General features: G+C 52.3%; 1 protein-coding gene across 4 annotated transcripts; it reads left to right on the top strand.

The window, feature by feature from the left end:
- The first annotated feature begins 48,240 nt into the window (after positions 1-48,240).
- Igsf21 (immunoglobin superfamily member 21) lies at positions 48,241-262,252 on the top strand. Of its 4 annotated transcripts, none has more exons than XM_074081196.1 (10): positions 48,241-48,406; positions 135,727-135,839; positions 190,896-191,017; positions 226,646-226,764; positions 248,430-248,545; positions 251,203-251,677; positions 260,305-260,390; positions 260,664-260,856; positions 261,216-261,254; positions 262,031-262,252. In XM_074081196.1, the coding sequence occupies exons 1-10, from the start codon at positions 48,337-48,339 to the stop codon at positions 262,102-262,104; spliced, it is 1,407 nt and encodes a 468-aa protein (XP_073937297.1). In that variant the 5' UTR covers positions 48,241-48,336; the 3' UTR covers positions 262,105-262,252. The 4 variants fall into 4 exon arrangements, with proteins under 4 accessions (XP_073937297.1, XP_073937298.1, XP_073937296.1 ...); XM_074081195.1 differs by lacking the exon at positions 48,241-48,406 and adding an exon at positions 133,555-133,705; XM_074081197.1 differs by lacking the exon at positions 190,896-191,017 and having other exon boundaries at positions 48,282-48,406.
- Positions 262,253-285,263: the final 23,011 nt, after the last annotated feature.

Raw genomic sequence — 285,263 nt, 5'->3', positions numbered from 1 at the left:
TCCCTTTTTGTCTCCTTCATCTGTCTTTCCCCAGGACACTACTAGGAACCACACCATTCTTCCTTATCTTTGGCAGAGCAGCTTTTGGCTGCACAGGCCTTCCCCACAGAGGGAGCTCCCTGACCCCAGGGCTTCCTGGGCAGAGGACATGCCAACCTGCTCCTAAGTTCATTTGCCCAACCTCCCACTCAGACACCAAACATAAACAACAGGCACAAATCCTTGTCCTCCCAAACCCTGCTCCCCAGAGCCTTTCCAGGATGCTGTGGGAAGGGAGAGGGCCCTGGTGGGGAGCTGGGGTAGAATAGGAGGGAAGCTTCCAGGCCTTGGTCTTACCACCTGTAAAATGGGCCCATAGTGTCTACACCTACAGCTGCCTGGGAGGAACAGATGGTTAGTGAGTACAAAGCATTGGTCCATGGCAAGCACTGGTCCCTGGTGAGCACTGCTGGCATTTGGGGTGACATTGCTCCAGAAAGCATAGAGTTGTCACAGAAGTGGAATAGGAATGACATCACAAGCAACAATATTCCCAGAAATGTTGCACTGAGTGCCTCATTTGTCTGTCACATGCCATCCTCACCACAATCCAACAAGGAGCCATCGCTGTCCCCTTGCTTTCCCAGAGAGATGGAGCAACTCTTCCAATTACATAGCGGAGTGTGCTTGAGTTCGAGCCACCATCTGTCTGTGTTCATGGCAGGATGGTCTCTGGCTAGTCGTGCTCCCTTCCTGAGCCACAGTTTCCTGCTCTGTAAAAAGGGGTATTGATACCTACAAGGCCTGATGTGTGACAAAGCCAATACTCCACTTACCGTTTGCTGGCCAGCCAGTGAGGCTGAGGGCTGCTGTGCTAGGCCCTGATGGAAAGGATTTGCCCAGGGCCCCAGGCAAATGGACACCTGACACTGGGGTGCAGAGATCACTGGTTCCAGGTCACTGCACTTTGGAGAGCTCAGGGATTTGGCAAGGCTGCAGGGAAAACACCTGAGGCCCAGGGAGCCAGCAACGGGACTCCCAGGCTCCGGCACTGGGGCCACTCAAGAGGGTGTGGGGAGAACAGAGACACAATAGGGCCAGGGACTCAAAGCCCAGCAAATGCAGCTCAGGTTTTGCCAGTAGAGCAACTGAAGCTGAGAGAGGGGCAGCGCCCCTGACTTGCAGCTCATTAAGCCGCCACCACACCCGTGACAACTGCAGTAATAGTGGGGATAAAGTCGTTGTGGCAATGGTGGTTGAGCTCTTCTCTGTGCTCATCCACTTGGCAGTTTGCAAACATCTCATTTTCCCCCATGACAGCCCTCTGGGGAGGGGGTCACTTCACCTACCTCACTTATACAAGGAAAATAGCAGGCTGAGCTGTGGGTGGCAGAGCTAGTTTTGAACTTGGGTCAGCTTCCAAAGTCTATGCTTTTTTTTTTTAAAAAAAGAAATCAGACCAGCTCATACAGGATCCTCTATTATTTATTTTTTAATGATTTGTGCCCTCTTGTGTTGGGCACAAACCTGGGCACGTTGCTCATCAGAGGAGCTGAGGTTGGACTGACCTGGGCTAGATTCCAGGCCTGGTGTGAATGGCAGACTTCTGTGCATATGTGAGGAGCTGTGTGACACATGGGGATCTCTTGTGTGTATGTGCATCTGTGGCTATTTGACTGATTAAGAAGCTGATGTGGTCCCTCCCCTCCCCAACATCCACAAGTCTCTCCAGGCCGTTAGCCATGACCGGTCTGTATACTGGGCCCTGCCTACCTGCCTGGAATCTCTGCTCTTTCCCCACCAGACCCTTTTCTGCTTATTCTTCCTTCCACATGGTTCCTCTAGGAAGTGTCGTCTGATTCCCCAGGCTGACTTAGACATGTCCTCTCCCCTTCTAGGTCCCACAGCACCTTTACTATCTCTCTCTTCCTGGTAATTGCCAATTACACATATGTCTGGAGTTCTGTGAGGTCCCTGAGGGCAGGGAGAATGTCATATTTGTGTCACGTTCCAGCACCATACAGCACTTAGAAGATTCTCCGAAATGTTGCAGAGAGAATGAACAAGTGAGCAGAAGAATGGATAAATAAATGCACAGGTGACGGGAAAATCAGCATGGCAGCCCTCCTTGCCTGCCTTCTTCTGGGTCAGAGACATGCATGACAGTGCTCTTCCTGGTTCCCACACCCTGCCCCAACCTCCCCAAGGCCCCTCTTCTCAGCATTTAAATTTGTTGTCCTTGCAGAAGGCGCTCCCTGCCATGAGTAAAGAAATTCAAGACCATAGTGACCTTTGGACTCTGCAGCCACTGGTTCAGGTCGAAGTCTTGATATCACGGGACCTATGTGATACAAGATGTCAAGGAATGAGGACCCACAAAATACCTCAGACTTACTCCAAATTTGCCTGGACATCATGCCACCTGTCTGTTTGCTGTGAGGAGGAAGAACAGGTGTGTATGCCACAGCCACCTGCTACACAAATCTGATTATCTTTATTCTGAGCACCCCAAAATACTCCTGCCAGGCTAAGTACTAAACTGATCCTGAATTGGCACACACTCCCTCCCTGGCTCAGTCCCACTCTCGTCTCCACCCAAGAAGCAACTTCTACTCCCTTTGCTCTGAATTGCCAGCAAGGAGACTTCTGGACTTCCAAGACCTTGGAGTTTGAACACGGTCCCTGGGGCGATCTGTCCAAAGAAGAAGTTTTTGCTGAAAGTCTTTGCATCATAAAATGCCAGGATGTCTGCAGTCTTTATTTAGAGACAGATTGCTTTTCAACTTTTCTCACTCCAACATTTCAGTGTGTTATTTCTGAAGATAAATGCACATTATGGTTTCATAATAGAAATTGCATTTCTCCCTCGTGTCACCTCTAAGCATGTATATACATAAATATGGCACATTGCCTCCGACAATAATTTAAAAGGCACTTTGGTGAACATATTGATCATGACCAGAGAACAGAGCTGGCGTGGTATAGATTTCATAGAATCTGCCTCTTCTCAACCCCAGCCCGCCCCCCTCTTCTTTGTTTAGATTTCAAAGCTTGAGAACTTATTATTTCCATTTATCTTTGTATATTGGGGTGCTTGGTTATAAGTACTCTGAGCTTTAGGAGGAGAGGGGTAAAGGAAAATTTTATAACTTCTAAGTGTAAACGAGAAATAAAAAATGTAGCCTTCCCACCAGTATAAATTCCCGGGAGGCAGGAATTCTTTATCTCACTCCTAGATCGACATGGGGGTCATGATGCCTGGGTCCCTGGCGGTAGCTCTCCTTCAGATCATCATTCCATCCCCAAGGATCGAATTCCTCATCCAGCTAGAGTATCCTCCTTGGCTGGACCTGTGTCCTCCTCTCTGCTCTTGCTTCTGCTTCCTGAATACCTCGGACTCACCTTGGAGCATGCCCCTCCTCCCTCTGTGTCACTCCTCATCACTGGTAAAGGCTGCTAGAAACCCATCTCTTCTAGGGCGTTTCCATGACTACTCAGAGCTGCCAGCATCCCATTCTCTGTGGCACCCTGTGCCCATCCTAAAGACGATTTCTCTCCAGGTGATATTTAAGATATGGCATTGTCTACACTGGGTCAGTTACCTCAGTTGTTGGAAGGAAGCACACTGAAGTTTACTGAGCATCTGCAACACACCAGGCAAGTTCCTTCTGCTCTCCATTCGACAGTCCTGAAGGCCACTGTTTGATTCCCCCATTTTACAGAAGAGAAACTGAGGCTTAGTAATTTAAGGCTGCCCCCTCCCAGTACCCAAGATCTTGACATAGTAAGTGGAAATCTCCATTCAGACATCTAAAGATTCGGCTTCCTGTCAGTGCACGGGCTGGATGGCGCTAGGGTTTCAGGTCAGTTTTTCAAGGATGATTACTTGTCCAATCAAGAATAGCCCACCATCCTGATGCAGTGGCTTATAACTGTAATCCTAGGTACTTGGGAGGCTGAGATAAGGAGGACTGTGGCAAAAGGTGGGGGTATCTCAAAGATAGCCAGAGCAAAAAGGTCTGGGGGCAAAGCTCTGAGTTCAAACCCCAGTACCATCAAAAAAGAAAACAAAAAAAAGCTCCACAACTGCACACTGACAGCAGCCCTGTCCTGGCTGAGTATCCTGCAGACAGCAGCTCTGGTCACAGAACTCAGGCCAGAGCCAACTCTGCCCTATGGCCACCACCTGCTCCTGTCTTTCCTACTTTCTCCAGCCTTCTCCTGAGCCCCTTCACTCTGTCCACACTTTCACCATCACTGTTGCCCACACTCAGCTCTTGGACCCCTTCTCTTGCCCTCTTTTCACTCAGACTCTTCGACCCGTCCTCTATCAGTTCCCATGACTGTTTCTTCTTGGCCCCTTTCTCCCCTCAAGCTCAGATTTCACTCTGACTAGCTGTTCACCACCCATCTCCATTGGCATGTCTCGAAGGCTTCTCAACCATGACATGATGGAGACAGCTAAGCATCCCGTGGTCTTGGTGAGGTGCTGCTATGCTTGGAGGTTTGTGGGTTGGAATCTTGGGTCTTGTGAAGACCAGGGGTGTGGGACCTAGTGGGAGATTGCTGGGTGTGTGCCCACAAAGGGATGGAGGTAGTTCTCGTGGGATCCCGGTCACTCCTTGAAAGAGGGTCATCATAAAAACCTGGGCCTGGCCCACCCAGTCTCTCTCTCATTTCTGTTTGGTGATATGATTTCTTCCTCCTGCACACTTTTACCCATGTGCCATGGAGCCCTCGCCAGAGCCCAGGCCATGCTGTTTGAATGTTCAACCTTCAAAACCATGAGCTAAACAAATCTCTTTTCTTATAAAGTTAGCCTCTCTTGGCATTTCATTATGGTAAAGAAAGCTGACTAATACAGGTATCTCACCCACAGCAGTTGTTAGCATAAGAAACCTTGGCCATTGTTACGAGGCTCTTTGGATGTTATCCCACTGCCCTCTTCCTCCTTGATACCTCTCTCCAATGCTTGCCTTTTCTTCACATTGTCTAGTTCTGCATTAATTCCAACCAATGTCATTCTCTTGCTTAAAATCCATCATGGCGCCCCACCAATGGTCAGTGGCTCATCTCCACTGGGTACCCTTCTTGGTTCAAGCTCACTGAGTAGCACTCAATAAACAGTTGCCAAATGAATTTTCTCCCCTTTCTCCTTTGGTGTGCTCCCATTGGTTTCGTGCATGCTACCTTTTTCTTCCAGGGTCTCCTGCAAACGGTTCTATTTTAGCCTCTTAGCTCTGCCTTGGAGCCAAGAAGACTGTGGGGATGAGCTGGCCTTTGCCTCTGCCATTAACTATCTTCCCCTCTCAATTACATGGTAATCCCTGTTCAAATTACAAATTTATTTATAGGTTTTTTTCCTTTCTTTTTTTCCCCTAACCTGGCAATTTTTATGGCTCATTGGCCGTAACGAATTCTACTTCTTAATGCAAAGGCGTGTGTTCTTATTACCTTATGGAAATAGACGGAAGTGGTGGACTCCTATTCCCAGCCCGTGCGTTGTCTCTGTGTATCCATAATGGTTTCAGTCAATACCCCCATGGGATTTGTTCCGCTCTGTGAGGATGACAGCATCTGGACCCAAGAAAGGTGTTTCTGCCTCCAGCCAGTTGGCAGTGGTTGGTCGCCCTGGATTTTTGGTGGTTGTCAGGTGAGGAAATTACATCAGGGAAGTCCCAGTGATTCTGGGTTGTCCAGAAATAAAGTAATCATACCTGTGCACAGTATTTATCAAAAGCACTCAGTGATTATAAGCAAAGCAACCATGAGGTAGACACTAATTAGTATCCTGTTTTCCAAGTGGAGACAGTATAACTCAGAAAGCCTGACGAACTCTGTCCCCCACCCCAGGACAGCAGAGAGAGATCAGGCAGCGAAGAGGCATGCTCCTCCAGTTCTGAGGAAGCAGCGCGAGGCTCTAGGGTGCCCGGGGTCCCCAGTAGACCTTTCCTGGGCTCTGCTGTAGGGACCATTAAGTCCTATTCTCATTCATTCATTCAAAACAAATAAACTAGCACTTTTATTGGGTGCTGTGTGCCATACTTGCTACTTGGGCCCTGTGACACTTCAGCTCTAAATGAGAAGTAGACATTATCACCCTCCCTGTCAAATAAGAGGGTGCCTTTGTAAATTACAATTATGCTAGTAGTGATGCAGAGGGGAAAAGAATTCACTTAAGGCAAAGGAAGACGAGGAAGTGTTAATACCAGGCACTGTGGCCACCCACTATCTCTGTGTGCAATCTGTGTTCTTCTCATTCAAGGGTCTAGGAGCAGTGACCTCAGGTGCCCAAACAGGACTCTGAGCCCCTCCATCCTTGCTTTGTAACCTTGACTGACACTCACTGCACCTTCTTCATGGGTAAAATGGGAATATAACTAATACCCACTTTCAACTTATCACGAGGAATTTAAAAATCAAGATGTGTGTGGTATTTATTAAAAGCACTCAATAAATGATAAGGGCTATCTATGATCCCATTTTACAGGTGACAAGAGTGTGGTTCAAGGCATTTGTCACTTGCTGAGGAGAACAGAAACAGCAAGGAGCAGAGGTGAGATTCTGGAGGTGGCTCCACTTTTTGTCTCCTCTCCCATCACCTCCCCAAGCCATGTCACCATCACCTTTCCACGCACTGGGTTAGTAGTCAGCTTTTGGGGGCTGGGGCTGGCCTCACCACCGAGAATTAACAGGTGGCATCTGTCCTCAAGAGTTTGCAGTCTTGTAGAGTAGAGGGGTGTCAAGTGCAGCTGATTTCCCTTCTGTGCAGCCACACAAGCCCTTGGGCATACAGTAGTGGAGAGGGGAGGGTCCATGGGAGAGTGAGAATCATGCCTTGGAGGTCTGGGGAGAGGACTCTGAGAAAGATCTAGTCCAACTCAAGCTGTCCATCATCAGTGTCCCCATGCTGCCAACACTGTGGCAGCACAGCTCCAATGCTCCAGAGAAGTTTCCGGACCGTGCTGCACCCCTGCCTCCCTCAGGAACCTGCTGTCCTTTCCCAACACCCCACAACAGTCAGTCAGATCTTCATTACAGTCAGATCTTCATTAAGAACATTGCACCCATGTCACCTTCCTCTTACCTGTCATCCGGTCCCTCAAAAGCCCTAAATCGTAGGACCATGCTTGGCCATAGTGCGGTATGAATAAAAGTGCCACTAAGGCAAAAGCAATTTGTGTGTTAATTATTGAGTTTTTTTTCATAACAAAAGATGTGATATTTTTGCAAGGGTTTCATCTTCTCCAAGTTGGCATAGGTAGGTCCTTCTCTCTGCCTTCCTGGATCATGCAGCAGAAGGTCACCACAAGGTCAGGGGCTCCTCTAAGAGGGAGCACAGGCCATCTTCTCTCTTTTGACTGGGTACAGAAGGTAATAGGGGCTAGGGAAAGGGTGACGAATGACCACTAGTAGGAACTCTGCTACTCTGTTGCCTCCTCCATCCCTTGGCTCCAGACAGACCTGATCATATTTGAGAAGATAATCCATTATCATCAGAGAACAGCAGGGTATCCTATTGGGTAGGTACAGACTTAGAAATGTCTAACAAGGCACAACTCTTCCAGCCTCGCTGGAACTCACACCCACTCCTGAGCAACCCTAACTTGGGCCCAGGTGGCATCTCTGTAGCTTCTGCACATCGCTCCCAGCATAGCTCTTGGAGAGCAAGCTAATCTCTCCTGCTCACCTCACCTGCCCTGCTGTAGCAGAAGGATGTGAGAACTGAAGCTTCCCTTTCCCTATTACATTCCCTGGGGCAATGTAGCTCGGGAGTGGCTGAGGGTTCCTGGCTTTCTTTGTGGCTGCAGCAGGCTCTGTCCCATCTGTGTCCCACAGTGACTCCATCCCAGGTCTAGAGCTTGATCCTAGGCCCCAGCCTCCTTACCAGCTGCCTTGATTTCCCCAGACTCCAGCCAAACCTGTTCCCCCTGATCTCATCTCATCCTGGCTCCTACAACACAGTCATCTTAGCCAATGTGAAAAGTTGGGAGCTTTGTTTCAACCACAGCTCTGTCCTCACCCTTCTAACCAACTTGGCTGATGGCTGGAAGCCTTGGGAGCCAGAGTTTTACCTTCGAGCCAACCCGGATCCACTCTAAAGTGTGGAAAGAGATTGCTGACCCTTGGGTCCCTTTACCTTTCCCCCTCAGCCAGCGAGCTCAAATATTCTGAGACTGTCACAGTAAATGCTCCTCAGGTCACAGACATAGCCTGACAGAGCAGGAAGAAAAGACAGAGACCATGGAGACCAAGAATCCAGTTCCAAAGCTGCCTCTTCTCTTCCAGCTGTGAGACCACTCCAAAGCTTTCCCCTTTGCTGGGTCTCAGTTTCTTCTTCTGCAACCGAGAGCTAAAAATACCAACCAAAGGGTTTTTAAGTAAGAGATGCAAAGGATGACTCACAGCACAGTGTCCAACTCGCAACAGACCCAGGAAAGACTGTCCTTCCCCATCCCAGTCCCCTGCACATGCCCCCTGGTCCTCACCAAATCTCCCCGGACCTGTCTCCTCTGGCTTGCGCTTGGAAGATCACAGTTACCATGACAACACGCTGGCAGCTCTGCTCCTGGTCCCTACTCACCCAGCCCATCTTTCTGTGTCCCTGTGCCCAGCCCAGCCCTACTCAGCCAGGGAAGCTGACAGGAAGCAGGCTATGTTAGGTACACCTGCCCCCCGCCCTGGAGCTGATCTCCAATGCCTGGAGGTTTGAAGGGTTTAGGCTCAGGGGTCTTATGGATGTTTCTTAGCTGGCACCCTACACATAATCAGGTAGATTCGTCTGCCAGGGGCGCCATAGCAAAGTACCACAAATGGGGTCTGAAAGAAGACATGGCCTGTCTCACTGTCTTGGAGGCAGAAGTCTGAGATGGAGGTATAGGCAGGGCTGATTCCTGTTAAGGCCAAGAACCTGCTCCCAGCCTCTCTCCTGGTGTCTGGAGGCTCACTGGTGCCCTCTGGCCCTCCTCGGCCACCCCAATCTCTCACTTCGCCTTTACCTGGCTCTCACCCTTTTTATCAGGACACCAGTCATGCTTGATTAGGACTCACCTTAATGACCTCATTTTAACCTGATTATCTCCATCATGACCCTGTTTCCAAGTCCCGAGGGTCAGGACTTCAACATGTGAACTTGGGAGGATGCAATCCGACCTCTAACACTGGCTGTGTGGACATGGACAAATTGCATCGCCTCTCGGGGCCTCAGAAAAGTTTCTCTTGCAAACTCTGGTAAAAATAGCAACAACTCTGGGGTTGTTGCAATGTCCCATTGGACACTGGGAACCAGTAGGTTAGCCCAAGGCTGGCACACAGAGTCAGTAACACAGGGGACAGTCCTTTCCCTCAGGGACAGTGCCCATCTATCTCTTTACTCTCCATGGAGGGACTGATGGAATGGGGAGAAAGAGTAAGCTCCCACCCAAAGCCACTGGGGATCACCACTGACACCGCCTCCGGGTAGCCCCAATAGCACTACGTTTTAGCAGTCACTCATTGACTCCCATCTATTCACTCAACAAGTGTTGAGTGCATTCTATTTCATTTAACCCTTACAAACATAGTAATATTGTCAATTTGCAGATGAGGAAACGGGGCTCCAAGAGTGGTGTGGCTTTCCTAAAGTCTCACAGGCAAGAAATAGTGGGGAGGGGGCTACCCTCAATATCCAGTAACATCATGGTGCCGCCTCATACGAACGCTTCACAAATCCTTCAGGCCAAATCCCTGAACCCAGAGGAGCCTTCATGGGCTCCCGGGATGCACCCCAGCATGAAGCCCCTGGTTATCGTTTTGATATTTATATCTTTCCTCTGCTGTCGATCAGCACAGGGCGAAGCAGCCCTCTTCCATGTTAAATATATATGCGTCTCTGTGCGTGTACGTGTGTCTTCCCAGTTATATTTATGCAGCTCCTCGGAGGATTAATTTAGCCAAATAACCGGAGCTATTTAGGTAGCTGACATTCACGCTGGGAAGCAAACGCAGGAGAGAAGTGAGTGAGGTGCTGGCTTTGCTCCCGGGCCTTGATTTCCTTCAAGTCAGGGCCTGTGGTATGGTGGGAAGTGCAGAAGCTTGGCTACTTCAAGGTTCTGATGCCTGCTCTATAATGGGGAACTTTGGAAAAAGTTCAAAATGAACCTCAATTTGTTCAGCTTTGGGGGTCTTTTTTTCCACACAGGGCTGATGCAAGTTCAAGTTCAAATTGGTTGAATGAATTTCAAGTTCTTTGTTCATTATAAGTATTTGTTGGGTGGTGGCCCTCTCGTCCCTTTATCCCTCTGTCTGGGTGACAAGTGACCTCTAAAACTGAAATTCCCTAGCTTGACTGTTGAGGTCCTCAACTATGGTCCTTGTTGATCTTTCCTGGAGAACATTCTAGTCTCTCTCATTGCTGTCCACTGCTGCTCCTCAGAACCTCAGACAGCGCCAAGCCCGCTCTACCCCAGAAACAATCTCCACATCTCACTCTGCTCTCTCAGGGCCCCGCAAGAGCACTTTGCTCCTTCCTGCCTCTGACTCTGCCGTCACCATGTCTGTCCTCTTGAATTCCTGCTCCATCCTGTACAGCCCAGGGATCTGTCCAGGTTGGGCCTGGCCCTTACTCCATCCTGCTGCTTCTGAAGAGTCTCAGGACCCAGACTGGGGACCTGGGCCTCATGCAAACCCCTGCTCAGCGCCTTGTGTCTCTCAGCTCTTGTCCTCCTTCCCAGGTCCAGTGGGAGGCAGTGACATCTTCAGCCTGTTTCTCTTCTTAGCCAACAGCTGGCAGACGGGCCAACCAAGGACCTCCAGGACCCTTCCTCTGCCACGTTTGCAAGACACCTGCTCCTTCCTTCCATCTTGAGTGGTTGATCAATGACACAGTCAGGCCCACTCACCCCCAGACTATGTGCAACCCAGCAGCTGTTGAAACCAAACTTAGTGATAGAATAGAATTAGTAACAAAATATTAGTTAGGTAGGTACAGAAGTCCTTGGCCTGCCAACTTGCTCTGTGGCCTCAGGGAAATCCTTTTCCTTTCTGTGCCTCAGTGTCCATATCTATACTCTGAGGCACGTGGGTGGGCGGTCTTAGGGGCAGCCTCAGCAGAGCAGAAGGGGCTGCTCTCTGAACATCTAGTACAGCCAGGTGTGCTCACAGGTAGGCAAGGCCCCATTCCACCTCCACCCTGAAAATTGGTTACCAATGTCCTCCTCTTGTTGCAGAGAGTTTCTGAGGCAGAGAGGGCAGAGGGGGCTAGAAGCCCAACACTGTTCTTTAACCTGGACCCTTGGAAGAGCTGTCCTCTTGAGAGCAGCAGGTACCTGGTCTTGAAGGAGCTCCCAGGAGCCTTGTGCAGGCGCCCTCCTCCCGAAGCAGAGTCCTCTCACCACCTATATGGTGGGGAGCCCACCCTGTGCCTAGCACATGGGGTTGCACTTGAATGGGGTGTGGAACTTGACCACACAGTCCCACACTTGGCTGTGGACCACTGCATCTGGGATGGAGGTCTGAACCAAAAGCACCTACCTACAAGCTGACAGGAATCCCACCAGGTAGCCCAGGTGGGGCTCAGCCTTAGCTAGTAGAGTGAACTGACCATGGGAGCACATCCTGTCGGCCATACCTTGGGCTGAGCACACACCACAGGACCTTGCTGACCTCACAGCTCTTTTGTGAGGCCATGCTGTTAATATGACCATGTCACAGACGGCAAGACACGGGGAGGCTGGGCACTTGCTCAATGTCAATGCCAGATATGGACCCATCTGTCTGACTTCAGAGCAAGCCTTACCATGCTACCCTGTCCTTCCCTGGGGATGGTGACTGACTATAGCTCTTCAGTCCTTCTCGAACCAGGAAGATCTGAGTGTCCTTGCCTACAGAGATGAGAGACAGATAGGCTTGAGACACACAGAGGAGCAGATATATGGCCAAAAGACTGTGGTGAGAGGGCTGGAGCTATAGCCAGGAGTCTATGGAAGCCCCGAGGGCTGGGATCAGGAGTTGAGGAAAGAGGAGAAACAAAAAGAAAGGCCTAGGCTGTGAGACCATGTCCTCCTGTGGCCTCCCTACTACCTGTGGGCACCCAGAGTGGGCCAGGCTCCAACTCCTGACCCTGTGCTACCTGGGATGCTTCCCATCCCTTGAGGCACCTCGAGCTTGCCTGTATCCTTGGGAGCCCTAATAGCCACCCACCACAGTTGCTCCACTACCTCCAATCCTACTGCAGATTCTGAGGACACCTCCCCATCACCGGGACACTTGTCACATCACCAAGTGACACTCACCATGCCTGCCTCACCACCCCCATGACACCAGCACTGCCATTCCCTCATTCTCTCATTCTGCAAGTGTTGATTGAGCCCCTGCTGTGGCTGGGTGCTCTCCCAGCCACTGGGAACACGGCAGTGAACAAAGCTAAGTGTCAGCTCTTCCATGTGTCATCCCCATCACTCCCTCTGTGACCTTGGCAGTCAGCAGCATCCTGTTCCCGGCACCAGCACCACTGTAATAACAGCACCAAGCATTGCTCACTGTGTAAGTTAGCTTTCCAAACTGTGGCAACTACCCGAGATAAGCAACTTAAAGAAGAACGGTTGACCAGTCATGGTGGCCCATGTCTGTAACTCCAGCTACTTGGGAGGCAGGGGTAGGAGAATCTCAGTCTCAGGCCAGCCCTGGTAAAAGTGTGAGACCCTATCCAAAAAATAACTAAAGCAAAAAGAGCTAAGGGCAGGGCTCAAGTGATAGAGAACCTCCCTAGCAAGGCCCTGGGTTCACACCTCAGTACTGAAAAAAAGAAGAAAAAAAAAAAGGAAAGGTTTGTTTTGGTGCAAGATTACAGAGCACATGGTGGAGTGGAGAAGGCCTATTCACCTTATGACATTTAGGAAGCAGAGAGAGAGAAAAGGGAAAGATCTGAGGTCCTAATACTCCCGTCAAGGGCATGTCTCCAATGACCCAACTCCCTTCCCCTAGCCCCCACCTCTCCACCAGCTCCCAAAGGTGGCACCACAGGCTAGCAACCAACTCCAACACATGGGCCATTAGGGGACATCTGAGATCCAAGCCATGACTTACTGAGCACCTGTTAGGTGTAAGACACTGGGAAGGGCATAGAGCTTGTGAAGAAGTGCCCCACACTGGCAGTCCGTATATCACTTTCTACCCTGTGATACTCACAGAGGGAAGTCTCCTCACAGGGACCCACCTCCAGCTTCCCCTAGAAGGTCCCCTCCCCAAAGCCTGCTGGGAGAGGGGGCCGTCTGACCTACTTGGAAATCTTTTAGTGCAAAGACAAGCACTGAAGCTCCATCCCAGAAGCAGCTGTATTTCCCCAGACGGAAAGGACATAAGACAAAGGCTGTGGTGTTCCTAAATCTGAAAATGCCAGGCGATGCCAGGGAGAGGCTGGGAGTATGCTGGGCTTGTGATGGGCTCTGGGAGTCTCTGCCTACAAACAGCGGCTCGGCAAGACCCAGTTAAAGAATAACCGATGAGGCAATAGGAAGTTGGGCGGGGGGGAGATGAGCCCTGATTCTCTGGCTGCAGATAAGCCCATCTATCCCTCCAAGTGGCTCTCATTTCCCGGCATCCCGGCTTTCTTCCAACCTGGCATTCCATATTACACAGGGCTCCATAAGTGCCCGGGCTGGGATTTATTTAAATGGTGAGTGAGCCATGTGTGCAATGTTTATTACAATCGATAAATCACGGCCTTGTATCTGATCCACAGAAGGAAATAGCTGCAAGCCCAGGCTACGGGGGACAGCAAGGTGACCACAGCTGAGATAAGACAGCCTAGGCAAGGTCAGCCTCTGCATATTGGCTGCAAGGGGATGCCCAGAGGGGAGGCTTGGCTCCCCTCTCTCCTGACGTTCCTCCTCTGCCTCCTCCCTGAAGGAACCTCTGGAGAGCAGATGGCTCTGTTTTGCCTCCATGCGAGGGAGTAGTTTGGCTTGGGAGCAGAGCTGCGGCTTGCAGGGCAAGGTGGGTGCCCGCGGGTCACAGGAATCGGATGGGAAGGCGTCCAGGTCTCCTTTTGTGGCTTCTTTCTTCTTGGTAGAGGAATGGCGCCATACCCTGTGTGTCTGGAAGGGAGGAAGGAGGAGGGCAGAGAGGAAGGAACTTGAAATGCCCTAATATGGCAGCCTGTGGTTTCAAATGAGTGCAGCATTATTGTACAGAGTTAAGAGTGTAGCTTTTGTTCTGCAAGGTGCTGGGTTCAAATCCCAGCTTTGCCACTTCCTTGAATTAGCTGCCCAGCCCCTTTGAGAATGCATTTCCTTGTGTGTAAATTGGTAAAAGCAGTATTGCTGCTCGTGGGGTTATGAAGGAGGAAGACAATGAGTTAACGTGTATAGAAGTACTCGTATGTGGTTATTGCTCAAAAGGTAAGGCTGGGTGGCCCCAAAGATGTCCTTGTCCCGATTCCCAGAACCTGAGTGAAAGACACCTCACAGATGGAATTAAGTCAAGGGTCGTGGGATGGACAGACTATCCTAGTAAGTTCTGGATACTCTCAGGGGTCCCTCTAACTGGGACATGAGTGCCCAGAGGACCCAGAATCAAAGAGACAAGATGCCACACTGATGGCTCTGAAGGTGAAGGAAGCCACCTTCCCGAGTCAAGGATGCAGGCTAGCCATGTGGATAGCTTGATTTTAGCTCCACCCGACTCACTTCAAACTTCTGGCCTCCAAAAGAGTGAGAGAATCAATGTGCGATGTTTGAAGCTACTAAACTTGCGGTAACTTGTGGTCGGAGCAACAGAAGGCTGACAAACTGTGACAATGCTGGTGCCCGTGCTGCTGCCCCCCACCTCTGAGAAGCCCCCCAAAGACACTTCAGTTGTGCATACAGGCTTCAACCTCCCCAGAAGGTGGAAGCCCAGGCAGAGGAACTTTCTATTTGTTCCCACCTGGCATTACCAGATCAGAGCAAGGTGGGAATTTGGAGTGTCACATGGGTTTCTGATGTCCACATAGGTGGTAGGGAAACTTGGTGATCCTGGTTTGTGGACCACATGTGTGTCACTGGAGCCTTTAAGCAGAGCTCATTCATGGAGCTTGGCCTGTCCCTCAGCACCTGTGCGCTGGCTGGAATGGGGCTGTTGGAGTATGGAGAGGGAGGGGATTGCAGGAGCAAGTTCTGAGGAATTGACACAGGTGACTAAGAGTGAGGACAGTGCCTTGATTATGCAGCAAGGCTGGAGACCCCTTTCTTGGGTAAAAGTTAAGAGCAGACACCTGACCTGGTCCAGAACTCCTTACAGTCCCCTTGGCAGGGATTAGGACAGGTCCTAGGACTCAGGGTCAAGCAACCTATCACGGCACCCATGAGCTCCAGTCAGCTACAGGGAAAGCCAAGGGACCATTATGACAGGGACTTTCTTTCTGTGGAATGCTGTTCTCCCTTGCACTGGTACCCAGGCTCAGATCTCTGCAGAAGGAGGGACTCCCGCCCCCACCAGACAGCGAGCCCAGCAGTGACTCAAGCTGGTGGGAAGGAAGCCGTGGGTGGCTGTTTCCCTCTCCTTTGTCTGTTCTGAGCCAAGCCACCAGGCAGACGGGTGGACAGACCCCAGGGACCTGGGCTTCCATCTGCAGGGCTTGGACCCCTGATGGGCTACGGGACAGGACGAAATCCCATTGCTTCTCACCTCATTTTTGCTTTGGGAAGGGAGCAGTTTCTAGGGTGGTGTCCCCAGAGTGAGGCTGGGAGGGACAGAGACCATTTTAGAGGTGCGATTAGAGCTTCAGTGAGAGAAGTGAGGGGAGAGGGGATGACGGTCTGCTTCTTTCTGCCACACCTGACAGGCCACCCTCACTGCTGCAGCCAGAAACATGGCCACGAGGCATAAATCTACAGCTCTTTCTGCTACAGGGCTTCTCCCTGACATTAGAGCAGTTGTTCTTCCATGGGCTGCTCTGTGCACTTCAGGGGGTTTAGCCGCATCTCTGGTCTCTACCCATTCTATTCCAGCAGCTCCCACTCCAGTATGGCACTCCAAAATATCTCTAAATATTGTCAAATGTCCCAGCCAGGACTACTGTGGACTTGGTCTCACCTCCAAGGGCTGCCCTGGATGATTGTATTACTACTCCTCTATACCGTTAGCCATGGTCCCTTCCACAGAAGGCAGTCTGTTTCCTCATTGTGATGTTGGGATCAGCCACAAACTTGCTTTGGCAAATAGGATGACAGTGGAAGTGACAATAGGTCAGCTCCAATGCTAGACCTCAAGAGACATTACTTGTTAGCATCTCATGTTTCTGCCACTCCCTCAGAAAAAGCCTGCTGGGAGCATCCACCAGCCCCAGGAAGAGGACATGTGTATATTGAGTAAATCCTGGCCACCTACAGTGAGACCCAAGCCCACCCAAGCCCACTAGATGAGGCTCCTCCAGACAGGCCACATTTGTGTAGAGAGATGATTGCCTTGAACCATTAGGTGGTTTGTTACACAGCATTTGCTGACTGATACAGCTTCCTGTTGAAACCAGGAGACACAGCCAGCTCCTTCTCTGACCTAGGAACCTAGCCACTGCCTCACTCTTCTGGCATGGGGACAGAGGAAGCACACTAGGCAGAGAGACGAGGCCCTAAGACAGGACCAAGCAGGGGTTTTCAAGGGACAGAAACATGTCTTGTGTTAGGCAAGGGAACAGGCTGTGGTTGCAGGGTTTACTTTCTGCAGAACTCAGGCTAAGACCGATGTCACCAGAATTAAAATCCAGGACCACCCAATTCTAGATTCCATGCCCTGGCCTCCCAGATCACAGACAGAAGTTATTACTGTGTTGTCACTCACAAGCTCTCTCGAAAGCCAGGCACTAGGCTAAGTAACACACCATATGGAATTCAGTCTTCCCATATTGATGAGGGAGAGCCTGTTACTGTACCCACTTTAGTAATGGGGAAATCAAGTCACAGCTTACCTGAGCTCACACAGCTAGTGCTCATATAGCAGGAAGTTGAACACAGATCTCTCAGACCCCAAAACTCCAGCCCTCAGGCCACCACCCTGTACCCAGCTCTCTCCTTTGGCCAGCTCTGCATACCGAGGCATTTGCAGAACGAGTTTCTCTTCAAGGAGCAGCAGAGACATGTTGCTTCCCAAGTGTGTGACACCTTTGAGTAATGAGTGTCAGCTTAGCACCATGAAAGCCTTCAGCTTCTTACAAAGGCCGCTGCTTGCTCCCTGGATCACACGACAACGTCCCTCCCTTTGCAGGATGGGATGGGACAATCTTGGCACACACAGCCTGCATTGTGGGACAGACTCCTGAAGGGGTTTAGACTCTGGAGTTGGATCTCACAGCTAAAGGGCAAGTAGGAAAGGGGCAGACAGTCTGGGGGAGACGAGAGGCTAGTTGACAGAAGACTGGCTGGGGAAGGGGAGTCAAGGAGGTGGAGAGCTTTGAATAATACACAAGGCTGGGCTTCTGCCCCAGCCTGGGACTCAGAGGCCAGGGCTGTGGTTTTGGGCCTTCTCTCCATCCCCTGGTGATTCTGATGCACATCTTGCATAAGAATCTCTGCTGCAGAGGCTGTGCTCAGTGGTTTGTGCTCTGCCTGTCCAGCACTCCTTTCTTACCAGTTTCATGAGTTTTGGTATTGCCTCTTCCTCCATGAAGCCTTCTGTGTTCATCAATCAAGTCAGGTGTCTTTCTTAGGCTCTTTTTCCATACCTGGCCATTTGATTCTTGTAAGGTACCTCAAAATCAACACATTCCAGAGGGAGCTACATTGTGACCCTAAACGTCCTCCTTAAGTTTTCTGCCTGGTCCAAAAGCCAGAGAGGGAAGGCATTGTTGATTAAGGGCTCAGACTCTGGGCTGTGTGTTCAATCAGCCGCTGGGTTTTGTAATCCACTGGCTGTGTGACCATGGGTGAGTCACTTAGCCTCTGGGAGCCTGAGTTTCCCAACCTGTAAAATGGGACAGCGATGCACCTGCATCCTTGAAGCGAATTCAAAGACCTGCATAAGATGCCCAGAGCAGCACTTGGCACAAGTATATGGTGTCCTTGGTGTCTGCTTCCCTGTACTAAGCCATCACCAGGCCTGGTGGTTGCTCTTCTTAACATCAAACCCACCTCCATCACCATGGTCACCCTGAGCGCAGGCCACTGTTATTCTCCACCCAGAGCGACTACCCCTGCCCCTCCTCAGAGGCTGCCTCCATGGCAGCGACTACCCCTGCCCCTCCTCAGAGGCTGCAGCAGCATGGAGCCGAAAACCCTCAGCTCCCCCATGCCCTCAGGACAGAGTCTCATTCCTTCACGAGCTTTTTAACATACCTACCTGGTCCTGGCCTTCTGAGCGCTCATCTTGCCTCGATTTCTCTTCCTGTCAGCTCTTTCTCCATCTCTGTCCTGTCTCATTCTCTCCCTTCCATTCTGTCACCTCGCAGACACTTCTACTGATCAGTCCTCCTCCACCCCTCCCATCTTCCTCAAACTTCCTCCCACTCGTGCTCATAACAGCAGCCAGGGGCTCCCTTATTTTCTGGTAGGTCCCTGGCTCTGGGCCCCACAACTCACCTTGTGTGTCCCCTACTTCAGCATCTGTAACAGACACACCATGTCATAAGCATTTCTGGTCCAGTCTGCAAACATGTAGTTTCTTGGCATGAAGAAAACAGTAGGCGATGCTGCAGTTCTTTGCGTCACCCACAGTCAGTTCACTGTCATCTCATCTTTCTCTGCCCAGCCTCTGCCATCGCCTCGTGTTCTCTGTCCTCCTAGAACCTGGGGATCCATCATATGGACTGTGGTTGTGCCCTCCTCGCATCACCTTCCTGATTTTGCAGTCACCCCTCTAAGGTGACTCTAAGGCTATTCCTACTCTTGAACCTGGATTGACTTTAACCAGTTGAAGGTGGTGACCAACAGAGGTGGGCACTGAGCTTGGCCTCGGTGGGCGTTAGCTGTCTCCTGCTGTCTCTGACTTTTTGCCTCTACACTGGGACTTGCCAGGGCTGGCTGCAGGAGGCTAAGTGTGTGCATGGAGTTGCCCAGTCACTCCTGTTAAGACCCACAGCCACCCCGCACAGGTGATGAGACTGGCCTAGATCAGCACAGCTACATGGTCGACCTACAGGTGACCACAGAAGCATGGGTGAGCCCTGCAATTATGAACTGAATAAATGTTGATTGTGTGTGTCCTTGAGGTATTGTGGACATTTGTTACGTGGCATTATTGTGACAACTGACAGCTCACTAACACAGCAGCTGCCAGGGGAAAGAGTCAGCTGAGTGCTAGAGAAAACACCCCAAGGCCTTAGGTCTTCTGAGTGCTGCCTATCCACTCGCAGTGAGCCGACCTTGACTTTCACCTTCTCTCCCGCCCACTCTGCTAAACCCCCAGAGAGTGGCACCCTCTGAGCCCAGCTGCACTCTGCCTTGCCTCTCTTCTTTCCAGCTGCTGAGCCTGAGCAAGGGAGCCTAGAGCCTGGGGCGAAACCCTGTGCAGAAGCGGGAGGAGGCTCCAAAGCGCCTTGGGCAATGGGTGATGGGGAGACAGGTGGAGGCTGAGTCATCTCTGGATCCCCAAATCCCAGCGCCCTCACCCAAAACCTTCCCGCCCTCTTTCAAGGCTCTCACACTCCCTGCAAAGACTCCCCCGGCTTCCTGGGCGCGGACCCATGGATTTGTGATCGACGTCAGTGTGGCCTCTCAAGACTGCAAAGTAAACACATCCTCCTTTCTGACAGGGTCAGCAGTGACCGGGAACATGTACTGGTGACCTGACTGTTTCATCTCGTAGCTGTCTCTCCACTCAGCCATTGCTTACATGGGACCATCTGCTCATGGTCCAGAAGGAAGGGGAAGACAGGGTTTCTAGAAACCAGCACTCACACTAGCACCCTTCTTCCTTTCCTTCTTTGGAAGAGAGATGGTAAGAAAGAAGCCAATTTTACAAAGGCTAAGTTTTTACACCTTTCTGAACAGGTCTGGAGAACTCTGTCCACCCCCAGCATCACAGCAGGAAGGAAAGAGCCACTGCTGTCACTTAAAGCCACCCACATTAATTCGTTGGCAGTGATTCGGCCAAAACTTGAGATATTCCACACTGGATCTCCTTCCAGTCCCATCCTAGTCAAAAGCCAGGGAAAGTGTCTTTCAAATGTTGCTGGATGTTTTAAACTTTCTTGGACACCTGTTCCGTTCTGGATGAGGTAAGAGTTACTTTTCCTTAGAGGCCCTGAGAAAACTATTTTCCTTGCCAGAGCTGGAGCTGATGGCTTCTTCCCTCCCGGAAGGGGCAGGCTCTGCCAGCCTCAGACAAGCTGTAAGCAAGCCTACAAAAACACGTACACACCATATGATCCAGCAACTTCACTTCTGGGTTTAAACCCTTGAGAATCAGAAGCAGGGACTCAGCAGATGTTTGAGCACCTATGTTCACAGCAGCTTTAGTCACAGTAACCAAGAGGTGGAAGCAGCCCAGGTGTACATGAGTGGGTGAATAGATAGGCAACATGTGGGCTGTACACACAATGGAATATTATTCAGCCTTGAAAAGGAAGAAAATTCTGACACACTACCATATGGATGAACCTGGATGACCTTATGCTAACAAAAATAAAACAGTCATAAAAAGTCAAACACTGTATGGTTCCACTGATATGAAGTATTGGAAAGTGGTCAAGTTCTCAAAGACTGGTAGTAGAATGGTAGCTGCCAGGGGCTAGGGAAAGGGGAAGGGAAATCAGGAGGTATTGTTTAATGGGGACATAGTTTCAGTTTTGCAAGATGAAAATGTCAGAGTGACTGGTTGCACACAGTACAAATATACTGAACACTGCTAAACTAAATGGTGACGATGGTAAATTTTATGTTTTTTTAACCACAAACATAATTTTTAAGAGTATATGTTATACCTGTGTTAGGTTTTTAATGCAGAAATATATAAGGAAATAAAAAGAGAAAGCTCTTAATTTTCATAACCTGGAAACATTTCTTTCTGCAGCACTGGGGATGGAGCCAGGGCCTCACACATGCTAGGCAAGCACTCCACCACTGAGCCACACCCCCGGCCCCCAGACACTCCTTTTTTTTGTTTTTGACATTTATAAAACTTAATGTACTGTGTCCAAATGGTTAGGATACTTACGCACTGTAGAAAAGCATAATTTAGATCTCCTTTAAAAAGTGGACATGAAAAGACTCTTCTCACATCCTTTGGGTCTCACTGTTTGCACTTAATGTGCCCTGGAGAGGCTTCTGAGTTGGCACGTCTGCTATGGCGTTCTCACAGCCTAGCAAGTCTCCATTTGAGCCTGTACTATTCCAGGTGATTAATTTGTGGTGACTCCTTTCATCTCTCCAGTGGCCTTCCGAGGCAGGTCTGCTTATCATCTCCTCTTAGACAGAAAGAAACAGCCCCACAGACGTGAAGGTGCTGGTCCAGGTTCACGGAACTGGCGACAGGGAGAGCAGGTCTTCAAAGCCTGCAATCAGGCCCAGAATGGAGCTCTTAGTCAGTTTACTACCCTGGGCCAGGGGATGTTTGATGTCACAGATAAACCACTTTTTATTTAGCCAGTTCCTTATGTGTGGTCATCAAGGTTGTTCTCATTCTTTTGTTGCTATAATGCTGTATCAATCTCTGTGTGTGTGTGCACGTGTGTGTCTGTCTCTAAATACAAGAACAAGTCTATGGGGGGAGTTCTAACTATGACTAGATGGCTAAAGGGTTTGTGAATTTCAAAATTTGATATTGTCACCAAATTGACGTCCACAGCAGCAGCAGCATCGATTTACGCTCTCACAGTTAATGGATGAGAAGGCTGGCAAGGGTCTCCTTTGGAGGACGCACTGAGAATACTCCAGGCGGCCTGGGGTGGCTCACAGTGTTCTTTCCGAAGCTAACTTCTCATTCCTCAGCAATGCCTTGGCCACCTCTGGTAAGCTCCTCAGGGAGTGGGGACCTGGTTCTGGTCCTTGTGTACGCTCCACCCTAATCCAGGGTGCAGAAACAGCGGAACCATGGTGATGTCATGACCTGAGCTTCCTGAGTGCAGAAGTGCCAGCTCTGTCCCCATCCCTCTCTGGTGACCTACTTTTCCCAGCTTTCTTCAGGAAGTCACTCTTGGAGGACCACAGCGAGACCTTCTATGTGGCAATCAGGTTGGCCTAGAGGGTACCTGGGTCCAAGTCCCAGCTGTGCCATCACCTGCTATGTGATAGTGGCCAGGTGCCCCTCCTCCTCTTGGCCTCAGCTTCCCCTCTACAGAATGAGAGGGGGTCCTGGGTGCTAGAAAGCCCCTTCCTAGCTTTTCAGCACAGCAGGGAATTTCCCATTCACCTAGCTTAGACACAGGTACCTCTATGGAACTCAGCAAGACACTGAAATATATGGACCCTGAAGCCAGAATGCTGGGGTTCAAATCACAGCCCCTGTGAACTAGCCAAGGCTCTCCATGACCCTCAGATCCTCCATCTGAGGATGGGAATAACACTAGCTGTAAGAGGGCTAGGTGTGGTGGCACACATCTGTAATCCCAGAACTTGGGGAGGCAGAGGCAGGAGGATCCCAAGTTCAAGACCAGCCTGGGCTACACAGAGAGACCCCATCTCAAAAAATGAAACAAAACAAAAGTCATTCATGAAGGCTACCTGGAGAATTAAAAGTGATAAAGCATGCATTGTGTGTCTGACCAGTAGTACTCACTCAGCAAACATTAGCTATGGCTGCCTCCTGCCGCCTCTGTGACTTGTCAGTATTTTCTTTCTTTTGTCACCTGGAGTGAGGAGGCTGCTGTGAAGTCCATCCATTTCTTGGACTCCAGATGCCTGGCTGGCCTTTAAACAGGGTACCACCTCAGGCACCTTGTGGCTTGAAATCCATCTGCAAACAAAGCTTCCGTATTGTGTGTCCTGGGCGTCTTGGAGAGGTGGTGAAGCACGTTTGTAGTTAAACTCAAGTTAGGAATGAGTTTTGGGATCCATGTAGAGACGACCTTCCAGAAACATCGGGGCAGTGCTGGGGAGTGGTGAAAAGAACTCGGGAATCTCGTTGCTCTGCTTTGGTGGGGACCGCAGGGTTTGGGGAACCCACAGACCTGGAGTCAAGGCCACCTCTGGCACCTAGAAACAGTGTCCTTGGGCAAACTGTGGTATTCTCTGAGCCTCAGTTTCTCATTTTTAGAATGGGGGTCACAGTTGCTGCAGTAGTGAAGACCGTGTGAAAGTCACCAAGTGCCTGCCTCACAGAAACTGTGAGTTTTCTTTCTTCCTTCTCAAAATCCAGGAGACCCTGTGTGCAGAGCCTTGACCTTGACACAGGGGGTCAGTGGGAAACAGCGAATGCAGCCCCTACTCAGCGCAGTTCAAGGGCAGGATGATCCCTGAGCTTAGAAGCTTTGGCTGTCGTCGGAGCCCTTATCTGCCCTTCCCTGAGGAGAACACAGGGCCTGCTGCCCACAGTGCCACCCTCATTCCAGCCGTAGCAGCCCCAGTTGGTAATGCTGCATCTCAGGCCACCTGGGCCCTTCTGAGCCAGCACCTGCTGGGTGACAGGATCCCCAGGTGATTCAAGCATGATGCTAGGTTTGAGAGGCCTGGTGGAGGCCCCAGTGGTTGTTCTCACTCTCCAGCTCAGGGTCACCATGGGGCCCCTCTTCTGGATCAGAGCAGCACCAAGGGAAGGGGTGGCTGCCCTGGACCACAAGGGAGGGAGCCACAGATGCTCCTGAGTGCCCACCCTAGCAAAAGACTCCTCAAAGATCCAGCAGGCAGGACTCCATCTCTGGCTCCTCTGGGACAGCCTCCTTTCAGCTTCTTCCCCTTGCACTGTCTCCTGGAGCAAGCTGGGGAGACCGAGGCAGCTGGGGCCAGCTGGCTGGTAATGAGGCACACGGCCCCACAGCACTGCAGAAGGTGTATTAAAGACATTTGCTTGATCCCATTTTAATAACCTGCCAGGCTGCATGGGCAAACGTGGCTCAGAAGTTGTGGAACAAGAGGGCCATTTCTTATTATTTTTAATAAAGAGGTTTATATAACTGACTTGCTGGTGCTATTAACATGCCTCATGTTTAATAAGACTACGTGGTAACAGGGGGCCTGTCTCGTTAGTCACGTGTGGAAGAAGCAGGAGCAGCTGTGGGCAAGCTGATTTCACACTTGGGTGGAACTGTACACATGTGAACCTGCAAGCCAGGCACGTGTGCCACCTTGCCCACAGAGGTACCTGTGCATGGGTGAGCATGGGCCTAGGCACATGCATGCCTTCACACAGAGTGCAGGGCACACATTCTCACGCAAGCCTGTGAGGCTGAGAAGGGCACGTGTGGACCTGGGTACACACTTGTAACCACACACACACGTGCATGAAGGACGGTGCTGCACATGTACACACACACACACACACACACATGCATGCATGCACACACGTATACACACATGCACACAGCTTTCCAATCCATGGCACGAGGGGGCACATAATTAATATCTCCCCTAGATCCACAGGCGTACTGTCCCAGGTGCTCTTCAGAGCAGTAGAATTGCAGACGGGGTGCCTGGAACACCCCACCCCATGTGTGTCGAGCAGGAGAAGGTGGGTGGAGCAGAGCCAGCACCAGTGTGGTCAGAGAGGAGACAGGGCCCCAAAGCCCTCCAGAAAAGGGATAGTCATGAAGATAAAGGACTCTGATCTCTGACTGGGGTTAGCAAAGGACTCTGAAGGAGGAGGTACGTCCGTCCTATAAGCCAGGGTCAGCCAGGAGGAATGGGGCTGGCCGTCCTGGTCCTCCTTCAGAGATACCCCTTCCATCTTTCAGGGTCTGTTTGTGATTCACCTTGAAACACACACACACAAACAAGCACACCACACACACACACACACACACACACACACACATATGTGCACATATACACACAGCAGCGTAGAAGGACAGCACCAGCATGCTCAATGGCAGCCCCATGGCATGGACTCTCCTCTAAGTCCATGCGGGCTTTATTTACCTTACTAGGGCTCATTTACCCCTTGGCAGTGGCTCAACGACCATCCTGTCCAGGAGGTGGCATATGGAGATGGTAAGGAACTTGCCTACGGTCACACTCCCTACAAGGGGTGGGAACTCAGGTCTGTCGAGTTCAGAGCGTCCGTCCACCCTGCTACGGGTACTGTGCCTCCCAAAACCAGTGGGGAAATACAGGGTGTGCAGGGCAAGCGTTGAGATTCGGAACAGAAAGAAAAGGAGGCAGGAAGAGGGAGGAGGTGTGAGCATGAGTGCTGGGTAAGGTGACACTGAGCCCAGAGGCGGTGTGATTACGATTGTCTTTGTGTCATCTGTGGAGGGAGGGATCAGTGGCCTCACTTCCATAACTGAAGCCTGGGACATTGTATCTTGGGCAGCGATGCAATGATGTCACAGAACAGGTGTCCTGGCCAGGTCTGCCAGTTCTGGTGGACACAAATTCACAGACTCACATCGTGACCACGTTCCTGTGGCCACCTGGCCACATGGACTGGATGGTCCTCTGACTCCTCTGTGGACAGAACTGCCTGGAGAACAACGACCAGCATCTCCCTCCTCAGCGTATCCCTGCACTGGCCACTGGTAACGAGACACCTGTCAGCCTCTCATTCTCTCATCCCCGGGCCTCAGTGCAGAATAGATGAGAGCAGCTCTTTTGCGGAGCCGCGCTGAGCGGGAATGAAAAGGAGGAGAGGGTGAGAGCCCAAGGGGTGGGGGCGAGAGGATGAGGAACAAAACCATGGACGTTTGCAAAGGAACAGATGAGCAGTTTTGCCTTCTGATCTATAAGGCGCTGGAAATTGGGGGTCTGCAGGGGTCCCTCTGTGCAGCCGTTTTTATTCTGGCCTCTCAGCTACACACAGCCATCATTGAACGGGCTCCCCAAAGGAAACATCGATATGCTCAGGAAAGACAAAACGGTGGATCCCCCTGCCTTCTCCGGGAGCTGGGGAGAGATCAACATTTTAATAGGTGCAGTCAGCATGGCACTGGACAGTCTGGTCCAGACAAAGGCTCTGGATCCCTGACCTCCCCTCCACCCCCAGCCTCGCCTCCTTTCACCTTGCTGTTTTCCTGGGCCCTGTTCAGTTTTGCCCTCTTGCACGCTGGGCCCTCTAAAAGGTCAGAGCCTCCCGCCCACCAGGCCCGACTTGGGCATTGAACTTCAAAGGGAACAGCAAGAGACTTCCAGGGTGCTGAACATGGGGCAGATTTAGATTCAAGGAAGAGACTTGGATGGTGGCTATGGTGCTGGGGGGAAGGGGCAGAAGGGGGAGCACCTCAGGCCAGATGAAGTGGAGGAGGGTGTCCTATAACAGCTTCCTAGCGCTGTGACTATCAGCTCTGAGTCAGGCGGAGCTGCAGCAGCCCCTCTGGCTCACACAGTGACCTACTTTCCTAGTTTTTCAGCTCCCCCTCCATTTCCCAGATCTAACCCGCATCCCCACCCCCCTCTGCAGTCTGAACCTGGCAGTGGTAATGGATGCACTTAGAGGCATCCTCAGAACCCTGTGTTACTGCCCATGTCCCAACACGCATCTCTAACCAAGCTTGGCAGCCCAGCAGGTCTCAGACAAAAGAAATGGAACAATGGTCAGGAACGAACAGGATAAATGACAGGGGAGCTACACTTGAATGTGGGCCACTTTAATTACCACTAACAGGGAAGTACTAGCATGTCACCACTGCAGAGATCACAGCCGCTTTGCTGGGCCAGGCATGGGCTCACCCATTTACATGAACAAATTTATTTAGTTGACTCAATGGCCTTAAAACGGAGACATGATTTACAAATGGGGAAACCAAGCCTCAGAGAGGTGAAGTGAGCAGTCCACAACCATGCACAGCCAAGGGCTGGTGGGGTTGAGCCCAGACTCAACCTCCTTTGCCTTCTCTAGTCACTGGGGGCCTGGGAAGCATGGTACCTCGCCTGTAGTCAGACTCCTCTCCACCCAGAGGTGGCTATCCTCTCCGCGAGTCATCTGTCCCCAGGCCTACCTCCAAGTGTCTTTAGACTTATATCACCTTCTCTGGCACCCCTTTTCCCCCAATACTCTGGAATTTCTCCCCAGTGGGTATTGAACAGTAATAATCAAACAAGGTCACTCCAGACCCTGCCAGGAAGTGAGTTCTGAGCTCAGCAGCTGCCCACTACAGCTACAGCACACCAAAATACCAGCCCCAGGGGCTCGTGGGGTTGAGGGTGGGGGTTGGGGGAGATGGGTCTTGTCCCAGGTGTTTAAGGCCAGCAGGAAGAAGGGTCTACTCTGTGGGCACATAAAGTAGGTACACCCGGCAGGGTCTGATTTCTCACTCTGCTACTAGCCAGACACATGGAATCAGGCTCCCTCCCCATATCAGGAGGTGGAGGGACAAGAGTGAGGAGCAACAGAGGCCACCAGATTCCACACCTGGGAATCAGGCAGACATGTTTTCCAGTCCTAGTCCTATCAGGTATACATGGTAAATAATTCTGGAAAACAATTCCACCATACTGGGCCCATTTGGAGCCATTATTTTCCCATCTGTAAAATGGGGGTACTAAAAGTCACTCCACAGACAACACAAAGATTAAATGTGCCTGGTACAGCACAAATCTGAATCCAGCGATGTCACTAAGATAAGATTCCCCATCCTGTCTTTGGAGAACAGGACTAAGAACAAGGAGGGAATCCTTGGAAGCTGTCCAGAGCAGGAAGGACCATCTTGGGGTCATGAGCAGCAGACAGTTAGTGGGCAGAGGCTAACTGGCCACTGGGGAGGATGCTTTGGAGGACGCAGTCCAAGGGTAGGGAGGTGAGTTGGTCACACCTGAGATCCCATTCTGTATTTACAGCTCCATGCTGACTGGATCCCCTCCGTACTTCCCCTGCTCTTGACTGCAAGGCACTTCCAAAAGCCAATGTGTTCTCCAATGGTTTGGATGAGATCAATAGGGACCACTCCAGTTTCAGCTCTAAAATGCAGTTAGATCCACAGCAAGACTTTGAAAGTGAAGAGGAGGAGAGATCGACTGGAAACCAAAATGAGCTGTGAGCAGCTGACAGTAACAGGACACAATTCCTCCAGGCTGGGGTGAGAGGGATTGTGGAAGTCCAGTGACACCCCCAGCACTAAGCCAGTCCAGGAAGCCTCAAACTGAGGACCACAGAGCCCTTGACATGTGGCAATGCAAGACAGGCACTTTCAATTGTTCTGGGGGGAGGCTAAGACCAAGGTGGATACAGGATACTATGGGAGCCGGACAAGGGCATCCATCCCAGCCTGGACCAGACAACCCCTGAGCTAGTCCCAAAGGATAACCCACTCCATATGTTCTGAGGCTCTGTTGCTAAGCAGAGTCCCCACCTGCTGAGCACAAGCCACAATCGGGGGCTTATAGTTTGCTAGGGCTGCTGTGACAAAATACTGCAGCCCAGGGGTCTTAAACTATGAAAATTAATTTTCTCCTCATCCTGAAGGATACAAGTCTAAGATCAAGATGGCAGCCTCTCTCCTTGGTTTGTAGCTGGCCCCCATCTTCTTGTGTCTTCATGTCATCTTCTCTGCTGTGTGTCTGCATCCGAATTTCCTCTTCTCATCAAAGGCCCGCTATAATGATTCCATTTTAACTTTATCACCTTTTCAAAGACCCTATCTCCAAACACAGTCACATTCTGGGATAATGGGGGTGCGAGTAACATATGCCCGGGGTGGTGGGAGGAGGGCGAGAAGAGACAATTCAGCCCATCACAAGAGGGTTCAGGGAGTAAGGTAGGAGATGAAGCTAGAGGTGGGTCTTTGCACAGAGGGAATGCTTCCGGGTGACATCGGGAGGCATAGGTGAAGTCCTGAGCAGGAGTGCTGTAACAGGCACTCTCAGATGCTGACAGACACAAAGGCTCCCATGCCCACTTCATAACTGAATAAAGGAAATGGGTGCTAACAACACAGCATCACCACCATGAACCTGCACACGGGGCCTTCAGCCAACAATACACGGAGGATTCCTCTCCTACTGGTAGGATTAGCTGAACACTGGGGAATCAACCAAACCAGCCCCAGCATGGTGAGATGATGAAGGTGAAGTTAAACTAGCAGGCCTTGCTCATGACAAAGCAAGGAGCAGCAATGAAAACCACGATCATTCTGTTAATCCAATGAGAGCAGGGTATCTCACACATACATGCACACACACATGCACACCGCATCGGGGGGCATTGACACCGCACGAGCACGTACCCAGCAGGAGCTGTGCGATGCTGTCAATGCATGAGGCGCTCTGGCCTCTTGAAAGACAAACCTCAGCTGGTGAGGATGAATAGCACATTTTGGTCACTGTTAATAACTCACCAAGCAGGTGATTAATAAATAGGTCTTCTCCTGATGTCAAAACAAAAGCTTTTGGAACCCTGAGCCATGTGGCCGGAAGAATGGACACATGATCTGCGTTGTAAATTAGCTCATGGTTCCAAAAGAGACCCTCAGCTTCCCCTGCCACACGCTACGGACACATTCTAAAAGTCTCTACAGTGGAGAAACAGCTCAGATCCACTGTGACCTGTCCTGCGGCCCAGGACCGTCCACCAGAATACAGGACCAGATGCATACAGAGCACACTTACATGCATCCTTAGTGAGAGATGGGAACATTTCCTAAACTGGCACTTAAAATCTCCAAGAAGGGACATGATAACTGTTGACAAATCAGGTTCCAACAAAAAGAGTCCAGGACGGGGAGCCAGAAGGCCAGAGTTGGCGGCCCAACGTAACTACAAATGAGTCAGCTATGCAGAGAGTTTCTCTTACCTCTGAATGTGTCTGTCTGCACAAGGTATGCCCAAGATCCTTCTGGGCTGTGAACTGGGCGTGTCTTCTTTACATGAATCGCTCCAGTCCTGTTTGCTTTCTGTATTAGTCTCATACTGCTGTGTAACAAGTTGTCTCAAACACTGGAAGCTTAAAGCCCTTATGTATTTCTACTGTCTGTGGTTTCCGGAATCCAGGTGCAGTTTAGCTGACCCTCTGGCTCTGGGCATCTCACCAGAGAGAGCCACAGTCACCTGAAGAACTTGGCTGGGGATGGGTCTGTCTTTCCGCTCCCTCCAATGGTCTCCAGGAGTATTCAGCCACTCATCACCCTTGAGACTGAAGGCATTCTCATAAGCTGTTGTCTGGGGGCTTCCCTCAGTTCCTCTCTGTGTGGGCATTGCCCCAAGGCTGCTGACACAGTGGTGTGTGCCACAGAGCCAGCAAGGGACAAGGCCAGAGAGTGCCAGCAAAACTGAAGCGGCAGTGCTTATAACCTATAATCTCAGAAGCAACCACATTTTTTTTCTATTCTGCCTGTTAGAATCACTAGGCCCTGTACATGCTGGCGGGAGGGGGTGCACAGACACAGGTGATGGGGAGACACACGTTTCTCTCCCCACATTGTTCTGTTGGCAGCCCTGAGTCATAGGAGATCATGGTCCTCCCTGCTGGATGCGCACACATGCTCCGCTGGAAAAGGGTGCAGAGCTGGGACGTGGTGATTGAGGTCTGGGAGGCAGCCAGCTGAGCAGTCCCCATGGGGGTGGCACCTGGGAGAATGGTAAGGGGGCCTGGGGACAACTGCGGTCCCATCACCATTAGTGGGTGTTGTTTTGGTCAGTTACCTTATGGATGCTGCATCCTAACGATGAAAAGCATTGGGGAGAAGTGACACTGATTTGTCACTCCTGAGCTCATGGGACCTCATGGCCTCCTGCTCCAAGGCACCAGAGCACTGGAGGGCAGCAAGACCTCTGAAGTGAATTGCTGTGTTTGGTCTGCTCTGTTGAGTTCTGTGGCTGTGCGCAGCTACAGGAGGAGAAAAACAGAAGGCCTGGCTTGTGTTGTAAGAAGGTTAATGACGCGTTTTCATTGAGGGGAGTTCAGGGTAAGCTAGATGCTTGGTGGGATTTGGTAGTTAAAACAGTACATGTCCCAAAGGTCTTGTGTTTGTTTTACCTTGATAAGTAGCAAGAAGGACCTGGGGACTTGGACAGAGGAAGCAAAAGGCCCTGCCTTGTCCCTGACAGCGACTTACAAATGCAAATATGCAGTCACAGGGTGCAATTCAGCCACACCCTCTGGCTCCGTGCATGGGTGTCTCACCACTCTACAGCCCCAGTGCCAGGGTCAGACTGGACTGGGCTGGGGCTCTGGTGAGGCACTGAGGAGGCACTGTTGCCAGGAGAGCTTGGGAAGTGTGGCCCAGCTCTGGGGCTGCCTTGGGGGTAGACAAATTGGTTGTATGATTACCTCTCTGTTCATGCTAGGCATCCAAGTCTGACTTCGTTCAGCAGTGTTTCCAAGATCTCCTCTGGGGTCTGGCACTTTCGTGGGGGATGAATGAACAAATGAATCAATCGGTAGGTCAATCAGTGAACTCTCCAGTGGGTAAAAGTCCATTATCTGGTGAGCCCCAGCTCACAGACTCTTTCTCTCTGAAACCTTGCCTCTTCTCCAGGCAGCACAGGGCCACTCTTGGGTTCCCGCACACTCTGTACACCTATCTACCTGTCACCATGTGCTCATCCAGGTGCAGTGGGATCCTGCCTAACAGCCAAGGACTCCAGAACCGTCCCTCAGGGTTCCCACCCTCGTTCCATCACTTACTAGCTCCATGACCTTGACCAATTTGCTTGACTTCTCCGAACCTAGTTTCCTATCCATAAATTGCAGCCAATAATAGTTGTGTTGGAAGGGATTACAGACATTAATACATATGAAGCACTTATGATGATGGCAAGCACATAGTAAGTGCTCACTAAATGGCTGCTGTTCCCTGCGTTGGCTCACTTATCACCCTCTGCTGTAATTATCTACCTAATTAGGCAAGGTCCCTGACTGGCTGATTGGGTACCATCTCCTGGCACACAGGAAGCTGTAAATCCTGGGTTTACTTGGGGACCCATTTTGCCTAAGGAGAGAACAGAAAAGCCTAGAACCCCGATCCTAGCTTTGTGGCCCTTCATCTCCCACAGGACACCTCCACTCCCCAGGACACACACACCCTGGGCCCCAGAGCCCCATGGACTCAGTCCCAGCTCCCCCTGCCCCACCCCCTCATTAATCTTGATTAGAGAGACCTTGCTCTGAAGTTAATTTTCTTGTAGATGCGTATCAGTCATGTAGCAGGGGAGCCCTCCCAAGCTAATGAGGAATCGTAGTCTTGCCGTGTTATTACTTAGCTAATTAGCACTCAGACTTCTTTGGGGGGAAGGGGGAAGGTCAGGGACAATATCGACAGAGAGAGAGAAACTGTGAGTTCCAAGTGGACTGGGTAGGGGGGTGAGGCTCAGAGGAGGGGAAACACTGGGCTTCTCCTTCCCCTGGACTGGGCCCAAGAGACCAGACAGGGCAGAGAAGGTTCCAGGCATCCCTGTCTCAAGCCCAGGTCTATACACAAACCCCACCACCCTGTCTAGGTCAGCAGAGGCTCTGGCTTTGGATCTCATCTGAAAACCTGGTGAGTAAGAGGCAGAGGCCTGGCTGGAGGGAAAGAGGGCTGTCTGGCTGCAGGCGGACAGGTTGTCAAAGACAGTTTGGTATCCAGGAAGCCAGCAGCAGTGGAAACCTTGCAGGAGTGGCCCAATCAGAAAAGTGGGTTCTTGCTGCATTCCCTAGGTTCTTTGTTTGGTCAAAGCAAACCAGAGCGGGACGGTAGTCACAGTGGTAAAAATGGGTTTGATTCAGGACATTGGGATAGGGGAAAGACCCCAGTGGAGAGCTGGGCTCAGCTCTGAACGCAGCATCAGTAAATGGAAATTCTCACCCAAGGAAGCAGGATGGGTCGGATGGAAAATTACCAAGAGGGAACATCGTGGGTGAGGAGGATTCTACCAAGGGCAGGCTAGGGTAGCCTGGGGCTGGGGAATCTGACCAGATATTGAGGGTAGTGCTAGATGGAGGATAGGGGGTGCTGGCTGAACCAATGTAGCAGGGGTTTCATTAAAACCGGATTCTACCGGAAGTACACAATGGGCCTAGGAGAAGGTTCAGGAGCCTGGCAGTCAAGCACAGAATCTTCTGCTGAAGATCAAATCCAGGAAGGGAGCTGGGCTGCCGCCTACCAGCCTCCTGGAGAGTGGAAGGTGGCCTGTGACAGTTGAAAGACTGATAGCTTACAAAGGGCTGATTCCTCTGAAGGGAATCAGGGTCCTGCTAGGAGCGGGGACAGACACAGGTGCACAAACAAAGGAAAGCATACCTCCACTTTCCTTGTGAGCAAGGTTCCTTATTTCATTCAACAAAAATGTACAAAGTGCCTACTGTGTGCTGAGGCCTTGGGCTGTGTTTAAGGAACTAACAGGAGATTCTTAAAGAGAAAATCAGAGTGACCCTGTGCAACTCCCAGAGCTGGCGGTCCCTGAGGGCACAGTCTGGAGGGTGTGCTGGTGATGAGGTCCCACCCTCAGTGCACAGGTCATGGAAATTCACCTGGGGTTTAGGGGTTGTGACATCCAGGACAATTGCAGCCCAGCCCGCTGGTTTCCAGGAGTGAATATGCGGGTCTATCAGGAGACAGTGTCAGTAATCAGGTTCCAAGGAGGGAACACAGAAGTCTCAAAGTCACCCTGAGACCATAGAAGGTGACGTGATTCTGCAATGTTCCTTGGGTTGAGTTCTACCAGAGGGCATGAAAGTACCTTGGCTAACGGACGCGAAGGCATTTGGAAAAGTCATCTTCCCAACTAAATAGCAGCACCCTCGACGGGAGATGCGCTTCCTCCATCAGACTGGGCACCCGCCAAGGACAGGACTGTGCCTCGCTTGTCACGCAGTGTCTAACAGCAGGACCCTGGAGCCCACTGCTTCTGTTTGAATCCTGTCTCTGTCACTTCTTGGCTGTGTGGCCTTGTGTAAATTACTGGGTCTCTTTGAGCCTCAGTTCCACATCTCTAAAAAGGGAATTGTGGTGACACCTGTGTTATAAAATGTTTTATAGTAAATAAAGTCCAGTAAGGTATTTAATAATTATTCACTTGTGTATTAGTCACCAGCTGCTGCATAACAAGTCACTCCCAAAACAATCTCTCAAAAGAATTGAAAGCCAGGGATCCAGGCATGGCTTAGCAGAGTCCTGGGCTGGGGATTGTTAAGGATTTCCAGTCCAGGTTGTGGCCATGACATCAGGGCTCCTGTGAGACTGGAGCTGCCTCAAGTGCCTCCCATCAGTGGGCAGCACCATTCACTTCCTCACAGTTGCTTGGCTTGGTCCTCAGCAGCTTCTGTCCACCTTTGGTTCCTTGCTTGTGGGCCTCTCCATGGTGCCATTAGTCACATGGCTTTATCAGAGCAAGAAAGGAAGGGGACTGAAAAGAGCGCCAGCAAGACCAGTTGGTCTGTTGTCACCTCCTAACAAAAGTGGCATCCATGCCTGCTCTGTTTATTAGAATTGAATCTCTAGGTTCAGCCCATGCTTAAGGAGAGGAGAACCCCGCCCCCAACCAGGGTGTGATGCAGTGAGGCAGTCACCATCGGGGGCCACATCAGAGCTTGCTGTCCACACCCAGACTGGGGCTGCTAGGGAAGAAGGACTAGGAGACAGAGGGGCTTCGTTGACACCCTCGCAGGTAGAAAGATGCTTGGCACGAGAGAAAAGATCAATAAATATTTGTCCAGTGCATCTGCCTGGGGCTCTCTGAAGGCAGGGGCTGGAGGGACAGAGAGAGAGGCCTCCTGTTTTCCTCCCCTCCTCTGAACTCAAAGCAGGCTTTGCAGCCCAGGGCCAGAACAGTCCCTGGGGAGAAGCCTCCCCTACCCCACAGCCCCCCGTTGCATGGCAGGCTGCCCCTGCCCTCCACAGCAAGGGAAGAAGATGTGTGAATAATTGGATTTGTTGCTGGGGTCAAGCCTCACTGTGCTCTATCCTGGCTGTCACCTGCCTGTGAGAGAGAGACCATTTCTCCAGAGGATACCTCTTAGCTCCAAAGCTTCTACTGGTTCCCTCTGGGTCAGCTCTGTGGCCATGTTGGTCCTGGCCACTGTCACCTCTGTCTATCCCTAGCTCTGGACTCCTGTCTGGTGGCTTCATCTCTACCCAGCTTCCTTCTCATTCTTCAGGCCATGAGGGCTGGAGATGTAGCTCAGGGGAAGAGCTCTTGTCTGGCATTTGGCATGGTCTGGGTTCCACCCCCAGCAGTGGGCAGGGGATGGAGGAAGAACATCAGAGCCTGTCATTCGTTCTCCAGCTTTAACCCTTCCTGTGGCTTCCTCTTACTCTGGAATAAATCCACAGCTCCTACCTTGCCCGTGGGCCCTGCTGCCTCTCCCGTGGGCCCTGCTGCCTCTCCCAGCTCCTGTGTGGATGGGTCACCACTTCCTGGAACAAAGTCCTTCCCCTCCCAGGCTTTACTTCTGATCCCTGACTGCCTGGGGCTCTTCCCAGGCTGTTTGCAATGTTGGCTCCTTAAACTTATCCATCTTAACTGTCACCTCCTTGAGCAGCCTTCCCAGCCTGCACCACGCCCTCATTATTTCTGTTTCTGTTGTTTTGTTTGTTTGTTTTTGTTTTGGGTGATACTGGGGTTTGAACTCAGGGCCTTACACTTGCTAGGCAGATGCTCTACCATTTAAGCCATAGCCTCAGCCCTTTCTTGCTTTACTTATTTTTCAGGTGGAGTCTTGCAGTTTTTGCCCAGTGCTGGCCTCAGACCAGGATCATCCTACCTCTGCCTCCCCAAAGCTGGGAATATTGGGGTTTCACTAACTTTTTTCCCCTGGTGGCCTGGAACCTTGATCCTCCTAAACTCAGCCTCCCTAGAACCTGGGATTGTAGGCGTGAGCCTCCATATCCAGCTTCATCATCTTGCTTATTTATTCCCTGGGACTCTTCATAGCCTGTAGTAATCTTGGTTCGGTTGTTGACTTGTTCACCATCTGTTTTCCCTGCAGGCAGACCTCAACCCAAGAGGGTCAGGTGGGTGCCTGATGGATCACAGCTGTGTCCCCTACACCTGCTCACTATGGGAGGATGGCAGCAGCCCACCTTGCACACAGTCACCGGGCAGACTGAGCGAAAGCACAGCTCTGAGTTTGTTCTTCCTCCCCAGAAGCCCTCAGGGGCTCCCAGTGCCATACAGTCTCACCTGAGAGGCACATGTACATATTCGCCTCCTTCAGTCACCTCTTTCCAGGAAGTGTACCCCGGTTTCCTCTGTTGGGGAAGAGAGTAGAGCTTGGGGTGTGAAGTCAGGCCCCAGTTTGTAGCTCTGCTCCACCATTTGCTCATGTGTGACTCTCAATCCTGAACTGGTTCAGCAGGAAGGATCCTGGAGAGCACTGAGTGAAACACAACCAAAGGAAGTGTCTGCCCAAAGGAGGTGGAGGACAGAGGAACCACTTTCCAGGTTCACTGGTAGCTATCGATTTTCGGTCACCCTTGACCTTCCCATAATGCAGTTGACAATGGACTCACCTTCCTCCATGATCTGCTGAGTTCAAGACCATCCTTCTCCCTGTTTCCCTGTCCTGCGCCTGGCACTTGCTTTGCACTGTGGGGTCTGGGGAGAGTCTGTCGGATGTTCTTGACCTTCGCCCTTCTCTGGGTAATCTTCCTTGGAGGGGAAAAGCAGCTCAGACCATCTTGTGCTCCTCCTCTTGCTTATCATCCACTGGGCTTCTATCAAGTGCACCAGAGCCCATCAATGTTTCCTTTCTAGAATCCTGAAACTGCAGACACTCCTCTGTCAATAAGTCCTTGCTTGTCCCCTGCTGTGACACAGGTTCCAGTTGCCTGCTGGCTGAAGTTTCCTCTCCTGGGTCCCTCTTTCCTGCAGTTCAGCCTGACCCTCAAGGCCACTCTCCACGTTTTCTGGCCACTGTTTCTCTCACCGCTCACTGGAGAAAGTGGCTCCATTCTGCTCACTGTAAGGCTGGGGGCTGTGGAATCCATGTGGTCTGCTGCAGCTAGTGAGGCTTTGGGGACCCCTGGCCCAGCCTCTGGGCACTGTGCAGCCTCTGGGCACTGTGCAGCCTCTCTGACCAGGCCCACCACCTTCAGAGGCAGCAGGGTGTTTGGCAGAAAATTCTGCAGGACCAGGTCTCCCTCCTTAAACAGGAGCAGGTGATTGGCCCAGCAAGTTCACTTGGGCTATATATCCAAAGGAATGGAGGCAGGGTCTGGAAGAGATATTTGCACACTATGCTTGCAATAGCATAAAGGCGAAGCAACTCACATGTCCACTAATGGTTGAATGGTTAAGCAAAATGTGACCTGTATATACAGTGGAATATTACTCAGCCTGGAAAAGGAAAGAAATTCTGACACATGCTACAAAGTGTGTGACCATGAAGACATGATACTTACAAGAGGAATGGGGAGTAGTCACACTCAGAAATGGAAAGGAGAATGGTGGCTGCCAAGGTGTGGCAGTGGGGAAGGGGAAACCAGGATCTGTTTAATGTGTTCAGAGTTCCAATCTTACAGGATGAAAAAGTCCTGGAATCAGCTCACTGCTGAGCTGCACACTTAAACCTGGTTAAGATGGTTAATTTTATGGTTTGAGTATCTTACTACAACTAAAAGAGAGACAGAGACAGGGAGGAGCAGGAGGCCCTCCTGGCACGACCACCTGAGCAGGTAGGAGTGGCCTGTGGGGTCTGACCTTGGCCTGTGAGCCCCACCCTTGGTCTAGGGGCCCTAGCTTCCACCTCTACTCCCCTCTTTCTCAGTGGCCTGCGTCTGGAAGTGCTTCCTTTCTCCTTGTTTTCCTTACTGCAGTGGACTTGGCGTTCCTCTTAGCTCTCTTGAAATCTGAAATAAATTAGATAGGAAACAGAGAGAAATCAAACTAGAAAGAACAGGTTTCTGATTCCATGACTGTCAACCTACGTCTCCAGCCCTGAGCCTCGCTCAATTCCACACAGGCTGCCTCTGACAGCCTTGCCAGCTCCTCACTGATGAATGAAGACGGGTCTTCCTCTCAGTCACCCGTGCATGGTCTGTTTGGAGGCCCCTGTATTCCTACTACCGGGACCCCAACCTCCTCTATTGTACCTGGGATTCTCCCTCTGGGTACTTCAATTTCCCCATCCAGCCCAGTCTGGTCACTGTGCCCTTGAACTTGGCACTAGCCATCACAGGTTTTACCTCTGTTGGAGATTCAAGATACAGGCAGACTGTCTCCTGGTCAGTCTGTCGAGTCACCCTACGAAGAGTCCTGTGGGGAGCAAAGGCAGCAGAGCAGAGGTCCTGGACCCTCGGCCCTGCATCTGAGGGCCTGCAAAGAGAGCAGCCTACTTTCCTTCCTGACCTGCCCCAGGGCGTGAGTTCAAGAGATGAGAGGCTGGAGCACAGCATCCTTTGACCTTCATCCTTGGCCATCAGAGAGCTGTAATTGCTCTAAAATCCATCTTCTACCGGACACCAAGCCCATGTGTCTCTCTCTCACTCTCTCTCTGACTCTGGGGACTGGTAGATGAAAGCCACCCTTTTTCTGCTTCGGCCTGAACATGATGAAAGCTGGCCCTGGACGGAGAACTGTAGCTTTCAGAGGTGCCAGTGAGCACAAACTTGCTTCCATCAGCAACCCAGTGGGACACAGGAAGACATGTCCGATTGTGGCTGGAGTACGAGGATTCCCTGATGGAAGGTAGCCCATCTGGAGAAAGCATGCCTGTGGCACCTAAAGGAAAGCTCCCGGTGACCTGCATTCAAGTCACTCATTTGCCTTGTGACCTGCCTCAAACCCCTTAATCTTTCTGACCTTCCCGTTTTCTTCCTCAATAAGCAGGATAATACTCCTCACACGCCATGACTGCCAAGTTCAAATGCTGTAATGTATGTAAAGCACCCGTCCCTGCAACAGGAGGTCAGGAGCTGCTGCTTCCTTCCCTCCTCTCCGCAAGGGGCAGGAGCAACCAGGGCATCCATTGGCTGCATTACTGGAGCTGGCTCTGCACGGGCACCGCCCCGCTCCCGTGCATGGCTGGGGAGGAATAACGATAAGCTTTTTAGGTTGAATGTTATGTTCTCAGAGCCCATCTCAAATTCATCATATTTCTTCTTACAAAAATAAAAAAGAAAGAAAGAAAGAAAGAAGGAAAGAAAGAAAGAAAGAAAGAAAAACCCAGGAGGCTCCTAGGGAGGCACAATTAACCCATTTTAGGGACTTAGGTGCCAGACCCCAGACAGGGAAGGACTGGATTCAAGGTCACATAGCCAGTAAGTGGTAGAGTTAAGGTGGGAACTCAGACCTTTTTCTTTCTTTTTTTTTTTTTTTAACTTCGGTTCTGGAAAGTTTGCAAAGATACCGCTGTGTTCTTTTGGAGCCTACTAGGCAGACATAGCTTTGAGGAGACGGGGCCAGGGATGCTGGCAGGCACGGCACCTTCGTCCCCAGTGGAGCCTGTGCCCCGTGCGAAGTAATTACCATGCTCCCTCACACTCACACCGAGCGCTCCTTCCAGAGCCCTAAAGTGCTTCTGAGCTCTCGTGCATATTTATACGCCTGTGTGCGCGATAAAAATAAAACCACTTCACCCACCACTGAAAGGCAGCCACTCGGGGTGTGAAATATGGGGCTTATTGAACAGCCTCGAGGAGCAGCTCTGGGGAGAGGTGGCGTCCCTCCTGACTTTCCAAGGGGGCAGTAGGAGGGAGGTGGAATTTCATTGTGTTGATAAGTAAACGCTGGCCTTGGAAGCAGGTACCAAGTGGACGCTTGGATCTGGGAACTAGGATACTATAGACTTGGGAGCAGAGAGCTAGCCCTGCAGAGAGATTGTGCCATTGAAAGGGGAGCTTGGGAACACACACACACACACACACACACACACACACACACACAACCCCAGTCCTTGGGAGAGGCCTGCAGGAGTTAGGGGCTCCAGCCCTCTGCTCTCTCAGCCCCCATGATCCTCAGGCCACTTCTTTTTTTGGTGAAAGGCCTGAGGGGCTGAGTGAGTGAGCAGGCTGGGGAATATGAAGACCAGCGCCTTGGCTGCTATTCATTCAGAGTGGCCCCAAGTAGGACAGGACCATCGTGGGAACGTGTGTGCATGTGGCTGGGAACGTGTGCATGTGGCTTCTGGCCATTGCAACTTTCTCTGGGGCCTGCATTGGTCTGAGAGCTGACACTGAGCCCTCCAGCTGCTCCAGGCTCAGACTTTGCCTCCCTCTCTCCTTCCCACTCTGCTTTTCCCCACCTGGGGCAAGCACAGAGCTGTGAGAGTCAGGAGACAGTACCACTGCAGACTTCCTGAGCAGTGACAGCTGAGCTTGAGCCCTGGAACCTGCTCAGGGATCAGCCAGCTTCAAAGGCAGGCAGGGAGCATGGGGGCAGGGCAAGAGAAAGAGGAAAGAGGACAGTGGGTGGATTTGGGAGGAAGGGTATTTCAGGCAGAGGGAACAGCATGAACAAGGGTCTGTGATCAAGGAGAAGAATGAATTCTAAGAACCGAGTGTGTAACCAAGCAGCAGAGTGGTCCAGCCTGGAGCTCAAGGCCTCTGTGAGCAGGACCAGGGATGCTGGCTGCACCTGTAGACCACAGAGGTGCAGGACTCCTGCTGAGCCCATCATTGTTGGCATGTCTGGTGCCCTGGGCAGGCTGTATGTGCAGGGTTAGGCTCTGGGAGGTGACAGAGGCCAGTTCTGAGCAGCCCCACCTGCCCCTTTCTACAAGGGAAGCTGGTGTGGGCAGAGGACCAGGGCATACAGGACCTCAGGGAGGCACCTGGGTAGCAGAACCAAGCAGACAGGCAGGTGGGTACAGGACTGTAACGGCACACGTGGGCAGGCTGCCCTGCTGTTGGTGCTCCGGAGGTCTTGACTGTGTGCCCAGCCCTGCCCATTATGAGCTCCTCCTGGACAAACCATGTCATTTTGCTTCTGTGTCCCGGCACCCAGCTCGGGGTTCAGCCTAGACTAAAAGCCTGATTAACTGGAGTGGCCTTTGGTGACCTCGGTGGCAGTAGGATCATTTATTTAGGGCATTGAGACGCTGTTAGGGCTTGGGGCTCATGAGCCTGGACCACTCTGGGCCAGGATGCTTAATACCTGGATGTCTTCCCTTGACTTCATAAAGGTCATTAGTAAGGCTCTGAGTTCCTATGCGATCCACTCGTGTGGTCCCTTTGAAGAGACTAAAGCTTTGAGGGGCAAGAGACTCCTTTGCGCCTCCCAGAGCCTCCAGTTCCAGGAAACATCCTGACCTGATTCACGCTGGCCCTCTACAGGGTCACCCTAGTGACAGGGGAGCTGGGTGGAAGGACAGGAGACTGAGCCAAGGAAGCCAGCCAGGGCAGGAGAGAAGGTGGCCAGGGCTTAGTGGGATTGTTCTGTCACCTTTTAGTAGCTAGGGAGAGGAGCAGGGAGGAAGAGGAACAAAAGGAAAGGTCAACTAGAAGTCACTGATCCCAAGATTGTCATGTGTATCCATGTCATTTTGCTCCACTCATGAGACTAGAGTAGCTTTCAAGGCTCCTTTGCCCTCCCTGGGCAGCCACTGCCTATGTGGTCTTCAGAGACCCTGACCAGCCTCACGGCCTCTCCCCCTCCACCTTCCCGGCTGCCTGCTGCTCCCCAGTTGGCAAAGTCTATTCCATGTTTGTAGGTTTTGAACATGTGCTCTGCCCTCAGAGCTTCTAGCTCCCTGGCTAACTCAGGCATCTTTCAGAGTGTGAGTCTCATCACCTGTGGAAAGCCAGTCCCCCAAGTCCTAACTCAGTGAAACAACCAGCATATCTACTTTGTTAGTGACACAGGAAAGGAGAGTTAAGGAGAAGGAAAGGGGAGATGGACTTGTGCTCAGACAAGACTGTCAGAGGCCTAGTAGAGCCAGCCCAGCCTTTGCCTCTTACCCACAGGAACTGTGAGGCCCAGGAAAATGAAATGATCTCCCTGCTTTATAAATCAAATTGGAACTTTCTCAAATGTCTCAGGACCCAGAGACTCCAGACAGAAAGCAGGCTGCTGGGAGAAGAGGACCCTCCCATGTCTCACCTGATGGCTTTTGGAAGTAACCAGGGGACGTAACAAATACTTTTACACTCCTAACTAAACCATTAACCTGGTTAGAAGGACTTTCCTCCTTTGCTTCCTGGCTCCTCCCAGGCCTGAGCAGGAACAAAGACAAATGGGCCAAAGCCTTCCACAACATGCAATGTGACCTGGAGAGATAAGACATGTGGGTAGATTGACTAAAGACAGCCCTGCTGCATGTGGATGTGGGGGTGGGGGTGAGGGGGTGGGGAAGATGCACCTCAAGTAGGGAGACAGCAGGGGGCCTGCTCTGGGTTTTGATTTTGAATCATCACACAATTGTGGCCAATTAGGGAACTTAAGCCTCCATGTTTGGTGACGTCATGCCTTCCTGTGAGTAGATGAAAGCCTATGTAACTTTTGAACTGGGGGTCTGATTCATTTTGTAGAATACAGGCCCTCAAATTTGAAAGGTTATAGAAACAGGACAAATCACATATTGGATGGCGCCACCTGTTGTCAATGTGTGACATTGCAGTGTGGTCAGGAAAGGAGAAAAGGGAGGGTTCACAGGTGACCTCAGAAGATCTCTATCTGATATTGACAACCTGAGATAAAAGTACAAAGCCAGGAATGGGCTGACTGTACAAGTCATGGAGGAAAAGCGAATCGGTGGTCTTCTTTGGTTTAGAGTCAGACCAACATCTGCAAAGTCCCTTTAGTCCTCCTCCCTCTCCACTTCAGAGTGCAGGAGGCTAAGGATGGAAAGTGGGTAAAATGGTCGCCACCACTGATTACTGACTGTTTGTGTCATTTGAAGCACTGTCATACTTAATCCCCGCAAGTCAGTGAGCTCAGTGCTCTTTTTCCTGTCCCCAATTTACTGATGAGCAAACGCAGGCACAGGAAGGTGAAATCACACACACAAATTCTTACAGCATGCCCTTCCTTCCCTCCTGCCTTCCTTACATCCAACAGTCAGTCATGCCACTGAGTGTTTAAGCTGGGATTTGAGCCTCGACAGGCCAACTAAACTCCAGGGCCCACGATGTTAGCCAGGGTGTTTAGGTACGTCTGCTGGCGCCTCCTAACTATGACTAACACCCACTGGCTCAGGTGTCCCACACTTGGCCAATGCCGTCATACAGGGGAGGGTAGAAATCTCACTGACGCTTTCTAATCTTGATTCATCTGTCCGTGCCTTCATCCACGTGCTCATCCACCCCACAGCCCTTTCTGCAATCTGTCTACCTACCCATTCACCGCCATTATCCATCCACCCATCCAGCTAGCTAGTCAGCGAACCAGCCATCAACCATTCGTCCTCTCCTTCCTTCCATCCAATAACATTTACCACTTGCCAGGCACAAATGACAGGGAGGTGAATCAGTCATAGCTCCTACCCTCATGTGGGAACAGTCTCAGAGATACATGAAAGGCACTGACTTGAGGGTAAGGAGGAGGGATATGCCAGATTCTGGGGAGTGCAGAGCCCTCCGAGACAGGAGGCAATAGGGAGCCATGTAAGGGTGAAGAGCAGAGTTACTGAGGTGCAGACCTGGTCAGATCCGCATAGACAAATCACTGTCCAGCTGTAACATGGAGGATGGACTGGGTCAGGTGGGCTGGGGAGCAGAGAGCCCAGTAGCAGAGAGCATCTGGTTCAAATTCAGATTCACCATGCACTGGCTCAGTGACTTTGGGCAAGTGGCCTCCTTCTCTCTGTGCCTCAGTCACTTATCTAGTCTATGGACCTCTAAACAAACCCTCCCTTGTGAGTTGTGAAGGGAACTCAGTACAAGTAAAGAACCCAGAGCAGCACTGGTACACAGCTGGCACTCTGTGGCAGTGGTTGTTGCTATTGTTGTCACTTACTATTTACAACAGTCACCGCCACAGCAGCCTGGGAGGCAATTGGAAGGCCTGCCCAGGGCAGGAACAGCGCTGCTCACTCTGGCTCCCAGGTGTTCACAGGAATGTATGGGACGAGGACTCCAAGGCCAAACCAACATGGACTTCCACCAAACAAAGCTAAGAAACAAAGCACGAACAAACCACAGAACTCCTCAAGTGAGTCCTGTGCTAAAGGCTCTGAGAGATGGCAATGGCTTCGTATGAAGTCTCTCTTAAATATATTTGGCCACAGAGCCCTCTCCCAAGGAATTTTTATTAAAAACTCGCAACGCAAATGACTCATAGGATCCAGTTCGAGTGTTGGTTCCTGACTCCCCATTCTGGGTCTGAATGCTGGGGATCTTCAGCACCCCACACCCTGAGACTTCCACAGAAGCCCGAAGGGTCCTCCTCTGGGGAAATGTGCAGAAGCCTTTGAGTGCAGGAGGACCCAGGTCCATTAAGGACCCAGCGAGGGACCTGGTTCTCAGTGGCCGATTGCGAATCGATGAGGATCACTGGTGTGAAGGCGTCACTTTTAGTTGCTTTAATTTAGACAAACAATAAAACCCTTGGTCCTGCCTGGGGTGCAGGCTGGGGGTTGGGGTGTTGAATTCCCAGCACAGACAGAAGCAGAGAGCTGGGGGGGGCAGGGAAGAAGACAGAGGACTGCATGCAAGTGTGTGTGTGTGTGTGTGTGTGTGTGTGAGAGAGAGAGAGAGAGAGAGAGAGATGCAGCTGGGGAAGACCGACTCACAACTGATTCCTGTCTCTTGAATCCAGCACCCTTCTTTTCACTTCTCTGAGACTCAGTTTCCTCATCTGCAAATTACATATCAAGAAAGTTGCCGGAGGGCTTTCACGAGGACTAAATGGGATAAGAAGGCTGAGCCTCCAGGACTCATGAGACTTTCCCCATCCAAATGCTGGTTTCCAGAGTGTGTGTGCCTGTGCATGTGTGGACCTGTGTCACTAGTGCACAGACTGGCCAGGAGGGCATTACATTTAACAGCTCTGGTTCTGGAGCTCTTCCTGCTTCCAAATCTGGCTCTAATTCCACCTGTGTTGTACAGGGCAAGTTGCTTAATCTCTCTGTGCCTCAGCTGTCTCGTCTGTAAAATAGGACTAGTCCTAGCATCCCTGCACACATGACTGTGCGGACTCAAGCATTTGCACACAGTGTCTGGTGTAGAGAAGCACCTGCATAAGTGCCTAACGCTCAACAATATTCTCGAACCCCACCAGGTGTCCTTCCTTGTACAATCAGATCCAGCCCCTTGGAAGCCAGGTTGGGACAGGCAATACCACGCTGCACCCCTCCCATCTCCTGCAAAAAGTACCCCTGTGACCTCTAAGGGCCCTCCTTGGAGTAGGCGAGAAGGTTGCTTTGTGCGCTAGTGCCCTCTGTTGGTAGAGCCTGGCTCAGCACTGTGGACACAGGGAGGCTAGTGGGCAGACAGCCACACCTCTCTCTGCCCCCAGGCCCAAGTCTCCTGCTGGTCCAGTGCCCAGGAAGAGGCATGTCCCCCTGTGAGTCATGGCTCTGAGTGCCAGGAGAGCAAAATGGAAGTCCTGCTTTAGACAACTGATCCATTAGGAGACAGAAACCAAGGGATGTTAGGAAAATTAAAAGCCAAGTGGCTGCCCTGGGTGACTTTTTCTTTGGCTAGGTCACCCTGTGTCCTTTGCTAACTGCCTCCCAGTGCCTGGGAGGTGCCTTTCTCTGGGGCAAGAGAGAAGGCTCCAAGGCTGTGCTTTGTGAACAGGAGTTGGTGGAGCCTCCCAGGGCTGGGGAGGCTGCAGTGTTGCTATTAGCGTTTTTCCACGTGGCAATAGACACACGCGGCAATAGACACACGCAGCAATAGACACACGCGGCAATAGACACACGCGGCAGCCCAGCCCTTTCGGGAAACCAACTGTGCACCTTGGCAGGATGTGGTCTCTCTGGTGGATCTAGCTGGAATGTACAATCCAGGTTCTCTGAGAAGGTCACTGCCACAGCACACGTGCTACTGCCTACCAGGTATCGCCTTGTGCAGATAAGACAGAGTGACCCGCCTTCATCCATCCATCCAACAGTCATTGAAGACCAATACTTCACCCATCCTTGGCCTTTTCTCCTCCTCACTAGTCTCTGGGAAATACCATTCACAAGAGGTGGCATGGCCCCTCTGCTTCTCCCAGCCGATATGGACCACAACTGGGAGAAAGCGCCACCAAGGGGGTGGGGGGGTGGCAGGCACCTTCCTGCTACCTGGTTCTCTCCAATGGCTAGACTGGTGAATAGAGCCAAGAGGTCTCATTGATTCAGGGTTCACCCCAGGCACTATCATCTCCCCACTAGCCTGGCTGCCTGATTGAAGCTAGGCTCAGAGAGCAGAAATGCAGAAATGGCCATAGTGACATGAGTATTTATCTATGAACTCAGACCAGCAAGGGGGGACCTCCCAGCTCCATGCAGCTCCCTAGTCAGGGAGCCCCTCCTTTAGAAGTAAGGATAGGTTTTTGGTTCTGTTTGTTGGCTTTTTCCTGGGTCAGAAGTGGAGAGGGAGAGGAGTAGGAGGAGGCAGGTGGGGCCTGTGCCCCATGGCATGGTTGGGTCAGTCCAAAAAGAGGGTAGGGGAGGGAGGACCTGGAGCTAACCCTTAGCAGCTTGGAGAAAGGGAAGAGTGGGGGTAGGGTAGGAGGGAGCAAAGAATAGTCAGTCAGAGGGAGGAGAAAGGCCTAAGACTCCAGTGTTCAAGCCATATCCAGCCCAATCAGGCTGCCAACCAATTAGACTGATTCAAAAAAAAACCATGTAGGGACAAACTGTAATCAAACACCTATTTATAAGGGTTTATTACGTTCATTATTATTATTTTACTGAGAGGATCACTCTAAAGCCTGTCAGGTGAACTTATGTTTTCAGATCTTCATAAATGCAAATTGCTCCTTCCCCAGGGTGGGGGAGCAAGCTGGAGCTGCAGCGGGCTGCCTTGTGAGGCCAAGACTGAGGTTGAGGAGGGTAAAGGGAGTAGCAGCTCACTGCCAAGGGGCATCTCTGCATGAGGCTCTCAGAGGGCCCACCCAGCAACCACTCACTGCCACCCCCCTCTCCAGTACTCCCCTGCCAAGGACTGCTGGAGGTGGAAATCGCTAGGTATCCATTGCCCATCTGAGTAAACAGAAGCAGCAAGGAAAGGAGGGACTTCCCCACAGAATGCCATAGAAAGAACACTGGGACAAGGGCCCAGAGACCTGGCTTCTGAGCCCAGATTTGCCCCAGGCTATGCTGGCCTTTTTGGGTCTTGCCAATCCAGCATCTCTTGTTCCTGCCAACGTTGAAATTCCATGCTCCAAACAACCTCACTTAACTTCACCCCCAGTGTGCCCCAAGGGCTGGCACCTCTCCGGGAGGCAGACCTCAGGTCCCAATGGGGCTGAGGCTTAGTGGTGTGTGCCTTGGAGTCTGTGGGTAGGTACTGGTGGGAGAGCAATAGATGCAAGACTCAAACACCACTCCCCCGCCCCCCAGAGGAGCAAAGGTGAGGCTTGGTTTCTGCCAGGAGGAAACAGCAGGCGCCTTACACATTCCTGGTTGGATCCAAGGTGTGACTATGTTTTTTGGCTGTAGGGGGAACATTCCCCCTTTCCGAGGGTTCCTGGGGAAAGGGGCGACCCTAATTTGGGAAGTTTCGGAACACTGAACTGAAGCCCCGTAATCCTTTCTAACCAGGGCATTTATAGGCGGCAAGGCTAGCCGTCTGCAGCCGCGCCCTGCCTATCCTGCTCTGAGGATGGCTTTAGCTCTCCTAGGAGGGAAACTGCCTCCTTCCTTCAGGCTGGGGGCGGGTCGCAGGGACCGGATCAGGTGGAGAGGTCCAGAAACGTGGTTTCGGGGGTCAGGTGCTGGTCACTTGGGGAAGGTTAAGAGGCTAAAGACAGCAAGAGAGTTGTGATGTGAGTAGGGAGAACTTGGGGTGGGGAGAGCGGTTAGGAGACAAGGGGGCAGGGGGAGAAGGAACGGGGGAAGGGAGGGGTGAGCTCTCCTTCTCTCTGCAATAAATCGGCTTAGCGAACGAGAGCCGAACAGCCCAGAAAGGATTAAAGAAAAGTCTGTATAATACAGCAGAGAGCGCGGCGAGGGGAGGGAGGAAGGCGGGGGGCGGGGAGAGGGGGAGGGACGGAGGGAGGGCGCGGGGAGGGGGCGCTCGCGCCGCCGGCAGAGGCAAGCGCGAGGCGGAGAGCGCGATTCCGCTCCAAACTCCAGCGCTGCGGCCGCCGCCGATCGGACTCCGGGCCGCGGTGGGCGCCGCGCGCAGCGGAGGAGCCGCGAGGCGCCGCGCTCCCCGAGGACGCCCAACCCGAGCGCCAGGGTCGCGGCGCCCCGCAGAGCCCGAGCCGAGTGGAGCCCGGCGCCCGGCTGCCCGGCCGCAGCGGCATGGGGGCGCCCCCGCGGCGCCCCGCGCTGCCCGCCACCGCCTCGGCCGGCGGCCGGAGGCTGGAACGCGCCTGAGCCCATGGCGAGGAGACCCGCCGCCGCCACCGCCACCGCCGCCAGCTCCTGGGTACCATGCGAGCCGCCCCAAGCCTCCGCGGCGGCGTCTGCCTGCTGCTCGCCGCGATCCTGGACCTGGCGCGCGGTGAGTGCGCGGGCGCCCGGCGGGAGCCCCGCGGGGGACGCGCACGGGGACGGGCGGCGGGGGAAGGGCGCGAGCCGGGGTCGCTCCGAGAAGCTCGGGGTCCGAGCACCGTTCTGGCATGGGTGGCTGGGTGAGGGATGAGGATGTCTCTTTTGGAGAGAGCGAGCGCTCCTGGGTCTGTGCCAGGGTGTGTGTGTGTGTGTGTGTGTGTGTCCACGCGCGTGTGTCTTTGTTGTGTCTATGTGTGAGTGTCGGAATCAGGGTAGGAGCTGTGTGTAGAAAGGGTGCCGGGAGTGTTTAGAGATGTGAGTGGGGTGTGTGTGTGTGTGTGTGTGTGTGTGTGTGTGTGTGATGGTGTGGCTCTCTGTGTGTCCGAGGGGTGTTGGAGTGTCTAGATCAATTACATGGAGGAGGTGTGGAGAGAAAGTGTGAGAGAGTGTTTCGGTGTGTGAGCAGGTGTAGCTCTTCACGAGGCTGTGAGTGTGGGACGTGGCATCATATGTGAGCGTGTTAAGGGGTGGATATGTGAAGTGTGGTGCTTCACGTGTCCCGAGTGTGCCGGCCTCCCTAGGGGTGTGTGACAGCAGAAGGCTTTATGCCTGTGTGCATGGGAGGTGGGACTGTGGCATTTGGGCAGGGGTGTGCCTCTCTGAGGTGCATGGAGATGCAGGCATGTGGGGTGGTGTAGCTCCCGAGGCTGGGAGTGTGTGCGAGCCCCGAAGCAGGTGGTTCTCCTGTGCAGGGAAGTAATGGACGCATCTGGGGCTGGGGGGGTGGGGGCGGGAGGGTGTGGAGCAGCTCCATGTGGGCTTGTGTGTGTCCCTGTGGACTTGGTCCTGAGCTAGGCTAAGCCACCGGAAGCTCAGCGGGTTGCCCAGATGGAGTGAGCCAGCAGTGGCTGCAAAGCTCCAGGGTGCAGGGTGCAGGGTGCAGGGTGCTGCCTGCCCGCCTCTCGCCCAGCGCTGCTGCCTTGTGAGTCTTAAATGGTGGCAGAGCTGAACCTGGCAACCCCAGTGCACAGAGAGCTGACCCTACCGCTGTGAGGGCCTTTGGGGGGCGGGACCAGTGAACAACCTTAGGCTAGGATTGTAGGGGATCCATGCCTTGAATTCCCTTCAAGCCCAGTGGCAATCCTGCGGGGCCCAGAACCAGCTCTTCTGAAGTCCGAACCCACTCCCCTGAGAAGGAGGGGTGTGAGGTGTCAAAAAGGAGCCATTGTCACCAGTAGAGACTTGGCCCCTGTCCCAATTGGATGGAGGGGGATGGTCACCTCTGTCCCCTGCCATGTTCCTTGTCCCACCGGGAAGTGTTTAGCTGGGCTGAGAGTGCCAGCCAGGAAGGGGTATACCCTTCTAAAATAACCCCGCTTCCATTTACCGATACATCTTTAGAGACTGCTGGGTCTGCAGAGGGGCGAAGCTTCGGAATTTGAGCCTGGAAGGTGGTCCTGTTGGCAGAGAGGGGGAGGGGCTAGTGTAACCCAGAAAGAATATAAGCCCTGTACTTTGGCCGTCCCCCGCCCCCCATCCTTGGAGCAAGGTACTTTCCAGAGTGGATCAAAAATCTTCTCCTAACTTTGGGGTGAGGGCTCCCCCCTTCGGATGCCTCAAGAGAGAACGATTAAAAGGGGGAGGGGAGGCTCCGGGTTCCAGCCCTACTAGGGCACTGGGCTTTGTTGAGACGCACTGGAGCCCTCACCTGGACATTGCAGGCAGCGGGGGGTGGGGACGGGAGGGGAGTACCCCTTCCCCCCCCCAGAATGCGTAGAACAGAAAGACGTGTCAGAGGTGGGGGTAGTGACTGATGAGAAGAGCTGGGTGGGAAACCCCGGCTCCATCAGGAAGGACCCCGCCCCGCCCGCTCTCCCCGAACCCCGGAGCAGCGTTCTCTGGCTGCGGGGCTGCGGAGAGCTGCCTGGCGCCTGGGCTCCCTCTCCCGCCTCTGCAGGCTCCCTGAGGCGGGGGCTCCGGGCGCTGGGGTGAGCGCGTCGGGCCGGGGGGACGGGAACCCGCCTGGCCGCCGGAGCTCCGTTGCTCTGGGTGAAGGAAGAGCGCAGCCCCAGATCGCGAACGGGAAACTTTCCGTGCTGGGCGCAGGGGAGATCCCGGGCTGCCGGGCGCCCTCTTTTCTCTGCAGAGGAGACGCGGGCGCACCAGGGTGGGGTCCCCTTTCCCCCTTCTAGTCTATGGCCCCAATGTGGGGGGCGGAGAAACGGGGGCTGGAATGCGAGAAGAGTCCGCACGAGGTGGGCTGTGCCGGAGGAGGGCGCCCTTCCTGGAAGTGGCCGAGAGCATGCACCTGGCCGTAGGTTTTGCAGGGCCACCAGCTCGGAGCTAAGGCTACGGTAGAAGCCACGTCTGCCATCCAGAAACATGCTGGCCCAATGGGGGGCGCTGGCGGTCACTGCTACTGCTGGGGGAGGGAAATGGCCCGGGCGTCCTCGCCTGTTGTGTCCCTCAGGTCGCAGAGCAAAGGGGCCCGACTTTGGAGAGATGGGTTTGTGTGTGCACTGGCAGGAGGGAGGAGCCCACTGCACACAGCATTGGCTGGGCCGGAAGTTCCTCCTCCTGGACCCCCACTCCCCAGCACCAGAGTCTCTTGGGGAAGCCCACCTTTCTCCTGGCTCCCGGATCGCCCATGAGCGCCCTGGAGCGTTTTTTCCCCCTTGACCCCAGTAACCCGTGCCTGGGCATTTCTAGGAAGCTCTGCACTTAAGCTTGTGCTGTGACCGGGAGAAATGGGGCTCCTGGGGTGGGGGTGGGGGGATTAGAGCATGGTTCTTGGACTAGTCGTTGTAGGTCCTGGGAGATTCTCCGCTGAGAGCAGTGGGTGCCAGGCCTGCCCCATTAGGGTTACAGGCCCCAGCCCGGGGTCTCTGGGACTGGGGGCGGGGCGGCCCTACTAATTCTTGCTCGGCATCTGGGTGTAAGCAGGTGGGTGGGATGAAGGCTGAGGAGCTGCAGCGCCAAGTCTGCGGGGGCTGTGCGCGGCAAGCAGGTGTGACGGCGACTTCATGTTTTCTCTTGTCCCGCACGTCCCTTCCCCACCCCGCCTGGAGCGTTAAGGATCATGGTCCAAGCCAGGCTACCCTGCCCCCACCCCACAGGGCCCCACCCGGACCCAAACCCCACCCTCTCCCCATCCCAGACTACCCTGCCAACAGTTTTTCCTGGGTATAGTTTTCGGTGCTGAGAATGTCAAGCTGGAGAGACTTCTGAGATCATTTACTTCCGTGGTCTGACACTTATTATTTTTTTTAAAGCAGGAGAACCCTTTTAAAAAGAACTGATTTTCTCCTAAAATCACAATGTCTTGAGCAAGGCAGAGACAGGTGGATGCTGAGACCCCACCTCCAAAGACCCTCCCTTACAAGTTTTCAACAGTCCAAGATTGCTCTCTTTCCTGTTATCAGAATTGGGCTTGGTTTTTGTGGTTTTTTTTTTTTTTCCCCCAATAGCGACCTTTATGTGGATTAGAAGCAAGACGTCACACAGGCTGCTTACTCGTTCATGCTGCAAAATGGATTTAGAAGCCTCTTCACAGATTGAAAAAACTGAGGCTTGGAGTTCTAACATTTGTTACAGAAGTATAAGCTCCTTCCAGCTCCCTCCTGGCCTTGTGCCAGGCAGCATCTTTCCTCCAGTGTTCTCTGTCTGACTGCAAAGAGTTCCTTGGGCAGGGCATGTGGGTGGAGGTGGACAGAGGCCATAGAAACTGCCTCAGATCAGCCTGGCTACCCTGATGGTTCAGATCGTGGACCACACACAAGCAGGAACCTTGCTCCACTCTGGCAAGATGAGGAGGGGAGGAGTTGAAGGGCCCTTGCTCAGGTCTCTGGTTTACAGCATTCCTGGTCTTCAAAGGCAGAAGCCACCAAAGAGGCTGCTAGGTTCTGTTAACTAGGTTTCCCAGCATCCCTGGGTATTTAACTTGTCCATTCGACAACCTGGCTTACCACTCCCCCCCATCATCCCCTCTGAGGGCCACTTGAAATTAATTCACTTATGCACCCAATCAATGCTTATTGTATACACCGTGCCAGGCACGGTGCTTTGTATCGGAATAAAGGGAACCCCTGCCTTTATGCTGTGTGCAGCTCAGTGGGAAATTCACTATTCACTTAGAGGGTGCTTTATCCTTCTTGTCTTACTTGACTCTTACAAGCTCTCTGAGAGGTCATGAGTCCTAATTTGCAAAAGAGAAAACTGAAGTTCAAAGAGGTTAAGGTACTTGCCCAAGGTCACCCAGTCAGTAAGTGAGGAGCAGGGAGCAAACTCAGGACTGTCTAGCTCCCAAATCTGTGTTCTTCCTGTGTGCTCTGCCATTTTCTGAGCAGAGCGGGCCTCGCTCACTTCTCAGTCCCACCTTGGACGCTGCAGTATACCTAGTTCCATCTGTATATTTTACTCTTAACCGAACCCAAGGTGAGGCAGAGTTACTCAGTGTTCGTCCACACAGATGGGAGAGGGAGTGCCCCTGACAGACACTGTTATCATGAAGGAATGAATGGGTGTCTGCTGTGGGCAGGGCACATCTGCAAAGAGGAGGACCAGTGAACATGACCCTCATACTAGCGGGAAGGGAGGCTGGGAATGTTCCCGAAAAGATGAACAGCTGTCCAGCCCACTCATCCTTGCTCCCTTCCCTCCCTCCCTCCCTCTTTTCTTTTTTCTGTTCCCTTTTAAAATAATGAACAAGACTCAGGATCTTTTGTAAGTGGGAACCTGGGAGTTTCAACCCAGGTCTGAAGCAGTCCACAGACAGCTGCTTTTTTCACCCCGGTGGGGGACAGAGTAACCTCCACTATTTGAGGATGCTGGACTTCCATTTTGGATCCTAAATGTAAATGGTGGTGAGACACATGTCACCTAAGAGGTGCCTGTCTTCAGGATGAAGTTCCCTGGAAGGAACAGGATGGCTGGGTCCCACCTCATGCTTTCAGTAGATCTGGGAGCATAGAGGACTCATGTTCACCAAGACCCAGTAGATGGAGCCAATAAGAGTAAGTGTGGGGATGGAGGCGAGGGAGGATGGGAGCTCAGGCACCTCTGTAGCCCAAGGGAGGCACCCAGGAGGGCAGGAGGGACAGCCAGGATGGGGGCTCTCTAAGACTTGATCACCAGCCTTTACCACCTCTCTTCCCCGCCACGGATTTGTTTTGGGGAGTGAGGCACCCCCCAAATTGAGTGCCAGTTGGTGAACAGAAAGCAAACACAGGACTGTCTGCTGCCCTGCCACCCTGGCCAGCCTGTGTCAATTCCCTGTGTGGTCAACAGTCTCCTGGGGAGACTGGACCTGGGTCACTGGTGGGTGGGGCTATTAGGTTGGCATCTCTGAGATGGGCCCATCAGACAACACTCTCCCTGGAATCTGAATACTGTGCAGTCATGAAGACTGAGAACCACTGCAAAGTCCCCCTTACCAATGAGGCCCCCAAGAAACTGTCCTTCGCTCATTTCCTGGAGCCAGTAATCATGAGACCTACTTCCCAGGGTGCTGAGAGGTGCAAGCAGCCGTCACATCGCACACTCTGGGGTGGGCCTCACTGGTGTTAACCATGGCAACACCAAAGCGCCCCAGCTCAGGCAGTAGGTCCTGGGTTTCCCGAACCTCCCTCCAGCGTTCTCATCAGCTCCTTGTTGGCTTGAGTTATCTAACATCTATTTCAGCTGCCAGTACAGAAAGGATCCCACTTGTCTCCCCCAAGTGTGATGACTGATGGGGGCCTCAGAGGAGCCAGTAAGCACATTTTTGACAAGAGACCTGTCTTTCTGCTCGCTACAGAATCTTCCCCCAGAACACATAGTGGGGGGCCATTGGCACGAGTGAATTACTGCTGATTCAGAAGATGGCCATGTGTGTGGCATTCTTTCACTGTCTCTAGAAATAAAGCATGAGGAATTTAGGCTGGACTCACAGGTGATGTTCCTGGTCCCACTGGAGACTGTCAGACCATCGAGTGGGGGAAAGGGTCTCTGACATTCTAGTTCTGTGCTCACCCATAGCACGGGACCAGCTGTTTACCCACCATCATTCTGTGTGGGCCTCATGTCAGACTTGAAGGCAGTTAGTCTTGTGCACTATGATTGGATGAGGGAAACTGAGACTTGGGTGAAAAGGCAGATGTAGGCAGCAGACTGCGGCTGGATGGAGCCTGGGTTTTGTGGCTACGGGCTCAGCCTTCCTCCCCTATTGTAGCACTGCTTCCTTCTGCTCCAGGGATCTGGGATGAGACAGGCCAGCTCTGCAGGACTTCAGTGGCCAGCAAACTTGGACTAAAAGCCTGCACTTGAGCTGTGTGTAGTGGTAGCCTCTGTCAGTGTGACCACCTTCATCCTCCTCTTCTGGCCAGGCAGGTGCTGTGTCCCTGGTTCAGTGTGCCATGATCACATGGGTTGGGTGTAGAGGCTGCTGTGTCTCCTGCCCCATGGACTTGGCCCGAGGTTTCTGGGCTTGGCTTCACTACCCTCCACCTCCTCCCCTGCTTCCGTCTCTCTTGGCTCTCAGAGCAGACATCTGCCTGGAGCCAGCTCAGCCTCCCACTCCCTGCCAGCACCTTTCCAGTCTCTGCTCCCCACTTCCTCCTTCCATAGCCTCACCCATGCCCCCCACCATGTGTCCCCTAAAAGCTCTGGCAGTGGCTCTTGGGGAAATACTCTATTAAGACATTTGTCCTCCAGGACTGAAGATGGTTGTGGACTGAGGTCTTGAGGGTATGCATCCCCACACCCCGGCCTGGCATGGGGCCTGACTCTGAGCACAGGGATCCGCAAGATGTGTTTGATGAATGAATGAATGATGTCTCCTCTGGGCTTGAAGTTCAGTCCAGCTTGTTTCCTGGCCCTGCTCTGTCACCTCTGAAAGTTCTTCCTGGTATGAGAATGTGTCTATTGTCCACTTCCACTCAAGCTGCTATCTGGAGGACCTGCTAAATGTGTAAGGGGCTTCCTGTTCCCTATGGATACCCTTGGTAAGGGCACTGTCCTCGACTGGTGCTGGGAGGGAAGAAAGAAGGAAGGGAGGGAGGCAGGGAGAGATGTGTTCTCTGGGTACGTACTGTGTACAAGACCTGTGTGAGACATGTTCACACCCAGTGTCACATTAAATACTCCTGGAGATCCCACTTGGGAGATAATTTGGGAGAAGGAATTCTGGGCCTCAGAGAGTGTGTGACTTGCCTCATGTCACGGAGTTAAGCCAGGGCCCCATGGAATTCACACTGTTCACTGATTTGCACATCCCTTCCCAACTCAGAATTTGCACTTGCTAACTTGAAATTGACCATGGTGAGAGTTTGGAAGTTGGCAAGGTCCCCACAGAACTGGTTGTCACATGTGTGGTCCACACCCAGTCATGCAGGTCCTGCTTCCATCCCAGTCTCGGCAGCATAGCTGCCTGGTGGAGCCGTGCTCCAGTTCCCATTAGAACTGGGTCCAAAGACTCAGCCACACCCTAGCACAGGACACCTGGGCAAGCCACTAATGGTCTGGGTCTTGAGTCTTGTTTCTTTCTTTCTTTGTTTTTTTTTGTTGGTAGTCCTGGGTTGTGAACTCAGGGCTTCACACTTGCTAGGCAGGCACTCTCCTGCTTGAGCCACACCTCCAGCCCTTTTTGTTCTGGTTATTTTGGAGATAGAGTCTTGCTTTTTATCCAGGCTTCTCACCATCACTGGGACAACAGGTGGGCATGACAGCTGTGTGCCACCATGCCTAGACTTTTCTGATGAGATGAGATCTTGCAACCATTTTTGCCCAGGATAGCCTGGGACTGTCATCCTCCCCATCTCAGCTTCTTGGATGACAGATGCGTGCCTCTGCACTGAACTGTTAGTTGAGATGGAGTCTTGAAATCCTCCTGGACTGGCCTGGAATCGTGATCCTCCAGATCTCAGCCTCCTAAGGAGCTAGGATTACAAACATGAGCCACCAGCACCTGGTTGTCTCCTCACCTTTTAAAATGGAGGAATGAGATTATATGTGAAGCATGAGGTGTGGAGTGGGTCCTCGAATGGGGTCAGCTGGCCGCGGAGACTCTGAGAGGCTGAGTGGACTCCACCCTCCCTTCTCCTTCTGCTGGAGACTTGACTTTGGAGCCAAGTCCGTGGATCCAATCACTTTCATTCACTGAGCAGCTGTCTGGGACGTAAAAGTGGCCTGGCAGAGACCTACCTCCAGGGTGCTGGCAGCACGCAACAGCACAAACTCATTTGACAACAGTGTGAGGTGATGCATAATTAAAGGGCCAACACAGCAGTGTTCTGGGGATTAAGGAACTGGCTAGGGAGGCTCTGAGGGATTGAAGCTCTCTGGAGAGTGAGGAGGGGGCCTAGATAGGGAACGGCAACTACGAAGGCCCAGATGAAGGACAGAGGGCCATCAAGACCCATGAGCGCGAGGTTCTCACCAGAAGTTGGGAATGTGGATGGAGGAGCAGGTGGAGGCCTGCTGCCTGCCAGGGCTGGGGGTCTGTACTGACCCCGGGGCCAGGGGAGGGCAGCGGAAGGAAGAAGAGGGCCATTCCCAGAACGGGGATCTTGGAAGGTTAATCTGGCTCTTCTGGGCCTGAAGCTGGAAACATCAGAACCTCCGTGGGGTGATCCAGAGCTACCGGGGCAGCCGAAAGACACAAGAAATATCATCCTTCAGAGTATGCTCACTGCTCACAGTGTCCAGATCTGGCCAGGAGAGCAAGCGAGGCCCCTGCCCAGGCCCCGCCAGGATCACCCAGTCTGAAACAGAGCATTGCTTGGGCTGGTGCCAAGAGTGACAGGAGAAGGGGGCTGTCCTGGGGCGTAGCTTCTAGACCTCCAGCAGGCATGGCCTCTGGAGTCTGACCAGGGTCAGACTCCTGTTACCACTGCTTGTCCCATGTGTGAGCTCAGGGGATCTCATCATTGGCTCAGCCTGGGTTTCTCCAGCTTGCATGTGGCCCTTCATGGTGGCCTTGAGGGCTGCTGGGTAGGGCAGGCTGGGTGATATGGGGAGCCCCCTGAACATAGAGCCCAGCCCAGGGCAGGTATTTGGGAAGTGGTGACTGGGTTGAAATGATGCCTAACTTCCCAAGTCTCTCAACTGGGAGAGGTGTTTACAGCCCTCAGTACCCAGAAGGAAGAGATACAGGACAGGTTTTCCCTGGGAACCCTAAAAGAACCTTTAGAATTCAAAACCCTTAGAATTACAGAGCTGCAGAGCCAAAAGGAGCTGAGAAATTACCTATATCACCTTCCTCCCCATTTTAAAGATGGAAACATTGAGGCCAGAAATGGGAATGGCTGCCTTTGGTGCACAGTCACTGAGCAGAATGTTGGGGATCTTCCCCCTCCAAGTCCCAATGTCCCAACCCTGGGCTTTGCCAGGCCCCAGAAGGGCCTCATATGGGGAGCATTGGGGTCTTCCCCACGCAGGTGGGGACTTGACTACACTCCACTGGGGAGCCACCCCCGCCTCATAAATCACAGGAGCAGCTCGGAGCCACCAAAGAGAGGCAGCTGAGCCACTGGGGTTTTTTGTTCCTTTGCCAAGCTGTTCCCTGTGCCCTTTTGTTTCTCTTTCTGCAGGGATGCTCCGCGCTCCTCTGACGGACTTGTTTGCCACCAATTGTGGGGGCTCCCATTATCTCCCCAGCACCAGCTCTTCCTCCCCTGTCTTTCATGCCCCACAAAGGAATGCATCCATCAGGGCTACCCTGGTGTCCTGCTTGGCTGGGCTGAGAGGCCAGTATAGGGGTCCTAGGGCACCGACAGGGTGAAGATGGCTGATGGATGAGTGGCTGTAGCATCTATAGCTGGTACTCATCCCCTGAGCCAGCACTGGTCTTTGTCAAGTGGGAATTCAGGCCACACAATAGCCAAAGGCCAGGTGTCTGGCTCCAAAGAGCAGGTGATGAGTTGCTAATTGTCACCGGGCACCTAATGTCCCAGGCAGGGGCGGAAGGAGTGAAATGGGGGTGGCAAAAGCAGGCATATCACAAAGACTTCTTTGTTCACTTCTGCAGCAGAAAAGTGGGTCGCGGCTCAGCTTGGAGGGGAAGTGGCACGGAAGGCGGATCGTACAGCCTGTCGCCTGGCTATGAGCTTGTGGTGGGTAGTGGGGAGAGAGGCAAGTGAGGGAGGAACCTGGTTACTGATGGCACAAGGGGCAGTGTCCCAGGACAGTGTGGATGGCAGAGAGCAGCTTGCTGTTTCAGGGGCAGCACTGTCCTCCCTCCCAACCTCTGTCCCTCCCTCTTCCCTTCCTCTCTCTGGTCCCTTATTCATTTGTGCAGCAAATATGGATTGCGTGCTTCCCGCAGGCCAGGCACCGTGTAGGGTTCTGGATGCAGAAAAATGAATGGGCTAGTTCTCACTCTTGTGGGCAGGAGTCAAGGTTCCACTGCTCAGTATGTGACTATTGACGTTTAAATTGAAACGAAGTACAGTTCCTTGGCTTTTAAGTAACTGAGTTCAACCAAACCCAGTTCCTCGGCCACATGAGCCACACTTCAAGTGCTTCACAGCTGCCTGTGGCCAGTGGCCACTGTATTAGATGAACAGATGGGACATTTCCATTTGTGCAAAGGTTTCCCAGACAGCCAGGTCCGGGGCCATGTTCCTCTTGAGGTGTGGCATGCCTGAAATGTCAGCGAGCCACAGAGAGGGGTGTCGCTCTTTTTCTGTCTCAGATTATCCTCCTGGTGCCAGGGAGGCAGCCTCAGGCTGGTGATCTTGTTGTCAATGTCCCTCCAGTCGCCCTGATCCACAGAAAGATAATAGGGAGGAGGGGTCCTGAGTCCTCCTGGAGCCAGGGGCAGCTTTCAGAGCAACTTCAGTTTTTTCCCAGTCACCCTCTGTTTAAGGCAAGTGATGCTGGTGTACCATTTGGGGCTGTGATTTAAATTCTCTCTCTTCTTTAAAATGGCTTTATGTAAGTAAATAGTGAGTTGAGTTAAAGAAAAATGTTAAATACAAAGAGGAGCAGGTGGTGCGCAGACACGGGCAATCTGTAGAGGTGGCGGGTGTGGGTGTCTGCCGTGAGCAGCTGGGTCGGATGGAGTCACAGGGACTCTGGCGGCAGGCAGAGTGGGGCATGAGGTTCAGAGCTGCTGCCTGTAAGTTCTGTGACTTTGGGACCTGTCACACAGTCCTTAGCCTTTGGCCTAAGGACATGCTGCACAATCCTGCCAAGTCTCAGTTTCCCCATTTGTGTGTGTGGGGGGGGACTGTGCTCTGTGGCCCACAGCAGTATTGAGGGAGGGACACAGACAATGCATGGCACTCAGGACTGGTGGCTTTACTGTCCAACATCGGCAGTACTGAGAGGCAGTGGCCTGGGCCAGGCCTATGCTCCATGAGCCAAGAAGTTGCATTTGAGCCTGGGGTTTTGTGAACGGTGCTGGGCTGGTTTTTCAGATGCCTATGAACTTGAAGGGGCAGACAGTTTGCAGGGAGCATTGCAGTTTGCAGGGGGCGTGCCAGCTCTCTGCACTGGCCAGTGACGACCTTTGCAACATGTGCTTCCTCTCTGGTGTTTTCAGCATCTCTGCTCCTCCCGGTTCCCTGATCCATCTCACTGATTGATGACTTCACCCCCCGGGCACACCGATTCGTCATTCCCCAGTCTATTTTCCGCCCTATTTCCCACAGAGATGTTCTTTCTCCTTAGATCCATTTGGGTTATCTTTTGTCCCATCCCCACTGGCTATCACCAAGTGCAGCTCCATCCGCATCGGTCATGAATGGGCTCCAAGCCCGCCGCCTTCTGTGCGGGGAAGCAGGTTCTCCCAGCCTCCAGCTGCTCCTCATAGCGGCTGCTTCTGCCCTTCCTGGTGTGTGCAAAGGCAGGCGACCCGTCAGGGCTGGCGCTTTGGACGACAGGCTCTTCCTCCAACACCGCTTTTAGAGGGGTCTTTTCAGCCAGAAGTGGAGTTTGAGGAGGAGCTGGCTTCCATATGGAGAGGAACGGTCTCCAAGAAAACGGCCCCCGACAACCCCCTCAGCTCCTAGCTTCTCAGCTGGCTGAGGCAGCTTTCTCTCAACCCTCTATTTTCTCTTGTCCGGCCCTTTTTCCCCATCTACCTGATGGTTCGGATTGCTTCTGATGAGGACTAATTTTGACAGTTGAAATTCATGAGAGCCTTATATATTTGGTGCTTTGCTGAAATTGCCGTGACAAATACCAGCATCAATTTCTTCCCTGCCTCGTTCTTCGAAGTGCTCAGGGCAAGACGCGGAGCTCCTGTCCCTCACTGACACAGCGCCGCCCAGGCCACCAGTGCTGCTATTAGCCCCATGTCCATGTGGGTGGAGAGTAGATCTCCCAATGCTTTGACCCTTCAGGAAGGATGGGAGCCTCCTGGGGGTGGGGAAAATTCCCCCAACAGCTCCCTCAGCTCAGCAACCCTACGGCCCAGGTGACCTGTCCTTCCTCGGCTCTCTTTCTGTCCACCTGACTATTCAAACTGACTTTAATGATGACTCATTTTCATGTTCTGCAGGCTGGTCCACCTTCACCCTGACTGCCAGTCCCTGTCTCAGCATTGTGCACCATCGCAGCCTCTTGGGCTGGGTGCTAGGTCACTTGAGGGTCCCAGGTGACCCTCAGTTGTACCTGGTGCCCTGACAAGGTTGCCAGCCTCAGTGACCCCTTCACAGCCTTTTCATCACAGACACATCCCATCCCAACTGTTACTCACACCCTCATTTTCTGAAAGTCAAATTTAAATTGATTCTCTCTTTTTTGATTTGTCTTCTGGGAAGACATAACGCCTGGGTTGCTGGCCTGGCTGTATTTTTCTTCTTTGTTCATATTAGAGTGAACATGCAACTGACTTTTTGAGAAGCTTTCTCTAATCCACGCCGAGTCATCTGACAAACACCTTGGAACATACCAGCTTGGCTGGGTAGGGCTGCAGCCTCAGAGCCGTGAGCCTTAGGATCTGATTTCAACCACCCCATTTGACTCACCCCCCTCTCCTGGGCTTTAGGGACGTCCTACAGAGGGATGAGTTGGAATGATCTAAGCATCTTCGATGGACAATATTATTTCCAAGGAGTCCCATTTATGTCCGAACTAGTTCCTTTAAGATTTATTTGAATGCTGGGCGTGGCAGAGCCTACCTGTAATCCTAGCACGTGGGAAGCTGAGGTAGGAAGACTGTGAGATGGAGGCCAACTTGGGCTCTACTGGGAGACCCCGGTCTAACTACAGCTTGATCCCCCACAACTCCCGCTTCTGGAAGACCCTGGCACAGAGCAGCTGTGCTGGTGACAATAGACAAGCCATTAGCCACTTGTGTCCTGGCCTCCTCCCAGTGTCACTGAGCACCTGCTCTGGTGAGGCCCTATGTTGGGGCTAGGGCTCAAGTGGCCAGTCTCTTAGGGCAGGTAGGCAGGACAGCAAATGAATGACAGTGAAATGTTGGACATTCCAAAGTTGAAATAGCTACCGAGTCCTTAAGGGATGCAGAATAAGGATTAATTAACCTGCCTGAGATCATTAGAAAGAGTAACACGTGACTGGGCCTTGAAGGATGCTTAGGAGTTTGCCAAGGGAAGAAAGGAGGGAAGGCAATAGCTAGAACCAGGACTCTTAAGCTGGAAAGGTACTGGGGCATCTGGAGGTCTGGGAGGCAGGGGTGAAGGATACATGTGTTCCAGGGACGAAGGGACTCAGGAGGTGACTCGGGACATAGGTCAAGCACCTTGCCTGGAGGTGGGCTAGTCTTGCAATTAGATGGTTTCCAGGTGTAGATCCCAGCTCACAGCCGCCTGAACTGGCCGACCCACCCTGGAGAGCATCAGACCCTGCTCTCCCACTGGCCAGCAGCTCCGTGAGACAGGGAGGGAGGGACTGCCGCGCAGGAAGCAGTTTCCATCCAGGCTGACCTCTCGGCAAGATGCGCAGTCTTCTTCACCCAGCCTCTGCCCTGGGCACTGCAGCTTCTCTCAGCTGTGTGCACCAGAGAAGATTCCTGGACTCAAGGTCCAAAGGCTGGCATGGCCAGGTCCAGCTGTCTGCCACCCTGGCTCCTGCTCCTCACCTGCAAAGTGGATGACAGCAACTATTTCCTGAACGCTGGCTGCGCACTAGGCACTGTGGCAGCTCCCGCCCGAGTCAACTTGCTCAGTACTTCTCAGCCCTGGGAGCCACGAGCTGCTAGTGTGTCCACTTTACAGAAGAAAGTGCAGCCCAGAGAGTTAAGCCGCTTGCTTACGGTGGCACAGCTCATGGTGACCATGCTGTGTTTGAAAGCTATTTGACTCGCTTTCTGTACTCTCTGCCAAAAACCTCTTCTTTGGTGGTCTCTTGTCTTAACCCTACCTAGATGTAAGGAGCTCTGGGGCTCCAGGACCCCATAGCTGGACCACTGTGGGAGGCCAAAGGCCTGGCTCTGTACCATGAAGTCACTGGAGGCGGCTTCTCTGCTCTGTTGTCTCTGGCCTTATTATTACCTCTTCCCAGCATGCTACAAAAACCTTCTTGCAGAGAGCAAGAGCTTTGCTTACATGGCGTCATTTCCCTGGGGGAGGGAGGGAGAGAGAGGGAGAAAGACATATGCCATGGTTATATTTAGTGCACTGTGTAGATCTGAGCAGACAAGTTGAGCTGGGTGCGGGTACAGATGACCAGAAACACTTGGTCCATGGTGATAGACCCAGCGTGAGTGCACTCAAGGGAGGGTCTGCAGCCAGCTCCCTCCCTTTGGAACCCCAGAAAGCAAGCCTTCAGCGGGGAAGGCTACTAGTCAGTGTTCTGAGAAGAAAAGGAGGATGGGTGCCTACTGAGGAGACCACTAGGAACACATTAAAACCAGACAAAAAGTTCTGCCCTTCCATGGGCTGCCCCAGGGCCTTTGTACAAGCTGGTTCCTCTGCTAAAACCCACCTTCTCCTTTGGACTAAGTGCTTTTTGTGATTCAGATCTTATCTGAGTACCATTTCATTCACTTGTTCACACCTGGCCTAGGTCCTGGGTGGAGCAGGCAGCTGCAAGAGTTTGGGGGATTGGTAAAAGCCTATTGGATGCTCTGGAGCAAGGATGAGGGTGCCCTCCAGGAGCTTATGGGCTCTGTGGAGAGTCACACCAGAGGGATCTGGACCTCTGAATGAGCCCATTAGACCTGTGGAGCCAAATCTGCAAAGAAGGAAGAATGCCTTCCTTCCATCTACCAGCTATCTACCCTCTATCACCCGTCCATCCACCCATCCACCATCCATCATTCACTCATCCACCTACCAACCATGCATCCATTCACTCATCCATCCATCCAACAAATGTGTATTGGACATTGCTGGGCTCCACGTGGTGTGCTAGCACTGGAGCTGAGGCAATGAATAGGCCCAAGATGAAGGCTGCTTCCTGAAAATCTTCCTAGAGGGTAGAACTAAAGAGCTTGTCCCCCATGGACAGGTAACAGCAGTGCAGGGGAGGGACCTGCTGGGAAAATGACTAGGGCCTCAGGAGCAGTGGCCAAAGTGTGGGGGTCCAGAGTTTGGGAGGGGCCTTAGTGCCAAACATCTACTGAGTCCCTGGCCCTGGGGCTGTAATCAGGTAAAGAAACAATGGCTGATGGCAGTGTGGAGAGCCAGGGTCGCGTTGGTAGTGACTAGGACAGGCCCACCATCAGAAAGGGCTCCACTGAGTTCCTAAGAGGTGGGCCAGCCTTGGAAGATGGGAGGCAAGATTTGGCTGATCCACAGTTTCCAAACTATATTATTTGGAACCCCTGTGTGCTAGTTACTTTTCTCATTGCTGTGACCAAATACCTGACAGAAACAACTTAAGGGAGAAAGGATTTATTTTGGCTCACAGTTTCAGAGAGTTTGGTCCACAGTCATGTGGTTCCATGTTTCCAGGCCCACGGACAGGTGGACCATCATGGCGGCAGGAGCGTGGGGACTTGGAGGCTGTTCACCTCACGGTGGACAGGAAGCAGAGAAAAAGAGCATATAGGAGGGAGCTGGGCAAAGCTAGAGTCCCCAAGAACACCCGTCTTGCAATGAGTCCATCAGGGGTACATTAGGCCGAGCCCTCAGGAGCCAGATGTCTCTGGAAGCCCCCACAAACACCCCCAGAGTGTGCCTTACTGATCTCCAGGGTGCTCCTCAATCCAGTTGAGTTGACAGTCAAGATGAATGGCATGCCCAGGTTTCATGGGAAATCTCACACCCTAGCCCACTTTGGGGAGCAGTGAGCATGTGGGTTAAGATGATAGTTGAGGGATCCTTGTCCTCAAGACAAGCAAGAGTGCTGCTGTCCCCTCTTATAGGCTGGGCTTCCTCAGCTTTACTTGAAGGAAAGGCACTGAGAGTGAGCATGTGGGTGAGGGGCAGAGGTCTCAGCTATTAGGGCTGCTGGGGGTTCCGGAGCTTTTCTGTTTAAGTTCTAAGCTCCTTGCTTTTATATGTGGGGAAACTGAGGCTGGGGGGGGTCTGATGAGTTGTCTCAGGTCACCTGGGCCAAACGCCTCTGACTTCTACCTCCTCCAGACTGGGAGGAGGCCCTGGGAAGCTCACCCAGCCCCCAGCTGCAGGCTATGCTGTTGTCAAGGATATGCTCTGCTGTGGTGACATCCCCATCTTCCACCTTCCCCCCAGGACAGTCCATGTAAGCCCCTCTCCACTGCTAGCCAACTGGTCTGCCCCACCTCATGGGAGCCTTGAATTAAAGGAAATATTTTATGATCCCACGCTTCGTTATGTTTTATTAAAAGTGCCTGTGCTAGCTCTGGCTCTCACAGCTGCTGGCCTCCCCACCCTCCCTCTCAGAGCCGTGTGTCAGGTGCTGATGAGATCAGGGAATCCCGCAGGTGACTGGGGGATCTGGAGGATAATCCTGCATGGGGTTCCCGGATCCCTGACCTCTCTGGTCTTGCGGCTGCCCCTGAGGGGACGGGTTCAGAGATGTAGAGGGAGGAGGCCAGAGTTGCACAGCACAGTCGATTCCCGCAGGCCCCATTCTTCTTCTGCCCAAGCTGTGTGCAAAGCCAGAATCAGCCTGACACCCTCTCCCGGACGGGCCATACTTTGTCCACCGGTGACCACTGGCATTGCTCCCAGCAGCTTGTCGGTTTTGGTCTGGGACCCTGAGGAAACGCTGGCATCCAGATGTCTCCAGTACAGAGGCTGGAAGACGCCATGTGAGGGGCCGAGAGGAACATAGGTGTGGCCCACCTGGATCTGCACAGAAGCTTCTGTGCTACCTGCTACCTGTGACCTCGTGGGCAAGGCCTCAGTTTCTCACCTGTGAAAGGGAAGTAATGACCTCTGTCTTACTGGAGGGCTTCTGAGGGAGTCTGCCTCCAAGCAGCTGTAGAACATGAGGTGGTAAAGGCGTTTAGCTGGATCCCTGTTGAAGGGGAGGAGATTCAAAAGGCGGTGGAGGGACGGGGAGGGGCCGCCCGTTGTATTGTCACCCCCACTGCTATGATTAGCTAGTGCTCGTGGAGTTTGTTGTTGTAACACCTGGTGATGAGACAGACATGAACAGACAGGTGATGGCCCACCTCCGGGTGGGGCCTGCTGCGAGCCAGTGGAGCAGGGGAGGGATGAGGAGGGCCTGGGTGGGCCAGCTTCTACAGAGGAAGGAAGATCTGGGAAGGCTTCCTGCAAGAGGTGTCTTAGAGCTAAACAGGGAGAAGGAAAAAAAGTGGGAAAAGTCACCTCAGCCTGGCATTGGTGTTCCTTGGCCAGGGTGTGTGTTTGTGGCTGACCCCTTCTCCTGATGGCCTTCTCTAAGCTCTGTCCCTATTACTGGGGTCTGTCACCTATAGTTCCCTGACACCAGTCATGCACATTCAGTTGGTTCATGTCAGTGCCCCTTCAGGCCTAGGGACGCCCAGGACGGAGCATTCTGGGTCAAGAGAGTGGCAAGGCAGAGGCCTCGTGAAGCAGGAGGCTGGGGACTGGATAAGCACATGTGACATGGTCTCCCATAGATGAGGCTACCGAGGCTTCGAGGGGACCCTCATGGCTGGCGTTGGGAAGCCAGGATGTGACAGGCTCTCTGTCACTCCATCACTGCTGACTTACCCGCCCTTTCTCACTCGCTCACTGCGCATCTGGTGGGAGTAGAATGAGGGGGAAGAACCGCTCCTCACCCCCACCATTCCACCTAACATCCAGGATGCCTCTGGGTCAGGCTATAGCCTCGAACAAGCGAACGCATGGTGGCCCGGGTGGCAGGGAGCCTGTGAGTATTGACGGCCCTCTGAGCTGGCAGGCAACGGGAGGCAGAAAGGTATTAATTAGCCGTTACTCCCTGGCAGCGAGGAGATGGATAGAGATTAAGGTGGCGGCCCACACATCCGTTTTGTAGCCGCGAGAAGCAACAGTAAATCAGCGCTATGAATCGATGCTGTGAGAGGGAGGTATGTTTTAATCTTATTAGTGGTACAGCAGTTCAGGAAAGGCGGGAGAATCCCTCACTCAGGGTCAGGGTCGGGAAAGGTGAGAGAAAGTGGGCTTGAGCCGTCTGGGAGGGCTCTGGGGTGGGGTGGGGTGGGGGGCGTCAGGTTCCAGTTGGGAAGAGCAGAGGGCAGGACAGGTAGGAGAGGGGTGAGAGGTGGAGCCTGGATCAGATTCTCCTGTCTTCCCAGGGGTCTCTGCCGCAGACTTGGTCCTATTCTGTGCCTCCTGTGGGGCTTCTCAGTGAACATATGGCTCAGAGATGGACATGGGGTCACTTCCTTGGCCTGGCTGGGGTCTGACTCTGGCCCTGGCCCACCTGGAGTCAAGGCCTTCTCCCTTCCCCCACTGTTGTGTAAGACAGAGGCTGAGAAGCAGGACAGTGAGTGGGGTGAGCAGGAGGAGAGGGTGGACTAGGGGACCATCTTTGAGAACCTCCCATGGCAGCTGCTGGGTGGCCCTTTAAAGCAGCCCAGTTTTCAGCCCTCCAATAGCCCAGGACAGTGGGTGCTTTGTCCCCACGCACAGAGATGCTATGGCTTGAGTGTTTGTCCCCTCCAAACATTAGCTGAAGTTTCATTTCAGTTTTCAGTATTGAAAAGTGGAATGAGACAGGCCCTGTCCCATTGGAAGGGTGGCTGTCCTCACAAAGGGGATGTTGCCCTGTGCCTTCTTCTATGGAATGACATAACAAGGAGGTCTTTGCCAAATGTCAGACCCTTGATCTTGGACTTCCCGACCCTCAGAACCCTGATCCAATCTGTTTCTGTTCATCATAAATGACCCAGTTTGGTGAGACCGAGTGGAACAGGCACAGGAGGAAAATGGACCCATTCAGATCTAGCCATGCCAGGCCTGGACCCCACCTTTGTCCTCTCTACTTCCAAAGGCGTCACTTCCAAAGGCATGGGAAAACCTTTGAGGTCCAGTTCTGAGTGGGCAAAGGACTTAGAGACTGGTGCTTCCTTCCTCCTCCTTTCCTTTCTCAGTTCAGCTCTCTGTCCCCAGACCAGAAAAAGTCTATGGGAAGAAGACTGGGGTTCAGAGGGAACAGTGGAACAAAGCCCAGAGCAGATGTGATAGTTCACAGCCTCTGTACCACCCAGGCAAGCAGCTGGCTCTCTCTGGCTTCATTTTCCCTGTCAGATCCCCAAGGGCTCCTTTGTCTGGCATATTCTGTGATCCCACATTTTTCCTTTTTTTTTTTTTTTTTTGGGTGGTGGTGGCACTGGGGTTTGAACTCAGGTCCTCACACTTACTAGGCAGGTGCTCTACCATTTCAACCAGTCTGTGATTGATGGGTTTTTCAAGATAGAGTCTTGAGAAGTATTTTCCCAGGGCTTGTTTCAAACTGCCATCCTCCTGAGTAGCTCTGAGCCTCCTGAGTAGCTAGAATTACAGCTGTGAGCCTCTGAACACCCAACTCCCTTCTTAAACTATCATTAATCTCTCAATAGTCCCCATTTCATGAGCACCATCAGCCCTATTTTGTGGTAGGTAAACTTAGGGCTCAGAAAAGGTGAGTGACTTGTCCAGGGTTCCCCAGTGTGTGATGTCAGAGCCTGAATTCAAACCCAGGCCCATCAGTTCTAGGGAGCTCAATGGGCTGGTGGAATGGCTTAAGCGCTAAGTGCACCTGTCTAGGATGCACCCCCTGGTGTGTGAATCCAGAATGTCACAGAATGAATTCCCAACCTCTGCTTCTGCACCCAGAGGTCGATGATGGCGACAGTCCTTCCTGCCCTACTCTGATTCCCTTATCTGTACCCCAACAATGAGTGAGTTGTCATATAAAGTGACCCATCACCTGCCAGCTGTGTGACTCTGGGCAAGTAACTTTACCTTTCTGAGCCTTAGTTGTCTCATCTTCAAACAGTGAAAAAATGGCTGCCATATATAGTAGTTATAAAAATCAAATGATTCACTTACCGAATGGAAATTTGTAAAATGCAACTACACTAACAATGGTGGCACTGGCTGCTGTGACAAACGAGCCCCCAATTCCACAGGTGTGGCTCACCAGGGGTCTCTTTCTCACTCCCATATGGGCCCGTTTCGGGTTCTTTGCAGGCATCTGGCTTTCTTCTACCTGGGGACACGACACGGGGATCCACGCTTCTGCTGTCTGTGTCTGTGTCTCTGCTATTTCCTCCTGTGGCCTCGGAGTCCTGCTCTCCGGCCAGCAAGTGAGGAAGGAGGAGAGAAGCAGTTCCCATGTGCAGGAGAGGCTGGGGATGGACTGGGCTGGGTGGTAGGGTGCGGCAGGTGTTTGGCTGCCAGTGACAGCATGGCTGTGCCAAGGGGCGGTGACAGGTTCTGGGAACCAGCTGATCTCTGCATCAGTACCAGTGCCTCCACTTTCCTGGCCCACTCTAGGTATTGAGGGCTGAGTCCCTGTTGCCCCATCAGCCCTGACTTCCCAATTCCTGTGCTGGGCACAGGACCCGTATGTGTTCGTACCGAGAGGGTGGATGGACCCACACTAAGTGTAACTTCAGGGTGCCTAACATCTGTCTGCTGGATTTATGGCCTGCCTCACCAAGCATGCACATGGCATTTGTGCACTGAGGACCTTGGGGGCCTCTGTATTTGAACCTGGGCAGCCCTAGCCTGCAGCAGGGATTGGCCAAGGTGACCAGAAATGACACAGTTCTCCCCGCTGCACAGATTCTGGGGCCACCTCTCTGACTGTCAGGGAGAAGAGAGAGGCCCGTCCTTCACCTGGCAGAGCCCTGGCGTTCAGGTCTGACTCCAGGGCTGCGTTTGCTGGTCCTGATGGGGTACTGAGCTCAGCCAGTGTCCTCACTGGGTGCCCACCGTCACTCTGTGGCTGGTGGTTCCTGGTGCTCCCTAGTTTCTTCCCCGGTAGCATCAGCCTGTGGGTACAGAGACACACAGGCTTCAAGCAGGCGGGAAGGGGAGTGTATTCCTCTTTGCCAGACTAGTGAGAATTTGGCTTTAAATTTTTAACTTAAATAGAGTTACATTCATTCTCTCACTCTACACACAGAGCACTTTTTTGGAGCAATTAAGGAAAAGCATAAATCAGCCCAGTTTTAAAAGCTCAGGCTGACTTTGTGGCTGGCTAAAATTGGTGGCTCTGTAACTGGGGGGAGGGAAAGCCTGATCTGGCATCAAGACAGCCTTTCACCGTGGCCGGGGGTGAAGCCAGGCCCCTGGCCCAAACCCCCACTGTCCTTAGGCACTACAGAGGGGAAGCCTGGGCCCTCAGCCCAGTCTTACTTCTGCCAGCTGACACACCCTGTCTCAGGTCTCCCCCTATCCCTGATGGGGTGGAGGACACTGGGTCTGCAAAGTGACAGTCTGCTGTGGTGCCCCGGGCCAGTCACTCTTCCTCTTGGAGCCCTCAGTCTCTGCATCTGACCAGTGGAGCTGTAATCTACCCCTCGTGGGACTGTCCAGTGACATCATGTGAGCAGGCGTGGCTTGCACATAAAGAGGTGCTCGGTGTGCTGCTCACAGTACAGGCTGAGCATCCCTGACCCTGTAACCAGATCCCCTGGGGATGGGACTCCAGTCAAAACAGGAAATCCTCCCCATACCCACAGTCTGAAGGCCATCCTGTACAGCATTTAAATAATTTTGTGCATGCAACAAATGTTGATGGTGTGGAATTTTCCACTTGTGGCATCCTGTCATTGTTCAAAATATTTTGGGAGCATTTGGATTTCAGATTTTTGGATTTAGGTTAATCCACAGCCTCTCTGCTAGGCAGCACTGCCTTGTCCCCTCTGGTCTGCAGACTTTCTCCTGCACCTGGCCACCATGGGCCAGAGTGAGACTAGGAATCAATGGCTTACCACTCAGTGACCTCCATGACTCCTCTGACCCTGCTTGGCTGAAAACCACGCATTCTTGCAGCTGATGCCCGAGGAGGCCCTCAGAGCCTCTTCCTTGGGCTCGTTCACTGTGGGCACACAGTGGGGCATGTAGGCAGGGATGGCTTTACTTGAGGACTGAATGTACCCTTGGTGGCCACATGGCTGTAGCTGAGGAGGAGGAACCCAAGAATCAAATGTGAGGGAGCCCATGCTGGGGGTGTCCTTACCAGTTCTCCCACGGGCTGGGCGCTAGCGGGCAGCTGCTGGCAGTCTGGGGGCCCACCCTCCAGGGAGTCAGGGGAAGAGGATGAGTGTGCCAGCACTGGAGCTGGAAGCGAATGAGTACATGGGTGAGCAAGTGAATGGGTGAGTGAGCGAATCTGTGAGCGAGCAAATGTGTGAGTGGGTGAGTGAGCGAATGGGTGGGTGAGTGAGTGAATGGGAGAGTGAGTGAGTGAATGGGTGAGTGAATGAGTGAGTGAATGGGTGAGTGAGTGAATGGATGAATGAGTGAATGGGTGAGTGAGTGAGTGAGTGAATGGGTGAGTGAGTGAGTGGGTGAGTGAGTGAATGGGTAAGTGAGTGAGTGAGTGAATGGGTGAGTGAGTGAATGGAAGAGTGAGCAAATGTGTGAGTGAGTGAGTGAGTGAGTGAAAGAGTGAAAGAGTAAGTGAGTGAGTGAGTGAATGGGTGAGTGAGTGAATGAGTGAATGAGCGAATGGGTGAGTGAGTGAGTGAGTGAATGGGTGAGTGAATGAGTGAGTGAATGGGTGAGTGAGTGAATGGGTGAATGAGCGAATGGGTGAGTGAGTGAGTGAGTGAGTGAATGGGTGAGTGAATGAGTGAGTGAATGGGTGAGTGAGTGAATGGGTGAATGAGCGAATGGGTGAGTGAGTGAGTGAGTGAATGGGTGAGTGAGTGAATGAGTGAATGAGCGAATGGGTGAGTGAGTGAGTGAGTGAATGGGTGAGTGAATGAGTGAGTGAATGGGTGAGTGAGTGAATGGGTGAATGAGTGAATGGGTAAGTGAGTGAGTGAGTGAATGGGTGAGTGAGTGAGTGGGTGAGTGAGTGAGTGGGTGAGTGAGTGAATGGAAGAGTGAGCAAATGTGTGAGTGAGTGAGTGAAAGAGTGAAAGAGTAAGTGAGTGAATGGGTGAGTGAGTGAATGGGTGAGTGAATGAGTGAGTGAATGGGTGAGTGAGTGGGTGAGTGAGTGAATGGGTGAGTGAGTGGGTGAGTGAGTGAATGGGTAAGTGAGTGAATGGAAGAGTGAGTAAATAGGTGAGTGATTGAGTGAATGAGTGAGTGAATGGGTGAGTGAGTGAGCGAGCGAATGAAAGGTGAATCTCCCCTTCTGTGGCTGCCTAAATGCCTGGAGGTCCCGTCCATGGGGAGTCCATGTTGGTGCCAATCAGTTAGGGGCTCTGCCCCTGCACTCTTCCAACCTTATTTGCCTGTCGCTAAGGCAAGGGTATGGAATGTCACTCACTTCCCCTGGGCTGCCAGAGTGCTCCTATCCTTGTGTTCCTGGCCTCAGAAGCTCCAGAACAGAAGTCCTGTGGCTGCCATCCCACTGGTCTCAGTCTCTCTCTCCTCTGATGGCACTGGGGTTTGAACTCAGGGCTTCATGCTTGCTAGGCAGGTGCTTTACCACTTGAGCCACTCTGCCAGCCCTTTTTAGTCTGGCGGTTTGAGATAGGGTCTCACTTTTTACCCAGGCCAGCCTGGACCGCCATCTCCTATTTAAGGTTTCCTGCCATCGCGGGATGATAGGCACAAGCTACCACAGCCAATTCTTCTCCATCGAGGTAGGAGCAAATGGGTCTGGAACTTCAGTCCTCCCAACCTCAGCCTCCCAAGTAGCCAGGATTACAGACATGAGCCACTGGTGCCCATCTCCCCTGGTCTCTCCTGTCAAGTCCAGCTCGGAGGTCTGCTTGCTCCCCTGGGTGGGGTAATTACTCCCAGCCATATCAGCTCATCTCTCAGGCCTCTTATCTGGGACATAAGCCTTTAGGCAAACACATTAGGCCAAAGCAGGCCAGAGCCTTTGCACAAACATCTCTGGACCTCTCCTCAGCTTCAAGGCTGTGCACGGATATTGGACACCTCCTGCCTCCCACTGCCAAGGCCTGTCAGCCCACCCTTGGGTCCTGAGGATCCCAGATGCCCACATCCCCATATCGGCCCCAGGACTGTGTACAGGAGACCCAGCCACGGCTCAGACACAGGATTCAGTCAGTCACAGCGAGGCGGGGAAATCCTGCCTGGTGTTCCGAGGCCATGTCTGGGAGATTAGAGGATTCCCTGAGTCTTAGATTGATCAACAGATTTTTCTGGAGGCAGAGGCTGTCATTGAGTGTCTGCTTCCCCCAGGCTTGGGCCCCAACCTGTCAGATGCACCAGCTTCCAGGCACAGGTAACCTCCCCCCCATACAACCACCAAAGTAAGGTAGCATCTTTTGGAGACCTGGGAAAAGGGCTTGTTATCTGGTGCTTTGTGGGGGCAGGCCCTGGCCCAGGTGCCCTCCTTACCTGTCTTCCCCTTAGACACAGGACCATCATTAATCACTGGCTGAACTCTCTCTCCTGCTCTGAACAGTCCATGGCTCCCGAGTGCTGTTCCTGGCTGTGCAAGGTCCCCTAGTTGGTGAGGTGAGGCCATAATTCACACCTGGAGACCTTGGGAGGCCTCAAGGTCTGTTTTTGGGGTCTGACACCAGAAAACCACTGTGGGAGAATGGAGATATAAAGAGAGCTCATAACTATAAAATATTTGCCTGAATTTCAAACACATATGGTGGATTCTCATGTATTTATCATCTGACAGTCCTATCACAATCCTTGGAGGTAAGCAAGACATGTTTATTTAACAAATGTTTATGTACTTACTGTACACCAGGCATGCTTCTAAGTGCTTTATAAATATTGATATGTTTAATCAGCATTAAAAACTGAGTTAGGTTCTATTATTTTCCTCATTGTTTTATGAATTAGGAAACCAAGGTACAGAGAGGTTAAGAAACTGAGTCAAGGTCACACAGCCGGTGAAGGACGGAGCTGGGATTCCATCTCCGGCAGTCCAGCCCCTGGCTCTTGTCTCTTGCTCTGCTATTGTCTCAGCCTCCAATTCTTAGAGGTGGAGACATTGGGCTTAGCACAGGGAGAGGGAGGCAGGGCTGAGCCTAAGTGGGGAGAGCATCTGACTGACCTGGGCCCCACTTTGAGAGACAAGGGGGACCTGGGTTCAGCAGGACTCCAGCTTGGAGGGCTCTTGTGCTCTCATGGCTAGGGGTGATGAGGCCGGATCACTTTCAGGGAAGCCTATGTCTGCCCAGGGTGGGGGCTGAAAATATTGGATCCTAAGTGACAAGAGAGCGCGAACTGGAATTATAGGTGCCAGAGACCTTTCTGTGCCTGAGCGGTGCACCGCTCCAGCACCATCTGGCTTGAAGATCCTTATCTGGCGGCGGGATGCAGTAATCCCTCACAGTACATGGGCTTCCTTTTCTTCTTCCCACAGCTTTGTCCCGCCATTAATCCCAGTCAATCCCTGGAGGCCTGAGAAGTAGAGGGCCAGGGCGCTGCTCCTTCCCTTCTTTCTCAGGTGTTTGGCTGGCACTGGAGCCCTGTTACCTCTAACACCATTTTTAGTCACTTGCTCAGGGTTCCCTTCACAACAGGGTTTGAATGAGGCTTGTTTATTTGAGAGTGACCCTAAGAAGCTCCCAGGTAGGGAGGAAGACAGCTGGGGACCCTCTGAGAACTGGGATGCTTTGGGGTGTGATGTTCTGCCTACCCCACGTGGGGTGGGGTTCATCCATGGCCGACTCCTCTTAGGATGCTGGATACAGTTGCTGTGCTGACTGCTGCCACCATCAACTGAGTGTTTACTGAGCCTGACTCCTTGCTAAGGGCCTTATTCGGGTCACCTCACTTAGATCTCCTATCTGTGGGTATGATTGTCCTCTGTCCAGAGGTGAGGAAACTGAGGCCCAGAGAGAGCCCCACACAGGGTCTACAGGGCAGTCAGAATTCAGATGATCACTTAGTCATTGAGCACTTATTGAGCACCTACTGTATGCTGGCCAAACTGCTCAGCCCTGGCTCTCACTCTAAAACACACATTCTCAGCCACCCGCTCCATGATGAGCTCTCATCCCTTCTGGTGCAGGGCCTCTGTCTGCTGGATTCTCTAGGATGGCCCCAGCTGTGAGGACTTTTTATCCTTTTCAATAAAGACAATTTGTAGCATATATAACCAGTGCACATGGTGTGTAAAGCTTTTGTGAGACTTCTCACATGAATAAATTAACTCTTCCACTCTGCCATGTGGAATGAGGCCCTCTGCTGTGGCCCTGGCTGACATCATGGGGCCGCTGCACAAAGGAGGGGACAGGCTCAGCTCAGATTCAGCCCCAGGTTGGGAGGCACTGCCTGGGCCACCCCTGTGATGAGATCAGGGCTCTGGTACCTCCCCAGTGCTGGAGCACTGGGGGACTCTCTGAGTGACACACCCCACCAGTGTGCCCGTGGCCTGCTAGAATTTCTAGGCTTGCTTCTGACACCCTGGTTTTCCTGTCTTTCTTCTTCTTCTTGTCTTTCACTGCTCCCCAAAGTGCTTCTCCCGCCCCCACTGGGACTGGACCACTGTTAAGGCTTATGGCACACCAGTTACTGTGTTAGTCCATTTTCAGGTGCTATAATAAATTTCCCGAGACTGGATCATTTATAAAGAACAGAGGTTTATTTGGCTCATGATTCTGGATGCTGGGAAGTCCCAGGACACAGCGCTAGCATCCACTCCACATCTGAGGAGGGCCTGGTGCCGCATCATAACACTGGGCGGGGACGGCATGGAAGGACAGGGTCTCCATTCCCCTTCTTATTAAGCAGCCAACATCATCATGACCTACTCCATGACCTGCTCTAACCCTAATCGCTTCCTGCAGGCCCTGCCTCCTAACACCATTAGCACAGGACTCAGGGACTAAGTTTCCAATAGATGAACTCGGGGACACACCGATTGAAGGCTAACCCCACCCACTGCAGGTTGGCTGTGTGACCTAGGCCTCAGTTTCCTCATCTGTGGGATGGGTCAATAATGTAGCAGCTGCTGGCAATGCTCAGACACCCCCTGGCCCCTCTCAACACCTGCTGAGGTCTGTATAGGATGAGCACAACTCCCAGTCTGCACATGAGGCAGGCAGAGGCCGAGAGCTATATCCTGCAGAGGCTCTCGGCTGGGGACGGCAGGACTTTGGAGCATCTGAGGGCAGAGGTTCAGAGAGTGCTGTCGACGCTGTCTCCTGGGGGCCCCAGGAGGACTGAGCCCAGGTACTCACAGCCTGAGGGAGAAGGAGGAGCATCTGTGGCAGAGGGGAGCAGGCCAGGATCCCATCTGCAATGATGACAGAGAGGCAGGGTGGCTCTAAAGCAAGAGTCTTTGTGGTCAGATATAAGAAGGAACTTCCTACTCTCTGGATGAGCCGGGCTGGCTGTCCTTAGGTTCTCAGCGGGCCTTGGGCAGAATGAAAACTCAAGGCCAGGGCGCAAGGCTTGGGGGAGAGGTGAACATGGGAGAAGCAAGAGAGGGGGTGGGGCAGGCTGCATCCCAGAGCACAGGCAGAGAGCTGAGGGCCACCAGGGCGTCTGGGGTCTGGAGGAGCACATGGCTGAGGGACCACCAGGAGGCTGAGTTCCTGGCTCTGCGCCCAGCCGGCTGGATGATTTGGGGCAAGTTTTTCACCTCTCTGGGCCTCACTTTTCTTATCTGTTAAAAAACGGGGTAATAATATTCTCTCCTGGCCAACTCCGCCAGCCGTTTGCTAAGTGATTGGATGGAGGTGTTTACACAATTTAAAGGTCAGTTTAGATGGAAAATGAACCAAACAAAAGCCAGCCAGGGAGGCAAGGGGAAGAAAAGAACCATGTGGCTGCCTCTTGCTCTCCCATGCTTGGTGTCTGGGGCCAGGGAACTCAGGTATTGAACAGCTGCTCTGCCCTGGCACCTTACCTATAAGGACCCTTTTAATCCTCTCAACAGTGTCATGGGGAGCATTGCCATTGTTTTACAATAAGAATACAGATGCCCAGAGAGGTGGACTGGCTTGTCCACTGTCACACAGCAGCAAGTGTACGGCCTGGACTAGGCCTCTTGGGTTCAACACCTTGGCCTGCTCTCCTTTAAGTTATTGTTGTTGGAAGGTCCCAACCTCCCCGATCACCTGATGTCCCTCTCCCTCTGCCCAGCATAAAGATAAGGAAAGTCTTCCCAGGCTTTGGGGCAGATGTCCCTCCTCCTGGCACTGGAGGTCTCTGCCCTCCTCCCTCACTCTCTGGAAGGGGCACAGGGCCCACTCCAGGGGACTTCAACATCCACCACCCCAGCTGAGAAGGAGCTGTGCTCTCACCCAGCAGCTGAGACCTCAGCCCCATGGCTGGTTCTCCGGCCTGGCCAGGCACTTGGCAATGCTCTTTGCTCTGTCCACAGAGGAGGCTTGTTGGCATATATGCAAATCAGGGTTTATCAGCTCTTCTCCTAGATGGGTCAGTCTGAGCCTGGGCAGCCTGGTTTGAAGGCTCCACTGGCCAGCGAGACCAATTCCTGTCCAGATGGGAGACACTACAGGAGGGTGGAGTGACCTTGACTGCACTTGTGGCTGAGCTCTGGCAGCTGAAGGGTCCATTTGTGAAGGGCCCATTTGTGAACTGAATGTGGCCTGGTGTCCCCTCCTCCAAGGTCTGACCACTCCCAGTCCAGGGATCTTAATGGCATACCTGACCTGGACCTGCCCAGGGCTTCCCTTCAGGGACAAGCCTCCAGAACTTGACCTTGACCTTGCACATGTCTGGTAACAGAGATGTCTGCAGACCTGCTCTAAGGACTCCCACAGGTCACGAACATCTGGAGGGGAAGGTCCTGGGCCTGAGTCCCTGAGCCCAGCCAGGCAGCTACTCCCAGTGCAGACTTCATTTAACCTCATCCGGCTCAGGTGTAGAGCTACAAGCCTTCTGTCCACAGCCCGCCACCACACCGGGCTGCATCCCCCCACCATTCCTCCCACAGCCAGGCACTCAGGCACCCCCCACATCTCCCAGCCTGTGGCCCACAGCCTTGTCCCTGTCTCCTGCCTGCAGGCTTACCCCCTTCCTTCCTCCAGGCAGCCCGGCTGAGCTGGCTGAGCTTTTCAGATTCTAAATCTGAATACTCTTTCTTCTGCTTAGAATGGCCCATGGCTCCTTAGTGGCTGGTCATAAAACCTGAACTCTCAGCCAGCCCGTGCCATGACGTGGGTTTCCAGTCTCTGCTGTCCTGGTCAGTGTCCAGCTGCCCCACCATGAATTTCTAGGGGATGTGGCCTGCGTCTTCTTGGCCCAGGTGTCCTCAGAGCAGAGAAACCCCTTCTTGGGCTTCCTGAGGGTGTAAGGGAGATTGTTTCCCTGCCTGCAATCTGAGGCCCTTGGGAACTCATCTGTCTGCACACGGATGACCCTGCAGGCCTATGCCTTTCTGGGTGAGCCTTGTCTTCCTGTTAGAAAGGGAGCTGTCATAGTACAGAGGGGAACATTTTCCCCACAACCGGGACCTCCCAGGCCAGTGGCTGGGTCTCCCCCATCTGATTGGAACCTCTCAGGGCAAGACCTATGTCTTCCCCATCAGACCTGTGCTTTTCAGTGTCCCCAGACTTGGTCACATGCAGTCTAAGTGAGCATCTGTCTCCTTCTCTGTTCCTGGTGTCCCCACATGATCATCGTGGGGAAGGAGGGTGTAGAGGAAGGAGCACAGGACTTGGGGCACCCTGCTCCCCACCCCCACCAGGACAGGGCAGCCTGCCAGGGAGTCTGACGTCTGACCAGGGGTGAAAGGAAGGACTGTGTCCACAGGTGCTCCTGCCCTGGGAGCTCTGCACCCTACACAGCCATGTGCCCCATCCAGCCAGGGGCTCCCTCCTTTACCCTCTGCCCTCTCCCCGACCTGCCACACGATGAAGCATCTGACCAGGTACTACTTCCGTCCCCAAGGAGAGCGTTCCACTCTCCTTTCCATACAGCTTCTGTCCCATCCAGTCCTGACCTCACCTGGCCTAGGTCTTGAACCTTCTAGAAACATCTAGGTCCAGTCCCCCAGACCCCTGAAGACCCTACCAGGTCATCCTGGTGACCGAATCTGATCAGAGCAACCTCCAGTAAGCACAGCTCTCAGACCACCGTGAAGGGACTCCAGGACCCTCCCCAGTGAGAGTGCTCGAGGACTATGGGCTGTGGGTGTCATCAGACAGAGGACAGAGACCAGGGCAGGGGCAGAGCACTGGCTGTCATGGAGGCCCTTTAACATCTGCATGCCTCAGTTTCCCTGCCTGTCACACTGACGGACTCTGACCAGAACGAGATGAGATGGTGGCTGAGGAGCCCGGTGGTGGCCATTATCCTGGGTGAGTCATGAGTGCCTCAGAAACCATTCCTTCCTGCTGTTTTGGATTATCTGACTTTAAAAAATAACTCTCTTTTTCGATTCCAAAAGTAATGCCCAAAAGCCAAAGATAATTTGCAGCATTTAGGAAGGCACAAAAAAGAAAATAGCATTGCTCAGAGCTGACCGCCATCAGTGCGGTGCGATTATCCCGCCAGCCTTCTCTGTGCAGGGGGACATAGGGGATTGAGGGGACACAGAAAGGAATGCATGCCATTTCCTTTTTCAAGTTGTCACTGGAGTCATCTTTGTGGAGGGAGGGCCGAGTCTAGCCTTTGTTCCCTGGCCCTTGAGTGAGTCTCTGAAAGGCACCCATTACCCTGTTTTTGTCACCAATTTCCTCAATCCACGCTCCCTATAAGCCACCATGGGGAACTTTATAGGCCCACAAAGGCATTCAAAGTTAATGGCAAAACCAACCATGTGCAAACTCTGCCATAAACCCACCTGCTCCCTGCTGGTGCCTGAGTGCCCAGCCCTGCCTGGCTCCCGCCAGCTCTGTGTCTGCCCCAGTTGGCGCTGGGCCCCAGACAGAGGGGACAGTGTCGGGGAGAGTCCTAGGGCTGACCTTCTCTCTGAGTGCACACACACGCCCTTGCCAGCACGACATGGAAGCGATAAACACTGGTGTAATTTATGTAGATGATTTGAAGTCCCCAGCGGAGGGTGGAGAGGCCTAAGAACACCACATTCTGCACAGCGGCCTCTCCTGCGCACTGTGCGGGTGCCTGTCAGCCGAGGACCCCCTATGGAGGGGGATGGAGCCCAGAACTAGGAAGGATGGAGTCACTCCTTTATTCATCTTTTCAAGGAGGATTTCCAGACTCCGCCCTTCCCCTACCTTCCCCTGCACCCCTGTCCCAGGCAGGAAGGGACAGACACCCAGCTTGGTCTTTTAGGGGAGGAATGCACAGCTTCCTCCAGGGCTGTGTACAGAGTGAAGGTGACACTGAAGCTGGCTGTGCTGTGTGACCTTGTGCAGATTGCCCACCCTCTCTGTCCTGTTCGACGAGTATTTTGAGGAATAAATGCCGTGTTGTGAACTTGACAGGGAGTGGGTGATAAGTGCCACCTGCATGTCCCTCTGCATCAGTTTCCTTGCAATTGGGCAGGTGGACAGGTGGACAGGTTCCCCTGGACTCAACCTGGCTTCAGTTAATTTGGGGGCTGCCCCTCCCTCTCCTTTGGTAGTGGATAGGGCAGCGTGGAGGGCAATGTGGGTCTGCTGGGCCGTCCCCTTGACTCCCCAGGGAGCCTTGGCTGAGTCCTGTCTCCTCTGGGGAGGGGCCGGCCTGGCCGTCGCCTTCCTCCTCTCCAGCCCCCACAGTGCATCATCGCTGAAGGCAGGAGGGCTGTGAGGGTACAGGGTCACCTACTGCCCCTTACACCTGCCCCCCCGCCTTGAGGGGCCTTGCCTGGCAGAAGTGGGAGTAGCCAAGGGGGGGTTCTCTGGTCAGTCAGCCTTGTGCAATGGACAAGGAAATTGGCCAAGTCTGCAGTGTCACTGAGAGTCAGAGGGTCCCAGGGGCACCAGCATCGGCCACTGGGCCCCCAGCCTTCTTTCTATGCACACGCAGCACTTGTCTTAATTCATCCTCACATTGAGGTGTGGGGGGCCCCATTGCATCTCTCTAGTCACATAAATGAGGAAAACCAGCTCAGAGAGGTTAGGTGATGTGCTCAAGGTCACACAGCTAGAAAATGGTGGATCAGAATAAAACACGCCTCCTAACAAATGCGTATCCCCTCCAGTTCCACATCCGGCCTAGGGACAGGTCCTGGCACTCCTTCCCCAATGCATCCCGAACCTGGCTGCTCCTCCTGGTTACCACTGCCACCCCAGGCCAGGCTACCATCTGCCCGAGCTGCTGCCCCGCCACCCCCAGCTGGTCCTGGCCATTGTCATGCTCACCCTGCACACTTCATTTCACCCTGCGGTGCCCAGAGACAAGTTATTAAAATGGAGTGGGATGGGAAGTTTCCCAGCTCCAAGGGCTGTCACTTGCTTGAAGTCTTAACCCTGCTCCTTACCTCCCTCGGCCGCCTCTCGCCCACACTCATGGCTCCAGCCTCAGGCATGTGCCATCTGTCATTTGTCTGCCTCTCCCATTCTTCCTAGCAGGCGATGTTACTATAAGGAAGAGATATTGTGTGCCTCCTAAATGCCAGGATGGCTGGAGACCTCTATACACCCAATTCACCTCAATTCACGTCAGTTCTACGACCATCCTCACGTATAGATGAGGACACTGAAGCTCAGAGAGGTGAAGTCACTTGCCCAAGGTCACACAGCTGGTTAATGGTGAAGCTGAGATTTGAATCAGAACCCAGATTCTCGACCCAAACCCTTACCTGTGAGCTGCACGAGGCAGGGCTCAGTCTCTCTTTTTCTCTGCTGTACCCCTAGCACCCACAAGGCACACAGTAGATGAATGTGGACCACAGTGAGCAAGACTCGAACGCAGCCCTCAGAGTTGGCACACCATAGTTTCCTGCGCTGCTCAGAAGACAGGAAGTAGATCTAGGAAGTGGGAAAGGCAAGCGGTGTGACGTGAGGATGAATTTAGTCCTGGAATGCATGACATAGCTTCTGAGTAGGTACTTTTGGCCCTGCCTGCCATACAGACTAGTTAATGTTTCATGCCGGTGAGAAGAGCCAAATAACAAACCTGATGGTGACGGGCTGTGGGGGTGAGGAAGGCCCAGGACTTGAGGGGGGTCGGAGGCCCAGCTGGGTGCTGCACCTGCAAATCAGCATCCTTTCCTATGACTCTTAGGCTCCAGCTCTTTCCAACCCCAGCCCACGGCCCCACATTCTTCTCACAGATGGAGACGGTGAGGCCAGGAGCAGGGTGGGCCGGCATAACCCAGGGGTTTAACCACAGGTTGCCACCAGCATCCCATGAGCCACACTGGGCCTGCCTTCTGTGGGTTTTTGTTAATTTTGTACCTTCAGCTGGGGCATGTGTTCCCCACCACACCCGAGTCCCTGCCACTCCCCAATGCCCTCCCCTGGGCTGAGTTCAAATCTTCTGTCCGTGTTCACATCTGCCTGACCCTCTATCCATGCAGCCTGATGTTGGCATTTTGCTCCCTCTCTGGAGCCTGCCTTGCCTCTCCCCAGGCCTGCCACCTTTTGCAAATCTTCCCTCATCAAAACCTCCCTGTGCAAAATCCCAGTCCTTCAGATGGGATGGAAGGGGAAAAGCAGACTGAGGTCGCTTTGGCATGGGGAGGCTGGTTCTGCTGTGTCTCCCTGACCCTGTGCGGGGCCCAAGAGGAGCCCCTGCTGTCTGGCTCCAGGCCTGGGGCTGAGCCTGAGTGAAGTGGTCAGAAGGCTGTGCCCTTAGAGGCCAGCTGTGGGGGGCAGGTGGTGGGTGGGAGGCAGGGGGCCTTGCTCATGCCTCCTATGGGTCTAGCCGATGTAGCCAAGAGGACAGGCTTCTAACCCACCCTTCCTGCAGGCAGCCCTCCAGGACTATGCTCTCCCAGGCAGGGGTCTCCATGGAGTCTCCCCTCTAGGGAAGGGGAGAGAAATGGAAAGGGAGGGAAGTGCATGAACTTCAGCTCCTTTTTCTCTGAGCCCAAATGTCCCAGCTGGGTCCCCCCTGGAATATACCTCCTTCCTGACACCTTCAAGTCTGTCCCGAAGCTCTTGCTCTTCTCCCTGCTGTCCCCCGGTGCTGGAGCATGTTGCACGCACTTGGATTTCCTCACATGTCCTGTCATCTGCACCCACCTTCCCCACTGTGGCCCCCAAGGGCAGGGTTGGCCGGTGTCCCAGCAGCTTGCGCAGGCCAGGCACAGGGGCCCTCACTCCTATGAGGGAGCTGCTGGGCCACTGATGGGCATCAGTTCCAGCTCTACCCCTGAAGGGCCATGTGGCCTTAGACACCCAGCACCCTCTCTGAGCCTCTGTGCCTCTGTGGGAGGAAAAATCCAACCTGTGTGTGCATGTGGCAAGCTGGTCGCTTCCTAGGGACTCTCACAACTCCAGATGCAGACAGAAAGGGGCCCATGTCAGCCTGCCTGCCCCTCCAAGGATGATCCTGCTGAGTCCCTGCAGGGGACATGAGGACCACCTTGGGAGCTGCCAGGGATGGCTGCCCAGGACCTGTGCTGACCGTGAGGGACAAAGCATCTGGAGAGGGACAAACCTTGCCCCTCTGGCAGTGCTGAAGGCCAGCAGGGACTGAGCCACCCCGAGGCCTGAGCTGTGACCTTGGTGTGCCTTGCTCCCAGCCCCCACAGCAGGACTAAGCTAATCTATTCAGAGCGGTTGGGATGCTGGGAGCCTAACTGATTAACACTGGTGCGTGTTTTGACGGGCGCAGACCCGGCGCTGGGGAAAGGTGAGGTATCAATGCACACCCCATGCAATCATGATGTGCCACCGACCCGGCAGCCTGTGTACACGGTTATCCAGGAGAAGTGGGCTGTGCAGACCCTGAGGGGAGGGGTTGGGCCCTTCCTGGTCTTGTCCACCATAAGGGGACCTTTCTGACCCGGTGGGCTGCAACTTTTGGGGGCTGAGGCCTCCATCTAAATTAATGGGGTGCTTGTCAGGGAAAGAAGGAAACCAGGCTGGACTGAGTACTCACCACTGTCTGGGCACTGGGCATACATCGTTCACTTCATGTTCATTTTGTGTCTTGTCCTCCTTTCTGCTTTGCAGATGAGGAGACAGATTCAGAGAGGGTAAGTAACCTGTTCAAGGATGCACAGCAAGTGGGTGGCAGAGCTGAGATTCCTATCCAGGCCCACCTGGCTCTAAGTCTGAGCTCTGTGTCTTCCAGAAAGCAAGGCCACTGTTTCCATACCCAACCCACCTTCCTTCTTTCCTTCCTTCCTCCCTCCCTTTCTTCCTCCCTTCCCTTTGTGCTGGGGATGGAGCCCAGGGCCTCCTGCATACTAGGCAAGTGCTCTACTGCCAAGCCCCACCCCCAGCCTACAGAGCAGCTTTGAACACCCCGGCTGCTCCTCCAGAGCCCTGGCCTCTCTTTCTTACAGATTTGGGAAGCTAACTCTGCTTCATTGCCTGTCCCCTAGCCTGGGTACCTGCAGAACTGTGTTTTAGGTTCTACCTGCACGAGGCTTGTCATGATCAGGGCTGCACCCGGGCCACGTGTAAGGGACAGGGACAGTGGACGGTGAGTCTGTGCTGCAGCCCCACGTGGGAGTCCCCAGGCGGGATCCATGGGTTTGCTTTGGTGTGCTGGTTAAGTGAGGCCCCGCCCCTTCCTCCTGGCCGTGCCTAGCGCTAATGGGATGCTAAGTGCCTACTTTGCCGATGAGGAAATTGCAATTAAGAGAGGGCTAGGAGCTTTTGGGGGTCACAGATCTTGTTTGCCCAACTCCATACACCATGGTTTTCCACTTCATCAGCTGCCACTTTAAGAGCTGGATCCCCCAGGGCGGAGGCGTGTCCCTCATCTGACTCAGGGTGCCCCAAGGTCTCCTGTTGGGGGGGGAGGGGCGGGGTGAGTAGCTCTGGGTCTCCCACCAGCCTGTGAGATCCTAAGGGAAGAGGCCAAGCCTCACCAGTCAGCCTCTAAAGGTGGAGCCTGCCCCTTCCCCATCAGACTGGGAAGACCCCATGCAGGGTCGTTTCTCGCCATCAGACTGGGACCTGTCCCCAAGGACAAGCTCAGTGCCTCCGCCATCAGACCACGAGCTGAGCCTGAAGCCCCTCAGGCCTCCGCCCATGTTCTTGCCCCTCCACCCCCAGCCCCAGGGTCCCCAACTCCGGTGCCCCCAAGTTCCCTGTGCCCTGCGTAGGACCTGCCCTCAGCTGGAGCAGAAACTGCCAGCAGGCCACTAAGCCACGGGCGCCCCAGGCATTAATTAGTGTTGCTGCTGTTAAGTGTTTCTTTCCATTTATGCAAATCAGCGAGGTAAGAGGCATATAATGAAGTGTTTGTGGTTTAATACTGTGCGGAAGGAAGGAAGATGAATTTTAATTACTGGCTCCTAATTGGATGGACGGCTTGTTAATATCCTCCTGACAGGATGTCTGAGCTGGTGCTGCCCCGTGGCTCCCACCCAGGTCCCAGGTGATCCAGGGAGATGGCGAGTCTTAGCACCTCCACCTGTCCCCTGCCTGCCCTTGCCCCTGAGTCAGGCCCTCCTCTCTTTTCTTGCTTGTGGGACTCCCATGCCTTGCTCCCACCCTCTAAGGCCTTTTGCAGGGCCTGGAGGCTTCTGTTTGAATCCCCAGTGTGCTACACTGGCTGTGTGACCCTGGGCAGGTCACTTCCCTCTCTGAGCCACATGTTCTTTAGGCTGAGTGCTGGATGATGGATGAGGGGTGGTGGGGATTTGGCAGGGTTGTACATTGGAGAAGGCTTTCCAGGCCTCTGGGAGTCCTGAAAGGTACATAGATAGCATCAGGAAGTCTCAGGAGGGAGTTCAGGGGCAGGCCCTAGAGGAGAAAGGGATGCAGGGTGTCTGGGAGAGTGGGGAGACAGGTAATCCCCGAGTTGGCAGGAGCTGAGGACAATGCCCCTCTCATCCTTCTGGGCTCTGCTTGGGTGGCACCTCCTCCCAGATCCTCCCATAACCTCTGACCACATCACCACCAGTCCATCAGACTGTGAGCTATAAAGGGCCATTCATTTTGCCAACCCTGCGTCCTGGACCCAGCACAGCCCTGGACCCCACTGCTCTCCTGAGACATTTAGTCAAGGGCAGAATAACCCATAAGTGGGGCCAGGGCCAGGCTGGATCTTCCTGCAGAGAAAGCTGTCAGCCGGGGTGAAGTTTGAGTTTTTGAGCAAGGAGGCAATAGGGAGCCATGGAGGGCTCTAAACAGAGAGCTGATGATGTGGCATCCTGAACAGCATCTTCATGGGTCCCCTCTGCCTCCTCTCTCTCCTTCCCTTGGAAGATTTAAGTCCTGACATGCTTCAGGTCTCCAGAGGGCAAATCGAGAAGCACTTACGGATCTACGATGAGCAGAGCCAGCAGCCTCTCAGAAGGTTGCTAGGGGGAGAGCAGGAAGAAAGAGTCACTGCTTGCCAGGGATGTCACCAAGTCAGCTTCCGGAGCATCCTAACCAGGTGGAAAGCCTCAGTGGCCTCATCTGTGAGCTATGCTAAGCCTGCCTTCAAGGGTGCATTGAGAGAATCAGGGACAAAGTATTCTGAACACCAGTGTGGTGCCCAGCACACAGTAGGGGTTCAGCACATGGGGTTGTGGGGCTGGGCTGGCCCCTTGAGCGTGACTTCCTGGAGAGGTGCAGGTAGCTGACCGAAGGGCTGCTCTGTCCTTCGTGGCTGGTACTTGTCCCTCTAAGTTTTCTAGAACATCGGGGATTCTGTGGTGCCTGCAGCAGGCTGGGGAGTTGCAGTGTTGAAATGTGGGCAGTGCCTGACCTCAGCACTTGCTCCTTCACGGTGACGCTGCATCTCTTGTCACAGCCACAAAACCCTGTTCTAAACTTCAAACCCCTGTCCCTGTCCCTGCAGGGGCACCATCACCATCCCCAGTCACTGCCAAGGCCAGCAGCCTTGAAGAGTGCTGGGCAGTCTTCCCCTGCCGTGGTGTGCTGGGTCCAGGTGGGCCCTGAGGGCCAGGATCCCAGATGGGTGGTGGTTGAGGTTTGCAGAGGTCACAGTTCCACAGTTTCTGGAACTGGCTGGGCTGGGTGGGGAGGGAGGTGGTGGTGACTCATGTGTCCTCATACCCTGGTCACCAGGAAGAGATTGTGGGTACAGGGACAGCCTCCAGGCCTCAGCCTCTGGCTCTGTAAGGGGCCGGCTTCCTCGGCCTGTGCCTGAGGTCAGTGAACTCCCTGTCTCAGGGTCTAGAAAGAAGAGTCTTTGCCCTGCCCCAACACAGTGCCACCACCGTCCTCTGGCCACCCAGAGTCCCCATGGGCCTCCAATATCCACCAGCAACAAAGGGAGGGAGAACCAGTATCCAGAGCAGTCTGTATACAGCAGGCACTCTTCTATGCACTACTGTCAGTCTCAGGCTGCAGATGAGGAAACTTAGGCAGACACTGGATGGCATGAGGATGAACCTGTGAGGCTGCCAGCCCAACCTGGCCTGACTGACACAGGGCTGTGCTCTCCCCTGGGCCTGTGGTCACCTGCCCAGCTCCCCAAACTGTCCCTGGGTCACCAAGAGACCTCTTTACAAAGGAGCCTGAGCCTCAGGACACCAGAGTCTTAAAGGAGAGCAAAGCTGGGAATCGGGGTTAAAAACAAACATTTGTTTGAGAGGAAAGCAGATGTTAGACAGATGTGATCCCAGCCACATTGAGCCATCCCCCTTGGCAGCAGAAAGAGGCCAAGTGTTTATTAAGCATCTATGCAAAGAGATAGACCAAAGGCATACTTTGGAATTAACTGGACAAAGCAGACCTGCATTTGCGTCCCGGCCTCCCCTCTGCTGCTATGTGACCTGAGCACACTCACTTAACCTCGCTGAGCCTCACATTCCTCTTTAGAAGGGTTCAGGGTAGTGTATTAGGGACATAGCTTAGGGCCTGACTTATAGCTACTCAATACCATTCATTTCCTTTCCTTAGGGGCTCGAGCAAGGCAAGGACATAAAACGTGCCCTATGGCTAAGACTGGAGGGAGGTACCCTTTCTCCCTCCCTTCCTCCCTCCCTTCCTTCCTTTCTTCTTCCTATCTTGCCTTTCCTTCATCCTTCTTTCTTTCCTTCCCCTTCCCTCTTCCCTTTAATCCGATATTGCCTTCCATGTGGGGCATACAATACACACTCCCACCAGCAGTGCTCGAGAGCCCCATCCTCTTCTCTCGTTCTGTCCACCTGCTCTGTCGTCAAGCCCGTAGACTTGCCAAACGTGGTGTGAGGAGTATCAGCCTTTGGAAGCTTTGTCCATGTGATCAGTGAAAGATGGTCCCCGGTGCCATTTTGACTTGGTGTGCATGAGGCTGATGACTGAGATGTCAGGAGCCCTTTGTGCTTTCGTGAGTTTATTCCATATGCTTTCTTTGCCCATGTTTAATGTTTTATTCTTGTTCCATTTTGTCATTGATTTCTGGGAACTTTTTATATATTAAGGCTATCATTTGCAATTGGAGTCCATATCAGTTTCCTGGGGCTGCCATAACAAAATCCCACATGCCAGGTTATTTAAACAAGATGGACTTAGGTTTTTTCACAGTTCTGGAGGCCAGAAGTCCAAGATCAGGGTATCAGCAGGTTTTGTCTCTTCTGCGGCCCCTCTCCTTGGCTGGCAGATGGCACCTTCTTGCTGTGCCCTCCTGTGTCTGTTCTCCATGCATGGGCATCCTGGTGCTCCTTTTGTTCATTCAGACGCTCTGCACTTGTAAGAACAAAGGTCATGCTGGATTCCGCTCAATCCAAGACCTCATTTTGACTCAGTCACCTCTTTAAAGGCCCTGTCTCCAAGTACAGCCTCACTCTGAGGTTCTGGGGGTAGGGCTTCAATGTATGAACTTGGGGAACCCAATCAGCCCACAACAGAGCCCCACACATTTTCCCTCAGTTTTCTCTTTTGGAAGCCTGTGCATTTCCCCCACTCTGTGTGGCATAGCGTTCTCACATCTGACACAAATCTGCTCCAGGAAACAAGCGTTTTTCTTCCCCTTTCCCCCAGCCATCCTCTGAGCCAGCTTTGTCCAGAGGGAGGATGTGGTGGACTTCAGGTCCCTCTGACCTGGCCTGAAGTTCTGGCACTTGACCCTGCCACACAGTGACCTTGGGAAAGTCACTCTGCCTAAGTCTCAGAGCCTTGCTCTGTAGACAACACTCAGAACACCTGGCCACAGCTTCCAGGGGGAGAGAATGGGCTGGTGCCTGGCCCATCGGAGCAGCTTGGCATGCTGTAGGCAGTGTGGTTGCCTTGAGAATCATGGCTGGTGTCTGTCCAGCACCCAGGAAGGTGTGGAGGGCATAGAGAGAGTTTGGCTGAGAGGATGTGTGCACTTGGTAGGGGAAGGGGGATGAGCAAACACAGCGAAGGTACGCATCAGTGCCGGTGGGGACTGGCGGCCAGGTACAGACTCCCTGGTGGAGGCTGGGCTTGCAGGAAGAGCACAGCCTGGCACAGGTGGACAAGAGCTGAGAAGGAGTAAAGGATGCATGAGCAAGGTAATGGGGACTGGCCAAGGGAGGGTAGAGGTGGCTCAAAGAGATGAGAGAGCTTGGTGGCTCCATGCCATCTCCATCTTGCTACAAATTGCACAGTGGATGTCATCGGCCTTATACAGAGGAGATGACCTGAAGACAAGGGGATGGTCACCTAAGTCACATCAGGGATCAGGTGGAGGAGATGGGTTTCCACCCGGGGAAAGTTTCCACCCGATGGAAAGTCTTGGGTAGAGACAGCCCTGGTGAGAGTGGCCCTGGCCCAAGGGTTCTGTGCTGGCAGGTGCGGTGGCTCCCGCCTGTAACCCCAGCTACATGGGAAGTGTTAGGAGGAGGATCAGAGTTCAGGCAGGCCAGTAAAGCCTCAAGACCCTACCTGAAAAATACCTAAAGCCTAAAGGACTGGGGCGGCGCTCAAGTGGTAGAGCTCCTGCCTAGCAAGTGAGAGGCCCTGAGTTCAAACCCCAGTTCCCCCAGCCCTCCTTCACCACGCACACTGTGGGAACCCAGCAGTCAGCATCATGGTCCAAACGCCTCAAGGGGGCTGCCTGAGACTCTGAGAGTCATCTGCCGCCTTGGGGTGGAGAGAGCGGGGATACAGCAAACCCCTGAACTCTAGGGAGTTCCAGCCACTGCTGCCAGAGCCCCCGGTGCGTCACTGCTGCCACCAGAGAGCACCAAGCCATTAACTTAGATATAATAACCCTTAAACACTGCCATTAAGCCACCTCTGGCTCTTTTAAACTGCCTGGGAAGGGAACGCAGGTGATCTATGGAGGCGTTTATGGCTGGGACCGGGCAGCTGAGGAGACCGTGCTACACACACAGGACTGCATAAGCAGGAGCCGCTGTGGTACCAAAGTGCCACACAACAAAGCTGGGTCACTGTCACTTGGAAGAGGGACACTGGAGGATGGTGAGGGTGGCTTAGAGCTGGATAGCTGGGCCCTAGCTGTTAGCACAGCTGGGAGAACCAGGACACCCGGTCAGTCACTTTATCCTGTCCCTTCTCCCATTTGGGCTTTCCCCATTACCTTTCTCAGTGTGGGCGGGATCAGGGACAGAAGGGAAAGAAGGGCCACCTGTCAGGATGAACTGCATGCACTGTCACGGCAAATCCTCCATTTCATATAGCAACATTCCATGGTCACCAGCCTTGTAGGTGACAGGCTGGGCTTTGCACGGAGGTCATCTGAAGGCTGGCAGGGTGGGACAGGTGCCAGGTGTGGCAATGGGGGTGGGGAGCTGGGGAGGGAGCTTGGGCATTTGTCTGGGTTTGCAGACAAGGGCATCCAGACGGCAATACACATCCATGGGTGCTTGCCGGTGGACAGTGTTAATAGTTGGTGAGCGAAGGGGGTGTGGAGAACTGCTGTTTCCTTACAGATTCTCTCCATCCTCCCTCAGCACAGGACTGAGGACCAGGGAGCCCCACGGGGCCCAGGTGCAGTCTCCACTGGCTTAGGTCACCGTGAAGCCCAGCTGCAGGGAGGCGTGGAGTAGCACCAGCCTCGCCCAGTGTCAGGCCCAGGGGTTGAGGAAAATCAGGACAGTGGCCAGGCTTGGGGACATCCAGCCTGCCCAAGCAGATGAAGACAAAGCCCAGACTACATTCCTTCCTTCTTCCTTTTCCTCTGTGCCCCTCTTCCACCTGACAGGGGAGCACCCTTGTATGGGGATGTCGTGCTCTGTCCCATTCACAAAGGCAGCCCAAGCCTTCAAGGGCTGATGCTACTGAGTCCTAAAACCTCAGGGAAATCTAACACCTCCTCTGCTACTTCCACCCACCATGAGGACAGTGGCACAAGTGATCAGTAGGCTCCCAGAAGTGGCAGCTGCTGGTGCTTAGGGAGGAGGGGGAGGGAACAGCTTAGGCGAGGTGTACTGAGCCTCCATGCTGCTTTGGGGGTCCTGTCCTGGGAGTCAAGGGTACACTGACAGGGGACAAGGAAAGAGGCCAGGGGGAGAAAGTGGTCCACTGAGAAACAGGGGTTTTATATTATCAGCAAAGGGAGAGAGTAAGCATTTCTCAGTAGAAATTTTAGAATCCAGTGTGGTGCAAGACAGATTCATGGCTCACACATGGCCAACCCTAAACCCTTGCTGGCTGGCCACAAATGACCCATTTGGGATGCTGCACTCCATTCTAAAAAGACTTACAGTGGGTAAAAATACAGGTGTTAAATATCTTCTGCTTGCTTGATTTTGTTCTATGTGCCTTACTTCAAAAACAATTCATATAATTCTCACAACAATCCTATGGGGCCAGGTACAGCTATTTTCCATTTTATAGATGGGGAAGATGAAGCACAGAGAGAGAGCAAGTGACTTGCCCAAGGTTGCACAGCTGCAAATGTCAGAATGAAGGCTTGAACCCAGACTGCTTGGCTTCAGAGCCCTGCTTGAAACCACCTGCTCCCCTGGCTCTTACGCTTTATGGCTGGGAGGGCTCTTTGGATTTTCCTGGGTGCAGGCCCTGACCTCGTTGTGACTCTTTGGGACTTGTTGCCACTGTTTACACAGAGGGGAGGAGGCAGGGCAGGCTGGGCTCCTTCAGGAAGGACTTTGTGGGGGCAGGTGACTGAGGAGTCCTTTCGGGGCAAATGCAAGGAGTTGGGAGGTGGGCATTGCAGGCATGGCATGAATGAAATCCAGGAAAGAGCAGAGTGGCTGCATGTGTGGTGGTCTTGGAAGGCTCTGTCCAGAGCTATTTCCAACCGTGGGTAGTCCTAGGCATCTCGAGACTCCGTCTTTTCTGAACCACCCAGTTCTGGAAACAGCCCATGGTCAATGAGCCAGCCTGGAAGGGAAGCACTGCAAGCTTCAGGGAGGCGGGGCCAACTCCAGCCCCAGGACTGAGCCATGATTGGTCTGAGGCTAAGCCAATCTCCCATTCTTCTGCCAGTGATTAGTTGAGACTTGGGCACCTGACACAGTTCAGACCAATGAGAGGAAGTCTGCAAGGGAACTTAGTTAAAGAGGTTCATAAAAAGAAATTGTTTTTTTTCCCTGGACAGGGTTGTGTCTGTGGTTGATGGCTGGAACCACAGTAGCCTTCTTACAGCCATGAGGCAAATTAGACTTACAGGTTGAGGGGGACAGGGAAGAATGATAGACAAGATCTGAGACCTGGATGAGGGCCTAGGCTACTGCATCAATCAATCCTAGAATTCCCCTAGCTCAGGATGACTGATGTGAGGTCATTTTGAACATTGCTCAAGCCAAGTTGAGTTTCTTGTTGGAATCTCCTCTCACCTGACCTAAAAGCATCTTGAATCTTTTATTAACCAAGCTTCAGTAAGCCTCTGCCATTGCTTGACCAAGGCTCTGTTTCCCCATCATGATTGGGAGGAATTAGATTGCTTGATGCAGACAGAGACTGCAGCTGTGACTCTGGGTAACATGGGTGAAAGGGGCGATTTGGGGACACTGAGCCACCTGTCTTACCCAGCAGGGAGTAAAGGATGGAGCCAGGCAGTACTAGAGGGGGAGGGGAGGGACAGAGGAAGAGCCTTGAAAGGATCCAGAGGAAACTGGCCCTGGAGTGTCAAGAGTGGTCCTCCAGGAAGGCTGCAGGAAAGGGGTGCAGGTACCCCATGGTTGGGGGGGGGTCAGCCTGGAACTTCCACACCCCTCCCTCTTGGCTGGAAGTTCTGGGAAAGAGTGCCCTGTTTAGGTTCTTATGAGGATCCCTGAGGCCAGGCTGCCCCACGTTCTCCTACCAAGAGGTCCCACTCTCCAGGAGGCCACCTGGAAGTGGCAGAGGGAGATAGGGAGCCACACAAGGTGGAGGGAAGGCAGGTGGGTCACTACACACCTGCCAACCATGTCCCGGCTTAAAACCACCGCGCTAGCATTCACCTTCTCAGCCCTCAGGAGGAGAGGCTGCCCCTGGCCCCTGCTCTTGGCCCCAGAAAATGCCCAGGCACCTGTGGACTTGGAGGATGCTGGCTTCTGCCAGTGCTATACAGGTGAGCTACTTTAGAGAAGACAGGCAGGTAACATGGGCAGGTAACTGCAGGAGGGGACAATGGAGACACCCTCAGTTTACAAATGCCTGACTTGTCTGCAACCAGACACCGAGGGCTTCATCTTTAGACACTGGGGGCATCTCGGTCAAGTCGAGGTAAACACACAGACTCTGGAGCCGTGACCTGGTCTCCAGCCTGGCTCCCCCAGGCTCCACAGGTGAAAGTGACAGACTTTTCCTCCCTGGGCCTCAGGGCCCCGTCTGGGCACTAGGGCCCCCCTCCTGGAGCTGGAACAGTGCTAAACGGGCAGGGCAGCTGCGGCACCAGGCAGGTGGTCCATAGGATGTTTTCCAAGAAGTCCTTCCCTTCTTTGCAGTAGGAAGTGGACATGGAGTTGACATTTAAGATTTTTTTGTGTCTACACCTGTCATTTCCAACCTTGGGGGTGACAGCTGGCTCACTTCCTCTTCCCTGGTGACGTGGAGGAGTCCCAGTCCCCACTGGGAATTTCTGATACAGCGCAATGCTCTAAGTCATCTGCCCACAAAGCAAGGGGAACTTTACCTGCTACTTCAGGGACTCAGTGGGGGGCTTTGGGGACCACCCTGGGGCTCCAGCCATTAGCAAGGACACCCACGCAGCTGTGGCAGAGGATGGTGTAGGCTTGCAGTTCTTCCTGAGTTCTGCACTTGTCTGAGGTTGGTGGGGGTTGCACCCCCTTTGTGGGCAAGGGCGTGGGGTGGAGGGATCACCCACTTCCGTTCACCTGCCACTGTCTGCGCTTGTCACCTTGAGTTTGTTACGTCCGCTGACGCTGTTGCTCAGGAAATACGTATTGCTTGATCTAGAAAGCTGACGTACAGAGGAACTTTGGGGACAAACCCTTCCATAAACTAAAGGTTGCATAGACTGGTGGCTCAGTGGACCCAGAGTCAGAAGTACGGAGCGGGAGGGTCAGGGCTCAGGTTTTTGTCTTTAGCTAGAAAAGTCCACAGGGACCCCTGAGCCCCGGTCCAGAGCTGGGTGGTGCGTGCCTGGATCTGTCTGTCTGTACTTACACATGCGAGACAGAAACAGGCCACTGCTCGATCTCAGGGACCGTTCCTGCCCTGCCCTGCCCCCTCAGCTCGGTTCAGCATTCGGTGCGCAGTCTGCACTCCGTTTGTTTGCGTGACTTTTCATGGTGCGGGAAGGATGGGGCTCTTCCCCTCTCACCTGACTCAAGCAAGGAATCCTCCCTGCAGAGCCGCGACCCCTCAAAGGGTGAGTGGGCAGTTTAGGGATCAGATCAGGGCAGGCCACCCAGCCACTTTAGAAAGTGACGTTCAGGAATGCATATGGTCTTCATAAGATGCCCCCCTGGCACCCCAAACTCTTGGTAACCAGAGAAGACGTGACTCTGAATCTCCTGGGGATGTGTGGGGAGCCCCTGAGGTTGGGGATTTACTAAAGAGGCAGAGGTAAAAAAGGTTGAGAAGCCTGGCGCTCCAGGCTGGTGGGGACGAAGACGCTGGCAGGAGGTTTTTGTTTCTCAGGAGCTCCTTGCCCAGTGCTGAAGTGATCTTGACGGCTTCGATTCCAGTCAGCTGTAGCAGCTGTAACCTTGAGGAGGGGAGAGAGAGAGAGAGAGAGAGAGAGAGAGAGAGAGAGAGAGAGAGAGAGAGACTGCTCTGGATGTTTAACTATGTGCTGTGCTCAGTATTATGGACACAGGGTCACCCTCACCCCCCACTGTCCCAGGACCCCCTTAAAGCTGTCCCAGAGATGCACACAGTGAGGTCCTGCCCAGGTCTCTGAGTTAGGTGTTACATTAAGTTGCATTTTCTCCATTTTACAACAGAGGAAACAGAACCTTGGGGAAGGTCTCTTGGCCCCAGGAGGAAAACTCAAATCTCAGCCAAATGCCTGTCTTGAGGAGTTCAAATCCCTTGTCTGCCTCTTCCTAACTGGTGCTATTGGAGTGGTTCCCTAACTTCAGGTTGCTTTGATTTTCTCATCTGGGACAATACTCTCTAGCGCCCTGGGCTTGGGAAGGGTTCACGGAGCTGATTAATATGTGTGACCTGCAGAGTGTTGGGCACATGTTGAATTCTGTAAAGCGTTAGCCGTCATCCTGGGATTATTCCACAAAAGTACATCATCCAGTGCCATTTCAAAAACACTGCCCTCAGCTGGGCGTGGTGGGTCATGCCTGTAATCCCAGCACTCAGGAGGTGGAGGCAGGAAAATCTCAAGTTTGAGGCCAGCCTGGGCTACAATCCTGCCCCTCTGTCTTTCTCCCTTTCACCCCTTCCTGCCACTGGGTTTCCTTTGAAGTCACCTGTGTCAGCATCTCTCCTTCCCCTCCTCCCACCACTGGGTGTGGACAGTGGACAGATGGCTTCCATCCAGGCCCTAGGATCATCACAGCAGCCCAGGTGATGAGCGCAGGGCTGCCCACCCCTCCCCTTCTCTCTGAGACTCTGAGGGCATAAGTTAGATAACCGTGACACCTGTTTTAAATTAGCCCTCAGACGCCTCCGACAGCTGAGAAATTATTTAACAGGGAAAGAATTGAGTACATGAATAAATATTAATATTAAATCACTGCTTCCCTAGATTTAAGGGGAAGGGTGGGAAACTGAGCAAGAAGTGTAGGCAGCACTGTCCAGCAATGCAGCCCAGCACACAGGATGGGAACCAGAGCTGCCAGCCATCGGTCACTGCTTCCTGTCTGAGTTGGGCAGGGACTCCGTCTATCAGGGAGGCCGGCAGGTAGCGGAGACAATGTCAGAACAGCTCATGGCAGCTCAACAGGTGTTTGATCTGAGCTCCTGCCTCCTGGCTGTGCTTCTAGAGGGACAGGAGCTGCCTGGGAACTATCCAGACTCGGTGTGGACTCTACCCCAGGCCTCCAGGAAGGTGCCACTGCCACCCTTTCGGCCTGAGATATCCATGGGGCCCAGCACTGTAGCCTCTGTAAGCTCCTTCTCTACATAAAAGCACTAATGTGAGTATTTTATGATGGCACTGATAGAAAGACAAACATAACCCAGGCTGGAGTTGTAATGAGATAGCCATTGCTGTGACATCGATGTCCCCTTGACTTTCAAAGGCTTCAAAATGGAATCATTCCCAGGGCCGGGGCGCTGGGCCTGCTGGAGAAGCTGGCCTCCCTGGCCCAGCTGGGGGGCTGACGCTCCATCTGGGGAGTCCTTGGGGTGAGGAACCCAAGGCAGGCAGGACCACCTCAGGGCTGTGAGCATCTGGAAGCTGGGTTTATCCTTCAGGCCTGGATCACAGAGTGGTATTAAGTAATGATGGACTATGAATAGCAAAAGGAATAATAACTCACACGGGGCTTCCTGGGGGCTCCTCAGAAGTCACCCGGGATGGCCCATGAACAAAGCCTTAGAGTCTGTGTTTCTTTCCCTGGTGTTCCAGGGATTTGCTCCCTCATTTCCTTGGGGTCTCCCTCCACTGTCCCCCTCCCAGTGGGGTTCTTCCTGACTTTTTCATCTTAATAGCCCCTCCCACTCCTTCATTCTACAGCTTGTGCAGGGGGGGTTAAATAACAGCCCCACCGTTCTGCCCAACCATGCCCTGGAAAGGGGCCCCTCTTATTTGACCAGGTGAAACGTCAGCTGTTCTCTCTTGGACTTGGCCTCCCTGGTCTTGCAGGAACTGGTGGGCTGGAGGAGACCTTCTGATGAGGCTGACCCTCCTCTTAGCCCTCTTGGGTTTGTCAGGCCCTGTAACACCTTTGGGTTTACCAAGTTCACTTTGCTGGGCCCAGGGAACACTTGGGTCTACGTGAGGGCCTTTACTAAGATCAAGTGCCCATCTCGAAGCCACTGTGGTCATTAGAGGAGACACTGAGCAGTGCAGGGGTTGTGCTCATTTTGTGCCTGTTGAGTCAGCTGTAATGGAGGAACGTGGATTCAGAGAAGCTAAAAAACTTGCCCAAAGTCACCCAACTGAAACCTTCCAGAGCTGGACTCAGATTCAGGTCTGTGGATGTTGGTCCTGTGCCAGACCACTTTCACCGCCCCCCCCACCCTGCATCTCATGATCCTATAAATGGGGTCTGGGCTTTTTATTTGTGTGGGCAAAGCCCCAAGTGTCTGGCAGACCACACTCCTTTCTACCAGAATGTAGAAAGCCTTTCTCTGATTTCCAGTAAGTGTCTTTTGGGGTAACTTGCTCCTGCTTTTCCCGTCTGCCTCTCTAGGCTGTTGGAGAGGTCCTCCCCCTCCTAGCAGCTACCAGAGTTCTAATTAAGTCACTCACCATGAGTCTTGTGACAACAGGGACTGGGTTCCACAGCAGTTATTATTGCTGACTGGCTGACTGGAAGGATAGATGGATGGATGGAAGGAAAGGGAAGGGAAGGAAGAAAAGGTGAGTGGGTAGATGGAAGGAAGGATGGAAGGGAGGGAGGAAGGGAGGAAAGGAAAGAAAAGGCAGGTGGGTGGATGGAAGGAAGGATGGATGGAAGGATAGATGGATGGCTGGAAGGAAAGGGAAGGGAAGGAAGGGAGGGAAGGAGGGAACGGAAGGAAAGGCAGGTAGGTAGATGGAAGGAAGGATGGATGGACGGATGGACAGATGATACATGGAACTTGCTTGTTCTTGTGTTCCATCCTCTCATGCCCCCACCAAGCTGCCCTAACAGCCCTGTCCCCTTGATTACCTCCTGGAGGGAAGTCATCAGGACAAAGTGGTGGGACCAGGGCGACAGTGCCCAGCAGGGTCAGAGTGCCATCCCACTGGCGAAAGCACCTGTGTTCCTCTTCTGCATCACCCACTTGGTCCAGGCTCCAGGCACCCTCATCTCCCACTCCCCTTATGAATCACTGTGGCCCAGTGACACGGCTGCTGTCACTCTCCTTATCCAGCAGACAGAACATCATCCTCCTCCACCTACTGCAAAGTGACAGCTGAGCATTACCAGGAGTCACTGGCCCCTCCCCAGGCAGGCTGGCCTTGCTCTGTGATATCCCTTTTCTAATATTGTGCCTTGAACCCTGACTGCGATGCTAGAAGCAGCTGAGAGAGTGGCCGGGTAGATCCCAGTGGTGGAGACCTGGTCCTGCCTGCGTGGTGTCTGGGAACTGCTAGCTGAAGGATGCTATGGGGCAATGGATGAGCGCTCAGCAAGGAGTCAGGCTCCCCAGCTCTGCTGCAGCCCTGCTCAGAAAATCAGTTCTATATAATCAGATCAGACAGCAAGCTTGTCTACCACCTCTGAAGTCTACCATCTACCTCCAAGACTTGGAGGCGGTCCCCTTCCCATAGTGTCATGAGCTGGCAAAACTTACTTTATGCAAATTACATCCCAAGGTTGCTGGCAAAAGTAAATGTGCATCTGAGACTTCCTGCAGCCAGAATAATATTCTAGGACCTACAAGGACATTGGCTATCTGGTGCTAACTGGAATGAGGTCAGAGGTGACTCCGAAAGCTCCCAGAAGCCCAGCCCAGCCTTGTAATGCCATGAGTCACAAAACAGCTGTCACCAGCCCTGAATTGAGTGGCTTAAAACTACATCATGTACTCATAGGAGTAGAGATTTGTGGCGGTTGGAGAGGGTCTGACCTGGGCTGGGCTCCTTTGGTCTGTGTAAGCTGTGGGTCCAGCTGACCTTGGATCAAGACTGAGGGTCGAGCCGTGTGCATTCGGGGTCCCAGCTGAGCAAGCAGCATCTCCCTGGGGATGAGATGCTCTTCTCAGGACAGAGCAGAAATGCAGGGGTTGGGGGAGCATTGCCTGCTTCAAGTTTTCCTTGCACCTGACATCCCACTGGCTAAAACAAGTCACATGACAAAGCCAAGCCCTGCTTTGATAGGACAGGAAGTATATTCCACCCATGCAGGAAGAGAGAGGGGTGGGGATTTGCTGACCAACAGCCCAGGTGGTCACACAATGGCTCAGAGTTAAGGTTAAAGTTCACACGTTCTCATACTCATCAGCCATATGACTTGGAGCAACTAACTTTCCCTCTGTGCCTCAGTTTCCCCATCTGAGAGGCAGACATCAACATCATCATAGCCCATTCAATTGCCCGATGTCCATCAGGCTTCCCAGCCTCAGGCTCACACAGAAGGAGCACCAACTTCAGCCAGGAATTCAAGACGATGAGAGACATGCCAGTGTCATCTTCGTCGTCAGTTCTGGTCTTTCCCCTCTCCTTCTGCTGGGCCAAGCCACCCTCCCTTGTATGTCCTCCCCAGGGTCTCCGTTCTCTTCAAATATTTGGAAACATCCCCGAGGTCCCCAGTCTCGGTCATGGTAAGCCAGGCTATAGAGATTTACTTCCTTCAATCCTTCCTTGTAAATTAATCCCTCTGAACCTTTAATCATTTTCCGAGAATGAGATTCAAATGAGACGCATGTCTGGGCTCCCAGCATCCATAGGCTGCAGCTGTGACCTGCTGCTGTGCTGAGGGGTTTCTCGTCCTGTGTGGAGGGCAGAAAATCCTGAGCCATCAAGAACCTCTACCAAAACCTCTGCCTGCCCACTGGTGGAAGGACCGGGCACCTGTGTGTTTCCTAACGTGGCCATAGGAACATGCACTGCCTCCCTCCCCCATCAGCTCCTCTTGTGACCGGTTGGCCACCATCTGTCCCTTGAGTGGACCTGTGTCTTGTCTTTGTACTGGACCCGTCGTGTCCTCTCAGCCCCTCACTGGGACGAGGCAGTAGAGCATCTGGTTAGACAGACATGGATTTGAATCTGGACTGTGACCTGGGGGGCATAAATGTAAACCTGGGCTCTCACTTGTAAAAATGGAGGTCTAGTGGTAACACCTCAGAGAGTTGTTGGAAGGATCCAGTAACAATATGAGGGCAACTTTGAATAGTATTAGGCACCATAGCGCTTGTAAATACTCGTGTGGTGTCATCATCCCTCTGTGGAGTTGAGGACAAGACCTTCAGTCAGGTGAGGGGAGCTGTCCAGGAAGTAAGGATGGGATTAGAACATGCCTCTTGGTACAGATCCAGACTTTGCCACCATGGTCCCAACACCCTGGTTCATCCTAGCAGAGAGGGTGCAAGGGATGCCAGCAGACTGGGACAGCGGGGGACAACATAGATCCAACCAGGGGCAGGGACTGGTGGGCTGCCAGGGAGCTGCTCCTCTGTCACCTGGCAGCCTGTGGGATGTGGGTTTGGAGCTGGCTGCTTCTTTCTATAACCTTCCGGGAACTCTTCCCCTGACCATGCTTCAAAGTGGCTTCCAAATATAACAGTCAATGATTGGGGAGGAAAAGGCCCCTGCCCTGCCCAAGCTCCTCCAGGAGGCAGGACCCATGTAGATTTGCACTCCTAATGGTGTCACTCAGGCATCGTTCTGGCATTTAAGTCACCATGGTGCAGCCCCAGTCAGCCTAAGTGTTGTCACACAGACACGGAGCAGATCCGAGCTGAAGTCTTCCTTCCTGACTGTGAGGACATTTTCACCTGCTGGTTAAAGTAGATCTTGAGCAGCACCTCCTGGCACAGAATCGCAGTTCTGCCACTTACTGGCCATCTGACCTTAGCTTCCTTGTGCCTCAGTTTCCCCCTCTGAAAATTATTAGGGTTATCTCACAGGGTTGCTGTGAGAATAAATAAATCATATGCGTAAAGTCCTTCTAAGAGAACCAGGAAAGAACAAGGGCTCAGAAGGCTGCTGTCTGTTCTCCATAGCTGGGGAGCCTCGGGGAGCCTCGGGGAGCCTCAGTGTCTCCATCTACTCATTTCCCAGGGGCTTTTGGGAGAATCAGGTGAAACAGAGTGGGCAAAAGTGCCTTGCAAAATGGCAAAGCAGTGTCATACGTTCCCAGGATTAGCAGGAAGGCGGTGGCAGAGCTGTGCTGGGGACAGGTGAGTGCTGGGCTGTGATGTGTGAACGAGGACTCCTAAGCCCCCAGCCTCTGTTCGCTGTCTCCCATGCTCTCTGGGTGGGAACATCTCACAGCCGCCTGATCTCCACCTGGGAGGTCGATTGGCTCAAAATTGGCTTGGAGAAGGCACAGCTATCAGGGGTCAGGCACAAAGGAGAGGAGCAGGTAAATGTCCCCACTGCAGGAGATGGGATGGACTGTGGCTTCTCTCCCTCTTCCTCTCTCCCCCTCCTCCTTCCCTCCTTCCTTCCTCCCTCCTTCCTTCTCGCCCTCCTTTTCTCTTTCCTTCCCTCTTCTCTCTCCCTCCCTCCGTCCCTCCTTCCTTTCTTCTCTCTCTCTCCTTCCCGCCCCTCTTTCTTTTTCCCTCTCTCTCCCTCTCCCTTCCTCCTCTGCTAGAGCTATGAAGAGAATATACATCTGTCTCAAAGCCAGATGCCTGGAAGCTGCTCTCCATTACTTTCCATCACCCTCCATGGCCAATAAAGGCCCCTCCAAACATGGCTGGGAGCTGCACAGCTCTGCAGCCTCCTTAGCTGCAGAGCCTGGCACCTCTACAGTGGCACCTGCTGGACCCTTGCCTCCTTTCTTGTCTTCCTGGAATCATGCTCCAAGTAGCATATTTAAATTGTCTGATCCTTCCTCAGTCCTTAGGTAGCTTCCCTTTGTTTATCGAAAAAGGTTCAAAAGACAGTGGAGTAGGCACCATCTACTTATCTAGTTAGGTAGCTGGCCCCAAGCTGCAGCCCAGCAACGTCAGGTGTGGGGTCAGCCTGTGGGTCCCATCTACCTCATCAGCCTTACCTCCAGACACTCTGGTCTTCTCCGTCTGTCAGAGTTCACAGGTTCCAGCCAACCTCAGGACCTTTGCCCATGCTTTCCTGCCCCTAGGACTCATCCCTCATCTCATGGTCTCCCTCACCCCCCAGCTTCCTGCTTGTCCTTGAGGCCATCCTTTCCACCTCTGCTGAGGGGTCTTCACTCTCAGTCACCCTGTCTTCCTTCCATGCATGTATCCCAGGAATCATCTCTTCTGTGACCAATGGCTTGATATCTGACACTTGTAGCAAGGCAAAATCACAATGGGTGTGTTGCTGCTCAAACGCCACAGAGCAGGGGCTCACGCAGAACACCTAGCTCTCAGCTCTCAGGACTGGAGGCTGGAGGTCAGACAGCTGGCTTTTCGTGTCCTCACCTGGGACAGGAGGAGAGGGGGAGAGAAGTAGAGTGCACTCTAGTCTCTCTTCCCTTCTTATGGGAACACTAAGCCCATGATGGGACCCCAACCTCACCTGATCACCTCGTCAGCTCCCAAAGGCCCCACCTCCACACACCTTCATGGTGGGAGTCAGGAACCCCACGTGTGAACTTTGGGAAAACACAAACGTTGAGTTTGTAATGGGAAGTCTCTATCTTGTGCCCTCTGGATTATTGATCCAAGCACAGATCTTGGCACTAGGCAGGCACTCTGTATGTTTGTTGAGTGAATGAATGAACAAATGAAAGAACAGATGTAAATACTACAGTCCTGCTTTAATGTTGAATGTGGAGGACCCTTGTAGATTTCAGAGGAGCCCTGAAAACCCATGTGTGTCCAAAGACCACTTGTAATCACAGAGGAGGTGGGGTAAGTCACCATTTAGCAAAGACTCTTATATTAGACAACACCCAGTCCCTTTGCTTTTACCGTGTTTTCTTGGATAGAGTCTTGTCCTATGTCCTGGGCCAGCCTCAGACCACGATCCTCCTACCTCTACCTCCCAAGTAGCTGGGATTACAGGTGTGAACCACCATGCTTGATCTGGGACATTCACCTTTTTCAGAAAATGAAAAACAAATTTAAAAAACAAATAAAAGAGATAGGAAAAGTCATGTTGAACTGCTTTGCTCACCTAGCTGTAAAATATACCCCTGGAATTCGATCCTTGCCGTGAAATATTACCAGGTGATTAGATCTCAGGCCATGAAATATAACCAGGAATCTAGATCTCCACCTTGGAAAAATACACTTTGCTGATTAGATCGCCCCCGTGAAATATGGCCTTTGGGTGAGCACACGCCAGTAAAATATGGCCTCTGATTAGATCACTGCAGAGAAGGCTCGGGTGCTAGCTGGGACCTGTGACTTTTGTCACTGCCTCACAAAGGAAAACATAAATATATGGAGAGGAGGAGAAAGTGGAGAAGGTAAATTAATGAGGGTGACATTTTGGAACTTCTTGGAGGTTGTCATTGTGAGGGGAGGGGATGTGAAAGATGCCTGTGCTGTCCTCTGCTGGGTGACATGGTGTGGCAATGACAGGCATGTGGGGCTCCTCATGTGGCCTGCACACCTCTGAGCTTTGTGTGTGTTAGGGCCCCAAGTGTCCCCTAGCAGGGGACATCAGGGGACACGATTGCAGCCCCCACTTACAGGTGGGAAGTGAGGCACAGGGAAGTGAGTCATGGGCTCCAGGACTCTTAGCCAGTCACGTAAGAGCTGTGATTTGAACCCGGGTCATCTGACCCCTAGCCTGTACCCTTAACAGCTGCCTTGTGACGGGCCAGGCTGCTGCCATCTGGTCTATGGCACTGGGGAGGTGCCATCCCAGCAGACCCTCTGCTGCTGTTATGAGGCCTCTGGGAGACAGAGATGCGGCACGTTCAGGGGGGCTCACCCCGAGGGGATTAGGGCAGAGAATCTCAGATTCAGAACCAAGGGAGGCTCAGCCTCCAGCTGGACGCATCCCCATCTTTAACAAGACACAGTCCCAAAGGCCACACAGCAGGGTACTGACAAAGTGAGACCTAGAAGTCGGGGTTGCTCAGTTTGGGACAGATATGTCCTCTTCGCTGTGTAAATCTCAGTCTCTCTCTCTCTGTGTGTCTCTCTTTTTCGCACACACACACACATAGAAAACTAAGTTGACCCTGACTTTATTGAGAGAGGTATCTTAGTGTAATCAGACCGATCCTGTGACCTGGGCAGTGTGGTGGGCACCGTGGCAGGCCACCCACAGCCCCCTCGGGTGGGGTACTTGCTCACAGCTGACCACTGACTGAGAACTGCTTTGCAGGTTGCCACCTGACCCGAGGCTCCCCCTGCCCAGACTTCAGGGGAGACCTCAGGTCAAGGCTGCAGCCTCCACTTCATGACACCCCATGGGACCAACCCAACTCCCTTTGCCCTGTCCCCATATCCCCACAGCTGCTACCCCAGGAGCCTCCATCAGCCCCCTGTACACAGGACCTGCTTTGGGATCCAAGCCCCAGAAAACAACCCACAGCAGACCCCTGCCCACCTCTCCCCACCTAGTAAAATGGGGGTGTTTGCACTTCTGCCGGGGGCATTTGAAGACATGTATGCCATCCCATCGTGCATGATGTATTTAGCAAAATACCCCTGAACAGTCCTAAAAACCCCAACGGGTCACCTTGAGTGAGACCGTCTCTGAGAACTGAATTTTGCTTAGCCTTTTTCTGGGGCCCTTGCGATGTCATCTGGGATGGTAGTGCGGCCCGCAGAGCAGGTGCTCAGCAAACCTCAGCTTTGGTCCCCGTCATTTTCCCCTGGCGTGGGCGCTCAGTCTCGAAGGGAGACTGGCATTTCCTTATCTCGCCGGAGCCAGCCGACCAGCCAACCCTTATCAGGAATTTGTGCTTGTAAAACATGGCCAATGTCACGCCATCTTCCGGGGCTGGGGGGCCCTCGGGGGGCCTTATCCTCACGATCATGGCCCGTGATTGTGGGGTAAGCTGGGGCCCTGGGCTGGCAGCTGCAAGCCCACTGACGACCTGAGGGTCACTGGGGCCAGGCCTGCCAAGGACTGATGTCACACTGGAGTGGACAGAGTGCACAGCTCCCCCTTCCCATTTTCTTCTCTGCAGAGGCAGTGCAGACCATGGGAGTGGGGGGAATCTGAGAGCCTCCAGGAACCCAAAGAAAAAAATTTAGAAGAAACTGAAAGGTGCGTGCGTCCACATCAGCAGCCCCTGTATTTCCTGTGAGGTACTGTCATGTACCAGGCCCTCTACTAGACCAGAGGACTTGAAGTCTCAGAATCCTGGTTCTGCCTTACATGCTTCCTAGCTGTGTGACCTCTGGCTGCTCACTTGCCCTCTCTGAGCCAATGGGAATAATGGTACCCATCTTACCAGGTTATTGTGAGGGGCCCTTGAGGCAGTAAATATGACACAGCTTCCTTACAAACTGTGAGAAACTTACATCCTTAGGAAGGATGGGGTCAGAGGATCAGTTACACATCTAGTAACACAGGATGAGAGAAGTCCTGGGAACCAGAGCCAGATTCTGGGAACAGGAGATGGCACTCAGCTTTGCTGAAGGCTCTAGGGAAGGTAGGGGTGAAAGAAGCAAGGATCCCCTGGGCAGAGGGAACGGTGTCCACAGAGCTGCTGGCCCCTGGGAGGGGTCTCACCGATGACATGGGAGCAGCCAGCCCTGAGCCGCACTGATCTGTGGCCTCCCAGTTGACCAGGGAAACCGGGCCCATCTGGTCCTGTTTTTCTCTCCTGTCACTTTGGATGCCTTTGTGCTGAGTTCCGGTTTGTCACTGCTTCCCTGTGATTCTCTTTTGAACTTGGCATCTGTCTGGGGCTCCATCCAGCCTGCCCCTCTGTTTGGAGGCTCTGATCTATTCCCAACCTGGACATCTGTTCCTAGGACAGTAGGTGGTTCCGGCTCCCACAGCAGGTGTTGGAGCTGGACTGGGCTGGGTGGGGCACTGGCCCTGCCTGACCCAAGCGTGTGGCACCTGCTTGTCCTTAGAGCCCAGTGGGCCGCTTCCTTCCTCCCCAGCCCCACTCCCTGGCCTGCTGAGGGCTCCCGTTCTCTGTCACACTCATCCATCTGTCCCTTGTCTGGCTTCAGGTGGCAGCAGAGCCTGGTCCTTCCCAGCACGTGCTTTGGAGCTGAGCCAGCCTGGATGGGACCAGCTTGGTCATTTACCAGCTGAGCGTCCTGAGTTCCTGTGACATGGAGAATTGTGCCGTGTCATGCTATACATGGAACACAAAGGACTCAGGCTGGTCCAGTCTTCCTGCCCCTGGATGGAGGCCCTGGGCTGGGGTCTGCATCCAGTTCTGCCAAGATGTGTCAGTTGGCCTCTCCCAGTGCCTCAGTTTTTTCATTCACAAGATGGGAACAGGACCTGCCCCTGAGAGCTAATGGGAGTATTTGCTGAGCTCATGTACCCATAAGGTTTTAGATGCATAGTCAGCATCTCGTGGGTACTGACATCATCACTGTCCCCACCACCATCCTCAGGAGCCTGTCCTGTGACTGCCCTGGGATCCCACAAAGGGTGGAGGTCACTGTCAGGTTCACAGCTGGGCATGCCGAGCACCTGTGAGACTTGGCATCTGTACCAGGAAGGTTGGAAGGCGGTGCGGAGGTTCGAGCGGGGCCAGGGTCCCTTTGCAATGCGTTGTCTGCATGGACTCCAGCCACTTGTCCCATTCTCTGACTTCCAGCTTTATTTTCTTCCACCCCACAATTGGGGTAGTCTCGTTCCTGAAGCATCTGTGAGCTTATCCCAGAAAATGAATGTGGCCATCCTCGGAAAAACGAGGAGTGCAGCATCTGCATTTGCTTCATCTATCCGATACTTACTAATGGAGCATCTCCAGTGGGAAGCACCGCCCTGGAGTGAGGATGGGAGAGGACAGAAGAGATCCAGTCCTTATGGGGCCTCCACCCAGAGGGACATGTGGCAGGCACTCCAGATAGAGAAAGGAGCCCTTGAGTTCGTGTTCTGGGACCAGTGAAAAGAACAGGTGGCAGGGAAGGCAGAATGGACTGTGTCCAAGGGGTGGGCAGGGAGGAGGGGCTAAGTGAGCAGGGCTGTGTTCCAGGTAACAGGGCCAGGTAACAGCAGAGGGACACTCTTGTGGAAAGAGTCAGCCAGTTCAAGGGGCAACAGGAAAGCCAGCGTGGCAGGCGCTGTGATCAGGGCCCAACCCCTACAGGGCCTGTGGGCTGGACTCAGAGTCTGGAATGTCATCCAAGGGAAATGGGAGCTATGGGAGGCTCGGGAGGGAGAAGAGATGTGATATGGCAGGTGTTTTTACATTTATGAAATATGGAAATACGACTTCTCGTGCTGCAGAGTAAGCTGAGGGAAAGGGCTTCTCCTGTGAGGATGCATTTGTGGGGGCGGGGGACGGACAGTGCCATAGTTTAGAAGGTGCTCAGGGACTAGTCAGCTTCTGAGAGTCCTTTCCACCCAAGCTTCTGTGATTTTATGAGGAAACCGTCCTGCAGGTTGTTTTCCAAGACCCCAGATGGTGAAGGAGGAGTTTCAGACAGCAGGAGGAGTTTGGGAAGGGGCAGAGTGGCCCAGGTCCAGGGAGAAGCAGGTGGAGCTCCCCTGGCTCAGGGTGGGAGGCCTGTGCTCCTGGGGGAGGGGGTGGGGAGCCATCACTGGGTCTGAGTTAAGTGGTAACCATGCTTGAAGTGTTTACCAGGCCCAGGCCCTGTTCTGCTTCGCCTAAGTTCACCTTGGAGCTCCATGTGTATTGCGTTAGCTTCCTAAGGAATTTCCACAGCCGGCTGCCTTAAAACAGCAGGCTTAAGATCTCCCACGGTTCCAGGCCAGAAGTCTGAAATCAAAGTGTCTGTAGGGTCACACCCACCCCCCAGCTCTAGGGAAGGTCCCCTGCTGCTCCCTGCTTGGAGTCCCTTGGGTTATGGACACCTCACTCCTGACTCTGCCTCCTGTCACATGGCTGGCCTCCCCCCTAAAGTCTCCATGTCTATCTTTCCTCTTCTCATAAAGCCATCCATCCCATTGGATTCTGGGCCCAGCCTAGCCCAGCCTGAGCATATCCTAACCAGTAACATCTGCAAAGACCCAGTTCCAAATAAGGTCTCATTCTCAGCCCCCAAGTGGATATGAATGTTGGAGGATGCAAGCCAACCCAAGACACCCATTCTTTTGAGGGGGCAATAGTGGCACCCCAATTGCACAGCACCTGTAGGAGGGCGAGTGAGCTACTCAAGGCCACACAGCTAGAATAGGACAAAGCTGGCTTCACACCCCAGGCTGCCCCACCCTCCACCGTCACAGGCAAGCAGGTGGCACACGGGACTGGGGTGCATGGCCTCCAGCCTACGTGGCTGGAGCTAGCCATGGTGGAGGGCGGCTGTGATGAAGTTAGGAAAAGGATCAAAGCAGGGAGGTGGGCCAAGGAACCCCTTCTCCTTCCTCCTCTTCCTCCACCTTCTGGAACCTTCTGAGCCCAGTAGAGAGACCAACTCCCCTCCAGAGCTCTCAGTCCTTGTCTCTGAGCCGCCCAGCCCTGTCCCTGCGTCTCTCTGGGGCAAATCCCTTTCTTTGCCCTTTCTAGTCTCCATGTGTCTCCTTCACCTGGTGTGTCTTATTCTCCTGTGTTCCAGATTCCAACACAGAGGGGGACACAGAGTGGGGGCACTGTAAATTTACTCGTTCCACAGAGAGCTGTGAGCGTGAGTACACGCTGAAAACTGAAGGCAGGCTGGAACAAGAAATGTTCGGGGGGAGACAGATGTGCAAACAGACACCAGCCCAGGGAAAGTGGAGGAGGGTCTGGAGCCCTGTGGGGAGCCTGGTCCCGACAGGGGTGTGGGAGGGAGGAGGCAGAGAAGGCTTCACAGAGGAGGTGGTAACCAGCGTGCTGGTGCGGTGTCTGCCTGTGATAGGAAGGAGAGGGAAGGTCATGGCAGCTGGAGTGAGCAGCAGGTGCAGAGCTCCCTGGTCCAGAGCGGGAGCTCAGAGTCTTTGGGAGGCACAGGCAGCTTGGTGAGACTGAGAGTGTCCAGAGAAATAATGGAGAGGTCCAGGCACCCTGAGAGGGACATTGGGGCAGGAGGAGGCAGAGAATGTAACATGCTCACAAGTCAAGAGCAGAGTGGAGTGAGGCTGGAGGCTGGGAGGCCAGGGTAGAGGCCGTTCCGTAATCCACCAGAAAGATGCCAGTGGGCTGAACAGGTCAGAGATCTGGGAATCACTAACCTTATTGAACTAGACCTGTACTGAGCTACAGGGCTCCGTTGGACCCACAGAGGGGAGGAAAGGGCAGGTTTGAAGCCCCTGATGCCTGCCAGGCATGTCTGCAAGATCCAGGGTACAGCGTGTGCTCAGAGCTTAACAACTTAGATGTCAGCATGAGAGCTGAGTCTGTCCCCACAGCCAAGGCTCATGAGGCCCCCTCAGGGTTCTGAAGGTGCCCCCTGGGAAAATTCTGTGCCAGGACAGTCACTTATTGAGGGCTCTCTGTTCTCCAGGCCCTTTTAAGTGGCCCCTGTGTGACCTCAGTTGAGCCATAGACCAGGCCCAAAAAGGCAGCTCTGATCGTACCCTTTCCACAGATGAAGAAACAGGTTTTGAGAGGGGAAGCAACTAGCCCCGGGTCACACCCCTAGGCAGTGGTGGATCTGGGACTTAAAGTCACATTTTCTCACTTCCTGAGCCCAGGCTGCTGCCCCTGTCCCCTGGATGCTGATGTGTCCGGGAAGGCAGACATCCTCCTACCCATTTGCAGAGCCCAGCAGAATGCCAGCCACACCCCCATCCACAGGAGCGAAAGCAGACAGACGGACAGGCTGGCTTCCTCACTTTCCCTGGCTTCCCGGTACCAAGTATATATTTTTTCTAATCGGCCCGGCTGCTGATGGTTATCTGGCTTCGCTAGAGAGCGAAAGAGACTTTGTGTCAAATGCTGAAAAATGACTTTTCGGGCAGCCTCTCCGTCTCCTGAAAGGAGGTGACGTGCTCAGAGCATACAAATCACTCAGTGCTCAGCGTCTCCATGCGAGGAAGGAGTGTGTTTAGATTGCTAAAACCACTGTCGTCCCTTCCCAAGGTCACGCACAGGCAACCCAGCCTCATCAGTGCCTGGAGGGCAGAAAGAAGACCCCGGGCCTCGGGGGAGCTCTTGGGTTAGGAGGGGTTCCTCGAGGGCAGAACGCGGGAGAACCCAACAGGAAAGATGACCTCAGACTCTAGGACTTTGTCAGCCCAGAGCAAGCTGTGTGACCTTGGACAGGTTACTTAACTTTTCTGGACTTGGGATTCTCCCTCCATGACTGTAGTCCAGCTAAGTCGTTCACCCAGCCAGATGTTCTGATAACTGGGCTTTCCAGGTGACAGAATTACATCCAGCACCCACAGAGAGGCCCAGTGGGAAGGAAGAGAGTGGGTTTTAGAGCACAGGACACCTGAAAGCCAGGCTCCAGAGACAGTCTGCTGGGGTTTGTATCCTGACTCCGCCATTCAGTGGCTGTGTGACCTTGGGTAAGTGGCTTAACCACAGTGACCCTCAGTTTCCTCTTCTATCAACTAGGGAAATAACCAAGACTACCTCATGGACAGGGGAAGCTGTGGAGAAAACGGGCTTAGAACAATGCCTGGCACAGTCCCCAGTACTAGTCACCTTGTGACGTGAACTGTCTCAGTTGTGCTGACATGGCTGGTCTCCTGCCCTCGGCATGCCTTCCTTTCTCCTTCTGTAAAAAGGGGTAGGGGACTACAAATTCAAGGCTCTTAAAATGTCCAGCACACAGTAGGGTCTTAATCACTTGTAGGCAGTTCTCTGACTCCTTGCAAATAAGCATCTTCAATAGAAGTTTAGTTTTCAACGTGTCTGATATCTTCCAGTCCTCTGAAAATTTATAAGAAAGACGTGTGCGGTAGAATTTATCAGAATACCAGACAAACTAGAGTATTCTATTTTCTGAGTGCCCAAGAAAGGGCCGGGGGTGGGGGTGGCCACTGAGATGTCTCTTCACCAGAGTGAGAGCCCCGTGGAGATGGGAATTTGCGGAGAATGCTCGGATGGTGGCTCTGTGCCCTCTGGCCGTCCGCCCTTCTTGGGATGCCACTTAGGGCAACCTGGGGTTCCCATGGGCCCAGAGAAAGGAGCAGCTGCCACAGTAAATGGAGGCAGCACATGAGCTGGGTTCCCAGGCTGCATATGCCCCGTTTTTTATTTTTCTGGCTATAAAGCAGAGAAGCCACCTCACCAGGCCTTTGAAAATACAGACAGTCTCCAGATGAGTCTGTGACATTGGCCAGGGGCTGCTGGCAGCTTTGCTCATGCTGTAGGAAAACCAACAGCCCTCTCACCTGGGAAAAGACTAAAAGCAACATAAAATGCTTGGGATGGAGAGAGGACAGCACCTAGAGAGAGCCAGCTTGGAGCTGAGCAGAGCACCACCCCATCCACGGCCTCTGAGAGCACAATCTGTTACCTCCCTCCTGGCCCTGCTTACTTGGGGGGGGGTTGTGAGGGCTGTGTGGTCTTGGGGGCAAAAAACTGTGCTGTTTACCAAGACTTTCACCAAGGGACAGTGATGTGGCCTCTTTTGCCTCTCTGCCCAGCTGATTCAAAGCAGGAGCCTGTAGTGGTGGCAGGGCCATGGAACAGATGCAGGTGGCCTGCTGTGGCTCTTGCTGGGTCCCTTGTCCCTTCCCATTTGCCTGGTCCTCTTCTCCACCGGTCTTGGATTGAGACCCAAGTGCCTCAGTGACTATAAACAAGACAGATGCCCTAATAAAATGTTACAAAAATACACAGCCTTGCAAGGCACCCCAATCTGTAAAACAGATCAAAGGAGAGCTGCGGTAGTTAAAGACAGGGTTGGGGATCCTGTCCCCTGCTGAGGTGCCCCAGGTTCAAATACTGCTTCTTGCCACTGGCCAGCTGGGTGATGCTTTCAGTGACGTCACATCTGTCTGTCTGCCTCTTTGTCCCCATCTGTAAAATGGGGACAAGGCTGGAACCCACATCATAAGGGAAGGACAAATATGACAAAAGACATGGCTGGCCCACAGTGAAACCTCCACAGTGTCCTTGTCACAGCCACACAGATGTTCATCAGGCCCCTCACACCCAGGTACCCCCGCCAAGACCCGAGGCTCTAGTGAGCACAGTGTGGGTGCCACCCCCCCGAAAGCATCTCGCAGAGGCCCTGTCATCTGGGCATCCTCCGGTCTGGTGATCCCAGGAAAGTGCCCTGGGAACCTCCCATGGTGTGATACTGGGGCCACAGGTTGGGAGAACCAGATGCCTCCTCCCTCTCCCACTCACCTCCAGTCACTGCACCCCAACTTCATTGTCTGCACCGCCAGGGTGACCTTGGCTGGGAGCGTGTGTTCACACATGCTGCCTTGGGGGCCCAGCTCCCCGCTGCTTTGCCAGCTAAGGCCTTGGCTTTAGGAACTTGAACTTGGGAATCCTTTCCTGGGCGACTGCTTTGTCTGAAGCAGGATGGGTGGAGATATGAGGACCAGGTGGCACAAGGGGGCTCAGGGACAAGCTGAGGGCCCTAAACCCCCTGTTCCTTGCCCATGTGTGGGTTCCGTGCAAACCCTGCCGGCTGAGGAACCCCAAGACAGTCTACTACTCAGGGACTTGCTCTGGATCTGGGTTCGACTCCCACCTCTGCCTCTTCCCATCTGTGTTATGGTCACTCACCTTCCCTGCACCTTGGAAATAGACCCAGCTGCCTCTCAGATTGAGACATTAGTGAGATGACTTAGTGACAGGAGCTGGCAGAATGCCTGGAGCTCAGTAGGACACAGCCCCCCCCACCAGGATAAGTCTGTTCTCCAAAAAGCAGCTGAAAAAGCAGAAGCAGATCGTACCACACCTCTGGAGCTAGAGGTCCAAGGTCAAGGTGCCAGCAGGGCTGTGCTGCCCTGGATTCCTGCGGGGAGAACCCTCCCTCGTTTCTGCTACCTTTGGTGACTGGCTTAGTCCTTAGTCCTTAGCACCCCTTGACTTGTAGCTGACTGGCTACTGCCTCTGCCACCAGGCGGCACCCCCTCTGCGGGTCTCCGCCAGTGTCCACATTTCTCTATTTTTGTAAGGTCACTTTGTTGGAATAGGGCCCATCTCATCTTCACTCGATCACATGTGCAAAGACCCTGTTTCCAAATAAGGTCACCTTGACAGGCACAGGACCTCTGCATATCTTTGGGGGAGCACGGTTCACCCCACATCACTACTGTTTGGCTAAGCCCTCCTAAATGGAGTGCCCAGGGAGCTCCTCAGCCTGTCAGTGAGATTGCCCTCTGTGGAGTGCAACATGCCTTATCTCTCCCTGAGGAGGGAGTCCTGAAGTTCCCATCCACTTCGCCATGCAGTCCTGTTCTGGGCTAGGAGCTATGTAAACAGATGGCAGTGTTTACATGAGGAGACAAGGGCCATGGAAGCTGAGATACTGTGTGCCTTCCACACTAGGGAGAAGCAAAACCAGGCAAGCTCTCCAGAGACCACTTGAATGAGGGGCTGGAGGAAGAAATGCCCTTCAGCTGTGTCTGGATGAGCCAGCAGCCAAGAATGGCTGGGGGAGGATGGCACTCCTTGGAGATCAGGCTCTGAGGGTCAGTGGTGTGACACTTGGGTGGGCACTGGGGAGCCAATGAAGGTGGTGGAGCTGGGGCTCAAAGGACTCATCCGGTCTCAAACACATTCCAAGGCTTTTGCTGAAGGGAGGGTCTTGCCAGCGAGGGACACTGTCATCACTGGGGTTGTCAGGGGCTGGGGAAGTCTATCAATGGGAACTTTCACAGAGGGGCCTGACTGAGGGACAGCAGCAACCGGGTCCTGAGTCCTTCATCACACTGGTGGAGGACATCAGGTGTGGACCTGGGATATTCAGGACCCAGGAGGATCCCAGCTCTTCCCCTCCTCCGGGCAATAGCTAGTGAGGGGTGGGTACTGCAGGGCCTTGTCCCCTCTGCCCCTGACTGTGATGGGTGGGAAGTCGTCCTCCCTCTCTGGCTTCCTTAGATTTTACCTGTTACCTCCAAGTTCAAGCTTTCCTGCTGACCTCTTGGAGACCAGCAGGGAGAGGGCGGTGACAGCCCCGGCACCCGACTCTGCACCATGAGTGAGGGGAGAAATTTCTTTCTTTCCTCTCGCCTTGATTAAAGCCACCTACAGATAGGCAGGTATTAAATCCTGACCTGCATGCTTCCTACCTCTGCCCTCTCCTCCTCGAAAGTGGCAGTTTGGGTCCTTGAGAGGCTGAGTGAACAAGTGGAAAATTCCAAGCTGGGCCCTCCTGGCTCGTTTCCTGCCGCTGCCACCGACAGCCTCACTTTTAACTCTATTTACCTCCTGGGAAGCATGTGAGATTGTTATCGGACACTTGCCTAATGTCAGTTTCCCGTGACGAGGATGAGGACTCTGGGCAAGAGGCACCCTCCCAGTAGAGGTCTATGGAAGCTAGGGTGGGAAGTGATGGGCTCTTGAGGTGAGAATGGGATTTGAAGCTTCTGGGCTCTCTCTAGAGGACGGAAGACCTCAGCCATGCCACCGAGAGGAGTTTGCTTGTTGAGCTAGTGTTTCCAGGGAGCTTGGGTTCTTCCTGCTGAGCTCACTCAATATGAGGCTATGTTGTGGCAAGCCCCAGGACCTCCAGCACCCAGCAGGCCATCTCCTCAACTGTGAGTCCCCCCTCTGGTTCTCAACGAATGATAATGAATGAATGAATGAATGAGCACTTCCATATCCTTGACTCTGAAGGACAGCTTTCCACCACTATGACAAAATACCTGAGACCTAACCTCCTTAAAAGGAAGAAAGGTTTATTTTGGCTCACAGTTTCAGAAGTTGTAGCCCACAGTCTTTTGGCCCTGTCACTTCCACCAAGGTGGAACCATGGTGGGAGCTTATGGTAGAGGAAGCCCAGTGGTTTGAAAGCAAAGAAAAAGAAAGAAGAAGCCAGGGTTCCAAACTCCCCTTCATGGGCACACCCCAGTGACCTAACTTCCTTCTTCCAGGTCCCACCTCCAAAGGCCCCACCACCTCCTGATAGCACCTGGCTGTGGACCAAGCTTTCAACACATGAGCCTTTGAGAGAGATACAAGATCCAAGCCATAACCTTGTCCCCCAGAATAGAGCAATAGAGGTGACTTGGAAGGGGACAGGTTAGGGTCAGAATCCTGTCCCCAGTGTTAACCCTGCTAAGCCTGAAGCCAGCAAACTCCCTGTAAAGGGGAAGATGCTAAACATCTCAGGCTTTGTAGACCAACAGGTAGAACTGGAGATATACAGTCATGATATAACCTCTTAAAATGTGAATGTTTGCAACTAGAAAAATCATACTTGGCTGGCAGGCCCTACCAAAGCAGGTGATGGGTGAGACTTGACCTGGGGCTGGAGTTTGCCGAGTCTGCTCTGAGCCTTGTTCCCTTCATCTGTACATTGTAACCAATCCCTGTCTCAGTGGGTAGGTGTGGGGGTTCCAGCACCAGGTAGAATGTGCCTGCAGTGTTTAGCAGATAGGAAAATGGATCTACAGAATGATGTAGACACTTTCCCAAGGTCACATCCTGGCAAAATGACAGAGTGGGGCTTTCCTAAACTCTCAGCCACTAAAATCAATAGTTATACAAGTCACTGTTGCTATTCCTGCTCAATCTTGATGATCCAAATGAACCAGGAAGCCAGGACATAGAGCCAAGTCTTCCTCCGCTGACGGGAGAAGGGTAGTGTGCACTCCTGAGTCTTAGTTGGTCACCAGCCTTATTTGGAACTTCTCTGGTTCTTGTTTCTTGGGCCTGTGGTTTTGGCTTCTCTGATCATGTGTCTGGAGATGGAGGATCAGGAACGGTGCGTGGAGTGGGAGAGGCATCCATGTTACAAAGGCACAGAGGCTGCCCTGCTTTTTCCCTGTCCTGAAAAGAGAGACTTAGGTGACAACAGAAAGGGATCCACTGGCAGGTCGTGACCTTGAGTCAGCCCGGAGGCCAGGGGCAGGCCAGGTGGGCCTCTCCTGCTACATCCGCCTCCCTTTAGCTGTTTTTGTGTTGGTTTTTGGTGGTCATGGAGTTTTGAACTCATGGCCTGTGGGCAGTTTTGACTGGCAGACTAAAGCCCTTCTAGGGTGCAGTGTTCCCCCACAGTCCGACCCTTTGCAGTTCCCTTTTTGATTTTGTTGAAGGTGGACCGAGGCTGGAGAGAGAGACTCTGGGGACTTCCCAAAGCTGTCCGTGTCTGGTGAGTCTGTTACAGTTTGAGATTGACATGGTGTGGAGCAGAGAGGGGCTGCATTTCCATGTCAAGTGATAGAGGGTCACAAGTCCTGGAAAAAGTTGACAGACAGACAGACAGAGAAGGAGAATTCTAAGGGATTAGCATGGACTTCCCAGCGTTGCAGTTGCAGGAGGGGATTTTTGTTTTCTTGACAATTACTTGGGTTGGTTTTTACTTTCTGCAATAACTGTGTATCATTCCTGAGCTCACAGTGGACAGAAGTCATTAAAGATAGAGACACGGGTAAGAGTGAGGCTGTGGCTCACGCCGCAGAGCCACCAGGAAGCCACCTGCTCAGTGCAAAACTCGTCCCAGGTGCAGAGGGCTGTTTGTCACACGGGTCCTTCCCTCTTACCTATCTCACTGACAAGGAGAAGGACGGAGAAGCAGCGCGATGGAGTGAGGCCTAGGGGACAGGGGACTGTGTCTCCAACAGCCCAGCGACAACGGGTCAGCGAAGGCTCTGCTCGGCTTTGGGACAAAAACAAAAATGCCATGTCCCACAACCAGAGGACACTGCCCAAACATTTTGATTCCAGGCTCAGCTGAAATCAATGGGACCTGGGAGTCCTATTTGAACCAGGAGAGAGCTGGCTCAAGGTTGGGACTCAAGGGGACAGTTCTAATCAAAACGTAGCGTGCAATCAGACTTAGAAATTGTGAATGATGACTCTCAAGGACTGGAGAGAGAGACGCTTTTAAAATTCTGCCTACGAGGGATGTTTGGAAAGCCCGTTCTGTCAAAGGGTCTGTGTTCACATGAAGAATGTTCGTGTTGGTTTGTCATTTGCAGTTAGCCTAGCTCATCCAAGGTGCTACAAGCTGTCACGATTCCCAGACATAGGAGCTGGAAACACCACAGTGACCAAGGCAGACAAAGCCCATCCCTCTCAGGGATGACGTTTTAGCTGGAGGGTGGAAGGGCATGTGTGATTAGTAATAAATAACAGATAACGTAAAGCGTCAGGCAGAGAAATAATGCTATAAAAAAAAAAGCAATTTTAAGAACAAAGAAGTTAGGTGAGAATTTTGGACTGAGTGATCAAGGCCTCTGTGGAAATTGAGCAGAGATAAACATGGAGTTGTGTGCGTTGCTGGGATAAGGTTGTTCCAGGAAATGGAAATGGAAGGAGCAAAGGCCCTGAGGTAGGAATGAGCTTGGGGTATTTAGGGAAGGGTAGAGAGGCCACTGTGGCTGGAATAGTGTGAGCCAGAGGGATTGGTCAGAAACACAGTAGGAGTGAGAGCTGGATCCCTATAAGCTGACTCTGGGTCATAGAGAGAACTTTGGGTCTCTTTGGGTCTCTGTGTGGGAGCTGTTTGGAGCAAGGGAGTGGAGTGGCCAGGTTGACGCTGTAAGAGACCACTGTGACTCAGAGAAGTGCTTTCTTTGTATTAATCCACTATTGCTGCATAACAAATTACCAAACCCAGCAGTTTAAAACAGCACCCATCTGTTACTCACAGGTCTGTGGGTCAGAAGCCTAGGTGAACTACACTCAGTTCTCTGCTGTGGGTCCCACAAGGTCAAGGTGTTGGTAGGCTGGGCTCTTGTCCAGAGGCTCTGAGTAATACTTCACTTTCACCCATTCAGGTTTTGGCGGAAGTCATTGCCTTGGGGGTGTAGGGCTGAGGTCCAGCGTCCTTGCAGGCTGACTATGGAGGTCTCTCACTTCTTCTACAGGCTTCTCCAAAGTCCAGCAAGAGTGTGTTGGGCCTTCAGACTGAGTCCCTTTGACTTCCTCTTGTGTCCCGAGAGGGAGAAAGCTGTTCCCTTTTAAGGTTCACTCGGTTACATCAGGCCCCCAGGACATGTAGCATGGCCAGGGCGGGATCAGGGCATGGGCTCTGGGGCAGGGCGTGGGCTCTGGGGGAAGCCGTTGCAATTCTGCCTGCACACATGTCACGGATGGTTTAGTGTTGCTTTTGGGAAAGGGATTTGTGTGCCTGGAAGTTTCTCTAATTGGAACATGGAAATCAGAGTTATAAAGTCAAGAGGACAATACAGTGTCTCCTCCGCACACACTCCTGAGCATTTATTAAGCACTTCTGTATTCCTGAGAGTTTTGTGCATGATGAAGAATAAAAAGCAGCCACAGAAAATTTCATCTCTCTGGGAAGCTGAGACGAATGACACAGAAATCGAGCACAGTCGTTCCTCGGCCTCTGTGGGCTGTGTCCCTTAATGGAAATGACAAGATGTTCGCATAATACTTACGGTACACAACACACGCTGTGTAACAGTTGTTACCTGTTTTGTTCAGAGAATAACAAAAGTATGTGCTCTGTGGGGACCCAGACATGTCAGCAACAATGTAACTTTTTCCAAACCTTGTCACCCTGCCCTTCATTGTATCTGTGGATGCAGAACCCGAGGATACCCAGAGTCAACTGGATTGGGATTAGTCAAAGTCAAGGGAACTGGTGCCAAGGAGCCAAAGGCAGGAGGAAGATGGTACGGTGTGGTGCTACCTTTATGCCTCCCCCACCAGATCACTCATGGGTCTTCTCAGGTGCCTGGTGGCAACCAACAGGTATTTTGTAAGTACACAGGTAAAGGAGTGTACAAGTAGAGGAGTGTGCCTCAATTTACTACCTGTAAAATGGAGGTATTGACCTTCTTGTGGAAAGTCAGATCCAGAAGGGCATATATCATATCCACCTGGAAAAACAGCGAAAGAGTTTCAAAGGTCAGAATCATTATTTGGGAGTGACAGGGACTAGCTTTGACATGCCCAAGAGAGAGATGAGGGAAGGGCTTTCCTATGGGAAGCAAGTAAGTGACCCAATGGGGGCATTTTCTAAGGGAAGATTTATGGAGAAAGAGGAGGGCGGGTAGCAGTGTAGATGTCCCCGGGACCTCAGAGGGAAGGGAGGGGGACAGGTGGGCATGATGAAAGCCATCTCCTCCTTCATGGCCCCCAGAGGTCCCCTCCCCAGAGGTGACCAAGAGCAGAGTTCAGCTCTGCTGGGAAGGAAAGTGCTACCCAGTGCACGGCCCTGGTGAGCTTGCCCTTGACTTTGGAAGAAAATATTAATGACAACAATAAATAGTATTCACAGTAGCCCCAAACTAAATGGCCCTCAATGGAAAAATGGATTGTGTTATTTCATACGACCGAATACTACCCAGGAAACATTTTTAAAAGCACAATCTCCTGATGAATGCAGCCTGGAGGTGAATGTCAAAAGCATTGTGTTGAGAAAAGGAACCAGACAGCAAAGGACACCTGCAGATGGTGCTCTTCCCAGGGGTCAAAGAGAAGAAGCAGAGTAGAAGTTAGTCCTGGGGCGGGGGGAGTGACTGGTGGGGGGGATCAGGAAACTTTCTAGGGTGCTGGAGATTGTTCTCAGCTTTTATCTTTATGGCATGTAAGAAGGTATCATTGTTTACTTAAACTTTGTGCGTCTTGCTGTAAATTAGACCTCTACGAAGGCGCAAGATGGTTACGATCATGTGTGGAGTGATGTATTAGCCATCACTCCATTAGTGACACCGTATGTCTGGTGTCTCCAGCCCTGGGAGGTAGGCGGCCCTGATTCCTACTTAAGAGATTACAAAACCCCAAAGCTTTGCATTCCAAGAATGCAGGGTTCAGCAGTAGTGGAACAAGATTCTGACTTGTGCTCTTGCCTACCCAAAGCCCTCGGCCATGAGAACGTAGGCTGCCCCGGGGCTGCCCCCGCCTCCGGTGCTTGCACACTAGAGACTCACCGTTCTTAGAATTAAATCTAAGTTGCACAGGGCAGCTGCTGGAGGGTGCCCTGCCCAGTTTCTGCATTCCTTGTCCCTGGTGACAAACTGGCCCCAGCCATGGTGCAGACATCCTTTCCTTGAGGCGCAGGTCTTTCTGTCCTCACTGGAAGCAGGCAGTGTGCAGCCCTGAGGATGGGGACAAATGCCTCCTACTCACCCTGCCCCAGCCCAATTACTTCTTGCCTGACCCCTCCATCCGACAAGATCCCCTCCCCTCCGTCTGACAAGATGTCCACAATCTGTCCTTTGGCCTCCAGCAGGACAAGTCAGAGAATGAGCAAATCGGGCCCCGAGAGCCTCCCGGTGACAAGCCAGCACTCTATAACCGAACAGCTGTAATAGGCTGATGTTTATCTTGTGGGACGTGTGCATTTAATACAGTATTAATATGAAGACCAGATTGCTTCTGTTGTCAAGCAGGCAGAGTGAGATTAGAGAGGAGGGAGAAGCTGGGGCTCCCCCAGGAGGACGGAGCCCTAATGTCACTCTCCACTCAGCGAGCGCTTGTTTGCTGGACAGAATAAATGCATTTGGCCAAGGGTGGCTGTAGAGGACATTTCTCATAGGATTCTTGTATTGCAAAATCAAAATGTGATCCAGGGGTGCTCTGCTGGAGGGCTGCCATACGGTTTGGAGGTGGAAGACTCACAGTGAATGGCAGGTGTGAGGTGATCTCCAGGGAGAACCTTCTGGAATCCACCTTTCCAACTGCTTCTGGTGTTTGGAGACCCTCCCTGCCCTGCTCACATACCTGGCCCTGCACTGGGCAACTTGCCTGGGCCATCGCTTCCTGGTCCCCCAGCACTAAGAAGTAGAGATCATTATTTGCATTTGGTAGAGGTGGAAACTGAGGCCAGAGCAGAAGATGACTTACTCAGGGCTGCAGGGCTGGCCTGTGGCCACAGGAGACCACCTCTCCCAATGGCACTTTTCACTCACACCTTCTAGAGGTTCACTTGCCTCTTACTGTTGCTTGGTTTCTTGACCTTGGTGCTGCTGCCATTTGGGCAGATGATCTCGGTTGCAGGAGGCTGTGTGGTGCTTAGCAGTGCCGCCCTTGGCCTGTGCCCACAGGAAACTGTAGTATTGTCCCCATTTGCTGTCCAGTGGTGACAGCAAAAGTGTCCTTAGAGGTTGCCAAAGGTCTCTAGGGATCCAAACTCTCTCTCTCTCCCCCTCCCCGCCCCACCACACAGCGTGAGAACCCCTTTTCCTTACTGGTTAAGTTCTTGCCGAGGTTCAAGTAGACAGGAGAGGAGAAGCTCTCTGGCCCAGGGAGCCAGATAGCTTTAGTTCTGCAACACGAGCCCTGTCCCTACCGCATCATTAGGAAAACTGTCGCACAGTTCACTGAAAACTGATTCAGGTCCAGAGAGCAGAGCCACCACTTCATTTGGACCACCTCTTAAAATAACAGGGTCACAGAAACAGCACCCTTACTGGGCAAAGTCCCTTTGCAAATCTCCAGCCCTCTCAGCCAAAATAAGGTGATCAAATCTTGCGTTGGTTGCCTTTTTTGGGAGAGAAAAAATAAAAGACAAAACCAAGAAAGAGTCCTTTATTCTGCTTTTAGCGTCAGAGCCTCAGCAATTAATTCGTATATGCAGAAGGACTTCTGTGTTTATGAGGCATTATTATTTAATGTAGGCCTATTTTAAATTGCAATTTTTTTCATTAAGTTGCCTGGTTTTACTTATTAAGACCAGTTTATAACCTAGCGTACACTGTGCTCCCTGAGTAATAACTATTTTTCTTTTAAAATATGGCATAATAACCTATCACCCATATTTTAAATTTTATTCTGAGTTGGAGCTGCCTCCGTGTTGCTTACAAGTTTGTCCCCCTGATGCTGAGTGATGCCAGAAGATGTGGGCGCCACCCTCTGCAGCTTGGCTTTGAAAGCTCCATCCAGGAAGCAAACACATCCACCAGGGATGGCTCAGCCTTGGTGGCCATGAGGCTCACCTGAGACAGCCAGGAAACCTGATCCAAGGCCCCAAAGCCCTCAGGCAATGGGGGCAGAAGAGCCAAGGCGAGCTCCTCCAGGTCAACAATATAATCTCTGCATACTGGGCTCGGCAGTGAGCTCCTTGCCTGGGCCATCCCTGCCCTAAGGAGTAAAGACCATTTCTGCATTTGGCAGAGGTAGAAACTGAGGCAGGAGCTGAGAGATGACTTACTCAGGGCTGCAGAGCTGGCCTGTGGTAGAGTTAGGAGCTGTTTCAAGGTCTGTCTGATTCTCAAGCTTAAGGTCATATATTCTCAGCACCAGGGGTCCTTGACAATATCCCCAGGAGGTCATCTCTCCCAAAGGTGCTTTTCAGAGCACCATCATCTTAGCACCACATGAGAAAGAAGTACCATGAGCCCATTTTTCAGATGAGATGAGCGAGGTCCAGAGGGGGTAGGGGCTAGCCACTGTGTCCGAGACAGAATGAAGTCTAGACCAGTCTGGTCTTCTGCTTCAAGTGTTGAGCTGTTCCCTTTTCTTCCTGCCATGGCCTGTGGCTTCCCCACCAGGCCTGATGCTGTGGGCCCTGGCCCTTTGCCTAGCGTGGCCTGGGTACTGCAGAACCAATCCTGGGTGGTCAGGGCATCTCATGAGTGTCACGTGTCACATTGTCTCTCGTCCTTCTTCCTTCCCCTAGTTCCAGTTGTTCCTTGGATATTGGACTGAGCCAGAATAAAGAAACATTGATTCCCCTCACCTACCCCCAAGGACGCACAGAAAGTTCTGGAGGGAGCGGCAGGACAGTCAGAAAACAGACATTGGTGAGGGAGAAGGGTCACAGGACTGTGGGATTCAGAGACCTGGGTCTTGGTCTTAAGGTGCCTGTTAATCAGCTCTGTGACCTCTGGGTCTCAGTTTACCTGTCCGTGTAACAAGAGGGTTTCCATTCCAGCTCATGAGTCTGTGATTAGGGAACCTGATTTGAGACTCCAACCCTGTGGCAGTGTAGCCAGAGCAACTGAGGGATTTGCTTACTCGTTCATCTGCCATTCATTCATTCATTCATTCATCACCAAGAAACTCCTGTGTGCAATCTGCTAGTGGATGTGTTAATAAGATAACTACTGCCGCAAACGCAACCTCTCACAAATAGCACGGTAGGGTTTCATTTCCCACTGTATCTCTTGGGACCATGGGAGGACTCTGCTCCTCACAGACATTCAGGTACCAGGCTCTTTCCATATTATGTCCTCACCCTCCTCCAAGTCTTCAAAGGTCTCCCCAATCAGGTGGTGTTGGAGAGAGGGGTGTGGGAGAGCATGGGAGGGCGCTGTGGGAGCTGCAGTGCCCTGCAGGATTAAGTCACATGGCCCTGTCACCCTGTAAGGGAGGCTGTGAAGTGGGGCTGGCTGACACCTGGGAGGAGAAGGAAACGGAGTGGGGGAAGGGGCACAGCAGTCTGTGAGGATTTGGAGAACAAGACAGATGTGGACCCCAGCATGAACTTGGGGGAAAGAGCCCGGGGCAAGTACAAGCGTGGTGATTGAGCCAGGTGCAATGGGTCACATCTGTACCTAGCTACATGGGAGGCTGAGATCCAGACCAGCCCAAGCAAAAGAAGGTTGCAATACTCCACCTCAACAGAAAAAAACTGGGAATGGTGGCACACACTTGTCATCTCAGCTGTGGCAGACAGCTTAAAATAGGAGGGTTGAGGCCCAGGCCAGCCTGGCCAAAAAAACAAGACCCTAGCTGAAAAATAAACAAAGCAAATAAAGGGCTGGGAGCATGACTCAATGAGTACAGCACCTGCCTACCAAGAGCAAAGCCCCAATTTCAAACCCCAGTGTGCCAAAGCAAACAAAAAAGCAGTGATTGGCAGGTCCCACCCGGCATCTTGCACCAGCCTCTGCCCTCAGCCCTGTCACCAGCCCAGTGATCACCATCGCTGGCAGATCTCTCAAAGGCAAGAGGACTTGCTGAACAAGCCCCAGCCTTCTCTAGCCTCAGTGTTTCCCGTCCATAAAATGGGAAGAAAAATAGCCAGCCTGTGTTTCTGCAGGGAACTGGAAGAGCCTTGGGTAGCTGCAAAGGGCCACAGGACAGCCCAGTCTCCTTGTTAATAGTATAACCACACCATTATCAATAATGGAACACAAATTAATAATAAATAAACAAACTAATGATAAATAATACATATATCATGAATAATACATTAATACCACAAGATTTCTGAAATCTACTGCCTCTGACAAAGGAGATTTGATTAGCTGGCTGGAGATCACAGAGGAGAGGGCTTCAGAAGAGTGGGGAAGTAAGAGGTGGGGTGCTGAGGAGCGGGGAGCAATCATCCCAAAACATCCAGTTGTCTCCTGATAAAGGCTGTGAAGTGTTTGAGGTCCCTGGCTGTTCAGCGCGGAGCTGACCTTCTGCTGGGGAAGGTGAGAACCAGGAGTCTGGCACAGGAGAAGGGGGATCTCTTACTTTTGGTGTTCTTTCATAGTTAAATTTAGGGTGGGAAGTCAGAACCTACCAAAGTAAACACCATTCAGCCCCAGCAGAATCAGATCAGATAGCCAAGTCTGGCCAGCTGAAGACATCTGTAGAATTTCTTTGTTTGTCTGTGGATTAATCCATTCATTAGATACAGCTTTTGGTTTTGTACTGGGGTTTGAACTCAGGGCCTTGCACAGGTTAGGAGGTGCCCTAACACTTGAGCCACACCCCCAGCCCTATTTTGCTTTAGTTATTTTTCAGGTTCAGTCTGGCATTTTTGCCTGGGCTGGCCTCACCTACACCTTCCTGGTAGCTGGAATTACAAGTGCATGCCACCCACCCAGCTTTTTCAATGAAATGGGGTCTTGCTAACTTTTTACCCAGACAGGTCCCAACTTCAATCTTCCTAATCTCTGCTTAAGCGTAGCTGAGATTACAGGTGTGACCTACTGTGCCTGGCTCAATATATCTTGAATGCCAAGAGCGTGGCCAGCTGCAAAGTACTGGCCACAGTTAGGGAAACCCATTTGTCCCTGCAGGAGCCCCTGGTGAACTGTGGGGGATAGTTTGGCTGTGAAAGTTGTCAGCATGCAATGGATTGGGGTGTGGGAGATACTGCAAGGGGAGCACTTAATCAAGATTTGAGGGTCCTTGGTTGATGAAGGTGGGGCATACAGCAGGGGATGCCTCCAGGGTAAATGGCATCTATGTTAAGAGCTGAGAACACGTGAAGCAAGGGACAGGGTGTGTGTGGGGGGGTGTATTCCGGGCAGTAGGAACGGCAGTGAGGAGACCCAGGAAGCCTGGCATATTTGGGGAGCTCTAAGTGGTTCAGGGTGGCTGAGACTCAGCAGGCAAAAGGTCAGAGGGCAAAGGGGTATAGGTCAGCTTCATCCCCATGAGCCCAGGAAGACAAAGAAAGATTTGGGTGCCGGGCTCCATCCGTTCCCTGGGCTGCAGCCCCACCCATGCCCATCCTGGGCTGTACAGCTCACAAGACCCACAGCACAAGGCGTATGTGGTCCATTCACTACTGCATCCAGGCAGCTCCCTGGCCCAGCAGCCACCGCGTGCCAACCGTCATGGGGAGAACTGGAGGGGAGACCAGTCCCTGCCTTTGTCTCTGGTGGAGACATTTCCTATGGAATGCAAGCAGGCTATGATGGGGGCCTACAAGGGTCGGTGAGCTCGGGAGAAAAGTTTCAGTCTCCTATAAATCAAGGTGAGGGTGACTGCTGCACTGAACCAGGAAAGACAGGGACAGATTTCCCTAGAGGACTCCCAGGCCAAGGGCACTCCAGGAGCGGAAGCACCATGGGAAAACCGAGAACTCCCAGGGCTTTGGAAGGGCTGGCGGTGGGGCTGTAGGCAGCAAAAGCACCGTGTGAGACTGATTGAGTTGGAGGGGCCGAGAGAGGTAAGCTCATCAGGGACCCAGTTGGCCATGACAGACTCTGAACTTGATCCTGAATTGGAAAGCAATGGGGCGGGGAAATTGAATGGTATTAAGCAGAGAGGGGTCGTCATCCGATTTGCAATTTAGAAATGTCTGTGCACCTCCAGCGTGTTACAGGGATGAATCTGAGGGCTGTAGACCAGAAAGCCGCTGCTGTGGGGCCCTGGGGAGAGAGTTTGAGGACCCAGAACGCTAAAAGAGTTTTTAGAGCTATTGTGGAGGCAGAATGGATGAGCCGGCAGCTTTTGTTTTCTTTCCTTTTTTTTGGTGGGATTGGGGTTTGAACTCAGGGCTTTGCACTTGCGAAGCAGGTGCTCTGCCACTTGAGCCACACCTCTACTCCATTTTGCTCTGGTTATTTTGGAGATGGGGTCTTGCAAACTATTTGCCTGGGATGGTCTTGAACATCGAGCTCCCAATCCCAGCCTCCCTAGTAGCTAGGATTACAGGTGTGAGTCACTAGGCCCAGCAGCTTGCTTTCCTTGAAAGCCTGTCTCTGCCCTCCACCTTCCATCCCAGCTTCTGCGTTAAGAAGGCAATGGTCAAGAACACCCATTCATCCAATCTGGATGGGTGTATTTCACAGATCCCTCTGGACCTGCCTGCGAGATACGGTGGTGGTAATTGGCTTGTTGTAATAATATTTATTACAATAGTAATTTCACAGCACGGGAGCCCAGGGAGACAATTGTCAGTGCTCTGATAGGGTGTTTGTCTTCATGAGCTAGGGGTGACCTCTTCTTCATGAGTGGTGGTCCAGGGATCTCTTGCTATCATGTGGAAATAAATCCAGACCCACAGCAAGGGGAAGGTGGCATGAGGAATTTATGTAACCCCAATCCTCACCAACAGAGCCTTACACCCAGTAGGCAGAGCTGCTGCAAACCACCTGACCACCTGTCCGCCTCAGGTCAAGCGTTGCTGGTACCCCAGGGGACAGGGTCCTTGAGTTCTGTGTACCAGTTCTGTACTCCTAGACGCAGGGCGTGACTGAGACTCTGTCCCTGTCTTCAAGAACTACTAGTCTGATGGCAGACATAGCCCCTATCCTGTGATATGAAGATGGAAGGTCCCTGTGCCCTCCATTCTTTGCTACTTGCCGGATATCAGTGGTGATGGGTTAAGTGACACATGACAGGCACTTGTGAACCAAAGTCATTGGTCAACAGCAGGGTTCAGGGAGCTGTATGTCCGGGATGAGATGAAACAAATTGGCCAATGCAGCCTGGGTCTCTCTCTCTTCCCAGGGAAGGTTCTCAGTCAGACACCTTCCTGGTCCAGCATCTCGCCTTCTGGCATCCTCTGCTGGCTCTGAACTTAAAAATGGCCTCAGCCACCTGTCATCCTGCTACCTCCTTGTGGATGTGCTGTGTCCTGCTGCTCAAGAAGGCTGTCTGATAAGGATGTTCTGCAGTCAAACTTGTATGTCCTTCCTGGTCCCCAATTTTCCTGTCCCCCTGTGTTTTCAGCTTCTTTGTTTAGTGTAGTACATTACTGGAAGTCAGCAGGAAGAGGGCTGGACCCAGAGTCAAAGGGCTGGCCTGCCACACCTGGCACAATGTGATCGAGAGCAAGTCATTCTGCATCTCTGAGCCTCAGTCGTCTCACCTACAAAGCGGGGACACCATCCCACCGGGTGGCAAAGGTGACCAGTGAGATAATAAGTACAAGTGCCCTTTCAAATCTGCGAGCACTAATCACACGTGCATTTGCTCAATTTTGTCATTTGTTCCATCGTTATTTATTGATCTGAAAAGCACCAGGTGCTCTTCTAGATTCTAAGGATAGGAATGGCTAACATACACAGAGTCAAGGACTTCTGGTTCTAGTGAGATGGAGTAAAGAGCAAGCTTGCTAATTCAACTAAAAACCTGGACAAATGCATGGGCACCTATTTGAAAAACCTGTAAAGTAATGACTACCCCGGCAGATTGGAATTCGAAGTCTGAAAAAAAAATGAATATGGTGCCAGTGGCTCATGCCTGTAATCCAAGCTACTTGGAAGGCTGAGATTGAGAGGATCAAGGTTCGAGGTGAGACACCCCTGTCTCCAAAATAACCAGAGCAAAATGGACTGGAGGTGTTGTGGCTCAAGTGGTAGAGCACCTGCTTTGCAAGTGCAAAACCCTGAATTTAAACCCCAATCCCACCAAATAAATAAATAAAAGAATGAATATAAACAAATCCTAGATTCTCATCAGGTAATGTTTAAAATGTCCAGTAAGAAACAAAAATAACTAGGCATGAAGGCAAAAAAAAAAAAAAAAATCCTGAAAATCTCAACTCACCTGGGGAAAGGCAATCAAATTACTCCAGTTATCTCACAAAGACTTTCAGGCAGTGATTAGAAAAATACTGTACTGAGTGATGAAAAAAATCATCTTGAGACAAATACTAAAATAGGAAGATGCAGTAAAAAAATAGATTTAAAGAAACTAATAGAAATTTTGGAACCAGAAATGCAACAAGTGAAACAGAACGCTCACTGGATGGACTGAGAGACAGGCTAGAGATGACAGGGGAGGGGGTCAATAAGCTTGAAGCTACATCAGTATCTGAACACAGAGAAGAAAGATAGAAACACAGACACACAGTCTGTGCACAGTCTCTATCCTCATGGTGCTCACAGCCCTGGTGTGGGGGTGAGGATGTCAACAGTCCATAGGTAGGTAGATCTGGAAAGTGATACAAAATAACAAAGCAGAGTAGAGTTAGGGAATGACAGGAGTGCTATTCTATATATCATAGTTATGACAGCAAAGACCTCTCCCAAGAGGTGACATATGAACAGAGAAAAAAATGAGGGACTGAGCCTTGTGTCTAGGGAAAGATTGTTCAGGGTGGTGGAAGCAGCAAGTGCAAAGGCCCTGGGGTGGGGCCGTGCTTGGGATGCTCAGGGATCAGCACAGTTCGTTGTGAGTCTAAACAAACATTGTGAGGTGAGGGGAGATGAATCAGAGAGGTGGGCAGGGGCAGAGGTGGTGCTGGGGACCACGTAGATGATGGTGCCCAGGCCAGGGGAGGTGGCAGCGGAGGGGTGACGTGGTTGGATTCTGGTACATAGCTCGCTGGCTATTTGGATGAGAAGATATTCCAGGAAGAAGAGTGCTCTGAGCTCCCCAAGGCAGAAATGAGGGGAATTGTACTTTGGGATATTTTCCTTGGATGTGCCAAAAGTCATCCAGGCAGCACACCAGGTGATGATATAGTGGACCTACCTACCTAGGGCCTGGGTTCCACCAGGACACGTGGATGACGCGGGAGATGTTTGTGTCCCTCTGTGTGGAGGCTCCAGGCTGACCAGAGTTGGGCCATCTTGTCTATGGCCATACCACCCTGAACACACCCGATCTCGTCAGAGTTGGGCCATCTCGGCTGTGGGACAGCACAAGGAACCAGACGCTCATCTGCTGAGAGCTACCTGGTCACCTCACTCCCCAGGGTTGACTTCTGCTATTAGACCAAGGCCCCTGGGTACTCAGCTGGCACCATACCTGGCCAAGCAGGTGTGGTCAGAGAGGCAGGTGAGAAGTCACCTAGGCTCATAGGAGGCCTCGGCTCGGGCTTCCTAGGAAAAGCCACAGGGACAAGATGCTTCTGAGGGGACTTCCTGGGACCCCACCCACTCTGACTGTAGGACCAACTTGTACTTGTTGGGTCCAGGTTCTGTTCCTGGGTGACAGTACTTGGGTAACAGCAGAGAGAGGTAGTCCCTGGCCCTCTGTCATGGTGAACGTATCCTGGATGTGGCATAAATAAGATTCAGGGTCTCAGTGGTGTGACTGGGAAGTGCTTTGGGGCTTTGGTTCTCCAGGGAGTTGGGGAATTGTCTTAAGGAAAGTTACCTCAGCTCTCGATGATGAGCAGGAGTTACTCAAGCAAAGAGTGAGGGAGGTTGGGACAGAGGGGACAGCCTGTGCTCAGGTCCAGGGGCAAGAGGGAAGGCTGCACACGAGGGAGAGCAGAGGCAGCAGGGCCCGGACAGAGAGCAAGGAGTGGAAGAGGGAGGATCCAGGGAGCCAGGCGTGAGCCAGACCTTCCCGGAGGACAGTGCCTTTCCCTGTGAGCAGTGGAGGCTCCCTAAGGCCCTCTCAGAGGCCAGGGTGTGCATTTTGGACTCCATCAGGGACAGGGATGGGTGCAGGAGTCCGGGTCCCACAGGCTACTCCTTCACCCGCTCCACCCCTTACCATGGGCTCAGGCACAGAGGAGGTCACTCATCCTGACGGCTAGTTACCCTTCTGTCCAGACAGGTAGAGAGCTGTCAGTGATTCACCCAGGGCCACCCATGGGCCAGGGTGGGATTACCACTGGAATGACCAACTCTTCCCAGTTTGCCAGGGACTTGCCCAGTTTTAATGCCGAGTGTTCTTTATGCCATAAAACTCCTAGATCCTCTCAGGATTTGGGGGTCACTCTAACCTAAATCATGCCTCTTTGCAGGGTATTAAAGAAGGCCTGTGTCCCTCTCCTGGGGCCCACGCTGACCCATTCTTATAAGGCTGACCTGAGCCAGCCTCAGGTGCCACCCCTGAGCTAGACAAGTGGAGGGAGCGATGCTGCCAGGCGAGCTTGGGGTGGAGGAGTCGTTTGTCATCACCTTGTTAGGAGGGCATCTGGCTCTTCAATATCACCCATGATTTTGCTAAATGTATCTTAACGGGAGCAGCATAAACGCTGTCAGAGATAGAGAGCAGAGTGATGGCGCCATCTGAGTAATGAATGCTTAAGATGGAGCCGTCTCCACTCCTGATCTGCCTGATACCGTGCTCAGAGGGGGCTCACACACCAGGGCTGATTGGTGGCAAATTTAGTACCCAGAAAGACAGAGTTCTGTCCCTGGCTGGTGGCTGAGTAACTGGCCAACACACTCGGCATGGATTGTACTAGAAAGAAAGGTGGCAATGTTGCCTCTGCTTCTGGCCTCTGTGTCCAGACCTGGGTTCGAGCTCAGTTAACATCTGATGTAGGATGGTTTGGAGCAGGAAGGCCCTAAAAATCCAGTTCTCTCCCATTCCCCAGATGAGGAAACTGAGGCTATGAGTTGGTTGACAGCATGGCCACCTCCCCTCTTCCCTTCCCACTGTCCCTAGCTGTTGGATGAACCCCTTCCCCACCTCTCTGCTCAGTTGCTCCTTCTCCCAACCCAGGGCTCTGCGGGAGGACTTGTGAGCTACCCACCCTGTAGGGTCCTGGCAGCAGAGCCTTCTTAAGCCTCCTCCTCCTCTCTTAGGTTTTATGTCCCTTGGTCTGGGGGAGGACCCCAAGGGGCCCTCCACTTTGACCCAGTGAGTTGGACACCAGGCCATGCCATTTGTCTCTGCTTCTTCCCCTTCTCCCCATCCAGCGCCTGCTGTCAGCCCCACTCCTCTCCTCCATCCCTAGGCTGTCCTTCACAGAGCTGGAGGGAGTAGAGTTCAGGCAGGAAGTGCAGCACCCTCACTCTGCTGTAAGGACAGGGGACCCCCGAGCAAAGCCTTCACCTCTGCTTTGGAGTCCTCGATCGTCCCTGCATCCACATCTCACATGAGAAAACTGAGTCCCATGCAGGTCATGTGCCCTGCCCAGGTCACTCCTGAGCGAGAGGCTTGAGGCAGACAGTGACCAAGTTTGGGAGGCCTGTGAGTGGAGAAGAGCAGGAGAGAGAATTTTCTGAGAAATACCTGGTGGTGTACATTTGGAAAATTGTGGAATTTTGTGAAATAAGAGCTGGAGGAGCCAGGCATGGTGGTGCATGCCTGTAAACCCAGAACTCAGGAGGATCAAGGGTTTGAGGCCAGCCTGGGTTACAGAGTGAGACCCTGTCTCAAAACCAAAAACAAACAAGGCTGTTAGCCAGAGTGTTAGCCAGACTTATAAGAGAATTTTCCATGTTTTTCTTTGGGGAAAAAACGTCTGTGTGTGCTGCCTCTTCTCCTGTATGTGTCTGTCAAGAAAGGTGATCGGCTCACCTGTACTCAGGTGTTGATTGGTGCTACTGTAAGCTCCACCCCCGACATCCTCCAGGAATTCACATTGCCTCCTTCTTCCCTCCAGACCCAAGGCACAGAATGCACATGAGGACCAGTGCTCCTCCTAACCTTGGATGAGACGGTCCGGGAGCCCACACCATGTTTTGTGGCCCTGGCCTCAAGCCTTGAGGATTAGGGTCCCCCTTCTCTCCACCATCCCTTACCCATTCCTGTCCCCACCCCCAGACCTCTCTGCAGCCCCATGGCTCTGTGTGTGTTTCCAAGCCAGATCTCGCCTGGCCCTGCACCAGCCACCCTGCCCAATCAGAGCCAGGCCTCTGGCAAAGATGCAGTGAAGCTGAGAGTTGGGGGGTGGTCATCCTAGTATCCCAAGTGACCTCTGCAAGCCAAGTGACTACTCTGGGTGGTAGCCAGAGGTGGGAGAAGGAGATTGGCTTTGGGGCCAGACAGATTTGGGGTCAAATTCCAGCTTGGTGGCTGCCATCAATGAAACATGGGAGAAGGCAGGTCACAGCTCAGAGATAGCCTGTTGGTGACAGAGGCATGTTCACAGGACTGAAGTCACAGGGTGGAGTGAGGACTCTCACTGCCAACACCTGCAGAAGCTGAAAGGGCAGCCCTGTCACTGTCTTGTCCTAGTGCTCTGCGGATGTAAGTGGAGCTCACCTTCAGAACAGGAGGCAGACAGACAGCCTACACCAGCAGGGCATGCTCAGACCTTGCTGCTTCCTACAGGAAGCCCAGGTCGTGGCACTAGCCACACAAACAATGGAAGTGAGAAAACTGGGAGAACCAGAAAGTGTGCAGGGGGAGGAGGTCTACACCCACCCCCCAGGTGAGGCCCCCTCCGTGCCTCCCCGTAGACTGTGACTGGACGAGTCCTGCCAGGCACCGAGAGGGCAAACTACAAGCCACTTGCTCTCAGGTGACACCAGGAAGCAGTGCACTCATTACTTTTGCATCCAAATCCCTCGCTTCCTGAAGCCTTCCCTAATCCTGCAAGGTGCTCTGCCATAGATGAGCTCCAGAGCATCAAATGTTGAGAAAAGTTTCCTGCTATGGCCCAAGCCTGGGGTGCCACCCCCCAGCTTCAGGGCCATTGCATTTGTGGTGTCCTGTCTGGAATGCTGTCCCTTAGATTCCTACATGGCTCACACCTTCCTTCACTCCAGCCACCTCTGGGGAGGAGGGGGACTCCTGGAGTCCCCTGTCTAGACCAGCCCCTCTCCATTGCTCTCTGTGGCTTCATTTTTCGTCATTACATTGATCTGTTTTCCATGGATAATTTGACTATGGTCTCATCTGCTAGAATGGCTGCTCCAAGAGGGAGGAATGTGTCTATTGTCACCGTTATATCCCCAGGGCCTAGAATGTGCTTTGTATGGAATAGATTCAAGAAATATTTTTCATGGCTGAAGGAAAGGTGGGAAGAAGGAAAGACAGACAAGTTCTGAGAAGGGAGGGTAGGTTTAATTTTATCTAACCCATGTTTCTCAGCACTAGTCTATGGGACAAATCCTGCTTCCTGAAAAAAGATCAGAAAATCCTCATCCTCTACCCACTCCAGGAAGAGCTGTCTTATTTAACCTGTAAGAACTGCCCGGCTCCTGCACCCACTTCGAATTCACTGCTTCCGCTGTCCTCAGTGCTGCCTCCCTTCCCTCCCCCACTGACGCAAAGGGCGCTTTTCTGTCATGGCTTTTGTGGGATCAGTTGCTTCAGACACCTGCTCCATCTGTCTGCGCTCTTCACACCTCCATCCCATCACCAGAGCTGTGACTGCCCAGTTCACCAGCACCCCAGACTCACATGTGTGTCTTCCCTAGCTTGCCAGCCAACCTTGATCCCTGACTGTCCCATCTTATACCTCTACCCTGGGCTGCCAGATTCATGCATCTGAGAACATGGCCTTCCTCTCCCTCCAGTGGGCCCATCAGCCATCAGCCATCTGAACTGACAGTGTCCAGGTCTAACCTGTACCTACAACGGAGGGAGAACTGGGAAGGGCAGCCCTGTCCTCAGAAAGGTGAGCCAGCTGGTCAACCCATGGCTCAGAACCATGGCCGATGGGACCGGAAGCTGGACCCCTGTTGTGGTCTCCCAGGAACACCCCATCCCGGATATCCTAGGGCTGTGTGGGAAAGGCATGCAGGCTGCAGGTGTGCTCCCTGCCAGCATTCATTCATTCCACTGTCCTGGCACTTGAGAGGTTGTGACAGTGTGGTGCAAACTATGGGGTGGGAAGGGCTGGCTTTGCATCCCAGCTCTGCCACTTAGGGCTGTGTGATCCTGGTGGTTACTTCATCTCTCTGTCTCTCTGCAAGAAGTGGGAACAATAATAGCCTCTCTCCCCTACAACTGAATGACTAAATGACTGGGTGCATCTGTATCTGGGGGAGGAGGAGCTCTGGAAACATCAGCCATCTTTACTGTTCACACTTGGCTCTGCTTGCCCTGAGACCCCCCTAGTTCACGGGGGTCCATCCTCTGGAGGGTTAGCCTCCTTATTTGTCATGCTTTGCGGTCTGGATCCTCCAGACTGGGTCAGGTATCCATTACCTCCTGCAGCCCCTGCCTTTCTCCTGCCTTACACTCTTCCTCTGAATGGTAACCACATTGTGACATCTCTGTCTTCCCCACTGTGTGTCTTGGAGGTCAAGGCTATTCCTGCTTCCCAGACCCCGCTCAGGGGTGCTCAGAGCAGGTGGGAGTGAGTGGGCTGAGCAAATGTGTAGAGGAAGAGCCAAGAGGTGGGTTCTTCCAGCCAGCTGTGTCATGGCTTTCTTGGACCATATGTGCACTAGGGCTCCCCATGAACCTGACCTTGACCTAAATTAGAGATCGCGCAGGGGTAAGCCCTAGGCCTTATCCCCTCACCCTGCAGCCTGAGTCCTGAAGTCTGGGGCTCAGTGATTCCAATCTGACTCCAGCTTCCAAATTGATCTTCCTGAGGTCGATTCTTGTTTGTTCTTCCTGGTGTGTTGTAACCATTAAGTTCCAGGCAGGGGTCGAGCCCCCGGGCTTGATCTGCTTGGGTTTCCTGCACAATTGAAATCCCCGGGCCCATCCTGGCTAGTTTTCTCATTAAGACGATTGGACTGGATTGATCCATTCAATCAATGGTCAGCCATCAACCATAGGAGGCCAATCAGATAAGCCTGGGTGATCAGTCCAACAATGAGATCCCCACTGGGCAGGAGTGGGCACCCAGCCCTCTGGGATGGAGTGAGTCAGAGGTCTCACCAAGCTAGACATTGGTGTGGAGGCAGTAGTGTCCCCAAAGAGTGGCTGCCAGGGCAAGAGTCCCAGCTCTGTGCTCCTAGGAGCTGGGTAACTGTCCACAGAGGCAGCTATAGTGGGCAAGAGGTAGGATATGGTGCTGGCAAAGACCTGAGACTCCTTCCTGGTGGTCAGCCTGTCGTCAACCTTCTCCACCACAGCTAAATGTGTGGCCTGCCCTCCCCTTCTGTGGGTGTCAAGACGTGCGATGGGAAGGCAGGTGCTAAAGAAGCCCGCTCCAGGGTTCTTCCCAGGAGTAGACTGGGACGGAGGGTTTGGTGATAAGATCCCAGTTTGGAACCCTGGTTGCCAAGGGCAGTGATGAGTAAGGGCATCTCATATGCAAAGTGGTTTGGGGACACTGGGGAAAATGCATTTCCCCATGTGCATCTCCTGTGGAACCTAAGAGGCCACTCACGCATGCCATGACTTTACAGGGATGGGGGGGGCGGGTCAGCGCTGGATCAGAGCCCTTTCTCTACATGTCTGTAGACACACATTGAGGCTGTCCCTGGAGGTGCCAGCGGGTCCTACCTTCCTACCTCATCCCAAGTACTTCCTGGGTGCCAAGGAGGTTGCAGAAAGAGATGTCAGAGAGAGGGAAGCAGACCATGGTGGGATCCACTGGGGCCCCTTGCCCCCAACAGGGACAAAGTGGGAGCAGTGCCCTCTACAGTTGGCAACAAGCTTTCCTCCTCTGTCCAGTGGGGTCAGCTCAGCCCTCCTGGTCAGTTCCGCACTCACTCTGCTCTCTCCTTTCCTCCACAGGCTACCTAACGGTCAACATTGAACCTCTCCCCCCTGTGGTGGCTGGGGATGCTGTGACCTTAAAGTGTAACTTCAAGACGGATGGTCGTATGCGCGAGATCGTGTGGTACCGGGTGAGTGGCCACCCCACATGGCTTCCTTTCTGGGCCAGGGCTGATGGCAGAGTCCCTGGAGCCACTGGATACCCTCACAGGCAGCCCCGAACTGTCCTGTGTCTTCTGCCAGGTCTCCATCCTATGTGGACACCCTCCTCCGAGACTACCTTGTACCCCTTTTCCTCTATCCTCGGGCTTTTTTGTGCCCCCGGTAGGCCCCTTCTCTCAGGAAACCCCATTTATTACAGAGTAGAAGTTGCTGAGAACAACCTTGGGCCCTGGTGACAGTGCACAGCTAGGGACCAGTATGATGGGATTTCTAGCAGGAGGCTTTGGACCATATTTTTGGCTTAAGAGAAAGAACAGGAAGGCTTCCTGTCTTTTTTAAATTTCAGAGCTAATCTGCCACCCATTGCCTCTACCTGAAGGCACAGTCTGGTGCCTGGTACCCTAAGTTTAGGTCTGAGAAGGGCAGTAGTTAGACATGAGCATGTGTCTGCCTGTCCCAGACCCAGGTGGTGGTGGCAGGAAGCACCGCTTTGGGTCTTGAGCATAAGGGGCCTTTCTGACCAGTGACAGCATCTTCATGGCTCTGGATGGGGCAGCCCAGCCTGGTCTCCCTTTGCCACAAAGGAGCTAGGGCCTGGCTCCAGAGGAGGTGAGGCTGGCACAATCACTCTCCTGCAAGGCGTGCTTAGAGCCGGGTGTCACAGAGAGCGCCTCTTCTATGATCTAAAACAAGGGCATGCGACACGTTTCGCTGAAGGCCCAGATAGTAAATGGTTTCCTCTCTGCCGACCATGGAGTCTTTGTCACAACTCCTCAGTGCTGCTGTTGTGTTGTGAAAACAGCCCCAGACAGTGTGTAAATGAAAGGGCACGCTGTGTTTCTACAACACGTTCTACATGGACACCAAAATTTGAATTCTGTATAATTTTCATGTGTCATAAAATATTCTTCTTCTTTTTCTTTTTTTTTTCAACTGTTAAAAAAGGTTAAAACTGTTCTTAGCTGTCATGCCATCAGACAAACAGGATGTTGGCTGACTTGGGTTCATGGGCTGTGGTTACAAACCCCTGACCTAAACCCACCCGGTTCTAATCTATGTAAGATGTGTCACCAGTGAGTGACAGTTAAGTGGGGCTGCTCTGAGTGGAGTGGGGGAAGAGGAAACCCTGAGGTGGTTGGTAAGTGCCATTTGGTGACCTTGAATCTAAAGCTGACTCCCTGGGATGGCCTGGTGTCCACTCATAGTGCCTGGAAACTTGGTGACAGAGGAAGCCCTGGACACTGCACTGCTCATGACCTTGGCCCAGAACTGCTCTCCTCTACCTCCTTCCTACTTTTGTTTAGTCTTGTTTTGAGCCAGCCTCAAAGCGACTGAGGGACAGTCCTGCTGTCCCCACTGCATCTCTGGTCTTTGATTAGTGCTATTTTGTTGGCCAGGATGTATGCTCCTTTTAAACCAAACCAGGGTCTCCATTTAAGCACTGGACCCCATCCTGCTTGGAATCAGCTTCAGCACCCTCCACCCAAACTCCAGAAGTCTGAACCCAACATCTGCCACCCCACAGGGTCCCAGACTTAGGGGAGAGTCGCACTGTGGGCAGATCCATGAGCCTAGAGAGAGGTGAGGCCCACGGGACAGGCTCTGTGCATGAGCTGCATGGCTCAGAGGACTGACAGGGTGTAGGAGCTGCTTAGCTGACACAGGCTATGAGCAGCTCATTAGCACCGGGCAGAAGGACAGGGATAAATTATCTCCAGCTTGCTGCCGGGGCTGGGGCTACATCCCTCCCTCCACTGTCCATGGATGGGATCAGAGAGAGGGGAGGCAAAGGCTGGAAGGATGGGCTGATTGGAACAGTTTAGGAGCGGGAGACAGGAAAACACCAGGGCCTTGCTGCCTTCCACTGTTTCAAGCCAGCTGTCCTCACTCTGGTTTGAAATCCAGTGTTCCTGCCACACTCACAGCGGTGAACTCTTCCAGCAGAGACCAGAGAAAGGACAGCACCAGGCCAGGCTGGGCGCATGGAGAGAACCAGGAGGAGGCCTCCTAGAGGCTCCCCTGTGTTCCTGAAGCTGGGGGCAGGGCCCTGGGCTGGACTGAGCCTTTTCCTCTCCCTTCTCTACCCCAGTCCTGAACCCTTCCACCCGCCCCCATCTCTCCCCACCCTGGCCTGCCACGGCATTGATTGCTTGAAGAATCAGTTACATCTCTTCGGGTGTCAGGCCTTGCATATCGGGCCATGGTAGACTGCACTAATTAATTTATTTTATTTCATTTCACATCTTTTGACTGAAGGCCTCTGGAGTGGGGGGTATGCAGATGTATGCAAATCACATGCAAATTGCCTGCTGAAGCCAAATGTCTGGGCCCTTTTAATTCTGTAGCTGGACAGGGTGGTGGCTCCTTGGGATCTGGGAGCCCAAATGTCCTGATTGAGATGAGGAGGAGGGGATAGGGGATAGAAGGAATCCCAGGGAAGGGGCTCCGTGCTAACACTGCTCTCTCTGCTGACTGCTGTCTGGCTTCCCTCGCTGATTGCCGATCTCGCTTCTTCTCTGGAGGAGCCAGCTGAAGGGAGAGAGATAAGGGCCTACTGAAGTGGGGGGTTCCAGGAGCCGGGCCAGTCAGGACTCCCAGAGGGGATGGGAGAAGCAGCAGGGGTTGCTGCAGTCCCCTTCTCCAGCAGACCCTCCTCCAGTCCCTCCTCCCCACCAGACAAGTCCTCTTGGCCTGTCCCCACCTCCTTTCAGCAGTCTGTTCCCCTCCTCAGCCCCCGTACCCCACCCTGCACAAACATCCAGCTGCCCGGGGCCCAGTGCTGTCTGTTTTCTGGCCCGTGTTGCTGCCCTCCCCCCACGCTCTGAATGAGCTTACAGAGCCCAGCTTGGAAGGAAATGAATAGATCACACAAGCCTAGCCAGGACCATGTCTCCGTTCCTTCAGAAGGGAAAAGCAGGGCACTGTGATGGGCAGCCATGGCCTGCACAGCCCGGTGGGCACAAAATGGCGTAGGGGGTGGTATGGATTCTTTGGGGGTAAATTGGGAGTGCTGATAAAATTGCCTGAAGCAAAATATACCTCACCCCCACTCCCGGGGGTTTATGAGACCGCTGGCTGAATGTTTGAAGAGGTCTTGCCTGGGGACTCCTTGAAGTTGAGGAAAGAGATCAGGAAGGGAGCAAGGACCTGAACTTGGGAACCTTGCCCATGGTCTCCATTACCCAGTGTGGCAGCCGCTAGTCACACATGGCTATTCTAATTTAAATTAAATTAAAATTAATTTCCTCATTCAAATTAGCCACATTTCAAGTGCTCACTCACCACATGGAGCCGCCATATTGGATAGAACAGATAGAGAATATTTGTATCATCATATCACACAGAGTTCTGCTGCATCACAGCCTGCTCTAGATATTTGGATTATTTTTCCAAATATATTGACCTCTGGAGTATACTGCGCTTGCCTGACAAAGGAACAACAGTGACCATTCATTGAGCCAGCTTTCCTGGCAAAATCACTCCGTGCTGCATTTCAGTCAAGTGAATTTTGTTTACTTTGCAACCTCCCATCATTAGGTTGTGTTGTGCAGCAAGGGAGGGTAGAGAGAAGGAACTGGTTTTTATTCTCAAAAGATGTCTTTGAAAACATATAGAAGAGGTCAAAAGTCTTTTCCCTCCCTGAAGTACTGTGAATGGTAGATGTCGTCAAAGCCCTATACAACTTTAGTGTGCTTTATGCCCCTTTTCCCCATCTCCCCATAATTTCCCACTGCTGTGTGATCTCATCTTCCAGACTGGAGTTCCTCAGGCTCCATCTTCACAGCTCTTTTTTTTCCCCCCAGCAACATACAGTGGCTTATAGAGTACAGGTGCAATTCTATACTCGGCCAGTAGGAGGCTGTCTTCTAACAACCAACCTACCCTCTCGTTCAAGTCAGGACTTGGTTTTAGAAAAGGAACCATACATAAGAATCTTACTTAATCCTTCCTATCCACTTAATGCCTATCTCTGGTGATCTGTTCAGTAATGCTGCAGATAGTGATATGAGTAGCCCATGAATGAGCCTTTGGCAAGAGCCAAGCACTGGATCAAGAGTTTTATATACATCACATTTCATTTCATGTTGGCACTACAAGGTAAGCTCTATGGTTTATCCTATTTTTCTGATGAAGAAACTGGGGTCATCCAAGGAGGCTGTGTCTCAGGTCATATTGCCTTCTCTGACTTCTCCAGAATTTTCCAGACATGCCCTCCTCTATGATTCCTTTTTGTGTACCCTATTTAAGTGTTTACCTCATTATAGCAAAACACTTGCCAATGGACCATGAGCCCATCAAAGGAAAAAGGTCTATCTTACCCCCTATATCCATATCTGCTACATAGTCATCTCAACAAATATTGGTTCGGTTAGCCAAAGGTAGAGCTATAAAAGTACAAACATGTGTGCACATTTTCTCAGGCCATGCTGTGTGGGCTTCTGTCTCGAGTGGCATATGTGTACGGTCAGTAGATGGTGTCTGTCTCTTTGGGGAAGTGTGGGTCTTTGTTGACTCAGTTTGTGGAGAATGGGGAAAGGGAAACTCCCTATTAGGAAACCCTGTCTAAACTCATTTAGTTGAGGGTCACCTGCCCAGCAGGTGAAGCCAGAGTTCTGTTTATATCATAGAAATCCATTAAGCAGCCACTGAGAATCATGGGAATTTAACCTTTCACAGCAGTTTTTATCATCATGTCTTTGTTTTGTCTCTTTCCTGTGCTATTTATTCCCAAGAGCTGTTCCGAGCCCAGGTTACAGGGCCAGGATAAGACAGCCATAGAAGGAGAAGGAGAAGGAGAAGGGAGGACCTACAAACAGTGACAACGTCCCAGCTTTCTGCATTTCTTATCTCACCTCCTCACAGTGGGGAGAGACAGGTACCTGGGTGTTTCACTGTATGGTATGGATGATGCTACTAGCCAGACCTGCTTCCCCCATGGGGCTCTGTGGGATCTCTTTAAGGAAGGTGGTGGCCATTAAAGAAGGGACTGAGACTGGTGACTGGGAAGGGTGAAGTAGAATGAGAGGATTTAATATCAGAATACCTGCACTAGCTCTGAGTTCTTGACCTTGATACTGGCTTACTCCTTCTGCATTTTAGAATTCCCATCTGCAATTGGGCATGAAACATGTATGTGGTAGGCTTCAGTGAGCAACCAGACAAGACCAGCGTTAGCCTCCTATGGCCCCTGTTCTATAGTCAGTAGCCATTGTCTCGTTCTAGTCCCTGGTAACTTGAAAGATCCAGAAGAGAAATTACAGAATAAGGGTGGAAGGTGTTTGGGGAAGACGACCAAGGCAAGGCCAGATTTCTTGCATTCCATCCAGCTCCTACATTCCCAAGGAATGATGGCAGAAACCACACCTGGAGCCACTGCAGTCCTCTGTGGTCCTATGGTCATGCAGGTTAACTCACTGGACCCCTGTTCTTGAAACTCTCCCACACAATTAAGCCATTTAATGGATTTTGGCTCTCTCTGAAGCAGGGAGTGATTTCAAAATGTTTTGACTGGCAATGGCTCTCTCGTCCTCTCAGCCCTTGACCATGTTTTGTTGTTTGAAGAAAAACAGGAATTGATGATCATAAGGAAACATTACAATCCAATGATATAAGAACAAAAAGGTAGGTCACTCTTGGGTGACCAATAAGGACCAGTGTTCAAGTCCCAGAGAACCAACCCTTTGGCCTCTCCAGCTTGGAGTCCAGCCTGGAAGCCACTTTCGCCTGGCTGCAACTTGCTAGACTCCCTCGACCTACATCTGATTTTGAGCTCACAGATCTTACAGCTCCAAGATCTGAGAGAGAGAGAGAGAGAGAGAGAGAGAGAGAGAGAGAGAGAGAGAAGTCTGCCTCCCAAAGGGGCAAGTTCTCTCTGATGAGGGGTGCCCTGTGCCCAGTCTTATTCTACCAGTCATATGAGGGAAGAGAAAAGGGCAGCCAGAGAGAGGGCCACCAAGTGAAAATATACTGATGTCTTGGACTCGTTCTACAGTTATTGAATGAAATCATCAATTGGATTGTGCCCCAGGGCATTTGTTTCTTTAACCAGGTCTCCAGCTGATTGTGATGCCCTTGACCCAGTGGGTAACTACACTATGCTCTTTGGAAAACTCCAATAGAGGGAGGCTGTTCTATTGGTGCATCCAACACTCATTCTTCACCTAGTTACAGTAATGGTGCTAAGCCCTGGGGTCCATCAGGAAACAAGGTGACAAGTTCCTGGGCTTGTGTGGCTTACCTCAGTAGGGGAGGAGTTAAAACATAAACAAGAAAGACATCAGATGATGAAGAGTGCTGTGCATATAATCAAAATAACCCGGTGGGACAGAAAGGGATCACATGGTCAGGAGACGTTGCTCACGTAAGCTGAAATCTCAGAGGCCAGAAAGAACCCACCATGCTGAGGGGATGAACAGAACATTTCTGGAAGAGCGAGGAGCAGTGGTCAAAGAATAGGAAGCTCGCTCAAGTGGCTGGAGCAAAGAGAGTAGAGAGCAAGTTGAGAGGCGACACTGGAGAGTCAGGTAGGGACCCCTCAGGCCAGGCCTTGTTCTCCAGGGAACTGGTCCTGGGGATTTCCTCAGGGCAACAGGAAGCAGTGAAGATTTGAAGCTGGAAGTGTCAGGGTGTGGTTCAATTTAACAAATATCACTTTTGGTGGATGGAGTGTGGGGACTGAGAGACTGGCAGCCAATGGACAGCTCCCGGAGGTTGTCAGGCTACAGGAGACCATGGCTGGAGGACTAGGACAGTGGTGGTGGAGATGGTGGGAGGAACAAATACTGCTTCTGATTCACAGGTAATGTCTAAAGAGCTTGCTACCATGTGGAAGGGATGGTGAGAAGGGGGATTCAAGATGGTGTCTGGCTGTAGGGCTTGGAGAGCTGGTGTGGGGACAGTGCAGTGTGTGGAGACAGGGGGCGGGTAGAAGAGGAGGAGAAGGTTGGAGGCACAGGTGCCAGCTGTTCTGTCAGCCATGCTAAGTTGGAAGGGCCTCTAAGATGTGGACATGGAGCTGACCCAACAGCAGGTGAGACCACAAGTCTGGAATTCTGAGGAGAGGTCCAGCATGGAAATTTACACTTGGGGGCTGCTACTTGGGGAAAACCCCAAGCTCATGAGTTGGAAACTTAACCCCCAGTGCAACTGTGTCAAGAGGTGGACCTTAAGTAGGTGATCAGGTCCTGAGGGCTCTGCCTCCTGCATGGATTAAAGTTTTTTTCAAAGGACTCTTGGTTAGTGATCACAGGATTGGGTCCTGACAAAAGATGCATTCGGCCCCTTTCCCACTCATATGTGGTCATGTGATCCCTTCCACCATGTTATAGATGTGGCCCTTTAGTTTTGGACTTCCCACCCTCCAGAACCATGAGCCAATGGACTATTGTTAATTGATTACCCAGTTGGTGGCTTTCTGTTATAGCAGCACCAAGTAGTTGAAGACAGGGGTCATCTGAATACAGATAGGATCCAAAGCCATAGGCTTGGAAGAGATAACCAGAGGGGGAAGAAAGAAAACAGGACTAGGTGCTGGCCCCAGAGTGCTCTAAGATTTAATGATAGAAAAGCAGATGCCAGCACTGATGGCTCACGCCTATAATCCTAGCTACTCAGGAAGTAGAGATCAGGAGGATCATGGTTCAAAGCCAGCTCAGACAAATAGTTCTCAAGACCCTATCTTGAAAAAAAACCATCTCAAAAAAGGGGAGACTGGCAGAGTAGCTCAAGCAGTAAGAGTGCCTGCCTAGCAAGCATGAGGCCCTGAGTTCAAACCCCAGTACTGCCAAAAAAAAAAGGAGAGAGAGATCAAAAAGTAAACCAGAAAGGCCAAGAAGGAGCAGCCCTCAAGACATGGCAAAATCTAAGCAGTGGGTTCTCCAGATTCCAGGAGAAGAAAGTGTTTTGAGAAAGAGAATAGCAGCAGCATTCAGCGCTGTGGTGAGTGACCTGAGAACAGAGAAATGGTCCTGAACCTGGCAACATGAAGCCCACTGGGGACCTGGATCAGAGCAGATTCTTTGCAGTGTTTGGGGCTGGAGGAGCTATGAGGAACATGGAGACCAGCAGTTGCATAGAGACTTGACCTTGAACTCCTATCTAGTCCATCTTCATTTGAGTGTTGTTCATAAACTGCCAAGTACTTGGGCTCTTTTAAACTTCCAGCCCTTCAATCTGGGACTGGTGTCAGCCTCGCTGTCCCCCTGGAGAGTGTGAGAAAGAAGCTTCTGGGGCAGTTAGGGGATTGTAGACTCATTAAGCAACGCATTTGGTATTTGGAGCAAGTCTACTTGATTGACTTGCCGATCACTGGACTACAGCCTGTCCCACAATCTTCCAAGGCAGGATACAAGGCTGGAGGTATAAAGCAGGACACAGTGTACCCTCTTCCACCAGGGAAGACCTTCCGGTACAGCCCTGCATCATTATTAAGTTGTTAAGATCTATTTCCTCATCTGGCCAATGGCTTCCTCACACTTCCCCTGAGCATCTCACAGGGATTTGCGTGCAACAGTCAAGCCATTTCCATCTCCCTGCATAGGCGCCACTTACATGACTTCATCCCCTCTTTTCCGCCTGGCCAGATCTTACTCATTCTCTCCTCTGTGAAGCCTCCTGACCCTCTCTTCAAGATGGAATTAAGAGACGCCCCTGCTGTGTTTTCTCGGCGTTTTGTACATTCTTCGATTAGAGAGATATCACCTGGTATTTTAGATATCCATCTTTGTGTCTCTCGCTGAGTTTTATTTATCTGCTTTTCCAATGTGTGCTTGGGTGATTGGCAAGCCCTGGGCCGGGGTCCTTACGTGCAGTTTCTGGAGCCCTAGAAAGTGCATGAATGAGCTTCTGAGGTTGCTTAAAACTTCAGAAAATAGGTCTCATGTGTTCTGTGCATGTTTTATGTGGGAGAGGGACTGAATATCCTTGAAGGCTCCTTGACACCCCAAGAACTACAGAAGCAAGAGTCTGGGTGGCTGTTGAATGTGGAGTGTACAGGGTCCAATTACATCCTCTCCCCCCCCCACACACACACATACACACTGCAGATCACCAAGGTCCATCCTCTGGATGGGTCTTGGAGTCCCAGAAGACAGCAAGACTGTGTTGTAAGCCTGCTCTTCATGAGCCTTCAGGGGACCAGGATGGGGGAGGAGGAGACACTGCAGTCAGCCTTGGTGGAAAGAACAGCCACGGTGGGGCTGGAATCAGTCCAGGCCCTTGGCTCTTCAGCCTGGGTTTGTGCATGGATGCCCTTGGACGGGGACAGGAGATAAGAAGGGAAGAAAGGAGAGATTCATATTGGCAACACATCACTACCCTTTCTGGCACCAGGGGAGGAAGTTTTGACCAGAAAAATCCATCTGCTCTTGGGAATTAAGATCGAGTTCCTGATACTGGCAGGGAGACCTTTTCCCTGCCCCATATGGGGCTGATAAGAGTTTTTGGCTTCCAAGCTGCCAACAGTTGGAGCTGACTCCCAAATAACAGGATGTTCCATTGCACCACATGTGGACTCCATGAGTAACAGACTTTCCCATTGGGTGATGTTCAAAGACCCTTTATTGGCAGATCAAAGCAAATAGGGTGATGGCTTAGCTCATATGGGGTATGTCATCACTCACCAAAGCACAAAAGAGAAAAGAGCCAGGGCATGGTACAGAATGTCCTGCTGTGCAGCCTTGGGGAAACACTTCCCCTCTCTGAACTTCAGGATCTTCCAGAAGGATGAAATGAGATAGTGTCTATATAATACACCGCCTCTTCTCCCCAGAGCTCCTTGGGCAGTGGGAATAGGTGAGTGTCTCCCACCAAGGTACCTCAAGGTGAGCCTTGGGTAGCCCTTCATCAGGTCATGAGTCTAGCCTGAGCTGCTGCTGGGGCTCTGAGCCACTGGAATTTGGAGTTATATTAAGCCCAAAGTGTGATTTCCAGCTGTCTCTGCCTGTCTCACACCCTGCTGGGCTTAAATGACAAGGGGGCTGACTTAACTTGTCAGAGAAGGATTAAAGGTGAACTTCCACTCCAGCACACCAAAGAAATAAAATACCACGGTTGAAATGAGGGATGTTTCAAGAAAACCAGCTCAGGCTCCCCTCGCTCCTGAGTCCCTCCTCCTCCTCCTGTCCCCACCTCTTCCTCACTGGGTTTGGGTATGAAGAGGAGGAGGAGGGACTGTCCACAGTCATGAGCTTTTTGACAACACACATCTGGTCTTACTGTGGCTCTTCCCACCCACATTTCACAAGGGCCCCCCATCACCTTAAGGCCAAGGCTCCAGGTCACTGGCACAGCATGTCAGGTCCTTTCTGGAGTTAACCTCTGCTGCCCAATTTCTCAGCCTTGCTTCCTACGACACTCCCAAGTGGGGCACCATCTTGACCAGTGGCTTATTTGCAGTTCTTGGAACTTGCCAGGGTTCTTTCTCACCCTCCTGCTGATGTGTATACCACTTTCGTGCCCTTCTCTCCCACCATTGGGAGAGCTCCAGTGTGCCCTCCAGGACTCGGCCTCAAGGTGACCCCCTCCACCCCGAGACCTTGCGCCATCCTTCATTCACCTTCCACCTGCTGCTTCATTCAACGACCTTGACCCTGGCTGAGTTATATCCTCTTCACACTCTCAAAATACACGGAGCACTACCACATGCCTTAACACACTGGACTTGCAGTGTTCACTTAGGCAGCAGGTATTTCTTGAGCACCTACTGTGTACTAGGCTTTGGGAATCAAGCACAGAATAAAAACAAGGTAGCCCTGTTTTTATGGAGCTTGCGATGAAGCAGGGGAGCAGGTGTTGCATGAAAAATCATCAAATAAATACATTTTTTTTCAAATTGTGGTCCCAACCCCAAAGAGAAGGCCAGGTGTCTGCTAGCTGAGAACTCAGAGAAGGGAAGTGGTTTTCCCAAGGGCACACAGCAGGACATTCTGCCCCAGATCCTGACTGTTTTCTATGAGCTAAGCCATTACTCCATTTGTCTTGGACCTACCAGTCTACAGTCTTTCACCACCACCCAATGGGAAAGTTCATTACTTGTGGTTGGGCAGTGGGAGTGAATTGTATTGGTCCAATGTCTCTCTTTCAAAATGCACACGCCTCGCTGGCGTCATTTTGCTCGTGTTCTGCTGGTGTCTGTCTCTCCTGAGCATCTAGCATGGTGCTGAGTGCATAGTTTAGGGAAGGAATGGAAGAAGGAAGCAATAGGGTTCTTATGTGGCCCCAAGGGACTTAGAAGTCAACTTTTAACCGATGGCATACAGAATTCTCTCCCTCAACCATGGAGGGGATGTCTTGGCAGCAGGGAGCCCAGAGGTGTCTAAGCACATGTTAGAATGGACACCTGTCACCAAGGCAATGGAAAGAATTGCTGACCTTCCTGACTCAGGTGAGCACCAAGTGGGAGGACCCCATGCATTTCCTCTCTGGAATTCTAAGCTGTTCCAAGTTCAGCTGGCAGGTAGTGACACTGCTACCAAAAGCAGACATCGAGCATCCAGCCAACTTGGCTGGTAGGGGTGAAGGCTGGGACTTGATGTAGAAAACAGGTTTCCAGACAGTTCCCAGCTGCCAAGGAGTTAGGCGATGGTGTGCATTCTGGGAACTAGACCCACATGTTGTCAGTGTTCTGAGAGAGCACCTGCCCCCACCTTGAGTGGACTTTCAAAGAAACTGAGGCTGGCCAACACCTGGAGCTGAGAAAAGGGAAGAATGGGAAGGTATTTAGTAAGATCTGGAAAACCACTCCAGAGCACAGCTCTGCCACATTGCCTGCTTTAAACACGTTGGGTGCCGTCTGGAGTCCCCAGGATGGAGATCTTGATTCCTGTGTCACTCTCCAGGGTCTCCCGTGTCGCCTGGCTCCAGCCTGAGTCTCCAGTTCACTCCCACTGTGTTCTCCTGTGGATGTGGAAGCTGGGGACGCTCACAGGCCTCTGAAGGCCTTGAGAAAAGAAAGAGGAAGAACCATAGTTGGGGAAACTGAGGTGGGTGAAGTGGAACTTACCCAAGGCTGTGCTGCTGGAGAGCTCTGAATCCAGCCTGTGCTCTTTTTGCTAGGCTCCTGCCATGACCCTCTGCTAGGGTGGGAGGGATTCCCCTGAGTGTCCCACAACCCAAGGCCTCACCCTGGAAAGGAATGGTCCCCTCGGGCATGGAGGCAAGATGAGAATCAACCCCGTGTGTGCCTCACAGTCACCATCAACATGCCACTGCAGCATAGGCAAGCCACTGCACTAGCTACATAACAAACACCACCTTGCTGAGTCTTCATGGGGAGCATTCAATTCTAGTCCCAGGGACGTGAGCTGACTGGCCTGCTCTCACAGATGGGGGAGGTCCAGAGGGACTCCTACATCACCTCTGGTCATCTCAGCATGAGAACTGATGGAGACTCAGAGAGGGCGGTGGGAGTGGGGAGCAGTCAGGGTCCAGCTGTCGTCAACATCACACAGCCAGAGCCACCTGTCTGCAAGGTGCACAGACCCATGCAGAGGTTGTCAACACTGAACAAGGACACAGGGGAAACACAGCTTCCACTCTGCAGAGAAGACACAAGGAGCAGACAGGTGGCAGGAGAGGCCTCCCCTGCCCACCATCCCTACCCTCCTCTTGTGCTCCAAGCTGGATGCCCCTTTTGTGAACTTTAGAAAATGCTGGGCACCACTGTCCAGACCCAGGTCCTTGTCACATCGTGCCACACACAGACATTAGCAACTCCACCAGTGGAGAAAGGTTGCCTAGCTTAGTGGAGAGTGAATTAGAGACTATTCTTCCAGAGCTGAAGTTGTGTTGTTATTATTATTCGTATTATCAATTATTGTGGTTGTTTTTGCGTGACAGCCGAGTAACTCAGATGAGTGTAAGCAAGTATTGTCAAGTAACGTTCTTGGGGGACCTGCTTTAACGGCTATAATAATCATTTTAATTGACACATTAATTATGCGAGAGCAGGTGCTTCCAAAATAATTGAGGGTGTTGGAAAGCTGTTTATTTCCTTAAGTGGTTTAAACATTCCCCTTTAACCCTGTTTACTCCGTGAATAGCAAATCACTCAAGGCCTGTTCTTTGGAGACAGACAAGCAAAGCCTGTCTCCTCGGTGGGCTCAGAACGAGGGAGGGCTTCAGTTCCTTTATTCACTCCTCAGTCCTTGGGCACAGAACCAACTGCAAAGGAGAAGCTATGTAGAGCTGTGGGCACAACACAGAGAAGCCATCCCAGCTCACACTCTGCTGGGAGAGGCAGGGCGTTTTGGTGGCAGAGAGGAGCACCCACCGAGTATAGAGCTCTTCGGGAGCCAGGAGGGGATGAGGGCATGACAAGCCAAGGGGAGAGATGTGCAAATGCCCTGAGGGTGGCCGTGTCAATCCCATTGGATGCTTGGTGAGGGGGCAGGAGGAGGAAGGGAAGGAGAAGACGGCTGAGGTTATCCAGTGTCCTAGCAGAATGTCCCATGTCCCAGGTGTCATGCAGCTTGCGCTGTATCTGTGAGGACTGGTCAGAGAGTTTCAAGAGCAAAGGCACCATCATTCAATTTTAAAAATTTCCAGACTTTCTTTCTCAGAGATTTCTTCCTCAAATTGGCACGGTTGTCGCAGTGCTGTTTTCTCCTCTAAACCTCTCCTCCCCTTCTTCCCATGGCAGTAAATGGCTGTTTCTTAAGCCAGAAGCCTGGAGTCTTTCCTGCCTCCTGTCTTCCCCTGAATTGCCCCCTCTCCACACCTCTTTTGTTTGCTCCATTGTAAACACACCCGCCAAATCCATTCGCTCCTGCCATCTCCTGGGCCCCCACTCTCCCCAGAGTTTCGATGTCACTCTCACTGAGCTACCTGCTAACAGTACCCCTGCTACTACTCTCGTCCCACCAGACACCAAGTCCAGTGTCCACACAGCAGTCAGGGTGTCTAGTAGCATCAGAACCAGGGTACGCCATCTCTTGGTGTCACCTGGTACTTTAGAATAAAGTCTGGATGGTGGTCCTGCCCCTCCGCGACCTGCTGCCCACCACAGGGCAGCACATCTCACACATCCACAAGTCCCAAGAACCCAGGGCTGGGCAAGCAGCCTGTGCCCGAGGATTGAGTGTGTGAAGCCAGTGGAGACAAGGCCCTCTCCGGGGGCAGAGAGACCTGAGGTCAGTTCTTGTGGTCACATCTTCTTGTGTCACAACTCTCAGACTCTGTGTCCACATCTGTGAGGTGGACGGTGGCAGCACTGTCCTCACGGGAGGGCAGTGAGAGTGGCAACAAGACCTCAAGTGTCCAGGACACTGGGTTCCAGACTGTACTGTCATCTAAGGTGACTGAAAGAGTGTCCCTTGTCCGGGTTTAAATGCTGAATTAAACCGTCCTCAACTCAACAACACACACAATTGCCTTGTGTGTACCAACTTGGGATGGGACAAAGCGGGCCATGGAGTAGATCCGGACAGCGCTGCACACCCTGCCCACGGTCGGAGGGGTCCTAAGTCGGAATGCAGAGTTACGATAGCAAAGAGGACGGAGTCCTGGGCCCCTGGGTTAGAGAAAGCTGACTGTGGACACTGTGCTGTGATCCTGTCCAGCTGTTGGCCGAGATGGGGCAGGGAGGAAGCACTGGGTGAAGGGGCTGTTGGGGCAAATGGAGCAGAGCGGGGCTTCCTCCGTCTGAGAGCTTGGGCTGCAGGCAGGGCAGCCATGGCTCACGGGTGAACACCCGAGCAATGGGTCCACAAAGAAATCCGCCTGCATTGCTGAACCGTTCTGGTCACCCCAAGCTGCACTGCCATCCCGACTGACACTTTTTCCAACAAATAGTTGTTGAGGGCTCACCGTGTCCCTTAAGGTCTCCTAAGGTAAATAAGCCATACCCTTGATATGTGCAGAGCACTTGGATTCTAGTCCTAGCTTTGTCACTTAGAAGCTGTGTGACTTGGGACAAGTTGCTTAACCTCTCTGGTCCCCAGTTTCCCCATCTCATGTAATGAACTTAGGACAGTGGAGTTGTCATACTTATTGAACTTATTATAATTTCTTGCCTTATTCCATTGTTTAAAACCTCCAGAATTCTTATAAAAATGTTTCCCTGTCTAGTTCCTGGTTTTCATAGGAATGTATTTATTATTATGATATTGCTTATGATATGTGCTGCTGATTTCTGATAAATGCTCTTTTTTGTTATGTAAAGGAAATTTCCTTCTATTCCAATTTCTCCTAGAGTTTTTATAAAGAAAAATTAATTAGATGCTTCTTAAGAATCTATTGGAGTAGTCATATGGTTTTTCTCCTTTAATTTACTAATGGAATGAATTATGTTGATGGGTTTCCTAATATTGAGCCTCCATTGGGTTTTTATAATTTCCTTAAACAAATATCTTGTGCCCAAATTAAAAGAACTCCCAAGTATTTATTTTTTATTATTATAAGTGGAGTCTTTTTCATTGGATTTTCTGTGGGTCTCTGGGCTGTAAGAATACAGTGCAATTGATTTTGTATGTATGGTTTTATCTTGTATCCTACAAATTAGATTAATTCATTTTTGTCTTTTTAATAAGCACACAGTGGCCTTCCTAGAATTGTCTGGGCACCTCATCTCTGCCCCTCCCCCCACATTTGATTTCTTTCTTTCCTGTGTTTTTCAGGTATATTGTATTTATCTATGAACAAGTGTGTATTGAATATCTGCTGTGTGTCAGGCACTGAGCTGAACTCTGCTTCCTGCTTCCTGTATGACTCTTGTCACTGTGGCTGGCTGAGGTGGTGGGAGTCCCTGCCCGCCTGACATATGGAGGGCAGGGGCCTGACAAGTGGGGGAAAGGAATCCTGGGGGCTCCCAACGCTGCTTAGAGGTAATGGGATTCAAACACATCAACCCTCAGGTCCACCCACCTCCTGATAATGCCTGTCTCCTTTACAGGACAGGAGGAAGTAGCCTTGACCCAGAAGGGAACCAGAGGTAGAGAACACAAGGGTTGTTTCTGGCAGCGAGAGTGAGGACAGGTGTCCTCTAGGTCCTGAATCCTGACCTGGAGCTGTCCAGATCTTGGTCCCTCTTTTTGTCCTTGAATCAGGGACTTGCTTCTACCAAGAAGGAACAAATATCCCCTTTCTAGGGTTCTCTGTCAATCAGTATCCTTGCTCTGGGGCTGGAGATAGATCTGCAGCCTTGAGGTGGGGTCTTTGGGGGAATGACGGAGATTTTGCCCACAAGTGAGGTTCTTGGGGGGCTGATCACATCTCTGCCCGGGCTGCCTGCTCCATCCCACCACTGCGCCCCAGCCTCTTCCCCTTCTCTGGAGCCCCTGTGAGCCTTGAAGTCGCCCCACACCAGTCAACGTGATTATCCTTTGCAGCTCAGGGCTCTGCCCGGCCAGCCCTCCGCACTCACCTTGCCCTCCTGTCTGTCCCCTTGGGCTTTTCTGGCCTCCTACAAATATGCCATGCTTGCTGGGGAACCATTTCTGTTCCCTACGCAGAGAAAGCAAGGTGACCGACACTCTGTGTGCTCTGAGCACCAGGCCAGCTCAGAACTCCTTTCATTAATTCACACCCAACCATGGTATGGGCTTGTAGCAGCCTGTCTAATGTGTCCATGTGGCACAAGAGGGCCTCCCTGCCCACACACGTGAGCCAGGACCCCCTGAGAGCAGGCCTCAGCTCCTGGCTCTGGAAGATTGTGGAAAATCCATCCAATCTGAGGCCAGAAGCTGCTTCTGCCTCAGGTTGGTGATAATGGCCCTTTCTTGATTATTTCTGCCGTGCTAGATGCTCAGTAAGAGCTGTTCATGCTTCTTCTGAAGCAGGAGGTATGAGTAGCTCCATTGCAGAGATAAGAAAACTGAGGCTCAGACTGGAATTCAAACTCAGGTCCTTCTGACTCCAGACCTCCCTCTAGCCATTTTCTTGAAACAGCCAGGGATGTGACTCTTCCACTTCACAGGGGCTGCTGGCCTTGACGACTTCATGGTGGAACCCCTCCTTCAGGATACCAGGGACAAGTGTGGGTGCCTGGCCTTTCCTGGAATGGAAGCAACAGATTCGTCCCTTTCCTCTTCTGGGCCATCAAAACCCCACCTTGGACCCACCATCACAGGGTCCCCTCACTGCCTGCATTTGCTATTTGGGGAGTGGGGAGGAATGAAAGCATCATTTTTGAGTACAAATGTCAACAGCTGGACCACCAGGCTGGCACGGCTTCTCAAAGGCTGGAAGTGGTTGGCCAGCAAGCAGCCTGCGTGGTGTGGCAGATCCCCAGCCTCTCCAAGCCTCCGTCCCTCAAGCAGAAGACAAACCAAGAAATGCCCCATGTGGACATGGCAGGAATCGAATGAGATCACTCAGCACGGGTTCCTACAGTGTCCGGCAGATCCCAGGGCAAGCAATAGTAATAGCAGATAGGGTTGAGCACTGACTACAGGCCAGACACTCCAAGACTTCTCATATAGTGACTCACTGAATCCTCAAAGCAACCCAGGGGGTAGGCGCCATCTTTGTTCCCATCAACACTGAGGCACAGGTTGGCATGACCTGCCTGTGTGACCTGACAATCACACAGATGTAAATTGACATGGGATCCCATCCTGACAGTTTGGCTCTGGCTTAGTATGCACAACCAATCTTTGGTACCCAAGACGGATTGTTTCTGGGACCATTGAGGAAACCAAACTTCATGAACGCACAGTGTAAAATGCCACTGTATTTGGGCATAGCCCCCCACACCCTCCTGTACTCTTTAAACTGTCCTAGAGAGCCTTCTACTACAGAATACAATGTAAACGCTACATGAAAATTGTCATAAAGACAAGAGAGAAGTTTGTGTGTGTTCAGTACAGACACAACCATCATTGCCTAAGGACATTTTCAGTGCACCCTTGGGGTTGGATCCACGGACACAGAACCCAGGGATACCAAGGGCCGACTGCACTACAGGTTAGCTGCCCCCTCCCCATTCAGCCTTCTTCCTCCCCAAACACAGTCTGCTGGGCACACAGCCATGAGCTGAATGGATCGCTCAAGTGAAAAGGCCCAGGGATGGAGGTGTCTGCCCTGGAGAGGAGAGAGAAAGCCCACAGAACACCTCCAAAGGAGACACAGCCAACTTACTGGGATGACACATTTTCCTCAGGCTGGCACTGTCCTCACCCTCACTTCTGTCCTCTTGACATGGCCCACGGCGGGCTGCTTGGCTGGACTTTGAAGGGAACACTGCAGCCCGTTCCCAGCTGCTGGAATTAAGTCTTTGTATGTCTCAAAACTTCACTCAGTAGATGCAGGGGGCTTTGGACCGTCCACTGGGGGCTGGTCTTGCTGTGTGGCGTGATTGATAGATGGCCTCTGCAGAAAGCAGTGCTGGGATTTTCCATTAGGACAGGGCGACTTGCTGTTGTGGCTTTCTAGAAGGTCAGAGGACAAGACTGGGAAAATGCTACCGAAGCAGACATCCAGCCTCCTTCCCAGGGCCTTTAAAAAGTCACTCAATATATCCATTTTGTGCCTGCCATGGGGTTTAGGACACAGATGTTGGGAAGACCAGGTTCAACAATTCTGCTGGAGTTCTCTGTAGAGAGCACGAGTCATTCATTTATCCCGTGTCCCTGTCATTCACTGACTTAACAGATATTTCTCAGGCATCTGTGGGGTGCTAGGACCTGCATTAGATACTGGGAACAAATCCACTGTTGAACAAAATGCCCAGGTCCACTCTGCTTGCATGGAGCTTGCATCCTGTTGGGGAGGGTTAGCCTGGGCTACACCCTAGACTCCAGTGCTGTGGTTGACTACCAGAGGAAGGAAAGCATGAGCTAAGGATGAAAGCGTGAGGCGAACTTAGCCAGCCACCTGCGCTTGGCTCCTGACCTGAGGGAAAATGTGGAGCCCACCATAAATTGGGCATCTAACTGGAACCTAGACAGGGAGAGGGGAGAGGCAGAGACCACTGGAGAGGTGAACAGAGCCCAGGATGTCCTGTTGGACAGAGGCTGCCCTGTTCTGCTTGCTCAGCACTGAGGCCCATGAACTGGGCATGGGGGAGGTGGGAATTCAATGGCAGGGCAGGGGCGAGGCAGGCTCATCCAAGGCTGGCTGGAGGTCTACATAGGGTATTTCACCAGATGCCAAAGGTGAAGGGTCATGGGAAGGGGTCGGGAGGCGGTAGGGTATGTCACAGTAGCATGGGCACCCACCTGGGTAGCCTCCCTGAGCTTAGAGCTTGGCTGGCAGGGTAGGTTGCCACCTGGAAACCCAAACCAGGTTCTGCTTCAGCAGCATCTCTCCTGACCTTGCACCCCTAAATCTCTCCAGTTGAGGCCAAGAGTCGTACAACAAGAAATGTTCCAGCTTTTGAAAAGAAAGCGTGCCTACCCTTGCCTGAGTCCAGATTCTAAATTGTGCCTCTCTTTCCCTGCACTGATTCACAAAGGAGGGTGGGGGTGGTACAGAGTTGGCATTGGTCACCTGGTACCAGGCCCCAGCCCCTGATCACAGGCCCTTTGCATATCCTCAGCCTCAATTCCTGCTGCCAAGGAGGCCTTGGAAGGACCTGAATTCTCTGCAGCCCCTCTAGGAAGCCAGGTGCTCTCCTCTTCTCCCTGGGGATGAAGGTTGGGCTTGGAGAAGGCAGGCAATGCCCTGTGCTCAAAATGTTCTCTCTCTCTTTCTCTCTCTCTCTCTCTCTCTCTCTTCCCCCCACCTCCTGTCCCATGGCACCCACCTCAACCTGGCTCTGTAAACATCCTTGGGATTCTGGGCCCCTTCAAGACAAAAGGGTCACCCATGTCTTTCTCCTTAGACTGGGAAGTCCTGGGCAGGGGCGAAATTGAATGAGATTGCTACAACTAATCTCTTCCCTTCTTCTAGTTGTACCATAAACCCTAGCTAGAATAACGTGAGGAAAGGTACAAGTTGGAAAGAAGGTTGCTGTGAAGCCAGATCGAGCCAGGTTGGAAGCCTCACCCCGCCACTTGCTGGATCTAATGTCTCTGGGGCTCAGTGTGCTCTGTGCTAAGTGGGGACAGTGCCCAACCTCACAGAGCAAGAGGTGAGGGTTCCCAGTGCACAGGCATGCACACGGATTCTGCGTGGAGGGAGTCCTTTGTTCTAGGTACCAGGGATAATGGGGAATAAGACAGACAAAATCCCCACTCTAGTGGCCTAGGGAGGCAGACCATTAATTAATTAATTAGCAAGGAAACTCCAGACTGATAAATGTGGCACAGACAATTTAGGGTGATGTGACAGAGAATAACAAGGGCATCTTAGATCAGCTGGCCAGGAAATAATGCTTCTTAGAAGGTGACATTGAAGGTGGGCTCAGTGATCAGAAAGAGGGAGCCATGCAGAGACCTGGGAAGAAGCATGCAAGGCAGAGAGGACATCTGTCCAGGGGGCGAGATTATCACACTGCTCAGAGATCAGGCCATGTGCCTGGAACATAGGGGACAAAAGACAGAGAGCATGTGAGAGAGGAGACAGGGCTGTCTCACTTAGGGACTGGAAGAGTTCGTTCTTAGCACAAAAGGACTTGTTAGCACAAGGGATGTGGTCTAATCCATCTTCTAAAAGGAGTTCTCTGGCTGTTGTGCACTGGGGGAGTATGTGAGTCAGGATAGCCAAGGTGGTGCTGCATTAACAAAATAGTCCCCAAATCTCAATGACTTGGTGCAACAAAAATTTATTTCTTATTCACAAAAAGTTGAATGTGACTTGGGCAGCTTTCCTCCATGAGGTAACTCAGGGATCCAGGCTCATTCCATGGGGTTGTTCTACCCTCTGAATATGAATGGTGATCACCAAAAGTGGGCACAGAAACAAGGTTGTCTAATGTGTCTGGGAGTAGGTCTTATTCCATTGGCCCAAATCCAGTCACATGGCTCTAGCTGCAAGGGAGGCTGGGAAATGTAGTTTTCTGGATCGCCAAGTAATGGATTATAAATGGCATCTGGTGACCACATACAACTACCTGATGAGGATAGGAGTGTGTGTGGGGAGAAGAGTTAGGAGGTGGCCTGCACGTGACTGGTAGCACTGGGGACACAGAGAAATAAACAGATGCTTTAACACTCACAACTCCTGCTGTTTTGCTTTACTGTAGCCCCCACTCAGTGAGAGCTCTTTCTATAATAATCCCTCACAATGAGAGCATTTTCCTTTTCCTGGGTAGGATGAAGTCACATTCCCCAAATGGCTTTTCTCTGGTTCCATAAGGTCAATAGGCTGAGATATTCTCTGACCAAGGCTTTTAAGAGACTGGTCATAAACACTCTGAGTGGCTTTTAGAGCTGTTCAAGTCTACCTTCTGTAGTTTATCAAAGAGAACGAGTGCCCCAGAGGTGACCATGGACTTAACTGAGCTGAAGAGGTGGTCAGCATCTAAGCAGGGTATAGTGTGTGCCTCTCCTTGCAATCAGGTGACTTCTGATTCCTTCTTTCCCAGCGAGGCCAAGTGTACAAAGAGCTGGAACAGCTGCTGGGGCTGTCCTGGTTGTGCCTACTAAGATCTATGTGCAAGGGAAGAGGGCATGGGGGTGTCAGTCTTGCCCAACCAAGCCTGGCTGGTGCTGGTTCTCCTTCTTTCTGAAGAAACTGAGGTTTGTGAGAAAGGACATGGGGCAGGGGCTAATAAAGACTATGGGTTCTAATCCCACCCCTGCTACTTCCTGACCACTGCTGAGTTAATTTCTCATGCTCTCTGAACTTCAGGCTTCTGTTTTAGACCAAAGCCAAGGGTGCCAACCTCTTGGGGTTGTTATGAGGCTGGAATGAGACAGTGGATTATAAGCCCACAGCTCAGAGCTGACCCCTAGGAGATCCTCGGCCAGTGGAGATTATTAGCTGGGGAATTGCTGTACCTCCTCTGCAGCTCTGCAGCCCTGCCCCTCACACCTTGGGCCCCTGATGCTAACACTGCTCGGGCACTTTCTATGTCCCAGAAACTGTAACATGGGTTCTGCTGTTGTCATCACCATTTTGCAGATACAGAAGCTGAGACTCAGCTCCTTCTGCTCAGCCCAAGCTTCTGGTAGGTGGCTGGGACCTGGACTGGAGCCAGGCAGATGGTCTCAGTGCCTTTGCCCTGTTTCACTGTGTCAGAGATCTGGGGAAATAGAACCAGTTCAATGAATTTTTCCCCCTCTGCCATATGGCTGCCTCTTCTAGCATCTTCCTCTGCTGCACAGGATCCACCCAGCCTGGAGTTTCTCCAAAGACTAAAGAGGCCACAGTGAAGACGACTTCCCCAAATCATCCAATGAGCTGCACTATTTCCTGACACCTCGATGTCCTTAAGTGGGTTCAGTTGTTTGCTCTAAATTGAATGTAATGGGGGTGGGAGAGAGAAAGTGTGCTTTTTTGGGACTGGGTCAGGCTCCAGGATTGTGGCAATGACCTGTCAGCATCTGAGAAGCCACATGGGCTCTGCATTGCCCTGTGGCCCTGCCCAAGTATCACCGGCTGAACCCTGCCATCCCTGCAATCCAGCAGAGGTAGCTCAATAAAGAGAATTTTAAGGCCTTTTAATGCTTCGCAGGGAATCTATCCTTTGCCAAAGCACTAATTAAAGGGACAGCAGTTCAACTTGACTTTTTTACTAGCAAGTTGTCTGAAGAGGGGGGGATGGAAGGCATAGGTAAGTGAAGGCCCTGGGACACCCACCTCTGCTTCCTCCAACAGAGATAGCATAGACAGTGGGCGCCTGCCTCCTCCAAGGCTTCTGAGAGGTCAGAGGAGTCGAACTGTGTCCCTCTCCACCACCACCACCACCAGGATCTCTCACAGCTACCAACAGAAAAAGACAATGGAGCAACATGGTCCAAGAAGCTTTTTTGAGAGCTGACACTTTAAGCCAGGCTTTGGGAGGTGGATGGAGTCAGGGGCAGTGGAGAGAAAGGGGAGGGCTCCCTGAGCAGCTGCCTCGCAGAATCAAAGGCAAGGTCAAGGGGACTAATCCATAATGTTGGCTGGGCACTTTCTATGTCCCAGAAACCATGCTAAACACCTTATGCATAATCTCTCATCTGTTGGACTACTAGCCTGTGATGTTGTTATCATCACCATTTTGCAGGTAGAGAAACTGAGGCTCAGGTCCTTTCACCCAGTCCATACTCTGGCCAGTGCTGGAGCCTGGACTAAAGCCAGGCAGATGGTCTCAGGGCCTCTGCTCTTAGCTTCTAGGCTTAAAAGTGGAGAGAGAGGTGGGGAAGGCTTAGGAGTGTGACCATTGTGAAGCAGAGTTTGTCCTTACTTGAAACCTCATTTCCTTCTTTCTTTCTGAGCCTCTCAAGGATGTCCAACTCTATCCACCCATGCATTGGATCTAGGCTTCTCACATAGACTGGTTTGGCCTCAACCCCAGTCCCTCTTCTCAGCTGTCTTCATCCTTTCTGTTCTAGTAAGTGCCATTGAAGCTGTCACTCCCAAAGGAGTGTCTTCCAGGTGGTCTTCTCATGTGCGACTGATGGTCTTAGAGTTCCTCATCAACCACCCAATAAGCTGTTCCCTGCCCTGGACATGGGCTTTCCAAGCAAGGTGGCCAGGGGCTCTGCCCACTTCTGGGATCTCCCAAAGAGACTCTTGTCCATGTCCACTCATGCATCCACCCACACATTCTCCCACCCAGCCAGCCATCCAAACATCCATCCAACCAACCAACCATCTATTCATCCATCCATCCATCCATCCATCCATCCATCCATCCATCCACCCATGCATCCACCCATCTAACCATCTACCCAACTACCCATCCATCCATTCATCTATCCAGCCATCCCTTCATCCACCCATCAGCCATCCAGACATTCTTCCCTCTATCCATGAACCCACCCAGCACTTATTTTTGAGCCAGTGGCTCTGTCCTCCTTACACTGGGCCCCAGCACTGTGTGGGCTGGGACTTTGTGGAGACAAGGGGTCCAGTGTTGAGTCCACAAGATAAAATACACTGACCTCAGGGAAAGTGACAGGCCTGGCCCTGCCCAGATCCATCTTCTAGTTTCTAGTCCCATCCTCTGAGGAAAGTGGGTGGGGATGTCCCTCAGAATCTGTATTATTATACGTTGAGAAACTGCTATCTTGGGAAGGGGACTTAGCATGCTTTGTGTGCAGGACAATCCAGAGCCAGACCCCATTCCCCACTGCCCTGGCTGCCCGCTCAGTGCCCACCCATCTCAGAACCCCTGCTGGGCTGTAGGGATTTCACCCATCTGAGCAGAGTGGTTTTTATAAAGTCAGATATTGCCCCAGTCTTGTACAGAAATGTGGCTTCTTCCTGTTACAAGGCTACAATTATGGACAGATACTGACAAGCCCTGGCAGGATACATGGTTGACAGAAAAGACTCGAATCCCTGGCCCAATTACTATCAGGGCCTCTGCTTTTCCTGCACTCTTCGCCCTCTTCTCTGTGGCTCTGTCCATCTCTAAGTCCTTCTCCTTTCCCCATAACTCTCTTGATTCTACCCTGAGTTCCGCTTCTTCCTGCCTGTTTCCTACAGGCGATCATATACATTGTGGGTGATCCTTAGTCCCTCCCTCCAGTTCCCTCCCACCTCTAAGCCATCTCCTGTCAAGCCCTGTCACTTCCATTTCCTAAGTTACTCTCAAACGTGTGCATTGTCTTCCATCCTGACACCCCATGTACTGCTGTTCCCATAGTCACCTTAGTCTCAATGGCTGTCATTTCTGACTGGCTCCACCATAGGGCCCTGTGGCCCCAATCCATCCTCCATGCTGCAGCAGAGGGTCTTTTGAAGTGTAGGTCGGGTCCTGTCCTTGCACTGTGTAACACCTTGGGCTCAGCATGGCCTCCAGCTCTGTCTTGCACCATATTTCATCATCGCTGTGAGTATCCCCAGTACTCATGCTTCCTCAGAATCAAAGCACTTATTAGATGGATTCTAACTGACTGTTTCATTCTCTGCCTTTGCTGCTGGAGCCACAAGGGTTTAGGGTACAGTAGCCTTCCAATTTCCCAAAGGGAACCTAGAGCAGCCATGGTACCAGAGCACCAGGAGGCAGGGCCCAGGCCAGCTGGAAGAGCTGTCCGTGGTGCTGATGAGTCTGGCAATTCGTGGAGGGGCAGCCTTGCTCAGAAACCAACCACCCTGCAGGTGTCCGGCTCCCTCCAGGAGTAGAAGGCCCTGGACTGCCATTCGGAGGGCATGGTCTGCTCCGTGGGGTAGAAAGCTCTCTGGGAATTACCCCCCACCAGCTGTGCTCTGTGTGTGCTTTGACTCCACACCGGCCACATTTCTGAGGAGGAGGGGCGGGAAATCCCAGCAACAACCACAGCAAGCGCCTTATTCAAGGATTAATGTATGTGTTTTTGACCAAGCACAGTCAAAAACAATAATAATTTTTTAAAATCAAGGAACTGGGAGCATGGATCAAGTGGTAGAGCACCTGCTTAGCAGGTGCAAGGCCTTGAATTCAAATCCCATTCCAGTGGCTGCAGAGAAGCTCTCGGTCCGGCCCCATGTTATCATCAGTTGTGTTTTAAATCATCGTGTGATCTGTTGAGTTTTCCCTGCCCTTAATTTTGTGAAAATCTCCCTCCCAAAAAGCAAATGGTGCCCAAAAAGCATGATAAAAGTGAATGTGCTGAATTGAAGTGATAGAGTGAAAATTTTAGATTTGTCGAAAAGCAGCACGTTTGTAGTGGAAGTAGGGCACGTGGGAAAGATGAATTCAGCATCCACATTACAGCACGGAGCTCTGTGCATCCTGGACAATCACGTTTGTCCTCAACGACGGTCTCCTTGGAGCCACGGACCTGTGGCTGCCAGGCATCTACTGTAATTTAATGAGGACTTTCTCTGCCCGCCACCCAGTCTACTCCCCTCCCTGCCTGAATACCCGGGACATGGAGACCAGCTTCCCTTTCCTGAAACCCCAGCTGCATGGCCAGTGAGGCCGCCCTCTGCAGCCGGCTCCTTGGCTCTGTGTCGTGCCAGGAACCTGCTTGCCGTCTCCAAGATCACCCGTCTCAGTGGCTTCCCCTCTCCTCACAAACCAAGCCCTTTCACTAATATTGGATTAGCCCACTTTCTTGCAAGCTGATTTTCCTATTTGCATAATCTCCCCCTCTTGGAGTTGCTAGGCCCTGAGTGATAAGCCAATGTGCCAGGGCAGTCAAGCAAATTATAGTTTTTATTCTGAGCAGCTATTGAAAGTGGAAGGAGTTATGTTTCAAAGAAGGCATATGCTTTATTTTTATCATCACATTCCTTAGGACCAGTAGCAGCATCCCAGTGCTGGTTCCCTAGTCTGTGTATTCTGGAATGCATACATTTTTATCAAACCACAGCAGGCAGGATGGAAGTCAGACCTACGGAAGGACTTCCCAATAGTAATTGGCAGAGAAAATGCATAGGCAAGCCCCTTGTAATGGCAATGCACTTCGCTTTACATATATAAAACCATTTCCATCTTGTCATGGGCGTATTTCCCATAGCACACTAGAGGCACCTGGTACAGGCATTTGCCCCCATGTGACCAGAAACCACAGAGGCTCCAAGACATCCTGTATCAGGTTGGAATCAGAGCTGTTGATATCTCATTTCTATGATGTCTGACTCTTGGAGCTCAAGTTCAGTCAACAAACATCAACAACCCACTATGCAGCTCCAAGCCAAAGAAAATTTTCTGTACAGTGAACCTTTTATTGCGAGCCTACTATGTGTCAGGCCCACGCACTACAATCTGGGGGCACTTGACAAGGACAGTTACAAAAGGGGTGGGAGAACGGTCAAGGGTAGGACACTCTTTCCTGGGGGCCAGTACTAGATGAGGGTACCAGGACATGGAGGCCTTCTTTTCCTTCCCCACGTACCCTCTCCTGGTCCTCTTCCGAGGGTCCCATGGTGGGCAGGCACCACTGCAGTCTCTCATCACGTCAAAATGAAGGATGCGCTTCCCTGAGCAGAGGCGGGACTGCTGAACAACTGACTTCAGTGTAAATTTTCCTGTCGGCCCCCTGAGAACCCCAGGCACCAGCAAGCAGCAGGCAGCAGCCTTGGTCGCTTTTTTGCAAATCCCCCAGGACAGTCACATTCCTCGACACCCCCAAGCCTTCTGGCTTCTTAAGGTGACCCACACAGCAAAGACGGGAGGGGTGGGGAAGGGTCTTCTCCTTGCCTCAGGCTCTGCTGGTCTCTCCCAGGTCTCTTCTGGGGGTGTTTGGGAATTTGAAGGATGTCACCCTGCCCACTTTTCTCTGTCCTGCCTGATTAAGGAGCACAGTCCCATGGGCAGCAGAAAGAGCTCAGTGACCATGATGGGAAAGATAGACTCTGCAGCCTTTGGGCTCCCAATGACCTTGGTCTTGACCACTGGAGCTTTTGGCAAAACCAGGCATGAAAAGGCACTGGATTGGAAACAGGGAATCCTGGGTTCTAGTCTTGATTTTTTTTTTTGACAGTTCTGAGGTTTGAACTCAGTGCTTCGCACTTTTGAGGCAGGCAGTCTACAACTTGAGTCACACCCCCCAGCCTGCTCTTGTCCTAAGTACATTGATGAGCTGGGGCACGCCCGAGCCTCAGTTTCCCCACATGTAAAATGAAGGCCCCGGTGTAAGAATGTTTAAGGAGAATACACTCCTTAGAGGCAAGTGTGGTGCAGGGAGATCAGACCTGCATTTGGGTCCCCAACCCACTGCATTGAGGCTTGGTTGCCCAATTCATAAAGTAGGAGCTCCTCCTTGCAGGTGCTCCCGGGACTGAACACACACTGAAGCCATGTTCAGACCTGGCAAGGGTGCAGGTGTTCTTGTCTCTCCACCCCGACCCCGCTTCTCCTAGAAAAGCTTCCCACAGCTGACTCCCAGTGGGGGCTAGGCCTGAGTGCTTTGTCTGAAGTCCATAGAGGACAGAGGAGGCAAGAAGCCAGGTCCAGCCCTGCTGCCCTCCCTCTCCCCTTGGGCTCCAGTGGGTCTCGTCTCCCAGCAGGTAACACATTGATAAATATTGAAAGAAACAGGTCTGATTGCAGCACTTCTGGATGAGTAAGTAAAAGAGCAAAGAGAAATCTCACCCCTAGATTGGGTGCCTGCCAGATCTCCTTTGAGGCCAGCAAATGAACTTACTTTATGGCAAAGACTGTGCACTTCAGGGCCAGGCCAGCCGGGGTTTGCGTTGAGAGTCTCCCTTCAGACATCTCTGGGATGCTGATGAGCCTCAGTTTCTTTGTCTACAAAATGGGTAGAGTCCATACCTTCCTCACAGTGGTCAGGGTTAGGAAGGGAGCATCTGCAAAGTTCATGACATACAGTGCTCTTGGTGCCCATGAAGCACTCAGTAGAAATTCACCACCTTTACCCATCTTCACCTACCCAGAGCCTCTGTGCCTCTCAATGGGGACATTTATCTTGACATTTCATATTAAAGGAAAACCAGGACAAGAGTGGGAGGAGCTAGGCTCAAGGGGTTTTGTGCGTGTGTGCGTGTGTGTGTGCGTGCGCGCGCGCGTGTGTGTGCACATGCGTGCGTGTGCGTGTGCGCGCGCGCGTGTGCGTGTGTGTGTGCGCGTGTGTGCGCGTGTGCGTGCGTGTGTGTGTGCGTGTGCGTGTGTGTGTGTGTGTGTGCGCGTGTGCATAGGCTGGATTGAGGGAGCCCATGGGAGGAAAGGACCTGGAGGGGAAGTAGTGGGGAACGTGAGGAGGTAGCCTGAGGCATGCATGGGACGGGTCAGCTTGTGGACTCTGGGGCAGGGGCTCCCTGCGTCCTTGGAGAGCAGGGCAGGCTGGTGTCTGGTTGATGTGCAGGCTCTGGGTGCCAGCCAGCTCCATCACTAGCTGGGTGCGAATGGATGGTCACATCCCCTCATCTCTGAGCCTCGGTTTCTTCCATTCTCAAATGCTGTGAAATCTCCCAGCTTCTCAGGGAGGAGGGTGCCTTGAAGAGAAGCCTGGCATGTGGAATGGGCTCAGCTTTGAGCTCCCTTTCCTCCTGAGGCTGAGGAACCCAGAGGATGACTGAAAACACAGGACAGGCAGACAGGAAAGGCATGGGTGGGGCCTCCAAAGGATTAAAGTCCGGGATCCTTTTCTGAGGGCCTCTCTGACAGTGGCAAAGGAAGTAGCAAGTGGCTAGTCCAGGGGCCCAAGACCAGTGGAGAGCCACGGGGCTCAGGGATGCTGGCAAGACAGCCTAGTCTCATCCTTGGAGCTGTCACACAGTTGCCATGGGAATCCATCCTGGTCTCAGCTGCTGGGCTGTCGGGGGCCACCTGCAAGAGGGAAGGTGTTGAGGGTGACAGAGCAGCAGATGGAGCCCCAGTGAGACAACTGGGTGATTCTTTGCCTCAAGGGCAAAAGCCTCCAGAGGTGTCCCAATAGTGCACTCTCACTGTCGAGGGCTGATCCACCTAGAGCACAGGCGGGGACCTGCGCCAGTTGGCTTCTCTCCATCTCAACCCCTTCAGCTACACCAAGCCAACAAGAACGGTGCCCACTTCTGGGGATCCTGGTGGCAGTTGCGTGAGGTGACGCATACGAGACTCTTAGCACACCGGCTGGCCCAGAAAATGGGGCCCACAGATGTCAGGCAGGAAGATGGAAGAGGACAAAGAGCAGGAGAAACCTCACTCCAGGGTCTGAGCCCTTGGCATTCAGCACCAGAGCAGAAGAACCTGGTACCTCTCAGGACTCATCCTTATCAGCATCTGGAAGGTTCTCCTTCCCATCCTGGAAGCTTCTGGGAAGAGATGGGACTTGGGCGTGTCTTAGGAGGGTCTCCCCTGGAGCCCTGGGGTTTGAGTACCAGTGATTTACTCTGGAGGTGATTCCAGGAAGTATTGTCAGGAAAGCAAGGACATGAGACAGGGAAGTGGAGAAGGTTGGTGAAGAGCTCTCTGCCAAGCAGGTCGGGGATGAGGCTCAAACCCCCAGGGGAGCCAGTGCAGAACGGAGCTGCCGGAACTTCAGTGTGAGTAAGAATCCCTTGAAGAGCTTTTTCAGAGAAGATAAGGGAGCCTTGCCTCCAGAGACTGACTAGGCAGCCTGGGGCAGAGCCCAGAACCTGCATTTCTAAGGGCTGGTGGAGTGGCTCAAGTGGTAGAGTGTCTGCCTAGCAAGCATGAGGCTCTGAGTTCAAACCCCAGTACCTCCAAAGAACAAAACCTGCATTTCTAACATGCTCCCAGGTGATGTGACTTCTGTGTTACCTGCCTCACAGAGGGTATGGGCAGCTGGATGTTATAAATCAACTTCCTGCTGTCCTGGGCTGAAGAAGGCTGTGGGATACAAATGCTGTGGACATTAGGGCAGCTAGAGAGACAGCCAGAAGCAGAGGCTGCAGTGAGTGGCCAGTTGGTTTGCAGACCTACCTGGGAGACAGGGCACCAGTAGTACCTGCTATTATTTATAGGATTCCAGCTGGAACTGTTTCTGTCACCTACAATCTCTCTGAACCTCCATTTCTTTGTCCATAAACAAGAGATAATAATTCTGACATCGATGTCATTGAGATGATGTTAGGAGATTAACCTGATGAGGGGACCGGGGATGCAGTAGATACACAATAAAATGGCCTTCGTGTCCTACCGAGTTTTACGGATTTCGTGTCAGGTCAAGTTCAGTTTTGTCATCAAATAGATAAACAAAACAAAACACCTTTCAGTGTTTGGGCTTTTCTGGGTTTCCAGATTGTAGGGAAGAATGTGGCTTGTGGGAACAGAGTGAGTTATGGTGGTGTGCTCATGGCCAGCTGAATAGCTGCTGTTTACTGGGTGTCTGTCATGAGCAGGGTGTTCACAGGCACTCACCAGCACCCTGGGAAGTGGGTACCTTCTAGCAGAGGACAGGAAAGGTGGCTCCAGCTGGTTTGAGAAACTTAGTCATGGCCACTGATGACACAGGCACAGAGGAGACAGGTTACACTCAGAACCATCTGGAGGCCGGTGTGGTGACCACAGCTGTAATCCCAGCTAGTCAGAAGACAGATCAGGAGGATCTCGATTCAAAACCTGTCTGGGGAAAATGTTTGAGAAACCCAATCTCAACAAATAAAAACTGGGCGTGATTGGCGTGTGCTTGTCATCCCAGCTACGGGGGAAGCATAGATAGGAGGGTCGTAGCTCAAGGCCAACCCCAGGCATAGAGGCAAGACCCTATTGGAAAAACAACTAAAGCAAAGAGGGTCGAAGCTCAAGTGGTAGAGGGCTTGCCCAGCAAGTGCAAAGCCCTGAACTCAAACCCCGGCACTGCCAAAACAAACAAAAAGAACCATCTGGAACTGAGCTTCTGGGAAGAGGCAGCTTCAGTTTTGAAACTAAATGTTTCCTACAGCTGAATTTGCACTGACCAAGCTGGGAGTCGAGGTGGCTTCCATATGTTCCTGGAACAAGGGCTGATAAGGCCCTAAGGACTTCTGAGCCTCTGCCTGGGGCCTTCCTGTCCTCACATTCTCCTGTCGGAGGACCCCAGTGACTGAGCCCGGCTCGGGGCTCACTCTGCCCATTTCATAGCTGGAAAAACCAAGACTGGGGCACAGTGACTTTTCTGAGGGTATGTGTGTCTCAGTGCAGAATCATGACATTCATGCGATAAACACTAGTTGGCACTTCCTGTGTGCTGGCGGGTTTGAGCGGGCAGGCATGCTAGAAGCGCTCATAAATGCTTGACATCTTGCTGGTAGGTCTGAGCAGGATGGTTGGGAGTTGGGGGGTCCCCCTGGAAGATGCAAGGAGAGGGGAAACATGACCATCCCTCACGGGGCGGCAGGGAGGGGCTTCATGTTCCTGAGAATTTAAGATAATGAGCAGCAAAAACAATCACTTTATTTAAATGAGTTGAAGAACTATTTGGCTTTTCTCTCTAAGAGGAAGCAGTTAAGGGGTTTTATCTTATTTTTGGCCCTAATAATATTACAATCTCCAGGCTGGTTATTATCTGTCACTTTCCCAGGAAGATTGAAAAGAAAATAGTTTTATCCCAGGCAATTGTAAACCGTTCTATCTGATGAGTTGTTGTTCCCACTTAGATATTACATGCACCAGTGTCAGGTGACCCGGCCTGCTGGGGAGCTTTGTTTAACTGGTTACAGAGGAGAGAGAAGAAGAGAAAATTCCCGTCTCATAGACAGCTCTTCTTGAAGGCAGAGTGCTTGAGCATCATGGAGGATGGGCAGGCAGCGAGGGCCCCGTGATCCCAGGGCTCAGGGACAAGGGTCTGGGTGGGCAGGTCCCCCAGGGACCGGGATCTACACTCATAACCAACCCTTGGCTGCATCTTTAAGAAGGTGCTGGGCTCTACTAGCTGCACTTTTGCTAGGAATGTGTACAGTACCAAGAGGGCCCTCCCTCTGAAATTGAGATCTAGAAGCTGTCAGAGCAGGAACAGAGTCTTGTTTTTTCCAGCTGTACAATGGGGAGCGAGCATGTGGGCAGAGTGAGTCCCGAGCAGGGCTTGGTACACTGGGGTCCTTTGACAGGAGGACATGAGGACAGGAAGGGCCCAGGCAGAGGCTCGGAAGTCCTTATGGCCTGATCACCATTTACTCCCAGGCTGGTCAGTGCAAACCCAGCTGCAGGAAACATTCAGTTTCAAAACCGAAGCTATCTCTTCCAGATGGTTCTAAGTGCATTCTGCCTCCTCTGTGCCCGTCCCTCTCATCGGTGGCCATGACTGAGCCCCTCAAACCAGCCAGAGCCATCTTTCCCCTCCTCTGCCAGATGGAGAAGACTGCCTAGCTGGCCTCTGAGCAGGGCCCACCCTGCTCATGACTGTATTCCCCCTCCATAAATGGTAGCTATTATGTTAGCCATGAGCACAACATCATAATTCACTCTGTTCCCACAAGTCACATTTTCCCCTGCAACCTGGAAGCCCAAAAAGGTCTGAAAACAGAAAGGTGGGGTCTCGGGGGGGTGCATTTTTTGCTTTTGGTGGCAAATGGGGCCTGACCTGAACCCCTGGGTGACAAAACCCAGCACTGGTGGCAGAAGGTTATTTATGGCCTTTATTACTTAGTGCTGCTGTCCAGATGGCCTGCTGCAGGGACCTTAAAGTGGGTGACCCTAGGGCGTGCTCTCCACCCATCAGACATAGGATAAGGCCTAAGTTCCAGAACACTCCTGGCTCCCAGGGTTCCAGATGTAGTTGTGTAACTGGTGTCCATGTCTGATGAAGATTCCCACACAGTGTGCCCTGGGGCACCTCTTGCAGGCTGGAGCTCCTCGAAACCATTGCCATCCAGCTGTCCTCTTCCTCATGCACGCACTTAAATCCAGCTCGGAGGCACACACTGTCCCAGCATCCCTGGTCAGCCCCTTCCTTGGGATGCTGTCTCCATCTTCACACCCTGCCCGCCTTCCCCCTCACTGGCTGCAAAGTTTCTAGTCAGCTGGAGGCGATGGCGTCCACCCCGCCTGACGTCCACATGCTCGCCACCCCCCACACAGCACTGCTGGTTGAATTCTCTGCTCCTCACGCAGATTTTTGGCACCAGATCCACACAGCAAGGGATCTCAAAACAGAAGCTTCCTAGGCAAGCCAGCTCCTTCCTTACGCTCGCAGGCAAGGCCCAGCCAATCAGCTGCATCCGCGGACCTGGGTTCTCGCCTGTGTTTCCTCCAGCAGGCTTTTCTTCCGAGGCAGGGAGATGAAAAGCCTGGACTGGAAAGTTTCTGGGGATTTCATGGAACCACAATGGAGCATGGGATTGGGGGAGGGAATTCTTTTTACCACACTATGCAGAGAAAATGGAAATGACCCTCAAACTTATCTTCCCAGGTTCTGGAATAGTGATATTATCACAAGTCAATGTCAGTGACCACTTGCCATTTGTCTGGCTCTGTTCTAAGCACTTTACATGAGGAATCTCATTCAACGCTCATACCACTCTATGAGGTGACATCTAGTATCATTCACATTGTATAGATGAGGAGACTGAAGCTCAGAGAGGCTTGGCAACTTGTCCCAGGTCACACAGCCAGTCTATGGTAAAGCCAGGACTTGATTGCAGACAACCAGACTCTAGACCCTAGATTCTCATCCACATGTGTGTCTGTTATCTATTGCCACAGTAACCACAGCGCCTCAGGAGGGTCGTGACAGTGAGCACTTTGGAGGATGAGCCAGGCAGCTGAGTTCACACATATGTCTCAGGTTGGGCTGACTTGTCCAACTCAGACTGGCCTCTGTGGGAATCAGGGGCCATTCAGCCCTGTCTCAGGTGTCTGTCAACTTCCCGCAGGCCAGCCCAGCAGGTCCTCGTGGCCATGGTGGAGGTCCATGGAAATGCACAAGGTTCCTTGGGGCCTCAACTGGTGTCCTGTTGGTCATAGTGTGACCCATGGCCAGTGCAGACACAGGAGCAGGAGACAGGTGGTGCCTCTTCAGTGACAGACACTGAGTATGGACACAGAGGAGGGTGAAGAGGTAGAGCTGTTTTGTAGTTTACCATAAGTACATCAGATGAGTCTTTGCAGCCACAGGTTTGCACATGCCTGGGTCCAGCTGCTGGAAGACAGGAGGGACCACCCACAATTCCTGTGGCCATGGATCTGTCTTCTAGGAGTTCCCAATCAATCTGACAGGGAGACACAGCTGATGGGGCCTCATGCTCTGCCTTAAGGAACTCCCAAGGCTGACAGAGGTCAGGAGGCAACTCCAGCAGGATGAAGGGGCTCAGCCTCTGCCCTTAAGGACCTGGGTTGCAGAGGGCCAGAACTCTTAGTCAGAGCTCCTGTCTGATGGGGCAAGCAATGGGAATGGTTGTTTGATGGGTAAGGCAAGCATCCACATAGTCAGAAAATAAAAGCCACTGTACTCTGAGGATCAGCTGATTTGAAGAGCTACAAGTTAGACCCAATCCAAGAGAGTCAGCCTGGAGGGCATCCTGGAAGAGGTAAGACTCAGCCTTGGTTAGGGAAGCAGAGGAAGCTCCTAGCTAGACAAAGATGAGAGGTAGGGTTTTGGATGTTTAGGGAATAGGATGTGGGGAGCTGGTTTTCCAAGTCCTTGCTCTTTAGCAAGGCCTCCTATCTACTCTGTCTTGGCCTCCACTCATAACCTACTCTCCGAGAATCTTTTTGATTCCTTCTCTCCTCCCCCAACCCCATGGCAGCCACTTTGGGATACAGAGGAAGAAGAGGGAAGAGGCTTAGAGAAGAAGGTCCTAGGCTCCTTTGGGAAGCTTGGAGGAAGGGAAGAAGACATCAGGTCCTGAAGGCAGCTGGACCCTGTGACCCTCCAAGACCCTGAGCTCTCAGAGGGCCCCAGCCACAGTGGCAAGTGCCCCATTCCTCTGGGATAGACAGAGCCGCAGCCCCCAGGCCCAACCGCAAGATTTCAGTCTCCAGAAGCAGCTTTTGTTGTTGTAGCCTACGCCATGAGGCCCATAAAGCTTAAAATAGCTCCTTTCTGGCTCTTTTGAAAGCGCTTGCCTACCCTGCTCAAGATCACAAGCTCCAGGAAGGCAGGCATCTTTGTTTCATTCGCTGCCATGTCCCCAGCACCCAGCACTGTGCCTGGCATGGGGTAGGGGCTTCATCAATATGCACCAAAGGCAGGAACCATTGTCACCCCCCCACCTGCTGATAATTCTAAGTGAGTGCCGTGTGGTGGAGAAAAGAATCCTGGTTTTGACCACAGAACACAATGGCACCCAACCCCTTTCTTTTATTTTACTTTGAATGTTCATTTTCCTGGTGAACAAGTAGGTCTTTATAAGATGAAAGCAAGCTGGCTTCGTGTTCCAGCCATGTCGCAGCAGATCTGGCCCTGGGACCCAGGTCTCCTGCCAGGCAGCACTGGCCTCTTTCTGCGGGATGTGCTCAAATGCCCCACAAACCTCACCAGCTCTGAGGCTTTCTGCTTTGATAGAAGGTGTCCAGTGGTATAAGTACTTTGGGACCGTGGATGGGGATGTTATGTACTCCTAGATCCCTGGGAAGTAAAGTTGGAGCTGAGATGGGCCCCAGGAAGGCTGCCTGAGCCACCTATGGCATGTCCAGAACACCAGTCCCTATCAGGCAGGCAACTGAGACAGTGACCGTGGTCAGCTTCATCCTCCTCCAGCCTTGGAGGTCACTCACGTGCCTGGGCAGCAGAGGAAATTACTGTGACAACTTGTTGAACACAGCCATTCAGTTCCGCCAAAGGTCTGGAAACAGGTGGGAGGAGAGGAAGCAGAAGTGAACCCAGAGGCGCTTGGGGCAGGGGCAAAAGAGGCAGCAGGCTGAGGATTGTCCCACAGGTGTGGGCTGGAGCCTCCTCCTCAGCCGGGATCTCATGGATCCCGCAAGGGGAAGCTGGGTTTGCCTTGCTCTGCACAACAGCTGCAGGCATTGCACGGTGAACTCGCTGCCTGTATCAATTGAGGACCTGCTCTCTCCCGAGCTGGTGGGTTATTCTTAATGTCCCCAGCGTCTCCAGTGAACCTGTCACTCCAGGAGCAAATGAGCTGTAAGCAAGCACATCGGATCCATGAGAGAGTTGGCTTCTTAGGGAGCAGGGAGCCTCAGCAGCTCTTCGGAGGGAGGGTGGGATGGAACTGGGGGTTTGGCAACTTCAGACTGTCTGGGGTTGAGAAAGGCAATGATGCTGATGGGACTCTGTGTGACCCACCAGGGCAAGTGTGACAGCCTGAGGCTTTGGGGTTCCTGTCCCTATAAGGATTCAGATGGCCTGTCTCACGGGGCTGCAGTGCCAGTGCTACAGGAGGTCTTCCTGGAGGAGGAAGACAAGAATGGAGCAGAGGATGGAGAGGACCTTCTGCCTAAACAGAAGGTCCCCTGTGGGCCTGGAAGGATCCTAAAGCCCACAGTCTGTGTTTTTCCATGCAAGCTCTGTCTCCCACATCAGATTGGGGCTTCATAAAAGTTAAAACTGTGTCTCCACCATTAGCCTGATGGTTCCTCCAGACTAGGGAATGCATATGTCCGCCATCAGACTGGCAGCTCTGGGCAGAGGCTATGCCCCATGCCCCATCTCCTCTGTCCCTCCAGTACCAAGGAGCCCCACCCTGTTCTCTGCTGGCCACCTGGGCCTCCCTTCCCCCACAGAAGCCTTTGAGAAAGGGCCAGGGCTCCCAGGAAGACAGGACTGCCACCAAGCTAGCAATGGAATTTACTGTGTGACCTTAGCAAGCCCCCTCCCTCTCTGGGGCTCAAGTTTGCCCATACCTAAGCTAAGAGGCTTTTCTGGTCCTCTGAACCAGACACACCTTCTGTAGGGATCCTGCTTGCAGCCCTCTGCACCAGCCCTATCCTCCCCCCTCACGTTGCCCACACTTCTCTAAGACCGGACTCCAGTGGTCTCCACACTTCTGCTGGTTCATGTTGCCTTATTTCCCACTCTGAGCCCCGAGCACCCCTGACAGCTGAATTACCGGCCATGCAGGGAACAGAATTAAAGATTCCAGCCTCCCTCCCACCCAGTGCCCATCCTCACAGTCCCCTCCAGGCTCAGGGAAGTGCTACCTTTGGTGACCTCAATTTAAACAAGGCGGAATCCAATTCCAAGACATTCTGCCACTCACGTGCCTCGGACCTTCCCGTGATTTTCCCAAGCCCCAAGTTTTCTAGGAAGAATGGCAGGACATGGGGCACCCTGGATCCCTCATGGCCCCTGAGGTTCTGCCACCATGTAGCATCTGCTCCTCTGCCTCTTTCTCTGCAGGGAAGCTGGGGACCAAGGGCCCCTTCATGCCATGACTCAGGGAGGGCACACCAGCACAGGGCTGGCACATAGCAGGTGCAGGCAGTGCCATCCGTGTGGACAAAACCCACGGCAGGACTCCCCACCACTGATGAGAGGCCAGATTTCTTAGCATGGCCATAGAGATGACAGTCGGCTACCCTGGAAACAGGCCAGGCTCGGTGACAGTGGCTTTCCTTCCTGCCCTCTGAGCAGACTTCACGGAGAGAGTAATCTTCAGGCTCTTTCATATCAGGGTCTATCAGAGATTTCAAACAGGCAAAAAACCTGCCCCAATGGACACCGTCGAAGCTGTCACTCATTCTCCCCTCCCCTTCCCTGGCCAGCTGCGTGTCAATCTGCCACTATGGCTGCGTTTCTGCAAATTACATGGCGTTCTCCCCACTGAAGCCGCACCTTTAATGCTGTAATGTTTACCTGACCGTGCAAGTAATTTTCAGGCTTCACTTAGCAGGCCAGCAAGGCCTGGAGGGAAAAGGGATGGCATCTACCTCAGACAGCCAGGGCTGCATCCCAGTCAGGGGCCCCAACCCACCCTGCCCCTTCCCAGAAGGTTGCATGAGCTGGAGCCCATCACTTTGCCAAAGCCTCGATCTTCTCATCTGCAAGATGGGAATAACTGAGCTTCCTAGGAAGCTGGGAGGATTCTGTGAGAGGCACATGAGTCACTGAGCCCAGTGCCTGGTGTGAACAAGCTCCCGGGTGACCACACCAGCCCCATCCTGCATCTTCTGGTTTACAAGGAGTGATTTGGGATCTCTAGTGGGTTGAGTGTGTCTCCTTGGCTCTTGCCGGGGGGCCTCCCAGCCTGGCCCTCTGCACAAAGGGGCGTGTAAAGTCAAAGCTGCTGTAAGTCTGAGACCCTCCAGAATGTTCTCACTTGATGGTTAGTGGCGCATTAAAACCCCTTAGGTAAGAAGGACACGCAGGAAGAAACCTCAAAAAGAGTGGCCCAGTGGCCTCAGCTTCTGACCTCTTCATGCCCAGGTGGGCACACTCCCTTCCACTGGGGCTAGAGGAGACCCTGGCCAAGTCTTCCTGCCCCCACTGGACCCCTCAGTTCTTCTTCACTAACTGTTACAGGGATCTTTCTTTTCTTTCTTGCTTGCTTTTTTTTTATTGTTGTTGTTGTTCAGAACTAGAGTTTGAACTCAGGGCCTCACACTTGCTAGGTAGATGCTCTACCCTTTGAGCCACACCCCCAATCTTTTTTTGCTTCAGTTATTTTTTTTTTAAGTAGGGTCTTGAATTTTTGCCCAGGGAGAGCCTCAGACTGTGATCGATCCTCTCACCTAAGCCTCCACATAGCTGGGATGACAGGTATGAACCACCACTCCTGGCTTATTGATTGAGATGAGGGTCTCTATAACCGTTTGTCATGACTGGCCTCAAACCATGATCCTCCCAGTCTCTGCCTACTGAGTAACTGGGATAACAGGCATGAGCCACTGTGCCCAAGGGCTAAAGAGATGTTTTAAACACATCAAACAAGCCAGGTAACTCCTCCGCTTAAGACCCTCTCCATTGTCTTCCCCTCCTGGCAGCAGCTTTTAAGACCTTCAGTGATCTGATATCAGGTGGCCCTCTCTGTAGGTTTTGTGACTCACGCACACTTGCTCGACGCCTGCTCCCTGGAGCAGGGGCCGTGTCTCATGTAAGGCTCAGCAGAGAGCGGGGGCTATTGATTGACTATCATTTCATCCTGGCTTCCAACTGGGAAGGAGACAGGAAGTTGCTTTTTCAGAAACGAGCACTCAGGCCCCCCAGAAGTTAGATGGACGGCCTGCGTCTCTCGGTGACTCAGTCAGGCCAGAACTTGAACGCATGGATGCCGGACTGCAGAGCCAGCTGCTTTCCTGTTTGAATCATTCTGCCCATGAAGGACTGGCTCTCTGGGGACCAGAAAACAAAGCACAACCAGACCTTTAATGAAAAGCAAATTTTTTTTTTCTGTTGTAATAATACCAAGTGTTCATTCAAACCAGGTAAAGATTTTTTTTTTTAATATGCTGGGTGGTTTTTATTAGACAGCTATGTTGTAATAGGAGCCAACTCAAAATTCTTTAATTCTCTCTCCCCCAGAGTAAATACTCCAGTCCTCCTGCTGACCAGAGGGGCAAAAGCTGTCTGTCTCTGTGATGGCCTCTAGGACAAAATGTCACCCTCTGGGCTCTGGTAGGAAGTCAGTGCCTAAGTCTAACTCCTGGGTGTGACTGCAGTGGACCTGGCTTGGGAGTCTGAATCCCAGCCCCACCACTAGACTGCTGTTGTGTGTCTTGAGGCAAGTTGTTCAACCTCTCTGGTAAAGACATCTACCTCAAAGATGATTCAGGGGCTCAAATGGCCCAACTTGAAGGAAAGAATTGTAAGCTGCACCTGTGGGTGTTGGGTGCCTCATTTCTTTACCACATTAGTTTGCCAGGACTGAGTATACACACTGTTGAACAAAATACTGGCAGTCCTGGCCCTTCTGTGGTTTACAGTCTGGTAGTCATATGGAGATACTCACCACAAAGCCCCAGAAAGGCTGCTGCCATGTCTTCTTACTCACCATCATGGCCCTGTTCCCAGCATGAAGTGTGCCTCTTGGCTTCAGCTCTGTAAATAAACAGGTACAGGTGCTGGGCAAGACAGGGTGGGGCAAGGAGGGGCAGCTGTCCTCGCCAGGAGGTGCTAGGAAAGGCTTTGGGCTGAGTCACAGTGGCTGAGCAGGAAGCAGTCAGGCAGACAAGAGGACAAGACAAGACCTGAACCAGGGCTTGGCCAGCTACAACCCAGAGGCCAAATCTGGCCTTCCCTCTTATTCTGCAAATAAAGTTTTATTGGGACACAGCCACATGCATTTGCATATGCCTTGCTTGTGGCAGCTTTCAGGCTATAGCACGGAGTTGCTCAGTTGTGACAGAGGCTGTATAGCCCACAATCCTAAAGTTGTCACCATCTGTCTGTTCCAGAAATCAGGTGAAGGGAAGCCCAGAGGCCAGCTCCTTGCTTGGAACTAGGATTGGCTACCTCATTTGGGTGGCTTGGTGCAAAGAGAAAATGCAGACCTCTCCTTCAAAAATGGTTACAGATTTCAAACTTAACAGCAGAGCAATAAATGGGACCTTGTTCAAGGGAAGCAGCCCTGGGTGGGGCAGGTAGCTACCTTCGTGACCTTACCTGATAATCTGCACGGAGCATAGATTTTTTTGGGAAGAAAGCTTGACCTAGGCTCTGAGCTGGAGGTTCCAAGGCCCAGGCGAGACCTCCAGGAGGAAGGCACTGGCCTTCCCTCCTCACCTCCCAGCCACCTACCCCCACCTTCCTCCCTGTTCACAGAGCCCAGATGAGGGAGGAACAGAGGTGGGCCCAGCTCTCTCTCCTGCCAGGAGTGTCCCGGGATCAGACATGAGGCAGCTGTGGGAAAAAGATGTCAGTTTGCTGGGAGCCTCTCTGACAATGGCCCTTGACTGTCTGATGTGGGAGCAGTGGGGATCTCACTTACCTGGCCGTGGGATAGCCAGAAGAGAATCGGGGCCTTCCAGAAACCTCCTGAGAATCCTGCATGACATTGCCTGTGGGTGGTCTCAGAAGACAAGATCTCAGGTCCTTGACGTCTCGAACAAAGAATTGGGCACAGACACAGACTGCAAAGCAGCAGCAAAGTTTTATTGAGAGTGAAAGCAGAAAGTACACTCCATGAGAGGAGGGCAGGTGGCTCTAAGCAAGTGGCCCATGAGTGGCACCTGCAGTTCAAGAGCCCGGATGCCTTGGTTCAGGTGGGAATTTATACCCTAGATGGAGGTGGGGGAGATTTGGGTGGTACTTAGGAGTGGTTTTTGGTGATTGACAGATTGACCGGGCTACTGCCCGTGTGAATTCCCTTTTATAATTATATGCATGAGATGAAGTCCATGTTTATTAGGCTGTGATTAGGTGATTGGGGCAATATGTTACTTTCGGCCAAGAGTTTTCCCTTGATGCACCCCCCATTTTGGGCAAGTCCCCTGTAATCAACCATCCTAACCACAAAATTTAGGGGGGCAGTTTTGGGAGGAGGTGGACGACCTGTTCCCCATGAGACCATGAGAGGAGACCACCTTTTTCCCATGACATGGTTTGACTTTCCCGGAATTTCCTGCCTCACCACATTGGTCATCTTCCCTTTCAGACCCACTCTCACCTCTCCTTCTCTGCGCCCAGAGGCTGACAGGGACCAGGGGCATCAATGAGCAGACTCAGTGGATACGTAAGTCCAGGGCGATGCCACTCCTGCCATGTCTCTGCTTCAGAGGGAAAGACCACAGACCCCCACCTCCTAGTACAGTAGTGTCAAGGACCATGGCGCCATCTTAATCCAGCCCACCCCTTCTTCCCGTTATAATCATCTCCCTCATTTGCTGAGAGTCAGCTCACAAACCATTGTCTGAGCCAAATTCACCCTGCAGCTTGAGTTAATTTGGTCTGCACTGGGGGTCTTTGTTTTTTAATGGGATGACTTTGAAACTATTGATTCCCCATATGCATACTGGTCCCACCTTCCTGCTGCTATCCAGGGCTTGTGCTTGTGGTCTGATGGCCACACTGGGCACTGATATGTGCAGAACATCTGGCGGTTATAGGACTCAGCTCCCCCAGCCCAATATCTGGAAGGAAGCATTGGTCTAACAAATGCCCTGCCCTCTTCTGAGTCCCCAAGATGGAAGCAGTCTGGTGTAGGGGAAGGAGTGTGACTGGAAGGCCCCGTGTTCTTGTTGGCACGTGGCCTTGTGGCTTCAACAGACCACCTGGCCTCCTGGAAGCTGCTTCTGAATCGTGCAGGACGGAGGAAAGACTCTGGAATTGGCACTCCTTTGAATTTGAGGCCTGGCTCCTGTCACTTATCTTGGATAAGTCACTTTGTCATTCTGGCCTCCATTGCTTTCTCTGATATCTGGTGCAGAAGACTTGGGGGTGACATGCACCAAGGTCTGCAGGGTGCCGTGGAATGGAACCAATGAGTGAGGTGTGTGGACAGAGAAAGGAGAAAGCAGAGAAAGCATGCATGGTCAGGATTTAACTGTAGAAGCCGTAGTAGGTTCACAGGCGTTGGCTTTACAATTCTTCACTCTTTTTTCTTTTTTGTATGTTTGGAATTGTTGAGGGGAATAAAATGCAAACCCCAGACTGGGGCTTGGCTCTAAGTCTCAGGATCCCCATGTGTAAAATACAGAGAGAGAGCACCTCTGGGGGAGGAGTGGGGGCAGCCCCCAGAACTAACCAGAATCTAGAAGCCATTGACTCAAGAGGTCCCCACAGAGAATCAGCAGAAAATAACTGTTTCTCAGCAAACTGCCAGGCCTCCCCACCTGGTGTCAGCCTCCCTGTGGCCTCCCTGTGGCCTCCCAGGCCACCTACTTCCAATGCAGCCCCCCCACTCCATGTTAATCGTCTGCACAGCCCCTCCCATCTGAAAGGCTCCTCTGTCTTCCTTAATCTGACTTGCTATCTGTCCCCTCCCCTTAGACTGCCGAGTCCAGGAGAATAGGGACTTGATCTCATTTGCAGCTCTGTCCTTTGCTCCTACCTAACACAGTCTCTGGCACATAGTAGGGACACAATGAATCCATGACAATGAGAAAATAAAGGAACAGAGCCTGCAAGCTCTAATGCAACTGTCAAATGCAGAACATCACCCAGAGTCTGCCTATGGCCACAGCCTCCCCACAGCAGCAGGGGAACTGGGGGCAGGCATCCCTGTCCCATTGGACAGATGAGGAAACCGAGGCAGAAGGAAAATTGCCTAGCATCCACTGCCAATTAGCAGCTTAGTAGAAGTGGGGTGCATGTTCCCTCACTCTTCAGCAGGCTACAGAAGCTCATGGTAAAATGCTCATCCCCGGAGCACCCGGCAGATGGACAGACAGGCTCCACTCGGCTGGGCGGCCCTCCATGTCGTGTTAATTACAGAGGGCAGGAGATGCCAGCCAGCAATGCCTGCCAGTGCAGCCACCCCTTGTTTAGCAGGTGCACGGGCTGGTGCAGACCACCGATGGTCATGGCCATGGGTCTGCTGGCGGCCAGTCTGCTCATACAGTCCAATTGTTTTCAACGCCTGCCGAGTGCAGTGGGCCAGGCAGATTGGCACAGCGAGGTCCCTCCCTGAGGTCTAGCAGTCCTCCTGACTGCACTGGTCAGCCAGACTGGCCCCAAACTAGGCAGCTGTCTCCATGATGAGTCTCTTCCAACACAACCTGTCCGCACACGTGTGCTTGCTGATGGGATGCACATGGCCTGAGTGCTGAGTGTGACCCCAGGGGACATCATAGTGGGTATCACATGCAGGAGATCAGAGCCAGAGCCTCACACACAGATTTACAGATACTAGATCAGACAGGACTTCATCTGGCTTCCACCCTAAAAACCTGCCCAGTCAGCTCCTGGGATCCAAAACTCTGGTTATAGCCCTGGAAGACAGCCTAGAAAAATGGTCCCTTCTCTCTGTCCCAAGTACCTCTTCCCAAGTCCACCCCAGTCTTGCCCCAGATCCACCATCCACATGGCATCCAGAGGCTTGAAGCTGTCTCTCCCCTGCTTACAGCTTTCAGTGGCTCCCCATCTCCTCCCTCATAAAATAATGGTAATAATAATATTTGCTATTTTACAGCTGATGACAGAGCTCCAATTCCAGGGCATTTAGTCTATGTCAGGCTAAGCACATGGGGGAACTCAATGCATCCTCCAGCCCTCCCCCCACCCCAGAGGTGGAGCATCTACCTGCCCCATTTTATAGATGAAGAAACTGAGACTGGGAAATGTGGGATCTAGAATTGAACTTGAACCTGCAAACAGCTCCACAGGGCTGTTACAGCACAGGCTCTTCCACGCTATCCCAAGAAGCTGACCCTGCCCCCAACTGTCTCCACGAGGCTTGTTAAAAGTGAGGAATCCAGTTTGATGGGACAGCCCACACCTGCAATCCCAGCACTCGAGAGGCTGAGGCAGGAGGATCGAGGGTTCAAGGCCAGCCTGGGTGAGATAGAAAGACCCTGTCTCCAAAAACCAACCAACTAACAACAAAACGCAGAATCCAGACTCCACCTGGGACTTCCTGAATTTGAACTTCCTGTGTGGGTTTCTGGGGAAATGGCCATTCTTACACCTCATTCCCCCTCTGGCCCTGGTGATCAGTTGTGCCCTAAAGGTCAACTCTCTGCCCTCAATCATCTCCTTCTCATCTCCTGTTTCTTGCCTGCTAACCCTGCAGGGGTCCCTTGTGCAGGAGTTGGGGGAGAGGGGCTCAGAACATCCCAGCATGCATGCATCGGGTAGAGTTTGGGGGATTCGGTTGGTTGGGTCATGGCTGTGGCTTTTGCATTGGGCTAGTGGAGCCTGGTCATGGGAGATGCAAGGGGGCAGGGGTGGCCTAAAGCTTCACCCACCCTGGTAGATGCAGCCGGGTGTGGTTAGAAATTACCTCCACACACCTGAAGCAGGGAGCAGGCGTGTCCACTAGATATGCAGCCGGGTGTGCAGGGTTGTGTGTGTACCCCTTTTTTAGTCCAGAAACAGACACACAGCCTTGAATGCACATGCACACACTGTCATGCCCATAAACCCGTGGTCTTCACCATGCAAATACCTAGAACTCCAGAACTTCCTCATCTGTGCTTTGCTTCACACACACACACACACACACACACACACACACAGCCTCTTGTGCAGTTCAGAAGTGAGCCTCATCCCTACAGACACACTTCCACACCTGATGGAGCACAGGCTTCCTCTTTCACATGTGGGCTCCCCCATTCACATGCAGACCCCCCCACAGAAGCTGGTTCCCCCACCCCGCTCCCAACTTACTCCAGTGGCACACCCTCCTTGCACCTACTCCCGAGCACCTGCCTATGTGTGGTGTGCAGGATCCACAAGGAAACTGGCAGCCGCTCCCCCGCCTGCCATTCTCACCACTCCCCCACCCCATCCCTGAGCGGCTGTCTGCCATCACACAGTAACCAGATGCGACAGGCAATTTATGACACCAGCTGTCTCTGTCAACCGGATCTCCCACACATTCGGGGGGAGAAGCCAATTGCCCCAAGCCCAGCCCTGCCAGAAACCAGAACTCACACAGGAGATGGAGCAGGGGTGGAATCCAGCCACCCAGAGAGGTGGGTGGCACCTAACTTCAGAATTTTCCCCTTCTTCTCCTTGGGAATTGGGCATCCTTTCCCCAGGTGGCCCTATAGTTGTGGCTGTACTTCTGGCCCAGCTCCCAGGCCAGGAGCTACAAGAGCAGCTTCAGGGTGGAGAACAGGTGGGCGGCAGGTTCAGGGTAAGAGTGGTCCAGAGTTACCATGGTAACAAGAGAGCCAGGAACCCGCGTCCTCCCCCTACACAGTGGACCAGGCAGCTGCCGCACTGACCTCTGTTTCCTCTCCACCTTCATTCTTCTCACCTCCCCCCAAGTGTTCATGCCTAGGTGTCCCTCAGCCCAGAATACTCACACCCTTCCCTGCTCCTGACTCCAAACTCAATCCACCTCTCCTGCCTGACCTCCTTTTGTATGGACTTCGGAACAGACCTAGGTGGTTCAAATATCTGTTTCCTGCCTACCAACTGGGCAGCCTGGGCAAGTAGCACCCCTTCTCTGGCTCCAGTTCCTGCATCTGTAACAAACAAACAAACAAACAAACAGTGGTGTCGGTGTCTATCAAAATATTGAATAGGGATTTGCTATGCAACGGAATCTGTTCTGGAAGTTGGGGGAACAACACTGAACACAACCAAGTCCCTACTCTCCCGGGCTGTCTGGCCTGCTGGAGGAGGTGCGTGCAGAACCGGAAGGCAGATGAGGGAGTTTCTTCTCTGTCCACTTCTGTTCGGGCAGCAGCTGCTTTGAGCATCAGGCATGGTACATGAAAGATGTTCTGTCGACAAACGCACAGATGCAAGAGTGACTCGGGCTGTGGCCCCAAAGTTGACTTGGTCTCAGTAATCCCTTGAGGAAGCCTAGTTGATCCAATGCCACCCTGGTCCCCAGACTCGGGCGGGGGAGCTTTCTCGGCATACTTGGAGTCTGGGCCAAGAATGGATTTGCTCATGTGGACACAGACCTTTGCTTCATTCACTGATTCCATTTGTGTGTGACTCATTGCACACACAACACTGAGGACATGTTGCATGCCAGTCCCCATGTCAGTCTCCCAGGGTTGAGCGAGATGGGGAAACACCTCTGGAGGTGACAGGTGGATGGCAGAAGCTTCTAAAAATACTTTTCCACAACGTAGGGACAGGGGTAACTTCACATTCGTATCTACTTCCCTTTACGTTTTACAAGATACGTCACCTATTTTTGTTCCTGGTATATTTCTGACAACTCTGGGGCACAAGTTCCATCCACATTGCTCATTTTACAGACAGGGAAATTAAGGCTCAGAGACAGAGTCTCCCCTGTGCACCCAGAGCCAGGGAGCGAGTCAAGCACCCACAGCGCAGCTGACTGACTCCCCGTGAGCTTAGCTCCGGGTTCTGGCTGACAGTCGTCACTTGCCTTGTCTAATTTGATGTCCTTTCAAAACCCCAGCAACCCTGGAAGGTGGGAGTCGCTCCTGCCTGTTCACAGCTGAGGGAACATGACTGGCTTGGCTGGGATTTGAACCTGGGCTGGGGCTGGTGTAAGCTCCCAGGGGCCTCACTCCTCCATATCTAATCAGTTCATTAAAACCCTCCTTGCAAACACTCCCTCTCGCTGTCCAGACACGGAGACTCAGCTGCTCCATTTCCAGGAGAGCAAATTCCTTCCCGGTGGAGAGGAGAGGGTAATGTAGGCAGGCAATTTAAACAGCTCCGGCAAAAAACAGCAGTTTCCACTCCTGCCACTATTACGCTCCCCGGCCGCGGCAGGATTGGCCCATAAGTGGGATATCAAGTTTATTACAGCTATTCCCAACCTGTAATTGGTTTTGTGGAACACAAAGAGAAGGAGGTTGAGGGGTGGAGGGAGGTGATTATCTCCCCCCCTTCTTTCTTCTTTTTTTTTTTTTCTTCTTCTTTTTCAGATGACAGCACTCAGGGACATTAGTAAAGTTGGGAGGGGAGGTTCTGGTTTTGGTTTTTTTCTGGTGGTACTGGGATTTGAACTCAGGGCCCTGTGCTTGCTAGGCAGGTGCTCTCTGGCTTAAGCCATGCCCCCAGCCCTTTCTACTTTACCTATTTTTCGGATAGAGTATCATGTTTTGTCCCCAGGCTGGCCTCAGACAAATAAGTAGGCCTTGTGCGCCACCATGCCTGGCTGACTTATTTGTTCTTTAAATTAAAACACAGCTGGCTGGCCAGTGGGCTTTCACACTGCTGGCTGGACCGAGTCCACTGGCCACACCTTGATGGCTCTACTTGAAAAACTACCTGGCCTGGCTACAGCCAGATTCTCTGGTGGGGCAGCCAAGCCCTGGGGAGGGTCCACCAGCTTCGGGGACCTGAGAAGCTGTGGTTACCTGGAGCTGGGTGTTCTGGAACCCGAATATTGTGGGCATGCACGGTAGAGTCACAATGCCCCCAAATTCCTCATGGAACATTTAAAGAAACTGAGGCCCAGAGAGGGAACTGGTGCAGAGACAGCCTGCAGGATCCAGAACCCAGCTTTCAGACTCTTCAGAAACTTGGACATCGCAGAGTTGCTCATTTGGAGAATTCATGCCAAAGATGCTGTCAGGGCGGGCCAGAAAAGAGCCACCTTTTCTTTTTTTTTTTTCTGGTGGGACTGGGGATTGAACTCAGGGTTTCATGCTTGCAAAGCAGGTGCTCTACCACTTAAGCCACACCTCCAGCCTAAAGAGCCACCCTTTCTTAAGCTCTTTTAAGTGCTAGCCACCCACCCTGACCACCTCCCCACTTTGGACTTCCGTGAAAACTAACACTAGCTCATACGCATTGAACACCTTCTCACACAATTACACGAACTCATTTGCACACAATGCCTAGCTCAGTGAGTGCTGGACAGTAGTTCCCTTTTCCCTGGGGTTTTACATTCTACAGTTTCAGTTACCCATGCCAATCAGAGTCTGGAAATTTTAAGTGGAAGAAGGTAGGAATAAAGTTTTCTGAAGTCTGGAATTGTGCTAAATAGTGTGTGAAATCTCACACCATCCACTGCATCCTGCATGGGCTCTGAATCATTCCTTTGTCCTCTGTATCCACACTGTATATACTACCCTCCCCTTAGTTACTTTGTAGCAGGCTTGGTTATTAGATCCTGTGGTGGTATTGTGCATGCATGCGAGAAAGAGAGAGAGACAGACAGACAGAGCACCTTCACATAACTTTTCAGTAGTGTTATAATTATTCTGTTTTATTAGTTGCTGGTCTCTTGCTGTGCCTAATTTATGAATTCAGCTTTTTCATAGTGTATCTGTAGGGCTCAATATTATCTGAGGTTTTGAGCACCCACTGGCATCTTGGAGCATAACCCTCATGGGTTAAGGGGGAATTGCTGTGCTATTGCTTCCAACTTTGCTGTTACTATCATGATCCAAGCAATCCATCGGGCTCTCTGTGTGTGTTCTTATGTATTAAACCCTCACACAAGTGCCTCGCAGGTGCCAGGTGAGGGAACTTAAGCACAGAGACCTCTCCGATGTCACACAGCAGTCGCCAAGAAGTGGTAGAGGTGGAACCTGAATCTAAAACTATGTGAGGACCAAAAGCTTCTTCAGGTTCCGCCAAGCCAGGCCTCCCCCGCCTGCAAGCTCAGAGGCAGTCCCTTCCCCCTCTTTCCCACTAAGCTCCACCTTTGCACCACCTTGGGTGTTTTATGCCTCTCTCTTGGCCTGGGACTCTTTGTCTGCAAGGCAGGACACACATTGCCCAGGATGGTCATTTATTCAATAACCCTCTGTGTGTCAGGTGCTGTGCTAGGCACTGGGACACCAGTCCTGAGATTCCGGTGATGGTGGTGAGGGCTGGTGTTCACTGCCAGGGCCCCATCAGTGGCTAGGGCTCAGATTCTTTTGCAAAACCACGGGCATGGCCTCTCAGTCTGGTCCAGGTGTGTCCTGCATGACTACAATGCTTTCATGTACAGAACAGTGTTGTTTTGTTTAGTTTTCGGTAATCCTGGGGTTTAAAATCAGGGCCTCATGTTTGCTAGACAGGTGCTTTACCACTCCACTCACATCCCTAGCCCCTTTTGCTTTTTCAGAGGTCTCCCATCTTGCTCAGGGCCAACCTTGTCTGAGCTGGCCTCAAACCATGATCCTCCCAATCTCCACCTCCCAAGTAACTGAGATTACAGACATGAACCACCTGGCCCTGCTAGACTAGTGTTAATGCTGGGAGTTCTAAGAAAGAGCAACTCAACTGCCTCCTTTTAGACACCACCTCAGGGATGGTCTGAGGTCACCACCTGGCTTAGCCAGGCTCCTCCTACCAGAGCACCCCTGTCAGACTGGGGTCTGGGCCCAGCAGACATGCTGGCCTTCTGTATTACAAAGCAAGGACAGTAAGAGAGCTGTCCCTGCTCTTGGCACTCCCTGGACCTGGCACTGGTCTCAGCCCACCCATTCCATCTTTTGCCCATCCATTCCACAGAGTCATGGAGCAAGGACCCCGTGCTGAACTCTGGGAACAGGTTCACACCACATCTTAGGGAGTGTTGGCATTCAAGGGCCTGTCTACTTATTCAGTTAAAAAAGTCTGTTGAAGGAATGAAGGCAATCATTCATTTCCAAAACATGTCTCCCTCGGGGGAGGGGAAAGCCACATGCATGGTCTTCTTGGCGTGGCTCAGAGACCCAGCACCTCTCCTGCTGCAGGATGGTCCATCCTGCAGGTGTCCATCCTGCAGTCCCTCCCCACTGTGGCAGGATAGGAACATCTGAGGATGGACAGCAACTTCCAACCCCCTCCCGGTGTTTTTCCCCCTTTCCTTACGACTCACCCCCAGCCCTGGTGCCTCTCCCTGCCCAGCTCTATAGGTCCAGACTTCTCTCATTTCCAGACTTCCTGCATCCTCTGAGAGCAGATCTGCTCTCCAGGCCCAGCCTGGGGAAGGGGAAGGACCAAGAGACTCTGGGAGCCTCATCTTACTTAAGCCAGCCTAGGACTCATCTCCCCACCCAAAAGTCCCCACGTCCTCCAGGAAGCCTTCCCTGCCTTCCCCTTCCTCCAGAGGAATTTTTGGCTCTTCCACAAGCGTCATCAGTAACTCTTGGCAAATACCTGTTGCAGCAGTCGTCTCCTTCCTAACTCGAGTCTCTTAACCAGGTATGGACTGCAGACCGTCCCCATCAGACCATGTATCAGACAGGATGGACTATGACTGAACCTCTGCTCCCTTTCCTCCTCTCCCATGGGGCCTGTGCATCCCAGCCTGGGGAATAGTTTCCAGAATTAAAGGGATTAGGGCCTCCTCACACCTTCACTTGCACCGGCCACACCTGCCCACAGTCTGCATGTCACCCAGCCTTGGGTGTCTCTAAGCAGCAGGACCCAGTGTCCACTCTAGCTAGCTTTTCCTCTGCAGGAGGTGGTTTGAGGCCCTGTGGCAGGAACTGGAGGGTGGCCTGTCCTCAGGCACATCACCTCAGGACTGAGATCAGTGCTGTGCGTCTCCAGTTGCCTAGCAGGTGTCTGGAAACCAGTTACTCACTCCTTGCCTGGCAGCGAGACCCCAGACACAGCCCCAGAGAAAAAAGATGTAAATAAAACCAAAGAAAGCCAGGCTCGTCCTTGAAACTCCCCTGCTCCTCAGCCAGCGACAGCGATTTACGACTCGGGTAATTCTTCCCTGCTCTGTTCTGGGGTGTGTGGGTGGGTGTGTGTACATGTGGGTGTGGGTGTATTTTCCTACTAATAAAACCCTCAGTCCCAGTAATAAATTTGAGGAGACAGTTTTAGTGACAGATTTTTTTCTCCTTTGTGTAATAAAAAAAATTGAGTGAAATTTGAGATTGGGGCGATAAGGGCTGCTGCATTTTAGGGGGAGATAAAGAGCCGCACCTGGAGGGAGGCGAGGGGCCCAGCGGAGCCCTAAGTAAAGAATGCAGTAAGTTTTTATAACTCACACCCCTCCCCTTCCTCCATCCTAATGAGCTGACAGTCAGGGTGAAGGACAAGGCTGAGCCACATTTGGAGCCTGGGAAACCTGCACCAGGAGACAGAGCCTTGCCAAGAACTGGATGGACCTCTGCCCTCTCCTCTTACCCCTCCAGGGCTCAGTCTCTTCATCTAGAGAATGGAAAACTCTCATCTGTCCTGCTCACTTCCAAGGTGTGGGTCACACACCTGTGCCAGGCGTAAAGCTGCATTTATCAATCCTAGCGCTGTTGACATTTAGGCCAGGTTATTCTTTGGGGGTCAGCCTCTGTGTTGTCAGGTGGCATTTGTGACTCTGCTGGCTAGATGCCAGGATCACCACTTGTAACAACCAACAATGTCTCCAGGACTTGCCAAATGTACCCTGGCAGGGTACAGAGACAGTATTGTGCCCCCCATTTGAAGGCCTTTGGTGGCTCTAAGAGGTCAAATGAACATCAAGGGGGTGAGAAGAAGGGTGTATGGAGGAGGAGCTCGTGTAGAGGAAGCCCCTGAAATTGTGGCTCCTACCTCAGTCTAGGCTACTGAGAAGTGGGAGTAGGGGTTTGGACCCCCAAAGGCAGCCAAACCACCCATAGTCTCTCCCCTCCTCCCCCATCCCTGCACTAGACCAGACAATCGTCTGAGGCATCGGACACAGAACCAAGCTGCTATGTTCAGGGGTGGGGATCATTCTTGGGTGAGTGAGGCGCAGAGTGGAGTCCACTGAGATCGAGGCGTCAGCAGCCCTCCCCCTGCTGTCTTCTGTTCAGCTGTCCTCCACAGTCATCTGCTCTGGAAGCTGGACCCGGATTGCAGGAGAGGCTGGGGGAGAAAATGTGCCTCCCTGCCTTCCAGCTGCACATGGCGTGTAGTCACAAAGCACCAAGGTCTCGAGGGAAACGAGCCAAATGCTCCAGTCAAGTTGAGGCTGGAGGGTGGGCGAGAGGTAGGTGGGCTTATTGAGGTGGGAGGGAAGACCAGCAAAGGGAAGTCCAGCCACTGATTTCCCCAGGGTCCCAAGGTCTGTGAAGGTGTCTTCATTCTTGTAACCACCCTGGTCCTGAGAGAGGCCTCCCTACTCTGGGAGCTTGAAGTCTATGCTGACTGATGAAGATGTGGCCTGTGCCTGGCACACATCTGGTGCTCAGTAAATGCACTGAGTCTGTGTTCCCTAAACCACCCAAGCCAGACAGACATGGGCAGTAAGGTGCCCACAGGGCCTAGCTGTGTCCCGGGCCAGTCCTGCCAGCCAGGGGACGGATGCAAGCTCCAAGCCCCACCTTTGCTGGGAGAAGCCACTTGCAACATCCTGGACCCCAGTCCCTGAGACACCCCCATCCCTGGCCACTGCCCTCCCAGCCCCCTCTCCCCGCCTCCACCCGCGAAGCCACGGGGAGTTAATTCCACTTCTCCAGGCCCAGGCCCGTCGCAGGCTGTTAGCGTGGAGCCCAGCTGAGCGCCGAGAGGCTGCAAGCTCCCAGTCTATAATATAGTTGCTGAGACAAGCGGAAAGCTGCAGCCAAGTAAACAGATAAATAATTGAAACGGTGACAACACATACCTTGCTGCTTTGTGGAGTAACACTTTCATTAGCGGGAGGTAACGCAGACGCGGGGACGTTGGGAGGCCTGGACTCTTGGGTCTGCCTTTCCATCAGCTGTGAACAGCTGGACACCAGGGTGGCCTTTGTCTTCCAGCGATGGCTTTGTTATCACCTCCTGCCTGCTCAGACTTCCGTGCGCCATGGTGAGACGGGGGCCTCATGGTCTTCCTCCTGGCCTGTCCCCAGGACAGCCACACTAATGGCTTCTCTCCATTTTTGGGCCCCCTGCCTCTCATCTTGCTACCCCTTCAACTGACATTCCCCTAAGGCCAAGGAGCTTGTAAAGAGGATCTGAACCTGGCCCTGTGTGACTGTCACCTTCAGTAAAGTTGACCGCCTTTGTCTATATGACCCTTCATGATCAGCTCTACTTCCCAGCATTCATTCCTATCTCCTCCCAGCAATCACTCCTTCCTGCCTCGGGGTGCTGGCCACCACAGTTCCTCTGCCTTTTGTCAAGCTCACTTCTGCTCTTTCTGCAAAGGGCAGTTCAGACATGGCTTCTTCCAGGACGCCTCTGTGACCGCCCTATCCCCAGGAGCCAGAGTCCTTCCTCTGGCTCTCCTGCCATTCTGACCCAGGGATCCTTCAGAAATCGTTATAACTTATCTCTGTACTGTGACTGGTCTCCAGTCCCCAGCTTTCTTTCTGTCCGGCATGCTCCCTTATTCTTTCTTTCCTCTGGCCATGGCTGTGACCATGGCCACAGGTTATGGACTATAACCTGTGACTCACTTTGCAAAGCCCACTCACATTCACTGGTCCAGTCCATGGCTCCCAGCTGCTGCTGGTTGTTTCTGCAGGACTGACCGTCACAGGATAAGGGTCCCTGGGGCACAGGAGGAGCCAGAGAGACAAGCAGCTCTGCTCCTTCTGGGCTGTGGGACCTCAGAAGTCCTTTCCTTTAGAGCCTTAGTTTGCACAAAAGTACAGTGGAGCCGGGTGCTGATGGTTCACACCTGTAATCCTAGCTACTCAGGAGGCAGAGATCAGGAGGATCGTGGTTCTAAGCCAGCCCGAGCAAATAGTTCTCACGAGACCCTGTCTCGAAAAACCCAACACAAAAAAGGGCTGTTGGAGTGGCTCAAGGGATAGGCCCTGAGTTTAAACCCCAGTACCACAAAAAAAAAAAAAAAAAAAGAGTGTGGTGGGGGTGGATGACCCCCCCCACTACGGGCGCCTTCGGAAACTGAGCAGTGAGCAGTGGGCCTGCTGCCTGTATCTCCCCAGTGTCTCAGTGTTACTGGGATTAAAGATATGGACTGCTCAGTGTTTGAAGACTGATACTTAGGAAATGAGAACTGATCGGAAGGAACCAGTTGTTGAAGGGCTGGCAATCTTGAAAGGATGGACAGTGATCACTCAAAGCCTGTCAGAGGCTCAGGGGCGCAACAGGCTTTTTATAGGGATGGGAGGAGGCGCCAGGCAGGAAGGCCACTGGCTGAGCGGGTCTTCATCATCCAGGTTCGTGTCCCCTTTTTTCTTCTCAGAACATTGAAACGGGCCTGGCCCTTCTGGGCTAGGATCCTGCAGCTCTTTTGGGGACTCCAAGCTTTGTTAGCAGAGGTACAGAGCCAAAGGCTCAGGTGGGGCCATACAGAGGTCACCAGATGTTCTGGGTTCTATGTTCTAAAGAAGGTTTAGAGGGTAGCATCTTCACCATCTGGGTGGGGCTTCTCTCCCACAAAGGATTGGGGAGAAGATGGCCCTGCTCCCCCAGAAAGGTATCCAGCGCTTACTGTGGCTGCATCTGTGCTCTGTGGCAGGTGACAGATGGCGGCACCATCAAACAGAAGATCTTTACTTTTGATGCCATGTTCTCCACCAACTACTCACACATGGAGAATTACCGCAAGAGAGAGGACCTGGTGTACCAGTCCACTGTAAGGTGAGAACTGGGGGCCAGGAAGGGGGATGGGGAGGCTGGAGGAGGGGCACTCTTTTCCAGCCTGGAGCATCAGTCCCTCCACAGGCTTGGAAGGCAGGGCTGTGGGATCTGTTTGCAGAAGTTGGTCCATTCCCTGGAGGGAAGAGGCAGGAAGGGGTCTGGCCACAGCTCCTCCAACAGTCATTGCAGGTGGATTTTCCAAACCCCATTTCCAGGCAAGGGTGGGCAATACGCCTGAAGTCACACAGACAAGCATGACGGTGCTAGGCAAAACCATCTCTACCTGGCTCAGAAGCCTATGCCACACCTTCTACTGTTCCCCAAGGCCTCCAAGACCTTAGGGCTCCAAGCTTGTGAAAGAAATGACCCCAGACACCTGGACTCTCAGGTCAGAAGCAGCAGGGTGAGGAGAGAGTACCCCTCCCGTTTTCCACAAGGGCACAGAATCAAGCTAATTGCATCTCACTCCAGGGCCCACCATCTTTTCCCAAAAACTTCAGTTCTATTTTATCCCTTTATACACACTGGTCTCTCCAGAGGGCCTTTTCCCTTTGGATCACCTGTAAACTCATCAGCCTTCAGAACCCCACTCAGGCCGGCCCACCTAGTGGACATCTCCTTGAGACCAGCCCTGGTCCAACAGCCCATCTTCTCCCAGCTGGCTGGCTGTGACTCCCCCACCTTCTCCAGACAGGGATCTCTCTGCATTTATGGAGTACTTTCACACCCACACTGAATGTGCATGGTGTGTGCACGTGTGCACACTTGTGAGTTTTCACACTACACAAGCAAATGCTTTGCCTGCTGTCAGCCGGACAGCAGCAGTGGCTCCAGAGCAGAGGAGGACATGGCTGTGCTGGGCACCCTGAGTGCACCCACGTGATGTACACTGATACAGTGGGCTTCGTGGGTGGCTGGAAGTGCTCCATGCCACGCTGTCCTAGACGCTGAACCCCAAAGAGGGTGAGGCTCCCCTTCAAACATGGGACTCTGAGCTTCAGAGGAGAGACACATGCTCCCCCTCACTGCATGTCCCCAGCTCTAGCCTCAGGCCTGGCACAATGAAATTTTCACAATGCATAGTTGACTCTGGAGTGGCTTCTTGGCCCTCGGGGGCCTCAGTTTCCTCAAAAGTCAACTTAGAAAATGGAAGAGAAGCTTGTAAAGGGTGTATGAAGCTTTGTACCAGGAACCTGGCTGGCCAGGGTCCTTCTGTATTTGCTGAGTGAGGAGGGGAGAGCCCTGGAAGAGCTGTTGGTCCTCCTCTCTGGTTGGGTCCCCAGCTGCTCACTTGTTGGGGCCTCTGCTGGGAATTCGGATATAGAGGGGCTCTGAAGAGGTGTCAGTAGCCGTGTGGGTGCCTCCATTCCTTTGTTATAATTTCTTCCGTATCCATTTTCAAAGAGGAATTAGGGTGCCTTAAAATATTAAAACACACCTAGGACAAGCCAGTTACCATCAAGATGAAAATGGAGGCAAACACTCATTTGCAGGAGGAAAATAAACATTCTGGGAGCCAGAGGGTTTTTTGTTTTTAGTTTTTGGTTTGGGGTTTTTTAGTAAGTCTTGCTATGTAGCCTAGACTGGCCTTGAATTTACTATCCTCCTTCCTCAGCCACCCAATGCTGAGATTACAGGCATGTACCACTGCACCTGGTTCCAGAGAGAGTTTTGTAGCAGGTGAACTCTTGGCTCATTCTCAGGCTTGTGAGAACCTCAACCCCAGTGGGGGTGGGGAGGTTAACCTGATCTGAGAACACCTACCTGGCCTGGCGCCTTGTGTCCAGTCTCCTCTTCCTGCCACAGGCATGGCTTTGAGGCCTCCTGGCCTCCACAGTGACTCCTTGGCTCTGATTCCTAGGCCAAGAAGGAAACCCAGAGACCTCTCTCTCCCCTGCTCCCTCCAGAATGGCTTGAGCCTGCTCTCCTGCCCCTCTTATGCTTGTTGGCACTTCTATAGCCTGAAGGTGCCGGAAGACCTGGGTTCAAATCCCAGCTCAGCCAGTGCCCACCCAGTAACCTTGGATCAAAGCCTTGACCTCTCTCTTGTTTCCTCACCTGTAAAGCAGGCTTATATGAGGGGCTTCGTAAACCTGCTATGGGTTTAGGGAAACGGAAGTGCAATGGCCCGAGTTCAAAGGGTACTCCTCCACCTCCTTGCAGTAGTAATCTTGGGCCTGTAATTCTGTGATGGAAGCTCCTGGTCTCCAAACAGGGTGACAGCAGTGAGCCACTCTGCAGCCTTCTGAGGATCTGAGAAGTGAACTGGCTCACGTGTGGCCCAGGGCTGAGCTGTATTTGCTGTTACTATCTGAAACAATCCTTCCCCAACATTAAAACAAAACCCACCTTTCTACAATCTCATGAAAGCCTTTGCCTTTACACTCTCCCTCTTTTGATCATCACAAACCACAAATACAGACAGGTGTTATTATTTTCCCTTCCTCCTGCGTGGTATTTTGGGTTTTTTTAATAGAAGGGGTCAAAGTTTAGCAAGATCATGGGCCCTATCCAAGGGTCTCCCACTGGAATGACATGAACTTGGTCAGACCGCAAACCAGCTCTTTCTACCCCGGCACTAAGCTTCTCTCCTTGTTTTACAGTTAGGCCCAGAGAAGGTGCTGGACTTGCCCAAGGTCACAGAGTGGCATTGACTTAAATCCATTCTGGAGACCTGCGGCCAGGGCTGTCTCCTTCCTTCTTTGGGGATGGGGTCTCTGCAGCCTTCTCCTTGAGCCCTGTTACACAGAGGGTCTCCCAGCAGATAGCACCCCAGAGGCCAGGAGGCCTCACTTAGGAAACAGGAGTGGGGGAGGAAAGGAAGGAAGGGACTTCTGAAGTCTAATGGGATCACAGAGTTGCCTGCTGCACTGAAGGAACTGCTTTGCCAGGCTGCAGGGCTCCGTTAGGGCTGTCGGCTGGGTGGGGACTCCACATTTACATATAAATGAAGATATTTACAAATTAATGCATCTCCACCCGAGAGAGTCCCACTCCACAGCTGTCTGAGCTGCTTCCTCTTCAGCTGGGGACGATGGAGAGAGAGGAGGCTGAGAAGATTACCAGGATTGGCAGAGAGCAATTTCCCAGATTGCTACAAGGAGCTCCAAGGACTTCTGAGCTTTTTTGCCACTGCCCCCCACCCAGCGATGGGAGTGGGTGACAAGTGCAGGTGTGGCACCCCTGTTGTGTGACCTTGGACAGCTTGCTAATCCACTGAGCACCCCAGAAGCTCCGTCTATCCCATACCTTTTTAGTTCTGAGCTTCTGAGCCCAGAAGCCCTGGGTTAGAACAGACCAGATTTTCTTGCAAAAGATACTTCATCGAGCACCTTCCAGGAGGACACAAGGGGAACAGGAAAGCCACCTTTTGCAGTCCAGGAGAGACAGGCAGGAAGTGAGGACTCAAATGCACCATTGCACGTTGTTCCAAAATGATGTGATGTGAATCCCTGGGTTTGATGGTGCAGTACACAGGGTGTGTGCAGGAAGGACCTATGGTGCTGCGGACCGTGCACAAGGTGGTCAGGCAGGGCTTCCAGTGAGGGGGCACTTGGGCTGCCACCTGAGGGGTGGGAAGGAGTCACTCTGGTAAGGACATCAAAATGGCAGAGGTCATCCTGCCCACACCTCCTTCTTTGGGCAGTGCCAGCGCCCATGACGCCTCCCTAGGGTCTTCCCAGCCCTGCAGTGGGACATCTCCTATGCCTGTTCTCTACTGTCCCCAAGCTCCCAGTGGGACAGGTGATCAGCAAACCTCAGCATAACCTTGCTAATGAGCCTGTCCTGGCTTCCTTCCCTTCTGGCTCATTCTTCCAGCTTTCTGGGATCCCCTGACACTCCAAATCCTTGTTTCAGGGTCTGTTTTTCAGGGACCGCCCTAAGAGGGGCTTGGGGATATGACACAGTCACAGCCCATGGGCTGGCTTCTGCACACTTGTCATCCTGCACACACCTGGGCTCTCACACCCTGCTTTGACTCCACCTACTGGTTCAGAGCTGGTTACCGAGGCAAGGGGCTGATAGACCCGCCCACCGAGGGCCAGTTTGACTGTGTAGCCAATCTCACCCTTCCTTGGGTAGTGGAAGAAAATCTTTTCCTTCAACTCCTGTAAGGTTCTTGGAGGGGGGCTGTGACAAAAGGCAGGTTAACAAGAGAAAATCTTGGAAAGTATTTCGTGCCAGTTTTAGGACCTTGAGCCTTCATGAGGAAATAGCCAGGAAGCAGAGATTAGACCTGAGAGCTCCTGGCTGGGTTGATGGAGAAGGGGAGTCACGGGAAAGGTGACTGGTGCTAAGAGAGGGTGGGGAAGGGGCGACCTAGCAAGGTCTGTTCGCTGAGAGTCTTCTATGTGTCCTCCATCTTCAGACTAAGGATGCTTTTGTCTTAGGGCACAGGGGACACCTCTCCCATGAGGCTCTTAGGACCCTCTTCAGGGGAAGATGGGAGAGTCTTGCACCTGCTATTTCTCAAATCCCTTCAGCTTAAAATATTCTATGTGCCAAGATGTTATACCCTGGGGGAGCAGGTTCTGAATGCTATCACCTGAAGAACGTGGCTGTTCCAGGTGGCAGCTGTGACCTCCTTGAGTTAATCACGGTGAGCCTTTGAACGCTGCTGGCTGCACATGCATGGCAACTTCAGCTCCTGAGCCTTGGTTCCTGGTCCCCTTGCACTTGCTCTGCACGTCATGATGGGCACAGGTTAGGTGTGCTGGTCCTCTCTTTGTGGAGGGAGAATCTAGGCTTGAGAGGTCACCTGTGTTTATGCCCTTGCACACCTGGTATGCTACAGCTGCCCACCATGCCTACTCATCCTTCCAGATTCAGCTTGAGTGCTGCTCAGACTCACTGAGCACATTGTCAATGTCTGCAGTTCTGGATCTGAAGCCCCAGGAGGACTGGGTCTGATGTCCCCACCATTTCCCACCCCTCACAGCACCCGTCATCACATGGTGATTGTCTGTAAACACCTGTGGTGGGTGAGCCATGGCGGACACCTCAGTGGAGATCTGTCAGGGCACCACTTCCTGCTGCTGTGGAACCTTGCAGCCTCCGAGCCTCCCTGACACCACATCGCTCACTTATCACAAGGCTGGAGTGCTTCCTATATGTCAGGGATGGTGACGGGATAAGATGGGAAACAAGATATAACCAGAGCTGCCCTTGGGAGGCTCACAATACAGAGGGAGACGAGAGGCAGCCTCTGAAATTGTGTTTAAAATAAAAAGGAAGAATATAAGCACTACGTGATGGGTGGATAAAGGAAATAAGGTGATGTGATAAAGACAAAAATAATGGAGGAGGGACCAACTTCCTCCAGGGGATGACATCTAGGCAGAGACCTACAGTATAAAAAGAGGCCAGCTAGGCAGGGTTGGGGGTGGGGAGGACATTCCACATGGAAGGTATAGCAAGTGCAAAAGTTCTGTGGTTAGAGAGTTGGCACGATCCAGGGGCTGCCAGGATCCCAGCTTGGCCAGACCACAGGAAACAAGAAAGCCGACTAGCATTTTTTTCCCAGCACCTGGAAGCTGCTGACAGCCATGGTCCACTACGATCTGCATTTGGGAAGCTCACCCTGCTTCCTAAGCAGAGGGGTTAGAGGAAAGGAAGGCGAAACGCTCCACAGAGAGCCTGGGGCAGATTCCCAAGCCCCATGGACATGTGGCTGGGATCAGCTGGCTGGGTTGGGCAGGGCGGGGGGCTTCATGGAGAATCAAGCACATAGCTCTACCTTCCCGAGTTGTAATTAGCAGGGCAGTGAGATGTGGGAGAAACCAAGTAAGAGAATCCAGAGGCGGAAGGAAATGCTACTTCCTTTATTCCTTTGACATGCTTCACTTACACAGTCACCAAGGCAGATTAAGCATTTCCTGAGAGCTGGAAGGCACGCAGGTGCAGGATCGAAGGTATGCAAAGGTGGTCAGATCAGCCCAGCCACAGTGGAGCTTAATGCCTGTCCCCTTCCTCCACGTCTATCAGCCTGCAATTCCCCCAGGGCTCAGCACCCTCAGAAGCGAGTTGGCATTTACAGAGGAGCAGTAAACATTGTGGAATGGAAAGAGAACGAGGAGATAAAACATGGAGATAAATAGCTAACAATTCAAGTAATAAAGTGATAGCTGTCCTAGAGAAGATTCAGACATAACACCGCCGCGATGAATCAGAGGCAGACTCACTGGGGAAATGGTGACAGCGGTAGCAGAAGAAGGTTTGAGACAAAGAGAGCTGAGGGCAAGTGCTCTGGGTGGAGGGCACTGTGTCTGCAAAGGCACAGTGGTGGGAAGTGCCCGAGGAGCAACAGGGCGGGCCCAGGCAGGCAGACCATGAGGACCAGGAGAAGCCCTCTGTTCCTCACGTGGAGTCACCCAGGAATGTGACATGGTAAGATTAGCCCTGATGCCTTTTAGCACGTTCTTCATGACAGATTACACCTCTTAGTTATATCAAAATTGAAAATCCCCGGCCTCCAACCCCAAGTGAAAACCAGGTCCCCATCTCAAAGCCAGAGGTTTAGCAGAGAGCTGCAGTTCTCCTTCCAACCATTAGGGGAGTTTTCAGCAAAGTCCAAGCAATTCTGCCTCACCTGAGCAACAAGCCACTGCCCACTGGTGGCATCTTCACGCAGGCCAGTCCACAGACCATCTGCATTGGGATCCACTCAGAAGTTACTTTAAAAAACGCTAATCTCTGGGTCCCACCAGAAGAGCATTTGATCCAAGCTGGGAGCAGAGCCAGGGAATCAGAAATCAGGGTTTTTAAGTCTTCTGGTAATGGTGTTGGCAGAGAGGGTTGAGGAGTCCTGCTCCACACAACCCCTTCCAACCGCTCCGATGTGCAGACCAGGGCCAAAGGGTCCCACGAGAAGCTCCAAGCCTAGTTGTGGCTGGTCACTGTTCAATGGCCTATCTAATCAGACCCACATGGTTCAAAGATACTGAAGGAGCTGTAGCAACCAAGGACTGCCCAACCCATTCCCTGAGGCCAGAGTGACCATGCAGACATCAACCCGTTCCTTACCCAGGGCTGCCCCACCCAGGGCTCCTGCTTCTCATGAGCTGAGCACTGTAGACTTGGTGACTTAGGGTGGCTGGCAAGCAACCTATCTGTCCATCTTGACATATATGTGCACACACACCCCTGCAGAGGGCTCTGGATGCCCTGGCAGAGGAGACCAAGCCCAGCCCAATCCTGGCTCTTGGAGAGAGGCTTGGGAAACCAGTGCTCTGATCTCTGCCTGCCACCCCAGCTGCTGGCACCAATTCCATTGACCTGCCAACACAGGCAGACAGCCTAACATGCTTGGGCTGCACTACCCAGGTCCCTTCCCCATGGCCCTGTCCTCCTCCTGCGCTGCTGCCTTCTCTCTTTCTCCTCTCCTGGTCCCCCTCCTGCTATTGACCTCTCTCTTCCCCAAGTCTCCCTCCCTCCTTCTTGGGAGATGCCATCCCTTCCCTGCCTTTCTGAAGCCTGTGAACTCCAGTCCCACCTCTGGACTCCCCACTTGCTCACTTGCTCTGGGCAGTGGCCCTTCCTGACTGTCTCCTGGGGGCAGAATTGATCAAGTGAATCCCAAGGCCAGCTTCACAATACACTTCAGCTTCTCATGCAGATCGCAGTGGTTCACTAGTCCATCTGCTGCCCCTCCAAGGCCATGAGCAGGGCAGCCCCCAGATCTCCCCACTAGCCCAACTGGCCCCTGACACCTGCCTCCCCCAAAGGTCAGGTGCCTTCTCCTTAACTAACCCCCCACCCCCTCCCATAAGGCGGGTGCCTCCTTTTGTCTCTCGACTTTGCTCTTCTTTGATTTCCCCTCCTTAGCACTGTTTTCTTTCCTTTATTTCTCCTCCTCCCAACACCCCACCTGTCATTGGGGTGTTTCTGCCCTCTGCTCTGCTCACACACGTGCACGGGTGCATGCACCATGCACAACACTTCCATTTCCTCTCTTCTGGCCCATTCCTGCATCCCAGCATCAGGAACCCTGGCTAAGTTTCCACACGTTGGGGGAGGATCAGAGAGGCTCTTTTTGGTCAGGTCATGGGTGAGTGGAGACATTTGAGACAGGGAACTGGGATATGCCCTGCTGAGTCCACAGCAGCCACTAACTAGCCTCCCCTACACCCTATTTTTCTTTGTGCCCCCAGGCCCCTAGGGAGGCCATGGGGCTCCCTAAATAGTCCGCTCCCAAGGTCTAGTGCCTGGGGTGGGAAGCTTGCAAAGCTGTCTGCTGCCCTCTGGTGATGTACTGGGGTATTGCAGCTGGGGGTCTCCCTTGTGGGCTCCCCCCACCCCCATCACCAAGGATGAATCTTGTCACTCAAGGATTGGGACTCTGTTCATCATATTCAAGCCCTCAGTGTCCAGCACAGCTCCTCAGCAAAGGGTTATTGCGTTAATGAACCCAACAGGCTATCCAAATGGAGACTTAGCATTTCAAGCAAGCAGCAAATCTCCCAGCTGTTGTCTGATTAACAGTCAGTCACCCTTGAGCACTGTAGACCTCAGACCCTACTAATGGGGCTCAAACCCAGCCTGGAGAAGGGGGGTGACTTGCCTGAAAGCTTGAAGGGCTCCCCTGTGGGCAGAGCTCTGCTCCCTGGCAGCCTGGCCCACTAGTGGGGACAAGCCCTATGCTGGTGGAAAGGAAGGGGTGATGCTGGGCAACCCGTCCCCTCCTCTGGGTAGCCATTTGCCTTTAGCTAAGGGTCACCCAGAGACAGTGTCTTCCTCAGAATCAGGCAACGGGAGCTGCAAGCATGCCAGCACCAGGCTGCACCCTGGGTGCAGTGACAGGAATATGGTTTTGGTCCCCAGGGCCGTGTTTCATGGTAACGTGGATATATTTCAACCACCTCAGGATTCATCATTTAAGAAGTGCTTCTTTATTTACTGCGGACATCAGGAGATGTCCCTGGTGTCAGGGAGATGTCAGGTCCCTGTCCCAGTGATATGCCAGCAATGCAGGGGGAGCCAGGGCTCAGGGGCCTCTCTCTGTGTGGCCCAGACAGTGAGATGAAGCAGCTTCATGAAGGCCAGAAAGTGAGCAGAAGGACCGAGACAGGAGCAGGTGTGTCATGATGGTGGAGAACAGAAGAGTCCAGAGGGCCAGTGGGCTGCCCAGCAGAAGCCTGCAGAGGCCAGGTCTCCCAGAGCAGCTTGAGGAACTCCACAAATGCAGCCTCCCACTCCTCAGGTCTGGACCAGCGGAACTTCTACATCTCCAGCCTCTTCCCCAGGGCAGCCGGTGCTGCTGCCCACGGAGCCACATCCAGGGCAGCTTCAAAACCTCCCCAGGCCAGGACCAAGCCTAGGCCATTAAATCAGAAAGTCAGCAGAGCAGGGAACTAGGGTCAGGGTGTGAAAGAGCCCAAGGTGATTCCTACATGAAGGATGATGTTGCAGAAGGTTTTAGTCATTAGAGTTTGAACTGTGTTCTAAGAGGACTGAAGAGCTTTTGAGGTGGAAAGGTAAAGGGGGACCAGGATGGTGATAGGAGATGGGGGGAGGAAGAAGTGGCAAGACTGCCTATAGGCCAGAAGCAGGGGGGCATCACAAAGATGAAGTTCAAGTGAGCCCTGGAGCCATGTCATGGCATTTGGGTGCAGGAGGTGCCTTCCTGACATGGGGAGACCAGTGAGGACTGGGCAGAGGGAAGTGTACAAGTTCACAAGTGCTGTTAGACCCCAGAACAGAGACAGCACGCAGGTTCATGGAGATATGGGCCAAGGGAGCCCAGAGCCACCGAAAGAGATGCCATTTAAAGCCACTTCTCCCTGTCCCCTCCCTGACTCCCAGATCTGCCAACAGCCTTCACCATCACCCAAGCCAATCCTCTCACTCTCCAGATAGAAGCCACAGGCCCAGAGACGGTAGGTGATTTCCCTGAGGTCACACAGCAAGTCAGCTGCAGAGTCCAAACACAAAATTTTGACGCCCAGAGAACTGTTTCCGCCCCAGGGCTCTATGCATCTTCCCCTTGACCTGCAGCCTGTGGGATGGAATTGCTGAAGTGGCAAATAATTTATATATCTGCAGGCAGAAAACCAGAGCTGTTAGGGATTATATGCGCACGCACGCGCACGCACAACAGACGCAATACTTGGACACACAGCATCCTTTTACTTCTAAGTAAAATCAGTTACCTGGATGTCAGCTTTATTACTAATTATGTAACTATTTTATTGCTGGCATTAAAAAAAATTGAAGGCTCAAAATGTCCGAGAAAGACCTAATTTAGTAAACAGTTCAGAACAAAGTATTTGTCACCAAGGTATCTCTTCACATTAGAATTTGCTCCAGGTGATTCAACGCTCCCTGATATATTATTGCAGTCTAATAAAATCCCCAGTTCTGGGAGAATCTCCTTTGCCTGGAAGGTAATTGTGTTTTAAGAGGCGAGGATTAGGGAAAATCAATAGTAAATGGGGGTGGGGGACTTTTCCCAACCTGGGAAAAGTCAGCCTGGAAGAGGGCAGATGGCAAGTGGTTAAGTGACTTGCTCAAGGTCACTGCTGAGGACACCATAAGCACTCACTAATGGATGGGTGGGTGGACAGATGAATGGATGAATAGATGGATGGATAGATGCATGAATGGACAGATGGATGGACGGATGGATGAGTATATGGACAGATGGATAGACAGATGGGTATGGACAGACAGGTAGATGGAATGGTGGATGAATGAATGATGGATGGTCAAGTGAATGGACAGATAGATGGATGTACAGGTAGATGGATGTCCAAATGGATGGACTGGTGGATGAACGAATGATGGCTGAATAGGTTATGGGGTAGATGGACTGATGGAGGGATGGATGGATGGATGGATAGGTGGGTGGGTGAATAGGTGGATGGACAGATGGATGAATAGGCAGATGGATGGATGGCCAGTTGGACAGACAGATGAATGGGTGGATGGATGAAGGTGCTCCCAGTTGGACCACCAGGTGTTGCAAAGCTAAACCTGAGTCAAGGAGAAGCCTCCTAAGACTGCGTTTGATAGTACAAAGGAGCAAGGTCAGCCATGGAGCTAGGCACTGCTCCTCTGTTTGCAAATAACAGACTCTAACTGAAGCAGTGGAGCACATCACACCATCATGCAGGGCAGGAGCAGCCTTCCTCATTTTACAGAAAGGAAAGAGAGCACCAGCAAGGTGAGTGACTTACTGCAGGCGACACAGCTAGTAGCGATGGAGCTGACTTCCTAATGTCCAGCCAAGGTCTATGGTTTTCTTTCCAGCTAACAATGCTTACATCCTCTCTCTCTCGGCATCTCAGTTCCCTGCCTCATGGGTTCCTTCCCTGCCCACCCTGCAGCCAGAGTGAGCTTCCTATTTTGGCACTGATTGTGGCGCCCACTGTTGGAAGTTCTGAAAGGGCCTCCCATTGGCCCAGGGGCAGAGACTGGCTTCCCACCTCACCTGCCCACTGGGTCTCCCCATGCTCCCTGCTCCCCACCACTCCACCCCCAGCCTTGGGTCACCCTGGCCTTCTCACCAAGCTTACTGCTGCTCCAGGACAATTGCCCTGGAGTTTCCTCTTCCTACACTCTTCTCCCTCCCAGATCTCAGACCAGATGTTACCTGGGCAGATGTGCCCCCTGAGCCCTGCACCCACCCAGGAATTCCACCCCAGCCACCCTAGGCACTTGATTGCATTGATCTGCTGATAAGTTCTCTTGTGTCCACGGCACTGACCACTCTTCCGTAGGACTCTCATTCATTTTCCTCTTGGCCTCTCAAACACTGGCACCCTGTGAGCCAGAACTTGGCCCCTCTGCTCCCCTCTATTCCCAGCTTCTGGAGTGACACCAGGCAGCACCCACAGCCGGGCCACAGACACTTCCTGCAGATAAGCGAGTCCTGGCCGAGGTCTTTGTTGTGGACCACAGCCCAGCATCAAGCAGAGAGACCGGAGTTCTAGCTCTGAGCTTGCACAGAGCAGATGCACTGCTTCTTGGAGCCTTGGTTTCCTTTGTCTGGTGCACAAATGCAAAGGCAGGGGTTGCCGGGCAGCCCTCTCACCTCTCTGCACAATTGAGGGAAACAGAGAGCAGAGCAGGGCCCACGAGAACAGGTCACGGTGCACAGCCAGGGGCTGGGCCAGGGAGGCAGCTGCCCGGAGTTTTGCAGCTGGCAGGAACCACAGGCCAAGAGACCGATGGCCCGTGTGTTCACATTTAGGTTCCCAGGGGAGCAGCTCTCCGTGTGCCATTACCCTTGAGCCAAGCTGAGTCCTACTTATTAGCTGGACGGGCGTGGGAGGCTCAGGGTGCTGGTCACTTTCCCTGATAGAACGTTGGTTTGCCTGGGTCTGGTTTGCACCCCTTGCTGACTTAAAGCTCCCCAGCAGGTGGAGTGTCTTGTGGGGGTCATGGGACCCCAGTCCAGTCATAACTCTGTCCAACCTCAGCAGGACTCTTCAGCTCTTCTCTTTAGGTCCACTGAACCCAGCATCCCTTGACAGTGATGATAGCTACAGCAAGAGCCCAAGTTCAAGGATGAAGAATGGCAAAGCTATGGCTAACGTTTGTCAAGATCTGCTCTTGTGCCACACCTTTACCCGTACATCCTCATAACATCCCAGCGAAGCAGGTCCTGTTACTACCTCTATTTGTAGGTAAAAAGGTAAAGCTCCAAGGGGTTAAGTGACTTGCCCAAGGTCACACAACAGGCAAGTGACTGACTCAGTATTTTAACCTCCAGCTGAGAGACGGGAGCAGGCCCAGGCTGTTGGCCACTGCCTGTTAGTACCTGGCAGGCTGGGGTTACGGGAGGCAGGACCCCCAGTACCTCTGGGCTATGGCTGGGCGATGGGCAGCTGTGGCCCATCTCTCCCAGGAGCTCTTAGTTGGTGGCACTGGGCAGGACTCATGCTTAGCCTCTTCATCAGGGAAAGGGGTCATGGTTCCAGCCCCCAGACTGCCGTGAGGTTGTAGGAACTCTTACCTTCCAAAGGCCTCCCCTGCATCCAGCACTCAGTGGTGTGAAGGAGAACACAGTGAATTGTGGGTGTGTGTTTATATGCCTTACATATGGCATGAACTCTTCTGAACAGGACATGTTCCACACCGTAAAAATGTAATGACAATAGTAAGAATGGGGGAAGGTTACCAAATCCCAGGTGGCCCTCTGGATTGTCCCGGTGGGGACATGGTGATACTTCAGTGGTTACGAGCCTCCTCATCACTCTTCTGCTGTTTGACAGATGGTCCCCTTGTCCCATCTAACTATGGCTCTTGTCTATGTCTACCCCCTGCCAACCCAGCCCCTGCAGATCTAAGGAAGTCAGTGGGGTGGGGAGAATCCATGAAGGATTCCCACTGTTGGGGAGACACTTTCTGGTCCCTCCTCCTCCTAACCTTCCTAAATGCAGCTCTCCTCCAGGCTGGCTGGGGACTTTCCAGACTCCCTGGCCTGGGCCTGGGGCAGTGGGGGGCACCCCTGCTCTGAGAGGGCCTCCCAGGGCTCAGAGGCCCTGGCCCAGCTCCTGAGGCCTCTACCAGGCTCCCACTCCCCCATCTCCAGGGTAGTGTCCCCTGTTGCCTCCTTTACCAGCAGACAAGACCCACCCTTGTGTTCAACCTGTAATCCCAGATCCCCAGCCTGATCTGTGACTGGCAGAAGGAATTCATTCTTTTTCGTTGCTGTGTAGTAATCCACCATAGTGATCTATTATAGTTTATTTATCCATTCTCCTTTGGAGGGACATTTGGAGTTGCTGCTTCCAGTGTTGAGGAATGACAAGTAACGCTGCTTCAAGCACAGCATTCATTTCTCTTGAATCCCTAGGAAAGGAATTGCTGCAGCATAGCGAAGGCAAACATTCAGCTCTCATGAAGTTTGACCGTATCTGTGTGCTAGGGCTACATAACAAAATACCACAGCGTGGCTTAAAGCAGGATTGTCAGGTCTGAAATCCATCTGTCATCAGGGCTGGGTTCTCTGAAAACTCCAGGGAGCCCTTCCTTGCCTCCTCCTGGCCTCTGGTGGCAGCCAGCCATCCTTGACGCTCCTTGGCTCACAACTGCCTCACTCCAATCTCTGCCTCCATCATCGTGTGACATCTCCCTCTATGGGGCGGCCTCTCTGTGTCCACATTTCCTTCTTCTTATAAGGACACCAGTCATTGATCAGAACCCAGTGTGACCTCATCTTAATTCAATAACGTCTGCAGAGATCCTATGTCCAAATCAGGCCATGCTCGCAGGCTCAGGGGTTAAGACTTCACAGTATCTTTTGGGGTATTAGTTCAGCCCACAACACTGCCTAACAGTCTCCCAAAGGGCCTGTGCCCCCACTCACCTCCCTGCTAGCAAGGCAGGAGAGTTCCAGGAGTCCTGTGTCCCGTGTGCACCCTGTTTTGACCCAGCCACAGGGTGACTCCTGGATTCTGAAGTATCTGAGTAGGGTTTTTAATCCCAGTTGCAGAAATGGCTCCCACTATCTCTGCCTGTCAAAACCTTCCCCTTCCCTTTAAACCAAATGCATGCACATCTGCTCCTGAGCTGCCCCGAGGTCTCTGACCAGGCGGAGACAGCCTCCCTCTGGACTGCTCCACTCCTCCGCTCAGGGATCATTCTAGAGACTCCCACTTGCTGCCTGCTGTGGCCATCGGCCTGCAGGATCAGAGGGCTGAGCTGGTCCTCAAGCCCACCTGAGCAAGTGCCTGTGCTGCTCTGAGGCTGGTTTCTTTTCCCAGAATGTTCCACATATCTGTATGGCCCCCTCTTCTAGTTGGTCCCTCTGGGTCTCTGCTCAGCTGCCCCCTCTGCAGAGAGACCTTCTCGGCCACAACAGTATGCTCACTGGGGGAGTTGTTGGGAGATGGTGAGGTGTGAGCCACAGGCACTCCATGGGTGTGAGCTGCTGTGATTGTTTCTTATTGCTTCTGGAACACACTGAGTGGTATAAAAAAGCAATGTTAGTGTCTTCCGGCCTGGAAGCCAGAAGTCTGAAATACATCTCTCTGGCCAGGTTCCCTCTGGGGGCTCCAGGGAGGAACTCATTTCTTTGCCTTCTCAGGCATGTAGAGGTTGCCTGCGTCCCTGGCTTGTAACCCTTCCAGCCACTGCCTCACTCAGACCCCAGCTGCCATGGTCCCTGCCCCTCTGACTCAGGCCACCTTCTTCCCTGTAATAAGGACCTTTATGGTATCATTGAGCCACCTGGACAATCCAGGATGATGGCTCATCTCAGGGTCTTCAGTCCCATCTACAAAATCCCTTTTGCCCTGTGAGGTGACATATTCACAGGCTTCAGGGATTCAGATGTGGATATCTTTGAGAGAGGGGGCATGAATCTGCCACCCACAGCCGTGACTATCATTGTGACAGTGATTCACATGTCTCTGTTTGCCTCCTCCACTGGACAGTGACCTTGTTGGGATGGGGACATCCCGTTCCTCCTTCCTGTGTCCCTAGTTCCCCTATCAGAGCCTGGTGCAGCATAGAAAGGAGGCAGAGACTCCCACCTCCATCCCTGTCACTATCCTCTATCCGCTCTTTGTCATGAGCCGTCCCACAGGTGCTATGTGGGACCAGTGGGGAAACCACCCAGGCGAAGGGGACAGGAGGGTCTGGGGGGGGGCAGGGGAGGAGATAAGCAGTCAGCTCAGGGGACCTGGGTTCCACATGGAAGGATTGAGACCTGACACCCTCACGTGGGTCCCTGTTCTGCACCCACTCATGATGCTGAGTCTCTCTAATGAATATTAAAAACACACCATAAGGAACACTCAAGACAGGTGACGGTGGAGTCACCCTGGAGCCAGGCTCTGCCATTGACCAGCCGTGAGACCCTCAGCCAGTCACTCCCTCTCTGGGCCTATTTCCCCATCTGTAAGATGGAGCTGACCATGGTGGGCCTACCTGTAGAGGATCATGTGGTTGACCTGAGATGGGAAGGTCACCAGGCTAGACATAAAGTACACGAGTCAGAGGTTAGCACTGAGCACTTGCTGAGCTGTGGACATGGATTTGGTTTTGCCACACTCACCCAGGAAACATCGGCTTCCTGCCTGCTGTGAGCCAGACACAGTGCTGGGCTTCAGGGAGCCAGTGGTGAGCAAGTCTGGGCCCTCCTTGGTCACGCAAGTAGGAATTAATCCTTGCCTCCATTTTAGAGATGAGAAGACGGAGGCCTGGATCTGCTAAGCACTTGCCAGGGACCACATAACTGGAAAGCCGACAAGGCAGTATTTATAACTAACCTGGTTTTCAGCCGCTGCGCTCGGGGGGACCTTCTGAATTTTCAGCGCTGCTACCCAGAGCCCTGGAACTCTGCCCTGAATCTTTCTGGCAAATTTGGAAACAGTTCCAAAGCAAGGGTCTCTTCCCTTTATTATAGCCGTTTAGGGAAGATGTGAGAAGTTGGCTCTGATCAAATTAGACCCATGTCATGGTATAACTTTCTTTATTCACTATAAAGCTAATAAACTAATAAATTAGACAGAATGAAAATATCACTGGGCAGGACCGTGCACTAAAGCTTCACTGTAATTACTCTCGCGGCCGGGGCCAATTTCTCAAATTTTGCCTTGGCCAAGTTTCCTTAGCTCACTGTGTCCCTAATAAGGCATAACTCACTCTATAAACATTGAATTGGCTTATTTATTTTAAATTACAGCAGAACTGAAAACCACCTTGATAAACCTATTCTCACGCACCTGCCTTCCTCCGGAGCGCGGCCCAGTGAGGGATTTTTAGAACAAAGAATGTATTTAGTGCATCTCTGCCCTCGGTCCCCAGCACACCCTGCTGCTTCTTTCTCGCACGATTCCACCGATAGAGGTTGGACTCCCTCCCTGGAGGCTGGCAGAGGTCATCTTCCTTGAATAAAGATGATTTGTCCCTAATTAATACTAATAATGACCTGACACTTATTGAGTGCGTGTGACAGGCACTGGGGGGCCCAGCCCTCTGCTATGGCCTCGCCGGGAATTCACTGAATGCTCATCGCAGGCCTGAGGGGGGTGGCAGAAGAGGAAGAGGGAATCAGAGAGGGGAAGTGACTTGCCATATACAGTGATGGGCAGAGCCTGGACCCAGAGACCAGAGCCTCCGTCTCCACTACTGTGCTACTCTGGCACCCATGACTGTGCCGTGTCAGGCTAGGGATTCCGACTGCCATGAGCCATGCTTCTAGGGCTTTGGCAGGTGCTCACAGTTGGGGCCGGGGGAAGGAGGGACAGTTGGACGAGCAGACAGTGTCCATATTGAGGGACAAGGGCTCTGATGGAGGTGGCTGCTGGGGGCCCCAGGAGTCCACAGGGGTCTCCCTGGCCTGGCTGATGGAGGTGCAGGGGGATAGAAGTTTGGGAGCTGAATCAGAGATTATGGATGGTGAGTGAGTGGGACGTGGCCAGACAAAGAAACAGGAAAATGGCATTCCAGGGGACTGCACAGGAGGGACAAAGGCCGGCAGTGCACCCAATATATACAGGTGTGGAGTGAAGGGGTGGTCACTGGGAGAGGACCTCAGCAGTGGAGGGTCTTTGTCCTGGTCACCCACCCTCTCCTGGGCTGTTCTCACTTGGCCACGAGGAGAACAAATCGCCATTAACTACAAGTCCTCTTGTCTTTCCACCTCTGTCCTCATGGTCCCGCCCAGTTGGGTCAAGGCCGCCTGCTGTCAAATCTGTCACACCCCAGATGCCCTGGAGGATTCATCACACTGTTAATTAAACAAATGCGTGGATGGTTCATCCCATCCCTGCTGGCAGTACTAGAAAGTAAGCTCCATGTGGGCAGGAATTGTGTCTTCTTGTTCATTGCTATCTCTCTGATCATCACCCCATGTGCCAATGGTGGACGGGTGGACAGGTAGTGGTAAGTGGGTGGATGGATGAATAAATAGGTAGATGGATAGGATGGACGGATAAATGGATGGATGGACAGATAAGAGGATGGTGAGTGGGTGATGGACAGATGCATGGATAGATAGATAGAGGGATGGGTGGGTGGATAGATGGATGGTTGGATAGATGGATGGATGATTGATGGATAAATAGGATGATGGAGGGGTGGGTGAGTAGATGGATGGATGGGTAAATAGATGGTGAGTGGGTGGTAGATGGATGAATGGATGGATGATTGGATGGGTGAATAGGACAATGGAGGGGTGGGTGGATGGACGGAGAGACAGATGGTGAGTGGGTAGTGGATGGACAGATAGACAGATAGATAGTGAGTGGATGGGCAGACTGATGCTCTAAAGGTTTGGTAGTATTCTGTGTATAAATCCCCACATAGTGCCTGGCATAGCAGAGGCACTCAGTGTTTGTGAGGTTAGAAGCACAGAGCCCCACCATGTTCCAGCGCAGGGATTCCCGCTCAGCCTCACTTTCTGGAAGACAGAGCCTGTGATGGGAAACCAAGACCCAGAGCCAACCCCAAACCAGAGGCATGACAGAGGCCAATTGGGGTTGTCAGTCCATGCCAGTCACTGGGTCTGGGCTCTGCCAAGCAGTGATGCCAAGCAGTAGGGCAAGTCACCCTGGAGACCTTGATCCCTGTCAGAGCAAAACTGTCATCCTGTCCCCTCCTTCCTAGCGTGAGCATGGCCAGTGCCAGGGCCACAGAGCATGAGTTCTGCAGCTGAATATTAAGGAAGGGACGTCTTTCCTGCTGGTGATGGGAGGCTTTCTCCCAAAGCCTTCTGGAAGCCACCATGCCCTGCCTCTTCTTATTCCTTGCGCAGAGGCTCAGAGGGGCCCCCACGCACACAGAGCTCCACATGGACTGTCCTTTTTATCACTGCCTTCTGCTCTGGGCACTGGTGTGAGTCTTTCTGCTACTGTCACCTGTGCACCCCTTGCCCGTCCATTCCATAAGCAAGTTCCTAATGTGATCCTGTTCCTCTGTCCCTGCCACAGTCCCTCTCTGGAGTGTCAGTTCTTTCAGGTAAAACCCAGATTTGGTTGGCAGTGGAATCGCCATTCTTATGGTGTGGCCTTGGGCATGTCATTGACTGCTCGTGCTCAGTTTCCCCAGGTGTAAAACAAGGAAAATAACATAGTAACAGCATATAATAAGAACCACAGGGCCATCAGGGACTAAATGGTACCTCTCAAGTGCTGAGAGTGGTACCTGGCTCGCACAAGCACTGTGTGTTATGGCTTACTGCTCAACAAGTAAACAGGGTGTACCCGTGAGTGCTCAGCCAAGTTCTAGGTGGTGGGGATGCAAGTGGACGAATGGCTCCTGGCTGCCCTTCAAGGACAAGGGTCTACCCCTTCATTTTATTTTGCAGAACTGATTGACTCTCTCTCCGCCACTCCCAGGATGGGAGCCTTGGTGACCTTGGTGGCTCATATTTAATCACTGAGCTTCAGGTTTCCCATGTGACCAGTGCTCCTCTGGGCTTTGGTGAGGGTTTGAGATGATGGGGATAGACGTCTCAGAACAGTAGAGCCTCAATAAATAGTGGTTAGGATGATTTGTGCCAGTTTTTTCAGACCAGGCTTCCCTCTCTACTCCAGGGTCTAGACTAGGGAAAGAGGGTTCCATCTTTTCTAATTCTGTGAGCCTGGCAGTAACAGTACCTATTTTTACACGTGGAGGTATAACAACCTGCTCGTGGTCACAGTGCCCCTGGTGGCAGGGATCAGACTTGACCCTGGTATGTTGATTGCCACCATCTGAACTCTTGGTCAATAAGTCTTACCCCTCCCCACAGATGCTGCTTGTTAGCTCTGAGAAGGAGGGTCACCAGATCCAAGAGACAAGAGGATTTAGACATCCAGGAGTCATTTGGAAATGTAGACCTTAGCACTTAGCCTTGAGGGTTTTGTCAGGATCAACACCTACCCTCATTCTCTGTGTGCGCCCCGATGGTTCCTCCTGAGTCTTTCCTTTCCCCTGCCCAGTCTCTGAGCAGGAATCCACAGCCTCTGCAGGAGAACGCCATGCTGACTGTGGACAGGTTCTGTCCTGAGTGCATTACACCATTTCATCCTCTCAACAGCCAATAGGAAAGACAGTACTATTATCCCAAATTTTAAGGGGAGTAGTGGCTAGAGGCACAGAGTGGTATAGTAACTTGCTCAAGTTCACACAGTTAGGAAGTGGAGGAGTCCAGTTCAAAGCCAGGCAGTAGGCTCCAGCGTTCATGTCTTGGCATTGCCATCTTTGTCCTCTGTGGTATTCACACTGGCTCAGGTAGTGAGGTCTGGAAAAGGCACAGAAGGGAACACTGGGCAAAGAAACACTCGCCTTAGAGCCAGCAGTGGGCATGTTGCCTGTAGACGGTGCTCCCCAAACTAGGTTGGTAGTCACACCACATCCAGCTCCTGGGCTTTCCCTGGGCCAGTGAAACTGCTGAAGGACTGGTGTTGCTATGACAATGAGGAAGAGACCCCCCCACCCCCCAGAACTCTGCTCCTTCCGTGTTCTCACCTTCCCACCTCTGGAGACATCTCCTTATGCTGGCAATGAGCAGAAGAAACAATGGTGGCAGCTTGGTTGATAGTGACACGTCCATTAAAACATGCCAGCCTGGTGAGTGGCTGCTCACTTCTGCAGGCCTTGTCTCTGCTGATAGGACGTGTGTGCGTGTGTGTGTGCGTGCGTGTGTGAGTGCACTGTGGGCATGCATGAGTGTATGTGTGCCTGTATGCAAATGTGTGCCTGTGTGTGTGCTTCTGCTTGGACCTTAGTGAGAATCCAGGGTCCTTGCCCTAGGCATTTGAACCTCATGGGACATGGAAGGAACCTTTAGTGTGCAGGTGGCTGTACCCAAGCCTTGCATGGCAGGATGAGCTCCAAGCAGGAATGACCACTCCCTTGCTATAATCCCATCCGTCCCATGCAGGTCCTCACTCCCAAACCAGGTCCTCACAGGCCAGTCAACAAGTTCTGTTTGACCCCTACTGAACGTTTTTATTGTTTTATTTAAACTTGTTTTTATTTAAAACAAGAGTTTAAGTCAATGACAACCTGTCCTTTTGCTCTTTGGTTTTCTAGAGGTGCATATAATCACTGACATGCTGTATTTTTGAAAGCTTTTTGTATGGTCTGTCACCCTCAAGTAGAATGTGGCCTTTATGAGGACAGTGGTTTTCACATAGGCCCCGGCACACAGTAGGTGCTCATAAGATGTACATGGTGGGAAGTGAATGACCAGCTATTCTTCACTTACTGTGCTACGTGCGAGAGGCCGAGCAGGAAGCCACCACCTTCCAGTTTCCGTATCCCTGTGGCAAGGAGCCCAGAGCCGAGCACAGGAAGATAAATTCCTATTACTGCGGGTAGGATCTTGGTGCCAGCAAGAGTCCAGGCATTTTAATTCTGTTTTGACTAAGAGGCTGATGGGAGAAGTTGGCTGGCCCCTCCGTCTCCCATCTGCTGGTGGCCCTGGGCACCCCGGCCTGCCCTTCCCTGCCATCAGCTCCACATAGCTCAGAACAGTAGAACATAATTGGCTTGCCCTACTTTTTAAAAGAACCCAGACTGAAGGATTGGGGTTTTGGTGGGCTGACCTGTTTAAGAGCCTAGAGAGGAAGCTGGGAGTTTCAATTTTCCACTGCCAAAGCAAGGCTGTTTTTAGCTTGGCTTTGATGAAGCAGCAGGAACTGGGTTCGGCCCTGGGTCACTCATCGGCTGACCTGGTTGGGAAAGGCCTCCTGCCGGGGCCCCAGGCCCAGCTGCAGCTTGACAGGGAAAGGTAAGTTCTGCCTTACCCCTGCTTTACCAACCCAAGTAATTGGTCTGTGCTGCAGCGGCCCTGGTGCCATCCCCGAAGATCAAGACCTCCAGCCCCGCTCAGATGTCTCACCCTTTTGATGGACCCCTGGAGACACCTGGACCTGAGTTCGTGCCCCGGGCACTAGCTGGGTAACCTCAGACAAATTGCTTGTACCTTTCTGGGCCTCAGTTTCCTAATCTGTTAAGTAAGGTTCATCCTTCTGATCTCACTGGGGCGGGGAGGGGGGGCAGAGAGGGGGCACTAGATGATTTGGTGTTGGTTGAGCCACTGTGTCCCTGTGTCCATCTCTGGCTTTGAGGATATTTTCTCTGGACTCTCTTCCTGCTGACTGACAGTCACACGGATGGGCCAGGCTGGCTCAGTCCCCAGCAGACAAGGCTTCTCTGAACTGTAAGGCTCTGGTATATGGTCTACTTTTCTCAGGGTCAAGCGCCATCTCTGAGTTTCTTTTCTGATCCTTTTGTCCAATGGTGACAGAGTAGTTTTGGCCTCTGGGTGCTTCTGTCCCATATTAGAGGGACTCACGTGATAGATTCTTGTTGGACTTTGCTTCCAGGAAGGACGTGGTCCCTACAGACAAAAGGAGCTTGGTGACCAGAGGCACAGCTTGGATGTGCACTGGCCCCCTGCTTCTGGGGCTGGCAGGAGGCCCAGGGCTGACGTCATTGTAGAACCATGATCTGCTGCCGTGGTGACATCAGCACACCCACTTCCACTGCCTTTGTGACTCTCTAGTTTAAAGGAGGGGGTTCCATTCTGCCACTTGCCTGTGGTATAACCTCAAAAAAGCTCAGGCCACTCTCTCTGCTCCAACCACCTTGAAAAACAATGAGCCAGAATGGGCATGGAGCACACCTGTAATCTCAAGTACTTGGGAGGCATAGGAAGGAGGCCCAAGGTCCAAAGCTGACCTGGGCAGAAGTGAGAGACCCTGTCTGAGAAACAAACTGAAATAAAAGGGCTGTGGGTGTGTTCAAGTGGTAGATGGTCTGCCTAGCAATTTCCAGGTCCTAAATTCAAACCCCAGTACAGTCAAGAAAGAAAAGAAAAAGCCATGAGCCTGGGACCATGGGTTTATAAGGGTTTATATAACAAAAGAACATAAACCAAGTGACTTATGAGAAATGGAAATTCATCTTGCACAGTTCTGGAGACTGGGAAGTCCAAAGTCAAGGCTGCTCACAAACAACAAACACCTGCTTTCTGCTAGTGGAGCCCTCTTCCACTGTGAGTCAGGAAGCAGCTGTGTCCTCACGTGGTGGCAGTGACTAGGCAGCAATCCAGAGCCTCTTTTATAAGTGCAGGAATCCCACCTTAACCACCTCCCAAAGGCTCTACCTCCTCCTACTCTGGTCACAGTGGAGACTAAGTTTCAACGTCTGAATTTGGGGGGCATCATCTCTAGACCCAGCTGCCAGCTTTCATGATCTCTGGCTGAGAGACCTGAGTCAATAATTACAAACAACAGCCCCGTGCCTCAGTTTCCTCATCTGTGAAACTGGGGCAGTAGTAATATCAACACCAACTTCATAGGTTGTTGTGAAGATTAAGCATTTTATGGATGGGGAAACTGAGGCACACGCATGAAATAACCTGTCCTAGACCACTCCTCTCTAGCATGGTAATGATGGGAATATCTGGCATATAGAAAGATCCCCATGGTGGAGCTTTTGGTGAGGGATGAATGAGAGCTGTTTCCAAAGTGCCTTGTACAGGGTCTCACACACAGTAGGTGCTCAGGGGACCACTGACAGATACAGAGATGAATGAGGCACGTGGTGTCCCCTAGACCCTCAAGGGTGAGTGACCTCATTCTGACCTGGCACACAGTAGGGGCAAGTTGTGTTCACTGAACAAGGTCAGAGTAATAACTGGCATGAGGAAGCCTGGGGAGCCCAGGTGCCATCTTCCACGTGCCCCTCTTCTCTCCTGTAGACAAAGCTCCAGTTAAGGAAGGCTCCACCTTCCTGGTGCCAACTCTCACCTGCCACCCAGTCCAGGGCAGAGATGGAGATTCCTGCAAAGAGAGAAAGCAGTCACAGGGGAAGAGAGGGGTAGCAGGCAAATGTCGTGCCCTTGGACTTTCTGGGGTGCTGACTCTGTCTCCCTTTTCTGATTTCTCTTGGCTGACTGCCTGGTTCCTAGTCTCTCTCTGCCCAGTGTCTTTTTCTTTGAAGCACATGCCCCACCTCTGTGCCTGCTGGGCCCCAGGTGCCACACATGGGGTGAAGAAGAGGGAGAAGGAATTCCCCAAACCCTTGGCTCCTCTGCCCTTGCCCACTCGCAGCCTAGAGCCCAGGTTGAGCAGCCTGGCCATGAGGGGCTAAATGAATCAATCAGAAACTGGAGGAAGAACTCGTTTCCATGGTAGCAGCAAGAGGCCAGAAAGAGAGGCCTGGAGAGGAGGGGCAGGGAGCAGGGCTTCAGAATGGGAGAGGCGGGAGGGGAGGCAATGAGCAGAAAGTCAGAGGAGGGGTCAACAGGCCAGAGGTGGAGGGTAGAGGAGGGAGGTGGGGATCAGGGACGAGGCTGAGAGTAGCAGCTACACAGGGCCAGAGGCTAAGATGGATAGCAGGCCAGAGTGATAGGAAGCAGCCATCCCAAATCTGGCATCGTCACGGTCCCAGTCACATTTCCTGGACCTGGGGGTCCCAGGCTAGGCTGTGTGGCTTTTCTTTAGGAAAATTAAATCAACTTTTGGAGAGGCATCTTCCCACATTGGAAACTGATCCTTGCCAGTTTGCACACTTCTAAACCATGACTGGCATCTTTGGAGCATCCCAGAGAGATGAGGGAGTGGCGGGGGGCGGGGGGAAGGGGGGAGGAGAGGAATAAGGGGGAGTCTTCCATGGTGACTTCCTAGGAGCTTCATGGCCTGTGGCTCGGGACGCAGGGTTCACCACAGCCGTGATGCAGAAACCAAGGCTCAGAGAGGTGGCACGTGGTCTGGGCTCCCTGCTGTCCCCTTAGCGTGAAGACAGAACCTCAAAGGGACCACAAAGGGCACAAGGGTCTCCCTTCCAGGCTCCCTAGAGGAATGAGTGGAAGATGGAGGGAAAGGAGGGAGAACCTGCTCTGTAAATACTAGCCGCCACCCTCTGCTACCACCCCTCCTGACTGCTTCCTGGGATTGGATGCCTTGCACAGTCAGCACCCATGGAGCACTTTCATGAGGGAGGCTGTTTTCAGGTTAAAATGAGGGAGTAAAAAATCACACTAATAGCTTTTTAAAGGCCCCGGACAAAAAGAGTTCAGCCTCACAAGGAAGGGAGAAAACATGAGAGGAAGGAGGCGACAAAGCCACACTGGGGCACCAGCAATGGGCTTTTCTGGAGGCTCTGGTCCCTGCTCAGCACTGCCCTTGTTCCCCCACCCAACCTGGAAGGATCACCTGTGCCTCCACCTGGCTCAGATGAGTGCTCTAGATAAGGCAGATGGGCGGCCTGAACCCAGCCTGTGTCCCTGCTGGGGGGGGGGGGTGAAGATGGCACCTGGAAGGCTGGTTATCTTAAGTTAGAGGCCCTTGGGAATCAGCAGGTGCTAGATAAGGCTTCGCTTGGATGTCCCCATCTTCCTAAAGACCAGACCTGCCAACAGGAAAATAATCAATCGCCTTTGCTCCCCTCCCCCAGGGCTCATTAACTAAGCTCTAGTCAGGAGGGAAGGGGGAGGAATGTCCCCACAGGGACAGACTTTGTCACAAGCTACTGTCTGTCTTCAGGGCCCACTCACTTCCAAAAAGAATCATTGACAAAGGACCGTGTGCACTGGACCCATTCAATTCCCCTAAAAATCAGTTACTGCCCTCAAAACTGTTTACATTCCCCACCTCCCTCTCTCCACGTAAGCACATAAGCATCTCACTGGGGAGTGGGTGTCCACCTTTCCGTGATGCTGCTATGCACATTTGCATATTAGTAATCTCTCTCTCTTTCTCTCTCTCTCTCTCCCCCTCCCTCTCCTTCTTCCTCTCTCTCCTTCTACTCCTCCCCCTCTCTCAGTCCTGTCTGTCTCTTCTCCCTGTCCCTCCCCACCCTGTTCTCATGCGGGTCTTGCTATATTGCCCAGGCTGGCCTTGGATTCCTCCTGAGTAGCTGTGACTACAGGTGCACACCACTGCACTCAGCCACACATCAATAACTTGATTGTCTTTTTTCTTCTGTCAATCTGCCTATTGCCAGTTTACTTCAGCAAACCTACAGGCAGTGGAGGGAAAGCCTTCCTCTTGCCCCTACAGAGGAAAGGCAGGAAGAAGGCAGGAGGCATGGCTGTGGGCTCCCAGGCCCATGGAGCCATTCTGTAACATTTTTCCTATTTTACTGGGAAAGAAGTTGGACTCAAGGTCTCCAACTTCACGGGGTAAAAAGAACACCAGATATTTCTGGCTTGTGGAGACAACCACCCACAGTGACCACGGCCAACATGTCCTGAGCAGCCTACGAGTGCCCACCTCTGTGTGAGGGCTTCTTCACATGATCACCAGGTCACCAATCTGCCTGCAGGGGGGCGCACGTCCACCCATTTCCCTGATCTCAGGTGACTAGGTCTGCCTGCTCTCTGGCCTTGGGCAAGTCACGCCCTCTCTGTAGTGTTCTTGCCTGTTAATATAGCGTGGTCAACCATCCTGGTTTATCCAGGGCTTGAGAACATGAGACTTTCAGTGCTAAAATTGCTGGCTACCCTGGTTAGCTGTACTAGGCGGACTTATCTTAAAGGAACATAGGTCTATGTGCATCCCGTGCCCATACGACAGGTTGCTTTGCTCAAAGAAGTCTCGTTACCTGCCTGCTTCTCTGCTTTGTCCCTCCTATGACTCCACACTTGTCAAGGGTCTACCAGAGGAGAAAGCAGGGCTTGGCCAAAAGGGGAGAAGGGATCATTTCTGGATTCCAGATCGTTCTCTGTCTGCTTGGAGTTCAACTTCCCTCTCTGCTGCCCAGGAAAGTATGGATGCCACCGTGGAGGGGTGACTCAGGTCTCTCATTGCAAGGGGCTTTAGTCAAGTCCACTTTGAGATGGACGAGACAGCATGCCTTTGGCTCAGGTCTGGAATCTCTACCTTCTGGGCTGGGCTGGATGTGTACCCACCTCCAGCAGGCCGGGAAATCCTGAGGGGGCATCGGTCCTTTTGGAAATTGGGTATCGGTAATAGACAAGAGCAGGGCGGATCCAGGAGGACAGAGAGTGTGGCGAAGGCCACGGGTGGAGTGTGGCCAGCTTTGTGGCATCCCTTGTGATTGGAAGGACCGTGCAGAGCTGTAAAATCTGTCCTCAAATCACTTCCATTCAACAGTATTCATTAGTAACCCACTATGTGCCAAACAGTTCCAAACTCTGGGTGCTGTATATGGGTGGGAAAATGAGACCTTCTATATGCCATGGGGCGAGCAGCTTCAACAGACATAGGAATCCAGAATGGAGGGAGAGGACTGAGGGCTGGAGACTGAGAGGGGGGGTTATCTGGCCAGCAGTAGGCAACACATCACCTGGGAGCTGGTCAGGAGCCCTCGGGCTCTGCCCCACACCTCCCAGATGCCCCAGTGCCTCCTGTTCACACTCAAGGCTGAGCCTGGCATCCAGCACCCTCCTGGGGGCTCCTGTAGTGCTTCCCATTCCAAGACAAGTCTAGTAACTGTCTTCAGTTGCTTTCCCAGGCCTGACAGTTGCCACAGATGCTCCCATCAGGAGCCATTTCTCAGTCCTGGGGAAGTTTGTGAGGTCGCCCAGACCCTGTAGGGGAAAGGAAGAGACAGCCAGGGACGTGGAGTAACCAGAACTAGCCAAGCAGGTGTGAACCTGGACGAAACAAACAGACCTGAGCCACTCCCAGTCCCAGCCAGCCCTTGCAAATTACACAGGTGCAAGGGAGAGGGGGAGGGCCGAGACTTCCCTTTCTCCCCTCCCCCCTTTTTTGTTTGTTTGTTTTGTTTACAGAGAGGCAAACCTTTCCCAAATGTCTTATTAGTAAGCATCCCTATGGCACCAGGGCTGCCAGAGACTTTACAGCCATTTTTATTAGCTCTGCCTCTCGGCTCTGCCCTGGTGGTGCAGGCATTCTGCAAATGTTACCCTAGCATCAAAGGGCATGACCCTGAACTTGGAGAGAGAGCAGGTGTTTAATTGTGGGGGGCGGGGGGGCAGCCAATCGGGGAAGCATGGAAGATGTAGCAGCAGTAAAGCTTCATGACTTCACCCTTGGGATCTTTCCAGCAGGAACAAGGGGCGGCAGGGCCCTGGCAGGCTCTGGGCTAATAAGATTGCAGGAGGTGTGCTTAACCTACTTGCAAGAAAGAACTCTTCCTGGCCCCTCAGCAGCTCTGTTTCCACGCAAACAGTGGTTACACAAATGAAAGGATCTCTCATCTCTTCATTAAAGCCAAGCCTCAAAGGACCCATCGCTAGCCGAATGTTCACTGTTAGCCCAGAATGAGGTACTATGTATATAAATGAAGATGTTTTTTAAATAGGGTAGATGATAGAAGTTTGGTCCTGAGGTGTCTCCTCATTTGACTGCTGGATTTGGGCAAGGAATTCAAGGCCACACACCATTTTCTTCCTCCCATCTGTCCCTTCCTTCCTCCTTGCTGGGTAAGGGCCAGATCTGAGTTTGCAGTCAGACTGGTCGGGCTTGGTCCCTCTGTGAAAGGAAAGACGTGGAAGGTTGTCAGTGGGGAGAAGTCCGGAAGTCACTCTGACAGCTGGGTGCAGATGGGACAGACCGAAGGGGCTTGGAGAAGATGGCAGGAACAAAGACAAAGATGGAGACATTTTGGGCAGAGCAGAGCGTGGGGTGGAGGAAGGAAAACGTCCAGGTGCCCTTGTCTCACAATCTCCAGTACCCGAAGGAAGTGTGGAGGAAAAGGGGGTCAGAGGGACCCACCCATCCCATAGTGAAACCTCACCCTCACACCCGAGCCTTTTTTTTGCTTTTGTCTTGTTTTTTGGTGCTGGAGACCCAACCCAGGGCTTCAAGCATGCTGAGCACGTGCTCTACCACTGACCGACACCCCAGCCCATGACCTTTTAGCCACACTGCACACCTGGTTCCAATAGGACTTGTCATTTGCTCGTGAAGCTCCCTGCAAATGGGTTCCTTGGAAAGCAGAAACCGGATGGGAGGGGGAGGAGGAGAAGATGCTTCTAGAGGAAGGCTTCCCGAGCAGAGCAGCGAGCAGCGTGTGCAGACAGACAGAAAGCCACACCCAGCCAAGGGCCCTCATAAAATCACTTTATAAGACAGCTGGCCAGGGCTTTCTATTAATTGATCGATCAATTGATTGTACCAGAGTTTGAACTCGGGGCCTCATGCTTGCTAGACAGGTACTCTACCACTTGAGCCACTCTTCCATTCCTTTTTGCACTGGTTAGTTTTGATAGAGGGTCCCCTTTTATACCTGGGTCGCCCTGATATTCCTCCTATTTTGTGCTCCCCTGCGTAGCTCGGATGACAGGTGCATACCACACTGCCCAGCCATTGGTTGAGATGGTGTCTTGGGAACTTTTTGCCCTGGCTGGCCTCAAACTGCCACCTCTCAAGTAACTAGGATTACAAGCGTGAGCCTCGGAGCCCAGCCGAGCCTTCTAAAGGTAAACATACCTCCAGTCACGCTGCTCCTCCATGGATTTTGCCAGGGAGGAAGGAAAGCATGCGTCCACATGCGTCACAGCCGCTGTGTCTGTAATAGTCAGAACCCATCGGCAGATGAATGGACAAGCAAAATGTGGTGTAGCCACGCGTTGGTGTGCCGTTCAACGATAAAAAGCAGACTGTTAATAAAGCCCACAGTGTGGATGAGTGTCAAAGTCATGATGACAAGTGGAAGAAACTGCTGTCATTTGGATCTTAAATGTCCCCAAAGACCTTGTGTTAAAAGGCTTGGTCTCCAACCTGCCACTATAGGGAAGGAGCAGAAACCAAAAAGTAGAGCCCGTTGGGAAGTCTTTAAGTCACTGGGGTGGGTCCTTGAAGGGAATTTTGGGACCTGCCCCTTCCACTTTCACAAAGCTGACCTGAATTTTGCCTCTCTACACATTCTCCACCATGATGTACTGCCCTGCCACGGACCCCAAAGCAATAGGACCAACCCAGCATGGGCTGCAGCCTCTGAAACGGTGATCCATGGTAAACCTTTCCTCCTTTTAAGGTGATTATCTCAGGTATTTTGTTACAGTAACCAAAAGCTGACACAGCAAAGCAACTAAAAATTGCATGCACAATATGATACAAATTTATATAACATCTTGGGAAACATGATCCATGGTGACAGGAAGCATGACAGCAATTGCCTGAGGATGGGTGAGTGGATACAAAATGGCACAGGAAGCTTTGGGGGCAATGGGTGTGTTCATTATCTTGACTGTAGCAATGGTTTCAATGTGCCAAACTCATCAAATATATAAACTTCAAGTCAGCTTGTGGGCTGACAATTATACCTCAATAAAGCTATAAACAAAACTGTAACAAAATTGTAAATAAAGCAAACAAGACAAGGCTCCCGAGAGTCGGTTAGCATTGCGGTAAATTAACCTAGGACCTGGCAGACAAGGTTGACATTGATTATGATGACCTTGAACCTGAGGCCAGTTAATTAATGTCCAGCCTGCTCCTTCTACGGGGAGGGATATGGGAACTTGAGGGAAAGGACAACTTTCTAGTGCTGCCTTTCAGACATATTGTGCTGTGCGTCTTGTTCCCCGTTACGCGCTCGCATTGGAAAGAGCGTTTGGTGTGTGGTAGGTTCCCAACAGCTTAAGTGTTTAGCAATTAATGGTGTAGGGAGAGATGCCACAGCACCCGCTGCACTAGAACACGGGCTGGTTCTAGGTGCGTTTGCATGGCCGTGGACTTGGTGTTGTCTCTCTGTACAAGTTAAATTCTGGATTCTTGATTCCCGGTATTGCAGGACATGTCCTGTGTCCTCCAGCTCCGCCCTGCTGCCAAGTCCAATACCTCAGTTCTGTGAGGATCTAAGCCCTCTTCCTAGGAGGAAGTCAAAGCCAGGGGCAGGGAAGGGGGATCAGGCTGGGTGCCCGGTGAGAGGGATGTGCACAAGGCTAGCTCAGCAAGCCCGTCATCAGAATCCTGGAGAAGGGAGTTTAGGGGATACAAGCCCACCCCATTTCTCCAAACAGGGAGGGAGCACATTACCTGAAGAGGTGGCGAGGCTCAGAATAGAAACGTTCAGGAGTAGGGGAGGCCAATTCAGAAACCAGAGAGCCCAGGTCAATTCCCTGGGGAAGAAAGAGCTGAAGAGCAGTGTGGGCGAGGGACAGGGAGCAGCCCTGGACCCTGGCACCCATCCCGCTGGGGTTTGCACCAGGGCTCTCATCTACCTCCTGACTCTGTGACCCCAGGCTGCTTCCTCTTCTCCCTGTGCCTGCTTCCTCATCTGTACAGTGAGGATATTGAGCCAGGCACAGTGGCTCATGTCTGTAATCCTTCCTACTTGGGAGGTGGAGATCAGGAGGATCACTGCTGGAGGCCAGCCCAGGCAAAAAGTCCACAAGACTCCATCTCAACCAAAAAAAAGCTGGGTGTGGTGGTGGCACATACCCGTCATCCCCACTACAGTGGGAAGCATAAATAGAAGGACTGTGATCCAAGCTAGCCTGGGCATAAAAGGGAGACCCTGTTTAGAAAAATAACAAAAGCAAAAAGAGCTAGGAACTTGACTTAAGTGGTAGAGTGCCTGCTTGGCAAGCACAAGGCTCTGAGTTCAAACCCCAGCACAGAGCTATCTATCTATCTATCATCTACCTATCTATCTATCTATCATCTATCTTACTATTATTATATAATGTTTTATATAATGCTATAAATCTCCATTAATATTACTCCTCTCCCATCACTCTAATTCCGCAAGGCAGGTATTGTCACACTCACTTAACAAGCAGAGAAACTGAGGCTCAGAGAAACCAAAGGACCCCATCCAACATCACAAGCTGGTCAGGTACAGAGACACGGCCAGAGATGTGTGCTCCACAGACCCTCAGACCTCGCTCTTATCATAAATGCTTCCAGAACACCTACACATGACCAGGCTTGCCTTCAAGGAGGGAAGATGAGTAGGTCCCAGACAAACACAACTGGGGAGGTGGAGATGAACTCTGCCCACACTTCGGGCTGGCAGTCAGGGAGGCCTGCCTGGCTGAGGTGGCCCTGGAACATAGAACATACAGAGCTCCAAGTACCTGGACAATCCATGCCATTGGACACTCACCCTGCTCCAACTCTGAGCCAAAGCTGTGAATGAGCCCTTCCAGAATTCCCAACAGCCCCCATGGAGGATGTCACAGGTGAGGAAGCTGAGACTTGTACAGGTGACATGGTGACACTGAGCAGGGCTGGACTCATCCGTTGAACAGAAAGCCTTCAGAGTCCGTGAGGGGCCAACAACCTAGGCAAAGGCAAGGAGGCAGGAACCAATCCCAGGCATATTTGTACCCACCCCAGCCCTACCCCACCCCTAAGCCTCAGCCTGGGCGAGACACACAGAGGGTCTAAGTACTACTGCAGCAGGATCGCCCACGATCCTGGCCCCAAGCCCAGCAGAAGCTGCAGTGTTCAGCCCTTGCATAGCCTCACCTGGACAAGAGGCACTCAGGCCAAGCAAGGACAGCCAACAGGTCCCCACTCTTCCTGTGCTCACCTTTCAAAAACACAATTACTTGCCCTGAGAGACGCTGTCAGTGTTGGTAAACTCCAGCCACTAAACTGTATTACACCGATCTCTGCAGAAACCTTTGCAGTTATTAATAGCTTATTGATCTCAGGCCATTGCTGATGAGAGCCTCCTCCCCCACCCCCTATGGTCCCTGCTGCCTGTGGAAGGCCGTCTATCCAGCATGCACGTCAGGGCTACTCGGTTCTGGGGAGGGGAGTCTGGGCCGCTGAATCCACTTTGGGAGGACAGAGCAGTGGAGACAGAATCTCAGCGTTTGATGATTACTAAGAGGAGGATTGGTCAAGATCAAAGCCGCTGTGAGCAGGCAGCTTTGGATCAGAGACTTGGGCCAGAATCTGCCTCGGGTGGCAGGGGTGGTGGTGCTGCACCTGAACTCCATGGGAGGGGCACATAGGAGGGATGGACAGAAGCACTGTGGCTGGAAGAAGAGAAGGGAGTGTGGACAAAGGGGAGGGACCTGGATGGCGATGGGGAAGGAGGTGCTGTACTGGGCCCTGGTGGGCCCTGTCTTTACCCTGACAGCAGAGAGAAACCCTTGAAGGGATGCAGGTAGAGGTAGGGAAATGGGAGCGAGAACACCCAGGGCCTGGGATTGACTGGATCTGTCAAGGATCTAACTTCGGTCAGTGGCCACAGGGTGGGCCATTCATGGAGCTAGGAGGAGATTGTGGGATGGTGGAATAACCCCAGGTGGGAAGCTGTCTTCTTCTTAAAGCGCCAATCCAGAGCTGTCTTCTATAGCACCTGTGTGGTATCACCCACACGTCACCCAAGCATATTGCTTATGTTTCTGTCACCTGAGCATGTCATCAGTGTAGTGACTCCTAAACATGTCACCTGTGTTGATATCACACAAGCACATCTGTGAATATTAGTCATGTGTCAGTTCCTTGCACACATCCACTTGGGTGTCAAGCATGTCTCTTATGACATCACCTAGGAGCTGCCGGCTCCACATGTCCCCTGAGCCTGTTTCTTTTCATTCCCCTGCATTCTGTCTCCTGCAAAAGTCACTTAAGCAGGTCGCTTCTATAACAGACACCTATGAGTATCTCCTAGACATGTTACTCTAGGTGACTGTCACTCAGTCACAATGCCCACCAAGGAGACTACTTGCGCAGTCTAGCTGAGTTACAAACAAAGAAAATCGTTCCTGAGGGGAGACAGGTCCCCTGCTGTTCCCACTGTCACCGTGCTTTCTTCTGGGAGGATGAGTGGAGGAGGCAGTGTCTTCTCCACATGTCCCCCAGGAGAAAAAGACGCTCCCATTCTTCAGTCCTTGGTGACAGGGGGCAGACCAGATGTCAACCTCTGTGTACTCTATGTAAATGAAGGCGTTGTTTATGCTAACGTGTACTAGATGGTTTGGAGGGGAGGGGAACCTGGGGCTGGCTCAGCTCAGTGTGACAAGGGCCATGGAGAAAGGCTGGCTGAGAGCCCAGGAGGGGGTGGCCAGGCTGGGGAGATGGGGACCAGTGAGTCATAGGGGAAAAGGAGGTGGAACCAGGATGGAGTCTGAGGTTAAATGCTCAGCAGAAACAGATGGGAGAGAGAAACTCAGCAGAGTGATGCTTCCAGGGGAGGGGAAAGTGACGAACCTCACTGCAGGAACGGGGCCTCAGGGTGGAGCACTTGCCCAGGAGCCTGCAGCCAACGCTGATCTCCCGTCCTGGTCCTGACGGTTTCTAGCAGGACGGTGGGCCAATGAGGTGGACAAGTGCCATGAATGTGGGGCTCTTCCCCAGGTTCTGCTCTGACTTGGGAACTCCTCAGACCCACATAGACACACGGTCCTATAAGATGGAGCCATGGGCTGGAGCTCACTGGGCCACCTGAATTTCCCCAAGGCAGCAGTGACAGTCCAGGTTCCCACTTTTCATGATTCTCTCCCCATGGGCCATCTCAGGATGCCAGACTCGTCACGGCTCTCTGTCCACAGGGGTGCACTGTTCCTGCTTACAAAGTCCTGTGGTGACTCATTGTGTTTAATCTTCACTGCAGTCCTGTGAGGTACCACCTCCATGGTATAGATAAGAAAGTGGACACTCAGAGAGATGGCGTGACTTCCCCAGAGTCCCAAGAATGGCAAACAGTCCCAAGAATTTGAACTCGGCTCTCTGCAGCCCCACATCAGATCTCTTCTCAGCACAGAAGGCAGGAAGGAGCTGCCCTGTTTGTGTGTCTCATGGGGAGAGAGAACAACATACAGACTCATGTTAGCACAATTTGATGCTGCACACCCTGTAGAAAATTCTAGAACCAGAGTTCTCAAACTACGCAGGCATGCCAAATCAGAATGTGTTTGACATTTTTAAATGGCTGGGGGAGAGATGGAAAAGCAGAAGCATATTTTGAGGCACATGAAAATTATCCATGTTTCAAATCTGAATGGCCATAAATAAAGTTTTTTGGAACACCATCTTGCTGATTGGTTTGTACACTGTCTGTGGCTGCTTGTGTGCCACAGGGCAGAGTTGAAAAGTTACAACAGAGACCATAGGAGTAACAAAGCCTAATATACTTACTGGCCTTTTAGGGGAAAAGTCTGGGAGGAGGTTCCAGGGGTCTCTCCCGTCCCATGAGTCCGAGGACCTTGGAGCACAGCCATTGCTCCTCTGTTCAGGCTCAGACAAGCTCATGATTTGCAGCTTCTCTCTTCCTTGGCCACTGTGATGGGGACCCCTTGGGGACAGGAATTTATTGTGTTTCTTCTCAGTGTTCTCAGGACTGAGTATAAAGTGACAGTTTGGCAGTGCAAAGGCAGGAAAGGAAATTTCCATCCCAGCTCTCATTAGCCATACAGGGTGGGTGCAATTATGACCATCTCATGCCTCAGTTTCCCTGTGTATAAAATGGGAATAGGGATCCCAACATGGGCGGTGGCCATGAGAAATGAGTAGGACTAGGCCTGTACCATGTGCTAACACCTCTTTACCTGAGAGTGGACACAGCACCAGCCCCACAGCTAAATTACTGCTCCAGGAGCACAGATGTGGCTCTGGCTGAGAAACACGACCAACACCTTCACCCTCTGCAACATCAAGCACAGAGCCCGTATACAGTCAGTGCTCCATAAATGCTGCCCTTCTTCCCAGTCCAGCATACAGGCCTGTGTAGGCCATGAAGTGGGACTAGAGGGAGCTGGACAAGTCAAGGTTGGGTTGGTTTCTTGAAATTCTGCCTCCTTAGTCCCACAATGCCAAGTCTGTTCCTGTCTTCGCCTCCTCACAGGCTGCCTGAGGTCCGGATCTCAGATAACGGTCCCTACGAGTGCCACGTGGGCATCTACGACCGTGCCACCAGGGAGAAGGTGGTCCTCGCCTCCGGCAATATCTTTCTCAATGTCATGGGTGAGTGCAGGGGCCCCAGGCTCAGTATCGCAGGAAGGAGGGGAGTGTGTGTGCGTGAGTGTGTGTGTCTGTGTACGCTCACAGCATGGACGCAGAGGGACTGCTAGCCTAATGTCTGCTGTCTGTGCATGGGACCCTCTTCCACCTATGCCCTTGTCTTAGAGGGGCACAAGGCCAGGCGAGGCCCATGTATGATCAGGAGGCCTGGCCCCAAGTGGAGACAGGGCCCCTTCTCCTCTCAGTCCTGAAACCCCGGGCTGTGAGGGCCCCAAGGCTACACCCATCCTAATGCTCCCGTGCCTGGCATATGAAGCACTCTGACACAGTGATTGGCACGAGTGAGGAACTGAGGGAGGAATGAGAGGTCCCCTGGGCCAGCAGACTGCCACAGTCTCTGGGCCTCAGTTCCTACTTCCAGAAGATGATGAGGGCCACAGGTCCAATGGGCCATTCGGGGACCACCCAGCTGCAGGCCCTGGGACCTGGGGATGGCTCCGGGAGGGAGGTGCAGGCCCCGTGCTGGAAGCCATGGGAGCTCCTTCCCGGGGCTGAGGCCAAAAGCATGTCAGTAGGAGCCCAAGGGCCAAGTGTGGTGGAGGTGCTCCCATGGAGGAGGACAATCCAGGAGCCCCCAAGGAAGGCGAGACAGCATCAGAGCTGTGGTGCATGCCTCCAACAAGGAGAGCAGCTGCTGTCCCCAGAGCCCTGTCCTGGTGCCTCCCAAGGCTCTTATGGTGGTATTGAACATCCGGGTGGTAAGTTCAAGTATGCTGGGCGGGGTTCTCACCCTGTCTTCATGCCTCCTTTGATGCATCTGTGGGATGAAGTTAATAATATTAGTGTCTGCCTCTAGCTGCTTGTGTCCTTGGGCACAAATTAGACCCCTCCCAGCCTCAGTGTCTCCATTTGTAATACAAGGGTGTTGCTCTGAGTAGCCTCGGAAGCCCTTGCCAGCTCTGCCGCTCTTGCCAGACCTCCTCCAATTCCTGCGGGAATACTGGGACTCGCCCTCAACTCCCACTTTGTGTTCTCTGATTTTCTTATCAAATAATATTTACCAGGGCGACAAAGCCTGCTGTACTCAGGCAATCGATGCGAGCACAAAGGCTGCATTGAAAGCCCGTGATCTGGGGAAATTGAACACCTCCAAAGGCCAGACCTCCAGAGGGGCATTGATCCTGTGGTGGGCGGAGCACACAGGGAGTCCGGCTTCCTGGTAGAGCTGTGATGTGAGGAGGTGATGTGGCCAGGGAAACCTCCCATCGCAGTCCTCAGTCACCAGTCGCTCCTCTGAAAATCACATGAAAGAAAAAGTTTTAAAATTATGCTTCTACTTCCTGCATCTATGACCTTCTGCTTCAGATATATTTCAAGATAGGCTTCAAAACTAGTATTTATATTGTGTTAGATATTGAGTTGTCTGGAGGTGACGTACAGTAGAAGGGAGGGGGTGCGCAGGCTCTGCGCATGTCCTGTGACTTTTTTGCATAAGGGACTTGAGAGTCATGCATTTCAGTATGAGGCGAGAGGATCCTAGGACTAATTCAGACACTGAGGAGCTATAGTGCCGACCCCAATTCACAGATGGAAGAGACTGAGGCTCAGGGAGGAAGACAGGAGGAGAGGATTTGCTCTGAGCCCAGCAAGAGGTCACTGCTTTGTCCCAGAGCAGTGTGGCAAGGTCAGGAATGGTGAGGGGTGGCTGAGGTAGGGCGAGGCTGACTATGAGACTGTCTTCCCTACAGTAGCTCTTGTAACTCACTGGCCATGCCAGCCTGGGAGGCAGGAGCTATGCTGAGCCTATTGCATAGACCTGACTTGGACAAGGATGAGACTTGGCCAGGTCAAGGACTGAAGTGAGCTAACCCATAGAGTAGAATATTGTGGGTCCAGGGCCTGGCACATTCTGGGTGACCAATAAATAGTATTTCTTATGAGGAGCAGTAACCGAGTCAGTTGAAAATTAGACATAGTTTAATAGGTTTAAAGCTGAGTGTGGTGGGTCATGCCTGTAATCCCAGTACTCACGAGGTGGAAGCAGGAGAATCTAGAGTTCCAAGGTCTCACATAGTGAGACCCTGGCTCCAAAAAAAAAAAAAAAACAGATTTAAAAGTTAAAAGTTATGCTCCCACTCCTACTTCTATAAACTTCTCCTTCAAGAAATATATTTCAAGACAGGTTTCAAAAAGCCAGATCTACTCATGGTTTGCCCAGACACACAAAGCCCTCGCCCCAAGTGAGTGGAGGTCATAGAACACCTGGGTCTCTTTGCAGCACAGGATCCCTAAGAGTGGGGCAAGACAACTACCCTTCCCCGCTGATTTAAAGGCCAAAGGAAAGCCAGGACCTGGGGAGAGGGCAGCCCTGCACAGGGCATGGCCCAGGTCTCACCGGCATCACAGCACAGAGCAACCCTGCCTGAGCCCACCCATCCTGCATTCTGTCCTACAGCCATTTGCAGAGACCTCAGGTCAAGATCAAAAATGCAGGAGCCGCCATCATTTCATGCCTCTCACATCACGCTATGTGGCCGGAAATCCATTTGGAAACCCGTGTATGACACAGAGTGTGCGTGCTGCACAGTCATTAAAATGTTTTTATCTGAGCTGCCAATAAATTGTAAGCCAATTTGAGAGTCGTGTGCTGGGCCCAGAACTCCTTCTGCACGGTCATGGGAGGATGGCCAGAGTTCTTGCTGGGGCTGCAGGTTATGGGGGCAAGCGTGTGAAGGCCATGTGGTTACCATCACTTAAACATTGTCAGGACCAGACACCTCCTGTGGGTTCCTCCCAATGCCAGGGAAGAGACTTCTCTGCCACCGAGGGACCCTTTTTACCATGGCTAAGTCAAGGCCACTTCCTTGGGTCTGCTCTGTGCTCCTGTGGTCTGTGTCAACCCATAGAGGACCACGCACCACGTGACCCCATCCGCTCCCTTGGAGTGGGCGTGGTCAGGAGCAGGGAACCAAGGCCTGGAAGTTTTAAGGGTCCCACCCACGTGAGTGACAGGGCTAGGGTCCAATCAGATCTGCCCTATCTGGAGGGTACCCCTAAGGCCACCCACAATCCCAAGGGAAGTAGCCTTATTTTCAGCACAAAGGCTTTTGGGAATGCACATGTGGGCTCAGCGCGTGGTTTAGGGACAGAGCCTTGATTGGAGCACTTGGCACTCAGAAACCTCCATGGTCAGGTGCAGTTGGTGACCCTTTGGAGGATGGCCAAGGGGAGGCTAGGGGGAAGGAGAGGACATCTATGCCCCTTCTGTTCCCACGTCCCAGTGCCCATTTTTGGTTTTTTACTCATTACTACCGGAGCCCTGAAAGGCCCAATGAACTTGGAGTCCAGCAGACCAGGGTCTACTTTGGACAGGGACAGTCCTGCATTGAACTTCCACTCCAGTAAAAAGAACGCCAGGATGTCTTTTTTTGTTGAAATGTATTATCAAGCATTCTTCATTTGCTTAATTATTCAACAAATTCCTTTGAGCACCTGCATGCTGCAGGCACTGTCGTATGTACTGGAGTTCAGCAGTGAGCAAGACAGAATGCTCAGCCCTCACAGACAGGGCAGAAAACGAGACAGGTGATGAACAAGAGACAGAGCATGCAGTGTGTCAGAGGGTAGTTAGGGGGTCAAGGACAGCCAGAGGGACATCGGGCTGTTTTAAACAGTGAGGCCTTGTGGAAAAGGTGACCATCAAAGAAGGGACCCCATGCGGACTTTATTCATGCACACAGTAATTGAATAGTTATTTCTCCCAGTGCCAAGCTGGGTCTCCAGGACCCAGTGGATCAGAGGAGACATAGCTCTAGGCACAGACGTGGACACTGAGCCTGGGTAATTGGGTTAGTTTCTGAGAGCTGCCCATAACAAGTGCCCACACACTGGGTGGCTTAAAACAACAGAAATGTGACGTCTTCCAGTTCTGAGGCTGTAAGTCTGCAGTTTGGCTATTTGCAGGGCCTGGTTCCTTCTGAAAGCTCTAGGGAGCCTTTCCTTGTCTCTTCCTGGCCTCTCGTGGCTGTTGGCCATCCTTGGTGCTCCTTGGCTCACATCTGCCTCACTCTAGCCTCTGCCTCTGTCATCACGTGTCATCTCCCTCTATGGGGTGACGCCTCTGTGTCCACATTGCCTTCTTATGAGGACTCCACTCATTGGATCAGGACCACCCTGCTCCAGTGTGACCTCATCTTAACTCAGTGATATCTGCAGAGACCCTCTGTCCAAATCGGGTCACATGCATAGAGAGCATGGTTTTATGCACCCACATCTTTTGGGGGATGCAATTCCAACCCACAATAGTAACTGAGACAGGAGGGAGCAAGCCAGGATCCATGTCTGTCTCTGAAGCCAATATTCTCCTGCTTCCAGTGACATGGGTCACCTGCAACTGTGTTCACAGATGTTCCAGGCACTGGGCTAAGCTTGTCATGTGCTCAGTCAGAGAACACCCCCAAAAGCCCTGAAAGATGAGTGCTACCATTTCCCCTTGACAGATGAAGAAACCAAGAGAAATGTCATCTAGCCAGCAAGTGGGAGAGCAGGGGAAAAAACCCATCCTAGCTGCACCACCTCCCGTTCTGGAAGTTGGCCGACCTTGGAGTTGGGGTCAAGGCTCACAGGCACTGATCAATATTGAGAAATGGTTCCTCCTCTGCCCCAGAGCTCCCAAGTAAGGCCAGCAGGCCAAGCCAACTCTTGGAACCTGAGGCCAGAGTGGCACCAGACCACACCAGTGCCTTCCACACCTGGAGCCAGGTATCAGGCTCTCACCCCAAAGAACAGTTGCTAATGTACAATGCACAGCCTGCTTTTGGTTTTGGAGTTTCAGTATATTTTACTAATATTTATTGTGTCTGGTGCCCTTTTTCCTTATTTTTTAGTAAATAGTTTTATTGAGTTGTTACTCACATACCGTATAATTTTCCCATTTAGAGAGCATAATTTAGAGGCTCTGAGCATATCCAGAGCTCTGCGACCCCCACCACAATGAGGTTTAGAAAGTTTCCACCACCACTCCAAAAAACCACGTCCCCATGAGCAGTCCCTTCCCCGGCCTATATGTCTCTCTCCCCTCTCAGCCCTGGGCAACACTACTCTCCTTTCCGTCTCTGGGTGTTCCATGTGAACAGACCCTATATTATAAGGCCTTGGTGACATGCTTCTTTCACTGAGATTAAGGTTTTCAAGGTTCCTCCATAATGTAGCAGGTGTCAATACTTTGTCAATCTTGAAGGCTGAATAATACTCCACTGTATGGATTTACCACGTTTGTTTATCCACTCATCAGTGGAAGGACATTTGGGTCATTTCAACACTTTTTTTGGCTATGATGAATACTCTACCGCTACACAAAAGGTGGAGTTCAAACCCCACCTTTGTGGAGGTAGAGTATGAATTCTCTTGGTTATGTACCTAGGAGTACAACTGCTAGGTCAAAGCGTGACTCTGTGCTTAGCTTTTTTTTTTGTGTGTGTGGCATGGGGTTTGAACTCAAGGCTTTGAGCTTGCAAAGCAGCCACTCTACTGCTTGAGCCACACCTCCAGCCCTTTTTGCCCCGGTTATTTTGGAGATAGGGTCTGACTTTTGCCCAGGCCAGCCTGGACCTCAAACCTCCTATTTTACACTTCCCACCATAGCCGGGGTGATGGGTACCTGCCACCATGCCCAGCTGCCCAGCCTTTTTCCGTGGGGTTGGGGATCTCCCAAGCTTTTTTGCCTAGGCTGGCCTGGAACGGTGATTCTGCCAATGTCAGCCTCCCAAGTAGCTAAGATTACAGACAGGCACTTCCAGCGCCTGTCACTTTGGTCACTTTTCAATTGGATTATGTGACTTTTTATTATGGAGCTGTAAGTGTCCCTTATCTAATCTAAATGCAAGTCCCTTATCAGATATCTAATTTGCATATTGCTCTCCCATTCTGTAGGTTATCTTTTCTCTTTCTCTTTGGTGTTCTTTGAAGAAAAATAGGCTTTAATTTCAATGAAGTCTACTTTATCTATTTTTTCTTTATCACTTGTGCTTTTTTTTATTTTCAGTACTGGGGATTAAACTCAGGGCTGGTGCTTATTAGGAAGAGCTCTCTCACTGGAGCCATACCCCCAGCCCTTTGCTTTTATTGTTGTTCAGATAGGATCGTGCACTAAGTTTGCCTCCCAAGGAACTGGGATTCCACATGACCATCAGCACTCCCAGCTATCACTTGTGCTTTCAGTTTCATGTTTAAGGAGACTTTGACTAACCCCAAATCATAATTTGCCCCAATATTTTTCTTCTAAGAGTCTTTATAGTTTCAGCTCTTACATTTACATATGTGACTCATTTTGAGTTACTTTATCTGTGGTGTGAGGGAGGGGTCCATCTTCATAATTTGCATGTGGCTATCCAGCTGTCCTGGCACCATTGTGAATAGACAGTCCATTCCTGTCTAATCCTCACTCTTAATTTTTTTTTTTTTTGTGGCGGTACTGGGGTTTGAACTCAAGACCTCAAGCTTGCTAAGCAAGCACTCTACCACTTGAGCCACCCCACCGGCCCTGTTTTGTGTTAGGTTTTTCGACATAGGGTCTTTTGAACCATTTGCCTGTGCTGGCTTTGAACCTCGATCCTCCTGATCTCTCCCTCCCGAGTAGCTAGGATTACAGGCACAAGCCACTCTATTCTTTCTATCTCGTTCTTCTATGTGACTGTCCTTAAGCACGGCTGTGCTTTTTTTTTTTGAAATAGGCTCTGCTCTTACTATGTAGCCCGAGGCAGGCCCGGAACTCAGGAGCCTGACTCACTCTCCCCAGTGCTGGAGTTGCAGGCCGCCTGTGCTTTTGTAAGGCGTGTGGCCACTCCACTCTGGCTGCTATTTCCCAGCTATTTGTGTATGGGAGATGAGTTACCGTAGCTCCCTGTGACCAGTTCCTTGAGTTTTCCTATGAAAAGAAACTCACCCTGGGACTGATGAGGACTCCCAGAAGAAAATGGGAGCCCAAGACCTAGGGGGTGATGGGGGCCTGGCCAGACCTAGGCTGTCTAGGGAGCTGATCGCTTCCTTCTGGGGCCAGATTTCTTAAACCTGTCTCTCTGGACTTCCATCCCAGTGCTCCTGCCTAGCAAAAAGAACAAATTCCCAAGACCAGATATTCAGGGTGTCAAGGATTTCTCTGTACCTTATAGGGGGATGGGGAGATCTCGGGCCGAGAGCAGACCCTGCCCCCGTCAAGGGGCTGCTGACCTCCTGCAGGTCTGAGCAAAACAGAATTGGCACAATCCTTCCTTTCCAAAGGTCACAATGGGAAAGCAGGGTTCGGTCTGTAGAACCCTCTTTCAAGAAAGCCCAGGCCCAGGCAGCTGTGGGTGATGGGCACCGCCCGGCAGACCTTGTGCACTGCTGTCCAGAGGGCAGGTCCAGCCAGTGGATGGAGGCCACTGGTCTGAAAGCCTTGGAGGTCCCTGTGTTGTTGGAAGGCCATTCTGATTCCAAGCTACAGCCCCTCCCCAACCCCGATGCCTGCTGGGTAGAAAATAATCAACCAGTGGCTGAGTCACCTGCTGGGCTTGGTCTAATTACACTAACTGGCCTGGGGCGATTGCTGTGGCCACAGACTCCAGGGAGCCAGGCCTGCTGCTCTGCAGAAGAGGCATGGGCAGGTTGGGATCCAGGCCAGAGGTGCAGAGAATTTGGGGCCACTGAGAATTTGGATACAGATGTGAACCCCAACCTCCACCTCGGGGGCCCCAGAAGCCCCCAGGGAGGGCAGGCTCCATGTCCTCTTCCTCTGTCCTATCCCCCTTCCTACCACTGTGGGTGAGAGCATTCAAATTCCCCTCATCCTCAAAACTAGGAAGGAAGGAGGCTGGATATTCCCCAACTAGAGAATTATCCCTTTGTTAAATTAGGCTGACCATAAATAAGGAGTTTGCTTTTTAGGGAATTGAGGAATGACTAAAGGTGTGGTCTTTGGACAGACATAAATGTTTATCCAGTTCTGCAACTAATGGTAATAGAGGCGGCTAATGTTTATTGAGCACTTAGTATACAGCAGGCCTGGTGCTGCTCAGTGCCTGCTGTATACCTCTAAGATAGGCTCTGTTATTATTTTTCCCATTTTACAAGTGTGAAAACTAAGAAGTGAAAAAAAAATCACCAAAGGACACAGATCTGGTAAGGGTAGAGGCAGCTGGCTCTGGGGTCAACCACTGTGCTTCACTGCCTCTAACTGGTGGTCCTCAGTTTCCCTACCTGGGTGTTACAGAAGCACCTCCCCTGGTGATACATGATATGTGACAGCCATATGGAGTCCATGCCCCCAGTGAGGGTTTTGGTGCCCCCAAAGCCCTCACCTGACAGGTGAGGCCAAAATGACAGAAGCCATAGGGAGCTCTCAGCCAGGCTGTGACATCACTGTCCCTCACCCTGGTGCTGGCTGAGGAGAGTAGGAGAGAATGGAGGCTGCAGCCTGAGTCCAATCCCACCTCCTCCAGGCTTGCTGTGGTTTTTCCTCTCCCTGCCTCAGTTTCCTCACCTGGAAACTGGGGGCAATGAAGCCTCCTCCTTCACTGGGCTGTAGGAGTGAACAAGATGGTGATTTCAGTGGACTGGAAGTACTCAGGCTGCATGCTCACATTGCAATGAGGGCAGAGCAGGCAATTAGCAGGACAGAAATGCCTGAAGCCAGCTGGGGACTTGGGCAGTAAGCACAGAAGCTGGACAGGAGAGACCTTTCCAGGCAGAAGCTGCAAGGCCTGGGGACCAATGGACAGAGGAGACAGATGTGGAGGTCATGGCTGGACCTAGCATTGGATGCAGATACTCCCCTGCAAAGGCACCAGACAACTGCGAGATCTCACTCAGCACACTGTGGCCACCAAGGCTGCAGGGCCTCCACAGTTCCTCCCTGAGGAGGGCACTAGATGGGCAGCAAGGATCTGAGATGGCTGCTGCACTGGGCTGCTCCAAGCAGCCAGAGAGGTGGCTGCGGCCCACAGGATTCATGCAGGAGACACTAAGGTCCTCCAGGATGGACACAAGCTTGTTCAACACCAGACACTGTTATCAGGAGTGTCTAGGGGCCTGGAAGAAGTATGTCCTCTCCCCACCTCCAGCCCTCCTGCCTGCCTGCCCACGGGCCTCCCAGCAGCTGAGGGCACCAGCCAAGAGCCAGTTCAGAGGCCAGACAGATGGATTTGGGGCTCAGATGAGCACTTTGAAGCTAACCAGGTCATCTAGCAAGGACAGTCACTCCCCAGCTTCAGCCCCAAAAGTCCGAATGTGCTGCCTGCCTCCTGGACAGGCTTCTGAAATTCTCCCTCCCTCCATTTCTGAGCATGGCCCTGCAAAGGCAGAGAGCCCTTGGGCAGGCCATTGTGTGCCTGGCACATCCCATCAGCTGACCCTCTTGTCCTCCAGGCGCACTTCTGGGCAAGTCCAGCCATGCCTGGCACAAGCAAGAAAACCTCAGGCTTCTCAGTGAGATCAGGGGACATGCTCAATGTCACACAGCAGTGAGTGGGCTGAGATTAGAGCTCAACACTGCTGGGAGCCAGAGCCCCAGGCTTTCCACAGCAGGAAGCTGCCAGGAAGACAGACTCACTCACTCGCTCTCTGAATGAGGGGCAGTAGGATAGCCAGATGGCCTCTGGGTCAAGGGCCCTGCCCAGATACCCAACCTCCTTGCAACACAGACAGTGCAAGATTGGCAGCACTGCCAGCCCACATTTCCAGAAGCCCAGAAGACAGCAGGTGGGGATGCAATCCTCATTTTACAGAGGAGGAAACTGAGTCTGCTCAAGAAGGGAAGGATAGGCTTTGTACTCCATGACCTCTGATTGACACTCCTCTTTCTTGGGGACCCACTTTGAGTGCAGTTTGAGTTTGGGTAAGCAACCCAAGGTGGCACGTGGAAAAGTGGCCATCTCAGTCTAGCAGCACACTCCATCCTGTGCTTCTTGTCCTTGGGGCCACAGAGCTGATGGCTACCCTCCCTTCTCCAGAACTTAGAGTCTAGTGGGGAGGCAAACTATTTGCCATTCATTTCTCTCACTCTCCACTCCTTTGATTCTGGCATTTGTAAGCACCAACTGTGTGCCTGATGTGGCGGAACAGTTGAGAGTTCCCGTCTCCCTCAAGGCAGCCACAAAACATAGACAGTCTTTCTAGTATAGGACAACCAGGGTGAATTTTGTGGTTACAAGTGCCAGACCTCACTCCAAGCACTTCAAACGAGTCAGCTCATTCGAGCCTCACAACACTTAGGAGGTGGGGTGGGCAATTCTCTTATTCCCCTTTTAATAAATGAGGAAACTGAGGTCCAGAGAGTTCAAGTCACTTGTCCAGGTCACACAGTGAGCGAGTGGCAGAGTTTGCTTTCAAACCCAGATGTTTGGGCTCCAGAGTTTCTCTACCACCATGGCCCGTTGTGCCCTCCTGAGCTAAGCAAAGAGGTCATCTGTTCCTTTGAATCATGCAGGACGGTGGCAGCAGACCCTACCCTACTCCTGCCCCAGGTTCCCATCACCTCCCAGGGCTCCCCTGTGGGTTCCAGAGTTGCATCAGCTGCCACCTCCCAAGCCCATGGCCTGCAGGTACATCATCAAACCTTGACAATGTTAGGTCAGTGGGATGCTTTATTCTCTCTACCACTGGGAGCAGGATTTAGTGGTGCTGGCAGAAGTGAGCAGCTCCCCTCCCTGGGACAGGCCCCTTAATTAAAGTGATATGTGGCTGCTGGACTGCAGTGCCCCGGGCCCCAGGGTGGAGAAGGGAGCGAGCAGGAGGCTGAGGTTCCTGTGTTGACAGAGCTGTATCAGGAGTGGGAAAGCCAAGAACAGGGTGTCTTGGGAGTGGGACCAGCAGCAGTCCCAGAGGACACTGTCCGAGAGACTTGATCACACCACCTCATACAGAGGGGGAAACTCAGTCCACATTCATGTCACCTCGCCCTGGGCTCAGCAGTCCTGACTGTGCACTAACTGCAGAGGATCCCTGCACTCAGTTTCCCCATCTGCACACGAGGAGATAGGGTCCCTCGCTCCAAGGAGCAAGAATCACAATGATCAGTTTTAGAAGCTTGGACTTATTATGAGCTTCATGAGCACAATTTTGCTTAATTCTCTCAGTGGCTGGTAAGGTGGCTATGATTGCTGTCCCATTTTACAGAAATGGAAACTGAGGCTCAGGGAGAAAAAGCAGCCTGCCAGATCACATAGCTAGCCCCTGTCCACACCCAAAATCTGACTTCTAGGTTCCCGGGGTTGACATGAGGGGGAGGGGTCCAGTGTCTTCCCCAAGGAGTCTGTGACTGACGGAGGAAACAGAGAGGGGCACTACAGAAGGAAAGGAGGGATGTTGGGGAGAACAAGGGTGCAAGCTAGGGATGAGGGAGTTTCCAGGAGTAAGTCTTCCTGGGTGTGAGGGAGGGGAATGATATGGTGGCAATAACAGCACTGACCTCTCGCTGAGTTTATTCACTGCTCGGCCAAAGCAGGACAAGGGCCAAACTACTTTCCATAATGCTCAGCACAGCCCATCTGGTCCATGTTACAATGATCCCATTTTACAGACAGGGGAACTGAGGACGGCGAGGTTGCCAGCTGCTAGATGGCAGAGCCAGGATACAACTGGGTCCTGAGACCTGCGAGGTTAAGGCTGTGCCCGGGCCTCAGAAAGCAGGGGAGCTGAGGCTCCAGAGCCAAAAAAAAAAAAAAAAAAAAAAATCTCAGTCCAATAGCTGTTCAATAAAGCCAGCAGAGTCACGTGCTGCTGTGGAACCTGGTCCATGGGTGTTCATCAGACAATGATCTGAATTTTTGTATCATGAAATGTCGAGGCAAAGAAAACGCATGACCCCCTTCTAGCCTGATGCCCTTCTCCAAGGCTCTGCCCTGGAAATTGCTTTATGAGCAGCCAGCGGCACAATGATTTACTTGCCCTCTGACTCGGGAAATCAATCCTAAAATGCTGATAGGACAGGAAAGACGGTGGCCGAAATGCCCCCTGGGAAATCGCTGAGCTGCAGGTGAGTGGGGGGGGCAAGCGACAAAGCAACTACAGCCCAGGTGCAATTCAGAAGGCCCACGGAGCTGAGCCCCTGGAGACCTGTGAATCCTGACTGTTGGAGAATGTGTGAACACTTAGCCATTGCCTGCTGCACCCCTGTTTAAACGGGGAAACCGAGGTCAGGCAGGGGAAGTCACATAGAGGCAACATCAAAGCCTCCACAGAAACTTCAGCCCTCTGACGTCCACTTGATGCTTTTGTCCCAGACACAGTAACAAGCTAAAAAGTGAGAACGGCTAGAATGTACTGAGTGTTCACTGAGTGCCAAGCACTGCACACTGTTGAGAGCTGGTTGTTTCCCTCCAGATCCCCAGCTACCTGGAGCCACTGCCTCTGCCCAAACATCACAGCCTGGGAGAAGGTCAAAATTCAAAACCCCTCCAAAGTATGGCTTTCACACCATGATGGTTGAAAAGTCCTACACGGAACCCTTCTCAGTCAGGGACTGTCTGTACTTCGCTCCCCACAGCAGTCCCACAGGAGACAGGTGCACTGGTTATCTTTGTTCTTTGGAGGGCAGGCACCTGCCCAAGAACAACCTTCTAAGCCAAGGGCCATGACCTTGGAGCCAGGGTTCCGGAGTCCTGGGGAGGAGCGAGCCTTGTTCTAAGCCCTGAACGCCAAGACCCTGTGCTTGGAGGGAGCCAGCTCTGCAGAAGGGACAAAGGTTTACGCGGTGGGGCAGAGAGAGAGAGAGGGGTCTGCACAGAGCCTATGAGCCCCAGCCTGCTGCTGTCCGGGGGAGACACTGCAGAGCAGGTAGGAAAGGAGCTGGGGGCTGCAGCCACCTGCCAGATCTTCCAACGTGCCTCCCCACGTGTCAGAGCCTCCCCAGCTTCCACCAGCTTCAGAGGCTTCTCTCATCCAGCTGCACATATGGCACCCAGTGAAATTGCCCAAGTGTGTAATACATACCTCTGGGGTATATTGAAAACATCCCCCAAGTCGGTCAGCCTTGCTGCTATTTAAAATGAATTCATGTCACAGCCCATAGATTTCTCTCTGCAGAAAAGGCACCTATTGTGGGGCCTAGAAGCATGGGCTCTATTGCCACATAAACTACAATGGCATGGGATTGCTGAGGCTCACACGTGGAGATCACCCACATGCTACCTCCAACCAGAAGAATCTGAAGGCTAGGGAGGGTCCACAAGGGACTGGTGGCTTAGGAGGCCAATCAGAAAACTTGGAACATTGACAAGCATCCAATCAGGGTTTGCTAGAAAGTTACACACCAGTCTGGGGCTTTGGAAATTGGGGTCTTTTGGACCAATCAATGCAGAGAGCCAGGGAAGCTCTGTCTGCTGAGGCTTGAAGAAGCTGGACTGACGTTCTCTGCTTCCCTTGAACCTTTTCTTCCCAGTCAGTCATCATCTCCATCACTGTTTGCTGAGCACCTTCTATTCACCAAGCCCTCCTCTGTTCACTTAACACTGTCGAGTGGTTCTTATTACCCCCAGTTTAGGGATAAGCCAACTGAACTTACATAGGTCAAGGCAGTGGTTCCCACACTTGACCTTGCATTGGAACCACCTAGAGGGCTGGTTAAAACCTGGTCAGCTGGGTCTGGAATGGGGCTCAAGAATTTGCATTGCCAAAAAGCAGCCCAGTGATGTGAATACCACTTTGAGAACCACTGAATTAAAAGAACAGTCTAGAAAATAGAACTAGAATGGGAATCAAGATCTGTGCAGGGGCAGTTGTTTCTCCATCAGCAGTAACAGAGCGGGATCTCGCTCCACCCACCCTCACACCACTCCCCCAGAGCACTCAGCCAGAGCCTCCAGTCGGGGTTGTTAATTTTATCTTCTGCCACAACAAAAGCACAACAGCTGGCAGGGGAGGGGCACGGCAGGGGAGCGGGTGCCGCCAGCCAGCTCCCGGAGGAGTGGATGATGCCCACAGACACTGGGCACCTGTGGGACTCAGTTCCATTTAGAAAAGCCCCATCTTAACGTGAGGAGGACCCAGGGCAGTGGGCATCCACACTGGCAATGACCTGGACCCGAGATCCCCACCCTTGCCATTGCCAAAGCCCAGGGACTCCCATGACCAAGCTCAAGTTTGGAGGGGAGCTGAGCTCAGCAGTGCCACAGTAAAGGGCCTTCTGCCGTCCACATAGGCTGAGATGCCACGTTTATCTCTCTGTTACCAATGGTGGCTCCATTTGGGGGCTTTTCCTGGATTTCTCCTCCCTCAGCTGCTGTTACTACTCAGTTCAATATTTAATTTTCGCATAAAATGGAGAGCTGCACTTCCCCACCCCACCCCCTCTTTATTTCCATTGGTGAATCTGCCTTCTTGGCCTAGGCTGGGAGAGAGGAGCCTGGAGGGCTGCGGGCAAGGGGGACAGGCAGAGATTTCAGCCATTCCTCACTGAACAGAGCCTGGAGGGCAGAGGCCTGGGTCCCTCCCACCTCATTCATGAACTCATTTGATAGACATTTTTTGAGCAAATCCTTGTGTACCAGGCCCTTGGGTTGAGACAAGATAGGAAGAAGCCAGGAGTGGTGGCTCATGCCTGTAATCCCAACTACTCGGGAGGTGGAAGCAGGAGGATCATGAGTTCAAGACTAACTGAGGCAAAGTTAGTGGAGACCCTATCTCAAAAACAAAATACAAAAGGGAGTGACTCAAGTGGTAGAGCACCTGCCTGGCAAGCCGGAGGCCCTGTTTCAATCCCTAGTACCTCAAAGAGAGACAGACAGACAGACAGAGACAAGGCGGGGAGGGGAAGAGGAGGAAGAGGAGGAGGAGAAGAAGAGTTCAAGTGCTCACTTTCAGGGGAGGGGTACAGAGATCAAGCATGCACACAAGTATGTGAAACAATTATACATTGTGAGGCAGCCGGTGAAGGAAGTACACAAAGTTCTGTGACAGAATAAAAAAAGGCAAACTTAGCTTAAACTGGGAGGTGACATTTGAGATTTAGATGAGCAGGGCCCAGCCATGCAAAAATGGTGAGGGGAGGACTTTAGGCAGAGGAAGCAGCAGATGCAAAGCTCCTGGGCTTAGAGTGAGCTCAGAGTGTTCATGGATCCAAAGAAAAGGGGGAAAGGAAAGAAGCCTCAGCGAGTTTGGAGCATGGGGATGGAAGGGGAAGGGAGCGTGGCATGGAAGCTGGACGGGGTGGAGGGGGGGACGGGGACGGGGACAGGGCCACAGCACTGCAGGATCTCGTGGGAACCCTTTCACAGACAGGCTTTCTGTTCCTCTGGGCTCAAACAATAAAGGACACAAACAGTAGTAGAGCTCCAGCTACCTCGTGGCTGCTTTGAAGAATGACAAAGTTCCGGCCCCCAGGGAGCACTCAATCTAGTGGAGAGACAGACGTGAACCTGAAACAGAATGACAAGCAGTGAGGAATACAACAAGCATAGAATGCTCCAAATACCCAGAGGTATTTAATACCCAGAGGGCTTAACCCAGCAAAATGCAGGAAGGCTGCCTGGAGGAGGCAACACCTGAGGCCAACCCTAAAGGCTGAGGTGGAGTGAAGCGGCTGAGAGCCAGTAATGGTTTGGGTAGAGAGGAGGGGGCAGGGTGAGAAGGGGACGTGGGCAGCTGCAGCAGAGGCTCAGTGGAAGAGCCAGCCACTCTCTTGAGCCCAATCTTAAGAGGGAGAGAGAAAGAGAGAAGAAATGGAGACATGGGACAAAAAGGAGAGGAATTAAAATAGGGAACCTGGAAGGACATTTATATTCACGTACACTTAGATTAAGAGGATAGTTTTCTGTTTTTGAAATACAGCATAATGACTAGGCGCTGATTGAAAAGGAAGGCAGTCAATAGAGCAGGCACGCTGAAAGGAAGAATGGATTTTTTGCAAATATTATTTATTTTGAACTTGTCTCTCCTGCTCCCTTCCCCTCTCCCAAACCTAATTGATGACCTCCCTGAGATAAGTGATGCTCAGAACAGAAGTGTGTTCAGCACGTTCGCACCGTGGTACCCAAGGAACATACACTGCTGGGAGGACAGAAACACCCCCCAACCCATCTCCCCTCCTCCAGGGAAGGGTGTGGGCAGTTGGAGAGGTGCGATAAATAATGCTTGTTCAGCATCGTACGTCCTCATGGAGGGCTTTTGTCCATTTTCTCATTTGCTTTTTCCTCTCAAAAGCCCTGGGAGCTGAAGGGTTGGCAAGGTGGGTCTTATTGAATCCATTTTAGAGATAGAAACACTGGTGCCCAGAGGGGTTGACTGAGTGGCCCCAAGTTCCACAGGATTTCCTGGGCTGGAGCCTTGGTTGGCCTCTGTTAGCCTGGTACAGTGGGGTGGGATGGGGGGGAGCTGCAACGGAGTCAACATCTTGGTGTGGAGGACTGCTAATCCCCGGAAACAGTAAGACACTGACTTCCCTGTCCACAATGCAGGCATTTCTTTCAGATCAGCTTGGGTTCCCAAGTCGCAAAGGATCACAGGATGATTTACAGAGCAAAGAAGAGCGGCACATTATCTCCAGAATGAGTTACGATGAACAAAACGAAGTTCTGCTTGCAAGACACAGACAGGCACTATTTCAGGGTTAATTTCATGAAACCGATCACCCGCCTGTTATGGTACTGTGTGGATGATAAGTGCCAAGTCTAAAATAACTTCAACTCCTGGTGGCCGTGGAACGGGGTGATAGGGGTTAGCTGTGACGTGCCGTGTGGTGTGGGGCAGGGCAGAATTAGTCATGGAAACTTCTAGCAGCAATTCTCTTCTCTTAAGGCAAAGTGAAAAGTAAGCTGGAAAGCCGGCTGGCTTGGCTGGGAATGAGGCGCAGGGATTGAGGGGAATTGGGGAATGGTGGCTTTGGCTTAACTATGGTGATAGGCTTATGGGATAGGGGTAGCCCTTCCCTCTGCCCAGGTCTGGTGATGTAGGTTCTTCCTACTTTTGAGATGGTGATGATGACAACGACCCATGTGTCCCTTCCCCAAGCAGAAAATGCCTGCTTGTGTCTCAGAGAGTCACTTCATATGAAGGGTGCCCAAGGGTATTTGCTCCCACTAAGAGCATTGCACAGGTGCCTCTGAAGGCTACCCTCAAAAGTCACGGAAGGAGGCGCCAATGCTGAGAGCTTGGCACACATGGGCATTGAGCTCTGTGCAGTGGCCAGAGCAGAGCATGAGCTGGGGGTCTCTACTGAAGACTCTTCGCCCTTATAGGCCACCTGGATCTGCTCTGTACCCAGCTGAGCACAGCCAGGTGGCTTTGCTGGGCGCTGCCCACTCTGGAGCTCGTCTTTGCACTTAGTATCATTCTTGCCCAGGGAGTCCCATAGACTTTATGTCTGTGTCCATGGCTGGTTGATTGTCTTGGGAGGGACACTGTTCCTGGGCTCAGCAGAGTATCCCAGGTATTGAGCACAGAAGGGTGCTTGTTTTCACCTTGGTCAGAGATTGTAACAGGGAAGGGGATGGCAGTAATGAGAAAAGGGATGGGATTGGAGTTAGGGATGAGAAGAAGACAGAAGTATGGAACTGGGGAGAGAGACAGAGATGGGGTAGAGGTCAGAACAGGAGAGGAAATAGAGGTAGTGTTAGGAATGGAGGTGGGACAGAGTGGGAGTGGGGATGGCATTGGAGTTGGGATGAGATGGAGACAGGAAAGGAAACCGAGAGGGGATGAAGGTGTGGATGAAGAAGGTGATGGAAATGATGGGGGTGAAGATGGAGGTGTGGTGGGGTGGAGAAGGAGATGCTGGTGCAGAGGAATGTGGAGATGGGTATGTGCTGGTGAGGAAAGGCAGGGGACCATGGTCCCAGGAAGCAGTAGCTGTGTGGAAAGAGCAGAGACGAGGACAATGAGAGCATGATAGTCATGTGTGGGATGGAGCATCCTCCAGCAGCCAGGATCTCCCAGGTGCAGACAGCTTCTTGACTGCCTGTACTCAGGGCCCTCCACCGAGTGACAGGAGGTGAGATGCAGAGTGACATTTTCCCAGGACACAGTATCTGGGAGTATGCTGATGGGCAGAGCGTGGAAAGCCCGGGCCGTTGGTGCTGGTTTTAGCAGCCCTGCCACACCTTTGTCCATACAACCGGGACCTGTTACTGTCTTACGAGCTTGAATAACTGTACATATTGCTCACACCTGCTCAGAAATGCAACAGGAGACAGGAACACAGCTCCCACTCAGGGTCTGTGTGGGTGTTGTGTGTGACTTGGGTGCAGATCTCCAGATCTGTGTTTGTGTGCATGAATGTGCATGCATGTGTGTGCACGTGTGTTGTGGAGGGGAGGGAGGAGTGCCACACTGTGGATAGGACCTGGCCAAGATATGGAAGGCTGGATGCCACTTGAGACTCTGCCATTGACTCGGAATATGACTGGAGGCAGATCTTTGCCTCTCTCTGACCTTAGTTTGCCTCTCTGTAAAATGGAAATGAAATTTAGGCCAGAACTGCCTGATAGAAATGTGATGAAAGCTGTAGGTTTTCTAATAAGCATATTAAGAAAGGTAAAATTGAAAAGCAAAGTTAATTTCAAGAACATATTTATTAAGCCAAGTATATCTGAAAAGTATCATGTCAACATATAATCAGTACAAAAATACTAACAGCATCTTTTTTAAATTTGAGTTTTGAAATGTGGTGTGCACTTTCCACTTCCAATGCACGTGAACTTGAACAAGCGACACTTGAAGTGCTCGCAATGCAATGGGGGCACGTGCCTACCGTGGTAGACAGTGCACGGCTGGGCCCTTTCTGGTCTCCTCACTAAACTGAACGCCCAGAGCACAGACCAGGATTGGTTCTCCAACCTTGGCAAGCAGCTTCAAATAAAGTTTGCTACCAAATTACAACAACCAGCCAACTTTGTATTGGGAGAACTTCCAGAACATTTTGCAGTACCTTTAATTCCATCTCAAAGGTAAGGAAACAGAGCCTTAGAGAGGTTAAGTGACTTGCCCGAGGTCACACAGCTGGCAACTGGAACAGTGAGTCTTTGAACATTGGCTTGTCTAATCCAAAGCCCATGCTGTTTTTTTCTGGCGGTACTGGGGTTTGAACTCAGGGCCTCAGGCTTGCCTAGGCAGGTGCTCTACCACTTGAGCCACTCTACCAGCCCTTTTTTGTGATGGGTTTTTTTCAAGATAGGTTCTCTCAAACTACTTGCCTGGTCTGGCCTCAAACCGAGATCTTCCTGATCTCTGCCTTCCCAGTAGCTAGGATTACAGAAATGAGCCACCTAACTCAGAGGCCACCACTCTTAACCACTGTCCTAAACTACCTACCTTATTAATAGTGGTACAAGACTGGTCTGTAGGTCAGTGGTAAACCACTTGCCTAGCACGCATGAGGCTCGGGTTCCATCCCCAGCACTGCAAAAATAAAGTGATATGAGTAATATTAATTAACATTGCTAACCTGCAATGCAGGTTCCTTATAAATATCACATGTATCCCTCTAAGCAATTCTCTAAGGAAGGTTCTAGGTGTCTGATCTCTGTTTGCTCCATGAGAAAGAATGAATGAGTGATCTGGTAGGTGCCACTTGTCTTGTTCTGAGCCTCCAGGATTCCTGGAGGGCAAACTTACCCTCCAGGGTAAGTTTTAGATTGAGGCTAGGTTTTAGATTGAGTTCTAACTGCCATGGTCCCTAACCTTGGAGGGAAATGGAACCAGCTAGAGGCACCACTTGCAGATCCTGAGGGAATTGGATCACGGGGCACCCATGGAAACTGAGATGTGCCAGGTAGGTAAAGTGGTTCAGGTGTCTAAAATCTGCAGTTAGGACCATATCAACAGATACCAGCTCCCCTTTCCTTCTGAAGGTTGAGTTGGCATGGCTCCCTGTTGGAATCCAGGCTGCCTGGCCTTAAATCCTAGCTCTACCTAGCCAGGCCAAGTCGCTTCACCTCTTGAGTTTACCCATCTGTAAAATGGGTATCCTCATGTACCCACCTCACAGCCCAAGGACGAGGATGAATAGAATTAAGACTGTGCAGAGCACAGCATGGCTCCTGCTCATTAATGCTAGTCCTTGTTGATTCTGACCATAGGACCCCAGTTTTCCATCGAGTTCTGGAAAAGTTAGATTGCAGAGTCTGCAACTTCTGGGTAATCGAAGTGTGTTGTTGCCTTTTTCCCTTCTTGGAGTTCCTACCCCCTTACCATCTGCTTCGTGCGAGCTTATACTTAATTACAACTCTCCAGGTGTTGTTCGGCGCTTCCTCCTGTTCATTTTGCCTCTCTTGCAAGCAGCATGTGCTGAACGAATGAACGAATGAATGGCTCCTACCTGGCTTCATTCCACTAGGTCTTAAAATAGAGCAGCCCATGCGTCTGTCGCCCACCTGCAGCCCGTGGGCCTCTCTACGCTTATCTGCTCCATCACTGGGCACCCAGCAGCCAGCTTCTGGCACCACGCCCAGCACCTAGTAGGTGTCAGGCAATGCTCACCGAGTTTAATTAAACCTAACTGGGGTGAAAAGCCCCCGCAGGAAGGCAAGGCCCACATCTTTTTGTTTTCCTCTTCTTCCCTGCTGCAAACAGCCTAAGGCCAGGGAAGCAAGAACTGACCGCTTTCACCTGCAAAGTTCTCGGAAGCAGCTTCCTGCTGATCTTGAGGTGGTCTGGGAAATCGCAGTAGAAATCAGAACAGTGAAGTCCTACTATGTGCCGAGCCCTTCAGGCCCATCAGCCCACGTTCCGTCCTGCAGCCCTATCTGTGATTTCACACACTGGAGAACCGAGGCACACAGTTTGGGTCATGTGCTCAAAGACTTGGGGTTTTATTGACCCTGTGTCCAGGTGGGCGCAAGGCCTTTGGCAGCCAGAGAGAAGGGAAAGGATGAGAACTGGTGGGAGGGCAGCAGCCACAAATAAGCCAAGTTCAGGAAAGAAAGGGGGAGACACTCCCGGCTCCAGGTAGCTCTCAAAGTCACCTGCTTTTCGCTCGATCCTGTCCCACCGAGTCTAAGCCACCATCCTTTCCAGCTGTAATTCACACTGTGTTTTCAGTCTCTTCAAAATGAACTCATATCATATCTGCTCCAGCTTAAAACTTTCACTGGCTCCCCACTGCTCTCTGGAGAAAGAAGAAAAACTCATAGCCAGTGGTGAGCTGGTCAACTAGCTCTCTGGGGGTTGTGGCAGAGGATAGAGGGTGGGAAATGCCCTGATTTGGAGCAGTTGCCGATTTTTGTGGTGTAAAGACACCCACTGTGACCTGTTTCAAGTAGGCAATAGTTTAACAGCTAGCTCACAAAATTTCTGAAAATGTCACAATCGGCTCCAGCGCACTCTGTGAGCCTTCTCCCCCATCACATTCTCTGTGTACACCCTGCCCATCTGTCCTGCTCAACCTCCTTGCTCTTCCTCCCCCAACCCCACTAGCTCACCCAGGGGCATTTGCACATGCTGGCAGCTGTCTTCTGCCCACTGCTGCTTCCTAGGATCACAGCATAAGTGTGGCTTCCAGCAGTGACTTCCCAGAGTGCCTCAGCTTGGGCAGGGTCCCCTTCCACACTGTGATACCTGCACTCAATACAAATGATATCCCCTGGAGTTGTGCAACATGGACCCTCCCCACCCCCAGCACCTGCCTGGGACCTGGCGGGGCAGTGAACCTTTCTGGGTCCTCCAGCTGAGTCTCTGTCTTCCTGTGCTTCCCTTTGGAGCAGCTCCGCCCACCTCCATCGAAGTGGTGGCTGCTGACTCACCTGCCCCCTTCAGCCGCTACCAAACCCAGAACTTCACACTCATCTGCATCGTGTCTGGAGGGAAGCCAGCACCCATGGTAAGTGTCCCTGAGCTCCCAGCCCTTCTCACCGGCCAGACCTCCTTACCTCCTGGCTTGTCCCATTGCAGGTGTCACCTCCATGCTGAGAGGGTGGTCTGCCAACCTTGAGCTTGATGCTGCCTGGGTCTCACCCTGGTCTCTCAATGGACCCATCCAAGCATCGTTGCCTGTCTTGTGCCCAGTCTCCTCATTCTGAGACCCCCCACTGATCCTGGACCTGGAGTTCTAGAGCCTCACAACAGGGGGAGCTTTTGGGGGAGACCAGCATCCAACACCTCCAGTTTCTGTGCAGGATGGGGACAAAGGAACAGGTCCCAGAGAGGGGAAGGGACTGGTGCACAGTCACCATGATGTTTTCCACAGATCTGGGACCTCAAACTGTAAGCTCACTGCTCTTCCTGGAACCCCACAGGGTATACAGGTAGCCCTCCAGGGGAGAGAGAGAAAAGATGAACGGGGAGGGGAGGGGAGGGGAGAGAAAGATGCGAGGAGAGAGGAAAGAAGGGCAGAAGAAGGAAAGGAGGAAAGAGGGGATCCAGCTTCTACAGTGTGGCCAGCCTCTCATTAGACTCCACCTGCCTTCTTTGGAAAGTGCTCAGTCTAGCTCATGGCATTCTCGTGGCCACTTGAAAGGCTGGTAGGAGGCAAGAAGGCACCTAGAGCACACCTGCACACCTAGTGGGAGAGTTCTAGTCCTGCCCGACTGATCCCGAACAGAGTCCACTCCCTGCCTCTGCTTTTCAGTCTCTGGGAGGCAGTGGGGGAACTAGGCAATGTCAAGTTTTCTCAGCATCTTTAGAAACAGCAGGGCACTTTGGGTCCAACTGGAAGCCCCAGGCGTACAACATTTAAAGCGAGGGGAGGACAAGCCACCCTCTCAGGTGCCTAAGGACCCCTGTATCCTTTGATCTCTCTCCTGCCAGGGACCCTCTCAGTCCTGACATCTGAATCCTCTGGCTCCCCGCCGTGTGAGTTTGACACATTTCTTGATTAGACAAGGGGTGGGGCCGGAGCAGAATACGGAGAGCTAGAGTCACACAGGTGTGACTGTCCCACAGGTGCTGCCATCAGTGGTGTGGCTAGGGACATAGGCAGCACCACCCAGGGCCCGGGACCAGACAGGCCCAACTGCCAGGAGCCTGGAGGCAGATGGCTGTGTAGAGTCCTGGTGGGTGGGAGAGGAGAGTGGGCAGGGGTGAGGTGTACAAGGACTGGGGGAGAACGAGTGGGATTCAGACACACAGGGGTTAGTACGGGGGCACCTGCAGTCCCAAGGAAACACGATAGAAAGTAGCTTCATAGTCACCAAATACTGAAACAAAACACGGCCCCCAATTCTCTCCTTTGGAACCCCAAGGAGGCCCCAGTCTCCCTGAATTCAGGAATGCTGATCCTTCCTCCAGGAAAGGAAGGCACAAAGATGGGGAAGGGGGTTCACAGCCTGGGGCCATGAGGGATCCTCCTCACCTGGCTACCATTTAAGACATACTCAGCTCTCTCTCTCTTTCTCTCTCTTTTCATATATATATATATATATGAAAGATCCCCATCTCCCCACATTCCAGGCATCTGCGTTTGTCTGGGACATCAGAACTTGAAAGAAATTCTTTGATATAAATTACAAACCTGCTTTTGAAGCACTTTTCACAAAAAAAAAAAAAAAAACAGGGAAGAGCAAAGAAAGGAAAAAAAAAACCCAAAGCAGGCTATGATGTGTATAAGAGATTCTTCAGCATTACAAACTCTGACAGATTTTCTACACCCCACATTTCATTTACCCCACCTTCTCCCACCTCCCTCAACCCACAGCCCCCTCCCCCATCCTCCCACCTGCCCACCCCCCACATCTTCTCCCTTCCCACCTGCGTCCCTGAGTGCTGCTTCCTGCTCTTCTCTTTCCCTGTCTCCTATCGATTTATTTATCTGATTTATTAAAAAATACACCCAATCCCCACAGGCCTCTGGGCACGTGTACCAAAATAAAAAGACAACAAATTAAATTAAATGCCGCCTCTCAAAACTGGAATTCCCCATCAGCAGAGAAAGGGAGAAGAGGCTTTCTCTCGCTTCATCCCCGCACCTAGCTACCTCCCACACGCACACCTGTTTTCTGCCTACCATCTCCAAATCTCCCTCCCTCCCTCCCTCCCTCCCTCCCTCCCTCCCTCTCTCTCTCTCTCTCTCTCTCTCTCTCTCTCTCTCTCTCTCTCTCACACACACACACACACACACACACACACACACACACACACACACCCTTTCCTCCTCCCACATCTTATTTACTCTATTTCCCTCTAATCCACATGCCCCTCCCCAGGTGTGCTCCAACCACCCCCTGGAGCTCCATGGCTGTTACTGCTGTGTCCAAAGCACCTGTCCCCCCAGGTAGCTTCATTTAAACATCCAACAGCCTCACGAAGTATTTTTATTTCTCTTTACAAGTGAGGCAGTTGAGGCGTTTAAAAGCGTCCCCAGTTGGTGGATGATGGAGTTGGGTGGAGCCTCGGACAGGACTCTGGCCTCTACTGTTCTGGCTCAAGCTGTTTCTTGGGTGCTTGAGGGAAAGGAATGTGGGGGCGGGGGAGATGGAGAGCCCATTAGAGGTCAAGGTCATTCACACACAATCTTTTCCAGTACCCTCGTTGCAATTTCAGGTGTATTTCAAACGGGATGGGGAACCGATTGATGTGGTGCCCCTGTCAGAATCGCCAGCTGTGAGCTCTGGCCCCCTCCAGGACAGCAGGCCCTTCCGCAGCCTCCTGCACCGTGATCTGGACGACACCAAGATGCAGAAATCACTGTCTCTCCTGGACACTGAGTACCGGGCTGGGCATCCCTATACAGAGCGCCCCTCCCGCAGTCTCACCCCAGACCCCAGCATCCTCCTCCAGCCCACCACAGAGAACATCCCAGAGACAGTTGTGAGTCGGGAGTTCCCACGCTGGGTCCACAGCAATGAGCCCATCTACTTCCTCCGCCACAGCCGCACTCCGGGCAGTGATGGCACCGTGGAGGTGCGCGCCCTGCTCACCTGGACCCTCAACCCGCAGATCGACAACGAGGCCCTCTTCAGCTGCGAGGTCAAGCACCCAGCACTGTCAATGCCCATGCAGGCAGAGGTCACGCTGGGTAAGCCCTCTGCAGAGCTGGCCAGGGGCCCTGGGAACAGTGTCCCTGGGCTGCTGGAAGCCAGGGAGATGGGGAGGAATGGAGTGATTGGGAAGTAGGCCGGCCCAGAGAGCAGAGTTGGGGTTCTTCAGGACGCTTGCTGATTGGATGGGAGAAAATGGGAGGTGCCTGGAGGTCAGGAACAACGGAAGTTACAGGGTTTGCTGGTGAGGGTCAGAGGAAGTGTGTTGGGTGGAGGAGAGGAACACAGAGAACATCAAAATCACTGTCAGGTGTTTTTCTGGGTGGAATCCAGGGCCAGTTGTGAGGGACAGTGCCAGGCAAGGTTTCAGGCTTGCTGGAGGAGGGTCAGGAATACCGAGAGTATGGGAAGTTTCATGGGGCTGAGGTCAAGGATACAGAGGTCATGGGAGGATATCACTCGGCCTGCCCTTCAAGTCCAATGTACATCCCATCCTCTTTGGGTCTGTGGGAGGTGGGAAACTGATGCCCAGGGCCAGCTCAGCCCCAGAGCCCAATCTCTGGGATGTCCCCAAGGCAGTGTGCCAAGAGCTGACTTCTGCCCCTTACACTCCTCCCAACTGTGTTGGAGCAGGGTGGAACTGTCTCCGGCAGGAATGTGTGTGACTCAGAGGGGGCTGTTTGCATTGACCGGTGTGCAAGGGTGGGGAAGAGCCAGTGGTCTGGATGGGTCCCTTTGCCCTGTGTTCTTTTGAACCCTGGCCTGAAGTACGCAGCAGCTCTCTGAGCCCCAGATGCACCGATTGTCCTCAAAGCGTTCGGAAGAGCCCAGGGGCTGTATGGAGCCACCCACAGCCTGTAGCCCAGGCCACCATGGAAGGACAGAGAGCAGTGACTAACAAGGGCTGGGACTGTAGCCTGTGTCAGGGGGTCCTGAAGGCTTCTCTGTTTTTAGCTAGATCACCAGAAAACCCAACTCCACACCAGGTACCATGGAGAAGGATTTCTTACAGACATGGTACTTGTGTACCAGGAGTGTGTGCAAGGCTCATCTTCAATTCCCACACACAGACAATTTCCACGCAGCCCCATTTTACAGACAAGTGGTGGAGCTCCTGGCTCTGAGTCACTAACTTGTTTGTAGCAGAGCTGAAATTTCAACCCCAGTCTGTTGGTGCCTTCTCCAGTTCCCACAGTGCCAGCCACTAAACTCACCAGCCCCTGGGCCCGTTGTCCCTGGCTGACTGTGAGGCTGGTTGCCTGAAGACCCTTTAAAATGGGTCTTTGATTCCCACCAGCCACCTGCCCACACAGAAGGCATCAAAGCTAACATTTATCAAATACCTTCTGTATACAGTGCTGTTGCTTTTCTTATATGAACTCATTGGATGCTCATGCCTGCCAGTGGGACGAGCAGTGACATCATCCCACACCACAGATGAGGAAACTGAGGCCCAGAGAGGTTACTTAAGTTGTCCAAGGTGCGCAGGGAGAATACAAAGACAGGTAGTATCTGCCTTAACCTCTCTTTATGCCTCCTCCTAGCCTCTACCTATCAGAGGCACTACCCATGGGTACCATGTCTGTCCTCATCTCGTTTCACAGAGGTGTCATGAACACACTGTTAAGGCCAGGCCCTGTGCTTGGTGCTGGGTCTGCCTGGACCCCTCTCAGCTCTCCCACCTGGCCAGCTCATCAGCCCTCTCTGGACTCTCCACCCCTCCCAGAGTTCCTTTCTGCCCAGGCAGAAAGTCCAGAAGCCTCTGCACTTTATCTGACTGCTTTGACCAAGAAAGCCACCTCCTGCCTCCCTGTGGCTTCCTGCGGGATGGCTCCGTCACCTCCACCAAGAGAGAGAAAGACAACGAGCAGACAGACACTTCAAAGCCACCAGTGAAAGGCGATTTTTCATGACGCTTTCCCACCAGAACAAGTGGCAGGGAAGCGCTGGCCTGCCTGTCTCTGCGTCCAGGTCTCCTCACCTGGAACTGCTCTGTGGACTCCAACACCCATCATCAGAGCCAGGGAAAGGCAGTGGGCCTAGGCAGTCGTGTCTGTGCACCCGAGGGAAGTGGGGATGTGGGGGACACACAGGGCCACCAAAGTGAAAGAACCTAGTTGGGTGGTAAATAATGAGACCCTAGGGCTGGCTTTCTATTTTACCTCAATTGCTGTCAATTAGTGACATTCTGGGCCCCTTATGTTCAAGCCTCAGTTTTCTGACCTGCAGAATGGGGAGAATGGTGTGATGACACAAATGCTCCAAGCACATGCTCAGAGCCCAGCAATGTGCAAAACACTTGGCCTCAGTCTCCCTGAAACCCTGCAGTGCCCCTGAGGGTTGGCTGAGAGTCAGTATTATTCCCATTGTGGAGATGAGGGACCTGGACTTCAGAAGGCTAGCAGAGCTGTCTGCCTCAAAAGTCTACCTTCCTAACCACTAAGCTGCACGGCCCATTGGTGGGGCTGTGTGAGGACACACCAAATCATCCGTGTGCCTGGTGGAGAGTGCTGTGAGCCGGAAGGTGGTGGGCATGTAATAAGTGTGTAATGCACCTGGCACAGCAGGTGCCCTGCACTCTAGGTTAGGCTATGGGACAGATGAGGTGACCTCAAGGTACAGCATCTAGCAAGGACTTTGAAAATCAGGCCATCAGGGGCCGGGGCTTGTCTCCCTGCCATGGGCCTTTGCTGCTGCCACTTCTGTGACAGGGATGCTCTCTGAAACCGAATGCCACCCCCTCCAGGAAGCCTGCCCCCAATCCTTCCAACTGAATGTACCTCTTCTGATTCCCCTCCCCCTCCACTGGATTTGCAACTGTCTTGGGAGCTGGCCCATTGAGGCCTGGTGGCCCTCAAACCCATCTCCATGGATGGGAATATGCTCTTCCTATTGGTCAAGCCATCGGCAGAAGGCCACCAACTTCTCCCATTCTAATCTTACATGCTATGCATCCAAGACATCCTCCAGCCCTACCATGTGGCCTCAGAATACATCCCTGACCTGCCCCTTCTTGTGGTCCCCCAGCCACCACCATCCAAGTACCATCAGTCCACCTGGACAGTGACAGTCACCTCCCAACTGCTCTTCTGCTTCGACTTCCCCTGTCCTGTTCTCCACCAGGACTGATCTACTCACAACATAGATCAGCTCATGAGTCCGTGCACACGGCCCCAGCCCTCTGATGTGGACAAATAGATTGACGGAACAGAGCCGAGCCCTGAAATAGACCCAAAGGCAAGAGACGATTGAATTTCAACAAAGACCTGAGGCTATTCCGTGAGCCAAGAGGAGTCTCTTTAACAATTGAACATTCACAAGGCAGAATTGGAGCTGGACCCCTACCTTGCACATGCACACCAGTTAATTTGAAATGAGTGATGGACTTATCTTTATGATGCTGGGGTAGCAAAGGTTTCTTAAAGCAGTCACAGAAAAGTCTACATGAGAATTTGAAAATTGGTCGAGTAGATTGAATCAAAGTTCAAAGCTTCTGCTCATAAGAGGACATCTTTAGGGAAATGAAAGGCAGACTGCAGAATGAGAGGCAATTGTCTCAATCCATGTATCTGACAGCATTTGTACCCAAATATATAAGGACCTACTAAATATCAGTAGTGAGAGACAACCTGCTTTTATAATGAAGATTTACAAATGGCCAGTAAACATATTTTTTAAAAGTAAACATATGAGTTACCGGAGAAATGAAGATTTAAACTACACTGAGACAGCATTTCTCAACTGGATAAAATTTTAAGACCTGACAATAACAAGTGTTACAAGAATTCAGAACAATCAGAACCCTTTTGCCTTGCTGGTAGGAATATAAAACTTAAGTGCTTAAAGTTAAAAACTTAAGTACTGCTACTTAAGAAAACTGGCAGTTTCTTAACAAAGACAAAAATACCTCTACTCTATGACCCAGCAATTCCACTCCTAAGTATTTATCCAAAAGAAATGAAAAATAAAGCCAGGTATAATAATGCATGCATGCCTGTAATCCCAGCACTTAGGAGGCTGAGGCAGGAGGATCATGAGTTCAAAACCAGCCTGGGCTACATAGCAAGACCTTGTCTCAAAATAAAAGAAGAATATGTCTGGAAAGATTTGGATGAGAATGACCACAGACTTATTCATGACATCGCCAATAAAAAACAAAACCATAACTAATTCAAAAGTCCATAGTTGGGAAACCGTATAAACAAATTTATGGCATATTTATATATCATGATTTGAAATGAATGAACTTCTGACAGGTACACCAACATGGACAGAGCTAGACAGCACCACGTTGAGCAAAAGAAGGCAACGAATAACAGAGAGCACACACTGCCTGAATCCATTTGGATGAAACTCCAGAACAAGAAAGCAAATCTCTCCAGAAATGGTGTCGTACTTACCTATGGAAAGTGCGAATTGGGACCATAGAGACCCTCTGGTTAGGGGAATGCTCCAGCATTTGCCTGGGATGATGGCCACACTTGTTCACATTTATTAAAATTCATCTGATTGCACACTTAAGAACAGTGCGTTTCGCTATAGCTACTTTTATCACAGTTTAAAAATACGTGAAGAGAGAAAGGAGCCCCAACCTACCTGACTGCCTTCATCTAAAGCTAGATCTCAGCTCCCTACCATGGCCCCCAAGGTGCTGTTCTGCAGATCTCCCCACTTGCTCCATCAGCTGTGACCCCCAGGCCCTGCTTCCTCTTATCTGTGTACGCCAAGCTCAGACCCATGCCTGTGAGTTCGCACCGGCTTTCCTTTCTGTCTGAAACCATCTCATCTAGGCACCTTCCATTCCTCCTCTGCTCAGGCTGCTGCAGGAATCTTCTACCCAGAAGGTTCTTCCTGGGGCACCAACTAACACAGCCTCTCCTTCTGCCCGCCCACACCTCCTTCCTGGCTCTGTTTGCCAGCCCCTCACTCTTCTCCCACCTGCAGATACGGTGTGTACTCCATATGGCTGGGTCCCCTGCTGGGATTTAAGTTGCATGTGGGCAGGACCTTCATGGGCCTTGTTCACACTGTCAGGGCTTGGAACAACCCCCAGCCTATTGCTTAGCAAGCACTTGCTGAGTGACGGATCAAGTAATATTTTTCTGGGTCGAGTGGAGATTAGGTAAGGCAGTGCAGGCAAAATGCTTAATAGAGTGACAGGCAGTAAAGTGTTCAGTACACACACACTACCTTTATTACTCACCGTCATGTTCCCAACATTGCCTTGCATCGTGAGTAACACAAAATAGGTGTGCAATAAAGAATTCGATGGGTAGAGCAGGTGAAAGAAGGGGTGGGGGAGCGTATTAGTAGGTTAATGGGTAGGTGTGTGGATGGGTGGGTGAATGGAGTATATGAGAGAATGATAGATGGCCGTGTAGAATGAATTCTTGAATGGATGATAGAATGATGGATGGATAGAAGGATGAATAGAATGAAAACTTGGAAGGATGGATGGATGCGTAGGTGTATGGATGGATGATGGGTGGATAGGTAAATGGATAGATGGAAGAGTGGTTGCTTAATTAACACCCAGAATTCCCTGGGGTACCCTAAAGGAGCTTTTCCTTGAGATTTCACTGTGATACCCTTGCAAGGACCAGGTTGCTCAGGACAGGTAAGGAGCAGAGCCTACATAACCAGACTGTTTTGCAGATAGGTGTCACTTCTCTTGCATTTCACATTGTGGGCTCATTGTCTTTTCTGTTATTGTTTTCTAAGCATCTCCTAAACACAGCAATGGCCGATTCTCCCCAGTTGGAGCTGAGAAGACATGACATCCAGGGAGAGGGTGGTCAGCTCCATCCTGGGTCTCTGGACTTCTGCTCTTTCTAGATGTCCAGGAGATGAGAGGAGTGAATGCAGAGAGGCTGGGAGCATAGCTTCTAGGAGCTTTCAACGCTGTGTTCTAGGAGCAGGCAGAGAGCTGCCTGGAGCTGCTAATGGGCTTCCTGGTTGTGGCAGTAGGAGAAGGAGGGTGATAGCAGCTGGCCTGGCTTCCAGAAGCAACATCTCACTGCTTCAGTGAGAGAGGGAGCTGGGGGCTATCTGCCACAAACACGCTTATCTGTCAGCAGCGGCCAGGATGGAGCCTGGAGAAGCAGGGGCAGAGAAGACCCCCTCCTGTGCCTTTCTGTGCTCCTCAGGGCCAGCTCCACTCAGGAAACCAGAAACAGGCAGCTCCAGGTAGCAGGGGAGGCAGTCCAGGCTGCCCAAAGAGACAAAGCTACCAGGTCAGCCTCTCCTCTGCTCCTGGGCTCTGAGAGCCATGTGCTGCCAGGTCCTGACATTGCTACTTCATTGCAGAGTGACCTTGGGAGAGCCACTGTCTGCCTAGAGATCAGTTATAAGGCCTGTAGAACGGGTTTCCTGGTCACCTGCCTCACCAGTACCAGGATGGTATGTGAGCCCCACAAGGGAGTCTAGCATATGCTAGACACCTGATAAATGTCAGTTCCCTCTGCTATCAGAGCCAGCAAGCTGAGGCCCAGGCCAGAAAGAATTAGATGGAGCCTTTAGAAAGACGCACAGTGAGGAAAGTGACCAGGGAGGTAGGGGTCTGTGGTCCTCCAGGCCCAGCCCTCTTCTGGCAAGGATGCCATTTGGCGCCCTCTGCTGGTTGAAGCTGACAGCGCCATTCCTATAGCATCTCAAACAGCTGGACAACCAGGTGCCAGCTGTCCTTAACCAGGGCTTCCCCTCTGCCAGTCACCTACCAGGCACCTGAGAGGAACTAAAGAAGGTGGGGAAGTTCCTTGACCTCTCAGAGCCTTCCTGTCCTTACAAGAAAAATCTCGAAAGACTGGGAGGTGAAATGAAACCACACATACACTGCAGAGGAGAGACCTAGCACTTAATATGCACTAGACATCACCAGCCAGCAAGGCCCTGGGTGCGGCTCAGTGGCAGAGCACTTGCCTAGCGTGTGCGAGGCCCTGGGTTCCATCCCCAGCAACAACAACAAAAAAGCCTTCTCCCAGAAGAGATTGGAACTTCTTGGGTCTCCCAGGCCAGCTCTGCGTCTTGCACACAGCTGGTGGCTGCAGCATGGGAAGCCACCCTCGCTTTCCCTGCCTCCACTCCCTCCCCTCGCTGCAGGCCCGGCCTTTCCCCAGCCCCACGAGGCACTTTAGATGTCTTGCTAGCCGTGGTTAATTAATAGTTCTTTGGTCTCATTCTTGGAGAATGGACTTGGCAGTGCCAAGAGCCCACCCACATCTGTTGGCTGCTTGTCTCTGAGAAGTGAGGGAGGGAGACGCTCAGGGAGCAGCTGGGTATGGGGCAATCCCAGGACAGCCCAGGGCAGGGGACACAGCTCTTCTCCCACTGCCACTCTTGGAGGGTGTGTGCAGAGTAGCAAAGAGAATGACACTCAGTCATCAGAGTTCCAGCCCCGTTGTGACATGTTCCTCCACCCTGGGAAGCTCTATAGAGTCTGTCCCCTGTCCGTCACTGCCCTGGCCGCCTCAGTGCCACACCCTGGCTATTCTCTCTGCCTGGACACTCTGACCACTGCATCTAAGGACACCACCCACTAACTGCGCACAGTACTGTCTCTCTGGTCCCAAATTGATTATGTTGGCTTGCTGATTGAATGTGTCCCCTCCTAAAGTGTAAGCCATCATTTGGCCTCTTTGCCATTGTGTCCCTGGCCCTGCTCCAAAGCCCAACATATTAGTAATTACTTGATAGTTACTGTTGGATGGTGAATGAATGGATGGATGGACAAATGGAGTAATCCTGGGGAAGAAAGGGAACCTGTAATTGACTCTGCTGGGGACCTGGGACAAGCCTCTTCTCTAGCCCTGGGACACCAGTGGCTTTTCCATGCCTGGTATCCACAGCTTCTTCTCTCAGGAGAGCAACCCCTTGGGTATCTTGTCTCCCCCAAGCATGACAGGATATGAGGAGTGAGCGGTGAGCAGGGAGGACAAAGGCTGGCCCAGAAAATAGCATGGTCTCCCCCAAGCTGTCCACCCCCTCCCAGAGATTGCAGAAGATCTCCCGTGGGAAGATCCGCCTGGTAGGAACCTGGATCAGGAGTCAGGAGACTGGAGTTTTGGTACCAATTCTTCCTCACTTATGTGACCTTGACAAACCACTTTGTCATTCTGGTCTCAACTCAACTGGGCAATAAGGACGATGGTAACAGAAGTCGCTTCACAAGGGTTTAGTGCAGAGGGCATTTTGGATATCTTGGCTGATCTGGCTGCTGGAATGGTCACCTCCCATTAGCACTGAGTTACCCCTCAGTTAACGTCCCCCCTCTCCCTCTGCAAGTTGCCCTCCTGACTCTACCATCCCCCATTTTCTTTGATCTTGTCATGTGTCACACTAGCAACCATGACTTGCCTTTCTCCTCCACTGATGTGTGAAGCCCACAAGTACAAGGATCATGCACCAGTTCCAGCCAGAACCTGACTCACTGCAGTGGCTCAGGGATGTGTGCGAATGAATGCAGATGCAAATGAATGAATCAATCAGTCAATCAATGAACTCACTGAGTTCCTAAGTGAGAAGCTGCAGAACCCATCCCAAAGATGCTGACCATTAGACTGGAATTTTCTCTTCCATGGGCCCTAACCCTCCTTTCCTTGCTAGCCAGCCCCCAACACACATACACACACCCACACACACCTCTGACCTGACCTTCCTTTTGCTACAGTTGCCCCCAAAGGACCCAAAATTGTTATGACGCCCAGCAGAGCCCGCGTTGGGGACACAGTGAGGATTCTGGTCCATGGATTTCAGGTTAATCTTTCTCTGGGCATCTGGGAAAGGGGTGGTGGGTGGGAAGGACACCGCAAGGGCACCAGACTCCCCAGAGGCACCCTATGCCCTCGCCTGGTGCCAGCAGAACTCCATCTGTAATGACGGGGGAAGGGTGGACACAGCTCGAGGATCGGGATTCAGGCACCTCTCCCAGACCTTCAGATGTGACCGTCAGGCCAGGCCTGCCAATGGCCCTTCCTCTCTGGAGGAATGGCTCCCCAGTGACCATGCTCTTCCCTGCTCTGCCAACAGAACGAGGTCTTCCCAGAGCCCATGTTCACGTGGACGAGGGTGGGGAGCCGCCTCCTGGACGGCAGCGCTGAGTTCGACGGGAAGGAACTGGTGCTGGAGCGAGTTCCTGCCGAGCTCAACGGCTCCATGTACCGTTGCACAGCCCAGAACCCTCTGGGCTCCACCGACACGCACACCCGGCTCATCGTGTTTGGTATGCCAGGCTCGGCTGGGGACCCACAGAACTACCCAGGGTTGGGCCCAGCTCAGAGCTATCTATCCCGGAGGAAGGGGCAGCAAGGGCCCAAGTCCCCTAAGTGTGCTCTGAGAGGGCACCCCATGGGGTGGCGGTGTGGTTCAGTGGTTAGAACGACAGCTGCTTTGGAGTCAGAGAAACTCAGGTTTAAATCCCAGCTCAGCCACATTAGCGACTGTCTCACCTCCCTCAGTTTCTCCTTCTGCAAAGCAGGCAGCCACCCCAGCCCATGGAGAGGCTGCTGTGAGACACCACACAGTGGGTGTTTGATAAAGGGCTGCTCACGCTCTGGTTTTGTTTTTGTTTCTTCCCAACAGAAAACCCAAATATTCCCAGAGGCACGGAGGACTCCAATGGTAAGTGTCCACCTGCAGATTTCTCCCTTAACATTGAGTGACTTTCAAGATTCTAGGTGCTCTGGTCCCCTCAACTGCCCATCTGCCTGCCTTGGTCCCGCCCGCCTCCCCCAGGCAGCCCACTGCCCTTCAGCCAGGCAGAGTTGGGGTCAGGCCTGTGTAAAGCAGAAAAGGGAGACCCAGCATCCCAAAGCAGTCTGCTGGGATGTAGGGAGTTAAATGTTCCCCCATCTTACGACCCATGTCATCGACAGCTCTCGGCACAGAGCCCCAGCTGCCATGGCCCCAAGGGGCCGTGTCCAACAGTGTCCAGAGTTGTGTCTGGGGTCCCGAAGTGCTCCACAGGACAGTTGGGAACAGAGACAGATGCCACAGCTGGGCCTTTTATACTACCTTCCCTGGGCTGCCCCCCACCCCCACCCCAAGGTGAGCCTCACCGCCCAGGGCCCAGGTGCTTGTTCCCAGGTCCCCTGTGCCCCCCACATCCACTAGCTGACCTCACGGTTCACCACGGAAGCTCCCACCCCTGCTGACAATCCTGATGGCCACCAGGAGGTCTGACCTCAGTCCCTCAGGCCTGGGCAGGGATGGGGTCACAGACCCTTGGTGAGGCAGGTGGCAGAGCTGGGGTCAGAACTCACTCCACCTGATGCTAAAGTCCAGCGTCTTTGCTGGGGACCTTTGAAGCTCCGCTGTCCCCAGGCTGTGTACCACTGTGCCCACCACGCTGCCCGTGCCGGTCTGTGGGCTCTGACACTGCTCTGCGCCTGGCACAGGTTCCTCGTCTGGCCCTGCTGGCGTCCGGCTCTCCCTGGTGCTCGCCCTGACAGTGGTGTTGGAGCTTACGTGAAGGCGCTGCCGCCCACCACAGCCCTGACCTTGGCAATTGGTTTTCATTTCTTTTCTAAACCATTTCCAGTCGTGTTCTTAGTCTCTTTCTGTCTGTGTCTTGGCTTCTTCAGTTGGTTTAATTAAAACAAATAGACCGATTTTCCCCACCTCGGTGCATGGCTCTGTGTTCTTTGCTCAGTAGCAATGACTGGCACCTGCTGGTGTCCAGTGTTGGATGGGCACAGAGTGAGGATGACAAAGGAGCCGGAAGGCCTGAGTCTCACAGGTGATGGATGGACATGCAGCGCCTGTCTTACTCAAATCCTAATGGTGGTGCAGGAGGTGGCCGGAGATTCTTAGGGGCCCACAGTTGCTCAGGGATTAATATAACTGTCAGCCATTGCTGCAATAATACTGCATAACAGAGCAACCCAAATCTCAGTGGCATACGGCAGCACGCGTGCAATTAAGTGCAGGATGAAGCAGTCCATTGACCCAGTGTGGGTTCAGTGGGCAGCTCTGCTGCAGGAGACAGGTCACCTGGCTGGATTCCAGGCTGGGGGCTGGGCTCTAGTCTCCTCCATGGTGTTTGCTGTGGAGACTGAACTAAAGAGGCAATAGATACCTCACATTTGATCATCTTATGGTGTGTATCAGTTTTCCATCACGGTAACAAAATACCTGGAATAATTAACTTATTAAGAGAAAAGGTTCAGTTTGGCTCATTATTCTGAATGTTCCATGATCCAGTGGTGAGTGAAGCTGCTCACATCACAGCCAGGAAGCAAATAGAGAGGAAGGGGAAGGGACCAGGGTGCCACAGCTCCCTTTGAGAGCACACCCAAAATGGCCTAAGGACTTCCCACGAGGCCCCACCTCCTAAAGGTTCCACCACCTCCTAATAGCAACCCCAGGGACCAAGACATTAACACATGGGCCTTTGGGGGACATTCAATATTCAAACTATAGTGTGGTAGCTGAAGAAGAAACCCAAAGCAAGCAAGAGCCTATGAGGCCCTTCCTGGATCATGTCTGTGAACATGCATTCAGCAGAAACTTGTCCTACTGCCAGGGTCAACACCAGTCAAGGTGACATCAGTTAGTGGGAGAGGTTTCCCAGAACATTCTACTCAACCAGTAAAAATTCCCTGTGCCATTCATCTATTAGGTCAGAGGGAAGGACTGAGAGTCCGTGGGGAGGGATAGAATTGGCCTCTCTGAGCTATAGTCAAGACCTCCGAGTCACCAAGAGACAATGGAAGATTGGGTTCTTCAGGACAGGAGGGTGTGATGCAGTGACACAATGACCCAGGTAGGACAAGCCATCCTCTTCCATCTTATGACTGTTACACTGGCACACATGGCCTCTGGGATGTCCAGGGCAGGGGAAGAGGGCTAGGGGACCACTGTGGCCAGGAGAATAATGACCCCTAAAGGTGCTCATGTCTTGATCCCTAGAACCTGAGAATGCATTACCTTCCATGGCAAAAGGGACTTTGCTTATGTGATCAAGTTAAAGATCTTGAGTTATAAATATAATCCTGCATGATCCAGGGCCACCCAAAGTCACCACAAGGTCCTTCAAAAAGGAGGGCTAGGTTACAGGCAGTAGAAGATGTAACAACAGAAACAAGAGATGAGAGTGATACAAAAAAGGGGCCACCAGCCAAGGAATGCAGTCAACCTATTAAACTGTCAAAGCAAGGAAACAAGTTCTCTCACCAGGGCCTCTAGCCCTGCCAAACCTTAGCACTAGAATTCATTTCAGACTTCTGACTCCAGAACTCTAGGAGAGTAAATTGGTTGTTTTTTGTTTTAAGTGACTAAGTCTGCGGCCAATTATTATAACAGCAATTGGGAAACTCACATCATAGGATGTGACTAAAGAGACTCAGACATGGATTACCTTTGCTCACAGCCCACTGGCCAGGAGTGGTCATGTGGCCTATTGTAGCTGCAAGGGAGGCTGGGAGATGCAGTCTTCCTTTGTGCCCTGGAAGAAGAAATGGATAGTGAACCCAGAACTTTGTGCCTGTCATAGAGACGCTGAAGCCTGTTCAATGGTCAGTTCTCTGCCCGCTCCAGAGTGGCCAAAGGAAGGAGGTAGGGAGGTTGCATCCTATGAACGACCTTCACCGGCCTCTGCTAAATCAGAGCCTTGGCCTTCTACTCCCTTCTCAACCAGAAGAGACACAAAGTTACTGACCTCTCTGTGCCTCTTCCATGCAGACATCCTAGGAACCCGGGGACCAGCCCTACATAAACTCCAGGCCCAGATGTACCGTGCAAGGAACCGTGCGGCAGCTTCCCGCCTCATGACCAGTGCAGCCCTTTCGGCTCTGGCCAAGTCAGGACCTGAATGCCCAATTCACCCCATTTCCACCTGCCTCCCAAAGTTTTGACTAACCTTTCCCTGCAATTCCACACTCAGCTCCAACTTCCTGCTGGGTTCCCCTCCCCATTGGATATCTCATGAACATTTCCAAAACCCAACTCTGGGTTCCCCTCCACCGCATGTCCCTTCCTCAGCCGTCCTCTCCTCCAGAAGAAGTGCCACCATCAACCCTGTCACTCATGTCCTGCACTTCTCTGCTGTCTTATGTTTCTCTTGTCTTCTTGCCTTCCCACATGTAACCTATAGCTGGTTTGTTTTCCTCTCAAAAGGTGTCCTGAACCAACCCAATTCTCTTCCCCACTGCCACACCCTGGACAGAGCCTCCTGTTGTCCGGACAAGAGCTTCCGTCTCCTATCTGGTCGTCAGGATCCCTGATGCCCCACAGCTCAGTCTCCCACCATAACCAAGTGATCCCTTCAAACATAAGCCATGGGGCTAGGGGATGTGGCTCAGAGGTACAGCACAAGCCTGGCAATGCACAGGGCCTGGTTCCAAAAAAAGTTTAAAAAACACAAGTCATTCCATGGTGTCCTCCTACTCAGCTCTGAATACACAGGAAGTAAATCCAAACCCTTTACAAATCACACAGAAGCCAGGCTCTGCTGTGCAATAATAGTCCCAGCTGCTCAGGAGGCTGAAGCAGGAGGATTGCTTGAGCCAGGAGTTCGAGGACAGCCTGGGCAACACAGGAAGACACCATCTCAAAAATCCCCAAATCCTACAGACTCTGCCATGTTTGCCCTTTGACCCTGTCTCATTTTCACACACTCTGTCCCCTGGCTTCATTCACACTCAACTGTCCTTCCTCCAGCTCTTTGGGGGGGGTGGGGCTTATTTATTTTCTGACAGTCTCCCTATCCCTGGCTAGAACTTTGGTGCCATGAGCACAGGGATGCATCTGCACTGCTCTTGGTATAGCCGCAGGACTTAGGCCAGAGTCTGGCATGAGTACAGTTTCCATAACTGTAGAATGAATGAATGAGTGAACAAATGAATAAATGAGTTACCACCTCCCAAAGGCCTCTCTGGCCAGGCCCTGTGCTGGATCCAGGCTATAGACCTGAACAAGACTCTGTCCTCAGGGAGCTCACAGGACAGTGAGGGAGGGAGAATGTGTGCCCTGCTAACCAGCAGAAATCTCACTTCGGAGAGAAATGTGCACAGGTGCCCCCGGGGACTCAGGAACACTGGGGTGGAGAGATTTGCTTTGCAGGGATGGAAGGGGTGGTCAGAGGTGACCAAAGAGAAGAGGCAATTAGCAAAGCTCTGAAGGAAAGATAGAGGTTGGCCAGCAAAGAAAGGAGGAGAATATTCTAGACAGGTTGAAGAGCAGGAGCTCAGAGATGTGAGAGCTGAGCATTTATTTGGAGGAAAGTGAGTAATTGTATCAGTGCTTCCAGAAGTGCATCGCTCCCTCTACAGATATCACTCATCAGCCACTCACCAGGGTCAAGGAGTGCAGTCATGTCTGCAGAGCACACCGCCTCATGGCTCCTGTACGAGCCACCCACCAGCAATGATGCTGTATGACAAACATCTCCAACGCACAGTGGCTTATAGCAACAGCTGCTTTGATGTCTCCTTGGGTTGTGGACAGCTGCTCATGGGATCAGGTTGGCTGATCTAGGCTGGGTTTAGTCCTCAGAGTTGGTGGGGGCGGCAGGTGGCTGGGGCCTGCTGGCCTGGTGGCCCTGGCTGGGATGCCTCATGGTGTCTCACACGCCAGGAGAAGAACAGCCTGGCAAAGGAGCAGGACAGAGCTGAAGTGCACAGGCGTCTCACAGCTGGGGGATCTCAGATGCTGTCACTGCTTCTGCCAGCCCATATTGAAAGGGTGGGGAAAAAGATCCCCTGTTTGATGGGAGGACCTGAAAAGTCACTCATGGTGACAGTGTTATAGATGCAGGGAATTAGAGTCAGTCTGCAATTGACAGCAGCCCTGCATTTCTGAATTTGATGTTCTAGATACCCTCACTTAATCCCCAAATCACCTCCTCATGCTCTTTTAAATACATTCAAGATACATGATTCATTCATTCAGTAAATATTTCCCTGTCCACTTTTGCCAGTTGATAGCAAAACTGAAGTAGATGACTTTCAATTGCTGAAAGCTCTCAAATATTCGTCAGTTTATAAACATTCAGGCTGTATCAGCAGGCAACAAACACATGGCACCACCAACCTCCTCAAACTACTTCCTTCTTCCCCAATGCCCTGCTCCATTTCACATGATCCACCTGCCCCCTCTGCTGCCAGCCAGAGATTCTACATAAGCCTCTGTTACTCAATGCTTTTATGTGTTTTCTTGAAGAAATTAAAAAAAAAAAAAAAAACAGATTTTTTCCCTCTCCTTGCCTTAATAGAGGGAAACTCATGTAGGCATGAAATTGGAACTGCTTGCCCTATTAACAGCGTGATCGTTGGGCTCCTCTGACCCCTGAAGTGCATTAATGTCTGAGCAGCAGGTGGGTGAGCTATCGGAAGTGGCAGGGGACTTGCCCAGAGAGGGCCAGGTGGGAAAAAGAGGGCTATTAGAGGAGGGGGTAGCTGCTGGCTTTGGTTATAGGACTTTCAGGCTCGGATTGAGGGGTGGGAACAGAGGATGCATAAAACATCCCAGTCTGAGAGGGGAGATAGATCCTGCTTATTCATTCACTGATCAGTCGCTCATTAATATCACACATCTGAGTATTGCCCCAGCCAGACCCCAGCCAGACTCTGCCCCAGGCAGACACAAGGCCAGCTGGCCCTGCCCTGGGAGAGCAGGCCTCCTTGGGGAATGAGGGACTGGGGGAAAAGCTGCCATTCCAAACATTTGCTAAGAGGACACAGTAGGGTGAAGGACTGCTGTACCTGGAAATTGAGAATTGGTGATCTTGTAGCCAGGCCTTGAAGGATGAAAGGGGCATCAAATTCAAAGTGCCCGTTCACAGTGCAGCCCAAGGATGGCTCAGGGCTCTCCTCAGCTGTGCCTTGGGCACCAGCCCAAATACTGCCACAGGTCACCAGGAGGAAAGGCCCTGAGTTCTGTTCCTGCAAGCATCGTCATCTAAGGACATCCCCTCAGAAACAGGTAGGCCAGCCAAACGTGCACAGCTGGGTCAGGCCAGGCCACCACGTCTGGATTCCTGGGTACTCATCTCTGCCTGTGGCTCTTCCCAGTCATGAGTTCTGGATCCCATGCAGCACCTGAGATGCCCGGATGGAGCTCCTACTTTGCAGCTGTCACTCGGGCTGCTCGGCAGCCCCTGGGCTACAGTGCCCAAGGAGCCTACAGGTGCCTAGGGGCTTCAGATATATCTGGCTGGCCAGGCAGGTGCAAAGACTGCTGCTGGGCCCCAAGAGGCCACCATCTCCAATGCCTACCACAACAGCCGGGGTGTCTGCTCTCCTGGTGAATCAGCCATCAGAGCTGGGTTCATCGACCAGCACCCACAACTACCACGGTGCATGCACCATGGTGACAGCTCCAAGATGGCCACCTAGTCTCACCTGTGCTCTTCAGATGTGAGCACCCGGGTTCCTCCCCATGGCTTGTAGCTCAGAAGCTGTGGCTTTCATCCCACCACTGCCACTCCCAGGGACGAGGCAGTGCTGACTCTGCTAGGTTGGTCATTTGCCAGGAGCCTTGGAGGGAAGCAAACAAGGCCTGTGGCTACTGTCCACTCTTCAGCCTTGGGCACTAGCCTTGGGCACTGGCCTCGGGGCTGCAGCCCCAGGGAGGACATCGCCTGCTCCTGGAGTGCACATCCACTTGCTTCTCTACCCTGGCAGAGGCGTCAGCCAAACAAAAGAATGGGAGATCCTGTCACCTCACAGATGACTATAACCCTTGCCACCAGCTCCATGGGGAGACCCAGAGCAGTGAGCCATCACTCCTAGCTAGGAGGCTCTGGGTGCCCCATAGACAGCCACACAGACTGCAGAGCTGCCCTTTGCTCCAGAAAAGCTGTTGGCTTCATTAAATGAATCCATGGAGCTGAAAAAACAAAAACCCCAAAAAGCCTGGGGCTTTGCTCCTGCCAGGGGAGTGGCCTTGAGCCACAGATAGAGGTGGGTGGGCCAGCCAGTGTCAGGGCTGCTTCACCTTGAAGCCCTGGTGTGCTGATGAAAACTGAAGGCAGAAGTGGGGCTAAGTCAGCAGTGACAGTGATGGGGGGACAGCTGGAAAGAGAGGAGGGGGGAAACTGAGGTAGTGACTGGGGAAGGGAGGTGGGAGTGGAGGGAGATGGGAGAAGACAGTAGCCAGCAGTGGCTGTGTGGCGCAGTGGGTCAGGTGGTCTGGGGTTAGAGGTTTCTTGGAGGGCAGAGGAGATGGGGATGGATGGGGCAGAGGATGGTGTCACTGGGGGAGGGGCTCTGGAGGAGAAGGCTCCAGTCCTGCTGTGCTTGGAGAATGGAAAGAGGTGAAAACCTGCACTGAAGGAGGGGATGGAAATGAGGCAGGGGACAGAGAGAGGCAGAGAGAGATGGGGGTAGAAATGGGGGGTACAGGGGAAAATTGGCAGAGGAGAAAGTGTGGACTCAGAGACAAAGGAGGGTGGAGAAGAGAGAGAGAAAAAAGAGGGAGGGAAGGAAGAGGAAGAGAGGGGGAGAGAAGAAGGGAGAGAGAGAGAAGAGAGAGAGAGAGAGAGAGAACAAGCAGCCCTGAGCCCAGCTGGAGTGAAGTACAGATAGAAAGCACAGGGACCACAAAGCACTCCGTTGCCTCGAGTCCCCAGGACCACAGAGGACACTCAGGGACCTTGTCCTGTTCTACACTGGGCTCCCTCCAACTGGCAAAGTCTAGATCCTCAAGGACCTTCTTTCTCTGGCCTCAGGGACAGACTTTCCTCAAGTCCTGTAAACCCCAGGCTGAGTGAGGGGTTCAGGTCTTCTCCTTCGAGAGGAGAGCAGTAGAGGCGGGAAGCCCACAGACCTGCATCTGATGCCACTGTGTCACCACCAGCTGTGCCACTCACTATCCCTGTGGCTTCTGCTTAACCTCTCTGGGCCTCAGGTTTTTCTTCTGTGAAATGCAGAGGCCCATGTTCATGGAGAATTCAATGAGTAAAGACAGGGAAAGTTCTTTCAACTGTGCCTGACGCTCGGTAAGCACTGGGTAAGTGAGCAAGTGTGACCGTTACAATAGGGAGTCACAGATGATTTTTGAGCAGGGATGAAAGCATCAGAACCACAGAAGATGTTTGGATGCAGGTCAGAGGGGCAGTCCAGGAGTGGGAGAGGTCCAGGTCCTTGCCACTCAAAGTGAGGTCCTGAAACCTACAGCATGCCATCCCCTGCAATCTGGCAGAACACCTAGCCTCCACTCTCCAAACAAGGAGGCAAATCTCACACAGGCTGAGCCACCTGCCCAGGTGACACATGCGTGTGACAGACAGGACTGACTCCAGAGAGTAGGGCAGGCAATGAGACTGGAGGAGGACAGGTTCCAAGGATCCCCCAGCCCTCTGGGGATGGGGTTGTGTGACGTGAGGGAAGGAGGGAGAGGAAGATTAAAGAGGTAGGAACAGGTAAGCAGCAGGATGGTGGCAATTCGCCAGACACTGGACAATCCAAGCATGAGGGCAGGAGGGCCAGGAACTCAAAAAAGACACATCAGCCTTGAAAGCAACCATCACTCATCAAGCACTGTGACTGTTCACCCAACACTGCATCTCACTGGCTCCAGAAACAGCTAGGTGGTTCCAGTACACTACAGGTGAGTGAGTAGAGGCTCAGAGAGGCGCATCATTTGCTGAAAACCACACAGCCTACCTGGTGCAGCTCTGAGATGTGCGTCTCCACCCACCTGGGTGGGGTGCATCCTTTTTCCACTGCTCCAAACACAGATAGTCCAATGCTTGAAATGGCTGAGGGTCTTGGCTCAGGTTCCCCTAAAAACAGACCCAGGGTAAGAATTTGGGTGCAAATAGTTTATTGGGGTGGGGGGATCCAGGGAGCATAAGAACCAGGCAAAGCGCTGGTGAGGAAGAAAAGCCCCCCGTGGAGTGTGCCGTGAGCGCCAGCCTAGGTGGTGGGTGGGGCTTTGTCCCGATGGGCCCTCCTTGGGACTTACTCTGTATCACCAAGGGTAGGGAGGGCTGCCAGAGCTGCTTGCCAACTACTGGGCCCTTAACCCCTGCCCACCTAGACTGTCACCGGGGCTGGGGAAGAGCCCTGAAGTCACAGAAAGTCCCCTAGAGAAGTAGGGATGGATGCCAGGTGGCCTTGTAGCCTTTGGGGGCTGGGCCTCAGCTTCCCAAGATCCCATGGCCCCTCTGAGACCTGCACTGAGGGACAGGACCCTGAGGTAGGGCTTCCGGGCTGCCACTACCCAAAGCCTGATGCTAGGGTCTGAATGTCTGTTTCCTCCCAAAGTTGTATGTGGAAATCCAACCCCCTACCCTGAAGTAAAGGAATTAGGAAGTAGGAGAGGGACCTCCCATGAATGTGATTGGCCCCAGGGATAAGCCCTGACCACTTGGCTACCAGAGGCCACCAGGAAGCAGCCTTCACCAGACTCTGAGTCTGCCGGGCCTCCATAGGGGACTGCCAGCCTCCAGAACAGGGGGAGATAAAGTTCTGGTGTTTAAGCCAACTGGTGTATGGCTTTTTCTTTTCTTCTTTTTCCTTTTTTCCCTTCCCTTCCTTTCTCTTCTTTTTTTAAAGCAGCCCAAATGGACTAAGACCCTAGCACACAGAAGAAGGGAAAAGGGAGAATACCCATCAGCCCTGGGCACAGAGACCCAGCGATTAGCTCCTGACCCCATCTCTGTACTCCACTTTCCAGACCTCTAAGTGGGGTCTGGAATTCACTTACAGGCCATTTGTGACAAGTGAAATGTCAGCGTTTCCCTATGTAAGGACTTACGTAAATCTCAGCATCTCCATATTTCAGAATTCACCACTCACCAAATTCTGTGTGCCAGGCACTGTGCACTTGCACATGCTCTCTGGTTTCACTTTCACGACAACTTGTCAACCTAGGAAGGCGTTATCTTCATTTTACACATAAGGGAACAGAGACTCAGAGAGGCTGTGTAACTTGCTCATGGTCATCCAGCAAGGAAAGTCACAGAGCTGGGATCACGTGTGCCTACGTGTGATGTAGCAAGTCATTTTGCCCATCTCCAAATTAACCAGAGCAAAACAGACTAGAGGTGTGGCTCAAGTGGTAGAGCACCTGCTTTACAAGCTCAAAGCCCTAAATTCAAACCCCAGTCCCACAAAAAAATAAATAAATAAAAATAAAAAGAGAGACAGAGGTGAGGTCGAGAGCCGAAACCCTCTGGATGCAAATCCTGATGTGGCTGTTGACTAGCTGTGTGATCTTGGACCATTTACCTACCTTCTCTGTGCCTTTCCAACACACCTGTTGAAATAGAAAGGATAACAATCACACCCACCTCTTGCGCTGTTATGAGAGCTGATAATGGGCTGACTGTGACATTGGGAAAATGGGATTGAGATGTGGCCCAAGTGTCAGAGCTCTTGCTTTGCATGAGTGAGTGTCTAATTCCTGCTACTGAAAAAATAATCCCTTAGGAAAATGGCTTGCATAAAGTATGTGCTCAGTAAATGTTACGTGTCCTTCCTGCTCACCGGCTGCAGGTACTAACATTCATCTCCATCCTTTAGTCCCAGATCAAAGAGATCCCCTGGAGCTCCTTCCTTGTCTCCCAAGGTCATTTTGTGTACCCAAATCTCTCATATTGTAAGGGGAAGAGAAAGGAGAAGAAAAAGAACCAAGTGGGACGAGGGCGTGGCTCAGTGGTGAAGCCTTGCCTGGGTTCCATCCTGGCATCAAAGGGACAGAATTCACATTTGCTGCCCTGGTTCTTCACAAGGCTGTGCCCTTCAGTCCACACAGCAGCATAGATGGGGAAATTGTACTCACGTAGCAAATGAAACAAGAAGTGACCTCCAGGACGATAGGAGCTGGCAGCGAATAGCACAGCTGGCAAATGGGGGGGGCAGGGAGGTTCTTTGCACACATCTCCCGCTTCCTGCCTGCAACTGAGACTGTGTCACCTCTGGAGTGGAATGACGACCACCCACACTGCTGATCCTCTGCCTCTGCTGATCCACAAGCCTCCCACTGCTGCCAGCAAGGATGAAGGCAGCAGAAAGCCACTCTCTCTGGTGGCCGATGGCAGCCTTAGAGGGACAGAGAGAACATTCTCCCTGGATACCTAGGGCAGGCCTGCCCAGCACCTGCTGGGATCCTCTGTTTGCTCCATGAGGTCCACGCCATCACCCCAGCACCAGAAAACAGGCCTGTTCCTTCCACCCAAAGCAGAGCCTACTGTATCTCAGCCCACCTTATAGCTGAGTAAACTGAGGCCCCGAGCAACTGACCAGCTGGACACTGGCTTGCCCAGTATAATTCTTAGAATTATATTCAAGTGTCTTCCTGGGTAGAGAAAATTTTAATTTGGCCAGGGAAGATCTGAACCCTGCACCAGGGAAGAATTCTAGGGCTTCGCAATCTTGCCAGAAGCAGGGAGACCATGGTGGCCAGGGAAGGGCCTCTGGAGAGAGAGCGCATGCCCCTGAGAGAGGCTAAAGTCTGTTGCTGCCATCTCCCTCAGAGACAGCAGTCTTGACCTCGTCCCACACCATAACCAGGCCCTGAGTCTCTGAATACCGTGCTGGCTCCTAACAGCTCAGGACTTTGGTCCATGGCTCTGGGTGGCATCCTGAATGACCCCATGCATTCTGTAACAACTTTGCCTCAATATAAGCCTGTTCCTCCTTGTTCTTTTTTTCTCAATTTCCCCTAAAACAGATACATGTGTGAGTGTGTCTGTGTGCGTGTGTGTGGAAGTATGTGTGTCGAGGTTGTTCCTGGGGGACTATTAACTAAGAATAATTTATCCAAGAAATTTGTTATGTTAGAATTACCAATTAGATATGATTATAACTTACCATGGCTAACACTGCACTACTGTTGGAAATCTGAATCCCATTAAAATCTAATTAGCATATATTAAGTCAAAGGCGGTTTCACTGCAGTGCGCCAGCAGGTTTGAGCTGTGATGGACATGGATTCGAGGCCTGCTCTGCCATGCAGGCCACGTTGCCTTCGGTGCCCAGGTGGGTGCCAGCCAGGTGGCTTATGGACAGCTTTTCTCCTCCTCAGCTGGGACCAGATGGTCCATTCCTGGCAGAAGGGTGGCTCCAGAGGTAGACGTGTATTGGAGGTTTGTCCTTGGAGAGGGGTCAGGGCCCATGGAAACTTTTCTTTGCAGAGTGGCCAACCCAGGCAACTGCTCTGGGGGAGCATGCTGGTGTCACAGAATGTACCCTTCCTGGGGTTTAAGGGCAGTGTGTGCTAACTCAAGGGCACAGCTGGGTAAAATTCTCATTGCCAGGGGCCCCCAGCCCAGCACCAACTCTGCACTGCTGCACTCTTATGCAGGGCTCAGCCCTCGGCCTTCTTCCCACTTCATCTCATTAGACCAGAGGGAAAAGGGGCCACGATTCTACCCATTTTACACACAGTAAACCTGAGACTTAGAGATTAAGGACTTTCTCACAGCCACAGAGCAACTAATTGGCAGAGTCAGCATTGGAACCCAGGTGGCTTTATTTTTATCTATTTTTTTTAATGTTTTGTGTCTTAACCACTTGCTGTGGCAGTGCCTCCCTCAGCCAGCAGAGGGAGGCAGTGAGAGATAGGGAGCCTGGCCAGGCTGGCAGTTCTCAATGATGTCCACTGCAGGGTGACTGGAGAATGGTCCAGGGGTGGGTGGGGCTCTGAGATCATGGTCAGAGAGGTTTTGAGTGTTTCTGGGAGAAAGCCCTCTGTTGCGTATACTCTTACTTAGTGTAGAGGGTTAATATTTGCCTAGCAAATACTTCCTTTCCTCCCCACACTGTAAGTTAAGGGTGATTATTCCCAAGATTCTCCAAGACAGTGCATGCTCCTCTCCCTGTCCTGTTGACCTTGGGCATGGCCACATGACTTGCATTGGCCAAGGTGACGTCAGTGAGCCCACTGTGCATAGCCTAGTGACTGGCGTCGCCCAGCACAGTAGACACCGGCACTAATTTGCTAGGGCTGCGGTGACAGAGCCCCACGGGCTGCGGAACTCAGTTCTGAGGGTGGAAGTCTAAGATCAAGGTGTGGGCAAGGCTGGCTTCTCCTGAGGCCCCTTTCCCTGGCTTGGGGAAGGCTGTCTTCTTCCAGTGTCCTCACAAGCTGGCCCTCTGTGGGTGTCTCTGTGACCTCATCCTATAAGGTCCCCAGTCTATTGGGTTAGGGCCTGCCCTGAAGACTTCTAGAGACCTGTCTCCAAATAGCCGCATTCTGAAATACTGGGAGGGAGGCTTCCAACATACAAATGAGGGGGTGGAGCCTGAACAACCATCCACCACTCAGAGGGCTCCTTTTCCCAAAATGCAAATCTGCTCAGCCAAATGAAGCTGAGCACACAGGTGCAGCTCCTGCCCTGTGCCCGCTGCCACTACCCGTAGTCTCCAGGCATCCTGGGGTGAGCCTTAGATCCTCCTGACCCTTCTCCTCTGACCCTTCCTGAAACAAAACAGCCACATTCTGAGGTCCCTAGGGTTATGATGTCAACAGGAGAATTTGTGGGGGACACAGCTCTACTGTAACAATGCCTGTAGATTAAGAGGCTCTGAGGTCAGATCCACTGGCTCCTCCAGAGTAGGACAGCTGGGGTAAGTGTGGAAGCTCTGTCCCTCATGCCCTCCATGCACAACTCTGCTTGCCCAACAGTGGGGATGAAGGAGCTGCAGACACAGGTGACATGGGACAGAGGAAAAGCAGAGGGAGTGTCAGAGAGGTAGCTGTGTGCTTCATGCATACAGACCATATACACCCCGGGAGTTCAGGGTTCACCCTGTCCCTTGGGAGGGTACAAAAGGGGCACTTTGGAGTGTGGTGGTGTTTTTTTCTCAGAGCTGCACCAGGTTCCAGAAAATCATCTGAACTGTATCCTTAAGACATGGGCACTTTTTAGTTTAGTTAAGAATTTCAAGTTGGAAGGTTCTGAGTTCAAGTCTCAGTACTAAAAAAACAGAAGAAGATATTCATACCAATGTCAAGTTCAGGTTTTGACCATGACCTAGAATGTGTGAGGTCCTATAACACAACCTGGGTCTGTGTGGATGTCACTGGGAGAGCTTTGTGCTTCTGTACTGTTTTTGCCACTTGTGAGTCTTAAATTATTTCAAAAATAATTTTACGTGCTATCTTAAAAGAAACAATAAAAGCAAAATATTTTAGGTTTATTTTAAGATTTTTGTTGCATTTCCAGCCCTGGGAGAGTTTAAATAAATTTTAAATTAGAAAACAAAAGATTTATGCACTCTTGCATGTTAGACTTCAATTAAGTTTAAGAAAAAAAAGCCTCTGAGGACCTCTGAGCTTACAAAGAGGAAGGAGAGAAGTGGTACTCATAGTGTGTATGATGTGCTGGCTGTTCCTAGGCACTCAGCCCAAGTTACCCCATTCCTTACGAGAGAGAGAGAGAGAGAGAGAGAGAGAGAGAGAGAGAGCACTATTTCCATTTGCAGACAAGGAAGTGATGTTCAGAAAGGCTAAGCAACCAGTCTACATCACACAGCTGTTCAGGCCTCAAAAGCCCCTCCCTTGTCCCTGTCCAAACTTGGGTGACTCAGAGGGCCCCTTCTACCCCCCACTATCCCAACTGTCTTGCCCAGCCTCAGGATGAGACACTGAGCTCCCCCATGACCCACTCCCTCCAAAAGCTGCCAATGTGGGTTTCCCAGGAACACCAGCCTTGCTTCCCACACTCCTGGGCTGGGATTGGCCATCCAACTGTTATTAAAACTATTAATTGCAGTGCTGAGCATGCCACCCCCTTCTGGGGTCCCTGCAGACCCCACAGCATTCCAGGCAGGGCCTACTTCCTCTACCCCTCAACACATACATACACTCTCGGCACTAGAGTCCCCAAGACACCAGGGGCTTGGACAAAATTAACTCATTTATCCAAGCAACCCTCTGGGACAGGCCCTAAAATTAATCTGGTCCATCATGTCTGCTGATTTTGGCTAAAGCAGCATTCTCAGGACTTTCCGACATCTAGGACAAAGGGACAGAGGGGGAGATGGCAGGAATTCCAGCATCAAAGGATGTTTCCTAAGCAGGGTAGAAGTCAGGACCAAGGCGGGATTCAGCCAGCCTGGGGAAGTCAGAGGATCTGCTTTGGTGGGCACAACCATGGCTCAGCTCGGCTGGTCCTCCTAGCCAGAACTGCGCAGAGAATGCTATAGACTGTTCTGCCGGATGTCAACCGGGGTTCTGTCCAAAGGACAGCCATGAGCCACCAAGCCTGAGAAAAATCCCCTTGCTGCAGGACTTCTCAGGGCCTTTACCGCTATTGTGCCCCATGAGCCTCCAAGAGGCTATGTCTTCCACTCTCTTTAGGAATATTCCTCAGAGAAATGCTGGTCCAAGGCCTCTCAGCACAGATGTGTCTAAGGGGCAGTGCTGGAGCAAGATGGAAAAAGAAAGCACCATCAGTTCCCATTTTGCAGGTGGGGAAACTGAGGCTGGGAGAGAGAAAAGGACTTGTGGGGTCAAAGGGCAAAGTCATGACAGAGACAATCTCAAATCTCCACCAAGCCTTCTTTCCTCTGCCCAGGAAATATGCTCGTAGTTGATTTTTAGGGATACCATGGTGGAGAAGATGCAGTGTCTACACTGGCTGCCATCCCTGGGAGGAGGAAGCAGCCGAGATCTGTGCTTTTAAAACCTCCTATAATGTGTATAAAGCTCTTTCAGAACTAGGCAGTCATTTTCCATCATTATACTCTTTGCCTAAATTATAGGCAGTAAGAGCCTCATTTTAAAGAAGCCACTGAGCCCCAGGTCCCAGGTTGCACCCACAGCACAGCAGGGACCCCTCTCCTGGTATCCCACACTCCTGTCCCTAGCCAGCTCTCTTGGAGTGCAGGACCTGGGTTTGCTCAGTTTGGTACCTGTCACTGAGCTGACTGTCCAGGGAAAGCCTGGATGCTGGGTTCAGGGCCCCAGGGGGAGATCACTAAAGAGACCACTGAGGGTCCAGAGCACCTGTCCTATGTGTCAAGGAACCAACACCTCCCCCTGCTTCTCTCCTTTCCGTCACTCTGTCCACCCCTGCCAGAGTCAAACTCAGCCCTGAGCATAGGGGACTCACTAAAAGAGGGGCCGCCCTTTCTTCCTATAAACCTGAGGTTTGGGCTGACCTCCTCAGAAGAGGAGCCAAGTCACTTGTCAGGTGTCACACAGGGAAGTGTGTGATGTAGATTCTGGTCTGAATGTTCGTGTCCTCCCAACATCCATACATTGAAACTTAATCATCAATATATAGTATTAGAGCAGGGTGTCTTGGGAAGTGATTAAGACCAGTGTCCTTATAAGACAGACCCCAGAGGGCGAGTTAGCACCTTTCACCACAAGGATACACAGGAAGACATCATCGATGAGCAGAGGGCGACCCTCACAAGACAGGGGTCCGCCAGCCCCTTGATTTGGACTTCCCAGCCTCCAGAACCATGAGCAATATTTCTGTTGTTTCTAACTCACCCAGTCATGGTATTTGTTATAGCAGCCCAAAAGAACTAAGATACCTCCCGAGTTCTGACCCAGTGGGTCCAGAGGGAAAGCCTGGGAGTTTGTACACAGGTGCACATCTTGGGGGGCTTGAGCCTGGGGATCCGAGGGCCTCACTTTGAGAAACAGCACTAGCTGGTTCACCAGTGGGCATTTCATGGAGGAATGGACTTCCTGAGTGACCCCTTCTCTGAGCAATTCCAGGACAAGGAAGTGACACTTTGGAGAGGTCCCAGAGGTGTCACCAACTTTCCACTGTGCTCCTCTTCCCAGGCAGTGCCCAGAGCCTGGCTCTGAAGCTGTTAATGAGCCTGCCCCTAATCACAACTCTAATCACAGCCTGGAAGCCGTGGGGTGAAGCCGTGGGGTGAAGAGGCTCGAGAAGAGGGGAGGACAGGGCCCTAATTGGCTGCCACAGAAGCAGGGATTAATGAGAGGGAAATTGGGGACTGAGCAGGCTCTGCCTATCCTGGCCTCCCAGACCCAGCAGGCAAGACTTGGAGGAGGATGGGCTTCGAGATTAAAGGCCATCCCTGGAAAGTGACCGCCATTCTCAAGGTGCCAAAGGCAGCCCACAGAAATGCACAGCCAACCCACAACTGTCCTGACACCATCTACTTCTGCATGGCACTGACCTCTGTGCACACCCAAATTCCTTCCAGTTCCAAGTGTCCAAAACCCAGGGCATCTAGCTTGTTTCTGGCTGGTGGGCACTGGCACCAACACGAGAATCCAGCAAATGTTCCTTGAGTACTTAATATGTGCCAGGCTCGGCACTAGGCTTTGGGGACAAAGCAGGAAGAAAAATAAACAGAACTCCCCATCCTGTGAGGCTGATGGTCTGGCCAGGGAGGTGGAAACAAAGCCACTGAGTCAAATGGAAGTGTTCTAAGAAGACAACAAAGCCAAGAAGGGGGCAGGGGCTGGAGAAGCAGCCCCTGTAAGGGGTGGTGGAGGCCTCCCCTCCCATCACCTCTCATCCCAGGCACACCTGAGAATCAAGCCAGGGAAGGCAGAGTATTAAAGAGGGGAGGGTCCCTCAACAGCCAGCTCCCCAGGAGAAGCCAGATGCCAAGGTGAAGGTGGTCACAGAGGAGAGAAGCAGAGTCCGTGCCAGCACAGGAGCTCAGCAGACAGAGAAGGTGACAATGACAACTAATCCAAAGCACCCTATTCTGCCTCTCCTTTCCCAAGGAAAGCCCAAGATGCCTGTCTAGGTGGCCCACCCAGAGGTCACTCACAACAAAGGCAAGCAAGTGCCCCCATGGCCTTGGCCTCTTATCTTTCCAACAGTTCCATGGCTTACTCGGTGTCACCACATACTCACGAGTAGGGTCCAGCACCTCTGCCAGCTGCCTATAGAAGGCCAGGAGAGTTGCTGCCCAGTGCTTGTGGCACAGGGGACACAGCAGTTTGTGTCCCACCAGACCTGGAGCTGCCAGGCCAGGGGAGTGCAACCTGGCCCTGGGGAGTGTGAGTGTACCCCTGCTCCCTGCTGGGCCAGCACAGAAGGGGCAATCTCATCTTCAGCCAGGACTCAGGGGCCAGGCAGGGCAGGGAGGGCTAGTCAAGGTGCCCAGCTGCCTCCTGGCAGAGGCGGACCAGGAGCCCGGGGCTCTGACCCTGGCTAGGTAAGCTCCCTGCCATCACTGACCCAGACAGATGCCTTCAGACTCATGGCACCTGGCCTCAAGGACTCCTCAGAACACTTGCTTTGGAGCCACCTCCTCTCAGGTGCTGGGGTCCCAGCTCTATTTGAGACCTCAGCAGGTGATTCACCCCTGTGGAACCTTGTCATCCCCATTTTATAGATGGGGAACCCATCCACACTGCAGAGGGCTGGTGGAGGCACAAAATGAAGCCCTGGATGGAAGGCACTTAAGGTACAGGTGTGCTCCGTAATGCCAGGATCATTCTTATGATGAGGAGGGGGTCTGCCAAGCCCTCACCTCTAATCCCATCACTACCCCAATCATTGGGCATATCTGAGGTCATCCATTCTGGGGATGAGTGCTGTGGGGTTGCAGAGAGGACCCAGGGGACACAATCAATGAGCAGATCGGTGTCCAGCTGGGATGCTGACCAGGAGCCAGGGGAGGGGGCACTGAGGAGGGGCTGGTGCAGCTGCAGAGCTGGTGCAGGGCTGGTGGACAGTGGGGCTTCTGACCTTGAGGTGTCTTCCTTTTGGGGAGCCTCAGATTCCCCAGAGTGCTTAACAAGAACTACAGGGGCCTGGTGTCCACCCCAAGTCATCCTGACTTGGGGGCCCTAGAGAAAAAGTAGTTTTGCTCCTCTACTCTAACCCCCAGCCCCAGGCCTGGCTCCTTGGCTCACTGTTCCAGGTCTTTGGCTGTGCCAGGTGCCTACTTCAGGGCCCACCCTGCAAGGCTTGGCTATGTCCCCAGAACATTTCAGGATCAGCCCAGGCTGACGGTGCTACTGCACACCCTCCCCAATACCCCTAGCCATATCTTTTACACTCCTGCACTCTTTACCCTTTCTTTTTTTTTTTTTTTTTGGTGGGGCTGGAGTTAGAATTCAGAGCTATGCACTGCGAAGTAGACACTCTACTGCTTAAGCCACACCTCCGATCCATTTTGCTCTGGTTATTTTAGAGATGGGGTCTCATGAACTATTTGCGGGCTGACTTTGATCCCCTATACTCCCGCTCTCAGCCCCCCAAGTAGCTGGGATTATAGGCGTCAACCACTGGGGCCCAGTGCTCCTGAACCCTTCATGAAAGCCATGGCACAGGCTCAGGGGTCCAGCAGATCCAAGGCTGAACCCTGCCCTCTACTCACCCACTGTTCCACCTTGAGCAAGTGAGTCCACTTCTCTGAGCATGAGTGTCTTCTATAAAATGACTGTGAAACGTTCTCCTAGGGGCTGGGATGTAGCTCAGTGGTAGAGCACTTGCCTAGCACACATAAGGCCCTGGGTTCCATCCCCAGCTCTGCAAAATAAACAAACACATTCTCCTAGCAGGACCGTGAAGACAGCAGGAGGTAACATAAACAGTGCACAGTAAATGGTTAACAAATGGCAGCCTGTTTGCTAGGAATACTAATAATTTCAGAAGTAACCATGACACCTGTTGACAGCCTGTGCTCCCCACGAGCCTGTGGCGTGTCTTGTTACTCCCAGCTTCTAGGACATAGGATAAGCTACAGTGAAGCTCTGTGACAAATAGGCCCCCAACCCGCGGCACAAAGCAGAAACCCTTGTGATGGCCCACTGCAGGTTGGCCAGAGTGCTGCTCTGTCCTGGGCTCCTCTGCTGTGGCCCAGCTGCTCACGGTTCTCCTCCTGTCCCTCAGTTGGCTGGCTGGCTCGGGTGTGCTCTGAATATGGTTCTCACAGAGGGCCCATGGGACCAGCAAGGCCTCGAAAGGCCTAAGCTCAGACCTGGAATCACTGTTACTTCTTCTTTCTACTGCCAAAGCAAGTCAGTCACATTCAAGCTCAAAGTCAGAGGACGGGAATGTCCTCCATTCCTGGCTGGGCATGGGGGGGATGGGGGAGATGCACAGTCACATGACAAAGGGCACAGATATGGGGATATGGGGAGGCCTGAAAAATGAGACCAGGTGAGAGGTGAGGAAAGACAAGGGTGACAAAGAAGGCCAGTTCTGGCCCCTGACAGAGTGTGAAGACCCTGTGAGGGGAGGATCCACTATGGCCCCTCACCCTCCCACGATTTTCAGGGCATCACTCACCATCATTGTTCAATGATGGACAGCAGCTAGTATGGTGGCACACTTTTGTAATCCCAACTACTGAAGAGATGGAAGCAAGAGAATCTTGAATTTGAGGCCAAACTAGGCAAAGTTAGTCAGACCCTGTCTCAAAAACTAAATACATGGCTGGAGGCTTGGCTCAAGTGAAAGAGCTCCTGCCTAGCAAGAGCAAGGGAGACCCTGAGTTCAAACCTCAGTACTGCTAAAAACCAAAACAAAGAAACAAAAGATACAAATGAAAAGGCCGGGGGTGTGACTCTAGTACAGTGCTTGGATTCAGTCCCCAGCATCAATAAAATAAAATAAAATAAAATAAAAATAAAAAAGATCCCTAGCACACTTACCATGTGCCAGGCCTATTCCTCGGGCCTGGGAGACAAGGTCCCAGCACAGGGGATAAGAAGGAGGCTTTGCTTCCTTTTCTGGTTCCTTTACCAACTTGTTCTATGACCTTGGGAAAAAAAATCACCAAATCACCTCTCCTCTTGGGGCACGGTAGCAACCACTCATAATACCTTGAATTTGCAAAAGGCTTTTAACTTTATCAAAATGTCCTCACATGCATTCTCTGTGAAGCAGCCGAGATCGGTTTTATTACATCGCTGATTTGACAAGTAAAACTCAAATGGATATAAAACGCACTGAGCTCCTTGGAAGTGCTCTCCAGAGAAGACTCGGCAGGGCCACCCTTTATAACAAACCCTAGGATTCTCTTTACAACAAAGCAAGTCCCTGGGTATCAGCCGACGTTGTCATTTCAAATGATGTTAGGGGCCACGAAGTCCCTGTGTGACCCAAAGACTGGGAGGGCTTCCTTTATCTTTCCTTTTATTTTAAAAAGCCACCACTCTGAACATTTCAAAGATTCCCATAGAACTTTCCCAACTTAATTTAAAAAAAAAAAAAAATTGCCTCCTCCAAACAGGCTTTTCAGATGAAAAGGGGCCAGCTGATGGCTCCAACTCCTCATTCACCAGCAAGGCAGGTTCTGCACAGCCTCAGAAAACCAGGCTACCATTTCTATGAGGAGCAGAAAAGGAAGTGGAGGCCCCATGTCCTCCCTGGCCCCTGCAATTTGCAATCAGCCCTAGGGTCCAGGATCAAGCGCAAAGCCAGCTGCTGAGGACCTACTATGTACTACAAACTCAATGTGGCAGTCCCACTGCTTACCCCAATCCTGCAGGGTAGAGGGTGAGGTTCAGTAAGACAGAAAACTGCACAGCTAGAACACAGCTGAGCTGGACTTGAACTCACATCTATCTGACCCCAAAGGCTCTGTTCTTTCCCCTCAACCCTTCAACCCCCCCATGCTATGGCAGAGGACCTGGGTACCAGGTTTAGTGAATACAGAAGGAAGGAAGGAAGGAAGGAAGGAAGGAAGGAAGGAAGGAAGGAAGGAAGGAGGGAGGGAGGGAGGGAGGGAGGGAGGGAGGGAGGGAGGGAGGGAGGGAAGGAAGGAAGGAAGGAAGGAAGGAAGGAAGGAAGGAAGGAAGGAAGGAAGGAAGGAAGGAAGGAGGGAAGTTGGAGGAGAAGAAAGGGAGGGGAGGGAGGGAGGGAGAACAGTAATAATGGTGTAACTACCCTGAGCCTGGCACTATTAAAAAACAACCACCTGGTGTAATGTGATGTAATTGAAATAATAATGAAGTGTCTGGAGACCCAGATGGAAGCTCCCAGTGTTGCCTGGGTGGGTGCTGTGAAGTCACTGCTTAATCAGGGGAAGGGCCAGCAGGAGTTCCGACCACCTTCACAAAGGTCTGGGATTTCACCACCTGTGTCTCTTAGATGTGTCTACTCCCATACCCACCAAGTCCAAGCCAGAGGGCTTTCTGCCAAAGCAACTTGGAGAAAGTAAGGTACCACTCCCCCTACTCCCCTTCTTTGGCTCCCCATTGCCCTGGGCTGCCCTACTGGGGTCTCTGAGGTCTCCCCTGGTCTCCCAAATTTCATGACTACTGTTCCCCTGCACTGCTTGCTCCAGCCATTGCCAGCCTGGGCATGTCCTGTTCTTCCTGTCTGGAATGTCCTGCTTCCTCCCTTCACCTGGCTCATCCACTCATCCCCCAGCTTCAGCTCACAGGTGATTCCTTCATGCATCTAGCACATCTAGGCGCTGTTCTAGGTAGTGGAGATTCATTCTTAAAAGGGGCTCTTTGGGAGAGGTGGCCCAAACAATGTATACAAATGTAAGTAAATGTAAAAACAATAAAGAAAAAAAAAGAAGAAGAAGGGGCTCTTTAGACAACGCCTCCTCTGGCTCTTCTCAGAGCTGGGTGTCTGTAGCTGCTCTTGGCACCCTGCCCGATCTCCTTGGCCACCAGGAAGCCATCTGCAGCCACAAGGCATCTCTACACACTGAGCTGCTACCCAGCCTCAGGTAGGACCTCCCTCTGATGGAAGGCTTTCCCTGGACAGACACATCTACGCCATGTGCCAGGCCAGCCCCTGGAGCAATCCACAACTCAGGATGGGAGGTGGCAGAGGTATCAGTCATCTACAGTTGCATAGTAAATGTCCCCAAGCTGGTGACTGAGTCCAGCAGTCACTTATCTGCTCATGATTCCGCAATGGGGCTGCACCCAGCTGGAAGGGTCTCCTGCTGCGCTCAGCCGGGGCTCCTCCTCTGTGTGGCCCAGGATTCCTGCAAACGCAGCAGTGTTCCCTAGCTGTAAGCACTAAGTAAGCCTCTGCCTGCATCACATTTGCCCCTGTCCCATTGGCCAATCCAAGGCTCATGGCCCCACCCAGAATCACTGTGGGAGGAGCCACAAGGGGAGATTCCGACTGAGCTGATGTCTCATTGGCCAAAGCAAGTCTCATGGCTCCTCCCAGAGGTCCTGTGGGAGGGGCCATGTTGGGAGCACCTAGTGAGGTCTACTCAGGACTGAGCCTGCCGGCTTCCTCCACACCCCAGAGCAGTTGTAATGTGGTTCTACTCCATCTCTCAGAGCCCTCTCAGGGCTGGGCCCAGCTGTCCACAGTTGGAACTCATTGGCTAACATGTGTTTCGTGGACTTTTCTTTCTTCCCTGGCTCACTCCACGCCCTCACTGTGCTTCATCAAATACTCTCTCGAGCTACCAAGACCTTTCTCAGAGTCTGCTTTGGGGGAACCTAAGTGGGAACCTAAATAGCAAAGCCCAGAGTTGGAATCCCAAGCATGTGTTTGACTCTGCTAACCCTGGGAGGGACAGAGGGGAGAGAACAGGATGGTACAGGCAACATGGCAGATGCTGTACTGGGGAGCCACCAAAGACTGCATGCGAAGGGAGCATGGTCATCCGATAACTCCAAGCCCCCTGAGCCTCTAAGATGGACCTGACTGGGTCAGGCATGATGACCTGCCCTGGCCCACAGAGGAAGGAAGATGAGAGCTTACAGCAGCGGCCCTTCCAAGTGAGAGAAGACCCACCCCAATCCGCATCCTCAGGCTGAGCTCAATTTGCTGGCTGGAAACCTTCCCTCCCCGCCTTC

This window comes from Castor canadensis, chromosome 7 (assembly GCF_047511655.1).
Source record: "Castor canadensis chromosome 7, mCasCan1.hap1v2, whole genome shotgun sequence".
NCBI lineage: Eukaryota > Metazoa > Chordata > Mammalia > Rodentia > Castoridae > Castor > Castor canadensis.
The sequence above is the reverse complement of the archived record's forward strand: the minus strand, read 5'-3'. Positions and strand labels throughout refer to the sequence as shown.

What these genes read in the sequence shown, in the direction of transcription:
- Igsf21 (XM_074081195.1), top strand. Translation starts at nt 133,570, where the DNA reads ATGCATCTGAGAACATGGCCTTCCTCTCCCTCCAGTGGGCCCATCAGC. An exon ending in GCGAGATCGTGTGGTACCGG is followed by an intron (nt 135,840 to 190,895) that starts GTGAGTGGCCAC and finishes GCTCTGTGGCAG; the next exon opens with GTGACAGATGGCGGCACCAT. An exon ending in AGGCACGGAGGACTCCAATG is followed by an intron (nt 261,255 to 262,030) that starts GTAAGTGTCCAC and finishes CGCCTGGCACAG; the next exon opens with GTTCCTCGTCTGGCCCTGCT.